This window comes from Thalassophryne amazonica, chromosome 2, assembly GCF_902500255.1.
Source record: "Thalassophryne amazonica chromosome 2, fThaAma1.1, whole genome shotgun sequence".
NCBI classification, from domain to species: domain Eukaryota; kingdom Metazoa; phylum Chordata; class Actinopteri; order Batrachoidiformes; family Batrachoididae; genus Thalassophryne; species Thalassophryne amazonica.
This window is the reverse complement of record NC_047104.1, coordinates 100833393-101121750: the sequence shown is the minus strand read 5'-3', so window position 1 is coordinate 101121750 and position 288358 is coordinate 100833393. Positions and strand designations below refer to the sequence as shown.

At 40.8% G+C, this 288358-nt stretch overlaps 4 protein-coding genes across 13 annotated transcripts in view; 1 reads left to right on the top strand and 3 right to left on the bottom strand.

Moving 5' to 3' along the window:
• The window catches only part of tead1b (TEA domain family member 1b), a 177686-nt gene extending 140984 nt beyond the window's left edge, over nt 1-36702 (bottom strand). Inside the window, exons 1-2 of one of the 3 annotated variants that reach the window (XM_034190731.1) lie at nt 36327-36702; nt 35791-35902 (exon numbers count right to left, since the gene is read on the bottom strand). The gene's annotated coding sequence lies outside the window, so the exon portion shown is untranslated. The remainder of the gene's footprint in view (nt 1-35790; nt 35903-36326) is intronic. The other 2 variants (XM_034190716.1, XM_034190723.1) reach the window with 2 other exon arrangements.
• Nucleotides 36703-91585: 54883 nt separating this feature from the next.
• mical2a (microtubule associated monooxygenase, calponin and LIM domain containing 2a) lies at nt 91586-216233 on the bottom strand. Of its 4 annotated transcripts, XM_034190702.1 has the most exons (23): nt 216109-216233; nt 178830-179192; nt 164622-164829; nt 159458-159574; nt 156226-156327; nt 148491-148646; nt 148231-148331; nt 143109-143366; nt 139316-139431; nt 132960-133086; nt 130228-130318; nt 129406-129553; nt 124735-124934; nt 124218-124321; nt 123996-124067; nt 123782-123922; nt 120438-120686; nt 119006-119113; nt 112643-112823; nt 112486-112553; nt 112298-112394; nt 101213-101273; nt 91586-91718 (listed from the first exon to the last, which is right to left on the bottom strand). In XM_034190702.1, exons 2-22 carry the CDS (start codon nt 179082-179084, stop codon nt 101215-101217), a joined length of 2958 nt encoding a protein of 985 aa, XP_034046593.1. In that variant the 5' UTR covers nt 179085-179192; nt 216109-216233; the 3' UTR covers nt 91586-91718; nt 101213-101214. The 4 variants fall into 4 exon arrangements, with proteins under 4 accessions (XP_034046593.1, XP_034046576.1, XP_034046586.1 ...); XM_034190685.1 differs by lacking the exons at nt 91586-91718; nt 101213-101273 and having other exon boundaries at nt 110569-112394; XM_034190695.1 differs by lacking the exons at nt 91586-91718; nt 101213-101273; nt 119006-119113 and having other exon boundaries at nt 110569-112394.
• Nucleotides 216234-220970: 4737 nt separating this feature from the next.
• On the top strand, nt 220971-244439 carry dkk3a (dickkopf WNT signaling pathway inhibitor 3a). The gene is made up of 7 exons (XM_034190672.1): nt 220971-221276; nt 221425-221520; nt 221560-221622; nt 234337-234429; nt 243773-243917; nt 244010-244166; nt 244287-244439. Exons 1-7 carry the CDS (start codon nt 221037-221039, stop codon nt 244372-244374), a joined length of 882 nt encoding a protein of 293 aa, XP_034046563.1. The 5' UTR covers nt 220971-221036; the 3' UTR covers nt 244375-244439.
• A 5322-nt stretch (nt 244440-249761) lies between these two features.
• Nucleotides 249762-288358, bottom strand: part of usp47 (ubiquitin specific peptidase 47) — a 60527-nt gene continuing 21930 nt past the window's right edge. For 2 of the 5 annotated variants that reach the window (XM_034190634.1, XM_034190659.1), the window contains exons 3-28: nt 284981-285097; nt 284671-284824; nt 284443-284539; nt 284191-284336; nt 284004-284083; nt 275099-275248; nt 274824-274919; nt 274580-274732; nt 268681-268839; nt 268133-268264; nt 267848-267924; nt 264369-264424; nt 262480-262592; nt 260910-261011; nt 260360-260567; nt 257889-258004; nt 257590-257709; nt 256623-257424; nt 254281-254456; nt 254111-254191; nt 253854-253969; nt 253612-253730; nt 251748-251878; nt 251460-251507; nt 251239-251369; nt 249762-251131 (exon numbers count right to left, since the gene is read on the bottom strand). In XM_034190634.1, the coding sequence (XP_034046525.1) occupies nt 250957-251131; nt 251239-251369; nt 251460-251507; nt 251748-251878; nt 253612-253730; nt 253854-253969; nt 254111-254191; nt 254281-254456; nt 256623-257424; nt 257590-257709; nt 257889-258004; nt 260360-260567; nt 260910-261011; nt 262480-262592; nt 264369-264424; nt 267848-267924; nt 268133-268264; nt 268681-268839; nt 274580-274732; nt 274824-274919; nt 275099-275248; nt 284004-284083; nt 284191-284336; nt 284443-284539; nt 284671-284824; nt 284981-285097 (3855 nt within the window). In that variant the 3' untranslated portion in view covers nt 249762-250956. Of the gene's footprint in view, nt 251135-251238; nt 251370-251459; nt 251508-251747; nt 251879-253611; nt 253731-253853; nt 253970-254110; nt 254192-254280; nt 254457-256622; nt 257425-257589; nt 257710-257888; nt 258005-260359; nt 260568-260909; nt 261012-262479; nt 262593-264368; nt 264425-267847; nt 267925-268132; nt 268265-268680; nt 268840-274579; nt 274733-274823; nt 274920-275098; nt 275249-284003; nt 284084-284190; nt 284337-284442; nt 284540-284670; nt 284825-284980; nt 285098-288358 lie in introns of all 5 variants that reach the window. The other 3 variants (XM_034190624.1, XM_034190649.1, XM_034190643.1) reach the window with 2 other exon arrangements.

Below are 288358 nucleotides of genomic sequence, written 5' to 3'. Positions count from 1 at the left end.
TAGTCTTGTCCATCCAAATTGGAAGTCCCAAAAACCAGTTTTATTTGTTATTATCTATCGTCCACCTGGTCGTTACTGTGAGTTTCTCTGTGAATTTTCAGACCTTTTGTCTGACTTAGTGCTTAGCTCAGATAAGATAATTATAGTGGGCGATTTTAACATCCACACAGATGCTGAGAATGACAGCCTCAACACTGCATTTAATCTATTATTAGACTCTATTGGTTTTGCTCAAAAAGTAAATGAGTCCACCCACCACTTTAATCATATCTTAGATCTTGTTCTGACTTATGGTATGGAAATAGAAGACTTAACAGTATTCCCTGAAAACTCATGTAAATGGGGAATCTTCTTCACAGACTAAAGTTAATTATGGAGTTCCACAAGGTTCTGTGCCACGACCAATTTTATTCACTTTATACATGCTTCCCTTAGGCAGTATTATTAGACGGTATTGCTTAAATTTTCATTTTTACGCAGATGATACCCAGCTTTATCTATCCATGAAGCCAGAGGACACACATCAATTAGCTAAACTGCAGGATTGTCTTACAGACATAAAGACATGGATGACCTTTAATTTCCTGCTTTTAAACTCAGATAAAACTGAAGTTATTGTACTTGGCCCCACAAATCTTATAAACATGGTGTCTAACCAGATCCTTACTCTGGATGGCATTACCCTGACCTCTAGTAATACTGTGAGAAATCTTGGAGTCATTTTTGATCAGGATATGTCATTCAAAGCGCATATTAAACAAATATGTAGGACTGCTTTTTTGCATTTACGCAATATCTCTAAAATCAGAAAGGTCTTGTCTCAGAGTGATGCTGAAAAACTAATTCATGCATTTATTTCCTCTAGGCTGGACTATTGTAATTCATTATTATCAGGTTGTCCTAAAAGTTCCCTAAAAAGATTAGGCTTAAAACTTTCCTTTTTGCTAAAGCTTATAGTTAGGGCTGGATCAGGTGACCCTGAACCATCCCTTAGTTATGCTGCTGTAGACATAGACTGCTGGGGGGTTCCCATGATGCACTGTTTCTTTCTCTTTTTGCTCTGTATGCACCACTCTGCATTTAATCATTAGTGATCGATCTCTGCTCCCCTCCACAGCATGTCTTTTTCCTGGTTCTCTCCCTCAGCCCCAACCAGTCCCAGCAGAAGACTGCCCCTCCCTGAGCCTGGTTCTGCTGGAGGTTTCTTCCTGTTAAAAGGGAGTTTTTCCTTCCCACTGTAGCCAAGTGCTTGCTCACAGGGGGTCGTTTTGACCGTTGGGGTTTTACATGATTATTGTATGGCCTTGCCTTACAATATAAAGCGCCTTGGGGCAACTGTTTGTTGTGATTTGGCGCTATATAAAAAAATTGATTGATTGATTGAACAGTGGAATATCCGGATAAAATGCTGAAACCGACTTCTTCTGAAACTTCTCTGTTCTCTCACGACGTCCTGGATCAATAGGGCCTGAAATGTGGAGGTTTTAAGCTTGAAACAGGCTGATGACGCTGCCTGAGAGCGCTGAGCGACGTCTCGCACCGTGAAAAGTCCTTAAAGCGACAGAATCACCTCAAAATCTCTCATCAGCTGTTAAAATTTTCACTGAAAACCAGCTTAATTTTTCGAACCATGTCCACTTCGATGTGTCTCACAGGTTTAGAAAAAATTTTGATCAAACAAAGCGCCAGTCTCTCAGCAACTTCTCAGACAAAGGAATTCCGACGAGGGGCTGGACGACTCCTCCCACAAGGAGTGCTCACAGGCGAATGACGTCACCGACAGGCATGGAAAAACTCACGCATGCGCACGAGGGTGCAAGCATGTCTGACGCAAAAACATATGAATAAAATCCATATAGTTTTTGAAAAAAATAAAAAGGACCTATACTTTACAGACAGCCCTCGTATATATACATACACATACATACACATACATACATACATATACATACATACATATATATATACATATACATACATACATATATATATACATATACATACATATATATATATATACATATACATACATACATATATATATATATACATATACATACATACGAGGTCTGTTAGAAAAGTATCCAACCTTTTTTTTTTTTTTAAAAACCATATGGATTTGAATCACGTGTGATTACATCAGCCAAGCTTGAACCCTCGTGGGCATGCAAGAATTTTTTCACACCTGTCAGTGACATCATTCGCCTGTGAGCACGCCTTGTGGGAGGAGTGGTCCAGCCCCCTCGTCGGAATTCCTTTGTCTGAGAAGTTGCTGAGAGACTGGCGCTGTGCTTCATCAAAATTTTTTCAAAAACTGTGAGGCACATCCGAGTGGACACCATTCGACAAATTAAGCTGGTTTTCGGTGAAAATTTTAACAGCTGATGAGAGATTTTGGATTGTTTCTATCGTTGTAAGGAGTTCCCACGGAGCGGGACGTCGCGCAGCATTCTGAGGCGACGTCGTCATCCTGTTTCAAGCTGAAAACTTCCAAATTTAAGCCTCTGTTGACCCAGGACGTCGTGAGAGAACAGAGATCTTTCAGAAGAGGTCGGAATCAGCAGTTTATTCGGACATTCCACTGTTAAAGGAGATTTTGTAATGAAAGACGTGTGGATGGATTGGCGCGCCCATCACAGGAAAAACACCTCCGTTGGAAGCCTTAAGGACAAGTTGGAACATGCCCTGCTGTTAAACAATTTCTCAGATACTCACTCAACTGAAAGCCACCAAAAGCCGCCTGGGTTTTACAAATGGTTATCAACACGGAGGTGTTTTTCCTGTTTTTCTTCCTCACAGGGCATGTCACAACATGTCCTGTGAGACTTCAACACGGTGGCGCTTTTGCTGCGCCATCAGCTTCGTGCCGATGAATTTCGCAGCAACTCTTTTCATAGCCAAATCTTCTGTCACAGTGGAATGTGCCTAAAAAATGCTGATGTCCACCTCTTCCACAATTTCTTGAACAGTCACACGATGGTCCCACATCACCACAGCATTCACTTTGGAAATGATCCGGTCATTTCAGCATGTTGACGGCCGCCCGGAGTGCGGCGCGCTCTCCACCGTTGTGCGGCCGTCTTTAAACCGGTTGTACTGCTCCTTAATCTGTGTGATGCCCATAGTATCATCACCGAAAGCAGTCTGAATAATCCGAATGGTTTCCACCTGGCTGTCGCCCAGTTTCTGGCAAAATCTGATGCAGTCACGCTCCTCCAGTCGTTCCGCCATTTCCTTGCAAAGAAAAAACGAAGAGCGACTCCACCCATCCTCACACAAAGGCTACTTACAAGCAAATGACGCAACCGACAGGCGTGAAAAAAATCACGCATGCGCACGAAGGTTCAAGGTTGGTTCATGCAAGCACACGTGATTCAAATCCATCAGGTTTTTGAAAAAAATACAAAGGTCCGATACTTTTCTAACAGACCTCGTAGATGATATCTACTAGTATCTGTAGCGGTAGATGAAAATATTAATGGCCCATACACATATTGCTAAGTTTGGACGGCGTTTGGACGAAAACGACACAGTTCGAAATTAGCGCACCATGAAACATTGCACTGACAGGGCAGGCGTGCCCGAACCCGGTGCGAGAGTTTGTGCACGCGCCGGTGTCTTTCGGGCAGGGACACATAGTGCCAGGTGCAGCACATCGCGCCGCTTATGTGGAGGAAATATAAAAAAAAACCAGCCGGTACCTGTGGGACCACATCACACCACTTATGTGGAATAGGAAAAAGCATATAACCAACTGGACGCGAACTTGCGCTGTCCAAAAGCTCTGATTGCCAGTCAGAGAGTTTACCACTGAGCTACGGAGCTGTTCTTTGAAAGCTGCGGGAATCTGCCTCATATCAGGAAGGACATGGAAGTATTACAAAAAATTATAATTACACACCATATAAAAACATCACATTTATCAAGTGAACAATACAAATATGATCCTTCTGTTCCTCTGTAAATGACCAATGGTCACAGACATAGTCATGAAATGACATGAATGAGAAGCAGTTCACTCGTCTCATTCATGTCCACATCTGCTGGTGCGTCTCCAACTAGCCACATGTGTGTCTTGTGGACGACGCACCGCAGGACACCGCGTCATGTGGAGCAGAGCTCACATGGGTGATGTGACAGTGAAATCGTCTGCTGCATGTTCTGATCTGACAGTCTGTTTCAATCTGGGAGCAGCCTGTCCATGTGCGCACCGTGCGCGCGCTTGCCCGCTGCAGCATGTCGCCACAGTGATATGTTTTTATTTATGTCCGCTTGATAACAGTAAACAGACACACGCGCGTCACAGTGGGCAGCTGTTTGTCCATGTCTGTCCAAACAGTACGTGGTGTCCAGCTGGACTGTCCAGAACCACAGATTTCCACAGCCGCTTCAGTGGGAGGACACCCCTCCTGTCATCTCAGTGCACACACCAAAGCCACACACGTGTGGGACTTAGACAAATTTCTCTGCGAGTACGAAAGTGACTGTCTGCATTCTGCTCTCGTGCCAAGAGTGCGACTGGCCACACATTTTCACAGTGCCATGCGAGCAGTGTTAGATGTTCGTGTGTATCACCTGGAATTTGGCCGGCACCTGCCGCTAGAGGGTGCGATGGGTTCGCACGGTGCACACTTTGTCTTTCAGGCGCTTGTGTGCGCAAATAAATGGTAAATGGACTGCATTTATATAGCCCTTTTCCATCTGCATCAGACGCTCAAAGCGCTTTACAAATATTCGTAAATATTTGTGCACCTCACATTCACCCCGATGTCAGAGTGCTGCCAAACAAGAGACTCACTACACACTGGGAGCAATAGGGGATTAAAGACCTTGCCCAAGGGCTCTTAGTGATTTTCCAGTCAGGCTGGGATTTGAACTGAGGATCTTCTGGTCTCAAGCCCAATGCCTTAACCACTAGACCATCACCTCCCCTAATGCAAATTGTTGTTGCAACAGGTGTACGAGGCACTGGAGGCAGGGACGATATTACACGGTTTGCACATGATTCCTGTGCCGTGCGCACTATGTGTGCACTTCATCCAAACATCGCACTATGTGTGAAGGGGCCCTGGGGGGGGGGGGGTAATATTTTTTATGCTTTACATGAAAACCTCCGTTTGCTGACATTAATGAAACATGTCCATATAAAAAGAAAATAATTAGCTGAAGTAAATTTACTGTCATTCCACAGGCAAATACGATTATAATCACTTTTAAGTAAGGTTGATACATGAGTGCTGAGTAAATGTTTGCACGTAAATATCTGAAATTAAAAAGTCAATCTGATCTGAACTAACTCGTGAATGCTTAAACTGAAGCCGAGGTTAGAGCTGTCAAACCTTCATTGTCTTCAGTGTGCTTTCATGTTTTTCCTAAAGTTGTTTTTCCTCCCTAACAAGTAATGAAGGTTTCGCTGAAACAAAATCTTTCCTGCCTCCTCAGACAACTGCTTCCTACCTCCTATTCAACCAGCACAGGCTTTCAGGAAGTGGGAATAGCAGCATATGTTTCTTCCAGCATGTCAGCGGAATGGGGGGATGGGAACAGCCTGTTTGTGGGGGGGAGGGGGGGGGGGATAACTCCCAAAGAGCAGAAAGAGCATAAAGTGAATTCCGGATTTGTGTGCCGACTGCTGACGCTGCAGAACATTCTCACAAACTGATGAGGGAGGGGGAAAATTTCCCGTTTCAACCACTAAAAGGCTGGGACTCTTTCTGGATGTGCTTCCCTCATCCCAAACAAATGATGAACAATAACTGTAATCACTTCCAGCTTACTTTTTCAAAGCAGCATTCAAACAGATGTTTTTTTTGTAAAATATTTAACTCTGTACTCTTAGTTTAAACTTTTGGAATTTGTAAAAAGTAACGTGCTGTAAAATGCCACAACATTTTCCGGTAGCTCTGCAGGCAGTATGCTCCATGAAGTTGTATAACCCAAGAACCCATTCAGACTTTCTTGAAAACTTTGAAACACACTAACCGGCCCAAAAATTCCTACCACAACAATCTGAAGAGAAAAAGTTTTTGTAACTCACACAGTCATCAAAGTATTAATTTTATTAGTTTCAATTATATTTGTGAACACTACCAAACATTTTTTGTACTTTGGTAACTTTAAGAAAGTGAATATTTTTCTTAGTTAGAGTTGATAAGAGTGTTAAAGAATTGACATTTTAATAAGTTGTGAGTAGATTTGTAACTCTGAGCATTCTAATAATTTCATTCTTACATATTCTTACACTCTTTTGATAGCGACATCCTTCCAACGCTACTGGACAATGAACAGGTCAGGTTTGGGAACATCGCCACATGCACCACAATCCAGAACTGCACTGTTCTATTTCCACCTCTGAAAAAAAAGCCATTTATCATAGCCAGGTGGCACATGGGTAACCCCTTGGCATCTTCCAGTCGCTGGGATCCATAGCACTGACTGTGAGTGATGCAAAAGACCTGCTTGCTGGATCAGTCTCAGTGAGGCATGCCACATGGTTGTAATGACATAGCTGACAGTCCATCATAAATCAAGTAGTGTGCATCATCCAGGTCTCCCTAAGTAACAGCTCAGTTGACACAAGTAATTTCAGTGGTACCCAAGGATTTTCCTGAGAGACTTCGTACCAGTGACATACTGCTGTTGCCTTCAGCATTCAGTTTAGCATCAAAGACTCACAAAGACAGTAAGTCTGGAAGCACAGGACCCTGAAGACCTGAATTTCTTTTTTTGTCATGCAAAGACACTGGCACTGTTATTTTCTCCAGAACTCTGATGACACAATAATTAGTTCACAAATGGCTCTGAATCTCAGAGTCCAAGCTCCCAAAGACATGAATGTCACTGCCGAGATATGTCAATTTCTCATACTGTACTTATGGTAACTGAGACCAGGAACTCTTTGGCTTTGTTCAGACTGTCCGCTCAGTCTGGGTTTATTGCTTATCTGGATTCAAATCTGATCCCACTGACTGACTCCACATTATATATAGCAAGTGATCAGTGATCTGTGTGTCCGTCTGACAATCTAAATTTAATGCTTATCTACACTGGTTGCTATTAGGGCTGGGTAATATGGACCAAAACTCATATCCCAGTATTTTTAGGCTGAATAGCGATATATGATAAATGGATATTTTATACAAAATGGGCTAAATATTCAGTTTTAACTCAGTGCCACATGTATAATGGTGGAAGTTATTTAAAGGCTGGTCAAAGAATAAACCTTCCAGGTTTTCCTTTCTCGCTCAATAAAGCACAGCAGCTGCATAATTAAGACAAATGTAACACAGTGGTCTAATTGTACTTTTGTAAGGAATTCTCATTTCACTGTTGAAATAGGGACGGTATCTTCTGTAATGTGGAAGACCACCACTTTTCTTTTAATGAAAGAGAGGGAGAGTGACAGAGATTTACGACCAGCAGTGAATGCATCAGGAATTAAAGTGGGATTAACAAGTGAGTCTGTTAATTTATGTTTTACAGCTTAACTGCTGAGAAATAAATCACAAAATAACATTTTATTTGTCTGATTAGCAGTTTTGTTTCAGCAAAGACATCATATTCTCTGATCACCGCATTCTGTGTCTCATTACTTTTTCACTCGCTCTGACTGAAGCATTCTTTCTCTCTGTAGCCAGGAAGAAAAAACAGCTATACTCTATGAAGCTAAGCTCTACGCAGTCTAAACAGAACCTATACCAGCTGACTTTACATTCCGCATGCGTAATGTATGTAAAATCCACATAATTTTTACAACTGATGTTTTTTTTTTTTGTATAGAGGTATGGTGTAAAATTGAATGCTGCCACCTTGTGTTGCTGGAAAGTTGTGTGAAGGTCTGCATGCAGATGCAGACAGGTAGTGGAGTTGAGCAGGTAAAGAGAGCTGCCTGCCTGCTTTCTATGGATTCTGAGACAAGAGGACAAAACAGGTTTAATGAAAAAAAAAAAATGGTCATAACACAGCATCAGAGATATACCGGAAATAAAATATTCTCCCGTCTACCTAACTCTTTCTAAAATATAACTCATATTATCGATACACTACCCAGCCCTAGTTGCTATATCAATGCAGTCACACACGGAAACAGTCACATGACTCCTGTACTCTGCAGTTCACATGATACAACTCCCTTGAAGCTCTGATTTATTTGTATTATAAACTCAGTTGATAGAGAGTTTATAAATATTTTTATGTGCTGTATTTGACAGAGTGTGCCCTGTGAGAGCCCATTCAATCTCTCTCTGCTCGCTGGACACTTAGAAAATGTGGTGCCATTTGCGCTGTTAGCACGAAAATAGTGAGCAGACAACCATTTCCGAGTTGGATGTGAAATTTGTGTAAGTGCCCCTACGAGCGTGGCGTTGCAAAGCAACACACGTGGTGTGCCAGTGTCTCGGCTCCCCCAACACATGTGGCGTGTGTGTGTCGGCTCCCCTCAACGCATGTAACGTGCGTGTGTTTCCACCCCCCCCCACAATGCATCTGATGTGCGAGGGTGGGAATCACAGTTGCATGTAATGCTGATATGTATGTACAGATGGGGACTGGCCAGCAGAGGTGGGACGAAGTCACTGTCAAGTCATTCTCAAGTCATCAATCTGCAAGTCCCAAGTCAAGTCTCAAGTCAGCTTACAAACAATCCTCTGCTGGCCAGCCACGTCTGGGCACACACAGCACAGCAAAGCGCCTCCCAGCTGATTGCCGGCCAGAGAATCACTGACAGCTGCAAATGACGGCTCAGCGCACACGAGGTGTCACATTAAGAACACAGAGACCATAGCCAGGACAGCTATATTAATAAGTACTACAATAACTACATACACAATTACATAACAAATAACTAAAAATATGATCACATAATACAGAAACAGAGAGCGACACGCTGGTGTGCGGCATGGCCACTGACAGCAGCAGCTGTTGAGATCTTTGGTTCTGGACATCACAGTTGGGGAACATGTACCGTGTTTTAAGGACATGGCCTTACAACTGTCCACTGTTACGTGCGTGTGCCTGCTTGCTGTCCTCACATGGAAATACATAAAAACATATATCACTTTTGTGACAGGCTGCGGCAAGCGAGCGCACAGCATGCACATTAACAGGCTGTCCCAGGTGAAACGGACCATCAGAATATGTGAACACGCAGGGGGCAAACTGAATGTCACGTCACCCACGTGAGCTCTGTTCCAAGTGTCCTGTGGCGCGCCGGCTACAGGACATGCATGTTGGGCCGGACACACGCACAGGGATGACTGGACACGCCAGGCCAACAGATGTGGACATGATAAGAGTGCACTGCTTCATTCATGTTGCGCTGATGCGCGTGCACAAAACCGTCGTCGGTGTATCACACATGCCTGTCCGACTGTGTGTCCCTCACGAAAACAGGTGGAATGTTTCGTGGTTTTTCATGTCGTGTTTGGTTTGCAGATTTTCTTCCAGTTTCTGCGTCTTTCGTGTTGTGCGTGAAGGGGCCCTTAATGGAGCAGGGTGAAAACTGATGGGAGCAGGAACAGAGTGAAGCGGCAGTGAATGTGAGGGGTGGAGCAAGGGGAGCATTTTAAGTGATCCAAAAGACATTTTGGCCTTGTTCAGGCTGCCAATAAAAATCTGACTGATGCACATAACCGATTTGAAACTGATTCCTTTTTGCAAGACTGAACAGTTGTAAGTTGCATGAAATTCTTTATTACAAATCAGCTTCCAGTCTCATTCGTTGGTAGTTTGTAATGTGACTCACATTTTTGCAAATATGTTTTATTCTGAATGCTCAGATCAGTTTCTGGGTGTATTTAGCGACTTTTCACACCACAAACTCACAGGGGAAGCTTTAAGGGGCTACAGCCGCGCTAAGAAATCTACATTCACCTGTAACGCAGTCGGTTCACTCTCTGTGCTCTGACCAGTTTTCACACAGCTGCAATGAAATCCATCACCAGTGCTGCTTGTTGCAAGAGAGAGCGAGAGCGAGAGAGAAAACAAAACACTCAACGTGAAATGAGTTTGCAGGGACAGGGAGTTGGGTGACAGCTCACAGCCGCATCAGTTATACAGCTAAACGGGGGGGGGGGGGGGGGGGGGGGGGGGGTGCAATGAGAGAGAGGGAGAACACGCACAAACAAACAAACACACACAAGCACAAACTAACTTGTGAACTCACACACTGGGGGTTAGTCATGATTCAGACATATGGTGTGGTATGGTAAAGTGGAGCGAGAGATTAAGGTGGCAGCTCAAATATTGCTGTCATTCTCCCCCCCTATTATATGCTGTTTCATGCTCTGCCCACATGCCCTGCTGGGCGCTGTGTCATTGGTACAGCAACTGATGTGGATCAGAGTTTGCTACAGGACACACAGTACTGATCTTGTCACTTGCTCTATATAATGTGGACAGTCAATCAGTGAGATCAGATTTGAAACAGATTTGCAACACCTCTGCTTCAAACTAGCATTCTGAACAAAGCCTCTGAAGTGATCTCAATGCTCATACCCCCGTCACACATAGCCACCTTTCAGTTCTAAAACATTCTGACAGCCATCTGCGGAAGTCCACACAGTTGATCAAAATCAGCCGGCGGCCCCGAGTGTACATGTTCAAAACTCTCCGGCGCCGTCGTGATGGGATACCTATCCAACAGTGGTCCTTGTGCAATCTGACGACCATCTAACCACAATTTACATATTCTGACAGAATCAAAACAGCATCTGAAATGATATGATCGCGGTTGATTAAGCTCTGCGTTCGACTGGTCACAGCAAAGCCTGCCCACATGTTGTGCCACGTTTGTCCACCTCCACTGGACCCCGGCCAGGGAGGGCAAAGGAAATGTTGTTATGTAATAACATGTATGGGGCACTGTGCGCACGTCAGAGACTTGGTGCAGCGCCGCAACATGGTTGAACGATATGTCACCGCTGTAACACACGGATTATTACATCTTCACCTCCTAAGTCTTTAGCAGGTATGATGTGGAAATGTTTGTCCAGCACATGACGACATAAACTAAAGACATTCATCACGAAATGCCCCGAGCTCAGTATTATTTTCCATGCAAAGTGCAGTAATATATACTTGTATGGGGTGGGTATTTGGTTGAAGCCTTATGTGTTTGATGTAAACTGGGATATACAATGAAAAAAATTGGAAATTGGCATAATATTTATTTAGAGGATGTGACAAACAGTGACCATAAAAAGTCGGTCACGGTCACCAGCCTTCAAACAAATGCAACCACTGGTGACCTTGAGAGGAGGTCAAGGTCACTGTCCTTTGAACCCATGTGAAGTACTCCTCCAAGGCATGTACCCACCAAATATGAAGTTTCTGCGAGCAATAAGTGCTGGGCTACTTTGCGACAAAGGATTTGACAGTTGTGACCACTGCTGACCTTGAAAAGCAGGTCAAGGTCACTGGCCTTCAAACCCATACAAAGTACTCCTCCAAGGCATGTACCCACCAAATATGAAGTTTCTGCAAGCAATAGAAAGTCCCTTTCACCCGCTGTGTTGTTTGCTGGCAACTTTGCTCAGATAACAAATACATAATCCACCTCTGGTATGAATAAATCCCATGTCCCACAACAATAATCCAACTACAGTTGTGTTAAGATGTGTATCAAGTAAAATGACAACAAAAAAGAGTTTAAAAAAGAGAAAAGAGAAAGTCCACTGGCTGCATCTGAAAGTTGCACACGTGGGAAGCTGGTGCACTGCCAGCACAGTCCAGCAGCAGCAGTTACAGAGTCCAGCCGGATGAATAAAATCTAGCAATGCAAGTATAGACTGATCAAACTCCTAAAGGGATTTTTCACTGGACTGACAGCAGGCGATCACTGACAGCTGTCAGCTTGTTTGTGCGCTCTCTGAGTGGACAGCTCCTGTGCTCGTGTGTGCATGTGTACCCCACGTGTGCACGCGGAGTGTCTGGTACAGTGTTAATGAACACATATACAAGCGAACATTTCGGCCACACACTCGCACACTGCTTTGATCACCTGTTCTACACACACAGGCACACATGGCTCATTCAGCCATTGTGAACACGCGCGCCCAGCTGAGTGGACACACACTCATCACTCGGATCACCTGTTCTACGGACGTACACGCGCACACTCCATGTCATGTGAGACACACACTGATGAGAGGTCAGTTTAGCGCTGGGAATGTAAGGACAAGCAGAGATGTGATTGCGTGGGTGAGTGAGTGGGTGAGTGACAGCTCCAATGTCGGTGCCGTCTGACAGCAGTCCGTGTCATCTGACTGTTGTCAGAAATATGTTTGGGCTGCATCCTGCAGGTGTGCACGAGGCAGTCCGGATGCGTTTGGACCATGGCTGACCACGCCTCTTTCCCTCCCGACTGCGTCAGGTTATGACAATATTTGCCGTGTGGGAATGGTTCCTCCACATTCTTGCTATGTGTGATGGGGGCTTCGGAGTGAGATAGCAATCAGGACGGAAACCACCTCTGTATGTGGATGAATCAGATTTGGAATAAAATCACATTTCATGTGGGGTTTTTTGTTTTGTTTTGTTTGTTTGTTTGTTTTCTTGTTGTTTTTTTTTGCTGTTCAGACAATCAAAAAGCAAAATTACATCTAGATTTTCTAGATATGCTAAATACTTTGGGCAATCAAGCTGAATGACGCCTTTGAACACTCGGGGGCTTAGTCTTGATACAGAACAATTGCAAATCCAGGTACTTGTCACTCAGCTTCTCAAGTGCTACAATAAAGCATCCATTGATCACAGCATCATAAGGTCAGTGTACTGATTCTCACTCATAAAGCCACAACACAAAAAACACTGCACTGTTTACCTTTAAAATTTTGTTCATTTTCATGGGTTTTTTCTCAGTTAATTCCAACTCGGCTATTGCTAACACAATGCATTGCGATTTATAGTGAGATTAACTCAAATTTCACAAAACATTTAGTTAAGTGCTTTCATACACTTGATTTGCTTTGTCGTTTACAACATTAATTATGCTGAACCAACTTAATTGAACAAATTTTACTTTCTGGTTCTGAGAAAACAGCTTTTGAAAAAAATATGCTAACTGATAAATTCAGCACTTCATTTTTAAATTGTATCTTGTATGAACATGTTAAAAATATAAGCATGTCCTCAGGCTGTGTGCACTGTGGCACACTGTGTGCATTGTGACTGAGAGCCTAGCACATCATCTTTAGAGATCATTACTTGCGGAATAGCAATAAATCTTAAAGGAAAAGCAGAAACAATGTTCAAGAGACTGACTTAATCTACAGAGCATGACTACTAAAAAAGATGCTAGCACTCTGCAACATGTTGGTACAGACAGCACTGGTAAGGCGATAGCACCCAGCCCTACGTGGTGCACAGGTTGCAAATGTCCATTACAAGGAACAGTGTACAAGCACATCCAGTCAAATGGCAGTCTTTCAACAAATGAAAACGTTCTTTACATTGCAGGAATGGAAAAACACTCATCTGTTTTATGTGACACCTAAATATACCTGCGTTATTCAATATTTTACTTAACATTAGATGTTTTTTTTCTCAGAGCAGGAATCAGAGGGCAGCGGTACCCAGCAGTTTACGCTGTCGCACAGGTGACATGCTAACACACTGCTGAGTTGAACAAGAACCATTGAGGACTTTAGCGGGTTGGGTGGAGCACAACCCGCTAAAGTCCTCAATGGTTCCTACCTTAATTTCCTACTTTTAAACTATGATAAGACTGAAATGATGGCATCATCAGCATCCACACTGACCAGCTAATGCTTAGCCTTGGGGAAACTTGGGGTAATTATCGATCCTACATTGTCTTTTGACCTCCACATTAGAGACATTATGAGGACTGCTTTCTTCCACCTGCGAAATATAGCAAAGATTGGAGACCAAGATTCATGCGTTTGTCTCTTCTAGATTGGACTACTGTAATGTTCTATTTTCTAGTTTACTGCAGTCTAGCATTAGGGGTCTCCAATTGGTTCAAAATGCTGCTGCCAGACACGAAGCAGAAAGTTCGACCACATTACACCCATTCACACATAGTACAAATGTGGTCGAATTGTGCATGAATTGCACATGAAGCAAGAATCTTATGCAATACGTGTAAAATCGTAGCTGCCTCCAATGCCTCATACACCTGTTGCTACAGCTATATGCACACACCAGCAGCTGAAAGACGGAGTGTGCTCTGTGAGAGCCCATTCGATCCCTCTCGCGGCAGGTGTCAACCTGATTGCAGGTGATACACACTGGTGCTGGCGGTGAAATTTTTCTAAGTGCCCCCACAACTGTGGAGTTGCTTAGTACACATGTGGCGTGCCAGAGTATCGGCTCCCCCAACAACACGTGTGCGTGTTTCGCCCCTCCCCCCACTCCACCTCCAACACGTGCGTGCGGTTCGTGTACAGAGGAGGGTTTTCTTTCACCAAAGCATTAAATCAAGGCTTGCATCTCAGATGTATCTTCTGGCAAATTGTAGCTGAACTTTCAGGTCTTCCTGAAAACCCTCCTCTGTACCACTTCATCACAAAGCTGTATAACTGGGGATACAAAATGCAAAACATGCACTATGCACAATTTCTCCAATCACAGCCACAGAAGCCTGTAACTTCTTCTGGGTTGTCTGGATGTCTTGGTGGCTTTCCTCACTCTTCTCCTTCTTCCACAGTCACTCAGTTTTTGAGAACTGTCTACTGCACACGGATTTGCCATAGACTGCCATACTTTTTGTACTTCTTCATAACTGATGTAATTAAAGTTCATGAAATATTCGGTGACTTGGAAATGTTCATGTATCCATCCCCTGACTTGTCTGAACAAAACTGGCAATTAAACTGATTATTTACAGGTATTATACCAAAGGAGCTGATTACTTATGTAACTCATCATCTTGGCTTTTATATTTTTAATTAATTTATATCAAGTTGTAGAGATTTACTTTCAGTTTCAGTCTAAGGAGGATCATTTTAGAAATTTTTATACTGAGAAGCCTGATTTATTTTTTGTATCTGAAATGCCATAAACAAATTAAAATGCATGAAATACCAAAGGGCTGAATACTTTTGCAAGCCACTGTATGGCTTTTGCAACAGGCTGGAGAGCACACACATTGACAGGCTGTCCCAAGCTCTCAGCTGAAACGGACCATCAGTTCATTTGGACATGCAGCAGGCGATCTGAATGTCACGTCTGTCTGACAGGACACGCATGTCCTATGAGCAGCACGCTACAGGACTATGTGACTTTCAGTCACATATCATCAGAAATAGGCCATAATAAATGCTGTTTGGTCAGTTATCATGGCACTTTCTTTTTCTTGTTTTAAAAAATACATTTATGTTGATTTCAGGCATTTTTCTGCACCATTTACAGGCCAGCGATGGTAGCGAAGTGGTAAAATTTCTGGCTTGTAACTACAGCTTTTGTACATTGCAGCTTCGAATCCCATGGATGGCATGTATTTTTCTTTTTTCTTTTTTTTTTTTTACAGCAGCTGCACGATGTGGTTACACATACTCCAGCTGCTTGCACTGTGCTCCTGCACCAATGGTTCCGTGCACGCGACGGTGTCGTGCACGAGCGTGTACAAAACCATCGCAGCGGGTTTGTGTACACCTGCCCGTCGGCTCGATGTTTTCGTGGTTCACACATACTAGCTGTTCTGCCGTGATTCGCCCTGATTTGTACTTATTCGTACTATGTGTGAAGGGGCCCTAAGTTTCTGCTACTAGTCTATAAAATTGTTCACGGACTGGCACCTCCCTACCGAGCTGACCTAATTAAACCCTACATACCTGCCCGGGCTTTGCGTGCTCTGGGTGCAGGACTACTTTGTGTCCCTAGGGTGAATAAATGTTTGCGGGTCACAGAGCTTTCTCTTATCGTGCCCCTGTTCTGTGGAATGATCTCCCTACATCAATAAAACAGTCAGATTCTGTGGATTTTCAAGTCCAGACTTAAGAAGCACTTACTTTCCCTTTCGTATCGCTAGCATACTGGTATAGTATGTAACGATGCTTTTTACACTTTTAAATTAATTTTATTAGTAAATGGATCGGGCAGCGGCCTCAACTTTATCTAAATTCTAGGTCTTTTAGTGAAGCTTGGGGCTAGTGGCCGGCGATCACCTTCATATTTCTTCTGTTTTTGTTGTTGCTTAATGCTGACAAATTATACTGTATTTGTTGACTTTCTGATGCCTGATTCTTTTTTTTTTTTTTTTCTCTTTTTTTTTTTTTTCTCTTTTTGAGGTGCGGCTCCATCCAGAGATGGGTGTGGTGTCTGTTTCTGTAACCCTCCTGTCCTGTGCACCGGCAACATTTCCTGTATATTTGCTTTGTTTTATAAATTGTGTCGGTAGCATGGCCCAAGCAGAGGGTCACCCCTTTGAGTCTGGTCTGCCTGAGGTTTCTTCCTCAAATCATCAAAGGGAGTTTTTCCTTACCACTGCTGCCTGTGTGCTTGCTATGGGGGGTTGGTAATGTTGGATCTTACTTGTGTGAAGCGCCTTGAGGCAGTTTCCACATATGAGGGAACTGACTCTTGTTCCTTAATGTTGCATCTGGTAAATTTGTTGCTTATAAGGAGTAAAACAAATCCTCTGCCTCTATTAGAATCAGAAGAAGGAGAATATCATAGTACCATACTGAATTGCAGCTTCTATTTTCTATTTCAACTTTTGGTATAATTTCTTTGAATCATGTTGAAATCCATCGTATCGCATTGTGAGGAATTGAACTGCCATCAAATACAAATCAAATCGCATCGAATCAGGAACAGGGGTGAAAAGTATCACATCGTATCATGGTATTGTCATGTATTGCAAGATGCATATCGAATCTATCTATATATCTATATATATATATATATCTATATATATATAGATATATAGATATATATATATCTATATATATATATATATATATATATATATATATATATATATATATATATATATATATATATATATATATATATATATATATATAGATATATATATAGATATATATAGATATATACGAGGGCTGTCAATAAAGTAACGGTCCTTTTTATTTTTTTCAAAAACTATATGGATTTCATTCATATGTTTTTACGTCAGACATGCTTGAACCCTCGTGCGCATGCGTGAGTTTTTCCATGCCTGTCGGTGACGTCATTTGCCTGTGAGCACTCCTTGTGGGAGGAGTCGTCCAGCCCCTCGTCGGAATTCCTTTGTCTGAGAAGTTGCTGAGAGACTGGCGCGTTGTTTGATCAAAATTTTTTCTAAACCTGTGAGACACATCGAAGTGGACACGGTTCGAAAAATTAAGCTGGTTTTCAGTGAAAATTTTAACAGCTGATGAGAGATTTTGAGGTGATTCTGTCGCTTTAAGGACTTTTCACGGTGCGAGACGTCGCGCTGCGCTCTCAGGCGGCGTCATCAGCCTGTTCAAGCTGAAAACCTCCACATTTCAGGCTCTATTGATCCAGGACGTCGTGAGAGAACAGAGAAGTTTCAGAAGAAGTCGGTTTCAGCATTTTATCCGGATATTCCACTGTTAAAGGAGATTTTTTTAATGAAAGACGTGCGGACGGATCCGCGCGTCAGGACGCAGCCGACGCGGTGCGGCGGCACAGGAAAAACATCTCCGTGTTGATAACCATTTGTAAAATCCAGGCGGCTTTTGATGGCTTTCAGTGGAGTGCGTATATGAGAAATTGTTTAACAGGCAGGACATGTTCCAACTTGTCCTTAAGGCTTTCAACAGAGGTGTTTTTCCTGTGGCGGAGCGTCGCGGCGGCTGCGTCCCGACGCGCGGACCCGTCCGCACGTCTTTCATTAAAAAAAATCTCCTTTAACAGTGGAATATCCGGATAAAATGCTGAAACCGACTTCTTCTGAAACTTCTCTGTTCTCTCACGACGTCCTGGATCAATAGAGCCTGAAATGTGGAGGTTTTCAGCTTGAACAGGCTGATGACGCTGCCTGAGAGCGCTGAGCGACGTCTCGCACCGTGAAAAGTCCTTAAAGCGACAGAATCACCTCAAAATCTCTCATCAGCCGTTAAAATTTTCACTGAAAACCAGCTTAATTTTTCGAACCGTGTCCACTTCGATGTGTCTCACAGGTTTAGAAAAACTTTTGATCAAACAACGCGCCAGTCTCTCAGCAACTTCTCAGACAAAGGAATTCCGACGAGGGGCTGGACGACTCCTCCCACAAGGAGTGCTCACAGGCGAATGACGTCACCGACAGGCGTGGAAAAACTCACGCATGCGCACGAGGGTTCAAGCATGTCTGACGTAAAAACATATGAATGAAATCCATATAGTTTTTGAAAAAAATAAAAAGGACCGTAACTTTATTGACAGCCCTCGTATATATAGATATATATATATAGATACACATACATATATATATATATATAGATATATAGATATATATAGATATATATATATAGATATATATATGCGTGCCATTAACTATGCACTGCCCAAAAATTATTCGGGGCATGTCATCCATCATTGCCCTAAACAAAACACGCACGCACATACACATGCACATAGTACAGAATAGCATTTTGACCCATCTTATATTTATTAGTTTACTTACAGCCCCTGATGATAATTATGCTTTTACTCAATGGGAAATGTGTGAATAAGACCGCAGAGCTGGCAGCGAAGGTGGTCTCTTAATGCCATAGAATGTGGACTAATTGAGTCTAAGAGGAGAAGGTATGTACGGCACCCTGAGGCTTTCAGATAATTGCATATTTCTGTCTTTGCAAGGGGTACACCATAGAAATGGTTTTATTTGTAAAATGTGACGTGGCGATGGTCTGCAATGCAATAAGTGAATGTGGTAGCTAAGCAGAGCAAGAGATGTGACATGGCATTATGAGAAATTACACTTACTGTGAGATTACATAAACCACTCACCAAGCTGGAATCCAGCTCCTTAAATTAAGAGAACCCATTTCACCCATCAGACAGAGCAAGGTAATGAAATGGCAGATGAGAGGTCTCAAATGTAATTTTCCATGTGGAGTTCTTTTGTGCCGTTATCTCAGAGGGTGCAATAATGATTCTGTGAATGACTTTTGTGCACCCCATAATGGCTCATAGTAGTTAAGGCCACAATGTGTAAAACTATAATTATACTGTGATTTGAAAACTCAAGATTTTCAGTGTGTTATGAAGACATATACTGTCCTTTGCATAATTATGATAGCAATGTCAACAGTGTTCCGACTTAAAGTAGATATACCAGGCTATGAGAATTTATTATAACAGACATTACTGAAATTCTCTGTCAATAAATCAAATAATTACCGCAAGATTTGTGCATTCATGAAACGAAGATCATGGCAACCGGTTATTATCAACTTGTCAATCATAACCTTGACATGCATTTAAAAGGTACTGTCCAATAATAAAATAATAATAAAAAACAATACCCATTTATTGAAAGACTTATGATGTATATGAATCCTGGTTTTTAATTTGCAAACACTTTATGCCCTTGATGACAATGCTGAGTGACTAGCAGGAAAGATTTTAATTTAAGCTTCATCCAAGAGGAATTTTCAAAATCATTAATCCCAGTGCTTCTAAAACTGTGAAAACAGCAAATCAAATATTCTTTTGTCTTAATAAATCTACTTTGAACAGGTGTCTGAACAATTATTTCCAGAGCTGAACTGGAGGAGCTGGAAAGCTTACTAATGCTGCTTCTGTTATTGGAAACAGTCCGGTGTTTATTTCATGCCTCCCTGAACCAGCAGGCTGAGGTGCCTGTGAATCTGTCTGATATCATCCAACTCAAATCTGAGGCCTGGATCCTGCCACCCAGCAACCATCGGGGCACTGTGGGATCAATCTTTATCTGGCAGTGGATAGGATTGATTTACAGATTCTGACAATGCAGCCCTCTCTACCTGCATCAGACTGCAGGAGAGAGAAAAAAAAGATGCTGTAACAACATAACGGACAACATTAGAAGTCAACAGCCCAGGAAAGAGAGAGGGAGCTGAAGTTCTTCCATTATGAACACAGGAGTAAAACTCACTGTAAATCTCCTCCTCCGCAATTTGCTATTCAGATGAAATGAAAACTCACAGGACATCTCCCTGCTGGAAAAAAAATCAACTAAAATAAAAATATGAAGTGCATTCCAGGCAGCATACGCCCATGTCACCATGGTGTGGACAGACACATAAAGCTCAGGAAATTAAAGCTGTAAACAAAGGTCCGTCAGATAAAGGATCTCCTGGTAGTTATGAGAGTGGTGCAGGCTCAGCGCTGGCTGCTCACTCATTCAGGGCGCGTGCAGATAGGCATGAAAACAACAAATCCCAGTGATGATCATGAAGGCCACCATTTACATTTAGCTCTGCAATTCATGCTGACTTTTGTCTCTGTTCTCCTCTACCTATCATTCATTTAGTTATAATCTGTTTTTTTTTTCCTTTTCTCATGTCTTGTAACATTGTTTTTTCTTTAGTAATCCTTGGATGTCATGAGACAACTATGTCATAAAACTGGCACTCGTAGAACAGTGTTACTAGAGCCCGACTGATACAGGCTTTTAAAAACTGATATTGATTTTGATATTTTATGATTCTAAAATCCAAAATGCCAATATATTGGCCGCTGCTCTTTTTTCCACAGAAAAACTGCATAAACAAGGATAAATATTTAAACAATGATATAATGCAGTTTGAAATTAAACTTGTGTTATTGACACAGTGATTCATATTTCAAAAGGGTGGTGTGGGCTAATGGCCCCTCAGTGCCTGAAGTAATGGACAGGTTTTTTTTCTATGTGATGGGGGCCTTCTCAGACATCTATGGCCTATGCATGCAGAATAATAATAGTAATAAAAAAAAAAATTAAGATTTGCCCATTTATGTTAAAGTTAAATATGGTGCAAATTTCAGATTTCATTATTTTATGTTATATTTCCAGCCCAGTGTCATGTTTTTTTTTTCATGCTCCCGTCACAAAATGAGTAAAATTTTTATGACGGGTTTATATTTAATTCACTATTACTAATCCTACTCCTACCCCCAACCCTAACCTTAACCATAACCTAACCCTACTCCTTCCCCCAACCCTAACCATAACCACCCCTGACCCCCCCCCCCCCATCACTTTTAATTTCGTGCAGCCATCACAGAATGAATGAGAATGAATTCATGATATTGTTCACAGTATCATGAACCAATAGATTAATGTATATTTCGTACCCTGAATCACGACATGCCGTGAGACTAGGTTGTCTTTTGATCTTATGTTTCATTCATAAATTACGATAAAAGGTGAAAAACATATTAATATTAAATGGACACAGGATTTTTCTCCCCACTTCAAAAATTACATACACTACAGCAGCCCATTTAGACCTCGTTCACACTGGGGTTTACAATCCATCTTAAACCAGATTCATTCTGGATTCTTTTCTAGCCAGATAGCTTTCAGATTTGTTTTTCAAATCTGGCTCATCCTACTAGGCCACGTTCACACTGGGGTTTGCAATCCAGCTCGAGCCACATCCGACACCATACTGGAAAGTTTGGGTTCTCTGTTATTTTACACGAAAAATAAACTGGCATTTGCATTCAGACTACAGTGAATCCAGCTCAAATCTGGCTCAAATTAATCTTGACTTGAGTCAGATTTGTGCCATTCAGTTTCAGAAAAATTTATCTGACTTAAGCAGGATATGGCTTTATCCTGCTTAAGCCGGATTGCAAACCTCGGTCTGAATGGGGTCTAAATAAGGCTGCAGATTCCTGACTCATGCAGCTCTATACATGAAGCAGAGACTGTGTCACAGCGCGCAAATGAAAACATTCTGTTTTTAATTAAATGTTTTGAATTGGATTACATCTCAACATTCATGTTGGATGAAGTTACTCTGTCTACAGTGCATTAAATGGTTATTTGGTGACCTTTGAATGCTATATCAGACCATCTTCAATATTTTGTCAATTTTAAGTATGATTTTGCACAAAGGATGGCATCCCATAAAATAGGGGTGTTCAACCTTTTTTGAACCAAGATCTACTTTTAAAGTTGAAAGTGTATCAAGATCTATCAAGCCATATCAAAAGCCATAGCATAGCCATAATTTATTGTGCACCAATATAATAAAATTTTCTGGCACAGAGATAAAGGTATAACAATAAAACATTATTGACATAAATGAGCATGGTGCAAAGAATAAGCACAAGTAGGCCTAGGACTGGTGCATAACAACACAACAACAAACAACTCAAATAATACTCCCTTGTACAGACTCTGGTGAGCCCCTATGTCAGTTCTGTGCGTTACCAGTCAGCTCTGTGGAAGCACTGGTACAATAGGCTTTTATAATTGCATGTTTTGTGTGTTATTGTCTGTATTGTTTTATATTTATATTTATACACACACACACACACACACATATATATATATATATATATATATATATAAAATCCTTTTTTTTTGTCTCTATGTTTCTTTATTTGTCTCTATGTTTTTTTTTATGGACTTCGAGTTTGAAATAAAGTAAACTACTACTACTACTACTACTACTACTACTAATACAATGCCTAATTCAAGTTGGAAAACTTGTTCCCCACCTTAGTGGGACTTCTGGCACTGAGAGGAGGCAGCTAGTCTCTCATAGTCTGAACAGTAGGAGCTGAGTGCCAGCCGTAAGCAGCAAGGTGGGCATCAGTCACGGTGGATGTGTATTTTGACTTGATATTCATATGTGAAAAGGCAGTCTCACACAAACATACTGATCCAAAAAGTGCAGTCAAATTCTGTGCAGTTTGTCTGAGGTTGGAGTACTTCTCTTTCTGCATTACATTCCAGAATTGGACATTGATGTTAGGTGTTGCTCTGGATTTGACCTCAGTGTCATTTTTCAGTGTGAGGATCTCATTATCAATAGCACAGGTTGGAGAGTGATCCCACTTTATACATTATACAGTCCACATCTTTATTTTTCCCAAACTGAAAACAGAGAAAATTCTGACAAGATGCTCTGCATTTCATCATCATAATGTGCACTCTCAAGCTCCGCACAGTCTTTACCCTGACGCTTAAGTTCTGTGTCCACGTGTGGAAAGTTCCGCAGGTCACGGATAGCAGGTGTAATTTGCTTTTAAACATGTTCACGGAGCTGATCATGTTGATGATGGGTTTGTCCTTGAGCTTGTCAGTCAGATCGGTAAAAAGGCAAAATCCATAGGCCACTGACTGTCTTCTAGCTATGCACATTCAGCATAGTTTGAACGTTTCAGAAATTCTTTAATTTCGGGTAGTGTTAATTTTGTCGACCATTTTTCAATTTAGTCTTGTGTCAAAGTTCATTCTTAGTCTTAGTCACAGTTAGTCATTCACATATCATTTTTGCTAGTCATGTTTTAGTTGACCAAAAGTCTCAACACTTTAGTCTAGATTTAGTCAAACGAGAACTCAAGGTATTTTAGTCTAAACATTTTAGTGTTTTTCTCTTTATTTCAGAGGGCCTGGATAATATCGCCCTGGCCGGATATAAAACCAAATTAGAAGCAGCAGGACTGACATTTTGTCTGTACCAACTCAAAGCTGGACGATGGAAAAATGATCCTATACAGTGGCCAGATGTTCAATATCCTGATATTTATTTATTCCTACCTCATAGACACACCAGGTATTTATGAAACTAATTTGTATTTTATATCATTATGTCACATTTGCATTGTGAATTGCTGGTCTGCCCCAGGAGGAGCCATGCTGCTGATTATTTCCCCCCAAAGTAACACATGATACTGGTCGATGTGATGCATGATCCTCTTGGTGTCTCATCATTATGCTTTATGAAATACTGGCTTGTGCCAAAGAGGGCCATGCTGCCCAAATTTTGCATTCTATGTTTTATTTTTTTAATATTATGATGGATTTTAATTTTCTTTCTTTTTAAACGTGTTCACAGAGCTGATCATGTTGGTGATGACGTACGGCTCTGTGAGTGTTCCTTAAAATCCTCTGCAGCTCCTCTGTAACTCCTAACGTCGACGTGCGTGACAGTTTGAAAGTTCTCCATCGTGTCTTTATGCAGTTTTTCTGGATTATGCTTTTTTTCTGGATTTGTCCCTCAATTAGCTTTTCTTTCCAAAATCATTTACTGTACCTCCAAAAGCAAAGGTAACGTGTACAATTTCCTCTATGAATTGAAGGTCATTTGAGCATCATTTTCTGACTTTGTGTTAAGTTATTTGACATATTTGCAGACATTTGCGCCAAACACATTTGATCCAAATTGGCATGCGCATTGCAGTAACTTTTAAAATATGATGGAAGATGAAGGACTGAAAAGTGACATCACAGCCTTTTGCGGTGTCTGATTTAACAGGTGCACATCAGACTGCAGGTCCTATGTCTGAGCATAGTTTGAACAAAATAAACTGCTGGGCTTTTAATACAGTACCCAGTTTCCTCCAACTGGCAAGTGTCAGTGCTGAACTTAATTTCGTACCTCTGTTAATGGGCACATCAAGCCAGACTGCTCTGTCCAGTACATGGAAGGGCTTTTTAATGAAAATGCATTGCGGTCGGACTGGATGGTTTGTCTGATGCAAGTGAAAATCCTTTATACAAAATCCAATATATATACGGTGTTTAAAAACCATACAAAAGCATTGGGGCTTTTGTTTTTGTCCGGTGAGTGTGAATATCCGGTTCATACGAAGATAGTTTTCAACATGTTTTACTCATCGATTTCTATGATTTTACTGTATTTGTTTACTTATTACCGGAAAAATGTTTTCACAATGATTGCGTATTTCAGGTCAAATATACGGAGGTTGGGTGAAAGGTCTATTGGCCTGACACTCTTCTCATTTTGCATTGGCTATTTTATGGAACACACAAAACATTGAAATATTTTGCAGAGTAATTTTTGATGTTGGTGCTGTCTCTGTATGAAAAAAACTTGTCGATTAATTAGTCATTTAAAATCAGATAGATCACATGTAGGGAAGCACTCCACATGGCTGTACTATCATATTTGATGTACCTGATCAAAGCAAGCAGTCCCCCTTATCTGGCTGACTGAACACAAGTCAGTTGTCCCAGTGTAACTGATGGTGTCTTAGACAATATGTTCTTGAAATCTGAATGGCCTTGGCTTGGTAAGGTTTGACCTTAGCCTTCTGAAGCGCCTTGTGAAGAATCTTGTTACAACTTTTGCTTTGATTTGGCACTATATCAATAAACTGAACTGAACTGAATACTTGTTACTTTGGTTGAAAACAAATTCTGAATCTTTGGAAATTCATTAATTTCCTATAACCGCTTCTTCCAATTAAAGGTCATGGGGGGCTGGAGCCTCTCCCAGTGGTCATTGGGTAAAAGGTGGGGTACGCCCTGGACAGGTGACGCGCGTCGGGACGGAGCCGCTAATGGCGGATAACAAAAAGCAACGCCGTGATGAAGCCTCACAGGACATGTTGTGGCATGTCCAGCTCGTCCACAATTTCTCGGATAGTCACACGACTGAAAAGCCACCGAAAGCCGTCTGAATCTTCTGAATGGTGCAAGAGCTAGGCATGTCAGGGCATGTCCTGTGAGACCAACACGGAGGTGCTTTTGTCCCGCGCCATTAGCGGCTCCGTGGTGAATTCCTCTGCTCCTCTTTCCATGACAGAAACTCCTGTAACAGTGGAATGTGCCAAAAAAGTGCTATGTCCACATCTTCTGCCATTTCTGTAGTAGTCAGACGATGTCCCGGACCAACATAGCATTCACTTTGGAAATGATCTGGTCGTTTCAGCCTGTCGATCGCCGCTTAAAGCGCGGCGCCCCCTCCGTCATTGTGCGCCGTCTTTAAACCGGTTGTAACACTCCTTAATCTGTGTGATCCCCATAGAATCGTCCCTGAAAGCCATCTGAATCTTCCAAATGGTTTCCACCTGGCTGTCTCTCACAGTTTCTGGAAAAATTTGATGCAGCAAAGCTCCAAATCGTTCAGACATTTTCCTTGCAATGAAAATCCGACGAGTTGGGGTGGACCACTGCTCACTCAAAGCATGCTCACAGGCGAATGACGCAACCGACAGGCGTGAAAAAACTCATGCATGCGCACGAAGGTTCAAGCTTGGCTGATGCAAGCGCACATGATTCAAATCCATATAGTTTTTGCAAAAAATAAAAAGGTCGGATAGTTTTCTAACAGACCTCGTATATTCACATTACATAACAAACGATATTCCTTGCTGAAAATGCCTACTATTTAGAACTATTACAAGGACTGCATGGAAAACTACGTTAAGACAATGCAGCTTTCTGCTGCTGTGTTGCAGCTATTTCCAAACTAATTTACTTGTCAAAGGCTGCATATTAATGTTGGATGCTTGCCCTGCACTCTGTCTCTGTCTCCACTGAATCCAGGGCACAGAGGTTCTCTCTGATCTATGTCAGTCAGAATAGAAATTTTGCAGCCATTGACAAATGGTCTTGTAGGAATTTATCAGATGCAGTGAGAGGAGAAGATGTTTGCCAGAATGACAACAATCTATATTTAAATACAATCTATCAACAAAGTCAATGAAGTGACTGAGTGCCAGTGTTCAATGACTTTCCTCTCATTAGTGGGAAGCAAAACACCACTACTGCTACTATGGCCAGCTATGAAAAAGGAAGTTGTTGAAACTCAGATTTCCTGCATCTTTCCTGAGAACTGAAACATTTCTAGTGGTTTCAGCATCTGACTCATTTGATGGGTCATTGATTACACATTACTTTCCATTTAAATATGATCATCAGATAAAGATATGAAGCATATTATCAGATTAAGTAGATTTTACAACATTCCATAACTTTTAAGACCAGCATTATGACTGAGCAAGACATGATAATTATCTCTGTTTTTAAAAGTGCAAATGTCTAATGTACATTATGGTAAATACGGTCATGCTGAAATGGTAAAGCAGAAATTTGGGTGTTTCAATCCAGTGTTAAAAATTAAGAAAAGCAGTTTAGACAAGAGGTGTGCTCTAAACAAAGGGATAAGCATGATTTGTAATTTATATGGTCAAATTCTTTACTTCCTCTGCATTAACACAGAGCTCAACTATATGGATGACACTACTGTAATTCGTGTTTCTAATTCAGGTCAACTTAATCTTGTGTTTCTCTTTCTTTGGGAATCTACAGAACACTCTTTCAGTGGACAAAAGAAAAAAAAACATACAGTCACGTACTTATGAAACTGCTGATGAAGTGTGCTCAGAACATCTCACGGAAGATGGAATTTGGTATGAATATTTCACATTTAACAAATAATAGGCCAGTTTAGAGTTTCAAGTCTGCATGCATACTCGTTTAGGTCAACAACGTGTGTTTGTGGCACGGCATTTTCTTGATCAAACTCAAGGTGCAATATATGTAAATTCATCAATTTTCCATAGATCATGCAAGTTAAAGTATATATTTCTGATAAATGAAATGTCAAATAAGCTGATTATTCAAAGTAAATAACAAATAGAAAAATACTGATGTACTGTGTTTTATTTTTGGTGCCATATGCACGGGGAAATGAAGTCATAAAAATGGACATTTTACCTGGATTTTATCTGCCGCTGATAAACCCTCATGTGAGTCTGCAAGAAAGGTGCACTTCGGTGACATCATGTGAGGCACCGCCCCCTCCAGCCCCATACACCGAAACAAAACCAGAATTTTTTGCAGCTCAACATCTGTGTTTTTTGTGGCTTTGGCATTAAATATGTCTAAATGGGGAATAGGAGTGTTTTGGGAAGATGCAGCAACATCTCTCTTGATATTTATTACGTGGACAGTTTTCCCAACGACAAGACTTTGAGGAGGAAAGTGGGAGCTTTTTTTAAGTGCCTCTCAGACATGCTGCAAGAACGAAGCCCAGCACAGTGTGGGAATGGTCTTCAAAAAACGGATATAACCGCAGATTCTATCCTTTCCATTCAAGTGACCACGAATACGCTAACAAAGCGTGTTGCTTCTCACGAAAGTGTGTTTGTGGTTTGTGCCGTGCCATATTAATAAGATATGGGAATTGATAAATAATCTGACTGATAAGCAGATTTGATAATGGCATTGATATCGTTAAAATATTATTTCAAATCTGTATGCATTAGTCTGTACATGAAAAAATATGTACTTAACTAAGGTGGTTGACATGGCCAAAGTGCATCTGGTTGATGGTAGTCATTTTATGGTTACAGTCCTGAAACAGATTTACTCAGATGACGTCAGTGGCTTTGTGCCAGCTTTTCCTTTTTGGTGGTGGCACTCTCCACTAGCCTCAGTGGGCCTTGTTCAAACTGCAGAGCAGCAGCCCACACTCTAAAATTCCCTTTCTAGACCAGGGTTTACCTCAGGGCACACACAGCGTGAACGGCTGCAGGAGTGTCGTCTTTGTAAGCCTACTATAACTGCTGGAAAACACTGATGTTTTGATGTGTTTCTACCCCACCTAAACATCACATCTAATGGCAAAAAATGAATCATTCTGCATCCACAGACAATATCAGATCACAAATGTTCTTCTTCAGTATAGATTTTTTAGCCAAAAAAAATATTAATTCTGCATATAATCATTTCACATAAAATGTGAGACGAATACTGTATTCACATGGCCTTTACCACAGATAAATCTTTGCTAACAAATAAAGTCTTCACTTCTTCCAACAATAATGGACCATCAGTTCCTCTGTCATACAGATTACTGAATATGAATACATGCAACAAATACAAACACTAAGCAGCAAAACTCTTGACAGAATAAAATAAAACTCAGTGCTAAAATACCCTTGGCCATATGACCATTGTGTTATTTTCCATAATATATGAGAAACATGTGTATAAACACACAAAAAAAGCGGTTTTGGAGAGACCAGCCACTGATGTCACTGTACAGCTCTATGATGATTGGCTGTCATGCCCGCCACTCAAAAACAAAATGGAACAGGTTCACACAGAATGTGACTTTTTAACCTCTTAAAATACCTTTTACAATATGTCAAGGTTAGCTATCTTCGAACTTGTCCAAGGTCTGTGTCCCAAGAATGTTCCCTGTGAATTTGAAGACTGTGGCAGTAATAGAACTGGACTTATACGGACGGACAAATGGATGGACAGACAGATGGACGGACACCAGGTCTTCGCAATACCCGATGGCCATATGATGCAGAAAACATCAGTGACAATATGTACACACTGGTCAACACAGTTTTTCTTGCATGGAGTTTTTCAATGGATTTTGGATCATTTGGGTTGCTAAATCCGAATTTGGTGTTAGTTTTTGACAATCACATCAGGTTTTTGAGATAAGAAAACATATTTCTCGTATCAAGTATTGAAGCAAAAGCTGCAGACCTGGTTTAAAAACTATGGTTTTGAGCTGCTTTGTGCATGATTAGTGGCATCAAACTCATGAGTGAATGAGCAACTTCTGCGTAATCCATTAATATGGAACATGCAGATTCCAAAAAAATGTGATGGGATATCTGAGCTCAGATTTGGATTCAGCACCCCAAAATGATCCTAAATCAGTTCTCCAAGTCCATGCAAGAATTTTTTTTGGACCAGTGTTATTTGATCATTCTAAGCAATAACTGTAATTTATGACAATTTGAGTTTCAAAATCAAAATTTAATAAACATTCAACCCAAATGTATGAATACAGTTCTGTTTACATTGATTAAACAAAATACAGTAACTCGCTGATTTTTACCCAAGGCCATGAAAATATGGCCAATGCGAAGGCCTTGCGTCCATCCATCTTTGCTCAGCATAAGTGCAGTCTTATTACTTCCAGAGTCTTTAAATTCACAGGGAACATTCTTGGGACACAGCACAACAGTGCTAACCACTTAGCCACCATGCTGCCGCTGCTGCTGATTAAGAGGACAGATTCAAGAACTTTTTCCCCCCCTTTCTTTAACATTGCAAGATGGGGCAATTTGCAACATTTTCATGAAATTCTCAAGCAATAATGTAGATATTAGCACTCCACGTATGCTTGATTTTTTTTTTTCATAAAGCTCGGAATTATCCCTTGAGAAATTCACAAAAATGTTGACAAAAGCCCTGTCTTGCAATGTTAAATAAAGTGAATACAAAACTCCTAGATCCACCCCTTAATCAAATCAGCTCTAAAAATTAATGGTTTCTTCCTATGGCCTGTACTCAACCCATTCACTAAGTTTCAACAGACAGTCAAACAACACTGAATATATTACCTCCTTGGTGGAGGTAATTAACATGGAGAACAGTGTTGGCTAAATGTAATCAGTCTCTTTAGTAAGTAAAAGATAATGTCCTATCACCAAGTAAATGGTTTTAAAGATGCACAGAAACTTTACAAAGGTCAAATCTGTGGAATCAAAATAAAAGTATTTTTCTTGCACAACTGTTATGCAGACTTCTTGACTTTTGGCTAATTTTTTTTTCTTTTCCGGCAAGCATGGTGGCTTAGTGGTTAGCACTGTTGCCTCACAGCAATAAAGTCATGGGTTGGATTCCCACCTGTGGCCTTTCTGTGTGGAGTTTGCGTGTTCTCCCTATGTTTGCTTGGGTTTCCTCCCACATTTAAAGACATGCAGGTTAGGTGAATTGGAAACTTTATAGTTGTCCAGGTTTCCCTTGCAAAAGAAGTGTCAGTCTCAGTGGGAGTAACCTGGTTAAATTAAAAAGCTCATCTACCCTGAAGCAACTGTTCAATCTGAATTATATGTTAATCAACCATGATTTTATGAGTGTTTTGTTTTTTGTATTTTATCCAACTACATAACACTGAAAGAGTAATTTGCTATATGAAAAAGTATCTTTAAAATTACACTGTCTTGGTTTCAAAAGCAAACAACAATGGCTGAGGCCGTGGTTCTGAAGCCAACACAACCTTTGTTGTCATCTTTGTTGTCATCTCCTCTATTAATTAATAAAGATACCATGATTGAATCACAGCAGCATATAAGAGCTGTGTAAACTGTGACCTGACGACTGGGCTGTTTGTTCAAAACAAACTAAATCTAAAGTGGAGACAAGCCAAACTCAGGGCAGCAGAGCAGAAAAATTATTTCGTGTTCGTGACAACTGTTAATAATAGGAAAATTAAATAATTAGTTAATGAACTGATTTAAAATATTTCATACATCTATACAGAGTCCAAGGTTTGAGGAATTATCTTTACATATGGAAAATAGCTAAACCTCAATGAAATATACAGTTTTGTGCAAATGTTTCAAGCAACTTGTTATTTTGATTGAAATGTTGTGTTTAACCCCCCCCCCCCCTTTTTTTCATCAGTGGGGTAAAAAAAAAAAACACTAATTTGAAATGCCCAAATATTTTACCCCCCCCCCCCCAAAAAAAAAACCTCAACAAAAACAAATGTGATTTTCTTCTATTTTATGAAATAAATTAATCAATTTCCTGAAATGATCATATTATAAACCTTAAATTTCAAATAAATTTTAAAAACGCATTTCTTTGTAGGTGTATTACCCCATATAACATGACAACACAAGCACAGTTGCAGATGACTTCTCAATAATAAAATAATGGCCAAAATCTGATTAAATAGGATGTAGTTATTTATTTTATTTATTATTATTGAAAAGAAATTAGGATTTTTAAAGGTAAAACGAGGAAAGGCATTTGACTTATTTATATATTGTAACTACTATTTTGCCACTTTTCATTATTTGTTTAAAGTTTGACCAAATAAATGTACCTGGAGCTTTTTCCAGTACTGTAAATAGCTGCTCCAGTATGAGCTGAGCAGCCATTTCCAAAAAGAACAAGAAATGGAATGTGAAGAACAACTGACATAAGAAGTTGTATTTGATCTAATAGATTAAATTAGTCCTTTTTGATTAACTGCTCAAAATACATGCAAGCATTAACGATTAAACTGTTTTATCTTAACTTCAAAAATAAAGAAGGAGAAACACTGATTGGGTGTGTAACAAAAATTGGCCTTTGATGTAGGTACTTTCAAAAGCAACTGGAGCACTGCACTTGTAGAGCGCAAACCTCCGCCAACACTAGTTTCCATTTCTACAAATTTTTATCTTGGAAAAAAAATTTCAGGGTTAAAGTCCTGTTAGAAGTGGCATTTCATAAGATAAATTAGATGTGATCAAATGTCACGCGTGTGTATTTAGTTCATGCACTTGAATTAAACTTTTTTTGTGGTGTTGTCAGCTTTTCTTTTTTTTCAACTTTTTCAGCTGCTGAATCCTTTTTCAGATAATTTTCACAGAACATTGGCTATTTCTGCTATGCACAATTTGCCATTGCTTTTTGGCACTTGGGTTCAGACTGATAACTGAAAGGCAGACAAACAGGCATAAAACTGGAATTTTGGTGATATAGGTAAATTTATAACAGAAAAATGAGAGTGATTAAGGCACGTTTGATTGAGATAAAATGCAGAATGTACCCTAAATTGACTTTTCAATATTAAATTCAAACATCCACAAAATCCACAATCCAGACCAGATCTGGATCAAACTTTGTCAAGCGACAGTGAGTGCCAGTCTGCACCTCACTTTCAAATATGAGAGTGATTGGAGCACGTTTGATTAAGATATAATGTAAAATATACATTAAATGGGGTTTTTCAATGTTAAATTTAAATGGCCACAAAATCTTTAATCTGGATCAGATCCAGATCAAACTTTGCCCGTTGATAAAGGATACCATCTTACAAAAATTAAAAAAATTATATCTTTTTTGACAGAGTTATGGATTCTTAAATATTTGTTCATTGTTAAAGGATAGGGATTTTTGCAGTTTGCTAGGGATGTGAATCGTACAACAACTCACGATTCAATTCGATTCCGATTCTTGGGGTGACGATTCGATTCAGAATTGATTTTCAATTGAAAGAGCTCTGAGAAATAGTTATATTACTTAAAAAAATTTATGTTTAAGAAAATGTAGCTTTACAAGGTTAATCGAGTGATTATAGATGCAAATTTACTTATCTGCTTTGCTCGTTCAGAGTTGGCTGGTAGTTTAGCGAAGCGCTGGTCAGTAGTCGGCAGATAATGCTGCTCCACTTCTTTTAGCTCCGGGTGATGGCGTAGCATGTGGGCTTGCGGATTTGAAGTGTTTCCGAAGTACTTGACTTTCATTTTGCAGATTTTGCACACTGTCATGTCAAGTCATGTCAAGCTCCTTCTTACTCAGCAAATAAAATCCAAAATGCACCCAAACATTTGCCTTCAGCAAAGACGGTGCTGGCTGAATAAGCTCTTCATCCGCTATGCTAAGCTGCAGCTCACGAATGTTTGAAGCACGCCAGACCCTCCCCTCGCGGGGACGCTGTAGTACGGAAGCCGTTGCCTGACAAACAGTACACGCAGCGAGTAAGCAAGAAAATGTTTAAAAAATGCTTTTTAAAAATCGATTCTTGGACATTTTGGATTAATTCAGAATCGTAATAAATAAGAATTGTGATTCGGACGTGAATCGATTTTTTCCCGCCCCCCTACAATTTGCCAAGATTTTTCCTGACTTTGACCATTGACCTTGAAAGTTGAATGAGTCATGCCTATCAGGATATTAATCCTCTGTAAAAAAAAACAAACAAACAAAAAATTGTAGCAATATATGAAATATTGTGGGTTCCACGCTGTTCACAAACAGACAACCAAACAAACGGGCAAAAACATAACCTCCGCACAATCAGAAGTCAATATTTAACACACTACTTTTGTCCAACTTTTGAAGGGTTGAGATAGTGTTCTGGAGAGGAGCCTTCAACATTAAACAATAAAGACATTTTTTTAAAGATATTATCTACAAATGGAGCCACTGGTACAGCTACCCCAGCAGTCATAGAGTGTGAGGCGGGGTACACCCTGTGTAGGACACTAGTCTGTAGCAGGGCCACATATACACAAACACACACATTCATACCCACACACACACCTACAGGCAATTTAAAGTTTCCAATCCACCTAACCTGCATGTCTTTGGATGTCGGAGGATGCCGGAGCAGCCGGAGAGAACCCACGCAAATATGCAAACTCCACACAGAAAGGCCACAGGTGGGAATCAAACACATGACCTTCTTGCTGTGAGGCAACAGTGCTAACCACTAAACCACTGTGCTGCCTACTCCATATTATTATTATTATCATTATTATATAATGTCTTAAAATATGTCATCAATAGTGGACCTTCACCCAAAAAGGGGGTTACTTCTGACCCCCTGCCACCCCTGGCTATGGGCCTTTACAGTGTATGTTAGCAGAACGAAAACACAGACAATAACAAAAACTTTTGTATTCATAAGGAAAGTGTTATCTGACTGGTCAGTCACATGTGCCATCCATCAAAAACAGACTCAGTACATATTTGTAGTGAAGCGGGGTATAATTAATTTTTTGAAATGCATGTGGTGATGCTGCTGCTAAGCTTCCAGAAAGCACCAACAGAGTAGTAGCTGCAACTCCGTCAGCATGGAGCTGTGAAATGGACCAAAACGGAACGCAGATCAATGTTAAACTCATGTTTCATGAACCTGGTTCCCATCAATCAAAAATAATTTACATTTTGGCTTGATACGATCCACTGGATCAGATCATCCTTTGTAACAGTGTCTTTGCGTTTTAATGACGGAGTTTTGGTTTGCCATTCCCTTGTAGTTTTTAATAAAAAGGTTTTGGCTAACCATTCTTTTATCTTTTTTAATAAAAGAGTTTTGCCTAACCATTCCCTAGACTGTTTAATAAAAGATTTTTGGCTAACCGTTCACTTTTCTTTTTAATAAAGGAGTTTTGGCTAAACATTTCTTATGGTTTCTAATAACGTGAATGTGGCTACATGTATGGGAGACATATGAAAAAACATGAATTCTACAGGTACTGTATGAGAAGCAGAATTGCAAGTTTTTCCCAAACATTCTCATTGTTTGTTTTTTTAAGAAAGGAATTGTAACAGTCACCTTTAAAAAGAAAAAAAAAAGACTTTTGCCAAATGTACCCTTTGCTTTTTAATAAAGGAGTTTTGACAAATGCTCCCTTTTTTGTTTCTTTGCCTTTTTCTAATAAAGGAGTAATGTCAAACTTTCCCTTTCCATCTTAATAAAAGAATTTTACCAAGCATTCCTTTTGCTTCTGAAATAAAGTAGCTTTACCAAATTCCCTTTGAGTTTTCTGTTAACTTTGCAATTAAAGAGTTTTACCAATGTTTCTTTGCTTTTTAAATAAATCCTTTAATTTTTTTTTTTTTTTTTTTTTTTTTTTTTGCTTTGTAATAAATGAGTTTTAGAGGCCCTTTTGCTTTGTAATAAAGTTTTACCAAAGATTCCTTTTGCTTCTGAAATAAAGTAGCTTTACCAAATTCCCTTTGAGTTTTCTGTTAACTTTGCAATTAAAGAGTTTTACCAATGTTTCTTTGCTTTTTAAATAAATCCTTTAATTTTTTTTTTTTTTTTTTGCTTTGTAATAAATGAGTTTTAGAGGCCCTTTTGCTTTGTAATAAAGTTTTACCAAAGATTCCCTTTGCTCTGTAATAAAGGAGCTTGACCAAATCGTTTTGCTTTGTAAAAAGGCGTTTTTTCAAACGTCCACTTTACTTTGCAATAAAAGAGTTTTACCAAACATTCCATTTGCTTTGTAATAAATGAGTTTTACCAAACATTCCTCCTTTAAAAAAAAAAAAAATAGACTAGTTTTCCCAAACGTTCAAAGATTTGCTGTGGCTCCTGGAGCTTCAGCCGGTTTTGTTTGACCGACTTCAATCCCTATAGTCTTGCCGAGTAACAAAATAGAAAATATACTTACACACAAGTTGTTTTGCGGTTAAAAACGCGCCGTCAAACGTGTCGAAGCAACAAGTCTCTCCACCGTGTTTTCGAGCTGTTCCGGTGAAACGTCCAACTCCAGGCTGAAGCAACTACGGAGAGGAGGAAAACAGCAGCGTTTACAATCGTCATCTTGTCCAAAATTGTTATTCGTGCAGTGTATTTTTAGTTCATGCCGAATCTGGCTGGGAGTTTGTGAGGTTCTGACACGGAGTATTCCGCAGCAGAGGCTTTAAAGGAGGGCACGGACGGGCTTGTTTTGGAAAAAAATGTCAAAAATGTCAAAGATTTTCGCGGCTGTGTCAAAGCAGCGAGTGTTCAAAGTGAGCAGCTTGTTGCAACAGCGACGAGACTCGGCCACCGTCTCTGAGCCGAGGAGATATTTAGTCCAAAACAAAGGGCGAAACCTACAATAAACAGCATTTTCATTCAACGTATTTGTCCACTATTCACAAAGATGTTAAACCTCACGAAAGGAAGTCAGTTTGCATATCTGCAACTACCATTGAAACTTACCTCGTTATTGATATCTCATGTAAAAATGTCCCTTTCTGCTAATGTGAGATTACAGGGTATTTTTTTTTCTTTTTTTTTTAAATACTATGTCAAGTAATTCTGGTGTTTCTGGGCCAGCCAGGAAGGTGTCGGTGACTGGCTTCGCGCACTGACAGAGATGCGAAGAATGCTCGGAATGAGAAGAGGAATGAAATGAACGCAAAGAGCGAGTTTAAGGAGGGGCGGAGCCAGAGGTGGCGTCATCCGGAGCCCAGCGCGAGGGACAGGGTGGGAACATCCCGGGAACTGTGGCCTTCAGGGACCTCGGCCTGACTCAGACTTCCCGGCTTCACAGCCGCGATGATGTTAATCCAGCTCCACCACCTGTGTAACAAGATAAATACTTCTGGATTCTTTTTTTTTTTTTTTTTTTTTTTTTTTGCTTGTCAGTCAAGTAAGATTTATTTCCAAGAAGAGCTGATTCACTTTTGTGATTGATCAATGTTAATCTAACATTGTAAGCATTTTGCAACATGATTTGCAACAATATAAATTAATGGTGGAACAATGTCACATTTTTGAAATGTGGGCTGTCAGAAGTGTCACTGAGACGATCGAATCAAATTTATTGCCAAATGAGTTCTCACACATACAAGGAATTTCATCCGGTGTCATTGGTGCATAAACAACAATAAAAAGAAAAGGAAAAAAAAATACTTATGCAAGAAACAGACAAATAGGCAAAACTGTTCACTGTCAAATAAATATAACCTAGTGGAATGGGGCTGTGCAAAGGCTTGTAGAGGTACAGTACCTTTCAGTGCAGCAATGATCAATATGTACATTGTGGGAGTGGGGGGGGGCGGGGTAAACGGGGGTCTCTGGTATTATTTAAGTCTAGCTGCAGACAGAAAGTTTTTGTGTCTTGAGGTTTTAGTCCTGATGGACCTCAGCCATCTGACAGAGGCAAATCAGAGGTGCTTCTGAAGCTGACCCCCACTAACGACTTTGCAAATCACTTAATTCGGGTTACTTTAATAGGGAAGCGCAGTCTTGTTTGAACCTCTGCTTGATATCGCAGGATTTGACCACTTCCGGGGACAGCCTGCGCAAACACAGCATCACTTCTAATGGAGAAATGGTGTACTGTTTTCTTTTTGGCTGCAATCACCAAAGCAGTCGTGAAAAGTGGATTTTTTTATTTTTATTTATTTATTTATTTATCAGACCGGGAGTGACATGTTTAGCCGCATGTTCTCCTTGAATTGCTGGCTGTCTGAGTGGTGTCCAAAAAATGAGGTGGGCTTCATAGATAATTGGCAAAGCTTCTGGGGGAAACCTGGTCTTGTTAGGAGAGACGGCATCCATCCCACTTTGGATGGAGCAGCTCTCATTTCTAGAAATCTGGCCAATTTTCTTAAATCCTCCAAACCGTGACTATCCAGGGTTGGGACCAGGAAGCAGAGTTGTAGTCTTACACACCTCTCTGCAGCTTCTCTCCCCCTGCCATCCCCTCATTACCCCATCCCCGTAGAGACGGTGTCTGCTCCCAGACTACCAATAACCAGCAAAAACCTATTTAAGCATAAAAATTCAAAAAGAAAAAATAATATAGCACCTTCAACTGCACAACAGACTAAAACAGTTAAATGTGGTCTATTAAACATTAGGTCTCTCTCTTCTAAGTCCCTGTTGGTAAATGATATAATAATTGATCAACATATTGATTTATTCTGCCTTACAGAAACCTGGTTACAGCAGGATGAATATGTTAGTTTAAATGAGTCAACACCCCCGAGTCACACTAACTGTCAGAATGCTCGTAGCACGGGCCGGGGCGGAGGATTAGCAGCAATCTTCCATTCCAGCTTATTAATTAATCAAAAACCCAGACAGAGCTTTAATTCATTTGAAAGCTTGACTCTTAGTCTTGTCCATCCAAATTGGAAGTCCCAAAAACCAGTTTTATTTGTTATTATCTATTGTCCACCTGGTCGTTACTGTGAGTTTCTCTGTGAATTTTCAGACCTTTTGTCTGACTTAGTGCTTAGCTCAGATAAGATAATTATAGTGGGCGATTTTAACATCCACACAGATGCTGAGAATGACAGCCTCAACACTGCATTTAATCTATTATTAGACTCTATTGGCTTTGCTCAAAAAGTAAATGAGTCCACCCACCACTTTAATCATATCTTAGATCTTGTTCTGACTTATGGTATGGAAATAGAAGACTTAACAGTATTCCCTGAAAACTCCCTTCTGTCTGATCATTTCTTAATAACATTTACATTTACTCTGATGGACTACCCAGCAGTGGGGAATAAGTTTCATTACACTAGAAGTCTTTCAGAAAGCGCTGTAACTAGGTTTAAGGATATGATTCCTTCTTTATGTTCTCTAATGCCATATACCAACACAGTGCAGAGTAGCTACCTAAACTCTGTAAGTGAGATAGAGTATCTCGTCAATAGTTTTACATCCTCATTGAAGACAACTTTGGATGCTGTAGCTCCTCTAAAAAAGAGAGCTTTAAATCAGAAGTGCCTGACTCCGTGGTGTAACTCACAAACTCGTAGCTTAAAGCAGATAACCCGTAAGTTGGAGAGGAAATGGCGTCTCACTAATTTAGAAGATCTTCACTTAGCCTGGAAAAAGAGTCTGTTGCTCTATAAAAAAGCCCTCCGTAAAGCTAGGACATCTTTCTACTCATCACTAATTGAAAAAAATAAGAACAACCCCAGGTTTCTTTTCAGCACTGTAGCCAGGCTGACAAAGAGTCAGAGCTCTATTGAGCTGAGTATTCCGTTAACTTTAACTAGTAATGACTTCATGACTTTCTTTGCTAACAAAATTTTAACTATTAGAGAAAAAATTACTCATAACCATCCCAAAGACGTATCGTTATCTTTGGCTGCTTTCAGTGATGCCGGTATTTGGTTAGACTCTTTCTCTCCGATTGTTCTGTCTGAGTTATTTTCATTAGTTACTTCATCCAAACCATCAACATGTTTATTAGACCCCATTCCTACCAGGCTGCTCAAGGAAGCCCTACCATTATTTAATGCTTCGATCTTAAATATGATCAATCTATCTTTGTTAGTTGTACCACAGGCTTTTAAGGTGGCAGTAATTAAACCATTACTTAAAAAGCCATCACTTGACCCAGCTATCTTAGCTAATTATAGGCCAATCTCCAACCTTCCTTTTCTCTCAAAAATTCTTGAAAGGGTAGTTGTAAAACAGCTAACTGATCATCTGCAGAGGAATGGTCTATTTGAAGAGTTTCAGTCAGGTTTTAGAATTTATCATAGTACAGAAACAGCATTAGTGAAGGTTACAAATGATCTTCTTATGGCCTCGGACAGTGGACTCATCTCTGTGCTTGTTCTGTTAGACCTCAGTGCTGCTTTTGATACTGTTGACCATAAAATTTTATTACAGAGATTAGAGCATGCCATAGGTATTAAAGGCACTGCACTGCAGTGGTTTGAATCATATTTGTCTAATAGATTACAATTTGTTCATGTAAATGTGGAATCTTCTTCACAGACTAAAGTTAATTATGGAGTTCCACAAGGTTCTGTGCTAGGACCAATTTTATTCACTTTATACATGCTTCCCTTAGGCAGTATTATTAGACGGTATTGCTTAAATTTTCATTGTTACGCAGATGATACCCAGCTTTATCTATCCATGAAGCCAGAGGACACACACCAATTAGCTAAACTGCAGGATTGTCTTACAGACATAAAGACATGGATGACCTCTAATTTCCTGCTTTTAAACTCAGATAAAACTGAAGTTATTGTACTTGGCCCCACAAATCTTAGAAACATGGTGTCTAACCAGATCCTTACTCTGGATGGCATTACCCTGACCTCTAGTAATACTGTGAGAAATCTTGGAGTCATTTTTGATCAGGATATGTCATTCAAAGTGCATATTAAACAAATATGTAGGACTGCTTTTTTGCATTTACGCAATATCTCTAAAATCAGAAAGGTCTTGTCTCAGAGTGATGCTGAAAAACTAATTCATGCATTTATTTCCTCTAGGCTGGACTATTGTAATTCATTATTATCAGGTTGTCCTAAAAGTTCCCTAAAAAGCCTTCAGTTAATTCAAAATGCTGCAGCTAGAGTACTGACGGGGACTAGAAGGAGAGAGCATATCTCACCCATATTGGCCTCTCTTCATTGGCTTCCTGTTAATTCTAGAATAGAATTTAAAATTCTTCTTCTTACTTATAAGGTTTTGAATAATCAGGTCCCATCTTATCTTAGGGACCTCGTAGTACCATATCACCCCAATAGAGCGCTTCACTCTCAGACTGCAGGCTTACTTGTAGTTCCTAGGGTTTGTAAGAGTAGAATGGGAGGCAGAGCCTTCAGCTTTCAGGCTCCTCTCCTGTGGAACCAGCTCCCAATTCAGATCAGGGAGACAGACACCTTCTCTACTTTTAAGATTAGGCTTAAAACTTTCCTTTTTGCTAAAGCTTATAGTTAGGGCTGGATCAGGTGACCCTGAACCATCCCTTAGTTATGCTGCTATAGACGTAGACTGCTGGGGGGTTCCCATGATGCACTGTTTCTTTCTCTTTTTGCTCTGTATGCACCACTCTGCATTTAATCATTAGTGATCGATCTCTGCTCCCCTCCACAGCATGTCTTTTTCCTGGTTTTCTCCCTCAGCCCCAACCAGTCCCAGCAGAAGACTGCCCCTCCCTGAGCCTGGTTCTGCTGGAGGTTTCTTCCTGTTAAAAGGGAGTTTTTCCTTCCCACTGTAGCCAAGTGCTTGCTCACAGGGGGTCGTTTTGACCGCTGGGGTTTTACATAATTATTGTATGGCCTTGCCTTACAATATAAAGCGCCTTGGGGCAACCGTTTGTTGTGATTTGGCGCTATATAAAAAAATTGATTGATTGATTGATTGAATAGAGAAATTCTAATACTACATAAACCTATAGAACTAGAGATTCTGCGCTTTGTGTCAGGTGCAAATGTCTGCTGCACTTGTCGCATCAGCTAACGTATGGAGTTAAGTTAGCAACTGTGGAGAAACATGATGCCCACTATGTGGTCAAATATAAGACAAAATGTATTGTAATATATTATAATTAAAGAATAGCCTAAATGTGACTGGGATGGTAGTCTGGAACATTGTTCTGGAGTTCATGAAAAGAAGAAAAATTAGTCTCCCTTTTGTATCAGCGCATGCGTCACTTCGGACCACAGCAGCAAGTCTGAGACAGAGTCTCTTCACCCAAAGCAATCAAATGGACTAATGGGATTATTAGCCATCAGATGATAAATGTAAAACCTCTTAAATCATTCTAAAGTTAGTTTTAAGCAGAAACAAGGCCATTTTATCAGAAACCCGGCAAAATTCTGTTACGCACTGAAATGTCCTTCGCTCACTGAACGCATCAGCTAGCATTTAGCCGCGGAGCTCTGATCGCTTCCGCCGCCTTTTATGATGAAATAATGCTGAATTTATATGGAAATTATTGTTGTACAAAAGCTTCAGACATTTATAGCTGAGACAGATGATGGCTGGAGTGCAGTTTGAAGCAGAAAGGTGGTGTTAATCCAGGAATCGCGTCATGAACCGCATCATCAGAGGGGACCGATTTTTAGGGGGACCATTCGGTCGGCAACACTGGAATAATCCAATGGAGATGTTTACAGACACCATGGTCAAGACTGCATCTTGCGGACTCAGCCATGTTTGTAGCAGACAGACTAACCAGGAAGTAAACAAAACTATCATGCATTGGAGGCGTTTCTTGGCAACAGCACTCATGAGGCCGCTATGACCATGAAAATCGTTGATTAACGTAAGACAGCTAATCTAAAAGTTTAGCCATCGATGTGAAATAGAGATTAAACTGATAATGTTTTGCGACTAAGTAAGCTTAGCTGACTAAAAGATTAGACTGCTAGTGTCCACATGTTCCCATCAGTTTCCAGGTGAGCTCCAGATAGAAATCAGGAAGTAAACAACATCTGAAGTCACAAAAAGGGGCAGTGTTGAAGCTGGCAGTGACCTTGCCACTGGTGACACCTATTCATGGGATTTCATCACTTGCTTGCTGCGCTGCTGTGGTGAGCTTTAGGATAACAGATCTGCATTTGTGTTTGGTACAAGTCTCATGTCGGGGAACTGCAAAATCATGAATTGCTATTCATAGAGCACCCACTGTTATTTAAACTGCCCAAAGTCATGGTTCATGTACAACCCTAACCCTACATTTTGAGTTTGAAACTCTTGATTTGCCTGCTATACAGCTTTGACAACATGATGTCCCTCTTGCACTAATCTTTCTTACTGGATGATGTACAATCAGGGTAGTTTGTTATTGGATGCCATACGAAGTGGTGGAATACAATACTGTATCCATAAACACTTTGAAAAAATATTGTGTTAACCATTTTGGAATTAGAATTTTGAGTATTTTTATGCACAGACCCTTTATTTCAGAGGCCACAAGTAATCAGACAAACTAACAAACTATTCTAAATGTAAGTATTAAATCATGGTTTTATAGCCAATTTTCTTTGGACAGCTCAGAGGATGACTACATAAACATTTCCAAGACACCACACATCTGGGACTTCATTTACATCAATTATTCACCAATACAAACAGTAAGGTACTGTATGGTAAATCTGAATGAAATAGGCACTTCTCAAAAAGTGAGCAATCCATGCAAAATGGAGATTTGTGCGGGAAGCCACCAAGACTCCTGTGACAACTCTGAAGGAGGTATAGGCTTCTGTGGCTATGACTAGAGAAACTGTATATAGTGCAACTTTAGTCTGTTGCATCAAACCTTCATGATGGACTGCCACAGATGATTTTCTTAAAAACACGTAGAAGTTATACAGTTTGCTATAAGGCACATGGGAGACTGAAGCCTAGATTTGACCTGTTTTCTGTATGAAAATGCTTCTCTGTGCCATTCCATCATGAAGCCTGAAGTTGTGACTGGTGACATGCGTGGCATTTTGTTTGATTTTCCCAAGATAGAGATTAGAAAATCCAAGTTCCCAGGATCTTGGTTTTACTTATTATTGTTTTCTAATGTTTTCCTTTACAGTCAAGCCATTCAAGTCTGGGAGAATACATTGCTGACAGGCTTCGCCACATCCACAACACCATGGAACCACCTTGGGTCATGGATGGGGCAACTACCCAGGCTGACAACCGGTTTGGGGATGCTCCTTTTATACCCAATCATGACACTCACCTGTTTCCAATTAGGTGTTCTTTGAGCATTCAACTTTCCCAGTTTTTTTGTTGTCCCGTCCCAACTTTTTTGAAACGTGTTGCAGGCATGCATTTCAAAATGAGCGAATATTTGCACAAAAACAATAACGTTTATCAGTTTGAACATTAAATATCTTGTCTTTGTGGTGTATTCAGTTGAACATAGGTTGAAGAGGATTTGCAAATCATTGTATTCTGTTTTTATTTACATTTCACACAACGTCCCAACTTCATTGGAATTTGGGTTGTACTTAATAACTTGTGAACCGTCTGCCACCATTTGTTGATCTCTGCTCCCCTTTCCACTCTTTCTGCCCCCTCCCCCCTCTCTTTAAGATTCCTTGGGACACATCTGGCATTGACCCCACTGTGTTGTCCCCCTTCCTGGACCTACCTCGATCTCTTTTTTTGTGAATTCATGTTTCCATCAGATGCACCTTACTCCTCCTCACTGCTCACTGATCTCTGCAGCATCGGTTTCTTATTGAAAGAGCCCTTTGGTCTTCCCCTTTTCCAAGGTATTGCAGAACCGCTGTCATTTTCAACACTGTCTGCCTTGCATTTCATGGAGGATCCTATTGGACGACCCCTTGGGTTTTTGGGCTAACTGGAATCATTTGGTACATTTTCTCCTAAATCATCTTGACTGACAGCAGCCTTCTCAGGTGTACTTTTGTTCAAGGACTCTTTGGGTCTCCCTCTTTCCTTACGAAAATGGTCTTCATTACTAGAATCTTTCTTGGATCCCTTTCGGCCTCCCTCGTGCTCTGTGTAGCTCTGCAGTTGAGCACTGAGGCGCATGTTTTTGTGGGCGTCTTCTTCGCTTTGGCAGCTGTGCAGATGCACCACTGGAAACATCTGAATGCATCTCTGTAAGATCAACATCTTTCACAGAACCCTTCAACTTGCTGGACCTTCTTGGCATCCCCTTTCCTCGTTTAATTGGCACAGGTTTGTGTCAGACATTTCTGCACTGGATTCTCCTTTGTTGCTTCCAGCCTTTCCTGGGCCACATTGATCACATCCGACTAGGGGATCCCGAGGCATTCCCAGGCCAGTGTGGAGATATGCACCTAGTCCTGGGTCTTCCCCAGGGTCTCCTCCCAGATGGACGTGCCTGGAACACCTCCCTAGGGAGGCGTCCAGGGGGAATCCTTACTAGATGCCCGAACCACCTCAGCAGGCTCCTTTCAATCAATTTCAGTTTATTAATTTATATAGCACCATCTCACGACAGAGTTGCCCCAACGTGCTTCACATAACACACAATTCATAACAACAGAGTAAATTAAAATCAATGCGAAGGAGCTCCCCACAGATGACCAAGCTTCTCACCTTATCTCTAAGGGAGACAAGAGCCACCCTCTTAAGGAAGCCCATTTCAGCTGATTATACCTGTGATCTAGTTCTTTCGATCGTGACCCAGCCATCATGACCATAGGTGAGAGTAGGAACAAAGATTGACCAGTAGATCGAAATCTTCGCCTTTTGAATCAGCTCCCTTTTCGTCACAACAGTACGGTAGAGCCGATTCTCCGGGCAATCTCACGCTCCATTGTCCCTTTACTCGTGAACAAGACCCCGAGGTACTTGAACTCCTTCACTTGGGGCAAGACCGTATTCCCTACCCAGAGTAGAAAATCCAACGGTTTCCTGCTGAGACCCATGGCCTCAGATTTAGAGGTGCTGATCCTCTCAAACATTCTTCACAAATCTGTCTAAATCTGTGTTAGGGAGCACTTCTCCTTTGCTGAGATAATCCATCACACCTCACAGGTGTGGTATATCAAGATGTTGATTAGACAGCATGAGTATTGCACAGGTGTGCCTTAGGCTGGCCACAATAAACCTGCATGACAGTCTGTCACAATTCAGGTTAGCTCTGGGAGCCAACCATGGAATGTCCTGGGTAAAGGTTAGTTATGACCCAGGCAGAAATCCAGTCCATCCCCTCTGCCAAGAAGTAGCCATCTATCTATCTATCTATCTATCTATCTATCTATCTATCTATCTATCTATCTATCTATCTATCTATCTATCTATCTATCTATCTATCTATCTATCTATCTATCTATCTATCTATCTATCTATCTATCTATCTATCTATCTATCTATCTATCTATCTATCTATCTATCTATCTATCTATCTATCTATCTATCTATCTATCTATCTATCTATCTATCTATCTATCTATCTATCTATCTATCTATCACAACCAGGCGCAACATGGGTGTCCCCTTGGCTTTGAGAGGCATGCTGCATGGACAAAATATGTAGCTGACATTCCTTTACTATGTATATCTTTCTCATAGTCTCCTTAAGTAACTGTCACAATTAACAAACCAACAAAAGCTATACATTACAAGGCAACATTATTTTTTTCTAATTATTATTAAAATAAATCAGTAAAATAATTACTCTTTCTACCTGCCCTTCCTCTTGATGATTCCGAAACTCTAATCTGATTTTGATCAACCTTGGTAGGTATATTTGGCCTGTGAATTGGAAAAAAGCAATTTGACTTTTGATTAGGAATGGTCAACAATCAATGCCCGGGGTCCAGGTCAAATTTCTGGCCTCACGCTTACATACAACCTACACAGTTGTGTTTATCCATGGATCCCATAGCACAAAGCAGATGATTGGATCTTCCAGTCTGATGCAGATTACTTCCTTAGCTAAGGGCCTCGTCACACCTAGTGCGAATGAGGCTGAATCAGCCCGAATGGGAAAAGCAGGCACAATTCGAGCCACATTCGGAGGGACAGACATTCTCACAGCCGTGTACAAATGCCATACGTGATGGGGGCACGGTTGAGACAGTCGGCCAGGATTTGACGCGCCCGAACATTTTGAAGAGCCCCTCAAATGCTCCCCGAATGCCTCGAATTGCATTTTCATGCCATACGAATATTACGACTGCAGTCAGATTGCGGTACGACTGCACCTTGATCACTGTTCGATTTGTTTTCCACCACGTGCTCACCACTTGTGCATGTGCTCTGGCCGCATAATGCTGTATGAGGACTTCGAATGCACCTTGAATTTGCCCCCAAGTGTGGGCTGAATCCTCATACATGCAGCATCCAGCCTCATTCGTGCTCAGTGTAACAGGGGTATAAGGCTGCTACCTGTTTACAACTGGATGGACTGAGTCAATGCAGAAGTGTTTTGTCCAAGGTTACAGATAGAGAGAAAAAAGAACACAACCACCGCTTTGAATTCATTCATGTTACGCTTGCACATTGGAATGCATGTGGGAGAAATGATTTTGTCTGTGTGTGAACAAATCATTTGTAAGAAACTTGATGAAATGATTGAGACTTGAGTTACTTTGAAAGGTTGAACTTGTTTTGAAGGGCTATGTGGAACAATTGGTTAAATACACTGATGCTAAATATTGTACACTAATATGACTTGTGTTAGGTGGAGGAAGAAATAACGGTTGGCCAGTATTACCCCAACAGAAGTATGTTCTCTCCCTGTGCACCTTCTAGTTTGCATATGATGATCTCATCCCTTTGATAAAAAAATTAACTAGTATTGAATTGAACTGAGTTGCTGAAGACACAGTGGGTGTGCTATCGCAGTCAACATCAGGACTGGTTGCAGGTAGTGTGACCGGGAATCAAACCTGAGCAACATAATGGTAGCACAACTCCTTATCTCTTTGAGCTACCTGCTCTCTGTGTAAAAAAAAATATTCATTTTATGGACCTCAGATATGTATTGTTAGTGAACCTAACGGTTTAAAAACCAGTGTAACATTTTTTGTCGACATGTCTGATACTTTGAAAGTGTGTGATGTCCTTGTGCTGTCTGAGCACTTTGTTCTGGTTCTGGTATGTTTTCTAGTTATGCATAGCACTACTATTATTCTGAACACTACTGTAGGTGGCCCCATCGAGCACTTCATAAAGTAAAAGTACCTGAGCTCACCCCAAAGCAGTGCGTCTACTCATATTTTTAAGATAAAAAATACAGTGGGATATTTTACAGAGCTGTGTTTGACAGAGAACAAGCCCATGAAAGCTACAAATTCAAAAGCAGTTGAGCAGACATTCAAGTGAGAGTTGAGACAGTTAAAATGCAGCCAGAGACAGCACTGAGGTCTTGTCTGAACAAGTCATCCATTAGAAGCCTTTGTTTTGACAGAGATCCATCAAAAGAAAGGGATCCATGAAGATGAACGACTGCCCCTGTGAAGACATCCATCAACACCTCTTAACACCTGTCCGTACATGTTCGCTGGCATACAAATAGAGGAAGGTGCGTGGCATAAAAAGCAACACTGGTTTTTATGCTGTTGTCAGTGCATCACCTGCTTTACTGGGGTTGCTCAGTCACTAATTATTAATAGTTAAAGCATGTCGAGTGCAAAAGCATGAGAGTGCTATGCAGTATATGTATGCATTGCATAGCACACTCATTTCAGTTTACTCTGCAGCTTTCACAGCCCATCTCATTATTTCTATCTACAGTGAATGTGGAAAGTGGTGCTCATTCCATGAGCTGTTTACGACAAAATAAACAGCTCACCCACAAAAAGCACTTGACAACAACCCTATTCATGCACAGGCTTTTCAGCTGTTTTGTAACAGGGCGTGGCCACTTCAGTGCCGCTACAGCATAATCTGTATCAGTGGAAAAGAGATAAGCCAAATAACTGTGTCATCAGAAAAACAAACAAGTGCACAAATACAGAGCAAGACCCATGTTGAAATGCATGTTCCACTTTTTTGAGAGAATTGTGGATTGCCTCGGCTATGTCAGTAGTTAAAATGAATAAAAATCAAAAACAATTTAGGATTCATCTGGAATCAGTGGCACTTTCTTCAACAGTCAATAACACTGGTTGCAACTTCACTTACATTTAAAACTGAGCACTGTAAAAATTAATTTTCATTCATTTTATGTTGAAATATAACGCAATGCTAAAATACCCTATTTTATGCTGTATGAGCATTGTCTTCTTTATAATTTGCAGTTGTTTAATTGGTATCCCAGTGCAAAGTGTGTATGTATGTATGTATGTATGTATGTGTATATATATATATATATATATACACACACTCCTGGGATCCGTCCATCTGCAGGAGACGATGGTGTAGCGTCCAGTTTGTTTTTTTTGCTTCTTTTTTGTTTGTTTTTTTATGCACTTTTTCGGTTTAATTTAAATTTATTTCATTTATTTAGCGCCAAATCACAAAAAAGCTGCCTCAAGGCACTTCACACAAGTAGTGTCTAACCTTACCAACCCCTAGAGCAAGCACACAGGTGACAGTGGCAAGACAAAACTCCCTCTGATGATTTGAGGAAGAAACCTCAATCAGACCAGAGGGGTGACCCTCTGCTTGGGCCATGTTACCAACACAGTTGACAATACAAATATACAGGAATTTTTTTGTCTTTTGTTTCTATCTGCAACTGCGCAAATGATTTATCAGTCCAATGTGTGAGTGACAAACAGTCTTCTGCACACTGCTCCCATGTGTTGACATTGATGCTGCACATTTTCATATCCTTCTTGCAGACAACCTTGAAGCGCAGTTGAAGCGCCTTGAATCAATCCATGAATCAATAGAAACTCCCTTCGGCTTTTTTCACTCGGGGTCACCACAGCAAATCTAGGGTTTATCTGCATGTTGAATGTTGTTAAACCATATTTCATGTGGTTCTAACTAGTTTGGAAATGGAGCAGCACAGTGGCTTAGTGGTTAACACTGTTGCCTCACAGCAAGAAGGGCATGGGATCGATATCCACATGTGTGGAGTTTGCATGTTCTCCCCATGTTTGTGTGGGTTCTCTCTAAGTCCTCTGGCTTTCTCCCAAAGACATGCAGGTTTGATGGATTGGAATCATTGTCAGTAGGTATGTGTGAATGTGTTTGTTTGTCTAAATGTGGCCCTGTGACAGACTGCTGTCCTGTCGAGGGTGTACCCAGCCTCATGCCCTATGACTGCTGAGATAGGCTCCAGCCCCCCGTGACCCTTAATTGGATTAAGCAGTTGACAATGAGTGAGTGGTTTGGAAGTGATCATTTTGTGGTGGAACCCCAACCCAGAAACATTAAAACACAAACTGTCTTTGGAACAAACCAACTGGGAGAAACAAAACAAAACAAACAAGCAAAAACAACAACAACAAAAACCCAATAATAATATTCAATAATATTCAGGTCTGGGGACTGAGATGGCCATTCCAGAACATTATACTTGTTCCTCTGCATGAATGCCTTAGTAGATTTTGAGCAGTGTTTAGGGTCATTGTCTTGTTGAAAGATCCAGCCCTGGTTCAACTTCAACTTTGTCACTGATTCATGAACATTGTTCTCAAGAATCTGCTGATATTGACTGGAATTCATATGACCCTCAGCTTTAACAAGATTCTCAGTACCTGCACTGGCCACACAGCCCCACAGCATGATGGAACCACCTCCAAATTTTACTGTAGGTAGCAATCGTTTTTTTCTTCTTCTTCTTCTTTTTTTTTTTTGAATGCTGTGTTCTTTTTCAGCCATGCATACTGCCTCTTGTTATGTCCAAATAACTCAATTTTAGTTTCATCAGTCCACAGCACCTTATTCCAAAATGAAGCTGGCTTGTCCAAATGTGCTTTAGCATACCTCAAGCGATTCTGTTTGTGGCATGTATGCAGAAAAGGCTTCGTCTGCATTACAGCATCATACAGCATCTCTTTGTGCAAAGTGCGCTGTATAGTTGAATGATGCACAGAGACACTATCTGCAGCAAGATCATGTTGTAGGTCTTTTGAGCAGGTTTGTGGGTTGACTATGACTGTTCTCACCATCCTTCACTTCAGCTTATCTGAGATTTTTCTTGGTGTGCCACTTCAGGCCTTAACTAGTACTGTGCCTGTGGTCTTCCATTTCCTCACTATGTTCCTCATAGTAGAAACTGACAGCTGAAATCTCTGAAATAGCATTTTGTATCCTTCCCCTAAATCATGATGTTGAACAATCTTTGTTTTCAGTTAATTTGAGAGTTGTTTAGGGGCTTCCATGTTGCCACTCATTAGAAGAGATGCAAAGAGGAGAAACATTTGCAAATGTATTCAAATCAATAAAATGACAAGGGTGCCCAAATTTATGCACCTGTCTAATTTTGTTTAAATCGATATTGCACACTTTATGTAAATACTAGAAGCTTGATTTCACGTCTCAAATATCAGTGTGTTCGTCTGCTATATGAGATATTTAACTGAAGTTGCTGATCTAAACAACCAATGATTTATAAAGGAAAATCATGGAAATCATCAGGGGTGCTCAAACCTTTCCATACCCAAGCAGAGGGTCACCCCTTTGAGTCTGGTCTGCTTGAGGTTTCTTCCTCAGAGGGAGTTTTTCCTTACCACTGTTGCTCTGGGGGTTAGTAAGGTTAGACCTTATTTCTGTGAACCGCCTTGAGGCAACTCTGTTGTGATTTGGTGCTATATAAATGAAAATAAATTGAAAATACCACTGTGTGTGTATATATATACAACCCCTGGCAAAAATTATGGAATCACTGGCCTCGGAGGATGTTCATTCAGTTGTTTAATTTTGTAGAAAAAAAGCAGATCACAGACATGACACAAAACTAAAGTCATTTCAGATGGCAACTTTCTGGCTTTAAGAAACACTATAAGAAATCAGGAAAAAAAATTGTGGCAGTCACTAATGGTTACTTTTTTAGACCAAGCAGAGGGAAAAAAATATGGACTCACTCAATTCTGAGGAAAAAATTATGGAATCATGAAAAACAAAAGAATGCTCCAACACATCACTAGTATTTTGTTGCACCACCTCTGGCTTTTATAACAGCTTGCAGTCTCTGAGGCATGGACTTAATGAGTGACAAACAGTACTCTTCATCAATCTGGCTCCAACTTTCTCTGATTGCTGTTGCCAGATCAGCTTTGCAGGTTGGAGCCTTGTCATGGACCATTTTCAACTTCCATCAAAGATTTTCAATTGGATTAAGATCCGGATTATTTGCAGGCCATGACATTGACCCTATGTGTCTTTTTGCAAGGAATGTTTTCACAGTTTTTGCTCTATGGCAAGATGCATTATCATCTTGAAAAATGATTTCATCATCCCCAAACATCCTTTCAATTGATGGGATAAGAAAAGTGTCCAAAAATATCAACGTAAAGTTGTGCATTTATTGATGATGTAATGACAGCCATCTCCCCAGTGCCTTTACCTGACATGCAGCCCCATATCATCAATGACTGTGGAAATTTACATGTTCTCTTCAGGCAGTCATCTTTATAAATCTCATTGGAACGGCACCAAACAAAAGTTCCAGCATCATCACCTTGCCCAATGCAGATTCAAGATTCATCACTGAATATGATTTTCATCCAGTCATCCACAGTCCACGATTGCTTTTCCTTAGCCCATTGTAACCTTGTTTTTTTCTGTTTAGGTGTTAATGATGGCTTTCATTTAGCTTTTCTGTGTTGTGAAAGTGTTGGAACACGGACCCACAACAGGGGGCACAATGAACGGACAATGGAGAAAGTAAATAACAAGTTTTACTGTTGTGAAAATGCACAACCAATACAACAATTGACAATTTGGGTTTACACCGAATTCCACTGGTGTCGTGTGGGCAGGCTCGAAGGTAGGAGACGTTCGTCCAAGTCGAGCCGGAACCACCCAGATCTCCCCTGCCACCGAACCCTGGAAATACTGGAACCGCCAAGTCCCGAATTCCCAGGTGGCCACTGCCTCCGCTCGTCGGATCCGGTACTGCTGGCAAGAGAACAAACACACAGGTGTGGATGCGGCTGCACCCAGTACACAGAGAGGGAAGAAGCTGACTCCACCTCACGTCAATACTGCAGAAAGGTGAGTACTTCTCCAAGCAATTTAGCTCACAATAATCAGCTGTCCTGCAAAGGTTTAACAAATCTTTTAGCCAGTTAATCAGAATATTAATGCAGAGAACGTTACCTTTAACGTAAGGCGATATCTCGGCACTGAGGTGGAGACGCCGTCCTCCTGATATACCTCTGTGCTGAGTGGAACAGCTGAGTCTGGTGATGGGTGACAGCTGTCACCCAGGCTACTCCCATTAGGAGGCAGCGCCCTCTGGTGCCTGGAGCCCGCACTCCAGGCAGGGCGCCCTCTGGTGGTGGTGGGCCAGCAGTACCTCCTCTTCAGCGGCCCACACAACATTCTGTATGTAAATCCCATTTCCTTTAGGCGGTTTCTTACAGTTCGGTCACAGACGTTGACTCCAGTTTCCTCCCATTCATTCCTCATTTGTTTTGTTGTGCATTTATGATTTTTGAGACATATTGCTTTAAGTTTTCTGTCTTGACGCTTTGATGTCTTCCTTGGTCTACCAGTATGTTTGCCTTTAACAACCTTCCCATGTTGTTTGTATTTGGTCCAGAGTTTAGACACAGCTGACTGTGAACAACCAACATCTTTTGCAACATTGTGTGATGATTTACCCTATTTTAAGAGTTTGATAATCCTCTCCTTTGTTTCAATTGACATCGCTCATGTTCGAGCCATGATTCATGTCAGTCCACTTGGTGCAACAGCTCTCCAAAGTGTGATCACTCCTTTTTAGATGCAGACTAACGAGCAGATCTGATTTGATGCAGGTGTTAATTTTGGGGATGAAAATTTACAGGGTGATTCCATAATTTTTTCCTCAGAATTGAGTGATTCCATATTTTTTTCCCTCTGCTTGGTCTAAAAAAGTAACCGTTACTACTCATCACTAATTGAAGAAAATAAGAACAACCCCAGGTTTCTTTTCAGCACTGTAGCCAGGCTGACAAAGAGTCAGAGCTCTTTTGAGCCGAGTATTCCTTTAACTTTAACTAGTAATGACTTCATGACTTTTTTTGCTAATAAAATTTTAACTATTAGAGAAAAAATTACTCATAACCATCCCAAAGACGTATCGTTATCTTTGGCTGCTTTCAGTGATGCCGGTATTTGGTTAAACTCTTTCTCTCAGATTGTTCTGTCTGAGTTATTTTCATTAGTTACTTCATCCAAACCATCAACATGTCTATTAGACCCCATTCCTACCAGGCTGCTCAAGGAAGCCCTACCATTATTTAATGCTTCGATCTTAAATATGATCATTCTATCTTTATTAGTTGGCTATGTACCACAGGCTTTTAAGGTGGCAGTAATTAAACCATTACTTAAAAAGCCATCACTTGACCCAGCTATGTTAGCTAATTATAGGCCAATCTCCAACCTTCCTTTTCTCTCAAAAATTCTTGAAAGGGTAGTTGTAAAACAGCTAACTGATCATCTGCAGAGGAATGGTCTATTTGAAGAGTTTCAGTCAGGTTTTAGAATTCATCATAGTTCAGAAACAGCATTAGTGAAGGTTACAAATGATCTTCTTATGGCCTCAGACAGTGGACTCATCTCTGTGCTTGTCTTGTTAGACCTCAGTGCTGCTTTTGATACTGTTGACCATAAAATTTTATTACAGAGATTAGAGCATGCCATAGGTATTAAAGGCACTGCGCTGCGGTGGTTTGAATCATATTTATCTAATAGATTACAATTTGTTCATGTAAATGGGGAATCTTCTTCACAGACTAAGGTTAATTATGGAGTTCCACAAGGTTCTGTGCCACGACCAATTTTATTCACTTTATACATGCTTCCCTTAGGCAGTATTATTAGACGGCATTGCTTAAATTTTCATTGTTACGCAGATGATACCCAGCTTTATCTATCCATGAAGCCACAGGACACACACCAATTAGCTAAACTGCAGGATTGTCTTACAGACATAAAGACATGGATGACCTCTAATTTCCTGCTTTTAAACTCAGATAAAACTGAAGTTATTGTACTTGGCCCCACAAATCTTAGAAACATGGTGTCCAACCAGATCCTTACTCTGGATGGCATTACCCTGACCTCTAGTAATACTGTGAGAAATCTTGGAGTCATTTTTGATCAGAATATGTCATTCAAAGCGCATATTAAACAAATATGTAGGACTGCTTTTTTGCATTTACGCAATATCTCTAAAATTAGAAAGGTCTTGTCTCAGAGTGATGCTGAAAAACTAATTCATGCATTTATTTCCTCTAGGCTGGACTATTGTAATTCATTATTATCAGGTTGTCCTAAAAGTTCCCTGAAAAGCCTTCAGTTAATTCAAAATGCTGCAGCTAGAGTACTAACGGGGACTACAAGGAGAGAGCATATCTCACCCATATTGGCCTCTCTTCATTGGCTTCCTGTTAATTCTAGAATAGAATTTAAAATTCTTCTTCTTACTTATAAGGTTTTGAATAATCAGGTCCCATCTTATCTTATGGACCTCATAGTACCATATCACCCCAATAGAGCGCTTCGCTCTCAGACTGCAGGCTTACTTGTAGTTCCTAGGGTTTGTAAGAGTAGAATGGGAGGCAGAGCCTTCAGCTTTCAGGCTCCTCTCCTGTGGAACCAGCTCCCAATTCAGATCAGGGAGACAGACACCCTCTCTACTTTTAAGATTAGGCTTAAAACTTTCCTTTTTGCTAAAGCTTATAGTTAGGGCTGGATCAGGTGACCCTGAACCATCCCTTAGTTATGCTGCTATAGACTTAGACTGCTGGGGGGTTCCCATGATGCACTGAGTGTTTCTTTCTCTTTTTGCTCTGTATGCACCACTCTGCATTTAATCATTAGTGATTGATCTCTGCTCCCCTCCACAGCATGTCCTTTTCCTGGTTCTCTCCCTCAGCCCCAACCAGTCCCAGCAGAAGACTGCCCCTCCCTGAGCCTGGTTCTGCTGGAGGTTTCTTCCTGTTAAAAGGGAGTTTTTCCTTCCCACTGTCGCCAAGTGCTTGCTCACAGGGGGTCGTTTTGACCGTTGGGTTTTTACTTAATTATTGTATGGCCTTGCCTTACAATATAAAGCGCCTTGGGGCAACTGTTTGTTGTGATTTGGCGCTATATAAATAAAATTGATTGATTGATTGATTGACTGCCACAATTTTTTTTCCTGATTTCTTATAGTGTTTCTTAAAGCCAGAAAGTTGCCATTTGAAATGACTTTAGTTTTGTCTCATGTCTGTGATCTGCTTTTTTCTACAAAATTAAACAACTGAATGAACATCCTCCAAGGCCGGTGATTCCATAATTTTTGCCAGGGGTTTTATATATATATATATATATATATACCTCTCAGGACAAAAGAAAGCAAAACAAACAGATGACCAACCACCAGTCAAACCACTATGTTTGACTTAGTGATTCGGTTTCAATACCAGTGGTTCAATTCCCAGTGACTGAAATAAACTGAATCTGATGTAAGAATGGAAGCTAAGATTACTCATTAGTAGTCGCATGCACACAGTCTAACTTCAGGAAACAAACATGGATCTGGCAATAGTGCTCACGCTAAGAGTCAGAAGGATTCATGGAAGTTCAAAGAAAATATTAGTGTAAGATTCTAATCTGTGCTGAAAAATGTTTTTTCAGTCATCTCATGTGTATACACCTTGTATATGGGCATCCTCTGTCGGCTCGCAAAGATATGGAGAATATTGTTCATGCCCAGCTCGGAGCTCATTCACTCGGGAGGAGCTCGGAGTCGAGCCGCTGCTCCTCCACGTCGAAAGGAGTCAGTTGAGGTGGCTCGGGCATCTTTTCCGGATGCCCCCTGGACACCTCGCTGGAGAGTTCCACTGGGAGGAGGCCCCGGGGAAGACCCAGGACATGCTGGAGGGACTACATCTCTCGGCTGGCTTGGGAACGCCTTGGGGTTCCCCCGGAGGAGCTGGGGGAGGTGTGTGTGGATTGGGAGGTCTGGGCGGCTTTGCTTGAGCTGCTGCCCCCGCGACTCGACTCTGGATAAAGCGGAAGTAAATGGATGGATGGATGGATGTTCATGCCCATTGGTAACCTTTTGTGTGTGTGTGTGTGTGTGTTTGCAGAACTCATTCTTAAATCACATTAAAATTTCACTCTGAAATAACAAACATCCATTGAATGTGTTTCATAAGCATTTTAGGAATCTTGAGAGGAGTAAAGAGAATCATTTGCTTATTAACTGCAGGGCCTCAGATCAGCTGTTTGTCCACTGCAGTGACTATAGGTCAACTCGTCATGACTCAGAGGGTGATAAGCCCGGTGCTCTGTGCTGTGGCACTGCTTTAATATAAACCCACGGCTCTAATCCTCCACGGAGGGCATGGTGCAATAGAATTAGCCTGCTTTAAGTCATTCCAGATCTGCTCGGCCACGGTTTGGACTCCTGTGATTCAGCCTGCTCTGTAACCTCTTCTAATCAGGTGACTGTGCACGGCCAGGTGCATCTCTGCTTTGTTCTCCGTGTTTCACAAATCAAAGGACTAGTGACAAAACACTTGTCATCTTAATGAAAAAAGCCCTCTACATACCTAATCAACAGAGCTTGTGGCTTGTTTATATTTCTTTGAGTAAATTGTGTTTTATTGCTTGTGCTGATATTTTTCATATATTTAGCTTAAAAAAACATGTTCTAATCACTGACAATGACAGGAAATACTTGCACAGTGCCCTGCATGCAACAGACAACGTTTTAATGAAAGTAAGAGAAAAAACATTTGCAAAATTATTTTGCAAGTTCTGGCTCAACATTTTACAAATAATTATAACATGTTTCAATTTTTTGTTTAAAAAAGATCTTGATAGGAAGAACACAAATCTGAAGACTCTGTATATGTGGCCGTGCAACAATAGCGAATGAACAAGTTTGGACATGTCCAGCTCTCCACAAGTTCTCTTATACTCACTCGACTGGTAAGCACTGAAAGCCGAGATAGACATGTCCAAACTTGTCTTCTAACACTCTGAAACGGAGGTGTTCCTTTGTCTCGCTTCATCAGCAAATTGGTCGTGACGCGCGAAGCCTCCGCGCGGCTTTCCATGACAAAATCTCTTGTTAAAAGTGAAATCTGCCGGAAAATCGCTGATGTCCAGCTCTTGTGATAACCAGAGAAAGAGCACACGACGGTCTTGTATCCACAGAGCCATCAGCTTAGAAATGATCCAGTGGTTTGTGCCGCGACGTCGCAGCTCGGAGCGCGGCGCACCGACCGTCCTTAAAGGGGTCCTTAAAGCTGTAGTTAAAGTCCTTATTCTCTGTGAAGCCCGTAAAATTTTCACCAAAAGCCAGATAACTTTTTCGAATGGTTTCCAGGTGCCAGTCTCTAACAGCTTCTGAAAAAATTCTGATGGAAAAAAAGTCCTTTTCATTCCGCCATTTCCAGACAATGAAAATCCGACAAGGGGGCGGGACCACTCATGCGCATGTGTGAATTTTTTCACACCTGTCGATTGCGTCATTTGCTGGTAAACAGCCTTTGTGTGAGGATGGGTGTAGTCTCTCATCGGATTTTCTTTGCAAGGTAAATGGCGGAAACAACTGGAGCAGCACGGCTGCATCAAATTTTGCCAGAAACTGGGCGACAGCCAGGTGGAAGCCATTCAGATTATTCAGACGGCTTTCGCTGACGATGCTATGGGCATCACACAGATTATGGAGCAGTACAACTGGTTTAAAGATGTCTGCACAACGGTGGAGAGCGAGCCACGCTCCGGTCGGCCATCAACATGCTGAAATGACCAGATAATTGCCTCCGTGTTGAAGTCTCACAGGACATGCTGGACGCTGAAAAATGTTGCCCACCTTTTCCACCATTCGGATGATTCAGACAGCTTTCGGTGGCTTTTCAGTCATGTGACTATCCGAGAAATTGTGGAAGAGTTGGGCATGTCACAGCATGTCCTGTGAGACTTCAACACAGAGGTGCTTTTGCCCCATTAGCAGCTTTGTACCGAAGCCATCGGCATGAATTTCGCTGCAACTCTTTTCATGGCCAAATCTTCTGTCACAGTAGAATGTGCCGAAAAAGTGCTGATGTCCCCCTCTTCCACAATTTCTCAGATAGTCACACGACGGTCCCGCATCACCACAGCGTTCACTTTGGAAATTATCTGGTCATTTCAGCATGTTGATGGCCGACCGGAGCGTGGCTTGCTCTCCACCGTTGTGCAGACATCTTTAAACCGGTTGTACCACTCCTTAATCTGTGTGATGCCCATAGGATCGTCACCGAAAGCCGTCTGAATCATCCGAATGGTCTCCATCTGGCAAAATTTGATGCAGTCGCGCTGCTCCAGTCGTTCCGCCATTTTCCTTGCAAAGAAAATCCGACGAGAGACTACACCCATCCTCACCCAAAGGCTGCTTACCAGCATTATGTCGCAATCGTGAAAAAATTTACGCATGCGCACGAAGGTTCAAGGTTGGCTCATGCAAGCATACGTGATTCAAATCCATCAGGTTTTTGAAAAAATAAAAAGGTCGGATACTTTTCTAACAGACCTCGTGTATATATATATATATATATATATATATATATATATATATATATATATATATATATATATATATGTATATATATATATATATATATATATATATATATATATATATATGTATATATATATATATATATATATATATATATATATATATATATGTATATATATATATATATATATATATATATATATATATATATATATATATATATATACGAGGTCTGTCAATAAAGTATAGGTCCTTTTTATTTTTTTCAAAAACTATATGGATTTCATTCATATGTTTTTACGTCAGACATGCTTGAACCCTCGTGCGCATGCGTGAGTTTTTCCACGCTTGTCGGTGACGTCATTCGCCTGTGAGCACTCCTTGTGGGAGGAGTCGTCCAGCCCCTCGTTGGAATTCCTTTGTCTGAGAAGTTGCTGAGAGACTGGCGCTTTGTTTGATCAAAATTTTTCTAAACCTGTGAGGCACATCGAAGTGGGCACGGTTCGAAAAATTAAACTGGTTTTCGGTGAAAATTTTAACGGCTGATGAGAGATTTTGAGGTGATACTGTCGCTTTAAGGACTTCCCACAGAGCGGGACGTCGCGCAGCGGTCCCAGGCGCCGTCGTCAGCCTGTTTCAAGCTGAAAACCTTCACATTTCAGGCTCTATTGATCCAGGACATCGTGAGAGAACAGAGAAGTTTCAGAAGAAGTCGGTTTCAGCATTTTATCCGGATATTCCACTGTTAAAGGAGATTTTTCCCGCTCTGTGGGAAGTCCTTAAAGTGACAGTATCACCTCAAAATCTCTCATCAGCCGTTAAAATTTTCACTGAAAACCAGCTTAATTTTTCGAACCGTGTCCACTTCGATGTGTCTCACAGGTTTAGAAAAAATTTTGATCAAACAAAGCGCCAGTCTCTCAGCAACTTCTCAGACAAAGGAATTCCGACGAGGGGCTGGACGACTCCTCCCACAAGGAGTGCTCACAGGCGAATGACGTCACCGACAGGCGTGGAAAAACTCACGCATGCGCATGAGGGTTCAAGCATGTCTGACGTAAAAACATATGAATGAAATCCATATAGTTTTTGAAAAAAATAAAAAGGACCTATACTTTATTGACAGCCCTTGTGTGTGTATATATATATATAAGTCATCAGTTTATGCCATCTTAAACTATAAAGTTCTGAATAATCAGGGGTGTGGTTGCTTTGAGTAACAAATGTGGCCACTGCTGTCCACTTGACCGATTTGATGAACTGTATGTTGTTTCTGAGCATTTTATTATCTATATCTGAGATAATATGGCTGGCTGTATAGATAAATGTACTAATGGACCATCAAAGGTGTCTGTCCTCCGGTATTTCCATTGAGTGAAATGCTAATCTTATCTAATTTATATCTTAGCACTGTTAGCATGAATTAGTAGCTATCTTTGGTGACATTAGGTCCACTGATGTTGCAATGGTTGCTAAAGCAATATGCTGGACATACATTTGAAGACTTTCACCCATCTCTGGTTTAATTCACAAAATAAGTATTAATCAAACACCCACACTAAAGTTTACCTGTTAGCCTTAGAGTGTCTTGTGTGGTAACTGTGAGATGGGGTTGTGTTTGAGCTTCTTTCTTGCCCATGCTCCACTTCTTTGCTCATTTATGGCAAGGAATTAGGCTGAGATTGCCACTGCCAAGATGGCAACTTTTGGAATTGCCTCAGTTTTTTCATGCTGCAAACAGTAGTTCAGAAAACCTGTGGGTGACATGGAGAGTTTGTCCAGAACATACACAGCCTATGGCTAGAACTATGGCAGGTGAAGTTGATGTAACGGCACTGTCTACATATTTGCAGCTTTATCTCCACAGCATCAACAGAAGCAACCATTTTTAGGTCCTTCTGAGGCGCAAACAAATGTCAAACAAGTGAGTGAATTGTGTTTGTTAAATATCAGCAAGATAAAGTTGTGCAGTTGTGCATCTTGGAATATTTAAGGTATATTTAATAAGAAATAAAATCAGCATATCCAGGTTTTTAACATTGAATATGGCTTAAAGTGAATTCTCTCAACATAAATGGTGGAATTTCAAGCCCCGCTGCCATCATATGAAGGCCAATACTACATAGACATTAAAGTAACATTTCCAAACAGAGCAGAAAGCTAAATGTGGCTTAACAGATTCAAAAGCTGCTAGCAGGGTGTCGTGCTGTCAGACTGCCACAGTTGTGTTGCCGACCAAGCTAAATTATTTCATACAACATAATAAATTTCTGTTGTGCAAACATTTGTTCACTGCTCTGATTATTAAACAGTACCTTCAGTAAACAGCAGGTAGGCCTTTAATTGACTGTCACCGCGCCTAATGAAATAAAATTACTGCTGCATAATTCATCTTGATGAAACATGCAGTGATGATTGGTGTAGTTTAGCCTAATGCATTCAATATTCCTGCACTGCACTGCTGGGGTATATCAGGCAACCTTGCAAAAATGACATAGTCTATATTCTACTTTTCATTCTACACAGTTCCTCCATTTTCAGAGCCCACAAGTTATTGGACAAACCAAATTTAAGGGTTATTGTTATTACCAATCCTTTACCTTTTGCAGCCAGTTTTCTTTCAACAAGTTAGGGGATGGATACATGAACATGTTCAAGTCAGTGAATATCCCTTACTTACTACTACCTCACTTTATTTACATCAGTCATGAAGGGATGATTGTGAATGGAAAGTCTGTCTGGAGTAGGTAGTTCTCAAAACCTGAGTGTTTATCCAAGAAGGAGACAAATGAGGGAAGCCACCAAGACAACTATGACAACTGTGAAGGAATTTCAGTCTTCTATAGCTGCGACTGGAGAAACTGCATAGTGATGCTTTTGTCTGTTGCACCACTGGTCAGTGCTTCATATGGAGAGGAACTACAAAAAAAAAAAAGCCAAAGTATGGCCTAAGCAGTGGGCCTTTGAGTCTGGTCTGCTTGAGGCTTCTTCCTCAATATCATCAGAGGAAGTTTTTCCTTACCACTGTCACCTGTGTGCTTGCTCTAGGGGTTGGTAAGGTTAGACCTTACTTGTGTGATGTGCCTTGAGGCAGCTTTGTTGTAATTTGGCGCTATATAAACTAAATAAATTGAAATGGTCTAACTTGTGTGCTGAAAATGTTCATTTTCTTGTTCAGCAAGTCCTTCTCTATGTCATTCCACCCTGAAGCTGTATAACTGGAGATGCAACACACAGCAGTCAGGTTCTCCAGTTTCTAATACAGAAACCTATAATGTTTCAGAATTGTCATGGTTGTCTTGGTGGCTTCCCTCACTAGTCAGCTTCTTCGATGGTAAATCGGCTTTTTAACAGCAGGCTACTCCAGGCAGAGTTAACACAGAGTACTCTACTGTATCAGCCCAGTCTCACACTTTTAGATCATGATATCATCATGAAATGTAATAGATTTTCATGTTGGGGTTGTCTAACTCTAACCATAACCCAAACATCACACGGCGGGTTCACAACCCCCCCCCCCCCAACCCCCTGCCGTTTGTGATCTATTATCTTGTGATATCATCACAAAATTAGTTTGTGATACATCATGAAAATTTATTACATTTTGTTACATATCCAGCCCATTCACATGCTTTTTTCAAGCTCCTGTCATGAAATAAGCCACGAGATAGGGTTGGACATATCACAAACTAATTGATTAAATCACTTTTTGTGATGGCTGTTTTAGTTTTCCTTAACTGTTGATGTAAATAAAGTCCAAGATGTATTTAGTGACTTGGAAATGTATATATATCCACCCCAGACCTGTCTACGGAAAATTGTTTTTAAAAATTGCAAAAAGGATTGCTTGTATAAGCAATAATTTTGTATTTAGTTTTTCCATTTACGTATGACCTCTGAAAAGTGTGTATGTATAATATGTTTGTATATGTGGGTGTGTATGTATGTATATATACATATATGTATATTTATGTTTACATTTATATAAATATGTACATATGTAAGTTTACTGATACATAAAAAGACTTTTCCTTTTCTTTCCACCTTGTTTCCCCCTCTTACATCACTTACATCATTATCACCAGATCAGGGTCGGCAAGTGGGGGTCTGTTGCTCAAAGGTCTCCCCCTTCTGCCAGCAGACTCCAAAACCTTGTCTTTTAATGCAGAGCCTAGGACATTCAGCAAAGGGTGGACCTGTGTCAGGGGGCGACCCCTCTCTGGCAGCAGGTTTACAAAATACTTTGCATCTTTTAATGCACCACCCACATGACAATTGGGGAAGGAGGGGAAGGGGAAAAAAAAGAAAAAAAAAAGAAAATAATAATAATAATAATAATGATAATGATAAATTAATAAAAAAGTTAAGGTAATTAAATTAATAAAATAATAAAATTAATGTAGCATAATTGTATATATGTATATGTATTATTTGTATACATGTGTGTATAGGTGATGTATGTGTGTATTTTGTGTATGTATGTTCGCATGTATGATGTATATATATTCCCATGATGCACTGTTTCTTTCTCTTTTTGCTCTGTATGCACCACTCTGCATTTAATCATTAGTGATCGATCTCTGCTCCCCTCCACAGCATGTCTTTTTCCTGGTTCTCTCCCTCAGCCCCAACCAGTCCCAGCAGAAGACTGCCCCTCCCTGAGCCTGGTTCTGCTGGAGGTTTCTTCCTGTTAAAAGGGAGTTTTTCCTTCCCACTGTAGCCAAGTGCTTGCTCACAGGGGGTCGTTTTGACCGTTGGGGTTTTACATAATTATTGTATGGCCTTGCCTTACAATATAAAGCGCCTTGGGGCAACTGTTTGTTGTGATTTGGCGCTATATAAAAAAATTGATTGATTGATTGATTGATATATATATATACATATATATATATATATATATAGAGAGAGAGAGAGAGAGAGAGAGAGAGAGAGAGAGAGAGACAGAATTACCATCGACACACACAAGAATAGTCCTTTTAAATAGTCATTTTCTGAGTAAATGTGGGGAATTTATTGACATATGAAAATGGCTTAAGGAATGACACCAGCAATATCAATAGCAATTTAAAAAGAATGGTAGTATTAATAATAATAGAAATAAAAAAAACAAAAAACAAAAAAAAAATTTTGATTGACAATAATTATTGTCATTATTACTGTCTATTATGGTGGGAATTGTTTTTTATCATTATTATTATTATTATTATTATTATTATAGATACTCATCACTAATATATGATATCAATTACATAGTGATAAAAAAGGAATATTGGTCACACTCGGTATTCGTAATAACGTATGGGTATTTGGGGGTGGGATTAAATAAGTTTGTCTTCATCCCACCCCTTTTCGGGTTAAGTGCGCGGGTATGTATGCGTGTATGTTTGTATCTCCTGTTCTTTTCAACCCAATGTGGGTAAATGTAGATGTCAAAGAAATGCTTATTTTGTAAAACTCAAAATAAATGATCAATCAGTCAATATGTATGTATATGTACGTGTATATGTGTGTGTATATATGTATATGCATATATGTAGTATGTATGTGTATATATGTATACGTGTGTGTGTGTGTATGTATGTATATGTTTGCGTGTATATATATGTGTATATGTGTAGGGGTATGTATATGTATGTGTAGGTATAAATGTATGTATGTGTATATATATATGTAGTGTATATTTATTTATGTGTTAGTGGGTATGTATATAGGTATATATGTGAGTGTGTATATGTGTGTGTATAAGTGTATATATGTATATAATGTGTGTGTATGTATGTATGTATACAGGTATATATGCACGGCCCAAGCAGAGGGTCACCCCCTAGAGCCTGGTCTGCTTGAGGTTTCTTCCTAAGAGGGAGTTTTTCCTCACCACAGTTGCCTAGTGCTTGCTCTGGGGGTCGGCAGGGTTAATATGGAGTGACTTGGGCCAAGTTTGTTGTGATTTGGCGCTTTATACATAACATACTTATACATGAATTGAAATGTAATTGAATATTGAAGCGTATGTCTGTGTTGATATGTAGTGTGTTGTGAATTTGTGTATATGTTGTTATGACTGTTATAATTGTTGGATTCATTCTAGCAGGGGTGGGCGTTGATAAGCTTTGCTTCTACCCACACCCTTTCGGACTCACAGGCTTGTTTATATAACATTCATATTATTGGTATGTTTCTGTTCTTTCGGATTTGTGTGTGTGCCGAATAAATCCATTCATTCATTCATTCATTCAAAAGAAGCACCGTGTGTAAAAATGCAACATTGTTGTTAACTCCCTTGAATTAATACTAAAATTCAATACTACAAGCACAACTTGATGGTTTCATTTCAACTCTATGTGGTGTTGCAGAGGTGTGCCGGTGTGACTGTCATGTACCTGCCTGCATAAGCTTTATAATAAACACTGTAATAATTTATAAGGCTGACATTTATTTCACTTTGCAACACAAGATACGAGATTTGTGTTACAGAAATGCTGAACGTGACTGCATAGCCACAGCTGGTCCTGCACCTGAAGAGACCAAGTGCTGAACTAGAGGATATGAGAGCACAGAGAATGTGAGTTATAGTGAAAGAACACTTCGGGATGCACAGATAGCCGTGCACCTGAAAAGGGAGGGAGCTGGTATGAAGCAGCACAGCTTGCATGCAGTACTGAAGAGGAGAGGAGATCAAGGAGAGTTTCATAGTGTCACTGATTGTGATTTCTTTCAGACACATGGCATACTGATGTCTGTGGTTCAGTGTGACACAGCTGGAGAAACAAAGGTCCTCCATTATATAACAGTGTGCACAGTGTGTGCAAGAGTGATGCTTTTACAGGAGAATGCTGGGAAGCACAAATCTGTTGGAAAACACACGCACAGGCATCAGGTCTATCCAATAGCTTCATTAACGCCGTTTAAAAAGTTATGAATGTGTTTTGATGAAATCTTGACATTTTACATATCATGTACAAAACATTATTACTGAGACTATGAATTATGACGTTCTGTTGTCACTTGCACATATATGAACCCTGGAAGGCCTCAGTTTGAAACCTTGTTCAACCCTTGGAAAACATTAGGGGACCGTGGAGGTCGTTTGTGAAGAACTAGGATATTCTGTCATTGTGTCGAGATTTTGTTTTAACTGGAATGAGATGTTCATGATGTTTGAAAATTCCTGTGAAATCACCAGGTTTTCTGGAAGCACAAAGGTTATGTTAAAGTTAGATTATAGCTGTGGTTAGGCTACCAGCGTTTTTGCTCACATCACATAGCATAAGGCACATGGTGATGTTTACACTCCAGTTTGTTACAGTTATAGTTTGTGTCCTTCCAGGATGACTATACAGTAAAGTGAAAAGTAAAGTAAAAATCTATCATATTCCAAATCCAAATGTACACTTCAATTATTTTTATTTTATTTTTTTGTGGGTCAAATATTGCCATTTCAAGTTAGAACATGCACTCCCTCGCTTCAGAGGCTTGCTTATTTTCAAATTTCCCAGTGACATCCCTGCACATTATGGAAGAGCTCATGGAGTTATGGGCTCACTGGAGGGAGATGGGGGTTTTTTATGCTGATATCTTCACAGGAGAATGAAGGTCAAAATCTTTTAAGGTCCTGGTCCTTCTTGTCTTACTGTGTGGTTGTGAGACTTGGATGCTAACCAGTAACCTAAAGCGACAACTCAGTGTCTTTGGTACCAGAGCTCTTCAGAAGCACCTTGGGTATCACTGGAAGGACAATGTATCCCAGAAATGGTTACTTTAGGGAGACTAAGATGCATTTTGAGGGAATGTCAGCTATGACATTTTGGCCATGTGGCGCATTTCTCTGGGCATGATTGCGCACTCAGAGGCCTCAGTGTAGACAAACCCAGTGGCTCAAGAAGGTCAAGGGGACACACGTTTCTCTGTCTGCAGCATAGTTAGATGGATAGATGGTTACTTTCAAGAGTTGAGGAAGGACTAGATGTCTGCCTGGGTGGTTCCCATCCAGTACCCAAATCAGTTCTGTTGGGTGGTGGATGTGGCAATGTGTGGCACCAGCGCCTGTTCTCAGGCTTTAACTGAACTGAGCTAGCCTGACCTTAGCATCACATTTGTGACACTTATGTACACAATTAAAGGCTGGTTTTTACCCTGCGTGTCAGTGAAATGGTGATAGCAGACTAGTGTTTTCAATGGCGTGTGTCTGTGGACAAGGTAACAAGGTCAAACATCAACACGGGCTGATACACAACATGGTTATTGTATATCTCAACAACCAAGAAGCCTAGATGGGTGATCTAAAGCATATTTCATTCCTTCGTTCCCTCATTTTATGCTGCTTTTCACAGTGGCATCTAACCAAAGAGCTGACCCCACACCTACCTATGTTTGGCCAACTCCTCTAACTCTTCCTGCTGGATCCTGTGGAAATATAGTCCCTCCAGCATGTCCTGGGTGTTCAGCAGGGCCTCCTCCCAGGAGGCAGTTTGATCATCTGATGAGGATGCCCGAACCTCCGCTTCTGCTTCTTCTTGATTTGAAGAAGCAGCAGCTCTGTTCCAAGACCCTCTTGGACATTTCAGTTTCTCACCCAGTCCATGAGTTAGGGATGTGGACAAGTAGGCGATCGCCTCGATTATGTTCTGCATAATTGCATGTGACCACATTTCCAGGAGTCGCACAGGGAGTTCCCTGCGATTCCCATTGCTATTGGCTGTTGGAGGGATATCCTGATCTATTTTTAGGTCGATGACAGAGAAGAATTACCCAGCTCCCATCTTGTTCTATTTTTAGGTTGATGACGGAGAAGAATTACCCAGCTCCCACCTCGTGTTTGAATTTTCGTCACAGGCAATCAGAGAGAGAAGTTACCTAATTTCTTGTTTTTGCTTCATCAAAGTCACTTAAATTGTACCGGAAAGAAGACTAGGGATTAAAAATCAATGTATAGGGAATAAAGAGTAAGTATTTCTCTTCATTTTTGCTGAATTTCAGAAGGATTGAGCATTTCCCAAAGATTCTGGTTGATCGCCAAATTCCAGTGACTGTCAGACTTGAGATGATATACCATTTAAAATGAAGGAGAATGAAGGAGAGGTGGTAATCCATCATTCCTGAAAATGTCATGGAGATATCTTGGATAATAAGGAAGTTATGAGAAAAAATATGAAGGAACAAGTCCAACTCGGTCACAAAGGCCCTATTGTTTAATCTATTCATTAAGGCCAGGAAAACAAGCTCGATTCCCAGCACAAAAACACCCATAACTTCCTTAATACTTAAGATAATCACATTATTTTGGTGTCATTTTAAAGGGTTTTTTGTGTTCTTTCTGAATTCACAGTCAGAGTTTATATTGGTACAGGACAGAATTTTTATACACGTCCCTACATGAGTTCAAGCCTGGATACCTGATGGAGGAATCTCATTTCCAGAGCTTGTGTCTGTGATCTTGTCCTTTCGGTTATTACAAAAAGTTCATGACCATAGGTGAGGATGGGAGTGTAAGTCGACTGGTAAATTGAGAGCCTCGCCTTCTGTCTCAGCTCTTTGGTCACCGCGATGGTCCAGTATAGTGTCTGCAGGACCTCAGGCGCAGTCTCAATCCATCTATCCTTCTTACCACCACTAGTGAACAAGACCAAGAGATACTTGGGGAAATAACTCTCTCCTGATCTAGACAGAACCCTTTTCCTGCAGAGGACCATGGTCTCGGATCAATATAAAGGACATATTCATCAACAAAATATTTATGATTGATAATCATAAATATTTTGCACAAACTCCCAGAGATGGCAACAAACTATTAACGGGAGGGAGCAGGTGAACACAGAACACACAGAGGTAACTCACACAAAATAAAATACTAAAAAGGAAAATCACTAAGAAACTGTGAACATGGTAACACTGGACAATACATTAAGGCAAACCAATACAACAAGGCAAGAAGAGAGAGAATGAACCCGCAAAAGGTGGAGAACAAGTGAGGGCTTAGATGCCAAATGGTTAACTAAACAGGAACAGGCAGGAACAACAGGTGCATGTGGAAAACCACAGGAGCAAGGTGGCAGAACTAAACAGACCTCAATAGGTGAGTGGAGAGAATACCACAACAATAACCAAAAACACAAGCCACAAGCGTACGCAACGAACAGTAATACTAGATACAAAATGAAACGTGAGGCTCTGATGTGTACGACATGAAATGGTAGCAAACAAACATGAAAAAAGAAAACAAGCAATTCACAGACTACAACAAGAACGAAGTAATGATCAAAAGACATTCAAAAACCAAAAGCAGAAAACTAGTGTGGAACTCAAACATGTAACGGAGTGCAACAGGAAGACACAACAGGACTGACAGGTGAGGACACGGGAGTGGAACACGGGGGACCCAGACCGGAGACGGACCACTAGGACCCAGACACTGACAGGGGTCAGAATGAGCACAAACGAACATAATGACACTTAAAGAGGCACTGGCGGGGGGCAAACCACAGCAGGTAACTGCTTTATTTATTACCTCTGCTAATGAAGTTGGGCGGAGCTTATGTTTGTGCCCCTGTTTCTGTGCTTTTCATATATCATTATGAACTTTTTACTGAAGATTCATATCCTGATAGGCAAGAAGTGATTACATTTTCAAGTTAATAGGTCAAAGGGAAAAGTCAGGAAAAATCTTGGAAAGAGATGTATCCTTTAACACTGAATGAATTTTCAAAAATTCATAACTCTGTCACAACAGATCAAATTTCTTTCATATTTGACAGTATTATGTAGGATGGTATTCTTTATCGACTGACAAAGTTTGATCTGGATCTGATCCAGAATACATTTTGTGGCCTTTCAAATGTAACATTGAAAACCCCATTTAATGTATATTTTACATTATATCTTAATCAAATGTGCCCCAATTACTCTCATATTTAAAAGTGAGGTGCAGACTGACACTCACTATCACCTGACAAAGTTTGATCCAGATTGTGGCTTTTGTGGACATTAGAATTTAACATTGAAAAGCCCTTTTGGTCTACATTTTGCATTATATATCAATCAAAAGTGCCTCAATCACTCTCATTTGTGACAGTGAGGTGCAAACTGGCACTCTCAATGAATAGACTAAGTTTGATCCGCATCTGATCCATATTGTGGATTTAGCAGATATTTAATATTATTATTGAAAAGCCCTTTTGGTCTACATTTTGCATTATATTTCAATCAAAAGTGCCTCAATCACTCTCATTTGTGACAATGAGGTGCAAACTGACACTGTCAATGAATAGACTAAGTTTGATCCGCATCTGATCCATATTGTGGATTTAGCAGATATTTAATATTATTATTGAAAAGCCCTTTTGATCTATATTTTGTATTATATTTTAGCTTATGAAAAGCCACTTCTAATATCCAATATCTCCAATATCTGATCCTTGAACATTAAAATATGAATGAACAACCAATAAGAAACAAACATTTTTACATTGTTTGCGTGTTTCAGAGTTCCATGGTTGTGTTTAATTAATGATCGTTTAAGGCTAGTGTTCAACTCAATGTCTTAAAGCTGTACAGCCTTTCAACTGTCACAAAACGGACACAATTTAATTTATACTTAACTCCAAGCATTATATTATAGATTTATTTTTGAAACAACACAAAATTACATTTTAATGAAGAAAACATATTTACCTAAGGGGAATTCCATAGGGAACATTTTATTTTCCTTTTATTGCCATCATCATATTAATATTTAGGTTTTAATACCTACTATATATGACATATATATGATGTCTTATCTTTCTTAAGTCTTATTATTTATTATTATATATACTTTTTCTTGAGCTGCTTGGGTGGGTAGGGAGAGTATCCCATGGGATAAAAAAAGCTTTTCAACCTATCATCCCTGGTTCTCAAGACCAGGCACCTAAGTGGCTCTACTCTACTCTTTTCTACTCTTCTATTTTACTCGTCCTTTTTAGATAATTAGATATACCTTAGTATACTAGCATAGTTCCACCTTACAATTGGAATATAATATATAAGATTTACCTAACTGAATTTTCATGTGGGTATGCAAGAAGTTTTGAAATGACCAGAAATTACCTTTGATCTCGTGTGATATGCGTACACAGGGCGTGCATGCTAACATCTATAAGATGTCTTGTAAATCACTTCAGAGGTGTTGTCTGATTTCAAATACAGTGTTTTTACATGTGCTTATTTATTTTATTATTGTCATTGCACAGTAATACAGCAAAATTCAGTGCACTCACTTACTGGACTCATTAAAAAAGGTAGCAAATAGTTAATAAAATAATACATTCTCATTGTGTCATCTATTCAGTACATTCATGTAGTCATACACTATACCATCAACTCAGTGCCATTGTATGCATTAGAAATTAAAACAAGTAGTGCAAAATATAAAGTGCAGAGAATTGTACGAGGTATTGATGTTATTGATTAATGCTGACAGATATTACTGGGTTTGTTTTCAGATCAGAATTCAGTATGGTGATAGCTTTGGCATATAAACTGATCATGAATCTTGTGGTGCATGTTCTGATGGACCTGTAACGTACAACATATACAAAATCCAAAATATATTTTTACAAATATATGAGAAACATCTGACATTTATACAGAAATACGGTGTTTTCTGAGCTTTTTCCACCATGTTGGATTAGAGAGCAGCCAGCAGATGTCACTGTGCATCTCTCCTCTGATTGGCTGTCACCATGTGCTTCCTAGCATCCCTTGCACAAGTCTGGGGAAGCCCCAACCTGATCTATGATGTCACTATTGTAGACTGTATGGGTCGCTACTGTAAGTAGTTCAAGACCATCTGTTCTTTTGACATTTACGCTTCAGGGGAACCATTTATTTTTTTTTTTCTAGGACAACACAAATGTTGTTCATATTGGCAATGTCATATTATGAATCCCCTATTTAAAGGCTAATAAATAAAATTACAGTGGTGCCAAAGAAAATTATTTTTATGACTTAAATCTCAAAAATTCGAAAGGCTGTACAGCTTTAACATACAGCACACACAAAAACATTTGAGATTAGATAGTTCTAAGATGATTATTAAAGCAGGTTACTTCTATGAGAAAAGTAATTAACAGGTGTTTCACTTACATGTGCAGCGTATATACAGGGGAAAAAAATGAATAGAGGTCTTTAATCCTTACCTTTCTGCTGCTGAAATCAGTATTTATTTCCAGAAAAATGATATTTGGTGGTATTCTTCATTGGTGCTACAAAAAACATACATATTTCTGGCCTTAAACTGACAAGATTAATTGTTTAACTTTTTTATGTTATCACCTCTATAATTAATCTAAAATAATGCAGTATTTTACAGCCATAATTTTATATATAAAAGCCTGAAGGGTAGAAGTAGAACCTACACACTGTGTTTAAGTTTCAACAGGAACTTGCCTGACAGAGACATGACCTGTGTGTTGCTTCATTTTCCGATATTTTTCTCCTTTCTGTATCTGCAGGAAATCTACAATATACATATATACATTTTTAGATGTATTTTTTGTATCCATATCCACAACATCCCATCATTTTGAAAATTTTTGGAGAGTAAAATCATGCATCCAACCCAAATCATTGTCACCATTCTAGCCGGTTTTACCCCATAACTCCATAGCATTCAGTCATGGATAGTCCAAACTATACCTTTTTGGAATCTTTATGATCAGACAAATGATGTTGTATAGTTTTCAACACATGTTTAACAGTGTCCTCTCTCTCTCTGTGGGTTGTCCACCTCAGCTGTTTCTTCAGTAGGAGGCTTCACGAGGCCATTAAAAACAGATTGTTGCATAACCCATATTTAAAATGTGATTATAACCAGATGTGCAGTCAGATTGTATCTGAGGAAGATAGTTTTGTGATATCACTCAGAAGCGTGTTCTACAGTGGAACTTTATCAAAAGAAATCAGTGAAACATCATATTTGTTCCATCTGGCAAAAAATAATTAATGTGAAATAAACAAAAATTAGTTCTTCTCATTTTAAGTAATGTTTATCTTGAAAGTGCAGAGAAATGGAAATGGTAAAGGTCTGCATTTATATAGCGCTTTTCCATCTCCATCTACACATCAATGCCTCACATTTACCCCGATGTGAAGCTGCTGCCATGCAAGGTGCCCACTACACACCAGGAGCAACTAGGGGATTCAGAACCTTGCCCAAGGACCCTTAGCGATTTTCTGGTCAGGCTGGGATTTGAACTGAGGATCTTCTTGTCTCAAGCCCAACACTTTAACCACTAGACCATCACCTCCCCAGAGATTGTTAAATTTAAATGAACACGAAGTGGCTGCACAACACCACCACTGAAATGCATTTAATTTGAGAAGTATGTCGTGGAGAATAAATGTTGGAAAGTGCCCAAAAAGCAGTGATAATAGTGGAGATGATGGATACAATTTGATGGATTCTCCTGTTCTGAGGCCTGAGGACAGATCAATAAACACAAACAAGTACCTGAAACCTCCCCTGTGTTGCCTGTGAAGTTTATCTTGGTGTTTTTCTTTACAGCTGCTCATCAACAGAAAGGGTCTGTGGCTGCAGTGTGTGCGAGCAGGGTTATTTGATATGAATACACTGATATATAAAGGCAGATAAGAGTGTAATTACTGGAAATGCTCCTGTTCAAGACTTCTTGGTGGATGATGTCTGATTATGGGTGATTATTTTCTGCTTTTTGGTTGAAAAAAATAAGTTACAGCTCCCAAACTCTGGCTTTTACAGATGGCAGTGGCTCAAGAACAATGGACTATTGAGTTCTACTGTCACCACCCCATCTTAAATGTTGGAGGATAAGACATGCTAGTAAAGGCACCTTGACACTTGCACAAATTTAATCCCCGCACTGGCACGTAATCTTACATGCCAATGAGTAAACTTGTCGTAAACTGTTGTAAACTGCTGTAAACTGTGTGTGAACTGTGTGCCAGTGCACAAAGGAACTTTGAAATGTTCAAAATTTCTAGCACACATAAATTTTGCGCCACTTCTGTGAACTAGTCGTGAACATTGCGCAACCTATTCGAAAACACTGTGTGCCAATGCGTGTCAATGCGCACGGGGCACCTGAACCTGAAATTAGATTATGACGAGATGTTACATCTATAAAAAACATAACTTTACACATACATTATCTAACTCCCAAGAAGGAATGAAAATGCAACTGTTTTACCAATCCATTACAATATATATTATAACTAATTACCTTTGAGACAAGATTCCGAATGCGTTCTCCACCACATGACGCGCACAAGACAACCTGTAGCAGTAGATAATTTCTCTGTGATGTGAGAATGGTTTCATCAGCCACATTCTGAGAGCAAATGCGTCGTTGGCTATGAAAAGATATGGCACAGGCTTTATTTTATGTAGCGTGGCATCAAGTAAGACAAAATGGGACGCATTGGTACAATGACAGTGTGGGGATCAAATTTGTGCAAGTGTCAAGGTGCCTTAATCCAGGACTCAAGTCAGAGGAGCAAGCTCAGCTAAGACCAAGAACAGCTGGTGAACAACATAAAATCCTAAAAGAAGCAAACAAACCATTGATACAACCTTTATGGTCATAATGCACTCAGGTCCAGCAGGCGTCACTCAGAATGGAATCCAAGCGGCAGTTCAGTACACAGTGGAACAGTTAACATGCAGCAGACTTTCAGAATGGCACAGCAGAGGGATTAACATTATTCACAACAGAAGTTTGTTCCACATCAAACAGGCTTCCAACAACAGTCTTTCAGAGGACAGGGTAGGTGGGTTATCATTAGGGTTGCCAACTCTCTGAAAAATAAATAAGGGACACCTCACTGGCAGGGCTGACCGGCCCATGGAAATATAGACTGGAATGGACGTGCGCGCCTCTATCTATTAGCGTCATTCAGGACAGGAAGGCGCCATTACTAAGGGTGGAAATGTGCAGCTCATCAATAATAAACTGACCGCTTTTTTTGCACTAGCGTCACTATTTCTTAATGGATTGTAATAAATGTAGGCTTGTTTCAAAGCCCTTTGAAAGCTCTTTCCAATGCACCTATGCATGTGTGGGTGAAAAAAAAAACTTTTATGTAAAATGCAGAAATTTGGGGAAATTACGACAAACTGTGCTGCTTTTCTCGCTCTATTGTCGCTATTTATTAACAGATTTTAATAAAAGTAGGCTTGTTTTAAAGCCCTTTCATTGCTCTTTCTAATGAACCCATACATGTCTAGGTAGAAAAAAATGTTTTATGTAAAGTGTGGAAATTTGTGGAAAATATTCCATTCTGTTCATTTACTGTGATTTTTTTTCCTGTCATCATAATTCTCGATGGATTTTTATAAATGACGCTTGTAAGTTGTATTCATGCTAATTAAAAGGTCTAACGAACCCATACATGTCTGGATAAACAATCCTTATGTATTAAAATATAAATCTGAAGTATGCCTTGCCATTGTGCTCATTTACCTTGCTGCTTTTTCCACTGTAATATTACTGCTAGACTTTTAATGACAACAACATATATATGATTTTTATTAACATTTTATTACAAGTAGATATAAAGCCATTCCGAATGTATGAATTTTGACCCTCAGTCAGGATAAAAAGTACCTCCTCCATCCCCTCCAACCACACTGTTCAAATTTAAATGCCTCCTGTGACCACCATGTACATATCATATTAAACAACAGCTGCAAGTATATATACATAAATATATTTAAACATTTTTGTTTCCGCATGTGAACGCAGCTTAATGAAAAGAACTTATGGCGTTGAGTTATAGTCTCAGTATATTGACATTAAATTGCGGCATAACGACTTTAAAATAGACATTTGTTTTACATAATTACATTAAGGCTCTTGTACAGTTCATTTTAGCATTGGAGAATTTGTTTTCGTGGTTCGTGCAGTTGATGGTGAAACACTGGCTTCATATCGCTTCTGTTTAACAGGATCAAGGTCTCTCTCCACCCTCAGTAATGGTCGCCGTGCAGCACGCCGCTAGTCACGTGACGTCCATTCCAGTCTCTATTTCCATGGACCGGCCAACTGACCATTGCCTTCACCCTTCCCAGCGTGTGTGTGAAACGATTTTTAACCATTTGACTATTGACTTGACCCTGAATTTAAGTAGATGCACACGTGCATTTGTTATGATATGAACATGCGGAAAACAAATTATTATTTAGCAATTTATTTTTAGTGCAAAATAAATTTTCACTCACAATTTCAATATGAGCATCCTGTCCTGCTTCAAAGTATAGAAAAAATATGTCTTTAAAAATAAATCTTTCTCTGTCGTGTTATTGTTATAAAAGTGTATAAATTAACAAAAAAAAAAAAATAATCATCCAAAACAATGTAACAGTGAAAGTCTGAAAAAGTAAACAATACTTACAATACTTATAGATGTTGTCGCGCACCTTTTCCCATTTGCCCATGTATTTTTGCTTTCTTTTTTGTTTTGTTTTTTTTTTCGAGGAGGAGTAACAACGTTACAGACATTGCTGTTCGTAGGCGTATCTGCAGTGTCAGTGTTGGTGTCGGTATCAGCCATGCTGCTATGGTCGTCCGACGACCGTCGTCGGCTCATGATTCTCGTCCGGGATCTTCTTGCGAGCAGATGTCCCTCGACCAATGAGATAAGAGTGATTCTGTATCGTCAACTCGTGTCTGTCAGCTCATTGGTGAAGAACAGGAGAGAGGCTGGGATCAAATTTACCGTAAGTTTCCATATAAAGCGCCAGACTTTTTGATTCTCACAGAAATACGGGACAAACTGCGTCCTGTTTCAGGTCAATACGGAACGCACACTTTTATTTCCAAATAAGGGGCGATTCCGTTTTTCAAGGGACGGTTGGCAACCCTAGTTATCATTATACCAGAAAAAGGTCAGCAGCAAAAAGCAGTCCAAAACACAGTAAAAGCTGGGGTACTGGGGATACTCACTAGAATCACTGGGAACACTAGAAGAATGCAAGAAAGCAGGATGGAACCACAACAAGCTAGCAGTGGACACGTGAAAAGGAAAGGCTTTGAAAAGAACCCGGAAGAGGTGACACACGTGGAAGCTATAACAAGAAGTTACGACAAAGAGCCAGAATGATGAGGAACTAATATTAAGTTAAGATCACTGTGGGGATGGGAGAGAAAACACAAAAAGGCATGGAGGAAAAAGACGCATGAAAGAATAACATAAAAGTAGTGAAGCACATTACAGCTAAAGTCAAACTGAGGAGATACCAGCAAATTGCTCCATGCGCTTTAACCTTAACAAAACAGAAAGACCCGTGCATTGCTCTAAGCACTGAGAGGAAAAAAATGAATACAGAGAGACCACAGGAGTTTTGTGGAACAAATCAACTCAAAGGATAAAGGAACGCTGCGAGGGGAGAAATAACATGGAGGGAGGATGAAATGAATAATAACTGAATAAACAAATACCATAGCACAGCATGCGCACACGTATGCCCCCGACATGTGACATCATGAACTGCTGGTTTTGTGTCATTTTCATATTGTCGGTCTTAATCTAACAGAGTGTTAACATTCTGATTTCTAAGATCCCCGACCTTGAACAACAACACACCACAGGACCTTTTCTGGCTTCATTTTGGAGAATAAAGCCGATGCTTCCCCTGTTGTTGCTGTGCGGTCAAACACACCAAAGCAGGAAATGCAGACTTAGAGGAGCCTTCGTAGCGTGTAGCGTCACCACATTAAAGATTAATGCATCTTCCAGTCTGTCTAGCAGAACCTTAAATGTATTTTTGAGTCTTTTGTTATTTTACAAGAAATACTGAAGCAGATACACTCTGAGTGGAAATTATCAGTGGTGTACACATTCTGCTTGAACACCATTTTTACTGTAATGTCTGATTCTATTGGAAGTTTTATAGCATTTTCCTGAACATTATATTTTCCTGAGACCTGGTATTAAAGTAGGGGTAATTTTTGTCCACATATGTAGATGAATGTTTTCAAAAGTTGAAGGTGTAGTCCCTTTAGATTATTAGCAAAACTGAAAAAAATTACTTCATGCTGAAATGTAGTTATGATAAAGTGCCTTTATTTCAATGTATATCGCAAAATTGCAGCCAATTTTAAAGTATTTTAAAGTAATTTTAAAGTATTTTTTAGCTTGTTTCTGTGTTTTAACCCATGTGGGCCAAAATCCAAAAATTTTTGCAGTTAAGGTGAATTTTGATATTGGAAATGTTAAATTGTGAATATTTCATAAGAAATGTAATGATAGTGGTGCTGAAGAAAGTCATTTTTTTATTATTTAAATAATAACAATCCAAAGGGATAAAACAACAAAATAAATCTTACGTATTTTACAGCCATGGCAGGTCACCAAATGTGTGTGCTGAAAATGTACTTCGCACAAAAAGACAGCTGTTCACCATTTTTGCTTTCAAAGATCATTTTCTTGCTCAGAGAAAATGTAAATGTTGAGATAGAATACAACTAATTTACTCTGAGGGTCAGACAGTTGCATTGTATATTTTATGATTTAAAAGGATGATTTGTGAACTGTGCTAAAATAATGACTTTTTAGATTGATCTTGCCCCAGCTTTTTAAGCTTTTCATCAACTTTCACATTTTTTGTAATTGTGATTCAATTTCAGACTGTGATTGCTTGACTGCTAATCATTTTTATTGTGAAACTTGTTTTTTTTTTTTTTTGCCTCTTCTTTCAGTTAAGAAAATGTCATTTCATACAAAACAACCATAAAATGCTACAGTAAACAGGTGGACGCTCTGCTTCACAGACGTGTGCAGCAGCCGATTCTGCAGTGTGTGTGAACTCATTAAAACAGGCCTGAATGTGTTACACCCACAGTGCATCAAGCACATGGTGCTAGGTACATGCTGTGATCAGACGTTTACGTACACTCATAGTAAAGGTAATTTTGGGCTTTTAATGATGTCCTTGAACTGTTCTTTTGCCAGGGTGGAATGACTGCACAGCATGCATCATTAAGGACTTTGAAAAAAGCAAGAATTAGGTGTACAAGTTTGAAATTATTTTGGTTCCTCTCTAATCTATACAGGATCAAAAGTATACAAACAGGCTCAAATATAAAAATACCACCCCCCACCCATGACACACACGTTGATATTTGGTTAAATGTCCCTTCGCATGCTGCAGCTGAACAAGATGCTTTTGTTAGCTTCTGGCTTAATTCTGGTTGGATATCTGACCACTCGTCTTGGCAGAGTTGGTAGAGTTCATTTAAATTGGTTGGTTTTGTAGCACAGACCTGGGTTTTCAATGTAGCCTACAAATTTTCAATAGGTTAAGGTCTGGGCTTTGAGAAAGCCATTCCAGATCCCTTCTTCATCCAACACAGGACCAGTTTTGATGTGTGTTTGGGATTATTGTACTGTTTGAACACCCAATTGTGGCCAAGTGTCAACCTTCTAGCTGTTGATTTGAGGTGACATTGAAGAATTTGGAGGTAGTCCTCCCTCTTCAATATTCCATCCACTTTGTGCACCATCACCATGCTTGACAGTTGGCATAGTATTCTTAGATTTGAAAGCATCACCTTTACTCCTCCAAACATAGTAAGTCCCTTCGGCTGCTCCCTTGTTTCCACTTGGGGTCACCACAGCAAATCCAAGGTGGATCTGCATGTTGAGTTGGCACAGGTTTTACACTGGATGTCCTTCCTGACGCAACTCCACATTACATGGAGAAATGTGACAGGGGTGGGATTTGAACCCGGAACCTTTTGCACTGAAACCAAGCGCGTTAACCACTTGGCCACCTCCAAACATACCTCTGGTCATTCTGGCCAAATAGCTCAATCTTTGTCTCGTCTAACCATAATGCCTTGTTCATGTGGGCAGCTGCAAATTTCAGTCGAGCTTGAAGGTGTCGATTTTGGAGCAGGGGCTTCTTTCTTGGTTGGCACACTCTCAGTCCATGGAGATGTAAAACTCACTTCGCTTGTGGACAGTGATGCTCATCTACAAGACGTTTCCAGTTCATGGACGGCCTAAGCCTTGGTGATTCTTGAATTGTTCCAGAACATCCTAGCCAATTTCGTCTTATCTCATGGGTACAGTTTAGGTCTTCTTTCAGAGCTTGGCAAAGTGGTGAAATATCCAACTAAGTTCGATCTAATGATCGAATGATCTTGGAATCTGCAATTGCTTAGAAATGACCTTCCCAACTTTTTTAAACCTACAGTTCTCCTTTATAGACCTCCCAGAGTTCTTTGGACTTTTCCATTGTATATTGAGTATTTGCCAGTCCAGTGAGTGCTGTCCAACACATCCTTTTTGTGCTGGCAAAGAGAAACTACCAGTGGTAGTCAATCATGATAACTAATGGGGAATTAATAGGCCTTGGCCTTGTCATATTAAAAGACACTGTAGAGCCTTCGGCACCTCTTATTAAAATGTTTAAATGAATGTATGTATACATTTGAGCCTGTATGTATAATTTTGACCCTGTGTTGATTAGAGAAGATCCAAAATAAATTCAAACATAGTCCTACCTGACAAAAGAGCAGTTTTAGGACATCATTAACAGCCCAAAATTACCATGATGTTCATACTCACAATGAGTCTATGTAAACGTCCGATCACAAGTGTCAGCCCTAAACATCAGGAGGTAAAATAAAAGTAGACTTGGTACAATTCTGATAATACGAGGTCTGTCCTTTTTATTTTTTTCAAAATCGATATGGATTTGATTCATATGTTTTTATGTCAGCCAAGCTTGAACCTTCGTGCGCATGCGTGGGTTTTTCCACGCCTGTCGGTTGCATCATTCGCCTGTGAGCATGCCTTGTGGGAGGAATGGTCCAGCTCCCTCGTCGGATTTTCATTGTCAGGAAATGGCGGAATGACTTGGACTTTTTTTCCATCAGAATTTTTTCAGAAACTGTAAAACCGCCTTGACCTGTTTGTGCTCCGGGTCATAAACAAACAGCAACACACGTTCACTTTCTCACCGCATCATCACTTTTTCTTTGCATTTTCACTTGGTTCACATGTAATTTGCCCAAAAACCCACAGAAAATGCTGTGTTTTTTTCCCAGAAGTAGAGAAATGACATCATATGAGTCATATTTTACCCCTTTAGCACCCACCCTCAAGCGAGACTGCGGTGCCCAATTGCTCCAGTCAAATTTACACTTAGCCTTAGCCAGCAGTTTCAAATTTCCTTCAATGTCGCCTGTTCTGGCCCCCAGAAGACAATTGACTATGGTTGCTGGTGTCGCTAACTTCACATTTCTCAAAACAGAGTCGCCAATAACCAGAGTTTGTTCCTCGGCGGGTGTGTCGCCGAGTGGGGAAAAAACGGTTTAGAGATGTGAACAGGTTGGTGGTGTACAGGGGGCTTCTGTTTAGGACTACGCACAGTCACCCAGCCGGCCTGATTTTCCCAGCTGCTCGGGATCTGCTGGGGGACAGCTAACGGCGGCTAAGCTACCTTGGTCCGTACCAACTACAGGGGCCAGGCTAGCTGTAGGATTTTCCAAGGTGCGAAGCCGAGTCTCCAATTCGCCCAGCCTGGCCTCCAAAGCTACGAATAAGCTACACTTATTACAAGTACCATTACTGCTAAAGGAGGCCGAGGAATAACTAAACATTTCACACCCAAAGCAGAAAAGTGCGGGAGAGACAGGAGAAGCTGCCATGCTAAACCGGCTAAGAGCTAGTAGCTGTGCTAAGCTAGCGGATTCCTAAAAACACACAAAGTGAATAATGTGTAAATAATTTAGAGGTGATTCAGCAGAGAGAGTGCTTTAGATAAGGCACGTGAAGATTACACTGTGAAACAAATCGTTATCTAGTTATCTAGATCAATCTAACTAAGCAGATTAAACAGCTAACAGATACAGCAAAACACCTCTGTGCTCCGGAACAGGAAGTGATACAATACTGCAGTAAGAGCCAACCACCAGTAGAGGCAAGCCAGAAAGTACATTTGAGATGAAAGCCGAGATTTGATGTTTTGGTGAAAGAAACCTTTGTATTTCTTCATAATTGATGTAAATAAAGTCCAAGACATATTCAGTGACTTGGAAATGTTCATGTTTCCATCCCCTGACTTGTCTGAAGAAAACTGGCAATAAAACTGATTATTATTTATAGGTATTATCAAGTTTTAAAGATTTGCTTTCAGGTTGAGTTTGAGCAAGATAATTTTAGAAATGTTTATTCTTTATATATACACCAGTGTTCAGAATAATAGTAGTGCTATGTGACTAAAAAGATTAATCCAGGTTTTGCGTATATTTCTTATTGTTACATGGGAAACAAGGTACCAGTAGATTCAGTAGATTCTCACAAATCCAACAAGATCAAGCATTCATGATATGCACACTGTTAAGGCTATGAAATTGGGCTATTAGTAAAAAAAAGTAGAAAAGGGGGTGTTCACAATAATAGTAGTGTGGCATGCAGTCAGTGAGTTCGGCAATTTTGTGGAACAAACAGGTGTGAATCAGGTTTCCCCTATTTAAGGATGAAGCCAGCACCTGTTGAACATGCTTTTCTCTTTGAAAGCCTGAGGAAAATGGGATGTTCAAGACATTGTTCAGAAGAACAGCGTAGTTTGATTAAAAAGTTGATTGGAGAGGGGAAAAAAAACCAAAACAAAAAACAGAGACACGTGGAAGGAAATGGAAAACAACCATCAAAATGGATACAAGAATAACCAGAATGGCAAAGGCTTACACATTGATCAGCTCCAGGATGATCAAAGACAGTCTGGAGTTGCCTGTAAGTGCTGTGACAGTTAGAAGACGCCTGTGTGAAGCTAATGTATTTGCAAGAATCCCCCACAAAGTCCCTCTATTAAATAAAAGATGTGCCTAAGAGGTTACAATTTGCCAAAGAACACATCAACTGGCCTAAAGAGAAATGGAGGAATATTTTGTGGACTGATGAGAGTAAAATTGTTCTTTTTGGGTCCAAGGGCCGCAGACAGTTTGTGAGACGACCCCCAAACTCTGAATTCAAGCCACAGTTCACAGTGAAGACAGTGAAGCATGGTGATGCAAGCATCATGATATGGGCATGTTTCTCCTACTATGGTGTTGGGCCTATATATCGCATACCAGGTATCATGGATCAGTTTGGATATGTCAAAATACTTGAAGAGGTCATGTTGCCTTATGCTGAAGAGGACATGCCCTTGAAATGGGTGTTTCAACAAGACAATGACCCCAAGCACACTAGTAAACCAGCAAAATCTAGGTTCCAAACCAACAAAATTAATGCCTCGCAGATGTGAAGAAATCATGAAAAACTGTGGTTATACAAATAAATACTAGTTTAGTGATTCACAGGATTGCTAAAAAAGCAGTTTGAACATAATAGTTTTGAGTTTGTAGCGTCAACAGCAGATGCTACTATTATTGTGAATCTACTGGTACCTTGTTTCCCATGTAACAATAAGAAATATACTCAAAACCTGGATTAATCTTTTTAGTCACATAGCACTACTATTATTCTGAACACTACTGTGTGTGTGTGTGTGTGTGTATATATATATATATATATATATATATATATATATATATATATATATATATATATATATATATATATATATATATATATATATATATTTCTTGTATTTGAAATGGCATAAACAAATTAAAATGTGTGAAATACCAAGTGTTCCAATACTTTTGGAGGGCACAGTATCCTAACCTTATGATGAGTGCAAAATGAGTGTGGTTATTATTACTGTTTTGTTTAAGAATGTTTAATGTTCACTGTTGTTGCACTTTGTGTGAAATCATGGTCATATCATATATCATAATGATATGACAATATTGAGATCCGATAATTTGGCCACATTGTACAGCCCTACTGTCAACTAGCTGAAAACTTTGAATATTAATTTACATCTATATTAAAAAAATGCTTAAAGTGGCAGGGGGTTGAGAGGGCTGTAATTGGGGGGGAGTGAAAGGCAAAAAAGAAAAATGCTTTAAAAGACAGTGTGTTGTGCATGCTACTGTGCGCTGTTGTGCACAGTGAGATTTATTTTAAGGTTTATGTGTGTGATTAGTTTATTCATTTATACTTGTATAAAAGCACAGGTTGTTATGCATGTTAAATATAGTCACCTTCCTAAAATCATGGCTTAAGTCATATTTTCTAAAGGTGACAATATGCATTATCAGCTGTCCACATTTTTGTAACAAACCATGTTTAAGTCATGACCCATATGAAAATGGAATCCCCCATTTGTCCATCTGCCACAACCACAGGAAGGAAGGTAGTATATGAATATCAAATCAGAGTTAAGTTTTGTTTTTCCACTTGTTCTGACTTTTATTATGTTATTTTTTTTCCAATTTTGTTTCATGCGCCTGTGATGCACTGCGGTGCATTGATGGTGTAGAGCAGGGGTGCTCAAGTTTGGTCCTCGAGAGCTACCTTCCTGATACTCTTAGTTGTCTCCCTGCTCCAACATACCTGAATCCAATGAAAGACTCGTTAGCAGGCTTTTAATGAGCCTTTCATTGGATTCAGGTGTGTTGGAGCAGGGAGACAACTAAGAGTATCAGGAAGGTAGCTCTCGAGGACCGAACTTGAGCATCCCTGGTGTAGAGTATGCATGCATCATGGACAAACTATCTATCTATTGCACTTCTTACATACCACAAACATGGTGTACTTTAACAGACTTTTACTCATCTACAGCATCAATGCCTTCTGCGTTCTCACCATTGCAGTCCACCTCCATTGCACCTGGCCACACCTAAGTTTTAGACAGCCACACCCATGGGTTAGCTGACAAGTGATAGTAGGTTTGGTATTTATATTTTAAGAGGTTAAAAAGTCACATTCTGTTTGAATCTGTTCTGCTTTGTTTTTGAGTGGCGGGGGATAACAGCTAATCAGAGTAGAGCTGCACTGTGATGTCAGTGGCTGGTCTCTTCAAAACCGCTTTACTTTAGAGGTGGGCGATACCGGGAATTTTGGTATTGATCCGATACCAAGTAAATACAGGCCCAGTATCAGCGATACCGATACCGATACTTTTTCATATTTAAGCTTGATCCAAAGGATCCAAAAGACCTAGGATAAAAGTTCACCAAACATTGTACGTGACAACAAAATACATTATTATCACAATCAACATTTTTGTTTAAAAAAAATCACTCAACACAACTTAAAACAAAATCTCCTGAGGTAGAGGGCTGACAAACCACAATACAAGGGTACGCTGCTCTGTGTTGTGTGACACAGCACAGCGCTGCTCTTACAGACAGAGTAGACTTTGATGAATCTGCGTGTGCAGCAGCCAGTGCGTGCGGGAGAGAAAAAAGCTTGAGTATCGATCTTTTTACACAAGGATTGTTCAATATCAATACCAGCGTTGGTATCGATATTATCGATATTAGGATTGATCCGCCCACCTCTACTTTACTTTATATTTATATGCATGTCTCTCATATATTATGTAAAAGCTTGTGAAAAATAAACACTTCTAAAACTGAAAACACCGTTTTGGGACCCTATTAACACCTCTGAACGTATTTTGCAGATGTTAGCATAGTAATGTCATAGGCTGGTAGCTGGCTGTCAATTGGTCTTTTTTTTTTATTTGTTTTTTCTAAGGTTCATATTGGTCTGGTGGGGTGATTAAAATTCAGACAAGCTTTAACTGTTAGAGGAAAAATAGTATTTATGTAGTAAGATATAGCTCATGCTTCACACTTAGACACACTTAGATGATTTGATAAATGTAGAATGAAAGCAATGAAAACAGAATTAAAGTCAGTTAATGCAGACAGTCAGTCCATTTGTGGAAACCTATTACAGACAATACTTACAAGATAGTAAATAAATTGTAATGAAATCAAGACTTGAGACATATTTTGTTGCTTGGGGGAGGTGATGGTCTAGTGGATAAGCATTGGGCTTGAGACCAGAGGATCCTTGATTCAAATCCCAGCCTGAATGGAAAATCACTAAGGGCCCTTGGGCAAGGTCCTTAATCCCCTAGTTGTGTAATGGGCGCCTTGCATGGCAGCAGCCTGACATCGGGGTGAATGTGAGGCATTGATGTGTAAACCACTTTGAGCGTCTGATGCAGATGGAAAAGCGCTATATAAATGCAGTCCATTTACCATTTATCGGTCCATTTATATTTAAAAAATGGTGTTTGTGTCAGCATGAACGTTATAAATGCATCCCTTGGAAACTTGAAATAAGACTCAGTGCTCCTTCATGGAGCCATTATTGTAAAGTCAGTGCATGAAAGCAGTTTAATGCTGTATTATCTTTTGCTATATTGCTGAAGCTGCCACTGTCCATCCTTCCACCAGACTGCTCCACCTTCACCTTCACTCCTGACACCACTGACACATCCACCATCAGTATGTCTACAGCACCTGTCTCCTCACTCTGCCAGATTGTCATCAGCCAAGTCGTTTCCCTGATGGGCAAACTAGGCTTTTGAAAAGCATTTCGCACTTTATATTAGAAATTCCTTCACTACTTAAAGGTTCATTCATTGCGCTGGTGCAGGATTGTGAAATTGATGTTCAAGGACACTTAATCAAGAGTCATTTTCTGTACTTTTACTTTTCAGTAACATCTGATTTTACGCCACAATGTCTCTGATGTTTTTTTTTTAATAAGTAAGAGATGTAGACACATGCTGTCTTTGAGGTGAACATTGTGATTCTGACCTTGGAAAATATTAGAAATATTTCTGAATGTCCAATTTTCATTTGTGAATATTTCACTTAAAGGTTGCATACCTATTTTCTGCCAATACTTATTATGTCTCTCATCAATCCTGAAGCACAAAACCTGTGATCAGTTTTCATTTAAGTCAGCTTTGTGTAAAGCATTCCACTTTTCCTTGTTTTTTAATGTAAAATACCATCCAGAGTCAAAGATATTGTGAGAACATCAGATAACAGAATTGCAATTTTTTTTAACAATTACAAGGCAAAGAACAAACAAACAAACAAAAAAAATTTAAAAATAAAAATTGCAGTCTATTGTTCCAAGGGAATAATCTGGCATTTATTGTTCATTGTTGATTTTTCGTGATGCAGACTGATTGACAATTTCTGTGGTTTAAGTGTTTGGATTAGGTGTTTAGTTTTTGGATTAGACTTTGTTTTTAGTTCGGGAATTAGTATTATGATTAACGCAAATCATCTCTTTTACAGTCAGGTTCATAGGAGAAAAAAGATCAGATCGAGGTAGAGTCTCCCAACTGCCTACCGGGAAAGCTGAAATTTCACATTTTTTAATCAAAATCCCTTTCTTTCTTTCTTTCTTTCTTTCTTTCTTTCTTTCTTTCTTTCTTTCTTTCTTTCTTTCCACCATAAAGCTGTCAAACTGGAGATGCAATAGAAAAAGCTGCACTCTTTACAGTTTCTTCAATCACTCCTGAGGCCTGAGGTGACAACTGGATTTTGGTACCTGCTGTCTCTGGAGGATCCTTGGGAACCAGCATATTTTGAAAAAATATTACAATTATAAACATTATATATATATTTTATTTATGCATTACAAGGATTTGCAGATATGCTTACATTAAAAAAATTAGTTGTCATCTCCCCCTCATAACACATAAATCGAATATACAGAAAAAGACAGGACTGAACACAAATAAAAGGAACAGACAGGGCAGAACGGGTGCCCTGGAAGCCATTCCTTAGTAAAAGGCACATGGCAGCCCACCTGGAGTTTGCCAAAAGGCACCTGAAGGACTCTCAGACATCACACTGGGGTGATAGTTCATCTTTCAGCAGGACAATGACTCTAGGCACCCAGACAAGATATCAAAGGAGTGGCTTCAAGACAACTCTGTGAATATCCTTGAGTGGTCCAGCCAGAGCCCAGACCTGAATCCAATTGAACATCTCTGGAGAGATCTGAAAATGGCTGTGCACTGACACTTTCCATCCAGCCTGTTGGAGTTTGACAGGTGCTGCAAAGAGGAATGGGCAAACTGCCCAAAGATAGGTGCACCAAGCTTGTGGCATCATATTCAAGAAGACATGAGGCTGTAATTGCTGCCAAAGGTGCATAAACAATGTATTCAGCAAAAGGTGTGAATACTTATGTACATGTGATTTCTTTGTTGTTTTTTATTTATTCATTTATTTTAATAAATTTGCAAAAATTTCAAAAACTACTTTTTTCATGTTGTCATTATGGGGTGTTGTGAGTAGAAATTTGAGGGAAAAAATGAATTTACTCCATTTTTGAATAAGGTAACAAAATGTGGAGAACGTGGGGCAGTGTGAATACTTTCTGGATGCACTGTATGTGAAACTGCTGCAATCCACGAGCAACACAAATGCTACAGAAAAATGATCCAGCATGGTGGAAAAGTGGTCAGTGTACTTGCTTTCAAAAGGGAACATTTTCATTTCAAGACTAGCTGTGTCATTCTCTGTGTAATGTGGAGTTGTGTATTGACATGCTGTGGCAACCACAAAGGAAAAGGGAGAAGCCAAAAGAACTTTTATTTTTTATAAATAATTACTTTTTAATGATTTTTCTCACCACTGATAACTTTAAACTCAAGTCCAGTGAACATATGTCGAACATAAAATAGAGGTTTAACTGTGAAAATCTGTAAATGGCCAATGATTAACTGCCAATAAGGACCATCAATAAGATCAAGCTATAAATCATTTATCAATTCAGTGCAGACTTCAGGTCTCACATGTATCCTGGCCTGTCAGAGTAATCATCATCTTAATTGGCTAATCTGATGAACCCACAGGCGGCATATTAGCCATCTAATTTTCACCACTTGGCTTCTGGCACACAGTTTCCATTTCTGTGCTAAAACCCGGTAAAAGCGTAACATGGCTACATCACAGTGACTTACATTCAGAAAATGTGAATAAGATGCTCTTCCTGAGAGGTGCTTCCAGAATGTCATCTGCAAATTTCTAACAAATGATATTTAGTTCATACAGTCTCTTTTTGTATGTTATTTTAAAATCATTCCGGAGTTGTTTCCATCATAGTGCAGGAGCCTATATTATCACTAAGATTGACAGAAATGCATTTTAAGCATGAGTCTTGTACAATGTGCAACACAAAAATGTACAGTTCAACATTATGAAAAAAAAACTTGCTTTGAGTAAATTTGTGAGTTAAATGGTCTTTTTTTTTAAACAAACTTCGGATGAAATCAAACAACTCCACAGAGCTTTACTGCTACTATCAAAATATAACAGTGAATATGAAATATTTACTTTGTAGATTGTTAACAAATTTCCAAGGCTTGATTTTCAATGGCACCATTTCTTTATAATGAACAGCAATAACTTGTACTTAATAATTATCATCTTAAAGTTTTATATATACCTAAATAAATTAATTGTTGTAGCTTAGAGCAAGTGGGTGGCACCGGAGATTGATTGATTGATTTTGTCGGTGGGGCATGAATGTTTAGTGACAGATTGGCAGAATTTGCAATTATGCAAAATATGCATTTTAAAGTTAGTTTCAATTACCTACATATGTGTGTTAAAGGGGGTCATATTATACACTTTTTAATTATTCGTCACCAGTTGCGTTGCACAAAAAAACAAAAACAAAACAAAAACGACAAAAAAAAACCCCAAACTGTAGCATCTATATATTAAAAGCTAGGTGGCTTCTGTGTACATGTTTGCAAGTGTGCGTGCGTGAGCATGTGTGTGTGTGTGTACCTTTGATCACGGAGAAACTGGGGAGAGGTGACATTTGCCATTTGGTATAATTATGTATTTTTGGTCAAGGAGGAACGCCGCCAAAACGGAACATTGATAGGACTAATATTTTTGGAGAAATGATGGATATTATTATATTGAAATTGAGGATGGCCCGCTGGCTGTTCCAGCAATATCAAATATTTTGTGTCTGCTACCTACAACCCGCGTGGAATGTCTCAAACCTAAACCTACTTCCAGGCTTTTATATATGCTACTCTGGAACCACCCCTAAACCCAAACAGTCCAACTGTCAACCCCACTGAGGTCCTCAGTCTGGGTCTCATGCATGCATGTAAAATGACAAGTTGACATTTTTTGGGTTGTCTTGATTATAACAACTTGACTTTAATCAAAGTGACATGAGCAGAAGGTGTCTTTGGCCTTTTTGGTCTTCAGTTGTATGCCAACTTGTCATTAAAAAACCGAATGACACTTAATGACAGCAGTCATAAACATTTATGACATTGACATAATGTTTATGATACATTCATGACTGTGTCATGTAACAGTTATGACAGTGTCACCACTAATATGAAGATACCTTCAAGTAAAGTCCAGACTTAAGAGGCACTTATTTTCCCTTTTGTATGGTTAGCATACTGGCATGTACGTATGTTACTATGCTTTTTACCCTTTTACATTCATTTTATTAGGAAATGGAGTGGGCCGCGCCTCAACTTTATCTAAATTCTGGGTCTTTTAGTGAAACTTAGGGCTAGTGGCCACCTATCATCTTAGTATTTCTTTTGTTTTTCTTGTTGCTTAATCCTGACAAATTATACTGTATTTGTTGTGTTTCTGATGCCTGATTCTGTTTGTTCTCTCTGTTTGAGCTGGGTGTGGTGTCTGTTTCTGAAGCCCTCCTGTCCTGTGCACTGGAAAAATTTCCTGTATATTCGTTTTGTAAATTGTGTCTGTAGCATGGCCCAAACAGAGGGTCACCCCTTTGAGTCTGGTCTGCTTGAGGTTTCTTTCTCAAATCATCAGAGGGAGTTTTTCTTTACCACTGTTGCCTGTGTGCTTGCCTTAGGGAGTTGGCAAGGTTAGACCTTACTTGTATGAAGCACCTTGAGGCAACTTTGTTGTGATTTGTCGCTAAACAAATGAAATAAACTGAATTACGTAACAACAGTGAACAATGGACATTGATAATTACATTCTGGACTCACATACCATTCCAGATCATTATAGAAACTTTGCATAATTTATTACCACCCTTGAAAAATGTCAGCTACCTATTTTCTAAATACTACCCAATCTAGAGCCCGTGGATCCCCATGGGCAACGCGTGTACATATACATTAATTTCACCTCGTATAAAAGAGAGTTTGCATGGTTCTTTATAAAGCTTAACCATCGGCACATTGAACGCACAAGCTGCTTTCCACTCCTGTATTTAGCCATGAATGAATGTAAACACACCCTCAGATAATAATTTGCATATAAAACTTCTTTGGTTCCCTAAAGCTATACTAGTTTCCTCACACAGCTCATGAAGAGGAACATGGCAATAACAAAAACAAACAATATAGAACAGTCACTTTTTCACTGAATGTGAAATTGAGACAGTCATCAGAGAAGTAGACAAAAGGAAATATCTTTCATTAAGGAGTCTCAGTTCTGGAACCATGAATAAAAGGATCAATGGCCAAGGTCACAGGTCAAGGTGAAATTGGTCTAGTATTACATTTCCACTTAATCATAGCAGGCTTGACATGCTGCAAAATGTCTGAAAATACAAACCAGACTCCAGATGTGGACTTAAGTATGACATAGAAATCAAAAGATTAAATTTCCTGACAGCAGAAAAACTTAAACATGAATCACTAACCACATTTATCAGGAAAAAACCCCAACTAATTTTTCACATTATGACTTTAAAGTTTCTGCATAGAAAACACAACATATACAACTAACAAAAGCAAGGTTTTAGAAAACAACAGGTGACAAGAAGTGGCACAGTCAGGATAGAGGCAGCGCTCCTTTCTATTCTCTTTTATTCCTTCTTTGCGATGGGCTGTTGTCCATTTTCTCATTTTCATCAGGTTGTGATTCCTGGATTAGGTTATTTGACAAGGAAACAACAGTTTTAATCACAGGAGTGTACAAAAAAAAAAAAAAAGAAGAAGAAGAAGAAGAAGAAGAATGGGCACCATGCATCAACTCAGGCAGCTGTACTCTCCAAGTGTGGTGGCCACAAGATCCCATTCAAAGATCAAATCAATTTTATTTATATAGCGCCAAATCAACAGTTGCCCCAAGGCGCTTTATATTGTAAGGCAAGGCCATACAATAATTACGGAAAAACCCCAACGGTCAAACGACCCCCTGTGAGCAAGCACTTAATTTGGTATTTTGGTAATGACTTTATGTTATAATGTTATAATAATAATAATGGTATGTTGCAAATTTGAAATTATTGTAGCATATATGCGACAACAGGCGTTAAGGGGTTAAAATGATGACATATCATGATAATGATACTAATAATAATAATCATCAGATTGTGATTTTTAGAAAGTGAGAAACTTATGCTAAAAACATTTTGAACAAGTGTTGACTTTCTAATGTGATTTTTGGGAGACATCAGTTTTGTAAGTATTGCAAATATTCAACAGACGTTGAATGAAAATTTATCAAAACAAAGGAAATGTTGCATTTGCTAGACAATTTCACTCTGGAAATTGGTGAATGATCTTCAAACACAAAAGATTAAATTAAATCAAATCAATTAATTAATATGATGGGAAAGATATTTTTTATTAAAGTTTGCAAACAAAACTACTGTCCAAGGTAGGTAGAGCAGTCAAGGACTTGATTTGTAAATGTTTTAATGTGACTAGGGTTGTTTAAGAAAAGATATTTTTATTCAATCATTTGCTTTACTGTAGATGACAGAGCTGCAAACATTAAAAAATTTATTCATGCCAATGAAAAATTCAAAAGTTGGAGTGGTGATGGAGGTACGTGACTTGTGAATGCCCTGTCTACCTTTTTCATTATTATTTAAGTGAAGGTGTTGGTGAAAATGTTAAAACCTGCCTTTTACTCTAATTGATGTAATATGAATAAAGAGGAACTGACATTGTGAAGTCAAGGACTCTTTTAGTTAACACCCTGAAGTGGAATCATGCAGCATTTGCTGTGCATTATTGTTTTGGTCAGTGAAAGTTTAACCTTCAGACTTCTAAGTGTATTCCTGACACATGAAAGGACACATTACTGGGAAAGAATTAAGATGATGCACAAACAGTCGACAAATGCATATTAACCAACAAGATTAGAAAAAGAAATGTTACTGAAGTCAGTATTTACATGCTGAAAGAGACCGTTTCTCTTTGAGCTAAGTGGTGCTCTATTGACCTTTTAAGCTCAGTTGTCCATTGTCCTTTTCTTTCATTTCCACCTCTATTGAAATTGGGTAATACAAGATTTGGTTTGAAAATAAAATGTAATCAAACATAACCTTTGTAAATTAGTGCATTATCTGATTTTCTTATAGTTCAGAAAAGTCAAGGCACAGGCCCTCAAAAAATAGATAGATAGATAGATAGATAGATAGATAGATAGATAGATAGATAGATAGATAGATAGATAGATAGATAGATAGATAGATAGATAGATAGATAGATAGATAGATAGATAGATAGATAGATAGATAGATAGATAGATAGATAGATCTGATCTGGTGAACTAGATCAATCAAGCAAACAAACAAACAAAACTAGAGCACCGCACTCGAGCGCAAACCTCTACCAACACTAGTTTCAAATTCCAGTAAATTCAAATGTCCACAAAATCCATAATCTGGATCACATCCCAATCAAACTACATCAGGTGATAGTGAGTGTCAGTCTGCACCTCACTTTCACATCTGAGAGTGATTGGGGCATGTTTGATTAAGATATAATTTAAAATATACATTAAATAGGGTTTTCAATGTTAATTTTAAATGGCCACAAAATCTGTAATCGGGATCAGATCCGGATCAACCTTTGTCAGTTGATAAAGGATACCATCCTACATAATGCTGTCAAATATGAAAGAAATATGATATTTTTTGATAGAGTTATGATTTTTTAAAAATGTGTTCAATGTTAAAGGATAGGGATTTTTCCAAGATTTTTTCTGACTTTGACTTTTGACCTATGAATTTGAAAATTGAATCCATTCTTGCCTATCAGGATATGAATCATCCAGAAACAAACAAACAGGAGTGAAAACATAACCTCCACCCAACTTCGTTGGCGGGGTAAAAATAGCCTTGCTGTTGGGGGCAGTACCCCTCAGGCCCACCTTTTGTTGATGGTGTGAGATATCTGAGTTGGAATAGTTTAAAAGCCCCATGCGTGGAATGATGCCAATGTTTGAAACCATCTTAAACTGTTTTTAAATTTTAACCTGTGCAACTGAGAGAAGAAAATTTAAGAAGAGATACTGATTCTTTAATTACAAACAACATGCTTCAGGATGTAAAATATATCGCTGCATGATCAGAATCAATTGGCTTGCATAGATACCAAGCCTGAACAACCCCAGCAAAAAATTGTGATAGTCAGTTGCGTAATGTACAGACCATGGAGATTAATCAGACCGGAAGCTTTTTACTCCCACTTGTGTTCAATGTACAGTACTTAAGGGTGTACTGCCCTCTAGGGGTCACAACATATATTACATGTAGTACATGACATCCCCCTTCAAGTTTTTTTTAATTATTTTTTAGATAACTCATCACATCATAACAACAGTAACACATAATTAAAAGGTTTCATTAACTAACTCATCCACCTTACCAGTGAACTAGAGACAATCATCAATTAAGTACAACCAGGCATGTGATAACACTGCATTAACCTCATTTGAACTTTCATGTCCTTTAAACTGCATGCAGCGTTTATGTCCCCTGTGTGTGCATGATGTGCATTATGAGATATTGTTCAAGTGTTCATGTGTTGCAAGTGAAGTCAGTTTTTGTATCTTGCTGGCATTCTGACCAAACCGAGTGAAATGTTGCTCCATTCCAGCTGGTCTGTGCTGAGGGTGCAGCATCAGGTGGTGTAGAGTAAGTGACATCTGGCTGGACATAGATGTCTGCATCAGCTGTAGGTGTTGGAAGCTCTTTCATTCCTGTTTTCAGAAGGTGCTTTCGGTTTTTCTTGTAGGTCCTTCAACCTGGAGTCTGAACAATGCATGACCGTGGTTGTTCATGCCTGCTGATGATGACAGCTGGTTTTCATTCATATCCTCTCTGAATTTTCACTCTCTCTCCTGTGTGTAGCTATGGAAGACATCTTGTTTGTCCATCATAGTAGCTTTTCTGTATGTGCTGTTTTTCCTTCAGCATTCTTTTAAAGTGTAGATGACACCACAAATGTGCACACATAATCACTAAAAATGATGAATTATTGATATTTTAAAAAATCCTGAACAATAAAAGTTGAAGATAAGTGTGCAGGTGAAGGATAAACAACAGTTGTCTGAAGCCTGCACTCTATTTCAGCCCTCAGCTGAGACCATATTGTTGATACGTCATCACGAAAACATGAAAACAGTGACGATACTGGCAGAGTTCAGAACACAGAATGGTGATGATAAATACATAAAGCAGGTGATTTCGGCATGCAGGAGATGATAAACTTTTGTTTTTGCTAGTTCTCTGGTTGTAATCAACTAGTTTTACTATATGTGACATCAGAAAAAAGTGATGAGGAAGTGTGGATTTTTTATTTATGTTTTTTCTTAGAAACAGGTACATACATTTCAAATCTGAAAAATGTCACCAGGGACTGAAAATATCAGCTGTTTTTAAAATAAATGTTGTTTCCTTCTTGAATATAGTTAATGTACTGTACATTAGTAGCGTAACATGTTATTATTAAAGATTAAAACCATTCACAAAAGGAGTAAATAATACACTTGTCCGTTTCAGTGAGATCATCTTTAGTCTGATGAAAACATCTGAAAATTATTTAATTCCTTATGTCCTTGTTGAAGAAAAGTCCCTTTGTCACACAGGAATTTGGTGCCAGATTACAGCGCCGGCTGTAATCGGTTAATTGCGGCTCAAGTCTCTGCTGTTAATGAGCCGCTTTGCGCCGCAAGTTGAAAGACTCCCAGCACCTCATCTGCTCATAACGTCTTAGTCTGCATGCGACAAAATTATCCCGTGATCCACAAAATAACAAAATAAAATAAAATAATGTGAAAATACTCAGTTTTGCCTCCATGGTGAGTGGAGAAACCGCAGATACTGTGCGTGCGTGTGCACTTGGCAATATAAGTGTTCCACCTGCCAATCAACAGGATTCTGCTGGTGAGAAATAACCGTTCTGACACCAAAAACACCTTACAGCTCCGACCTGAACCACTCAGTGGAAACGGGGCTGTCAGTAGCCTGTAAAAATCCATAAATTAATGGGGCTATTAAGATAATGTTCTCATGCTGATGTCACTTCCTCCTTCTTCTCTGATGTTGGGACTCGCCCGGACGTTCCTGGTTTTTAGTGGCGCGCAGTTCAAAATCTGAATATTTATCTCTTCAGTAGATGTGCACCAGGAAATGATGAGTTTCAAACTGTTGTTTAATTTTAGTATTAAATACTCAAAAAACCATTACATATAGTGTCACCTACACTGTAATTGAGATGTTGCTGTCAAGGTGTTAGCAGGGTGGTGGTAGTAGACATTTTTATATTTTAGATGACAGGAGCTGAGCAGATGAGTTAGCGCGATGTATGGATCTCCTTTCTCATCTTGTGCTTTCTCGAATACATTTTTTTACTGTTTGGATAGTTCTTTCAGCCTGTCCATTGGACTGTACATGTCCAAGATGCAAGGTAATGTGTGAATTCCCAGTTCTTTGTAAACTTAGTGAATTCTGCACAAGCGTACTGAGGTTTGTTGTCTGACACCACAATATCTGGTCTGGTAAACATAGACTTCACTGACTTGATAACACTCTGTGCTGTTGTGTCTGTCAGTCTGTTGGTTTCTGGAAACTGTGAGTAGTCAACACAGAGAACATATTCTGACCCACTGAAATGAGACAGGTGTGTTCCAATCTTGGACCACAGTCTATCAGGTAGTGTGTGTTGTATGAGAGGCTCTTTGGGGTTATTGTTTTTGTTGGTATTGCACACAGCACATCATGTTTTCAGTTTGTACGGACATGCCTGGCCAGTACAAATGTCCCTCTCTTTGCACTTCACTACTCCGAGGTGTGACTCATGGATCTTCTCCAACATCTCTTGCCGCAACTGATTTGGCACAATAAGCTTCGCAGCTTTGAATAGCAATCCTGATGAGCAGCTTATTTCTTCCTTGAATGTCCAATAAGATTGCACGTCCTTGTGTGCTTCATTCTTTTCTTTGGGCCATCCACTCAAAACCATTGAGCGTAGCAGTTGCATCTGTGGATCAGCAGCTGTTGCATTTTGGAACATGAGGAGTTTCTCATCAGATATTGGCAGCTGAGGGGTGATCCAGTTCACTTCAAGCTCTTCACCGAGCAAATCTTCAGTCTGTTCGTTCAAGTATGCATGACTGAGTCCATCTGCAATGGGCATTTCTTTGCCTGGATTGTAAGTCACATTAAGACTGTATCTTTGAAGTCAGAATAGCATCTTTTCCAATCTTGGTGGGGCTTTCTGCAAGGACTTCTTGAAAATCGTCTCAAACAGTTTGTGATCACTCTCAACAGGGATTTCCTTGCCATATACATACTGATGGAACATTTCACAGCCATAAACAATGGTGAGCAATTCCTTTGCGATCTGTGTGTATTGTCGTTGAGCATCTGAGAGTGCATGTGATCCATATGCTACAGGTTTCCCATCTTGGAGTGTTACAACTCCAGTGCCTTCAGAGCTGGCATCAACAGACAAAGTCACAGGCATCTTCTCAAAACTTTTGATCAATGTCGCTTTTCAGCAACTTTCGGACTGGGGCACTCGCCTCAGAAAAGTTGGGAATGAATTTGGACCAGTATTGGACCGTGCCCATGAATCTAATGAGAGCTTGTTTGTCTTCAGGTGGAGTTATCTGTGCCACAGCGTTCACCATCTCCAGATTGGGTATGTGACCCATGTATGTGATGATTCAATGTTCTTATTTTGCATTTGCTTTTGCTCAGTTTGACATTCTTCTTTCTTGCTTTTTCAGTAGCTGTATGAGTCATCTATCGTGTTCCTCAACAGTCTCTCCCCAGACCAGGAGATCATCAGTCACATTAACCACACCTTCAAGACCTTCAATCATCTGTGCAGTGGCGCATTGAAATACCTCTAAGGCTGATGATACACCAAAGGGAAGACAAAGAAATGTGTACCGTTCAATGGGTGTGTTGAATGTGCAAAGGTTGGAGCTCTCCTCGTCTAGTTTACTCTGTCAGAATTCATGGTTGGCATCAAGCATGGAGAACATTTACTTTTGGCATGCTGGCTACCAGTGTTGTATAGTAATGAAGTAAAAATACTTCACTACTGTACTTAAGTACGTTTTGGGAGACTTTGTACTTTACTTGAGTTTTTTAAATTCAGCTTACTTTCACTTTTATTTTACTACATTTTCGACCTTAATTGCATACTTCTACACCGATACATTTTCTATTTGCCATGCCATTACTCGTTACAAAACACACACACACACACACACACACACGAAAAAAGTTGTGTTTTCATCCAGAGACACCACTGATTACTAGTGACTGCAACGAAGTCAGGCCGATTTGTCATGAAGCATGTCCAGTAGGCTTTTTTGCAGTTGCGCACTTGTGGGGTGTTTGTCAGGAAAATGATCATTTCTCTACATCAATTACAGACCTGCAGCAGGTCTGTAATCAACTTTTCTGCAGCGTGGCTTTGCTTTGAACCTTGAACCAATCGAAGTAGTGATTTGCAGGTTGAAGCAGTGCTTCGATCTACGATTCCTGGATTGATTGTTTCGCTTTATCCTAATTTTTCCCGCTAAAACCCTGAAGAGCATATGTCTGTGAGTAATATTTAACATTTTATGTTAAACCAACCTGTTATGGTCTTCTGACACAGTTGATAGATGTATTTTATAACTTAAAAACGGGACCGATGCTAACGCTTTAGCATGTCTATGGCGTTTTCAATGTTAAAGTTAGCATTAAGCTGTTTGCATCAGCACGTTTGTGTTGATTTGTTTTCTGTTTAATTAATGGCTCAGCGTTCGTTGTCGTAAAAGAGTCAAATTATAATTTTTTAAATTTATTTTTATTCATATATTATAGCAACAACAATAATCGTCTACATAATAGACAATTATAGTCAATAATAGACTAATAATGTTACAATACAATTTTAGAGAAAGAGACAAAGAGAACCTAATGAAACAAAACACAACAGAAAAGATAAAACCATGTAACAATGAAAATGAATAAATACATATAGAAATAAATAATTGTTTCCTGTGAACACCTACTGAGTAGCCTACTCTCGCTTAGGTTTTGAAACCTTGTTTCTGAAGTGTTTTTGTGTGATGTGCACAATTTCAGTATTTTGACTAATACTACCAGTCATTTACAAGCCTAGATAAACTTTATATAAAAAAATCAGTCCATTTTTGATTATTAACATTTACTTGTAATTTTACTTTCAATACTTGAGTACATTTAGTTGTATATTACTTGTTATACTTAAGTACAATAAATACTAGATACTTTAAGACTTTTACTTGAGTAGCATTTCAATCAGTGACTTGAACTTCTACCAAAGTTATTTTTTAATGGGTATCCGTACTTTTACTTAAGTGTGATTTTCCGGTACTTTATACAACACTGCTGGCTACGACCTCTTCCACAGTGCAATAGTGTTCACGTTTGATGGCTCTGTTGAGATCTTGTGGGTCGATGCAAATTGTAATCGTTTGGCTTCACAACAGTAACCATACTGTTCACCAGTCAGCTGGTTCAAGTTGTCTGGTTATTACATCTATTTCTTCCATTCTGTGTAGTTCTTTCACAATTTTGTCTTTCAGTGCAACAGGAACTCATCTCAGTGGATGTATGACTGATGAGATTTCTGAATCAATCTCAATGTGGTGATGCCCTGGCAACCAGCCGAGACCAGTAAGCAGATCATCAAAGTCTTTTAGTAGATCATTTTGTGCTTTGATTTCATGAATCCTCTCCACCATGCCTAATTCCTCACATGTTTCACATTTAACTATTGCTGGTGCATCAGCGTCAATGATTTGGAAATCAATCTCATGACTTTTGCCTTTGTATTCATAGACAAGTGTTGTTTTGCCAACCGATGACATCTGGTGGTGAATAAACCAGCAGCTTTCGGCCTTGAGCTAGTTTCGAGTGATCTGAAGCTTTTTCTGTAAGAACAATACATTCTGTGCCTGTGTTTAGCTTAAAGCTCACATCTTGTCAGTCCAATTGGTTTTCTTGCATTGATTTTCAGTTGTGACTGTTTTGATTTTCCTTATTTCTTTAGTTTTTTTCCAGTTCAATAGTTCCTATGAAGAAATTTTCTTCCTCTGTTTAACCACATGTAGTCTCTTTAACCGCCCTTTTTTTTTTTGCAAAGTTGTTTTTCTTGTTACACACGTTGCATGTCTAACCATAAGCTGGACATTGCTTTGGTCCATGTTCGTAACCACATATGGTATATGATAAATGTACTTTTGGGTCATTTTCGATCATTTTCATACTGTTTTGGTGTTCAACTGGGCTCATCGTTGCCTTTGTTCTGTCTGCTTTATTCAAATGCTTCATACTGCTTATCTTGTTCAGCTCAATTTCTTCACTGAGGACTTATTTGATTTGAAGTCATTTCATTAGCATGGCACATATCGATGGCTTTCAATGTGAGATCTGTTTCTCTTAACAGTACTGCCTGCACCTGGGGTCTCGTGTACAAAGGCTGCGTACAAACAAAAATGTGATGTCCGTCTGTCTCCACGCTAACGTTCAGATGTATCATAAGTGAAATGAGCGTGGAAATGTGCGGTGCGCCACTCAAATATCATGGCTGGTGTACACACGTTTCTACAGCTATCGTTCCACTGCTGACACGAAGGGTTGATGCTGGGAAGCTGTTAATAGTGTGAAAACAAGAAGTCATCAGAGTGACGTGCACATCAGAGACACACTGATGAACAAGTAACACACCCACGTGTTATGTGGAGGATATAAAAGCATGCGCAAAGTGATGTGTAAAATGGTATTAACAATGGCTGCGTTTGCGTTGTTAGAAATACCTTGCAAATGGTGCAATCTGAGGTGAGTGTGTATTCTGGGAACGAGAGGATTTACTTGCAAACGAGGATAATTGGCTCATAAGCCGATGTCGATTACCAAGGCCATTGTCACTAGAGTTGTGCGCAGAACTGCTGTTTCACAGAATGAAAACCGGCTCAAATCCCGCTTGTTTTCCAGTCTTCATGAATAACTCAGAGTTCATCTTTTAAACGGCCTGCTGCATTAATCGTTTTAGTTGAGCAAATGCACAAACAAGTTACAATTTGTCAGTTTCTGCAGCCACACTGCAAGACCATGTGACCATGCAGGTGATCACCTTCACAACGTCATTTCTGCTAACCATCCAGATGGTACACAAACGCCATAAAAGACTTCATCTGGATGGATGAAAAAAGAGAGGGAAGAATAGATCTAAAACACAAGGAATAAAAACAGGCAAAAGCACCAATGTAGAAAATGTTTATGAAAATTAAACACTGACTTTCAAATAACAGAATATATGATGCACGGTGGTACGTGACTGTTACAGCTTGCATGACTGTCTTTTTATACAGATTCAGCTTGTGCATTAAAAATTACAATTCTGACACAACAAACCAATTTGTAAACGGCATTAGATCAGATTCAGTAATTAAAAAAAATAAGCTAAAACATTATTTCCAACACAAAAACTGAACTGTAAATGCCAATAAAGCACATCAATTTTTTTTAAAAAGAGACAAAAAATGATTTTTTAATGCAACAAACTGATTTGTAAACAGATCCAATTCAATAATTTGAAAAAAAGATTAAAAACTATTTCCAACACAACAAATTAAACAGTAAATGGCATTAAAACAGATTCAATAATTTTTAAAAAGAGACAAAAAAAAAGATTTTTTTGACACAACAAACCAGTTTGTAAACAGCATTAGATCCAATTCAATAATTTTAAAAAGAGATTAAAAAAAATAAAATAAAATATTTCCAACACAACAAACCAAACTGTAAATGGCATTAAAACAAATTCAATAATTTTTAAAAAGAGACAAAAACATTTTTTTTTTGATGCAACAAACTGATTTGTAAAAAGCATTAGATCCAATTCAATAATTTAAAAAAAGATTAAAAAACTATTTCCAACACAATAAACCAAACTGTAAATGGTATTAATACAGATTCAGTATTTTTAAAAAAGAGACAAAAATTGATTTTTTTTTGTTGTTGTTTACGCAACAAATGGATTTGTAAACAGCATTAGATCCAATTCAATAATTAAAAAAAAGATTAAAAAACTATTTCCAACACAACAAACCAAACTGTAAATGGTATTAATACAGATTCAGTATTTTTAAAAAAGAGACAAAAATTGATTTTTTTTTGTTGTTGTTTACGCAACAAATGGATTTGTAAACAGCATTAGATCCAATTCAATAATTTAAAAAAAGATTAAAAAACTATTTCCAACACAACAAACCAAACTGTAAATGGTATTAATACAGATTCAATATTTTTAAAAAGAGACAAAAAAGATTTTTTTTTAATGCAACAAATGGATTTGTAAACAGCATTAGATCCAATTCCATAATTTGCAAAAAAAAAAAAAAAAAAAAAAAAAGATAAAACAAATAATTTCCAACAGAACAAACTAAACTGTAAATGGCATTAAAACAGATTCAGTAATTTCACACATCACACTGCTTGTCCCACACATTGTGTTGTCTTGTAAACCTCTTAATTTTATTTTCAGATGCTCTTTCTTGATGCTGCCACTCTATATTATAAATGCTTCCCTTGCTGGAGTGACTGTTTGCCTGCAGTGGAAGCACCCTGCTGGCTTACAGACAAAGAGGTTTGCAGTTGATCTCCCAGCACGTGTGCTTTTAAAATGTGGCAAGAGCAGCACATGGCATTACAGCGACTTCTGCTGCCTATAGTAAATCTGATTTTAAAATTAAATAGATGGCAGTGTCGAGCTGAATGCATGCTTTTCTTGCAATCAACATTAGATGGCAGCACAGTAAATATAAATACTAAGAAGAAACTGTGTCCACTGTAAAACCTGACATAGTCATCAAAACCAACAAAACATTAAATGAACTGTACACAGCTGTTGAATCAAGATTATGAAGAAATTGAGTCTTGGTGAGCATGACGCCAGCGTGACACTTTCTGCCGGCTGACCAGGCTGAGGTGGCTCCCAAAGCTAAAGTGCATCAAGTCAGTCAGTCACAACCTGAGTTAAGCAAATTAACTGCAGGATTTATGTCCACAGAAAGTTTTCCACAGCACTGTCAACCTGACATTTCAGCAGGATTAAAAGGCCCATATTGTGCAAAATAAAATAAAATTATTATTATTATTATTTTAATCTATGCTTTCAGATAAATATGGTTGGGGTTTCATTTAAACATTCTCAAAGTCTGTGCAAGTGCAATCTCCCCTGCTTTAAGAAAAATCTAGGAGACAACGCTGCCATTGCCAAATGGGGCAACTTACAGCAAGTCAATCAATCAATCAATCAATTTTTTTTATATAGCGCCAAATCACAACAAACAGTTGCCCCAAGGCGCTTTATATTGTAAGGCAAGGCCATACAATAATTATGTAAAACCCCAACGGTCAAAACGACCCCCTGTGAGCAAGCACTTGGCTACAGTGGGAAGGAAAAACTCCCTTTTAACAGGAAGAAACCTCCAGCAGAACCAGGCTCAGGGAGGGGCAGTCTTCTGCTGGGACTGGTTGGGGCTGAGGGAGAGAACCAGGAAAAAGACATGCTGTGGAGGGGAGCAGAGATCGATCACTAATGATTAATGCAGAGTGGTGCATACAGAGCAAAAGAGAAAGAAACAGTGCATCATGGGAACCCCCCAGCAGTCTACGTCTATAGCAGCATAACTAAGGGATGGTTCAGGGTCACCTGATCCAGCCCTAACTATAAGCTTTAGCAAAAAGGAAAGTTTTAAGCCTAATCTTAAAAGTAGAGAGGGTGTCTGTCTCCCTGATCTGAATTGGGAGCTGGTTCCACAGGAGAGGAGCCTGAAAGCTGAAGGCTCTGCCTCCCATTCTACTCTTACAAACCCTAGGAACTACAAGTAAGCCTGCAGTCTGAGAGCGAAGCGCTCTATTGGGGTGATATGGTACTACGAGGTCCCTAAGATAAGATGGGACCTGATTATTCAAAACCTTATAAGTAAGAAGAAGAATTTTAAATTCTATTCTAGAATTAACAGGAAGCCAATGAAGAGAGGCCAATATGGGTGAGATATGCGCTCTCCTTCTAGTCCCCGTCAGTACTCTAGCTGCAGCATTTTGAATTAACTGAAGGCTTTTTAGGGAACTTTTAGGACAACCTGATAATAATGAATTACAATAGTCCAGCCTAGAGGAAATAAATGCATGAATTAGTTTTTCAGCATCACTCTGAGACAAGACCTTTCTGATTTTAGAGATATTGCGTAAATGCAAAAAAGCAGTCCTACATATTTGTTTAATATACGCTTTGAATGACATATCCTGGTCAAAAATGACTCCAAGATTTCTCACAGTATTACTAGAGGTCAGGGTAATGCCATCCACAGTAAGGATCTGGTTAGACACCATGTTTCTAAGATTTGTGGGGCCAAGTACAATAACTTCAGTTTTATCTGAGTTTAAAAGCAGGAAATTAGAGGTCATCCATGTCTTTATGTCTGTAAGACAACCCTGCAGTTTAGCTAATTGGTGTGTGTCCTCTGGCTTCATGGATAGATAAAGCTGGGTATCATCTGCGTAACAATGAAAATTTAAGCAATACCGTCTAATAATACTGCCTAAGGGAAGCATGTATAAAGTGAATAAAATTGGTCCTAGCACAGAACCTTGTGGAACTACTCCATAATTAACTTTAGTCTGTGAAGAAGATTCCCCATTTACATGAACAATTGTAATCTATTAGACAAATATGATTCAAACCACCGCAGCGCAGTGCCTTTAATACCTATGGCATGCTCTAATCTCTGTAATAAAATTTTATGGTCAACAGTATCAAAAGCAGCACTGAGGTCTAACAGAACAAGCACAGAGATGAGTCCACTGTCCGAGGCCATAAGAAGATCATTTGTAACCTTCACTAATGCTGTTTCTGTACTATGATGAATTCTAAAACCTGACTGAAACTCTTCAAATAGACCATTCCTCTGCAGATGATCAGTTAGCTGTTTTACAACTACCCTTTCAAGAATTTTTGAGAGAAAAGGAAGGTTGGAGATTGGCCTATAATTAGCTAAGATAGCTGGGTCAAGTGATGGCTTTTAAGTAATGGTTTAATTACTGCCACCTTAAAAGCCTGTGGTACATAGCCAACTAACAAAGATAGATTGATCATATTTAAGATCGAAGCATTAAATAATGGTAGGGCTTCCTTGAGCAGCCTGGTAGGAATGGGGTCTAATAAACATGTTGATGGTTTGGATGAAGTAACTAATGAAAATAACTCAGACAGAACAATCGGAGAGAAAGAGTCTAACCAAATACAGGCATCACTGAAAGCAGCCAAAGATAACGATACGTCTTTGGGATGGTTATGAGTAATTTTTTCTCTAATAGTTAAAATTTTGTTAGCAAAGAAAGTCATGAAGTCATTACTAGTTAAAGTTAATGGAATACTCAGCTCAATAGAGCTCTGACTCTTTGTCAGCCTGGCTACAGTGCTGAAAAGAAACCTGGGGTTGTTCTTATTTTCTTCAATTAGTGATGAGTAGAAAGATGTCCTAGCTTTACGGAGGGCTTTTTTATAGAGCAACAGACTCTTTTTCCAGGCTAAGTGAAGATCTTCTAAATTAGTGAGACGCCATTTCCTCTCCAACTTACGGGTTATCTGCTTTAAGCTACGAGTTTGTGAGTTATACCACGGAGTCAGGCACTTCTGATTTAAAGCTCTCTTTTTTAGAGGAGCTACAGCATCCAAAGTTGTCTTCAATGAGGATGTAAACTATTGACGAGATATTCTATCTCATTTACAGAGTTTAGGTAGCTACTCTGCACTGTGTTGGTATATGGCATTAGAGAACATAAAGAAGGAATCATATCCTTAAACCTAGTTACAGCGCTTTCTGAAAGACTTCTAGTGTAATGAAACTTATTCCCCACTGCTGGGGAGTCCATCAGAGTAAATGTAAATGTTATTAAGAAATGATCAGACAGAAGGGAGTTTTCAGGGAATACTGTTAAGTCTTCTATTTCCATACCATAAGTCAGAACAAGATCTAAGATATGATTAAAGTGGTGGGTGGACTCATTTACTTTTTGAGCAAAGCCAATAGAGTCTAATAATAGATTAAATGCAGTGTTGAGGCTGTCATTCTCAGCATCTGTGTGGATGTTAAAATCGCCCACTATAATTATCTTATCTGAGCTAAGCACTAAGTCAGACAAAAGGTCTGAAAATTCACAGAGAAACTCACAGTAACGACCAGGTGGACGATAGATAATAACAAATAAAACTGGTTTTTGGGACTTCCAATTTGGATGGACGAGACTAAGAGTCAAGCTTTCAAATGAATTAAAGCTCTGTCTGGGTTTTTGATTAATTAATAAGCTGGAATGGAAGATTGCTGCTAATCCTCCGCCCCGGCCCGTGCTACGAGCATTCTGACAGTTAGTGTGACTCGGGGGTGTTGACTCATTTAAACTAACATATTCATCCTGCTGTAACCAGGTTTCTGTAAGGCAGAATAAATCAATATGTTGATCAATTATTACATCATTTACCAACAAGGACTTAGAAGAGAGAGACCTAATGTTTAATAGACCACATTTAACTGTTTTAGTCTGTGGTGCAGTTGAAGGTGCTATATTATTTTTTCTTTTTGAATTTTTATGCTTAAATAGATTTTTGCTGGTTATTGGTAGTCTGGGAGCAGGCACCGTCTCTATGGGGATGGGGTAATGAGGGGATGGCAGGGGAGAGAAGCTGCAGAGAGGTGTGTAAGACTACAACTCTGCTTCCTGGTCCCAACCCTGGATAGTCACGGTTTGGAGGATTTAAGAAAATTGGCCAGATTTCTAGAAATGAGAGCTGCTCCATCCAAAGTGGGATGGATGCCGTCTCTCCTAACAAGACCAGGTTTTCCCCAGAAGCTTTGCCAATTATCTATGAAGCCCACCTCATTTTTTGGACACCACTCAGACAGCCAGCAATTCAAGGAGAACATGCGGCTAAACATGTCACTCCCGGTCTGATTGGGGAGGGGCCCAGAGAAAACTACAGAGTCCGACATTGTTTTTGCAAAGTTACACACCGATTTAATGTTAATTTTAGTGACCTCCGATTGGCGTAACCGGGTGTCATTACTGCCGACGTGAATTACAATCTTACCAAATTTACGCTTAGCCTTAGCCAGCAGTTTCAAATTTCCTTCAATGTCGCCTGCTCTGGCCCCCCGGAAGACAATTGACTATGGATGCTGGTGTCGCTAACTTCACATTTCACAAAACAGAGTCGCCAATAACCAGAGTTTGATCCTCGGCGGGTGTGTCGTCGAGTGGGGAAAAACGGTTAGAGATGTGAACGGGTTGGCGGTGTACACGGGGCTTCTGTTTAGGGCTACGCTTCCTCCTCACAGTCACCCAGTCAGCCTGCTTTCCCGGCTGCTCGGGATCTGCCAGGGGGGAACTAACGGCGGCTAAGCTACCTTGGTCCGCACCGACTACAGGGGCCTGGCTAGCTGTAGAATTTTCCATGGTGCGGAGCCGAGTCTCCAATTTGCCCAGCCTGGCCTCCAAAGCTACGAATAAGCTACACTTATTACAAGTACCGTTACTGCTAAAGGAGGCCGAGGAATAACTAAACATTTCACACCCAGAGCAGAAAAGTGCGGGAGAGACAGGAGAAGCCGCCATGCTAAATCAGCTAAGAGCTAGTAGCTACGCTAAGCTAGCGGATTCCTAAAAACACGCAAAGTGAATAATGTGTAAATAATTTAGAGGTGATTCAGCAGAAGGAGTGCTTTAGTTAAGGCACGTAAAGATTACACTGGGAAACAAATCGTAATCTAGATAACTAGATCAATCTAACTGCGCAGATTAAACAGCTAACAGATACAGAAAAACACCGCTGTGCTCCGGAACAGGAAGTGATAGTGGAAGTCAGAGCAAAGTGTTGAAACTAACTGCGGTTTATATACCTGTTATGGTTGTATATTATTTATCTGACTTTGTGGCCTCTGCAAGCCTCTGTGCTGCTGGAAATTCCTTATAGCTGTGCGTGTTTTACTGTTGTTCTGACCGAGGAAAAGTCAAGGGGAAAAAAATTATGCTTCCACAAGTATTTGAATTTTTGTTTGTTTGTGTCTGTTTTTTTTTTTTTTTTAAGAAAAGAAAGGCAAACTGCGCCACCAGGAACAGGATCATTACAACTTTGTGGAGTTGTTTTAAGGTCAAATTGACCTTTTTACAGCCTTACTCATATTAAAACATTGTAGCATTCAAGCCTGAGTGCTCAACACACCTTTGAGTTGAAGTAAAAGAACTGAAACTGAGATTTACACATCCTTCAAATTCTGGAGTGTTGTTATCAAGGTGGCTTGGTGGTGCTGCCTCACAGCAAGAAGGTCATGGGATCGATTCCCACCTATGGCCTTCCTTTGTTTTGTTTTCAAAGCCTATGTCTGGTGGCCATCAAAACCACTGCTGCTTATAACTACTTACAATATACAGTGCTGATGATATACAGTAGTGTTCAGAATAATAGTGGTGCTATGTGACTAAAAAGATTAATCCAGGTTTTGAGTATATTTCTTATTGTTTCATGGGAAACAAGGTACCAGTAGATTCAGTAGATTCTCACAAATCCAAGAAGACCAAACATTCATGATATGCACACTCTTAAGGCTATGAAATTGGGCTGTTAGTAAAAAAAAGTAGAAAAGGGGGTGTTCACTAATAATAATAATAGTAGCATCTGGTGTTGACGCTACAAACTCAAAACTATTATGTTCAAACTGCTTTTTTAGCAATCCTGTGAATCACTAAACTAGTATTTAGTTGTATAACCACAGTTTTTCATGATTTCTTCACATCTGCGAGGCATTAATTTTGTTGGTTTGGAACCAAGATTTTGCTTGTTTACTAGTGTGCTTGGGGTCATTGTCTTGTTGAAACACCCATTTCAAGGGCATGTCCTCTTTAGCATAAGGCAACATGACCTCTTCAAGTATTTCGACATATCCAAACTGATCCATGATACCTGGTATGCGATATACGAGGTCTGTCCATAAAGTATTGTACCTTTTTATTTTTTTTTTAAACTATATGGATTTGATTCATATGTTTTCACGTCAGACAAGCTTGAACCCTCGTGCGCATGTGTGAGTTTTTCCACGCCTGTCGGTGACGTCATTCGCCTGTGAGCATGCCTTGTGGAAGGAGTAGTCCCGCCCCGTCGTCGGATTTTCATTGTCTGGAAATGGCGGAATGATTTGGGGTTTTCTTCCATCAGAATTTTTTCAGAAGCTGTTACAGACTGGCACCTGGAAACCATTCGCAAAACTTATCTGGCTTTCGGTGAAAATTTTACGGGCTTCGCAGAGAATAAGGACTATTACTACAGCTTTAAGGATGGCCCACAACGGTGCTCGGTGCGCCGCGCTCCGAGCCGCGACGACAGGCACGAACCACTGGATCATTTCTAAATGGATGGCTGTGTGGAGCTGGGACCGTCGTGTGCACTTTCTCTGGTTATCACAAGAGCTGGACATCAACCATTTTCTGGCAGATTTCACTTTTAACAAGAGATTTTGTCGTGGAAAGCCGCGCGGAGGCTTTGTGCATCACGACCGATTCACTGTTCGAACGAGACAAAGAACGCCTCCGTTTCGGCGTGTCAGAGGACAAGTTTGGACATGCCTATCTCGGCTCTCAATGCTTACCAGTCAAGTGAGTTATGAGAGAAATTGTGGAGAGCTGGGCATGTCCGAACACCCCCTTTTCTACTTTTTTTTTTACTAATAGCCCAATTTCATACCCTTAAGAGTGTGCATATCATGAATGCTTGGTCTTGTTGGATTTGTGAGAATCTACTGAATCTACTGGTACCTTGTTTCCCATGTAACAATAAGAAATATACTCAAAACCTGGATTAATCTTTTTAGTCACATAGCACTACTATTATTCTGAACACTACTGTAACTAATTTTCTACCGGGACTATTTACCATGTGCCACATCCATGGTAATCAGAGTGATCAGAACTACCTTCTAAGACTGCCACAGTGCCAAATATACACTGGAATATTAAACAAAATCCAACCTGGTCATACTTCTTCTGTCAATATGTGTGAACAATTTAAAAAGTAGATTGTTTTTTGTGTTATGTACTGTATTTGCTATTTTAAGTGTACACTGCATTTTTAACTCCAAGGATGGCTCCCTCTTTTACACTTGTGGATTCATTTCTGAAACTAACAAAAGAAAAAGCTTGTTCCCAAACTAAGTACTCTTAAAAGGTGAGTAGAGCACTTAAATACCTGATTGCTAACATTGTTTTAATATGACAAATGGTAAATGGACTGCATTTATATAGCACTTTCCATCTGCATCAGAAGCTCAAAGCGCTTTACAATAATACCCCACATTCACCCCGATGTCAGGGTGCTGCCATACAAGGCGCTCACTACACACCGGAAACAACTTTAGGTTTAAAAAAGTGAACTTCCCAGTGGGCACTGTGAAATTGTACCAGCATTGGTTGTATTAATGTCAGTCAACATGATAATCAACCGATAATCAGTCTGCTGATGTAAATTCCTCAGAATATGACATTGATATGAACTTGATATGTGGTTAGGGTTAGCAGATGTGTTGTTATTTTAGTGTTTATTATAATAACAAGAATGTTGTATTGAATATCTACCTTGACCCAATTTTCATATACAGCCTATTTTCTGCGTTGACTCAACATCAGACTTCAACATGGTTTATTGGCTCAACACCACTTTGCCCACTGGGATTATTCATGAACACTGCAATTGTATTTTCCAGACTATTGTATTGGTCACATTTGCCATAAGCATTCATCATGAAAAGGGAAAAACATAGTTAATTCGCACAAGTCTGTAAGTTGCATTTATTTTTGAAATGTGGTGCTACTGCTACAGGCAACAAGAAACAAAATTATTTTAATTTGCTCATTATTTATTTATAATGCAAACAATGCTAATTAATGTGATGGTAGGAGGTACAAAACATGAGTAAACTGGTTGTTGTGGCCACTGAACAGACAATTACTGATGAGGTAAACTTGCAATGTAATTGAATGCTTGAAAACTCAGCACATTATTAATTTATAACACAAAAAAGTTTGTAAATAGTGATAGACTTACATTAGTTAGCTGACTTGCCTTTGCTGTTCTTATTGTCTCACACAGTTCAAACAAGTGTTTTGCTGATTAATGCAAATGTTTTATTCCCTCTTTTGATTCCAGAGCATGGTAGTTTGAGCGTGTGATCTCTAAGATAAATAACGTTTTTGTCATTCAAAGCTTGAGCTGCTATTTCTCTTGGTATTTTTACAGCAATGGAATTACAATCACAGCAAATTGCCATTGTAAGATAAAATATGGCCAGATTTTGATATTATAATTCTGTTGCCATAGAATTGCTCTTTTTCTTCTTCTTCTGCTCCAGAGTGCGAATCAGTTGTTCATTCAATATACAGGAGCATCTTATTATACATGTAGATGGTGCCATTTTGTGGCCATGGATGATAATGCAACATTTTTTTCCATATATAAAAATTGGTTTGCTACACAAGTTGCAGCACCTCTCAAGCTAGTAAAAAGACCACCACTTATAGTTCAGAAAATATGGTGCTTTTGGAGGAAAGCACACATGAAAATAGTTCTGTGCACCTTTGATGCCCGACACATTTTTCTAACACTGTAATAAATTACAAAAAAAAAACCTAACCCGACAGCGTCTCTGCTTTGGCTGGTGCTAAATTACATCTGAGACACTGAGAGGAAATACAGTAAAAAGTGCTCGTGCACAGTCATTATGACAAGAGTACACCAGCTATAGATATGATGGCATGTTTTTGGTTTAATATTAGTAAATGGACAGGTTGATGAGCCTTTAGATGAGCCTGTGCAGAACATTCTCCTCCACCCACAGCAGGAGAGGCTGCACTGAGTCAGTCCCTGCTGCAGGCACAGCCTCTGTGGACATTTGCAGTAGTACCTCTGGTAATACAAGCATTAGGGACAGGCCCATGCTCAGCAGCTCATACAGAAATACATAATCCTGGGCATTGTCCCTCAGGTGGCCGGCGAGGGCTCGGCCTGTGCTGCTAACACAACGAGACAGGTACCGAGGGACATTGCACACAGCGTGAGTCACACTTAGAGGCCAGCTCAGGTGTTTCCTCAGGAATGAGCCGACGGTACCTGCAGCGGGTCGTCTGTGCTGCTCAGGGGGGATGCTGAGCTGAGACGCTTCTCCATTAACAGCACATCTCTCTCGCAGTCCACCTCTGTTCTGATTCTGAGACAAGGAGGTGATCCATATACGGTTTAGACAGAAAATTCAGCTAAGATGGAACTGAATCTGCATTGTTAGAAGTAGAGGTACTCACTGAAAAATTACTCTGTAGGTTTGTTGCATTTTTCCGTTGAGCAAAATGCAGTTTGCAGTACAATTTTCCTGTGAGATCGCATAGGCTGTTATTACAGCATATCAACAAACACAGATATTTGATTGTGACTGCAATGCAACTACGCGCTGTCACAAACCGTTTTCCGAGTCGAAGGTGTGTGATCCAGGGCGCAGAGCGGACCTGCAGGTGGAACAACAAAAACATTCCCTGTGGAAGTGGAGCCCCTCGGCACTAATCCTCTCCACCATATAAACACGACGCTCACACGAGTGACACTTGGCACATGACTGAGGGAGCATCCTTCGCACTGAGGCGTCCTGCAAGACACAGGACAGACAGAAGATAAACATCAGTTATCTGCACATTGAACTGCCACAGACACATGCGTCAGACTGCAAACCAGTTTAACACTACGCCACGTCAGTCCTGCTATTTTAGTAGTTGTTGTCACAGAAGTGTCACAGCTGTCAGAGGCAACTCCCATGCACAAATTAAAACAAGCTCAAATTGAAAATCCATATTATTTATCTGTGACAATGTACGTTAAAAATCACCAGGGCTCTAGCCAGGACCATTTTAGTGCCAGGTAATTTACGTGATCACGGGTCACTGCTGGGGGTCAAGGAGGCAGAGCCCCCTGACGTTATAGGGCTTTATACCTCTAAAATGTTATTAGTAAGCCCTATTTTAACTCATTTTGAGTGGTTTTAGATGCATTGAAAGCAAGAATAATAGACCAAAAATGACATTTATGTTGTAATATTTGTAATATATCAAAGTTCTTTTTTGCATGTTTCTGTCAAAGTCTAAGTTAATCAAATAAATAATGTTGAAAAGGTCATAACATTGAAAAGGCTAAAAACACATTTATATTTGATGAACATAGCATTTGCTCTCTTCTTCAAAAATGACACCTTTAATCCAATGAAGCAGGCAGTTTTTCTATCATGACAGTTATGGGGGGGGGGGGGGGGGGTTCAACATTTTTGAGTGGGATTGCAAAAACAACAATAAAAAAACAATATAAAACTATTAACATGAAAACATGTCAATATGTCAAAAACATGAAAAGTATTACCTTTTCATGTGGAAAATAAATGATACCCTTCTCCTCCTCTCCCCTCCCCCTCCTCCTCCTACTCTCTCTCCATCCCGCTCCCCTCCCTCTCGCTGTCACAGAGCTAATGAAGCGTTTTGGAAACATGAAGCCTTTAAACTGCAAAATAAACCGTAAATTTCTGAATGTATCGCCATCTACGGACATGGAACGAACTCTGGATTATTGCATTAAAGATTCTGATGGAGTTGTTGTTTTTCCTTTCATTCAGAGGGAGCTGTCCACTCTAAGCTACCTTCAGCACTGTTGTTTCACAGAATGCTGAAAGCAGCTGACTGCTGATCTCTGCTGTTGAGGCGGATTTGATAAGAAAAAATGGAGATAAATATATTTCTTATCTCTTTAATTATTTGGTTGAAATTGCAAAATAAAGCAAACTATGAAATACGATCAAAATGGTACATTGTCACCAATATCTCCAGTTAATTTTTTGGAAAATCCTTGCTGGGTGGGGTGGACAGCAATTTGAACCCGAAAGCTGGGGTGGAAATTTGCAGTTCCGGGTGGTGCTGCCCAGCGCTGCCCACGCGTAGCTAGAACCCTGAAAATCACTATTAATTTTGTAATAATAGCTGTGAGCAATCTGACATTTGTGTTGTGTGGGCTGCCTGAAGAGGAGGTAATGCGGCCCACCACCACCAGATTATGCCCTGACTGGAGTGCGGGCCTTCAGCACGAGAGGGCGCTGCCGCCACGGACCACAGCCGGGGGTGACAGCTGTCACTCATCATCTCATGACAGCGGTCACCCATCAACACTTCATCATGCTACTGCCATAAAACCCGGACGTCATCTCCACCTCGTTGCCGAGATATCTTCGACCTGTGAAGGTAATACTCTCAGCCGTTGGTTGTGCTAAACACAGAATTCTCTGAGTTGTTGCAGGAGTTCCTGAGGAGCCTACTGTTAACGGGGACGCTAAGTTTTGGGGAAACGTGACAAGTTGACGGCACGTCAGACTAAGTAGCCTCAGTCTCTTACTGTGTTAGAGGTGGAGGGTGAATCTCCACCTTTTTGTTACTGGGTGTACACACACCCACATCTTATTGTCTCTGCTCCTCGCCAGCAGTAGCAGATCCGACACTCGGAGACGGTGGCCACCTGGGGACTTGGAACTTGGCGACTCCAGTATTCTCCAGGTTCGGTGGCGGAGGAAATCGTGTGGTTCCGGTTCTTCTCAGGACAGACGTCTTCTATCCTCGAGCCTACCCACACATCACCTTTGTGATTGACTGTTTGCAAAATCTTATATTCCTCTGTATTGTGGTTGTGCTCATTCACGACAGTAAAGTGTTCATATTCGACTCTTTCATTGTCCGTCATTACGCCCCTGTTGTGGGTCCGTGTCACTACACTTTCCCCAACAATTTGACCTTTACCAAAATGATTGACCGCTGGATGACCTTGCCAGGAAAGTTCTGTAATCCACCTAAGTATATGAACCACATTTGGTTCAAATTGAGTTGAAAATTAAATTCCTTGATCTTGACTTTTGCCAAAATGAATTATTTAAGGGCAGTTTCGGGGTCAACTTTCACTGACCTACCAGGTTTGGTAGAAATCAGCAAAAGGACCTGAGATGCGTAGGTCAACAAACAGACAGACAAATGTGATCTCAGCCAAAATGATTGACCTTTGGCAAATCTGACTTTCCCACCTCCATATTAAAGTAAATACACTTAATGCAAACTGGAGTTTAAAAAAAATTACATTTTGACCTTTTACTCCAATAATCAATCTTTGACAAATTTGACCTCAACCAGAACCCACCTACATATGTGTGCCATGTTTGATGGACACTGGAGTGAAGTGAGTTCTGTACCAATGGTCAGATTGGACTAAGCTCACTTACACAGTAAAAATTAAGTTTATATTTTGTCAGTTGTTCTTTTAAAGTTATTTCAGCCAATAATGTGAATGTAGCCTTGGATGTGCAGCCCGGCACAGTCTCATGCCATCATGAACTGGCGTGAGACTGCGTTGGCACGTGCACAGCAGCGTGACAAGACAGAAATGTGCTGTTTTCGATACTATCTAAGGTGATGGGTGAGCTGTGTGTTTGTCACTGGCAGCTTGTTTTCTGAGATTCAAAACAGAGCAGAACATAGTTAAACAGCATTAGATGGGCAGCATCAAGAAATATATGCCCATTTCCTCCAAGAATATTTGATCCAAAAATAAACATGAAATTCTTTCCTGTGTTTTAACATGTGGCTGCTGCAGAATGTTTGGGGCGGATGGAGACGAGGAACCCACAAAGTACCACTTCAAAATACACACTTCTCTTCTGTGCTGGTATTTAAACACACAAGAGACATTTAAGTCAAAGAACACTTGCAAAACAAGGAAAAAAGAGGAAAAGAGTCATTGGTCTGTAAAAGCATAAATAAGAAAATGCAACAGAGCTTGTTATTTTCAAATAGCCACACTGGGCCTCATGCAGTAACCAACTGCTCGACAGGTTTGTCTGCTACTCATGGATGTCATTTAAGAGAACTTCCCATATTCACCAGTTTTCTCATATTTTGAATTTTTTCATAGGTACTAACAACATGAGTGGTCCAGTATGAGTCATAAATAGTCTGCTGTCTTTCAAATCTGTTCTCAGTAAATAAGTGAATATTTCATTGTACTGATGCAGTTTTAATTTAAAATTCCTACATGAAATACACATCATAATTATGGTGATGTCATCCCGTTTAACACTACAATTTTAGCATAATTCTAAACCTATTCATATAGCTTTATAATATAACTAATTTAAGATGAGGTATTCCTTAATTTAAGATAAACTAATATATTCCTTTCTAAATCCCACAACAGGAAAATATGCCAGAATCACAAACATCACTAACCCCACTGGGGAGGTGGGGGGCACCGTCAGGCTGGTCCAGAGACACTAAACCCTACCACTTACAGGTGGTATGTGGAGTGAAAGAATTCATCCCATGTCGAGGAGAAAGGTTCAGAAAAGGTGCCTGTGGGCGGCTCCCGCTGGTCCACAAACTACTATGAACATTTAATGCTGTAAAACCACTCATGGCACGTGTTGGACCCTCTCACAGGGAAGACACTAATATCCTTGATTTGATTAAACTTTTTTGTAAATCAATTTTCTTGGTGTGAGCTGTTCCTTCCAAACCTTGGACATTGCTTAATTAGCACAAGGTATCAGACATTTAAGACTTCTTGTATCATTATCTTGAGGACTGTAAGGCCAAGTGGTTAGTGCACTTGGGTTCAGTGTGGAAGGTTCCCGGTTCAGACTCCACCCCTGCCACATTTCTCTGGGTAATATGGAGTTGCGTCAGGAAGGGCATCCGGCATAGAAGTTGTGCCAAATCAAAATGCAGATCCACCTTGGATTTGCTGTGGCGCCCCCGAGTGCAAACAAGGGAGCAGCCGAAGGGACTTACTTTTATTTGTATACATATGGTATGTTGCAGAGGTGGGATTAAGCCACTGTCAAGTCATTCTGAAGTTAATTATCAGCAAGTGCCAAGTCAAGTCTGAAGTCATAACTGACTTCAAACTTGATTCATGACTTGATGGTGACTTTGTCTCATCTGTGGTATGTCGCACCTTGAACAACAACTGCAAACTTAAGTTAATCAGTTGTTAGAAAACAAAGTTTTAATGCAAAAAAATTCTGCAGGTGTGGTTCTACATTTAACTTGAGTCTTAGTCAAACAAAATACAAAATGAAAGTTGAAAAATACTGCTGTGTGAGTAGACAAGTATGAAAATGTGTTCTATAAGTAAGTCTTATCTTCACCAAGGAGGTAATGGAGGATAACCCTAAAAGTAATGAATAGATTTCAATAAAAATTGGTGGATAGATAGATAGATAGATAGATAGATAGATAGATAGATAGATAGATAGATAGATAGATAGATAGATAGATAGATAGATAGATAGATAGATAGATAGATAGATAGATAGATAGATAGATAGATAGATAGATAGATAGATAGATAGATAGATAGATAGATAGATAGATAGATAGATAGATAGATAGATAGATAGATAGATAGATAGATAGATAGATAGATGCCATCGAAAAACAAGGGATTTTATTTTGAATTTGATCTGGAATATATCGGACTTGGCCGAGGTATGTGCTGTCTGTAGTGCAGCAGATAAGAGAATATTTAGAGCAGAATCCAGCAAATAGTGATAAAAGCATCAAATTCGGCAGAAATACTCCTTAGACATTCCTCTTTTGAAAAAAAAAGATTGGGCACTTGAATTTTCAGTCAGCGTCCAGGTAGAGGTCAATTGAAGAATTATACAGGGGTCAAAATTAAAATATGCTCCAATCATATTGAAACCTATACCACATTATTTACCTGATCATAAAGATTCCAAAAAGGTATAGCTTGGACTATCTGTGACTGAATTCTATCGAGTTATGGGATAAAAACAGCAAGAATGGTGGCAAAGGTCAGTGTCAGTTTGCACAGGGGTCAAAAGTTAAAGTTGCTCCAATTTTGGTAAAAAGTGATGCAAATTATTAGTTGATTTAACAGGGTTTTAAAAAGGAATAGTTTGGACCATGTATCATGCTTAGTTATCACGTTATGGGGTAACATGTCACATGTCATAGAATGCAATGGACATGGACCTTGTTTGACCTTTACTTTGGAGACTAAACATTCAGCACTGTCAAAACTACTCCATTTATTAATCCTATTAGCTCAACCAATAATTTGCATGACTTTTTACCAACACTGGAGAAACTTTAACTTTTGATCCCTGTACAAACTGAAATTGACCTTTGTCACCATTTTTGCTGTTTTTATCCCATAACTCCATATAATTCAGTCACAGATAGTCCAAACTATACCTGTTTGGAATCTACATGATCAAGCAAATAATGTGGTGTAGTTTTCAATATGATTGGAGCATCTTTTAATTTTGACCACTGTGTAATTCTTCAATGAACCTCTACCTGACCATCGATTGAAACTTCAAGTGGCCAATCATTTTTTTCAAAAGAGGAATGTCTAAGGAGTATTTCTGCCGAATTTGATGCTTTTATCACCATTTGCATGATTGTTTCAGTTATCTGCTACACTACTGAGTGCCTTCTAGTTCATCATTGTTCCACTGGAATAGACTCCAACTCAACCGTGACCCTTAATTGAAATAAGCAGCTTTAGAGAATGAATGAATATTCCCCATTGTTATTGACAGCACTTGTGTTCTCCTTCAGAACATAAAGCAACATGAGAATACGTTTGCCAACTGTTAAAAATCAAACATAAATAAAAACATGCATATTTGTGAACAAAGCTTGTATGTGCAAGCAGACAGGTTGTGAATCAGACAGTGCAGAACACAAGGTCGAGTGGGGTCACACATCGTGCTTGACATGTCACCTTTGGCGTGGTGGAGTTGTCTCCTGAGAACAACCCACTGAGGTGCACAGCTTTTTCCTTTATGCTCTTTGTGTGAAACTCTCTAGCGTGTTGTGTCTGAGCTTTTTTCTGCAGGATGACACGGAAGGAAACAACAAACAGACAGTGTCACTTCCTCATCAAGTCAAATTCTTCCATGATCAAATGAGGAGTCATGAACGTAGACACACTTAGTTAAGTAAGTTCATAACCGCTGAAGAACTAATTTTAAAAAAGAGATGGACTCTAACAACTAAGTATGTAGTCACTGTGGTGAGGAGAACAAAAACAAAAAATAGCTGTTAACTTTCGAGCGGTGGGGATGGAGGTATAAACTTGGGTGGCGGTGGTTCCATACTGTGGTGCAGGGGTGCCGAAAAGGCGAGAATAAGGAGAAGGAGTCTAGGAGTCCATCAATAACAGGAGCCCAGAGAGGCCGTGAATACAATTATAATAGTGACAAAATAATATAAGGGGTGGCCCAGTAAGATTTCTTTTCATGGGGCCAAACATCCCTGGTGGCACCCCTGCTGTGGTACACGTGTTGATGTATGGCACCAGCAACCACGCCCAGACCAGACCTGAAGACTGTAGGGACTCAAATTAGAGCCACTGCTTCTTCGCATCAAAAGCAGCCAGATAAGATGGTTTGGGCATCTGCTGAGAATGCTACCGAGTCGTTTTCCTCAGGAGGTCTTCCAGTCACATAAGACTGGGTGGAGGCCCTGGGCAACAACCAGGACATGCTGTTCCCAATTGTCTTAGGAATGCCTAGGGACAACCAGGAGGTGTTAGAGGACTTGGCCAGTGACAGGGAAGTGTAGGATGAGCTGTTAAAAATAAAAATTTAAAATATTATTATTGTTGAAAATTTAATGTCAATTTTACATTGGTTGTTGCGATTTTGGTCGTGGTGGTGGGGTTGTTTGTTTGTTTTGCTGCCCTGTTGTTTCCCTGTCTTGTCTGCACACTGGCTTCCTTTGCAGTGAATTCACTGTCTACCTCTCCACTCATCATTCAACATGATATTAGCTCTGGCTTCTCGTGTGTTGTACGTATGTACTGTACAGAAACCTGTATTACAAGCTAAGGTCAGCAATTAATGTGATTCATTTAAATAACCTGTTTTTAGAATGTAGCCTTCCACACGTCCTCTATGCCCTGACCAGGCTTTTCCACACACAGACGGCACAAACATGTGACTGCGTGTCTGTCTTAGTTTGTTCCAGGTCTGCTGGCCTGTTTTTGCCATTTGTGTTCCGCCGACTAATTAGGGGCTGACTTGACCATCTGACTATTACACAAACCTAAATGTATAATCAAGGCTTATAAACGGCTTGAAAATGGAGACGTTTACAGTGGAAACATGCAACAACGAAAAAGAAGGAAAAGCAAAAGAGTAAAAGATGTTCACCTCAGAGAGCTTTTCGTCCACCTCCCTGAGGCGCTGGAGAATTCTTGACATGACTAGGGCTGCTGAGCGGTAGGAGGGAGGAGAAGCAGGAGAGTCTGCACTGCCGGACTGAGGCCAGGGCTTCGTCTGACTGCGTGTCTGATCAACATGCCTGAGATTCTCTATAGAATATGGATTCTGGGGCTGAGGCTGGACTTGTGGTTTGGTGGGAAGTGTCTTAGGCGGCAGCCGGACTACGTGTTCTTCAGACTGAAAGTGGTAATACAGTACAAACATGAACTGAATGCAGTCAAATAATGAGAGTGGGGATTTCTATATAATAGAAAATATATATATATATATTTTTTTTTTTTTCAAATATGCTTACATCCACTTCAGAGATTGTGCATTGTGTAATTTGGGAGATATTTCATATAGGAAGTAGGTGTCTACCATGACAAAAAAACCACCCCATGCAAAAAGGAAAACTGCAATATATACTGTAATTTTAACATCTTTCGAAATATTAGAATGTAATTGTTTTGACTTCATGATTAGTTTTGATGAACCCTGCATTGAACACAACATTCAAGTTTATGATATATAATGCTCTTGACTTGGTAGTACTTGTTTTAGAGAAGTCACAAAAGCTACATAAGTACTGATATTATTACAGTGATCATGCAATTACACATGTAATTTCAATTCACAGCATGGCAAGTTGTAGTAAATCAAGTGTCATGGTCAAGCCAAAAACAAGATCTCAGGCTAAAGAATTTGATAAAACCTTTGACAATGGTTTATGTTTTTAAAGTTTTTGAAGAGCATGGCCTCCTCCTAAGTTCTGTTATTCACACAGTGTGACTGAAATAAAACCGTTGACAATGGTTTATGTTTTTGAAAAGCATGGCCTCCTCCTAAGTTCTGTTATTCACACAGTGTGACTGAAGTAAAACCTTTGACAATGGTTTATGTTTTTGAAAAGCATGGCCTCCTCCTAAGTTCTGTTATTCACACAGTGTGACTGAAATAAAACCTTTGTGAAAGAATTGTGTTTATAAAGTTTTTGAAGAGCATGGACAAACTTTACACATAGCGGAATAGCCAGATAATTACAAATAGACCATATTTTGTTACATTCATGGGGTGGGGGTTATTTTCAAGATATAGGATTCATTTTGATGCCAAAATGCTGGTATTAATATTGTGAATCATTTCCCAAGTGGATGTATTGAAATTCTGACTTGTGATTTTTGTTTGTTGTTTGTGGAAAAAACAAACAACACACACACACACACACACACACACACACACACACACACACACACACACACACACACACACACACACACACACACACACATATATGTTGTTTGTTTTTTCCATTACCATGATTACCGGACATTTAATTTAAAATACTCAAACATTTCTCTTAGTATTAAACTCAAATGTAAGATGTTTAAAGAAAGTTTATTCAATAAACGAACCAATTACCAAGTTAAAAATATTTTTAAAAATTTGTTCATGTGAGAGATTGTAATGACAAGGTGTAACATAGTTTTTTTTTGCTTTTTAAATAACATGCAAAATAGCAGCACAAATAATTTAATATTGTTTGTAAAAAACTTTATACTGTATGCAACTATTGGCTGGGGTTCATTTGAAGACATATTTCACTTTGTAAAATTTTTATGCTCTGTGTGCTTGCTTAGGAATCAAAAGAAGAAATGTGAGCCCCAAAAAATGAAGCAAAAATCAAAAGATACACCAGTGTGTTTAAGGAAGTCTCAAAATGTGGAAAATGTATTTAGTGTTTAGTTACTGCAGCATGAATGATGGTGATGACTCCAGTTTATAAATCAATGCTTGCAATTGCTTAGAGGAATGAAGTGATTTAACACATTTTGATACTGTGTCAAACATAATCTCTTTTTTGTGTGTAATTTATATATTTGTCTGGGTTAAATTGGTTTCTTATGTCCAAACTTTAAGCAGTCACTAAATGTAATAAATAAAGGAAAGCTACATGTATAAGAGGCTTATCTATTTTTACATGTGTGATTTGTATAAACAACCTTCCCCAATCTGCTGCCTGCTTTTTGCGTGGTTTCTACATTTTGACTTCCTCCAGGAGATGTATCCCTGTGGGACCTAAGATCTGAGTTTAATGTGCAGACTCTCAAGAACGTGCAGAAGACAGGACTTCTCAAGGTCTGGCTGAGTTATTGCAGAAAGATTTGGAAAAGGGTTAAGACAAACAGAAAAAGATGCATACATGTTGACGCACACACACACACACACACACACACACACACACACACACACACACACACACACACACACACACACACACACACACACACACACACACACACACACACACACACACACACACACAAACAATGCTTCTATCAATCAATGTATATCTAGTGTTTGGAAAGCTGGATGTGAAGTGCTTGCCACTATGTCCACTATGTGCACATGACATAGTGGAGTTTGTTTGTTAAAGTTGATTTGTGAGGAGAGAAATTTAACAGAGCTACTCATCAAGCTAACATGCTGAACCTGCTCTCGGCCAGAGTCCTCTTCAGCAGGTATTGATGATGCTCACAGGTCTTCCTTCTGCTTGATTTGGTGAATATCTGACAGTCACAGAAGGGTCCTCTTTTAAGTTTGTTTTGTAAAACACAAGCAACAGTGGCCTTTGTTTCCACAAGGACCAAGGCTTCTCAAGCAACTTTATAGACCTGTAGCTTGTGTTATGGTCGTTGTGCATGTTCAAATATGTCAACATGGCCCAAAATAGGAGGTTCACTGGCCCTCACCTGTATGCATCAGAACCCAAACTTTCAGAGCTGAACTTGCAGTCGTTTTGATGGAACTAACTGTGGAATGTTTGCAAACCCATTGATTGATTGACACCATTAATACTTTGCTTGCTCTGCTAACCACATCAGCAAAGGAATTACAGGTGACCAAATATGCCTTCTATTCAAAGTCCAAACCAAAACTAGAAAACAACAAACACTCAGTGCAATTCCACGCTTTATCTCAGCCAATGTCCAATAAAGTTTTGTCTTATCAGACAGTGTTATGTCTCAGCGTGTAGCTCTATCGGCAGGTCCGTCCAGCTATGATTTATTGGTAGGGTTACATTTCATCCTGATGTCACTGTGAGGACAACCAAGTATCCTACATTATTGATTGATGAATAAAACACCCAAGGACTAACTCTGGTAAGTGCATCTAGGTGAACCTGTCCATTACAGCATGACATCAACATGCAAGGGACAACCATGAAATCACTACCCAAAAACAGTAACATAACATAAATCAAATGTTATATATGTATAATATTTTTTTACCTGTTTTCGGATGGTGGAGCTGGATGTGCTTTGAAACTTGGCCAGTAGTTGATTGGAAATAGATCGCACCTTATTTTCTTTGGGTTCTGTGGTTTCTTGACCCTCTGGCATTGAAGATCCACTGTTGGAAAGATTGGTTGCCTAAACAGCAACAGAAATTTAAGGTTAAAGTTAAATTAACTATTTCAAAAATAAAATGACGGTACTGGCATACCTCCTCCAAATAACTGCAGAATTTTCGTCTCCTCTTATAATTGGAGTCTGTGCTCTCTGAAGACTTATTATCCTGAAAGCCAAGGATGCGAGAAAATAAGCCAGTCGCAGGAATTAGAGTTTAACATTCACACATTAGTACTAACAGACTAACAGGGCTCTAACAGAGATGTAGAAAGTCCGCATGTTGTACATCACACATAAATTTATAGATTGGAATTACCTTTGGCACACGTTTCCTGTGCAGTGCAAGGCTGCGCTCATTATTAATACTCCTGGCTTCCTTAGATGGATAATATTTATTGTTTTCATCCACCTTCCTGGGTCCTGCAATGCAACACAGACTGCATTAACGTTTTTATCAAATGTTCACTGCATAATCATACATGTCCAATAATGTCACTTAAGAATATGATTGGTTGTGCTGTTTGTAAAGGGAAATACTGCTGTTAAAAATAAAATAGATTTCGTTAAGCATTAAATCATGTGTCAGAGGAGAGAGTTGCCTGAGGTGAAATAAGCATTAAAAAGCATTGAAAATGTATTCATAAGGTCTGTTACAGACCATACATTCTTTTCATGCTTCTATACTTGGCAAAACACTCAACTCAACACATATGGCATTTTGCATGAAACCACACGAAATGCAATACTTGTTTTGTCTGTTTTGGGCACGTCCTACTTATAGGATATAGTAACAAAGACTGGGTACACAAAGAAGAAACACCAAAAGAGTGCACCTGAGGACGGTAGAGGTGTACCACGGAAGAGCTCGTAGAATTTGGACAGATATGTAATCATTGCGGTTTTATCCAACTCCTGGTCAGAGCATTGCTCCTTCCCAGATGTGAAAGGTCGGATCCCAAATTCTCGCTCACTGATATCAAAAGCCAGCTGAAGGTTTGAAGTGTGGTCTTCCTCATTTAGTGAGTTGAAATCTCTGAAAGAGAAATATGGAACTGGCTTAGTCCAGGTGCCAGATATGACCCCCATGCTCCCCCTACACCCACCATAAAGTGAAACCTATTTTTTCTGAAGCCCTAGCATGTCCACAATACCAAATGAGAAGGTAGCAGTCTGTAAACTCATTTGCACTAGTAGTTTTGGTATCATTTTGAATACAAATTCAAATTCACATTTTCGCTCCATGTTCATGTACAAACCATTCGTTATTTTGGTGCACATCATAATCCACTCCATTGTCACTCAATCCATACATATGACATATCAAATTGTTCATGGGCATCCCTAGAGTATAAATACAATGTGATATTAGCAATAACAATCACTAATAGTATCATTTTGATCAATTAAAATGGTGTACCGTAGTGAAACTGAAGTTCGATTTGTTTGTATTGTAGCTGATTGGTCACTCCAATACTTCAATCATGGCATCACCAGGTACTAAGCATTGCTCACTTACATGAGCAACTTTTACCTCATGAAATATTTGTACCACTGAACTCATAAACATTCATTATTTGTATAATAAACAACAGAAAAGAGACTTACATTTTGATGTTCCACTGATGCTTAACAGTCCAACACAAACTTTACATAGGAGTCCAAAATTGCGACAATGTAGTCCTTGATGCCGTGCACTGACTTTGTATACTTCCAAAGTACACCTCAACATGTACTCATATATGTTTGTGAAGAGTAGATTTTTCAGTATCATAGTGCTGTTGAAATGAAATGCTCACAGGGTTTTAATAGTTACTAAATCATCACAGGAATGTAACAGTAATGTTTGTCAGTTGTCTTTAAAAGATTATATTTTTGACGTAGACTTCATTTTCTCTCTGTCCCAGGTGACTGACAAACTGTAGGGTGCAAACTCATTTGTGTGCTTGTCAAAATAATCAGACAAACTTCTTACCCATAACTGATTTTCACATCAATAGAATGTGTTTTTCAGAGAAGAAAACTGCAGCAAATTACTTTAAATGGATGAAAAAGTGTTCTGGCATCAGTTCATATGCTGACGACGAGCAGACGCCATCAGAATTATCACAAATAAGAGCAGTAACCAAGCAGCAGCATGGACAAACTCCTTTCTTCCTTTTCTAAGAACCTGCAGCACACTGCAGTCTGCTGACTGCCACAGCACGTTTGAAGGAGAGTGCCAGCGATTACTGCAAACCTACAGTTAAAATCAAATTGTAGAGGCATATGGTGACGTTTGAAGCAGTAATTTAACAGTAAGCAGATACAGTTAAGTTTGTAAATATACTAATCTACAGGCATTAACTGCTTGCTTTGTAAGACATACAAACCTTTGAAAATCCACCCATCCATCCATTTTCTACACCCACTTACTCCAATTAAGGGTCATGGGGGGGGGTTGCAGAAGCCTATCCCAGCAGTCACAGGACGTGAAGCAGGGTACACCCTGGACAGGACTCCAGTCTGTCACAGGGGCACATATAGACAAACAAACACATTCACACCCCCACACACACCTACGGACAATTTAAAGATTCCAATCCACCTAACCTGTATGCCTTTGGATGTGGGAGGAAGCCGGAGCACCCGGAGGGACCCCACACAAACACAGGGAGAACATGCAAACTCCACACAGAAAGGCTATAAGTGAGAATCGAACCCATGACCTTCTTCCACTGTGCTGCCCAAACCTTACAAACTACAAATTAAAATGCACTCTATGTTTTTAAAGGTGATTTTGCCATTTGGGCGGACTACTAAAGCACGCTCACTCTGAAGAGTTACAGTGCATCTGGAAAGCTTCACTTTTTCCACATTTTTTATGTTACAGCCTTATTCCAAAATGGACTGAATTCATTTTTTTTCCTAAATTCTACACACAACACCCCATAATGACAATGTGAAAAAGATTTTTTTTTTTTTTTTTGAGATTTTTGCAAATTTGATAAAACAAAAAACAACCTAAGAAATCACATATACAAAATTATTCTCAGTCTTTGCCATAAATTCAGTTGATTGGACATGACAACTGGACACCTGTCTAAACTGAGCGATCGGCCTTAGTCAGAGAGGTGACCAAGAACCCTATGGTCACTCTGTCAGAGCTCCAACATTCCCCTGTGAAGAGAGGAGAACCTTCCAGAAGGACAGCCATCTCTGCAGCAATCCACCAATCAGGCCTGTATGGTGGATATGAGTGAACAGACCGAAGCCACTCCTTAGTAAAAGCCACATGGCAGCCCACCTGGAGTTTGCCAAAAGGCACCTGAAGGACTCTCAGACCATGAAAAACAAAATTCTCTGGTCTGATGAGACAAAGATTGAACTCTTTGGTGTGAATGCCAGGCATCATGTTTATAGGAACCCAGGCACCATCCCTACCGTGAAGCATGGTGGTGGCAGCATCATGCTGTGGGGATGTTTTTCAGTGGTAGGAACTGGGAGACTAGTCAGGATTGAGGGAAAGATGAATGCAGATGAATGTACAGAGACATCCTGGATGAAATCCTGCTCCAGAGAGGTCTTGACCTCAGAGTGGGGAAGCAGTTCATCTTTCAGCAGGACAATGACCCTAGGCACACAGCTAAGATATCAAAGGAGTGGCTTCAGGACAACCAAGAAGAATGGGCAAAACTGCCCAAAGATAGGTGCACCAAGCTTGTGGCATCATATTCAAGAAGACTTGAGGCTGTAATTGCTGCCAAAGATCAATCAATCAATCAATCAATCAATTTTATTTATATAGCGCCAAATCACAACAAACAGTTGCCCCTAGGCGCTTTATATTGTAAGGCAAGGCCATACAATTATTACGTAAAATCCCCAATGGTCAAAACGACCCCCTGTGAGCAAGCACTTGGCGACAGTGGGAAGGGAAAACTCCCTTTTAACAGGAAGAAACCTCCAGCAGAACCAGGCTCAGGGAGGGGCAGTCTTCTGCTGGGACTGGTTGGGGCTGAGGGAGAGAACCAGGAAAAAGACATGCTGTGGAGGGGAGCAGAGATGCATCAACAAAGTACTGAGCAAAGGGTGTGACAACTTGTGTATAAATGATTTCTTAGTTTTTTAATTTTTTAATAAATTTGCTGAAAAATTCATGGGGAAATTTTCAGAGGAAAAAATGAATTCACTCCATTTTGGAATCAGGCTATAACATAATAAAATGTGGAAAAAGTGAAGCTCTGTGAATACTTTCCGGATGCACCATATGTACAGTATGTTGTTGTTATGTGCAGACACGGGTTGAGGAGCGGACCAACGTCTGACCGAACCCAGCGCTAAATAACCAGAAAGCGGTTCCAAAAACAAAACAGTTTTATTTCCCCTCCAGTGCAATAATTAGTGTACAACATAAATATTTGGTTTGTCTGGCGGAGTGAAGGACGGCGCGCTCTCCAGCGCCCAAAAGGATCGAAGCCTTGGTGCTTCTGGACTCAGATTCACCGCCAAACACCCCCCAGGTGGACACGACAAACTGACTCTGTGAAGGATGGAAAAGGTGAGGTAAGTCAACAGAGCTATAGCAAATATCCTTCAGAGGCACACACTATCAGCAACACATTCAGGTCTGAATTTAAGCTTTATGTAAATGAGCAGCTTCTCACAACAGGTGGAGGATCATCAGTCCGTACGCCACGGCAGTGAGAAGCAATACTGCACAATTCTCATCAATGTTCAAATATACTGCGTAACAAAATGCCAAATTACAATTAACGATCATTCAGACAATAATCACCTCTGATGTGTGCTGACAGAATGTGTCCCTCACCCATCCTCCTTCACAGGCACGATGTGTCAAACCCTGGCGCGGTCCTCAGCGTCTCACAAACGAACGTCACAAGGTCGAGTTCCCGGCAATTCTGCTTGAATCACTCATGGCTTAAATGCAGAACGCCATCTCATTATCTGCTTCAGCTGAAAGTCTTTAAGTTTGCACGTGAGCATCATCCACAGGTGCAGCTAATAATGCTGATGAGGGTGAAGGACTCTTCTGCCAGCACCTTCTCCACAGAGAAAAACCAGTTTGCATACCACCTGGAGAGCAAAGAAAAGAAAACAACACAAAAACATCCAGCCAAACCCTCCAACACACAACAGTTGTGGTGACACAGACACAATCATGTATATGGATTTGTTGATAAGAGTGCTGATTTGCAAACACTGTATTTTTTTTTCCTTTTTTTTTCCAAAATATAAGGCACCTAAGAGACTGTGGACATTAGGCACTACAGGTGGTTCTTGTTGATAATATCAGTAAGTGTGAAAGCAATAGCAGCACACTCTCGAGAAGACTTGAGTGTTGTTTCGCTGTCATTCCAAGTGCCATTAACAGAGTATCGTTTTACAAAATGAAATGTATGAATGCAGTAAAAACTGGTGAGACAAGAGAAAGGTATTCATAGAAGTTTCACAATGACTGTTGCGCCACTGCTGGCAGCTGCTGATGTTATCTGAAGGTTACATACATCAGCTGGGGTCTGAATCTGTGGATGAGGGCACAGAGGGCAATGCCGCTTTCCCAAGAAGAAGTCAGGTCTGTAATTGTTACATTCTTGTAGCCTTCCGTCTGTTTCTGGCACCAGGTAAGAAGTCTTGCAGGTCGGATCTCGGACTCTGCAGGAAAAAATGTAGCGTGAGGTTTCACATTAAAGCAATGCCATTGCTCAAGCAAATAATCCCAGGAATGCACATGTTGAGAGAGTTAGATTAAAGAAGACATGACGCCAAACAAGTCAATCAACCCAGTGACAGTAAGTAAGGTCTTGACAGAAGTGGAGGAAGTGGTCGCTGAGGTATGTGCACATCTCTGTCTAAACATGTTCTTGATGCTGCTTTCAGTGGGTGACTCAATTCTGCCAAATGTACAGTTTAGATCAGCAGGTAAATCAGACAACATTTCTTGTATGGGGTTAAACAGTATATGAGTTTGAAATGCCAGTACTTTTTGATCCTATTTGTATGACTGACTTATAATTATAAAAATTTTATTTCAAAAATAACAATACTTTTGATGCAGTACAAAACTGGAGTTGTATCAGAAAGGCCATTCGCCATAAAATGTGTGCCAAAGGCACAGATACAGTAAGAGTGTTACATTTGACTGCACACTAACCTAACAATGTTATAAACTCCAAGACACACTGGCTTTTCAATAAGAGGTAAGTTGTTGTTTTCCTAACAATAAAAGTAAGAAGAAGTAATTTAATACATTTGCACAAATTCAAAAGAACAGTCAGCAGTAGTAACGCTTTGAGTGGCAGTTATTAGTCATAAAAAAATAATGTTACCTCGCCTACACAGATTGACAGGCCGCCGTATGGAAGCAGCACGCTCCAGTGTGCAAGACGTCAACTCGCCACTGATGTATAAGTGCCGCACCTGAAACAGGAAGAGGGAATGACGAAGGGAAAATATTGTCATGAAATTGCATTATGTAGATCCTTAAACTAAAGTCAACATATGTAGGTATGGACATATGTGTCCAAATATGGGTGCCAAATTCAACCCCTCATCTGCATCATGACACCTGGGTAACTGTTGGGGTGAAATACAGTGGGGACTTTGTGTGTATATTTAACCTCTACGTTGTGTGTGTTGTTCTCTGTCCACTCCATCGCTCCACCCTCGGGACGCAAACTCACAATCTCCAGCATGGGAGGCGGGCGCTCTGTCCGGGAGGCTAAAACTCATGGGCCCTTGTGTCTGTGGCCAGAGCATCTTTTGGTGTTGGGCAGTGAGGTTTACTGACTACCATAGACACAGTGACTCCTGCTGGCCTCCGTCACACAGAGAAGGCTCTTAGTATGCCTAATCTAGGTCTTACTACGTGACCACTCATTTTACACTATATCAGTTGAGAGCTACCAAGGAATTCTCCAGAGAGAGCAGTTAGGCTAGTATCTCACTGAGCCACGACAGCTTGCAAATGGCATCCACGAGGGATTTTGTGTGACTTTCCTGGGGGTTTGTATTCTCCTCATGTAAGTCACAGGGTGTCGCTCTCATGTTGGTTGAATTTGAAACAAACCAAAAATTTTGCAGCAAAAAAAAAAAATCTTCTCTCTAAATAGTCACAGAGTCCTTGTGGGCATCTTGAACCCCTCTCACTGTAGTTTCCATGAGTCATAAAGTGACAACATGTGAGACAACTTGTAAGGGGTTGACGGCTCACTTTTCCTTTTATATGAGCCAGGCCGAGTGAGTCCAGCAGCCAGGCAGCAGGCAGGGTTTTATAATGTTTTGTTTTGTTTTTTTGGGGGGGGTTGAGAACTGCAATGGAAGTACGTTTAAAGCTTTATTGTGTTATCCTCTGCAATTTGCATAGATGTGGCTATTCAAACACATCAAAAGCACTTCCAGAGTCTGTACTCATGTTGAGGTGTGCTTTGAGTGGATCCCAGAGCCCGACTAGTGGAGGATTGTATAAGCGGAGGATCAAATACTTGTCATTCTGGGAAGGATAGGACAGTGGAACAATAATATTGATGAGCCGCAGCTCCAGGACATCATTCTGCAAGTTGGTGACTGTGCTGTTCACACATTCCTTCCTGTTTTTTTAAAAAAGCATTTATTATTGATTTATTATTATTTCATTATTATTTACAGGGCTGTGCCTTGTGGCTATAGCCTGGGGTATTTCCACAGCCTCTTTTCACATAATAACAGCATAATAGCAGTCCACAACCATCCTGAGGGCCTTGTTCACAAACGTGTCAACATTTCAGCCATGTGAGTGGTGCTCGATATTTGTGAGAGTTGTGTGTGGCATTTGAGTGACACTTTTTGGCAATTTTGACAATTTTTGGCTCTATTTTCACTGCCAGGCCATGTGACAATTGGCCCACATTCAGGTGACATGTGTTAAAGTATCTTTAGTCACGATTTAGTGAGATTCCAACCAAAATATTGCCAGGAGCTTGTGTGTTTTGTTGTGATTTTGTGTCTCCAACAACTCCCAATAGTCCCACAAAAGTGAGACACTACTCTTAGCAAAGGCAACTGGCTGTCACCTTTGTTCACTGGTGACAAATCAACTCTAACAGCCAAGATATCAGTGACTGCAGTCAGAGAATATGCTGAAACAAAGAATCCCAAGGTCTGACCTTCATGATATGCTTGTTGACAGAGGTGATATCTGACACCTTTGGAAAGAGCAACTGAAACTCCTTCAGAATATTGACCACTGGAGTGACCACACCAAAAACAGGTGTATCCACCCACCAAGATCTGGAGACTTTCAGGTCTGCAGACCTCAAAGAGCACAGGCGCTGTAATGCGGAGCTTTCCAAGCTACCCTGACATAACCAGAAGATGGTCATCTTTCTTGGTGTCCAGTTGCATAAGGTGCCTTACTGAATGATGCCTTTGTGCTGTCAAGTTGTCAAGTTTTATTTTTTAAATGATGTTTTTAACTTGCTTGTAAATTAATTAGTTTGCTAAATGCAGTTAATTTTGTTTACCCAGATGAACAAATATTTCACTCATATCTATCTATCTATCTATCTATCTATCTATCTATCTATCTATCTATCTATCTATCTATCTATCTATCTATCTATCTATCTATCTATCTATCTATCTATCTATAATGGCATGGCCTTACTTATACATAGTAATTGTATTCTTCAGAATGTTCAACAAGGTGCAAGGCCAAAACGAGCGACATGGCCTTGAGTTTTTATAGCATGCTACTTTATGCAAAAATGGTTTAGCAGGAGCAATTTTTAAAAAGCCTCAATATTTTCCCACATCAATGTCAATCTGCAATAATAGACCAAAAATGTGATTCAACATGAGCAGGATGATATGCAGATAGTAATACATAAGTGTTTACTCTCTGTTGTCTATAATCCACAAAACAAGTCAAAAGAAACATTCATTTTAAATAGGCTTCTGAAAACACTGAATATGCACGTGACACAAATCTGTTTCTGCAACATTTCAGTGAGTGCAGCAACAATTCTTAACACACAGACAGACGCTGATACATGTTAAAATCTGTCTCATGTTTGCTTTTCACCTGGTTTGGTCTGACGCAAGTGGAGTTGAGGTTGGGATATCGAGTCCCAGGGTCTATGGTGTACTGCTCAAAGTTTTTGGCAATGTTTTCTGGTGTTGTCTGTGGCAGTAGTCTGTAAATACTCTCCCTGTGAACACAGATAAGAGTCTTACTGTAGCAGCAATTAGGTTGTAGTTTGCACACTGAGACTGTGAATGAAACACAACCCAAATCAGAAAAAGATGGTATGATATGATGATTAACAAATGAAATAAATGTAACCTCACAAAACATGAAATTTCTTGCGTTCATTTTGTCTGCAATGACATACTGTAGAAGTCAAATTGAATGTTATTAGGATCCCTTCATTTATTTTTTTGGTTGATTGTTTGTTTTTGTTTACATTTTCCATATCATCCCAACTTTTTTTAATTTGGGGTTATAGGATTCAAAGATATGAACATGCCGTGTCTCAATAACACTGTTGTGTGGGCCGCTGAAGAGGAGGTACTGCTGGCCCACCACCACCAGAGGGCGCCCTGCCTGGAGTGCGGGCTCCAGGCACCAGAGGGCGCTGCCGCATCATGGGAGTAGCCTGGGTGACAGCTGTCACCCATCACCAGACACAGCTGTTCTACTCAGCACCGAGGTATATCAGGAGGACGGCGTCTCCACCTCAGTGCCGAGATCTCGCCTAAGACCAAGGTAGTATTCTCTGCAGTTATACATTGCATCATCAGCTAAGACTGTTAAAACCTTTTTCAGGACTGGTGACTACTGACAACCTCATTCTTTGGATAAGTACTCACCTTCCTGCTATACTTTGCCAAGAGGTGGAGGCGGCTTCTCCCCTCTCTGTTACTGGGTGCGTTCATCCACTCCTGTGTGTTGTTGCTCTCTCCTGCCAGCAGTACCGGATCCGACGAGCGGAGGCAGTGGCCACCTGGGAATTCGGGACTTGGCGGTTCCAGTATTTCCAGGGTTCGGTGGCAGAGGAGATCTGGGTGGTTCCGGTTCGACTGAGACAGACGTCTCCTACCTTCGAGCCTGCCCACACGACACCAGCGGATTCGACCCCAAATTGTGTTTGTTGTATTACTCGTGCTTGTTTCAGTAGTAAATCTTGTTATTTACTCTCTCCATTGTCCGTTCATTGCGCCCCCTGTTGTGGGTCTGTGTTCCTACACTTTCACAACAGGATATCTCGGCCAGCGTCATGGATCCCGAGGGGCGTCAACCGGCTGTTGAACGGCCAATGGAAGACCAAGGCGCGGCGGAGGCTTCGGGAGGGGTAATCGGTGAGTTGCAGCGGATCCTCACCGCTTTCACCTCTCGGATCGACTTAATGACCGAGCAGCACGTTCTCCTAAACCGCAGGGTGGAGGCTCTCGCCGCACAAGTGGAGGCGCGCCCTTCGGGCGCCGCTGCGGCTCTCCCTCCCGAGGACCCTGCGTGCGAAAGTAGCGTTCCACTGGTCGTTCAACGGTCCCTCCCTCCGTCCCCAGAAGCATACATAAGCCCTCCAGAACCGTACGGAGGCTGTGTGGAGACGTGCGCGGACTTTCTTATGCAGTGTTCGCTCGTCTTCACTCAGCGTCCCGTGATGTACGCGACTGATGCTAGCAAAGTAGCTTATGTGATAAATCTGCTTCGCGGGGAGGCACGCGCTTGGGCTACAGCGCTCTGGGAGCAGAACTCACGGCTCCTTCATACATACGATGGGTTTGTACGGGAGCTCAGAACGGTGTTCGATCATCCCAACAGAGGAGAGTCCGCTTCAACCGCACTACTGTCCATACGACAGGGACGTCGGAGCGCAGCTGCCTATGCAGTCGCCTTCCGCATCGCGGCGGCGAGATCCGGCTGGAATAGCACTGCCCTCCGCGCTGCCTTTGTAAACGGACTGTCTCTGGTCCTAAAAGAGCACCTGGTGGCTAAGGACGAACCGCGGGATTTAGATGGGCTCATCGATCTAGTCATACGACTCAACAACCGGTTAGAAGAACGCCGTCGGGAACGAGGCGAAGGGCGTGGCCAGGCACGCGTCGTCCCTCTCCCTTCCGGGTCCGATCGAGCTCCGCCCTCCCCACGCTCCTCTGTTCCTGCGCTCCGTGCGCCTATGGCTCCCCCTGCTGACGAAGCTATGGACACGAGCAGGGCAACATTTAGGGCACCTGGAGCACAAAGGAGGCGGGCCCACGGAGCTTGTTATGTTTGTGGCTCGAGTGAGCATATGGCAAACGACTGCCCCGAGCGGTTAAACTCCAACGCCCGCCCCTAGAGACTGGGCCAGGGGTGGGCCAAAACATTCACGTGGGACACACCCACATTGCTACACGACTCCCAGTCACGATCCTTTATGAGGATTCAACCCTGAAGGCCCCAGCACTGGTGGACACGGGCTCTGAGGGGAATCTGCTTGACAGTAGATGGGCCAGGGAGATAGGGCTCCCTCTGGTGGCTCTTACCTCGCCTGTGCAGGTTCGGGCGCTAGATGGCTCCCTACTCCCACCAATCACACATAAGACACCTCCAGTAACTCTGGTGGTGTCAGGTAACCACCGGGAGGTGATCGAGTTCTTCGTGACTCAGGCCACCTCCCGTGTGGTTTTAGGGTTTCCATGGATGCTAAAGCACAATCCCCGGATTGATTGGCCGTCCGGGGTAGTGGTTCAGTGGAGCGAAACCTGCCATCGGGAGTGTCTAGGTTCCTCGGTTCCTCCCGGCTCCCAAGCTAAGGAGGAGGTCCGAGTCCCGCCCAATCTGAAGGCGGTGCCAGCGGAGTACCATGACCTCGCTGATGTGTTCAGCAAGGATCTGGCTCTCACGCTTCCTCCTCACCGCCCGTACGATTGTGCCATTGATTTGGTTCCAGGCAGTGAGTTTCCGTCCAGTAGGCTGTACAACCTCTCACGGCCGGAGCGTGAATCAATGGAGACCTACATCCGGGACTCATTAGCTGCCGGGTTGATCCGGAATTCCACCTCTCCAATGGGTGCTGGTTTCTTTTTTGTGGGTAAAAAGGATGGCGGGCTTCGTCCATGCATTGACTATAGGGGGTTGAACGAAATCACGGTTCGCAATCGATACCCGTTGCCCCTGTTGGATTCGGTGTTCACCCCCTTGCATGGAGCCAATATCTTCACCAAACTTGATCTTAGGAATGCCTATCATTTGGTTCGGATCCGGAAGGGAGACGAATGGAAGACGGCATTTAACACCCCGTTGGGCCATTTTGAGTACCTGGTCATGCCGTTCGGTCTCACTAACGCTCCCGCGACCTTCCAAGCGTTGGTAAACGATGTCCTGCGGGACTTCCTGCACCGGTTCGTCTTCGTGTATCTGGACGATATACTCATCTTTTCCCCGGATCCTGAGACTCATGTCCGGCATGTCCGTCAGGTCCTGCAGCGGTTGTTGGAGAACCGCCTGTTTGTGAAGGGCGAGAAGTGTGAGTTCCACCGCACTTCTTTGTCCTTCCTGGGGTTTATCATCTCCTCTAACTCCATCGCCCCGGACCCGGCCAAGGTTGCGGCGGTGAGAGATTGGCCCCAACCTACAAGCCGTAGGAAGCTGCAACAGTTCCTCGGTTTTGCTAATTTTTATAGGAGGTTCATTAAGGGCTACAGTCAGGTAGTTAGCCCCCTGACAGCCCTGACCTCTCCAAAAGTTCCCTTCACCTGGTCGGACCGGTGCGAGGCCGCGTTCAAGGAGTTGAAACGGCGCTTCTCGTCTGCACCAGTTCTGGTGCAGCCCGATCCTAGCCGCCAGTTAGTGGTTGAAGTGGATGCCTCGGACTCAGGGATAGGAGCGGTGCTCTCCCAGAGCGGGAAGACCGATAAGGTCCTTCACCCGTGTGCCTATTTTTCTCGCAGGTTGACCCCCGCTGAACGGAATTATGACGTTGGCAATCGGGAACTCCTTGCTGTGAAAGAGGCCCTCGAAGAGTGGAGACATCTGTTGGAGGGAACAGCCGTGCCATTCACGGTTTTCACTGACCATCGGAACCTGGAGTACATCAGAACCGCCAAGCGTCTGGACCCCAGGCAAGCCCGCTGGTCACTGTTCTTTGGCCGTTTTGACTTCCGGATTACCTACCGTCCCGGGACCAAGAATCAGAGATCGGATGCATTGTCCCGGGTGCACGAAGATGAGGTCAAAATGGAACCGTCGGATCCCCCGGATCCCATCATCCCGGAGTCCGCTATCGTGGCCGCCCTCACCTGGGACGTGGAGAAGACCGTCCGGGAGGCCCTGACCCGTGTCCCGGACCCCGGAAACGGACCAAAAAACAGACTATACGTCCCACCAGAGGCTAGAGCTGCAGTCCTGGACTTCTGTCACGGTTCTAAGCTCTCCTGTCACCCAGGGGTGCGAAGGACCGTGGCAGTCGTCCGGCAACGCTTCTGGTGGGCATCCCTGGAGACCGACGTCCGGGACTACGTCCAGGCCTGTACCACCTGCGCCAGGGGCAAGGCCGACCATAGGAAGACCTCAGGGCAGCTACAGCCATTGCCCGTGCCTCATCGCCCCTGGTCCCACATCGGCCTGGACTTCGTCACGGGTCTCCCGCCGTCCCAGGGAAACACCGTCGTCTTCACGATAGTGGACCGTTTCTCCAAGGCGGCCCACTTCGTGGCCCTCCCGAAGCTCCCTACGGCCCAGGAGACAGCGGACCTCCTGGTCCACCACGTCGTCCGTCTGCATGGCATACCATCAGACGTCGTCTCCGATCGCGGTCCCCAGTTCACCTCACATGTCTGGAGGAGCTTCTGCCGGGAACTGGGGGCCACGGTCAGCCTCTCGTCTGGGTACCACCCCCAGACCAACGGGCAGGCAGAGCGGGCGAATCAAGAACTGGAGCAGACACTTCGCTGTGTGACAGCCGCGCACCCGACGGCCTGGAGTACCCACCTGGCCTGGATCGAGTACGCCCACAACAGCCAAGTGTCATCAGCCACCGGCCTCTCCCCGTTTGAGGTGTGCTTGGGGTATCAGCCCCCCTTGTTTCCGGTGGTTGAGGGAGAGGTCGGTGTGCCCTCGGTCCAGGCCCACCTACGGAAGTGCCGTCGGGTGTGGCGGGCCGCCCGCTCTGCCTTGTTGCAGGCCCGGACGAGGGCGAAGAAACATGCAGACCGGCGGCGAGCCCCGGCCCCCAAGTATCGTCCTGGGCAGGAGGTCTGGTTGTCCACGAAGGACATTCCCCTACAGGTTGATTCTCCAAAACTGCAAGAACGGTACATCGGACCTTATAAGATCCTCAAGGTCATCAACCCCGCCGGAAGCTGGAGCCTCACTGCGGATCCATCCAGTCTTCCATGTTTCCCGGATCAAGCCTCTTCACACCTCACCCCTCTGCACCCCGGGTCCGGCGCCGCCTCCTGCCCGGATCATCGACGGAGCACCGGCTTGGACTGTCCGCCGGCTCCTTGACGTCCGTCGGATGGGCCGGGGTTTTCAGTATCTGGTGGACTGGGAGGGGTACGGCCCCGAGGAGCGCTCCTGGGTGAAGAAGGGCTTCATCCTGGACCCGGCCCTCCTGGCCGACTTCTACCGACGCCATCCGGACAAGCCCGGTCGTGCGCCAGGAGGCGCCCGTTGAGGGGGGGGTCCTGTTGTGTGGGCCGCTGAAGAGGAGGTACTGCTGGCCCACCACCACCAGAGGGCGCCCTGCCTGGAGTGCGGGCTCCAGGCACCAGAGGGCGCTGCCGCATCATGGGAGTAGCCTGGGTGACAGCTGTCACCCATCACCAGACACAGCTGTTCTACTCAGCACCGAGGTATATCAGGAGGACGGCGTCTCCACCTCAGTGCCGAGATATCGCCTAAGACCAAGGTAGTATTCTCTGCAGTTATACATTGCATCATCAGCTAAGACTGTTAAAACCTTTTTCAGGACTGGTGACTACTGACAACCTCATTCTTTGGATAAGTACTCACCTTCCTGCTATACTTTGCCAAGAGGTGGAGGCGGCTTCTCCCCTCTCTGTTACTGGGTGCGTTCATCCACTCCTGTGTGTTGTTGCTCTCTCCTGCCAGCAGTACCGGATCCGACGAGCGGAGGCAGTGGCCACCTGGGAATTCGGGACTTGGCGGTTCCAGTATTTCCAGGGTTCGGTGGCAGAGGAGATCTGGGTGGTTCCGGTTCGACTGAGACAGACGTCTCCTACCTTCGAGCCTGCCCACACGACACCAGCGGATTCGACCCCAAATTGTGTTTGTTGTATTACTCGTGCTTGTTTCAGTAGTAAATCTTGTTATTTACTCTCTCCATTGTCCGTTCATTGCGCCCCCTGTTGTGGGTCCGTGTTCCTACACTTTCACAACAAACACACAGATATGTATGTGCTAACAGCTGTCTGTGTGGGTCTGTGTACCTCTCTGCCAGCACTTCCAGAACTGTGCAGCCCTGCGCCCAGCTCTTTATCATCCAAGCTGTGTCAAAAGCAGCCAGGAAACCTCTGGCACATCCCGTCCCCATGGGCCAGAAGGGCTGCACATGAACACAAAGCATGCATTTTTTAAGGACCTTTGGACTACACTTCGGCCGACAACACTGAAAATTATAAACCTGGCACTAACCTCAGGGTCTGTTCCCCTAAAGTTTTAAATCTGCAGTAATCAAACCTATTCTTACAAAACCTAACTTTGGTCCAGATTCATTGAAAAACTACAGATCGATATTGAATCTATCCTTTTGCTCAAAAATTCTTAAAAAGTAGTGTCACAGCAGCTTGTGCATTATCTTGCCAAAACTAACCTCTTTGGGCCGCTGTAGTCCATGTTTAGGATGCACCACTCCACGGAGACAGTACTTAATGAAGTGGTGAATGGTCTTCTGCTTGTAATGGACTTGGATACCACCACAGTGCTGCTATTGTTAGAGCTTAGTGCTACATTTGATATGGTCAGCCATTTCATATTATTGGATAGGCTTGAGAATTATTTTGGAATTACTGCTCTCATGGTTGACATTTTACATATCTAGTTAATCTCACTGCATCTTATATAACAACGTCACTTCAGATCTTGATCCAGTAAAATATGGGGTACCACAGGGGTCCATATTAGTCCCTCTGCTATTCTCTCTCTATTGAGCACTTCTTGGTCAGATATTGCAACACTATGGCATTACTTTTCATTGCTATACTGATGACACTAAGCTGTACCTGCCAATAAATGCATCTAATCTCACATACACTACTAGGACTTCAGAGGATTGTCTGGTTTCAGTGAAAAATGGAATGTCGTGCAACTGCTTACTTTAAAATTTTGACAAGCCTGAGATGATGGTCATTGGTCCTTTAAGAAACAGGCAACAGTTTGACCAGCTAATGTTAACTTTGGACTCATGTGTTGTTCATCACAGAGATAAAGTGAAAAATGTTGGCGTGAAGTTGATCCTACACTATCCTTTGACCTCCACAGACATAACTAAGAATGCTTTCTATCACCTTCGTAATACTGCATAGATTCGATGTGTTCTGTCAGCGACTGATGCAGAGACATTGATTCATGCCTTTATGTCTTTTAGACTGGATTAGTCTAACATCCTATTTTCTGACTGATCTTAATAAACCTTATGTGCTGGCTGCTGTTCTATAGTCACAGGAGGCAGGATTACTGTGTCTTTCAAAGGTTAAAAAGAAGTCAGCAGGCCACAGAGCTTTCTCTTACAGTGCAGCTGTCTTGGCTGCCTGCCGAGATAAAAACAGCCTGCTTCTCTGAAGTCATTCAAATCAAGACTAAAGGCCTGCCTATTTTCCCTTTCATTTGACTAAGATATTAGTGTTGTACTGAACTCTTTTTCCTCTCCATCTTAATTTTGTTATTAATAATTTGTGCCAGACTCTGTCTCATGGTATGTCAATTCTGGGACTCTTAGTGAAGCACAGGGGTAGCCACAGCGACCACATTGCTATCCTGTTTGTCTGTTATTTTCCTGCTCAGAAATAGTGTTCTAAGAATTGTGAGCTGTGGCTGATTAATTGTGTTCTCTTTCTCTGTTGTCAGACTCATCGCTCATGGCCGTGGTGGAGTGGAGCACCGTACTAGTGGTCCCCTGTCTGAGCATGCAGATTGATACATGCAGGAGGAAGCTCTCCACCACGTGTGGTGAATTTTGTACTATAATAGCTTATGGACTTATAGTCACTTCTTTGTTTGTTTTTGTTTTGCATGTTTGACAATTCTTTGTTGTATTAAATTGAACTTTCTTATTGTTAATATGGCCAAAGCAGCGGGTCACCCCTCTGAGTGTGGTCTGCATAAGGTTTCTTCCTCAAAAAACGCCTGAGGGAGTTTTTCCTTACCACTGCTGCCTATATGCTTCTCAGGGGAGTTGGTAAGGTTTAATTTACCCTTGTGAAGCAAAGGGGGGAGTTATGTTGTGATTTGGTGCTGTACAAATGAATTTAATTGAATTGGGTATATGTGTATAGCAGGTGGCATCCACACTGAAGCAAAGGAAATAACATACAAAGAAAGCAAATCAGGTTAGCAGGGCTTAGATAATGTTAGACATACTGCATATGGTCATGACCTTTTTAAGTCAGCATCACCTCCACTAAGGACATTATTCTTTTATTGTCATTTGCTTGTCCATCTTATCTTGCCTATTCATTTTTGCATTCTGGACATCTTTCTTTTAAATAATGGGAACAATCACTTTACACATATTTTAAGCAGGAAAATATATGCTTGTTGTGGTGAGACAAAAGCAGATATGGTTACTGGCAACAGCAATAAAATCAGCAATCAAATCTTCTGCTAAACAACTATCAAATTGCAGATAAGAACTGGAAAAAATATTAAATTGGATGGAAAAAATTGAAATGACAGGCTTCAGGGCCTGTATCAATCAATCAATCAATCAATTTTATTTATATAGCGCCAAATCACAACAAACAGTTGCCCCAAGGCGCTTTATATTGTAAGGCAAGGCCATACAATAATTACGTAAAAACCCCAACGGTCAAAACGACCCCCTGTGAGCAAGCACTTGGCGACAGTGGGAAGGAAAAACTCCCTTTTAACAGGAAGAAACCTCCAGCAGAACCAGGCTCAGGGAGGGGCAGTCTTCTTCGGGGACTGGTTGGGGCTGAGGGAGAGAACCAGGAAAAAGACATGCTGTGGAGGGGAGCAGAGATCAATCACTAATGATTAAATGCAGAGTGGTGCATACAGAGCAAAAAGAGAAAGAAACACTCAGTGCATCATGGGAACCCCCCAGCAGTCTAAGTCTATAGCAGCATAACTAAGGGATGGTTCAGGGTCACCTGATCCAGCCCTAACTATAAGCTTTAGCAAAAAGGAAAGTTTTAAGCCTAATCTTAAAAGTAGAGAGGGTGTCTGTCTCCCTGATCTGAATTGGGAGCTGGTTCCACAGGAGAGGAGCCTGAAAGCTGAAGGCTCTGCCTCCCATTCTACTCTTAAAAACCCTAGGAACTACAAGTAAGCCTGCAGTATGAGAGCGAAGCGCTCTATTGGGGTGATATGGTACTATGAGGTCCCTACGATAAGATGGGACCTGATTATTCATAAGTATAGTACTTCCCTTCTTCCAGACGTGATGCCATTGGGAAGCAAGCATGTGATCCTTTATCTTGGAATTGCATAGTCACAAAATGTCATTTTGTTCTGGACAAATTTTATATATTTCTATATTGTCTCCCATTGATTTCCATATCATTTTTCTTCAACTCATTTAAGGGCCAATAAACAGAGAACTAATGGACCTTAGAAGATGCGTGTACTCTCTGAGCTCCAGTTTGAATTTATTTTACACAACAGATTTTGGGGCTCACATTTCAAAGTGTGAGACTTAACAATTTTGCAGCAAGATGCTGACAATTCTACACATTGTCCTGACAATTTGTAACCAGTGCTGAACCCCCCCCCCCCCCCACCCCCACCCCCCAAAAAACCCAGCTGTATCCTGCTGCAATGACCACAGTAAAATCATCAGCAAGCACGAGTGTGACAACAGTGAGAAGGTGGAGCAGCTCGGAGATGGGTACTCAAACAACAATCATCATCATTGTCGAGATCTCCTCCCACCCCTCTTGTGTAGCTTTCTTCCCCAGCAGGATCGGCACCAGAGCCCCCGTGTGTCACAGATTGTTTAAAGGCTCCTCTAGACCCTGCTGAACTTAACTTTCATCTTCTCACCTCTAGTAAACTATCTCCAACCAGTGCCACCAGCAGCTGGTGTCCAAATCTGTCCCTGGCCAGTGCAGCGTTCTCAGAGGCGCACATGTTGGTGAAGTCAAACATGGCCACATCCGGCTGCCCACAGTGGTTCATGGCAAAATCCAGTGTGGGAAGTTGGTAGTTGGTGCCAAAGCCTGCAGCCTCACGGGCGTAGCACAGGAGAGCTTCCTGGTTAACATTTTCACTGCTCAGCAACATCTCTGTATCGATGTAATCCTGTTAAATAAAAGTGTATCAATCAAGAGAGATTCAAAAAAATAACTCTTCGTGAGATTGTTTTCTTCACTGGATTCCATACAATGACTTGGTCATACCAAATAATTTAAAGATGTATCTTTGGGCTGTGATGTTTTTGATTTGTTTTTAAATAAACTATAATGATTCAAATGGTTCATTCGAAATTACTACAGAAAACAAGTCTGAATCAAAGACCTATTTCTCATTTATTTTTCTCTAATCCTGCACACAAAGGTAAACCAAATACTGCTGAAAAAAATGGGTGAATTGAAATGACTATTGTATATAAAACTAGAAGCACTCGGAGAGTGCAAACCTCCGCCAAGGCCATAGGGTCACTGACGTCACATGGAATGCCCTTTGGCAAAGAGACTTATTCCACGTTGTTTCACGCATCTACCGTCATGTTTCAGATTCAGTGATTAAACCCCTCAGCAAATGTATTTATAAAGAGAAACTGCATGAACTACACAAGTTTTTTTATTTTCTAATAACAAGTTTATTCAATGAGGAGAAACAAATGCTAAATTATTGTTGTGTCATAACTTAATTTTTGTAATTATTTGTACACAATAACAGTGCCATTATTTGCTTTGCAGCCACTTTGAATAGTAAATTTCCTATTACAAGTTGAGATACTATACTGATTGTATTAGCTTGTTCAAGAGATCTGTATTCTTAGTATTCAGGTCAGGTCTGGGTGCATGTGTTGGTGCCACATATTGCCACATTCACCACACTATGGAAACACTCTGGTTGCAACCACCCAGTTAGAGCACTGGTTCACCTCCACCTCTAAAGATCAGCCCTCTGTCTGTCACAGCCACATGATACGTAAGTATCACCATGACTTTTTAACGAATAGTGGGTCAGCATGTTACAATGGATAAACAAGCCTGCAGATAACTCCTTTATGAAGATTGAGAATGGGATTGGTACCCCTCTCAAAGCTCAACACCGTGAAAGAAGATCTCGTTTCTCCACCCCATGGAAGTAACTCTGCTGCCTTCAATACAGTCTCACTCCCAACTCATGACATTTTGATGCAAGAGGCTAGTTTGACTTAACATCAAGATGTGACGAGTTGGGTAGCCCGTTTGATTCACGATTGATGATAACCATGACCATAATTATAACCCAAATATAGATGAATGTTCCAAGATGACATGGAAGTTGTGCAAATAGTCTGTCTGTTATCAGAGAGAAATGACGCTGCAGTGAATAAACACATTTCCCCGCCCATCCCTATGTGAGGTAGTGATGCAAAGGGGCACTGACTGAATGTCAAAATGTGACAAGGTTGGAGTGAGAATGTGTTGTCTTTCATCAGAGGATGGCACAGGTTATGAAGGGATGGGAAGCAATTTGGATTCTCATACTTGGATAATAATTACAGAAGAGCTTTCTGGAGATTGGTGAGGCACCGAGGGTCGCCCCCACTGCAAACAAATAAATGTAAACAGTTCATGTTAAAATTTGAAACAAGAAGTCAAAGATTTCAACCCACCATGCCCGTTGATCCGTGTTTGCCCTTAAATGGTTATTGTACACTAACTGTAACTATGTACACTGGGTATGAGTATACACAGCAGTGATGTCATGGCTTATTCTCTCAACCTGTTATCAGTTATGCAACAGCGGCATAAACATTCATGTCTTGATACCATATCTCAGTTAGAGAAACAGTTTTAGACAATCTAGACTGGTCGTCTAGATCCGTCAACCCCCAAACTGTAAACACTTGTTCCCGGTGCCAAAACAAACTACTACAACTTTTTCATCAATATCTCTGCATGACAATGTGTTATCCTCTTCATGGACAAACAAACAAATGTCATACAAATGCACAACTCATGGAACACTCAGTAGAGTGTCATCAACAGGTCCTTCAGTCATTTTAACCTCAAGCTGTATTTCAACCCTTTGAATCATGTGTATGGTTTTGTTGTTGTTATTTAGGTCCATCTATTATTTTCTGAAACATTGCTGAAAAAGAAAATTCCATTCCATTCATGGATCTGCTCAAAAAAGGAAAGGGTTCTTTCTCAGCCTATATGCTACCTCTTTAATCAAGTTTCATAAAAATCACTTCATAGCTTTTTGAGCAAATCTGGTGACAATCAAGCAAACAAACAAACCAATACTGGTTGATCCCATTACCTGAACATGTTATACAGAAAATTTGTCTGTGTTAATTAAACTTACATTCATGAGTTTATAGAGTTTAGAGAGTTCAGAGAGCTTTAAATCAGAAGTGTCTGACTCCGTGGTATAACTCACAAACTCGTAGCTTAAAGCAGATAACCCGTAAGTTGGAGAGGAAATGGCGTCTCACTAATTTAGAAGATCTTCACTTAGCCTGGAAAAAGAGTCTGTTGCTCTATAAAAAAGCCCTTCGTAAAGCTAGGACATCTTTCTACTCATCACTAATTGAAGAAAATAAGAACAACCCCAGGTTTCTTTTCAGCACTGTAGCCAGGCTGACAAAGAGTCAGAGCTCTATTGAGCTGAGTATTCCATTAACTTTAACTAGTAATGACTTCATGACTTTCTTTGCTAACAAAATTTTAACTATTAGAGAAAAAATTACTCATAACCATCCCAAAGACGTATCGTTATCTTTGGCTGCTTTCAGTGATGCCGGTATTTGGTTAGACTCTTTCTCTCCGATTGTTCTGTCTGAGTTATTCTCATTAGTTACTTCATCCAAACCATCAACATGTTTATTAGACCCCATTCCTACCAGGCTGCTCAAGGAAGCCCTACCATTATTTAATGCTTCGATCTTAAATATGATCAATCTATCTTTGTTAGTTGGCTATGTACCACAGGCTTTTAAGGTGGCAGTAATTAAACCATTACTTAAAAAGCCATCACTTGACCCAGCTATCTTAGCTAATTATAGGCCAATCTCCAACCTTCCTTTTCTCTCAAAAATTCTTGAAAGGGTAGTTGTAAAACAGCTAACTGATCATCTGCAGAGGAATGGTCTATTTGAAGAGTTTCAGTCAGGTTTTAGAATTCATCATAGTACAGAAACAGCATTAGTGAAGGTTACAAATGATCTTCTTATGGCCTCGGACAGTGGACTCATCTCTGTGCTTGTTCTGTTAGATCTCAGTGCTGCTTTTGATACTGTTGACCATAAAATTTTATTACAGAGATTAGAGCATGCCATAGGTATTAAAGGCACTGCGCTGCGGTGGTTTGAATCATATTTGTCTAATAGATTACAATTTGTTCATGTAAATGGGGAATCTTCTTCACAGACTAAAGTTAATTATGGAGTTCCACAAGGTTCTGTGCTAGGACCAATTTTATTCACTTTATACATGCTTCCCTTAGGCAGTATTATTAGACGGTATTGCTTAAATTTTCATTGTTACGCAGATGATACCCAGCTTTATCTATCCATGAAGCCAGAGGACACACACCAATTAGCTAAACTGCAGGATTGTCTTACAGACATAAAGACATGGATGACCTCTAATTTCCTGCTTTTAAACTCAGATAAAACTGAAGTTATTGTACTTGGCCCCACAAATCTTAGAAACATGGTGTCTAACCAGATCCTTACTCTGGATGGCATTACCCTGACCTCTAGTAATACTGTGAGAAATCTTGGAGTCATTTTTGATCAGGATATGTCATTCAAAGTGCATATTAAACAAATATGTAGGACTGCTTTTTTGCATTTACGCAATATCTCTAAAATCAGAAAGGTCTTGTCTCAGAGTGATGCTGAAAAACTAATTCATGCATTTATTTCCTCTAGGCTGGACTATTGTAATTCATTATTATCAGGTTGTCCTAAAAGTTCCCTAAAAAGCCTTCAGTTAATTCAAAATGCTGCAGCTAGAGTACTGACGGGGACTAGAAGGAGAGAGCATATCTCACCCATATTGGCCTCTCTTCATTGGCTTCCTGTTAATTCTAGAATAGAATTTAAAATTCTTCTTCTTACTTATAAGGTTTTGAATAATCAGGTCCCATCTTATCTTAGGGACCTCGTAGTACCATATTACCCCAATAGAGCGCTTCGCTCTCAGACTGCAGGCTTACTTGTAGTTCCTAGGGTTTGTAAGAGTAGAATGGGAGGCAGAGCCTTCAGCTTTCAGGCTCCTCTCCTGTGGAACCAGCTCCCAATTCAGATCAGGGAGACAGACACCCTCTCTACTTTTAAGATTAGGCTTAAAACTTTCCTTTTTGCTAAAGCTTATAGTTAGGGCTGGATCAGGTGACCCTGAACCATCCCTTAGTTATGCTGCTATAGACGTAGACTGCTGGGGGGTTCCCATGATGCACTGTTTCTTTTTCTTTTTGCTCTGTATGCACCACTCTGCATTTAATCATTAGTGATCGATCTCTGCTCCCCTCCACAGCATGTCTTTTTCCTGGTTCTCTCCCTCAGCCCCAACCAGTCCCAGCAGAAGACTGCCCCTCCCTGAGCCTGGTTCTGCTGGAGGTTTCTTCCTGTTAAAAGGGAGTTTTTCCTTCCCACTGTAGCCAAGTGCTTGCTCACAGGGGGTCGTTTTGACCGTTGGGGTTTTACATAATTATTGTATGGCCTTGCCTTACAATATAAAGCGCCTTGGGGCAACTGTTTGTTGTGATTTGGCGCTATATAAAAAAATTGATTGAAAAATTGATTGATTATACAATTTTTACCTGAGCTGAATTAAAGTTACACTTTTGATAGTTTAATAGTTTGACTTGTGACATATAAAAGTGCATTTTTAACAACAGTGGTCTGACTTAAACCTAATTACTCATTTCAGGAATACCACATATATAAATACAAATGGTAGCATGAAAACAATTAATGGATTTGAAAAATACCTACATTAATGACAACTCCTTTGTCAAGCAGACTCTGTTTCTTAGCAGTCATGACAAAGTAATGAGTGTTGTCTTTGTAGTACACAATGTTTTCCAGATCAATACCTGTAACACAAGACACATTGGAAAAAGTGTGAATAAGTCATCCTAAACGTACTACCATTTGAATCCTCCAATCAATGTCTAGCATGCTCATACATAAATCTGTGTGTCCTCCATCTCATACCGTCACATACGGGGTTGTCATCTGTTGCTTTCTCTCACCTGTCTCCTCTTTGAGGTCAAGAAAAAACTTCTGGTTGAAGATGAAGGCCACGCCACTGATCTCTTCCACTTTGGCCTCTGCTGTTGTGTTCCTGTTGATGAAGTTGGCTGTGATCGCAATTGCCAACTTCCCTCTGAATTCCTTCCTTTTAAATCCTGATGGGAGACACACGGAGAAATGGAGAAAAAAAAAAAAGTAGAACAGATGTTTTTTACAAAGTATATCAGTCCAAATGCTTTATCTGTGAAGATCAGAGGAAACTGAGCCCTTAACAGTAATTAAATAACAGTTATTTCAGAACAAAAAGCAGTTACAACCATATGGAAGCTAAAGAACAAAAGCCACGCATTGTAAAATTCCATGAGAAGTTGTGATCAAAATTAAATGTTAGGTTTTTTGGATTTTTTGATCAATTAACATTCAGAACTGCAAAAGTAGTAGAAAACATCTACTTAAATACCCTTTTACTTTATAATCTATTTATCTAAGAGTTTCATCATTTTTTTAAGAAACTGTAATTCAGCAGTCTATTTATTTTAGTTCAAAACAGTAAGTGGGACAACACTTGATGGTTTTTCCAAATGAGTCTGTGCCTGTCAACAACATAAAAATCCCAAATCTTTGGGGACAACATCCATTTAGACTGAAGGTTACACATTTCATTGATACACTTTCAAATGCCTTCCTTTATTTTATTAACAAGACACACCTTGAATAATGATGTTAAACACTTTAGGCATTTATGATGAATTGCAGCAATGCAAACAGAACTCAAAAGAAAATACAAAAACAAATAGCTGATTTTCTCATTAATGCTTGAAATATCACAATGAATGAGGCAGCGACTGTACTCATTGGACTACATTCATGAATCACTACATCTGACGCAGACATTCAATTTGCTTTACAGTGATGCCTCACATTCACCCGTGCAATGCACTTACCCTGAGCACAACTTGGGGATTAAGCACTTTGCTCAAGGGCACCTAGCTGTATTTCCTATCTGATTGGGGAATGGAACCTATGACTCTCTGGTCACAAGCCTGCTTCTGTAATCTTTAGGCCAGTACTACGTAGCACTGAATAAGCAAAATCACAATCATGAATATAACATGGATATTTACAAAAATGTAAGAAACTTCTTTAAATATCACAGACACTATATTATTGTAGCAAACAAAATCAAGGCAAGCAACATTATGAAATATTTTCACAAAGTTCATTACCATCATCATTATTACATCATCTTCAAAGAACAAAGTCACTGTTAACATCATCATCATGAAAGAATGTAAAAGAATAACAACAGCATCACTATGATCTACCCCCATGGCCCGAGTTTGGACAGGAAATGACAGTAGGAAGAAATAAATTCCTGTATCTATTGTTCTTTACCGGAAAAATCTGCCCCAGGAGCCAGAAGGTAGGATCTGAAACTCAGAGTGAAGTATGCATGTGTGCTTGTACTTGTATTTCTTCCACTTTTATACCACCCCTTATCACCTACTTCTGTGATGAGCAGGAGACTTGTACCGAAAAGCAAGGAGCATGTCCTTTATTTTTGCCACATTTAAGTTGTAGGAATGTTGTATCACGCTAAATTACAAAATGACCAACAAGACCATGATCATTTCCAGTGGTGTGTTGGAGACTGACAAAAGCAGAGACATTTGTGTGTTGGCAGTAAAGAACAGAAAGGAGTGGTGACAGGACTTGCCCCAGATAAGCAACCATTCACCCTTACTATCTGAATTTTGTCAGTTAATAGAAAATTCCAGCACGCTATGTTTAAATCAAAATTTATGCTGTTCGGAGCTAGTATACTAAAACGTAAGGCTGAATTGTATTAAAAGCAGATGAAAACTTAATAGAAAAAAATAGTATTTTACTACCTTTGATGTGCTTAAATAACAGATTTAGCAGTCAGCAGTCAGTCAGTAACATGTTGGAGTGTTTCAGCACAAAAAGCAGCGTAGTGGGTCAAGACGATTTTATGTGTGCATTTCAAAAGTTCATGACTAAGGAAGACATTGAGCCCCTTGGGGCGATTATGTTTGTAGACAGATCCATCTGTCCATCCACATAGTTCAAAAGGTTTCTCTTGACGGGCCCATTCACACTATGACGTGAAGATGCGGACCCTGGCTGACCCAGCAGTTTCTCAAAAATCTCTGTGGATCACCAAAGAAGAATCACTCCAAGGTTCCAAATTTCCTGTCTTCAACGCAGGTCGACGTAGCTCAGCAGAGGGCACAGTTTGCGATGCTCCACTGACTTACTATTGAATGTAGTTCAATTTTCGCCATCAGAGAGCGACCGCATTGGTAGTGCACTCCACGTAGCTTGGCAGAGCTGATCATTGACTGACCGTTTGAGATGTCATGATGTAGTCCTCAGTCAGGTCCTCGAGAGCCACCTTCCTGATACTCTTAGTTGTCTCCCTGCTCCAACACATCTGAATCCAATGAAAGACTCGTTAGCAGACTTTTAATGAGCCTTTCATTGGATTCAGGTGTGTTGGAGCAGGGAGACAACTAAGAGTGTCAGGAAGGTGGCTCTCGAGGACCGAACTTGGCCACCCCTGATGTAGTCCATATAAACTCAGTGTAACTCTGTGATTGTCTCACTTGCTCCTGGGCCCAGTTTCATAAAGCAGTCTAATTTTTTAGTCTACTAAGCTTACTTAGTCAACTGTTATATGGCTGGGGGGTCCTGGCTGCCGGTTTGTTTGTCTTTTTGTTTTCCTCCCAGGTGGCGTGCATTTGGGACTGAGTGGCTGTGTTGCTGAGGCTGTCAGGACCTCACCCTGATCACCTGCGACTCGTCAGGACTCACAGCTGAGGTGCATCTGGATGGATTGGAGCATGTTGGCATTTAAGACTGGAGTGCACAGTGTGTATTTGCCAGAGACTCGACCTTGTGACCAGACGGGTGAGATCGTCGTCTTGGGAGCCATCTCATCAGCAGCAGACGCTGAGAATGTCCAGGTTTGATGCACGGTCTGTGAAAGAGGAGGGGGTGAGGTCTCACGCTCGTCAGCACACTTCCTGAGGTACGTTGGATTTTGTGACTAACAGTTATACAGTCAGTAAATGTGGTGTCCCTCACACCTTATTGTATTGAGCTGTATGTTAGTCATGTATCAGCTTCCACTGCGGTGGAGTTTTGTGAACGGGATGTTCCATGCCTGCAGGTTGGGAAGCTGATCAGTAATCAAGCCAGGAAGTGTTTGCTGTTTGTACACCTTTAAGTGTTCTGTGTGTAGAGTGTGGACTCACATAATGGTTCCTTCTTTCACAGACTCGGTTGTTGCGGCCACCTGGGGGGTGTCGGCGGGGTCCTTGGGTCCGAAACAGCTTCTGGCTCCGGACCGTTAGCGCTGCTGGGAGCGCACCACGCCAGGCCGCACCTTTTTGTTATTACATTTTCACTGTTATGTATTAAATTCAGTTAGCCTTTGTACCGTGCTCTGCTTATTTCATACTGGGTCCTTCAAACGCTGGTCGGTTCTCCGAGCTGCGTCCGACACATAACAGTCAACTAAGGTTAGTCGCCCCACATTCATCCATTAAATCTCCGTTTCACATCGACAGCTAAACTTGTAGATTAGCCATTTTATGTTAGTCAGCAATTTTCACGGCCATAGCGGCCTCGCAAGTGCCGTTGGCAAGAAACGCCTCCAATGCGCAACAGTTTTGTTTACTTCCAGGTTGGTCCGTCTGATACAAACATGGCTGATTCCACTGCAGCAGAAGAAAAGCGCTCTCAACCTCGGCATTCATAAACATCTCCAATGGATTATTCCGGTCCCGGAACACTCACCCCCGCCACAATTCTCTCCTTCCTTCCTCCTCCATCAAGTGATAGCTGCCTTTTTTTGAGGCAAGACATTGAAGTTTTGTTGACTAAAATAAGATTAGCCTCCTCTGTACCATACTAACAACTTTAGTAAGGTAAAGCAAAACTTTAACCGACTAAGCGCTTTGTGTAATGACTAACGTCAAAAGATGAGTCGACTAAGTGAGTTTGGTCCACGCAGCAAGATTAGACTGCTTTATGAAACCGGGCCCTGGCGTGTCATCGACACGGGTTCTACACATATTCCTTCATATTTCTACATATTTCTTCATGCTCAAGGGACCCAGAAGAGGTGGTGCATCCAGTCAACCCTCCAACATTGGCCAGCAGAAGCCAGTGGAGTTGAATGGAGCAGTAACGGCGTACTAGTGCAGGTAACGCAGTATTAGTGGAGCTCAGCTCTTACTGGTGTTTTAGCACAAACATCAAAGATTTTAAGCAAGTTGAAAATTTTTCTAGGATCACAACAAACAGTCTGGCAGACCTCGTTATAGATCAATGTTAATCAACTTTTCACTCTCCATCGGCAAATGCCGGGCTAATCGTCAGAGTATGAATGGACCACATGTTTCTTTAGTCTGCTTTTCTCTCCTTATTTCATATTTCAGCTACACCTACGCAATCTGATAAGGATTACATTTTTCACAAAGTTGAAAACATCTGACAACATCAGTAAAATCATCAAGAAGCAGACCTCTTAACCATACCCCAGTCATAGCAGCCCTGGGGCCTCAAGATGGAGTCATCAGTCTAGTTCTTACTCCATCTGATGAGGGTTTTTCCCTCCTCCGGGCAGTGCAATAGGATGGAATGGGCTGCTATGTTCAGCCCTCCCAGGGGGGGAGACCTTTGACCGCTCTTTTAACAGAACCATGACACAAGTCCAATGGCTTTTTGAGTCTGGTCGGGCATGTAATGTGTTGGTGAAGCAGGCTAAATAAATGAGGAAATAATTCCCCACAGAGGTACTCATAATTGAAGAATGAGCTAAACATCTTAAAATGTCCTTTTAAGGAATAAAATTGGTTGTTGGAGGCCTTGATTTTCAATAGCAAGACAGAAACAAATGGATGGAGGGAATCCAAGAAGCATGTATCAGCTGCTGCACAGGGCTCTGGGACTGGATCTATTTATGAACAGTGTTGCTGTGATTTCATGTGTAACTCCCACTGGGAGAGATCAATGGCTTCATGGACTATGAGGTTATAAAAGGTGGGTTTCCTTAAATAACATCAAAACTCAGACAATGCAGCGGTACGTTTTCAAAGTGAGAGTCTACAAACGGTCGAGAAAGTTTCCCTGTTCAGTAAATAGAAGGTTTTCTGGGTTTCATCCCCGTTTAACTATGTAGATGTTGTTCTTTCTCAATATCTTCCACTCTTTGTAACAATCAATGCAAAACCAGTTTTCAGAATGACGCAAACACAAGAGAAGACGACAGTAAAGCTTAAAGCATATAAAGAAGTTTGGATCGAGAATGTACATAATGAACAGCTGAAACACCAAACTACATGCAACATTTACATGTTAATACAGTACATTGTGCAATGATGGTTGTTGATGCCGTGTGAAACAGACAACAAACTGCAGATGCCATCATGACAGAAGTAACTAAAACTGACCTAAACATATGTGACTGACTTCAAAAGTCTGCCCAGTATGCAGACTTCTTGTCACTGATATGACTGAAGTGTAACTTAAAAGTGAAAAATAGGGATGCTGTGTCATATTAACTAATCGTAGCTGAAAGTACAGGCATCTTTGAAACACATATTTTAGAGTTGGAGATCATCAGAAAGCATGAATAGCTCATATTTAGCTGGCATACACTTTTACTTTTAAAAATTCCTTTCATACACTATCTCCCTCAAGCTCAGACCCACTACCAGAGGGAGTTTATAAGTCCTGCACAGTATCTTAGCTGTTCTGAGGATTGCACTCTTCTGGACAGAGACCTCAAATATTGTACGTAGAATCTATTGGAGACATTTTCCCAGCTGGGGGTCACAGTGCTATCCAGTAGACCACTCAAATCATTAAAGTAACAACTCTCTTTCTCATGTGTAATAATATTATACATTCCTGTGTGATAATACTTGAATCACTCATGTACAATATTACTTGATCATTCATGTGCAATATTACTAAACATTAATTTTAACTGTTGAGGTTTTTTTCTGCTTGTAAATGGTGTATTTACTGTATATACTGTTGTTATGCCAGTTCTTGGCTTCAGTGCTTTTTGGTACTTATTTCCTCTTACTTATTACTTAGCATACTTTCAACAATTGTTCTGTTACTATCTCTTTGATGCTGTAACATCATAATTTTCCCTGTCGTGGGACTAATAAAAGAGCATCTTATCTCATCGTATCTGGGATGTTCAGTTCTGGGCAAACTTCCGCCTGAGTCCCTGACAGCGCTTACTGGGACATGTTTGGTCTTTGACTTCCACATCTTTTCTTGTCTGTCTATCTATCTATCTATCTATCTATCTATCTATCTATCTATCTATCTATCTATCTATCTATCTATCTATCTATCTATCTATCTATCTATCTATCTATCTATCTATCTATCTATCTATCTATCTATCTATCTATCTATCTATCTATCTATCTATCTATCTATCTATCTATCTATCTATCTATCTATCTATCTATCTATCTATCTATCTATCTATCTATCTATCTATCTATCTATCTATCTATCTATCTATCTATCTATCTATGCACAGAGAGAGAGGGAGAGAGAGAGATCTTTTACAGTAGTATTTTCCTGTCTTTCTTTTATTGCAGACTAACAGATGTATCAGTTTTCACTGAAAACTTTCTATTCTATTCTATTCTATTCTATTCTATTCTATTCTATTCTATTCTATTCATTTATATAGCGCCATATCACAACAAAAGTCACATCAGGACACTATACACACATACCCCATGAGCAAGGACATTGGTTACAGTGGCAAAGAAAAGCATCCTCAGTGTTTTTTTTTTTATATAGGAAGAAACCTAAAGATGACTAGTCTCAGTGGGGTGACCATGTGCTATAAGATATTCTAACAAGGCAAAACAAACACCAAAAATAAATAAATAAATGGACATATCATACAATGACAGAAATGTTGGTGCTAAACAACAGTATATCTTTCATGTGTTCACACTGACAGGCCTGTGGAACAGTTAAGAAGAAAGGAGTATACCACTCACACTGTAATGCATCCACCCTCCATTTTCTCCTGCTTTTCCCATTAAGGGTTGTGGAGCAGATGGAGCCTATCATAACGTACATTGCTGAAGTACATCCTGAACACTTTATCTTCAATCCCAGTGCTGTCACATGCATACATTCCAGCATTCACACCTATAGTCAATTTGGAGTTTGCTTAATGTGTAACTTTTTTTCTGAAACTTTGAACACTTAACCTTTTTGCTACAGTACAAACCAACTACACCGCTGTGCGCTCTGTAGCCCTCGCTGCCATGCCTAGTACTAGCAGGGAAACAACAATTGGAAAATTTGCTCTAGTTCCCAAAAGAAGTGAGTAGTATTATGAGATTTGTTGGGTTTATGTGCATTTGGCAAAAAATTTCATACTTAAGTGTTAATTTTACTAATTGTAATCCCATAAATAATCAAAATGTTACACTAAATTGTCTAATTTGTTAATTTGAATTCTTTTTGTGTGTTTCCTGACTAATACTTCACAGTCCTGCTAATTTATAATGTGAAACAATAAAACAGTTCTTTGAATCCTTTTTTGTTGACATGATAAAACATGGGTGAACTTTTTCCATAAATTGTCATCAAGACTTTGAAACTAAATTCTAAATCTTTGATGTGATTATTTTGTTCACCCTGCTTGTTTCTTACCTTCCAGAGAATTCCTGCGTCCGTCAGCTCCCACAATCACATCAAACTCAAAGTTAGCTACAGGGTGATCAGCAGGCCGGACCTCAGCTCTCCAGCCGAGTCCTGAGAAAAAGAGAGGGCGAGAGGGTGAGAGGGCTGGGGGTGAATACTATAGGCATTTCAAATCATACAGCTTTTAATCACAGAGTGCTCCAATAAGTATGTGAAGCAAAGCATTGATGAGAGTCTCAGTCTAAGCATTTGATGATAAATAGAAATTGTGGAGCTTTGCACCAGACACATCATCAAATGAAATTACTGCATGTGCTGCAGGTTTTATTTGTTTTGTTCTCTGTGTTTGCAAAGGAATTAGTTTTAATTTTGCAAGACTTTTTTAATGCAACCACATGTTGTTGAATAGATGCAGCTGTTTTGTTGTATTTATACATTTTCCATATTCAGTGATATGAACATGCTAGCTCTGCATCTGACCAAACCTCGGTTTTAGACCAATAAGTCCATATGGGTATTGGGTGTGAAAATGACAATTGCATTGGTGGACACAACCAATGTCACTAGTTCTGTGCTGTGCACTACTTGTGGCCGGGTCAGTGATATTGTGTTTTGAGCCACTACAGGCTGCATTTGGAATGCACCATTCAACAGAGACAGCTCTCACTACGAGTATACTGCTAAATGTTCTTCTGCTTGCAATACTAGATTCGGACACCATTATGGTTCTATTGCTGTTCAATCTTATTGCTGTGTTTGATATAGTGGATCATCGTATTCTTCTTGATAGGCTGGTGAATCATTTTTGGCTTGCTGGGAATGCATGGTTGACATCCAACCTAACCAGTCTCTCTCACTGTGTCCTGTACAATAATGTTACCTCAAACCTTGTTGTTTACTGTTGGTGAACTGTTGGTGCAGTTATTTCCGGCCTCTTTTTCTCTCTGTCTGAGGCACGGATGAGACCTTCTGCGGATGACGGCTACACACCCCAGGGCATTAGACTGACCATAAGATGCCCTGGCTAAAGCTGAAGCAGCGGTCCGTGGACCACCTTGCTGAGGGTGACCTCTCTGAGACAGCCTTTACTAAAGTGTAACTGATGAGGTGATGGATGGACACTGGCCCCGCACCCCACGGCACCAGACTGACCTCATGACGCCCTGCCTGTGGTGCCAATGACTGTGTGCTCACGTCAATAATGCAATCTGTTGTTGATGCTATTCAGTTTTTTCTGTTTCCTGTTTCTTCAGTTTGGTAAAACTTTGTAAAAACCTTGTATCTGTTAAGGCCCCCTGACACTTGCACGACTTGGATGCATGCACTTGCACGCACATCGTCATGGCGATCCCACATTCTGTGTTCCCAGCTAGATGCCATGCTTTGTTCCACTAGATGCCACGCATTGTGCGCTGGACGCTGCGTATATGAAATAATTATTTTGTAGCAGATTAATCATTTTGTTGGCTTAAGTTGGCTGTTGAAAACAGCTCTAATTGCTTCCTAAATCACAGAGGACCACTCCAGCCATAGCCATTCTCATGCATGCGTGCGCTGAACGATGCGGAGAAAACATTTGGTGCCGTCTAAAAAGGTAATTATTTATCATGTTTACATTATCAAGCCTTGGTAAAACAGTTGCATGTTCTTTCCTTCTTGTGTGCAGCTGTAAAAGTATGTTGGTGACAGATTTAACATCTTGTTAGAATCGTTCTGATGAGCTGCGCTCTTATGCGGTGCGCTGACGCAATCACTCACACCGTTCACTTCTTCTTTACTCCATTTGACAAGCTGCACATAGTGTTGGCGAGTAGATCGCGCCACATAGCACGACATTTATGCATGAAAGATTTTTTGAACATTTCAAAATTCTCTTTGCACATGCACGCACTGGCGCCCCTCTCACGTTCAGTCTACACCCTTTAACAATCACTTTACTCACCTGCACGACACAGGGCATACAAGTGCGTACATCAAAGTCGTGCAAGTGTCAGGGGGCCTTTAGAATGGCCTAAGCAGTGGGTGACCCCTTTGAGTCTGGTCTGCTTGAGGTTTCTTCCTCAATATCATCAGAGGGAGTTTTTTCCTTACCACTCTCACCTGTATGCTTGGTCAGGGGTTTGGTAAGGTTACACCTTACTCATGTGACATGCACTGAGGCAGCTTTGTTGTGATTTGGTGCTATATAAAATAAATTTAATTGAAATTGGAGAGATGCTGGAGATGCAAACAAAGTTCTTTTCATACAGAAAAGATGTTCTATATCTGCAAACTTAACTGGATCAGCCCAAACAAATGCTTGGCAACTGGACCTTAAAAAATATTTCAAATGTAAATCTTCTCATTCTTTGTACCGCATAAGCACAAGACTGACAAAGCAACATGACATGACAGTCTGTTGTGTTGTATCACTGTACACGTACTACAGACTCAAGGGCAGAGCTCAGAGTGCTGCAGCAGAACAGGACGTTTAAGTCTGTGACTAAATTTAGGAAGTACTCTTGTTATCAACATGCTGATATTACAGCAACAGAGACGACGCCTGACAACAACATGCATGTTTTCTACAGTTTAAAGTCCAGCGTGAGTGGACAGATGCACATTTCCTGCACAGCTCAGTTGCAAAACATGAATGTTTGAACAAGAACATTGTGTGCTCAGTTTTAAGAGCACTCTGTCAGATATTTTAAAACATAATATGTGGTTGGAAGGCCAAAATGCATTTTAAAAGTATGCTAGATCAAACGAGCCACGAAGAAAAAGTTTTCTTTGCAAACATTAAGGTGGTAAGTATGTATAAAACAGGTAAACAGAAGTCTAAAGGAAGGGAAAGTGACTACAAGAGGTGTCAGACCACACGGATGACCTCCGCTGGATTCTAAACAGAAGTGTGAAAAACTACATCAGTGCCAATGTTTGTCTTCTGTTTAGTGGTGGCTGTCAAGGAAATTAAGTGCTGCAGAATAAGACGGCTGAGAGTCGTCCTGCCCGAGGAAAGCAGATGATTCATATTTTGTGCTTTGTTGACTTCTTAAAAATATGATGAAAACCTGACCACTGAAAGATGCAGCCCAATGTCTATGCCAGCAGTATCTGCTCCTGTATTCCCAAAAAAAAAAAAAAAAAAAATCAAACATCTCTACCTCCTTCTATGTCATGGTCCAGTTATCTACTTTAATTGTGATGAGAATCTCAAAGTTTGCAGGTCAGTGGGTGAAACAAAATGACATCAGACATGTACCTTGATTTTCCTGATCCTCTGGAGGCTCCAACAGATCAACAAACTCCACATTGATGTGAAATTCCACAGCGACGATGAGGGCGACCTTCAGCAGAATCAGCTGGAGCTGTTGAATGCCTATCAGACAGACACACGGTCATTGCTTGCCTCCACAGTTTTCCATATTGTGTTTTAACACGTCTTCAAAAATGAATGAAACACTTTTGTCAAGAACTAATGAAAAGGTTGTTCCTGATCTGGAACTGATATAATTGTGTTATAAATCTCATCAAGCATAATTTTTATTTTCAGAAGCCCATTTGTCGTATTTCTCTATTTTTAGTAATGTTTTCCTTGGTTACCATGGCAACTATTTCAAACCTGTGCTATGAATTACAGTAATTATGGCTTATAATGAAATAATGTTTCTATTACAGTGGGGGAAATAAGTATTTCTTCCACTGCCAATTTTGCAGATTTTCCCACCTACAAAGAATGGAGAGGTCTGTAATTTTTATCGTAGGTACACTTCAACTGTGAGACAGAATCTAAAAACAAATCCAGAAAATCGCATTATATGATTTTTAAATAATTCATTTGCATTTTATTCCATGAAATAAGTATTTGACCCCCTACCAACCAGCAAGAATTCTGGCTCACACAGACCAGCTAATTTTTCTTTAAGAAGCCCTCTTATTCTGCACTCTTTACCTGTATTAATTGCACCTGTTTGAACCTGTTACCTGTACCTCCAAAATACACCTGTTCATACACTCAGTCAATCACACTCCAACCTGTCCACCATAGCCAAGACCAAAGAGCTGTCTGAGGACACCAGGGACAAAACTGTAGACCTGCACAAGGCTGGGATGGACTACAGGACAACAGGCAAGCAGCTTGGTAGAAGACAACAACTGTTAGAATTATTTATTAGAAAGTGGAAGAAACACAAGATGACTGTCAATCTCCCTCGCTCTGGGATTCCATGCAAGATCTCACTTCGTGGGGTAAGGATAATTCTGAGAAAGATCAGAGTATTTACACAGGAGGACCTGGTCAATGACCTGAAGAGAGCTGGGACCACAGTCACAAAGATTACATTAGTAACACACAATGCCGCCATGGTTTAAAATCCTGCAGGGCAGCAAGGTCCCCCTGCTCAAGCCATCACATGCCCAGGCCCGTTTGAAGTTCACCAGTGACCATCTGGATGATCCAGAGGAAGCACGGGAGAAGGTCATGTGGTCATATGAGACCAAAATAGAGCTTTTTGGAATCAACTCCACTTACCATGTTTAGAGGATGAGAACAACCCCAAGAAAACCATCCCAACCGTGAAGCATGGGGGTGGAAACATCATACTCTGGGGGTGCTCTTCTGCAAAGGGGACAGGATGACTGCACCGTATTGAAGGGAGGATGGATGGGGTCATGTATCATGAGATTTTGGCAAACAACCTCCTTCCCTCAGTAAGAGCATTGAAGATGGGTCCTGGCTGGGTCTTCCAGCATGACAATGACCCCAAACACAAAGCCAGGGCAACTAAAGAGTGGCTCCATAAGCAGTATTTCAAGGTCCTGGAGTGGCCTAGCCAGTCTCCAGACCTGAACTCAATAGAAAATGTTTATTAATTAATCAAAGACCCAGACAGAGCTTTAATTCATTTGAAAACTTGACACTTAGTCTTGTCCATCCAAATTGGAAGTCTCAAAAACCAGTTTTATTTGATATCATCTATCGTCCACCTGGTCGTTACTGTGAGTTTCTTTGTGATTTTTCAGACCTTTTGTCTGACTTAGTGCTTAGCTCAGATAAGATAATTATAGTGGATGATTTTAACATCCACATAGATGCTGAGAATGACAGCCTCAACACTGCATTTAATCTATTATTAGACTCAGTTGGCTTCGCTCAAAATGTAAATGAGCCCACCCACCACCTTAGCCACACTTTAGATCTTGTTCTGACATATGGTTTAGAAATTGAAGACTTAACAGTATTCCCTAAAAAACCCTTTTTGTCTGATCATTTCTTAATAACATTTACATTTACTTTAATGGACTACCCAGCAGTGGGGAATAAGTTTCATTACAGTAGAAGTCTTTCTGAAAGCGCTGTAACTAGGTTTAAGGATATGATTCCTTCTTTGTTATGTTCTTCAGTGCCATATACCAACACAGTGCAGAGTAGCTACCTAAACTCTGTGAGTGAGATAGATTATCTCGTCAATAGCTTTACATCCTCATTGAGCACAACTTTGGATGCTGTAGCTCCTCTGAAAAAGAGAGCCTTAAATCACAAGTGCCTGACTCCGTGGTATAACCCACAAACTCGCAGCTTAAAGCAGATAACCCGTAAGCTGGAGAGGAAATGGCGTCTCACTAATTTAGAAGATCTTCATTTAGCCTGGAAAAAGAGTCTGTTGCTCTATAAAAAGCCCTCCGTAAAGCTAGGACATCTTACTATTCATCACTAATTGAAGAAAATAAGAATAACCCCAGGTTTCTTTTCAGCACTGTAGCCAGGCTGACAAAGAGTCAGAGCTCTATTGAGCCGAGTATTCCTTTAACTTTAACTAGACCTCAGTGCAGCTTTTGATCCTGTTGACCATAACATTTTATTACAGAGATTAGAGCATGAACCATCCCTTAGTTATGCTGCTATAGACTTAGACTGCTGGGGGGTTTCCCATGATGCACTGAGTGTTTCTTTTTATTCACCTCTTTTTGCTCTGTATGCACCACTCTGCATTTAATCATTAGTGATTGATCTCTGCTTCCTTCCACAGCATGTCTTTTTCCTGACTCTCTCCCCTCAGCCCCAACCAGTCCCAGCAGAAGACTGCCCCTCCCTGAGCCTGGTTCTGCTGGAGGTTTCTTCCTGTTAAAAGGGAGTTTTCCTTCCCACTGTCGCCAAGTGTTTGTTCATAGGGGGTCGTTTTGACCGTTGGGGTTTTTCTGTAATTATTGTATGGCTTTTGCCTTGCAATATAAAGCGCCTTGGGGCGACTGTTTGTTGTGATTTGGCGCTATATAAATAAAATTGATTTGATTTGATTTGACATACATACATCACCGACACACCACAAAGAGATTTCCATCAGGTTTACATGCCTACAATAGCTATCTCAACCACTGACAACATATTACAGCAAGAGTCCACAAAAGTATTTTAAAGGCCTGACGAAAGTGTAATATGTTATATTTAATAAGATATTTTCATGAAAAAAGACACAAATGTGCAGTTTACTGCATTTTATTTTTTTCTTGTGTAAAAACACAGCTTTGATGTGGTTTGACCAAAACAAATTGTCATTAAACTTAAATAAAACAGGGATGAAGTGGAGGTTGAAGAGTCACTAGGTGTTCACACGAAAGTTATTTCTATATTTATTTATTTATGTTCATTGTTAGTTGGTTTAGTCTTTTCTGTTTTGTTTTATCAGATTCTTTTTGTCCATTTCTCTAAAACTGTATTGTGGCATTATTAGTTATTATTACTATTATTGTTGTCATTTATTATTATTATTGATATATAAATAAAAATAAATGAATAAAATATTACATTTTGTAATACATTTGACTCTTTTACAACAACAAACGCTGATCCATGAATTATTATACAGAAAACAAATGTGCTGACAGATGCAACATCTTAATGCTAACTTTAACATTGAAAACACCATAGACATCCTAACGTGTTAGCATCGGTCCCGTTTTTAAGTTATAAACAAGGTTGGGTAGGATTACTTTGAAAGAATACATGTGGATTACATGTATGTATGTACATACATTTGGATTACTTGTAATCTGATTACATTTGGATTACATTTCAAAGTAATCCTACCCAACCCTGGTTATAAAATACATCTATCAACTGTTTCAGAAGACCATAACTGGCCAGATTAACATAAAAAGGTAAATATTACTCACAGACATATGCTCTTTGGGGTTTTAGTGGGAAAAATTAAGATTAAGGGAAATAAAACACTGAAACAACAAAGCACCAGACTGAAGCACTGCTTCAATCTACGAATCACTGCTTTGATTGGTTCAAGGTTCAAAGCAAAGCCGCACTGCAGAAACAGTTGATTTATATGGAAGAAACGAAACATTTGCAGTAAAACAAAGTTATTTAACAACTCATTGATGACTAAATTAGTTGACAACTATTTTAATAATCGATTATATCGATTACTTGTTTCAGCACTAGTAAACACCTCCTCTTTCTGTCAGATCCTGTTTGGGACGTGTGTGTGTGTGTGTGTGTGTGTGTGTGTGTGTGTGTGTGTGTGTGTGTGTGTGTGTGTGTGTGTGTGTGTGTGTGTGTGTGTGTGTGTGTGTGTGTGTGTGTGTGTGTGTGTGTGTGTGTGTGTGAGAAGGGGGGGTGTCACCTGTGCGCCTGGACTAAACCATTGTACAACTGCAGGGGTGGGAAGGGCCCTCAGAGATCTTTCAATATTATTGTTAGAGCAGAATTATGTTTTGCAACATTTATACATTCATTCTAATTATATTCTTTTACAACATGAATTGTATGGACATTAATAACATGCAACACAAAAATGTATTTGCCAGTTTTTTGTGCCCCCCCCCCCCCCCCCCCCATGCTCTGGGCCCTGGGTACATAGTACCCTTTGCCCCCCCCAGTCTGATGCCCCTGAGGGTTAGTAATAGTGAGTTAAAAAAAAACCCTCACGAAAATTTGAATCATTTCGTGACGGGAGCACGAAAAAAGCAAAACAAAACAAAACATGAAACTGGACTGTGCATTTATTATTTGGCATTTAGTTGATGTCATGTTTTGCAACTGGTAAGGTTGAGATATTTCCTTAGTTCAGAGCTTGTCTGGTTACAGGGACTGATTAATGGTGATCTCAACGTCCATTGTTCACTCTTTTTTACCGAATATCCCTAATTTCTCCAAAAATATTAGTCCTATCAACTTTCCGTGTTCCTGATGTTCATCCTTGCCCCAAAACACATAAACATATCAAACGGCAAATGTCAGCTCTCCCCGGTTTCTCCGTGATCAAAGTTACACACGTGCACGCACACATACACATACACAGAGGCCACTTCACTTTTAATATATAGACATGCAGACAGCTCCATCAGGAAAATGTAAGGTTTAAGCTGCTCTATCAGCCTTCATTTAGTTTTATGATTGGTGCTGAGAAACTCACTGATGTGATCTATGGCTCCTGCACAGAATTTGCCATAAAACTTTTTGGCTCCGAGACCTCGAAGATCATGGATGGTGAAGGGCCAAAGATGCAGCACATTGTTCCTGGAGAAAGAATCTCTCTTCTCAATCACCACCACTTTGGCACCCATTAAGGCCAACTCGATGGCTGTCCTCAGCCCACAGGGGCCCCCTCCAATGATAAGGCACTACATTAAAGAGAAAGACAAATCATTACCAGCCCAAGCCACAAAATGATCACAGAGATGAAACATGTTTAGAGCAAAATAAGATATTATTAAACGAGCACACTCTCTGCTGAACATCGTTCAAGTGCTGGATTGCTTATTTTAAAAAGTAGCATACGTGTATGTACGCAGCGCACATACTGCAAAACTGCTCAGAAAAATTCTTGCCAACAAATGTCTTTCATGCTAAAAACTACTATTATGCACTCATTTCTAAGATATTATTTAGGCATTAGCCTCACTTAGAAAAAATGCATTAAGTCAGTGCTGAGGTGGCAGCGTCTGAGAATGCATGCTTCAAAAAATGGAAGAAACCGCACATGAAATTTTTGTTTCCCCCACCATGTGTAACAAGTAGGTCATTTTGCTGTCTCCATAACCTCATTAAATTAATTATTCACTTTCACACACTGATGTACAACTTCACTGTGTGCTGTTTACAGGGCACCCGGTGCCAGCTGACCATAATCCCACATAATTCCCTAAATGGCTCCAGCTCCAATAACAAGTTATTTAGGCTTTTAGGTTGGACATGTTTCAGTTCCAGGATGACGATGACTTCACACGTGGATGTGGGTGATGGGAACACAGTATTTAGCTTGAGGTTATAAAGATGAGGTAGTCTCAAGTGCAAACAGTGAAAAATGTGTCTGAAAAAAAACCCTGCTTGTTGGCAAAGTTTTGTTTTTCCCCCTCAGAAATAGGGAAGCAAGTAAAGTTTTCTTTTTTTCCCACCAGGCAGATATCAAAAAATAAATATGTGCTTCTTAAATGTGTGTGCACTGAGCAGCATCAAGATACTATTAAAGCGTCACCATTTTAGCCAGGTGTCTTAAAACAGATATTAAAGCCTGCAGCCAAAAATTTCCCACAGACACTGAGGTGATGCAGCCGGAACATAACCAATTTTAAGAAATGACCTGTTTCTGTGCCTGCTGCTTTAAATTAAAAGGAGATGCTACTGGCCACACCCCCTCACCCTTTTGGAAAAAGCATAATTCTCAGGTGCTAAGCTTCAGCTAGAAGAAGTTGCAGTTCCTATGCTGCCTATGAAAGCGAGCAGGCTTCCATAGAAGCCCATGTTAAAATGTCTACAGGCAGGGTACAAAGAAATTTTTTGTCTCTATAGTGCTATATGGATTTGTGTGACATAAGTCATGCAAATATAAAATGAGTCATTTCATGCCTAAATTTTACTTCTACCTGTTAGAAGCATAGATTTGAACTGTACGAGGTACATATGCTAAATTTGAAGCCCCTGCTTTATGCAACAGTAAATAAAAATGAATTTTGGGAAACATGACATACAATCATGTGGTACACATTTTTAACAAAAAGAAAAGTAAATGCTTTGATCTATCTAGTGGTGGCTTGCACTTTTTGGCTCATCCTGTTTCCATTCAGGATATCCGGCTTTTCCTGAAAACCTTACACATGCACATCTGGTCTTCCTTTTGACTTCCCTGTCACCTCAGAGCCACCTCACCCTGGTCACATCCAAACCCAGCTTCATAAAACACCTTCATATTTCAATCAGTGTATCACTGTGTGGAGCACAGCTGAAACCCAGTGCAGCCATCCACTTTCCACTACCGCTTTAACAGCACCGTTAAAACCACATCCTTCATCGCTCTTCCTGTGGGTGGGACCCAACAGACAGTGCTACAGCTGCCACCTTGTTAACATTTTGGGGGTTAACAGCCTTCAAGCTGGCAGCAGCCATGTTGATTCATCAAACCTGTACATCTGTACTTGCTGAAGCTGGCGCTCCCAATTTGTGGATTTAATCCCGGGACCCCTTTGCTGTGAGGTGATAATGTCAACCGCACACACCCCTAGACGAGCAATCTATACCTTATCTGCTTTCACTGTTATATTACCGTAATACTCTTACATATAAAAGTCAGACGTGTTTGTGTCTGTATGTCCACCGATGACTGACCTCTATACAAAGTCTCAGAACCAGGCATCACCTGAGTACCCTGTGTGGTTTCAACAGTCACACTGAAACAATTAGCTGGTCAGTCTCTTGACTTGAAGATAATGCTGGTCAACAAAAACAGTTTTTTTTTTCCTTGCATGGACTTTGAGAACTGATTTTGGGTAATGTTGGGCTGCTGAATCCGAATCTAAGCTCAGATTTTCTCTATCACATCACATTTTTTTGTTTTGTTTTGGTTTTTTTTGCAGTCTGCATGTTCCGTATTGAAGGATTACGCAAAAGTTGCTCATTCACTCACAGCTTTGATGCCACTAATCATGCACAAAAGCAGCTTCAAAAGCACAGTTTCTAAGCCATGTTCACGAAATGTGAACAAGAGTTGTAAAATTAAAATAAAAATTAAAATAAGACGTGTGCGAGACCGCAGCTTTTGATGCTTGATATGAGAAAAATGTCTTCATATCTCAAAAATGTGATGTGATTGCCAAAAACTAACACCATATTCGTATTCGTATTCAGTGCCCACAAACTGGCAGAAATCCACTGAAAAACTCCATGCAAGAAAAATCGTGTTGACCAGTGTTATCATTAACAAATACTTTGATAACTGATTAATCACTCCAGGCATTTAAGCAAGAGATAAAAAGTCAAAATTTGACTTTACTGAGTTTATGAGATTGTAAATTAAACAAGGTTGGATTTTAGAATAGAATATTATTGAATAGCTGTTTATTGTCATTGTACAACTGGGCGCACAACAAAATTTGAGAGCATCTCCCCTCCAGTACAAGAATAGGACACTTCTAGAATAGAATAAGTAAAATTAAATAAAATAAAATAAGAAGAATATAAATATATAAACCATGTCAGTGGAATAGGTATAGAAAGGTGGAATAGGTATAAAAATGTATAAATATTGCACTTGGTTGGGTTATATTGCATTTGATCTGGATCCCGTGGGGGTCACACCTGTGCATTCAGGTGCAGTCTAATCAGGTAAAAATAAATAATAAACAACAGATTTTTGAAAAATGCCACCCTAGGCTCTGGAAAATTGATAGGTGCATGTTTTACCCATTTTTCATATAGGCTTTTAATCAAATACAGTGAGGAAAATACATATTTGAACACCCTGCGATTTTGCAAGTTCTCCCACTTAGAAATCATGGAGGGGTCTGAAATTTTCATCTTAGGTGCATGTCCACTGTGAGAGACATAATCTAAAAAAAAATAAAAAAAAATATCTGGAAATCACAATGTATGATTTTTTTAATAATTTATTTGTATGTTACTGCTGCAAATAAGTATTTAACACCTACCAACCAGCAAGAATTCTGGCTCACACAGACCTATTAATTTTTCTTCAAGAAGCCCTCTTATTCTGCACTCTTTACCTGTATTAACTGCACCTGTTTGAACTTGTTACCTGTATAAAAGACACCTGTTCACACACTCAATCAATCACACTCCAACCTGTCCAGCATAGCCAAGACCAAAGAGCTGTCTAAGGACACCAGGGACAAAACTGTAGACCTGCACAAGGCTGGGATGGACTACAGGACAACAGGCAAGCAGCTTGGTAGAAGACAACAACTGTTAGGATTATTTATTAGAAAGTGGAAGAAACACAAGATGACTGTCAATCTCCCTCAGTCTGGGATTCCATGCAAGATCTCACTTCGTGGGGTAAAGATGATTCTGAGAAAGCTCAGAACTACACAGGAGGACCTGGTCAATGACCTGAAGAGAGCTGGGACCACAGTCACAAAGATTACATTAGTAACACATGATGCTGTCATGGTTTAAAATCCTGCAGGGCAGCAAGGTCCCCCTGCTCAAGCCATCACATGTCCAGGCCCGTTTGAAGATCACCAGTGACCATCTGGATGATCCAGAGGAGGCATGGGAGAAGGTCATGTGGTCAGATGAGACCAGAATGGAGCTTTTTGGAATCAACTCCACTTACCATGTTTAGAGGATGAGAACAACCCCAAGAAAACCATCCCAACCGTGAAGCCTGGGGGTGGAAACATCATACTCTGGGAGTGCTCTTCTGTAAAGTGGACAGGATGACTGCACCGTATTGAAGGGGGGATGGATGGGGTCATGTATTGCGAGATTTTGGCAAACAACCTCCTTCCCTCAGTAAGAGCATTGAAGATGGGTCATGGCTGGGTCTTCCAGCATGACAATGACCCCAAACACACAGCCAGGGCAACTAAGGAGGGGCTCCATAAGAAGCATTTCAAGGTCCTGGAGTGGCCTGGCCAGTCTCCAGACCTGAACTCAGTAGAAAATCTTTGGAGGGAGCTGAAACTCCAAACCTGAAAGATCTAGAGAAGATCTGTATGGAGGAGTGGACCAAAATCTCTGCTGCAGTGTGTGCAAACCTCGTGAAAAACTACAGGAAACGTTTGACCTCTGTAATTGCAAACAAAGACTACTGTACCAAATATTAACATTGATTTTCACAGGTGTTCAAATACTTATTTGCAGCAGTAACATACAAATAAATTATTTAAAAAATCATACATTGTGATTTTTTTTTTTTTTTTTAGATTATGTCTCTCACAGTGGACATGCACCTAAGATGAAAATTTCAGACCCCTCCATGATTTCTAAGTGGGAGAACTTGCAAAATCGCAGGGTGTTCAAATACTTATTTTCCTCACTGTAACTGTAACAATAATCTGAAAACTATTAGTTGCAGCATTAATGACTGGAGAGTCACTCAGCAGAGCACACACCTCCCCACAGACAGAAAAGGTTCCTCATTCATATTCACTCTAACCCTTATTCCATCCCTCAACAGTATGTAGGATGATTTATTTACTTATTAATAATTAAGATCCATACTTCAGTTTGCTATGCTACCACACAGTGGAGTGAGTTATATCGGATGGTGATCCTGTCTTGCTTTCATCTGAATCTGCATCCAAATCCAAGCTAAACTACATGAACTACCGAACAGAATTATATGAATTTTGACATCTTTTTGAGTATGCAGTTGGAATGCACAGAATTATGACCTTTGACACAGGCCATTTATGGTTATTGCAGATATCAGCAAAAATAGAAGCTATAGCACAAACTACTGAATGAAATATGATTAAATGTACATGTAAAATCTTACATTCTTTAAGAGCTGCACAGTGCTTCACTGTGAATGAATCTGTGAATGAAGACCATGGAATTCTAAGAAAGTAATCTCATGTTGGATTGTACTGCTTATGATATTGTTAGTTAATATAAAGTCATTGGTTTTATGTCAGTTTTACTCATGTTGTGTCTGCATACTGTTACCATACCACAGTTGTAAAATTCCAGTCCATATCTGCATGCATGCTACAGTATACCCAAGGGGTTGCCAGGGCTTGGTGACAAAACCAGCCCAAAGGGTGGCCCATTGGGCTGGTTTAGAGTGTCTATTTGGCTGCTGGAGACACAAATTGCAGCTCAGTACTGGAAGTTAAATTATGCCCACACAAAATCACATATGCTGCTTTCAAAATCCAGCAGCATCGCTGTTATTACCTGTGTCACAGAGGCTGTTTTCTTGTTTGTCTATCACATCCTTTAAGGGAAAAAAATTAATTCCTGGACCAAACCTGTTAATGGGATCTACACCAAAAGTAAATGGTTTCTTACCCACCCTTCCAACAATTTTCAAGAAAAACAGATGAGTAGTTTTTTATGTGATCCGGTTGATCTGGAGCAGTGGAGGATTTTTGTTCCCATTCCACAATGGAACAACCTGTTTACCATCTGCTACATAAAACCAGCAGGTGAATGCAGCATCATTTGCAGACAAAAAAAGTTGTAGACAAATAATTTAACCTGCGGCAACACTACACGTAGCTTTGTATTTGTGGTTACACTATGTTGATTTTATACTTTGGATTTGAAAAACATATAATCTTTTCCCGATATTAGAATAGAATGGAATAGAATAGAATAAGATTTATTGTCATTGTATAACACCATACACAATCAAATTGGTGAAAATCTCCCCAATTGCACATTTGAAAACAATATTGCACATGATAAAAACAAATCAATCTAAATTAATCTACTGCTGAAAAAAAAATAGGTAGTTGTTAAAACTTGTACTTGAGTTTTAATGGATCACAGCAGATATATACTAGCACTCGAAACCAGAATTGTACAACTTAGGTATGGTAGTAAAAGAGGTCTGGCAATGCCCATATCCAGGAGTTGCCAAGTGAACCTGATCTGCTCCAAAATTTAAGGACTTCTTATTTAGTCCATGATCTACCCCTCCACTGAGTTTTATGTAAATCTGTAGGTAGGGTTTAGAATAATGCTGGTGACAAACAAATAAACAGCCACAATAAAACATAACTTCCTTGGTGGAGGAAACTACAGTTGTTTTCAGGGTCTGTGCCCACTGAGTGTGACCATATTTCAGTGCATTCATTGTTTAATTACAAAAACTGACAGGGGCGAATGGTTTGAACTTGAAGTCTCATATCTCAGGCCTTTAATAAAGTGAGAACGACTGGCGTCATGATTATGAAAAAGACTGTTTTGTTTTCATTTTTGTCCACATAAAACTTAATGACAAAGGAATAAACTGTGGTTACGTGTCACTGCAGCCAGTTGTGTCGGGCCATAAAACAGGGATGACATCACATCCTGTTAAAGTTTGCGGCTGCAGCGGGAAAATGAGGAGAAGGCGTTGAGTGATATCACATCTGTCAGTGATGAAAAGCGTTACTGTGAAGACTCGAGGCGTCACTCTCTGACTCACCTGGAAAGAAGACAAGCTTACCGGTGAGATAAATGCAGACCATCTGTCTGCACTCCCTTCATACTTGCGTCAAAATTTAAAAGTATGTGATTAAAATAAAAACATGCTTATTTAGTGTCTGCTCCTTTCTCTTTCCCTGCCAAAGTCAGAGTCTCTACAAGAGGAGTTGGTCCCCGGGTGCCAGACTGTGGCTGCCCACTGCTCCTAGTGGTTGGATTGTGTCTAACTCTAATTATGGGTTAATTAACCCTTAATTAACTAATTTAATTATTATGGGTTAAATGCAGAGGACAAATTTCATTGTATATTATCAGGTTACAAAAACAGTGTTTTCAGTTTTACAATTGTTTATTTGTTGGTAGCTTTTACACACACACACACACACACATATATATATATATATATAAAGATGCTATATTTACACACAAATCAAATCAAATCAATTTTATTTATATAGCGCCAAAAATCACAACAAACAGTTGCCCCAAGGCACTTTATATTGTAAGGCAAAAGCCATACAATAATTACAGAAAAACCCCAACGGTCAAAACAACCCCCTGTGAGCAAGCACTTGGCGACAGTGGGAAGGAAAAACTCAATTTTAACAGGAAGAAACCTCCAGCAGAACCAGGCTCAGGGAGGGGCAGTCTTCTGCTGGGACTGGTCGGGGCTGAGGGGAGAGAATCAGGAAAAAGACATGCTGTGGAAGAGAGCAGAGCTCAATCAGTAATGATTAAATGCAGAGTGGTGCATACAGAGCAAAAAGAGAAAGAAACACTCAGTGCATCATGGGAACCCCCCAGCAGTCTAAGTCTGTAGCAGCATAACTAAGGGATGGTTCAGGGTCACCTGATCCAGCCCTAACTATAAGCTTTAGCAAAAAGGAAAGTTTTAAGCCTAATCTTAAAAGTAGAGAGGGTGTCTGTCTCCCTGATCTGAATTGGGAGCTGGTTCCACAGGAGAGGAGCCTGAAAGCTGAAGGCTCTGCCTCCCATTCTACTGTTACAAGCCCTAGGAACTACAAGTAAGCCTGCAGTCTGAGAGCGAAGTGCTCTATTGGGGTGATATGGTACTATGAGTTCCCTAAGATAAAATGGGACCTGATTATTCAAAACCTTATGAAGAAGAATTTTAAATTCTATTCTGGAATTAACAGGGAGCCAATGAAGAGAATCCAATATGGGTGAAATATGCTCTCTCCTTCTAGTCCCTGTCAGTACTCTAGCTGCAGCATTTTGAATTAACTGAAGGCTTTTCAGGGAACCTTTAGGACAACCTGATAATAATGAATTACAGTAGTCCAGCCTAGAAGAAATAAATGCGACCAGGTGGATAATAGATAATAACAAATAAAACTGGTTTTTGGGACTTCCAATTTGGATGGACAAGACTAAGAGTCAAGCTTTCAAATGAATTAAAGCTCAGTCTGGGGTTTTGATTAATTAATAAGCTGGAGTGGAAGATTGCTGCTAATCCTCCCCCTCGGCCCGTGCTATGAGCATTCTGACAGTTAGTGTGACTCGGGGGTGTTGACTCATTTAAACTAACATATTCATCCTGCTGTAACCAGGTTTCTGTAAGGCAGAATAAATCAATATGTTGATCAATTATTATATCATTTACTAACAGGGACTTAGAAGAGAGAGACCTAATGTTTAATAAACCACATTTAACTGTTTTAGTCTGTGGTGCAGTTGAAGGTGCTATATTATTTTTTCTTTTTGAATTTTTATGCTTAAATAGATTTTTACTGGTTGTTGGTGGTCTGGGAGCAGGCACCGTCTCTACGGGGATGGGGTATTGGGGGGATGGCAGGGGGAGAGAAGCTGCAGAGAGGTGTGTAAGACTACAACTCTGCTTCCTGGTCCCAACCCAGGATAGTCACAGTTTGGAGGGTTTAATAAAATTGGCCAGATTTCTAGAAATGAGAGCTGCTCCATCCAAAGTGGGATGGATGCCGTCTCTCCTAACAAGACCAGGTTTTCCCCAGAAGCTTTGCCAATTATCTATGAAGCCCACCTCATTTTTTGGACACCACTCAGACAGCCAGCAATTCAGGGAGAACATGTGGCTAAACATGTCACTCCCGGTCCGATTGGGGAGGGGCCCAGAGAAAACTACAGAGTCCGACATTGTTGTCCGACAAACAAAACAGAGTCAGCAGCTAGCTTGACCAGCCAGTGATGTCACCATGCTAACGTCTGCAAAATGTCTTGTAAATCACTCCAGAAGTGTAATCAGGATACAAAAGCAATGTTTTCAGATTTGGAAGTGTTTATTTGTCAGTAGCTTTTACATAACATATGAGAAATATGTTAAATTTACACACAAACGAAGCAAAGTTAACAGCTAGCAAGACCAGCCAGTGAAGTCACCACACTAACGTCCGCAAAATTTTTGCTAAATCACTCCAGAGGTGTTTTCAGCACACCAGTCGCTATGGGCGAGCCCTAGGGGGCAGTGCCCGCCCACTGATATGCTTGGGCCCGCCCACCCAATGGAACCCGAAAACTTTTTGGGTTCCAAAAACACCATTTTCAGTTTTAAAAGTGTTTATTTCTATATAATATATGAGAAACATGTTATATTTACACATAAATGAAGCGGTTTTGGAGGGCCAGAGAGGGACCAGCCAGTGGTGTCACGGTGCCACTCTACTCTCATTGGCTGTCACCCCCACTTCTAAAAAAAAATGGATGAGCTCAGACAGATGGACAAACGGATGGATGGACATAAAGCCTTCGCAATACCTGATGGCCATATTTTGATATTTTGATGGCCTCATCTAAAAATCACAGATAATCCTCAGAATAATTCTGGCCAAATAAGAAAACTCAGGGAGTGATGCTCTTTGACTCTCTGTGCAATAACAACATGTTCAGACGGGTGGTAGATAATGTCTGAGAGATAATCAGGCACAGATTTTCCGACAGTCTCCTCCTGATAAACCCACAGTGACACCATACAGGACACCGACACAATGTCTTTGAGCCAACTGCTAGTTAACTGACTATATGTTCATGATTAAACTCAGCAGGAGGTTATACTACATTACAATGTGGTTCTCATTGCAGTGGGTGATGGTGGCGGCGGGGTGGGGGAGAGGGTAGACAACAGTAAAGTGCAGCTAAATTCCAACTTAGTTGAGTCTTGTGAGTATAATACAAACAACTCTTAAAAAATGTTCTCATTAATATGCACACATACGACATGCACCCAATAAGTGTAATATCTGATCCACATACCCATGACGCAATGGTACTTGTGGTGTAAGTGCCAAGATTCTACTTTGAGTTATCTTTAGACCTATTCAAAATGTCAAATGTTACAAAATCTTTTGGGCCACATGTTGTTCTTGTTCCGCTAAAAAAAAAAAAAAAAAAAAAAAGATCTGTGCCAAATTTTATTGTAATCGGATGTTGTTAGGGGTCCCCCACAAAGCAACAATTTTCCCCAAACAAGCAATGTAGTAATCCAGTAATTCCAGTAATGTCCTCCTCTGGGTGACCAATCAACCACCACTTTTCTCCCGTTAGGGCGACGTTGCCTTGCCAACGGAGGGAGAGGAAAATGTGTCACTCTGGGGGACCTCTAAATCTTATCTGATTGAGTTCAAATTTGGTCTGCACCTATAAAACCCCAAGTGGAACAAAAACAACATGTGGCCCGAAGTCTCTCACAACTTTTATTTTTAACTATATAACATGAACAGCCCCAGTTATCATGTTCACAAGAAAAAAGAAAAAAAAAACTTCATTGCACTTAAAGAGGAATTCTTTGATTTTTCAATCTGCATACTATTTGTGGATGTTTTTGAGTTCAGTGTTTCACTCAGCACAGAAATTTGATAATTGGTCCAGTATTGAGTTGGAACAAAGGCTATGCAAGCTCAAAACCCAGGGAGGTCACAAGACACGCCTCAACATGACTACATACATAAAAGATACAGTATGCGTATCAGAGTTGAAGTGTATTGTTGTTTTTCTGATTTTCTCTTGGGTTTCTTTTCTTGAACCATGCTGGACGCAGTGCCAAGCTTCTGCTACCTTGGTGACATGATATGCGGTGGAGGAGACAGCGAATTGACCATCATCACCCAAGCAGATGTGCTTGGGCCAAGTTCAAGAAACTGCTCCCCATCCTCACCTCCAAGCATGTCACACCCAAGCGCGAGGGAGGTTGTACACCTGTGTGTGCTCAGCACTGTTGTACGCAAGCAAGACTTGAGCGCCAAATGCTGAGGACATGCAATGACTGCAGCGCAATGACCGAGCGATGGTGAAGCGGATGTGCGGTGTGAAGGCGTCAGATGATGTCCCCATCGACTCGCTCCTTGTCAGGCTGGGGCTAGCAGATGTGACGACCGTACTGCGCTCCCGACGCCTCTGCTGGTACAGCCATGGCATGCGTGCTGATTCGGCCATCAACACCATCATGAGTATGGCTATGCCTGGTCGAAGAGGACGAGGAAGACCCAAGAAGACCTGGTCTGACTGTGTCAAGGCCGACATGAAAGTCAGTAACCTGGCCAGCACTGACCCGCTGGACCCAGTTGCTTGGAGGGCCTCTGTATGAGGAGCTAATTACCTACTGCCTACCCTGACCCCAGGGACTTGCTCTCCTCTGACAACTAGAAGTCAGGGACGGGCATCCGCAGCAGTAAATAATCCCAGGATATGATGATGATGATGATGATGATGATGTATGGCTCAAAGACAGTTGGCTGTGTCTTAGCTGTTAAAAATACATTCACCCTTACAATTATTTTGTATCTATATTTGTATCTATGTAATTGGCTCCGCTCACTTCTCATTACGTAATTATTGTATGGCCTTGCCTTACAATATAAAGCGCCTTGGGGCAACTGTTTGTTGTGATTTGGCGCTATATAAATAAAATTGAATGAATTGAATGATTACCCACTCATGAGTTCTAATAGTGTCTGAGTTTTAAAGGCCTGTCTGCGTCTTCATCAACCATGAGCAAAAGTGCCCAAAATCAGAAACCACAGTTAAATGAATCTTGCTTCAAATCGGATCCCAATCACCTGATCTGTCATTAGGTCCTGTTCTGGTTTTGCATTGCTTGGTTTCATAGAAAATCAGAACAACTGGCACATATCACTATTTGGACCATTTTCATTGTTGCAGCCATATGCAAAGCAATAAACCAGTCAAAACTCCTTTAAAATGAACCAGGTGCAAATAGCATGCATAGCAGACATACCAGAATTTATACCAAAAAGTCATGAAACTAGAAGTGAGCATGCAAGAAAAATTCAGGAGTGCCTCTTTAATATGCAAATATTTGTGTGACCGGATGACACACATATATTGACGTGCTGTTTAAAGGAAAGTTTGTTAAACTGACTGCATCATTTTTGCCATGTAGGCTTAGAAGCAAAACCCACATTATGTGAATATGCATTTCTCAAGTAATGCAATACCTTCACTTAACATGATGAAAGTGAGGACTAGAGTTTCCCAACTTTTCTCAGGTAAACACGACATGTCAGGATTTACAGCACAATGGCAGAAAGTCTATATGCATAATAATAAAACTGAGTGACCTTGAAAATGTTCAGCACAAATTTTAAAAGGTAGATTGCAACCAATTCTGAACAATGTGACTCTTTGAATGACAAAAAAAAACTTTGGCTAAGAGGTCTTAAAGGTACAGTATGTAGGATTTAGTGGTGTTTATTAGCAGAAATGGAATATAGCATTAATAACCATGTGTTTATTAGTGTCTGCAACAATGAATCCACGTGTTTTCATAAGATTAGAATGAGCCCGACATATAAACATGGTCGTGGGAGCCCTCATAGACGACCCTTATGGAGGTCACCATGTTGCACCACCATGTTGACACAGTTGCCCAAAAGAGACATAATTACACCACCTTTTGCATTTTGCAGTGTGGCTGGAAGACTGGGTGCAGGCTAACAAGTTTTAAAAAACCTTGTTTTTGTGAAAAAGAGGGTCATTGATATTGCTTATTACAAGATAAAGCAAGGGAGCATGAATTCCCAATCCAGGGTTTTCATGTATCCCATAATCCCTTGCACACCAGAGAGTTGCTGCAGTCAAAACAACATAGAGAATCCACATGATGACAATTGTAAATGAATATTATACTACAAAAATGTAATTTTTTATGCTTTTCGTCATGTTAATAAGAGACTGCATCCATGATACTCTGAAAACTTGCTTAAACAATTATAACAAATAATCCGTGTCTGCTATGTTTAATCTGCGTGGAATTTAATAAACGCAAACCAAATTTCAGACATATTATATATATTAGTCTGGAACAAAGAGGACAAACAGTGTTGTAAAGGACAATAATCAAGACGTTAAAGAGCAAACTTCACTTTCCCCCAGAACGACATAATCAGGAACTGAGCGTAGCTCACAGCAGCTCCCACTGAAAATAACGGAGAGACAGCCTGTGATTCTCATGTTTACATAAAACAAACACAATAACAACGTCTATAAACCCAGAGAATATATTCATGAGAGTTTTAGGCACAATATAAAAATAGTGTTATGTTGCGATGTTAATGGTGTTGTCTGTGTGCAGCGGTTAAAGTGCAGCATGATCAGAGCGTCTCAATGCAGTTCTCAATGTTACTGAGATCTCGCAGCGCGGCGAACTCTCCAAAGTTTTGTGGGATTTGAAACCTGAAAAGGGTGGATTGCCAAAGAAGTGAAAACATGAAAGGAAACATAACTGTGATCGGAGACAGCATACAACCTCACCACTAGATGACACCAAATAACACACGCTGTAGCTTTAAAAAAAGTGAGCCATTCAAAGACTGTAAGTATGGATGCTATTAAAAGAATCATGTGCATTTTGTTCTTTTTGACATCTAAACATTGCAGCTTGGCAGCCAACTGAAGCTGATTATTCTTTGACAAAGAGAGCATTGAAAACAGTTCCTGCTTTTAATTATGTTATAACAATAACAGAATTTAACAGCAAAAAAAAAGAGAAAAAAATGGATGCATATGCATGGTAACAAAGCGTGTCATATGATGACTCAGAGATGAAAGCATCAACTCAAAGTGATGATTCAGACTGAAGTATGCTTTGAAACAAAACTCCTTGCTAGGGTTACATACCCAACATTTTTTAATTCTTTCTGTTTTATTTAAGCTCACTATACTTATATTCATGTCACCTGACATCTGATTAGTATGTGTTTTGCAGTATAAAGTACAGGGTTACTGTTATTGAACTCACCTTGGTTCCTGCACAGGCTTCACCTTTCATGTACTCCTTGTGGGACATTCTTTTGTCTAGTTTACTCCACAGTGCTTTGGCCTTCCAGGAGGTGACCTTTACCTTTAGACTGCTGTAGAAGGTATTGTTTTCTGTAGGATCGAGGTCCAGCTGTGTGCACAGGAGGCTGAATGCCTGCAGCGCCCCCTTACAGGTCGAGGCTTGGACAAAGCTTTCAAACAGCTTTCCAACATTATCCTCATCCGTCTCTCCCATCCTGCCCACTGGAGTAGATGGTTCAGTTTGCCGTAGCTCCTGCTCACATCAGCACTCTGTGCCAGATGTGGCTACACCCTCAGCTTGGCCCACGTCATCATGCCCCGTCTGAGAAGGCAAGAAACATAGTCAAGTCTGATGTCATCACACTGCAAAAATCCTTCACAGGCAGCTTTAGGCAAGACATCAGGTTTCTCCTCCAATAACCTGCTAAAAGAGATCCTGTTTAATGGTTTTCTTTGGTTCAGATAATAAAATGTTGCCATAATTTCAGTTCATATGACCACACTTTTTTTTTTTTGTGCATTATCTCCATCCCACAGTAATAAATCAATGTATGATATGAATGCAACACACATTTTAAATCTCATTCCCATATTCACAAAAAACTCCAAGGAACACCAAGACTGTGAGACAAACTGCAGCAGAAAAGAAAAAATAAACTCAAACCCATCTGTCAGACAGCTCTTGTGCAATTTTAGTTATTTTTATTACTTGCGCTTTATAGAGGCTTAACCAAAGGAGACAATTAAAGGAGCTATTTGTGGTTCTAATTAGGATTTCTTGGTTTAACCTTCAAGTTTCTGCAGCTTCAAAGTTTATAAAAGGCTTTACAACACATTAGCAGAAAACACATTTCAACACAAAACAAAGCATCTATTACAGAAAAAAAAAACATTTTTGAAAAATATTACCTCAACATAATATTAATTACAAGTGCAAACAGGAAAAAGTTGGAATGGTCTGGAAAATGATAATGTAAAAAAAAACTTGCAGGGATTGTAACAGTTACTTTCATTGCAGACAGTATGAACACAAGATAATTCATGTTTTGTGTTGTCAAATTCATTATTTAGTTTGTTTTTACAGTATACATCCTTTCTTGCATTTGAAGCCTGCAATGCATCCCACAAAAGTTTAAATGGAGCGATTCAGGGCTAGAAATGAGGTTAAAAAAAATCAAGTGATGATATTTCAAACAGGAGATGCTGGAATAGTGGTCACCAAGTGGTTATTGTGCTTGTTTCCAGAGCAGAAGGTTTCGGATTCAAGGCCACCTCTGTGCATTCTCTATGTAATGTGGAGTTGCATCAACAAGGGCATCTGGTGTAAAACCTTTGCCAGGTTCACATGCAGATTCACACTGGATCTGCTGTGGTGACTCCAAGTGAAAACAGAGAAGCTGAAGGGATTTACTATTGTTGACAGGTGACTCTAATCATGATTTGGTACAAAAGCAGAATCTATGAAAGGTCTTTGAGTCTTAAGAACCTGTTTGCCAACAAATGCCTAAGAAAATTATTTAAATGTTCCTCAAAGAAAGATTGGAAGAGATCTGCATATTTCTCCCTCTACAGAGTATAATATTTAATGAGTCAATGAATCTGGAGAAATTTCAGTGCCTAAAGGGCAAGGATGCAAGCCTAAATGGAACACTAAGTTCTCCAATCCTTTAGAAGGCACTGCATCAAAAAAAAGCATTCATCAGTAGCTGGTATAATCACATGCACAAGGGATTGCTTTGGGAAGCCTTTGTCAAACTCTACAATCTGGAGTTACATTCACAAATGCCACGTAAAACTGGACTGTGCAAAAAAGAAGCCTTATGTTAACCTTGTCCAGAAGTGGTGTTGACATCTCTGTGCTCTGAGGCATCTGAGCCGGATCATCACACAGTGGGCACGTGTATTGTGGTCAGGCAAATAAATATTCCAGAGACTGTGCGGAAACATATACTGTGGTGAAACTAATCAGGTTTCCGAGTCTTTTTTGAAGAAATGGTTGTTGTCTTCTCCAGCCCAAGGATGAAATGACCATCCACACTGTTGTCAGCAACAAGTCTAAAAGCCAGGGTCTGCCATGGTATGGAGAATATGTCATTGTCCTTGGCAAAGGTAATTTACATTTCTGTGATGGTGGCATTACTTTAGAAAAAGTACTTTGAGATTTCAGAGCAACATATGCTACCTTCAAGATGACATCTTTTCCCTTGATGTCCATGCATGCAACAAGACAATGCAAAACCATGTTTGCACACAATACAAGGCATGGCTGCAGAGGAAGAGGGAACTGAACTGGCCTACTTGTGGTCCTGACCTGTCCTGAGCAGAGAATGTACATACAATTTTGAGAAGAAAAAAAATGCAACAATAACAACTGTGTACTTTCGCACTTTATGATGTGTTTGCAAGAAGAAGGGGACAAAATAACACCTGAAATGCTTGTGAGAAAGTGTTGTGAGAAACAATGGTAACATTACAAAATGGTAAATGGTTTAGTGTCCTAACTTTTTTGGACTGTGTTGCAGTCCTGAAATGTAGTGATGTACAGTGAGGAAAAGAAGTATTTACACAGGAGGACCTGGTCAATGACCTGAAGAGAGCTGGGACCACAGGTCACAAAGATTACATTAGTAACACATGATGCTGTCATGGTTTAAAATCCTGCAGGGCAGCAAGGTCCCCCTGCTCAAGCCAGCACATGTCCAGGTCCATTTGAAGTTCACCAGTGACCATCTGGATGATCCAGAGGAGGCATGGGAGAAGGTCATGTGGTTAGATGAGACCAGAATAGAGCTTTTTGGAATCAACTCCACTTACCATGTTTAGAGGATGAGAACAACCGCAAGAAAAACATCCCAAACGTGAAGCATGGGGGTGGAAACATCATACTCTGGGGGTGCTCTTCTGCAAAGGGGACAGGATGACTGCACCGTATTGAAGGGAGGATGGATGGGGTCATGTATTGCGAGATTTTGGCAAACAACCTCCTTCCCTTAGTAAGAGCATTGAAGATGGGTCATGGCTGGGTCTTCCAGCATGACAATGACCCTAAACACAGCCAGGGAAACTAAGGAGGGGCTCTGTAAGAAGCATTTCAAGGTCCTGGCCAGTCTCCAGACCTGAACTCAATAGAAAATCTTTGGAGGGAGCTGAAACTCCAAACCTGAAAGATCTAGAGAAGATCTGTATGGAGGAGTTAGGAGTTCATAAGAGGAAACTTTCAGACCCCTCCGTGATTTCTAAGTGGGAGAACTTGCAAAATCGTGGGGTGTTCAAATACTTATTTTCCTCACTGTATATTAATAAACGAAATGAAATTGACCAGAGAAAAAACAAATATTAATAATAATAATAATAATAATAATATGAAATGTCTTGATACTGTCTGCATTTAAGTAAAGTCAAAGTAAAATTAAGAATTACTGTATTTTGTTTGGCTGCTTGCATGGTTTTTTTCTTGTTTGTTTGTTTGTTTCATTTTCCATACATCCCAACTTTTTACACACACACACACACACGGTGAGGGAGGGTCCAGTGGCGTAATTGTGGCAAAGTTATGCCACAATTACAGACCCAGGAGATGGAGGATCATAAAAAAGGGATCCTGTTATCCAGACTAACCAGTCTATTCAATGGTTGTGCATCACACAACAGACCATCTAGTTTTAACTATGGACTATTCTCTATGTACAGGTTATTTATGGTATTGTCAAGTTGTAGAGTTTTAAGAGTGAAGTTAAACAGTGCACTTGTTTCAATTCTATAATAATAACATTTTAACTGTTTAAATAGTTTCTTCAAGAATCTTAAAAACTGGTTTTCCCATTAGGAACAAAAGAACCACTTCATTTGTATAGCACTTTTCCATCTGCATCAGACGTTTAACGTGCTTTACAATAATGCCTCACATTCACCCCGATGTCAGGGTGCTGCCATACAAGGCACTTACTACACACTGGGAGCAACAAGGGGATTAAGGACCTTGCCCAAGGGCCCTTCGTGATTTTCCGGTCAGGGTGAGATTTGAACCGAGGATCCTCTGGTCTCAGGCCCAGGGCTTAACCCCTAGACCATCACCTCCCCCAGGAAGCTTTAACTGGGCATTTTGGAGGGTGTCTGTGAACTTGGCATGCTAACGTATGTGGTTGCATGTTAATGACACTGTTGCTAAAATATATTTTGTGTCAGAAAAGCTTCAAGCAAAAAACGTTTACCAGCATGTCAAAGTAAAATGTTCAACACTCCCACACAAAACCAGTGTTTGTTCATTTGGGTGGAGACCAGAGTGTCTGTGAGTTTTTGGGAGCAGCCTGCCTTTGATATTTTAACGTCCTATGGAACAGGATGGGCTTCACCAGAGGAGAGGTCAGGTTCCACAGCAGCATTCTCACAGTAACACTACTTTTGTACCCCACCCCAGGCCTGCAGGCAGAAACTTGACTGTACTAGCTCATTTATTTTGGCATCTTTTGTTTTGCTCAGGATCGCCACAGCGGATTTGGGATGGATCCACATGTTGATTTGGCACCAAGCTTTATGCCGAATGCCTCTCCTGACACAAAATATGAATTACAAGCATGCACAGAGCTAGAGAGAGAACATTATTTTTTTTAAATGGTCACAGCATTTTTGCGTTAACTTTAACAAGATTGAGAACATTCCATCACACAAATCTGTTCTTGCATTAAATTTTACATTTTCAATTGCATATGATCCTATTTGGCTGCAGACATGCCACCTGGTTGGATATTTTCTTTGCATTACATTTCGGATAAAGGATCACCAATCTTACAAAGAATAATCAAATTTCCTCCAAATATTGTGGAGGAGATGGTCTAGTGGTTAAGTGTTGGGCTTCAGACCAGAGGATTCTTGGTTCAAAACCCAGCCAGAGGGAAACTGGTCTGACGAAGTGCTGGTTGCCTGAAATATTACATTTACGTATCTTTTGTTAAAGAAAGTTTTTTGTATCGGAGCGCTGTGGCTGTGCGGATCATTTGGTTTCTTGCTTTTATATATATATATATTTTGGTCCTGCATGCCTTTTTATGTGTTTTGGATGTGCATGTCTTCATTGCATCACTCAAAACCCAGTCAGACCAGAAAATCACTAAAGGCCCTTGAGCAAGGTCCTTAATCCTCTAGTTGTAACTTTGATGTGAAGCACCTTGAGGCAGCTCTGTTGTGATGTTGCGCTATATAAATGAAAATAAATTGAAATTGAAAACTTTGATAACTGCTAATACACTTAATTGATCTCTTGACTGTGATAAAGCTAAACTGGTAAACCTCTAAAGCATACACTTTCCATCCACTGTACAACAAGTATTAAACAAACAGGAAATATTAAGAAAAGAAATACACTTAAAAAATAATTTTAATAATCAAATAATTGCATTTACTCTGGCGTGTCCTCTTGCTCCTCCATCTCCTGGATGCTTTTGCGCAGTGTGGCAATTTCACTTACTGGATTAGTGTATAAGATCCAGTAGGAACAAATGTATGATTTTAGGGTCTGCAAACTTTACTAGTGTGTTGCCTGTGGGGATCCATGGGCTCTAGATTGGGTAGTGTTTATAAAATATGTAGCTGACATTTTTCAAGGGTGATAATCAGTTGTGCAAATTTTCTATATGAGTGTTGTTTTTAGAACCTTAGACCTCAACAGTTTTTAGAAGAGGAACTCAACCCTTTTTTCCTGTTAATTATGTAATTTCTGGATGTAAATTCTGTTTGTCTCTGATTGAAGTCCTACATGCACGCTCGCATGCACGCATGCATGGAGAGCTTCTTATCTTTTCCGAATTCTGCCACAAGCAGGTGCTTCTATTTTTAGACACAAACAGAGACGGTGGCGAAAGACATCAAATGCAATAAACATTTCACTCATGTACCAGCAGCATAACACTTAACTCAGTCATGGTAAGAGTAACATGACACTTAACTAAACTGGCTAAATCAATTGAACTACAAAACACCTAAATCAATAACATTAACAACACTGTTAAACTAACATGAACCACAATAACAACATTTAAACCCCCCAAACCCTGAACTCCCATGGTGCATTGCATCACAATGTCCATTGTTTGCTGGTTAGCTAAAATCACTCATTTCTCAAAAAATATTAGTCCTATCATCTTTCTGTTTTCACAGCGTTCCTTGACCCAAAATAAATAAGCATACAAAACGGCAAATGTTAACATGGACTTTCTCCGTGACCAAAACCATAAACACGCACACACATAGAGGCCACTTGGCTATTATAATATAGATTATTACTATTATTATTATTATTATTATTATTATTAGTCATAGTAGTAGCACTTCTATTTTGTCATTTGATTTTTAAATGGAACACAATGGAAATAAGTGTTTTCACTTTCTTGTGTCATCCATGTAATTTTAATGTATTTGCAATTATATTATGCACTTATGTTGAACTTCCTAAATAAAATCACGCACGCATGCTTTTAATATAAGCATGATTTACAGCTCCCTGCTGGGAATGGTGTGTGAGTTCAAAATGTAGTTAGCAACATCCATTGTTCAGTGTTGTTAGCTAATATCTGTAGCTTCTCCAAAAATATTAGTCCTATCAACATTCCATTTTCGAGAAGAAAATTGAGGATATTAGGTTGAGTATATCTCAGCAGGCTTTTGTTATATGGCTGGGGGGCCTGGCTGCCTTTTTGTTTCTGTCTTTTGTTTTTCCTTCCAGGTGGCTTGCATTTGGAACTGAGTGGCTGTGTTGCTGAGTTTATCAGGACCTCACCCTGATCACCTGAGGCTGATCACCTGCGGCTCATCAGGACTCACAGCTGTGGTGCATCTGCATGGATTGGAACATGGTGGCATTTAAGACTGGAGTGCACAGTGTGTATTTGCCAGAGACTCGACCTTGTGACCAGACGGGTGAGATTGTCGTCTCGGGAGCCATCTCATCATCAATGGATGCAGAGAACGTCCAGGTTTGATGCACGGTCTGTGAAAGAGGAGGGGGTGAGGTCTCACGCTCGTCAGCACACTTCCTGAGGTACGTTAGATTTTGTGACTAACATTTATACAGTCAGTAAATGTGGTGTCCCTCACACCTTTTTATATTGAGCTGTATGTTAGTCATGTATCGACTTCCCCTGCAGTGGAGTTTTGTGAACTGGATGTTCCATGCCTGCAGGTTGGGAAGTTGATTAGTAATCAAGCCAGGAAGTGTTTGCTGTTTGTACACCTTTTAAGTGTTCTCTCTGTGTGTAGAGTGTGGACTCACATAATGGTTCCTTCTTTCACAGACTCGGTTTGTTGCGGCCACCTGGGGGGTGTCGGCGGGGTCCTTGAGTCCAAACAGCTTCTGGCTCCGGACCGTTAGCGCTGCTGGGAGCGCACCACGCCAGACCGCACTTTGTTTTTTTATGTATCACTGTTATGTATTAAATTCAGTTAGCCTTTGTACCGTGCTCTGCTTATTTCATACTGGGTCCTTCAAACGCTGGTCGGTTCTCCGAGCTGCGTCCGACACATAACAGCTTTGGCCCAACCACTGCATACTGCTGTGGAGGTGGATGCGCCTACTGAGGTGGTATCCAGATTTACAGATTTTGACGGTATCTCGTTAGGCGCACTGACGAAGCTTGTGACGTCTACTAAAAGCACAACCTGTTTAATTGATCCTATACCAACGAAACTGTTTAAGGACTTGTGGCCCATTCTTGGACCAACTGTGCTGGAAATTGTAAATCTCTCATTGACTTCTGGATCTGTTCCTAGGTGTTTTAAGTCTGCAGTGATCAAACCATTACTTAAAAAATCTAATCTCGACCCTAGTGTATTGAAGAATTATAGACCAATATCAAATCTGTCATTTTGTTCTAAAATCCTGGAAAAAGTGGTCTCGCGACAGCTCGTGGACTATCTCACTGAGAATAATCTTTTTGAGCCACTGCAGTCTGCTTTTAGAAGATTTCACTCCACAGAGACAGCACTTACTAAAGTAGTGAATGACCTTTTGCGAGCAATGGACTCGGATATCACTACGGTCCTGGTGCTGCTGGATCTTAGTGCTGCATTTGACACAGTGGATTACCATATTCTACTCAATAGGCTGGAGAATCACTTTGGGATTACTGGAACTGCTCTTGCATGGTTGACGTCGTACCTGTTTAGTCGTTCCTACTGTGTATTGTGTAATGGAACCTCCTCCGATCGTAGAGACATGAAGTTTGGGGTTCCTCAGGGATCCGTTTTGGGCCCCTTGCTATTTTCTCTTTATGTAGCACCCTTCGGGAATATATTGCAGCATTTTGGGATTCCCTTTCATTGCTATGCTGATGACACTCAATTGTATATGCCAATAACTGCTGGTAATCTTACTCACATAAAGTCCTTGGAGGATTGTCTTGCATCAGTGAGAAGTTGGATGTTTAGTAACTTCCTACTTTTAAATTCTGATAAGACTGAGGTTATGGTTTTTGGTCCAGCAAGATATCGGCATCAATTTGATCAGCTAGCATTTAGCTTAGGTCCGTGTGTTATACATCATACGGATAAAGTGAGGAACCTTGGAGTAATTTTGGATCCTGCATTGTCCTTTGATCTCCACATTAGAGACATTACAAGGACTGCCTTTTTTCAGTTGCGAAATATAGCGAGGATTCGTCCTATTCTGTCTATGGCTGATGCTGAGACTTTGATTCATGCATTTGTCTCTTCTAGATTGGACTATTGTAATGCTCTATTCTCTGGCTTACCACAGTCCAGGATCAGGGGTCTTCAATTGGTTCAGAATGCTGCTGCCAGACTTTTGACACGGAGCAGAAAGTTTGACCACATTACGCCAATTTTGGCGTCCCTGCACTGGCTTCCTGTTTCTGCAAGATCGGATTTTAAAGTACTGATTTTAGTTTATAAAATTGTTCATGGACTTGCACCTCCCTATCTGGCTGACTTGATAAGCCCCTATGTACCAGCTCGGGCCCTGCGTTCTCAGGGTGCAGGACTTCTGTGTGTTCCCAGGGTGAATAAGAAGTCTGCCGGTCACAGAGCTTTCTCCTATCGTGCCCCAGCTCTGTGGAACGATCTGCCGGCACACATTCGGCAGTCGGACACTGTGGAGACCTTTAAATCACATTTAAAGACTCATTTGTTTTCCCTGTTTTATCATTAGTGTTATGATGTGTTTTTAATCTTGTACTTTTTTACTGCTGTTTTTTTTTCTTATGGTTGTTTTTATTGTGTTTTAAATTTTTAATTGTTTTTATGTTGTGAAGCCCCTTGAGACGATTTTGTCGTGAATTGGCGCTATATAAATTAATAAATTTGAATTTGAATTTGAATTTTGGAGGTGTTCACCCTTGACCCAAAATACATAAGCATACCAAACGGCAAATGTCAGCTCTTCCCAGTTTCTCTGTGATTGAAATTACACACGCACACAAGAACAGCTTTTTGTCTTTTCCACATTCTGCCACATGAAGGTGCTTTTATTTTTAGACAGGCAGAAACAGAGATGTGGCAGAAGACATCAAATGCAATACACTTCTCACTCATGGTAACAGCAACATGAAACTCAATTCATTCATGGTAACAACAGCAACATGAGACTTAACTAAACTGACTAAACCAACTGAACTACAAAAACACAATAAATCAGAACACTAACAACACTATTAAACTAACATGAACCACAATAACAACATATGCCCATTGTTTATTGGTTATCTAAAATTGCTAATTTCTCCAAAAATAGTTGTCCTATCAACTTTCTGGTTTTGCAGCGTCAGCTCTACCCAGTTTCTGCATGATCAAAGCCATACACACGTGCGCGCGCGCACACACACACACACACACACACACACACACACACACACAGAGGCTACTTGGCTATAATAATATAGATTAGAAAAAATGTTGGCTGACTTAAAGTTAGCAGAACTAAATTTATTGAAAGCTATTTGGTTCATTAATGGTTTTCAAATTAGGTAATAAGCTCATCTGATTATCAGTACCAGATCCTTACCGCCTTCCAGATCCGTTCTTTGCATTCATAGATCACAGACGATTTTTGACCAGTAATAAATAGAACTAAGTTGTCTTAATCTATATATTAAAATCCAAGTGTCCTCTGTGAATGCATGTGTGTGTGCCAATGTGCGTATGTATGGCTTCAGTCATAGAGAAACTGGGGAGAGCTGACATTTATCATTTGGTATTCATCTGTATTTGGAGTCAAGGATGAACGCAAGGAAAACAGAAAGTTGATAGGACTAATATTTTTGGAGAAATTAGGAATATTATGTAACAACAGTGAACAATGGACACTGATAATTACATTCTGGACTCACACTCCATTCCAGCAGGGGGTGGTAAATCATCTATATATTAAAAGTGAAGTGCGTGCATGCGTGCGTGCGTGCGTGCGTGCGTGCGTGCATGCGTGCGTGCGTGTGTATAACTTTGATCACGAAGACACTGGCAAGAGCTGACATCTGCCATTTGGTATGTTTATGTATTTTGGGTCAAGGATGAATGCCACAAAAACAGAATGTTGATAGGACTAATATTTTTGGAGTAACTACAGATATTACGTAACAACAGTCAACAATGGACATTGATAATTACATTCTGGGCTCACACACCATTCCAAATCATTATAGAAACTTTGCATAATGTATTACCAGCCTTGAAAAATATCAGATACCTATTTTATAAGCACCACCCAATCCACTTCGATAAGGCCATAGATTTTCCTTTTATATTGTGAGTTTCATGACACGCTGATATTATAATGGTTCTGGAGATAGTAACTCTTATATCAGGGTAAGTGTCTGCTCAAAATCATATAAATGGATCCTGGCTTTTGGTACACCATTGGGAATTTGTGTAATTTTCCAAGAACACCTCATTTTATATTATTTTTAAATAGAACTACTCTAATCTCTGGCCAGCTTTCAGGCAGGCGGCCCTGCTTTTGGAAAGCTGAAATAACAGACACGCTGGCTGCAGCTATGCCCTCACATTTTTATCCAAATTAATGGTAAGAAAAGAGGAAAAACTACTGGAAACATCTGTTGTATGAGTCTGTGAAGATTAATGAAAAGGTGTCGCTTACTGTCTTCATCGCTAACTCAAGATTCACAGCACACCAACGACTGTCTCAGACAGAGACCAACGACTTCACCATCTCAGTCTGACAGAATGGAAAAGTCCACTCTGGGCAGACACGACCAACCCACAAAACGGCTGTTATATTATTTGCAATGAGATGCGTGGCGGAAAGAATACACGTGTATGCACAGTCAAACCAAAGATTAAGATGATCAAAGACTTTAAAACCACACAGATTTTACATTTCTATCAGATTAGAAATGGATCTGTTGAGTGAAACTGGATGGAGATCATAGGAAATTAATTTCTTTGCAATCATTGAATTTATACAGTGGGGTTTTTTTTGTTTGTTTGTTTGTTTTTTTTGATGATGTAAAGAAATAATCACTACCAAGAGGAACCTGTACTCTTTGGAGGCACAGCATATGTCATGATCCAGATACAATGAGTGAAGACGGTATCAGCTCCCGAAATGATAAGAGGGCATGTTAAGAATGTGAAAAATGTACCTGTTACACCAGAACTGCCCCCTCCCTGTGAATAAAAACAAGACTACTTGAAATTTGGATGTATTTTAACCATAGACGTAGACTGACACACCCTGATCTTTGTCAAAGAGACACAAGTACATTACAATGGAAATATTTGTGCAGTACTACTGCAAGCTTCAAACACTGTTTCTCAAGGTTCGTAAAACCTTTGCGACACCCACATTTCAGATGTTCCAGAGACCATAGCAAGAGGAAGACAAATTTTACAACAATTTGCTTGTTACAGCGGAGCAGAATTTATATCATCTAAACTATATAGTATTGATATATATGTCGCGGCTGCACTCTGCGTTGTGTTGTTATGAATCCACCCATTCGCTCCCCTCGGGACGCAAACTCACGATCTCTGGCATGGGAGTCGGACTCTCTAACCAGAAGGCTAAAACCCAGGGCTCTGGCCTTGTGACCAGAGAATCCTTTTGAGCTGTTGGGAGTGAGGTTTACGAACTACATCTGCACAGCGACACCTGCTGGCCTCCCTTACATATACACACAGCCATAAGCTAGCATGGAAAAAATGTTCAAAGCAGTCAAAAAGAACTAGTGGTAATAACCATTAGGCCCCATAAAAAAAAAAAAAATTATTTTGTCATCCTTGACATCAGATAAAAGTAATAAGGGAGCATGTAGTATTATATTTTCTTAGAAACAGATACCTACAACGTCATTTCAAACCTGAAAATGACACATACAGCACCTGCATACAAAGTGAGGGACTGAAAATATCAGCTATTTTTAAAATAAATGTTGTTTCCATGTTGAATACAGTCAGTGTACTGCATGTGAGTCTGGTGATAAACATGCATACTGTGTGTGAGTGAGATAGCCACTGACTGTGACAACAAGCCACAAGTTCTGGAACCGGCTCGGTAAACTTCAAGCATCTTTGGCCAAGGCATACTCACCACCCAGCGGATGTGCCGGTTCTTGCACCAGCTGTACCACCGTCAATGAAATTTGCCAAAATAAAACAAATAAATAAATTGATGCAGGCCGATTTCGGCATGCCAGCGGGGATGATAAACTAACGGTTTTCTTTAATGGGGCCTTACATGAAATGAGTATATTACTATCTAGTACTGCCTTAACAGATTTAAAAAATTTTACAAACCCTGATGATGTATTATGACTGGTTACTGTGACAGCCCTGCCATAAAATAGGACACATCACTCACTAGTCAATAACAAAATTAGCAAAAATATGAAGAATGTGTATTTGTATTATTCAGTATTGTGCAAAAACAATGTCGGACTCTGTAGTTTTCTCTGGGCCCCTCCCCAATCGGACCGGGAGTGACATGTTTAGCCGCATGTTCTCCTTGAATTGCTGGCTGTCTGAGTGGTGTCCAAAAAATGAGGTGGGCTTCATAGATAATTGGCAAAGTTTCTGGGGAAAACCTGGTCTTGTTAGGAGAGACGGCATCCATCCCACTTTGGATGGAGCAGTTCTCATTTCTAGAAATCTGGCCAATTTTATTAAACCCTCCAAACTGTGACTACCCAGGGTTGGGACCAGGAAGCAGAGTTGTAGTCTTACACACCTCTCTGCAGCTTCTCTCCCCCTGCCATCCCCTCATTACCCCATCCCCATAGAGACGGTGTCTGCTCCCAGACCACCAATAACCAGCAAAAATCTGTTTAAGCATAAAAATTCAAAAAGAAAAAATAATATAGCACCTTCAACTGCACCACAGACTAAAACAGTTAAATGTGGTTTATTAAACATTAGGTCTCTCTCTTCTAAGTCCCTGTTAGTAAATTATATAATAATTGATCAACATATTGATTTATTCTGCCTTACAGAAACCTGGTTACAGCAGGATGAATATGTTAGTTTAAATGAGTCAACACCCCCGAGTCACACTGTCAGAATGCTCGTAGCACGGGCCGAGGGGGAGGATTAGCAGCAATCTTCCACTCCAGCTTATTAATTAATCAAAAACCCAGACAGAGCTTTAATTCATTTGAAAGCTTGACTCTTAGTCTTGTCCATCCAAATTGGAAGTCCAAAAAACAGTTTTATTTGTTGTTATCTATCATCCACCAGGTCATTACTGTGAGTTTATCTGTGAATTTTCAGACCTTTTGTCTGACTTAGTGTTTAGCTCAGATAAGATAATTATAGTGGGCGATTTTAACATCCACATAGATGCTGAGAATGACAGCCTCAACACTGCATTTAATCTATTATTAGACTCAATTGGCTTCGCTCAAAATGTAAATGAGTCCACCCACCACTTTAACCATACTTTAGATCTTGTTCTGACTTATGGTATGGAAATTGAAGACTTAACAGTATTCCCTGAAAAACCCCCTTCTGTCTGATCATTTCTTAATAACATTTACATTTACTTCAATGGACTACCCAGCAGTGGGGAGTAAGTTTCATTACAGTAGACATCTTTTGGAAAGCGCTGTGACTAGGTTTAAGGATATGATTCCTTCTTTGTTATGTTCTCCAATGCCATATACCAACACAGTGCAGAGTAGCTACCTAAACTCTGTGAGTGAGATAGATTATCTCGTCAATAGTTTTACATCCTCATTGAGCACAACTTTGGATGCTGTAGCTCATCTTAAAGCAGATGACCCGTAAGTTGGAGAGGAAATGGTATCTCACTAATTTAGAAGATCTTCACTTAGCCTGGAAAAAGAGTCTGTTGCTTTATAAGAAAGCCCTCCGTAAAGCTAGGACATCTTACTACTCATCACTAATTGAAGAAAATAAGAACAACCCCAGGTTTCTTTTCAGCACTGTAGCCAGGCTGACAAAGAGTCAGAGCTCTATTGAGCCAAGTATTCCTTTAACTTTAACTAGTAATGACTTCATGACTTTCTTTGCTAATAAAATTTTAACTATTAGAGAAAAAATTACTCATAACCATCCCAAAGACACATCGTTATCTTTGGCTGCTTTCAGCAATGCTGGTATTTGGTTAGACTCTTTCTCTCCGATTGTTCTGTCTGAGTTATTTTCATTAGTTACTTCCTCCAAACCATCAACATGTCTATTAGACCCCATTTCTACCAGGCTGCTCAAGGCAGCCCTACCATTAATTAATGCTTCGATCTTAAATATAATCAATCTATCTTTATTAGTTGGCTATGTACCACAGGCTTTTAAGGTGGCAGTAATTAAACCATTACTTAAAAAGCCTTCACTTGACCCAGCTATGTTAGCTAATTATAGGCCAATTTCCAACCTTCCTTTTCTCTCAAAAATTCTTGAAAGGGTAGTTGTAAAACAGCTAACTGATCATCTGCAGAGGAATGGTCTATCTGAAGAGTTTCAGTCAGGTTTTAGAATTCATCATAGTACAGAAACAGCATTAGTGAAGGTTACAAATGATCTTCTTATGGCCTCAGACAGTGGACTCATCTCTGTGCTTGTCCTGTTAGACCTCAGTGCTGCTTTTGATACTGTTGACCATAAAATTTTATTACAGAGATTAGAGCATGCCATAGGTATCAAAGGCACTGCGCTGCAGTGGTTTGAATCATATTTATCTAATAGATTACAATTTGTTCATGTAAACGGGGAGTCTTCTTCACAGACTATGGTTAATTATGGAGTTCCACAAGGTCCTGTGCTAGGACCAATTTTATTCACTTTATACATGCTTCCCTTAGGCAGTATTATTAGAAAGCATTGCTTAAATTTTCATTGTTACGCAGATGATACCCAGCTTTATCTATCCATGAAGCCAGAGGACACACACCAATTAGTTAAACTGCAGGAATGTCTTTCAGACATAAAGACATGGATGACCTCTAATTTCCTGCTTTTAAATTCAGATAAAACTGATTCTCTCCCCTCAGCCCCAACCAGTCCCAGCAGAAGACTGCCCCTCCCTGAGCCTGGTTCTGCTGGAGGTTTCTTCCTGTTAAAAGGGAGTTTTTCCTTCCCACTGTCGCCAAGTGCTTGCTCACAGGGGGTCGTTTTGACCGTTGGGGTTTTTCTGTAATTATTGTATAGCTTTTGCCTTACAATATGAAGCGCCTTGGGGCAAATGTTTGTTGTGATTTGGCGCTATATAAATAAAATTGATTTGATTTTATTTGATTATTGACAATTATATAACGGCTGAGCGGATCCTTGTCATTTGATTGGTGGGTTGTATGTCACGTGACATGGATTATTTGAATCATTTGCTGTCATGTTTCATTTACAATGCAATAGTTCTTTTTAGCTGAAATCACGTGCCCCCCACCTGCGCACACGAGCACAGGAGCTGTCGACTCAGAGAGCACACAAACAGGCTGACATCTGTCAGTGATCGCCTGCTGTTAGTCCGGTGAAAAATTCCTTTAGGTGTTTGATCAGTATATACTTGCATTACTAGATTTTATTCATCCGGCTAGACTCCGTAACTGCTGCTGAACTGTGCTGGCAGTGCGCCAACTTCCCACATGTGCGCAACTTTCAGATGCAGCCAGTGGACTTTCTCTTTTTTTAAACTCTTTTTTTGTTGTCATTTTACTTGATACACATCTTAACACAACTGCAGTTGGATTATTGTTGTGGGACGATGCTTCACATGGGATTTATTCATACTAGAGATGGATTATGTATTTGTCATCTGATCAACGTTGCCAGCACGCAACGCAGCGGGTGAAAGGGACTTGACCAGCTCTCTGCGCTGCACTGTGGAACAAGAGGTACCGGAGGTGAGTTCCATGTTTATTCATGTCGTCATGTGCTGGACAAACATTTCCAAATCATAGCTGCGACAGACTTAGGCGGTGTACGTGTAATAATACATGTGTTACAGCGGTGGCATCCCATTCAGCTGCGCTGTGGGACATTGCACCGAGCCTCTGACCCGTGCACAGTGCCACATACATGTTGTTACATTACAACGTTTCCTTTGCCTTCCCTAGCTGGGGTCCAATGGAGGTGGACAAACGTGGCGCAACATGTCAGCAGGCTTTGCTGTGACCGATCGATCTCAGAGCTCAGTCAACCATGATCAGATTATTTCAAATGCTGTTTTGATTCTGTCAGAATATGTAAATTGCTGTCAGATGGTCCTCAGATTACTCATGGACCGACGTCAGATAGGTGTCCCATCTCAACGGCACCCGGAGAGTTTTGAACATGTGTATCACACTCAAGGCCACCAACCGATTTTGACCAACTGTGTTGACTTCGCAGATGGGTGTCAGAACATTTTGAAACTGAAATCCGACACTTATCGGATGTACGCTAATTCATAAGTCCAACGCCACTCTGTGTGATGGGGCTATGTGTGACGGGGGTCTAAAGAACGTGTATTCAGTTCATTGTAGTTCAGTTATAGTCTTACAACTGACTGAAAATTATACTGATCTGTACATACTTTTTCTTCATATTTTATAACCACTAAGCCACCGTGGCAGCACGGTGGCTTAGTGGTTAGCACTGTTGCCTCACAGCAAGAAGGTCATGGGCTCCCACCTGTGGCCTTTCTGTGTGGAGTTTGCATGTTCTTTCCATGTTTACGTGGGTTTCTCCGGGTGCCCCAGTTTCCTCCTACATTTAAAGACATGAAGGTTAGGTGGATTGGAGACTTTATCATTGTCCATGTCTCCTTTGCAAAAGAGATCTCGAACTCAATGGGACTAACCTGGCTAAATTAAAATATCTAGTCAATATGATAGCCATGACATTTTTGACAGTTAGTTGTTGTTATTATTGTTATAAATTCTGTTTGGGTGACAGTTGCTTGTCTACCTAGAGAACCAAAAGGCCAGGAATTTAATTCCATAAAAGGAACTCTTGCCAAACACCGGGGATATAATGGTGACCTCAGACATACAGCCAGTGTGAACAAGACACCGTATTCCTTGTGCGGATAAATGAGGCATCACGCCATGTCAGCAGTTAGTTTGGCCTCTTCAAAGAATGAAATATTAGTGCACTCATCATTAGTAGTCTACAATATACTATGACAAGGAAAATATTTCAGAATTTTAACCCTTACCCTATTTTTGTGATCTTCAAAAACTGACCATGTGATAATCACATGTAAGTGGGAGGTGTTTCATGAAAAATACAGCTTCATTCTTAAAAAGCCACAAAGCTCATACAGAGAGAGAAGTGTGTGTCGAAACAATGACGCAATGTCTTCATTTTCCACTGCACAGTGCATAGCTTCAGGATATCGGAATACAATAGGAAGCTGACAGTACAAGGAAAACACTGGGAGTGCTGGGAACTGCACATACTGTAGAGTATCCAGCCAGCCACAGTAATTACACACAGGACTGAAGAAAACCAGGAAGGAACTGTCTCTGCGCCTGATAAGCAGAAAACAGACTTCAACCAACCAGCTCTGCCCTTCAGCAGGCCCCAAACCTCCACAAAACCATCCCTGAAGTTGAGCTGCATGCTGAGGAACCAGAGCCAAACCAAAACAAGAGCTGCCATGAATGAGGTAGAAACATCAGTCATCTTCAGAGGCAGAAAGTGTTAATTTACACAGAAAAGGATTAAGATCAGGCCTGGTCTCTGCGTGCGGTGTGTTAACATTTCCCCTTTGTGGAATGAGTGATTTGGATAGGGCAGTACCAAGGCAAAGAATTAATCCTGACAAAACCAGCTCACTGTAATTTTATTATTTAATACTCATACCCATGGGCATGAAAGCAGTAAATGCTAAGTCAATCTCACATTTGACCCCAGTGACCTTGACCTTCATTCAACTGAATGACCTCTGGCTGACCTTGCCAGAGCAATTCTGGAATCCGCCTAAGAATGTGCTGCATTTGGTCCAAATCAAGTTTAAAATCAAATTCCTTGCCCTTGACCGTTGCCAATATAATTTTTTAAGGGCAATTTTGAGATCAACCCTCACATCAACCCTGACATACCAAATTTTGTAAAAAAAAAAAAAAACAGAAGGACCTGGGAGGAGTCAGGGGACAAACAAATACCGTTCAGATTAGAGTATGGTTTTTGTCTGAATTCTGGTCGTGTTAAACAGTTGAGGCAAGTGAATTTATTATCACAACGTTGAACTGCTAAAAGAATGCTTTAACCATCTGGAATTTTAAAAAGGGCCAAAAAAAAACACTTGCACACATGAATTAAAAGCTAGTACAGCACTTATTAAAGCATTTTTCCTCCTCCCAACCACTAAGAAACAAAATTCATCATCGTAATGAAAGAAAGAAAGAAAGAAAGAAAGAAAGAAAGAAAGAAAGAAAGAAAGACTTACAACCATTTGTATACGAGGTCTCTTAGATAATAAACCGACCCTTTTATTTTTTTTTAACTATATGGATTTGAATGACATGCGATTACACCAATCATGCTTGAACCCTCGTGCGCATGCGTGAGTTTTTTCACGCGTGTCGGTGACGTCATTTCCCTGTGGGCAGGCCTTGAGTGAGATGTGGTCCCGCCCTCTCGGCTGAATTCCTTTGTTTCACACGCTGCTCGAGACGGCGCGCGTTGCTTTATCAAAATTTTTTCTGGACCTGTGAGGAATATCCGAGTGGACACTATTCGAGAAATTAAGCTGGTTTTCTGTGAAAAGTTTAACGGCTGATGAGAGATTATGGGGTGTTTCTGTCGGTGTAAGGACTTCCCACGGAGCGGGACGTCCTGCAGCGCTTCCAGGCGCTGTCGTCGGCCTGTTTCGAGCTGAAAACATCCTAATTTAAGGCTTAATTCACCCAGGACACCGTGAGAGAACAGAGAAGATTCAGAAGAGGCCGGCATGAGGAATTTATGCGGACATTCCGCTGTTTAAGGACATTTTTTTAATGAAAGACGTACGCGCAAATTCGCCGAGTTGTTTCCGTGACGACTCGGCAAATCTGTGTGCGCCGCGACAGGAAAAACACCTCCGTGTTGAAAACCATTTGTAGAATTCAGGCGGCTTTTAATGGCTTTCAACAAGTGAGTAACTGAGAAATTGTTTAACAGCTTGGGCATGTTCCAACTTGCCCGTTAAGATTTCCAACGGAGGTGTTTTTCCTGCCGCGACCCCCCGCGGTCGGGTCCAGCCCGACATGTGACTCTGCCCGCACGTTCTTTCATTACAAAATGACCGTTAACAATGGAATGTCCGAATAAACTCCTCATGCCGACTTCTTCTGAAAGTTCTCTGTTCTCTGACGACTTACTGCGTCAACAGAGCCTGAAATGTGGAAGTTTTCAACTTGAAACGGCGAGACGCTGCCGCCTCGAAGCGCAGATCGTCGTCAGGCGCCGTGGACCGTCCTTAAAGCGACACTACCAGACCAAAATCTCTCATCAGCCGTTAAAATTTTTACCGAAAACCAGCTGAATTTATTGAATGGTGTCCACTCAGTTGTGCCTTACAGTTTTGAAAAAATTTTTATCAAACAAAGCAGCAGTCTCTGAGCCATTCCTAAACAATGAAAATAATCGACGAGCGGGTGGACGACTCCTCACTCAAAGACTGCCCACAGGCGAATGATGTAACCGACAGGCGTGAAAAAACTCTCGCATGCCCACGAGGGTTCAAGCATGTCTGATGTAATCACACGTGATTCAAATCCATATGGTTTTTGAAAAAATAATAAGGTCGGATACTTTTCTAATAGACCTCGTACTTAGTGGCTACATCTGATCCCAGGGTATGTAAACTTTATATATACATACATACCTATATTTTTTACACTACTCCATAGTTTACAGTATATATATTAGTATACAGTACATATTTCGTATATAAACAATTTTTTGTGGTGTATAAGATGTCTTCTTTCTTTTGTGGTATACAGTAGCTCTGCAGGAGCACCCCCAATTTCATTGTACCCCCCTTGTACAATGACAATGAAGACTATTCTATTCTATTCTGAATGCATGTAAAAAGAAACATTTATTGTATAAGCAGTTTTTAAAATTTAGAACTAATGAAGCCGATAGGAAATATAAGACATATAAAAATAAATTAACAAACATTATGCGATTGTGTAAGAAGCAGTATTACTGCAATTTGTTGGAGAAAAATAAAACTAACATTAGGGGAAACTGGAAGCTCTTGGGCAAAATTATTAAAAAGAAAAAAGTTGTTAAAGATTATCCATCTTACTTTTATATAGACTGATACAATTGTAAAAGGAAATAAAATTATTGCTGATTATTTTAATGATTATTTTGTTAATGTTGGTAAAAATTTATCAAACTCAATTGTAACTATGGCAAAGTGTTCTATGGACAACTGTAAATTAATTACTAAAATTCAGGATTCAATGTTTATTAGAGAAATGGATGATAAAGAAATTTTTACCATAGTTCATAAAATTAAGGGGAAAAAATCCACTGACATTGATAGCTTTGGTTTTGATTAAGAACATTATTGCCTGTATTATCAAACCCTTAACATATATTTGTAACCTGTCACTTATGACTGGGAAATTTCCCTCCAGAATGAAAATTGCTAAGGTGATACCATTGTTTAAATCTGGCGATAAACATGTTTTTCAAATTATAGGCCAGTCTCTTTGTTACCACAGTATTCTAAAATTCTGGAAAAAGTATTTGTAAAGAGGTTGAACGATTTTATAGAAAAACATCATATACTTAATGAACAGCAGTATGGGTTCAGAAAAAATAGAACAACTTCTTTGGCTTTAATAGATTTTGTGGAACAAGTTACAAATGCAGTAGAGAAGAAGCAATACACTGTTGGGTTGTTTTTTGTTGTTGTTGATTTACATAAAGCATTTGATACTATTGATCATACCGTATTATTGGAAAAATTACAGATGTATGGTATTAGAGGACTGGTCTTTAACTGGATAGCTAGTTATTTACGTAATAGATATCAGTGTGTTCACCTTGGTGGGATAAAATCAGAATTTTTGAGGATTACATGTGGAGTGCCTCAGGGGTCAGTTCTCGGGCCATTATTGTTTTTGCTGTATATTAATGATATAGGTTTGGTTTCTAAGTCTTTGAGTTGTATTTTGTTTGCTGATGATACAACTGTGATTGGTAGTGGAGATAATTTGAGACAGCTCTTGGACTTGGTGGAGAGGGAACTGCAAAAATGTAAATACTGGTTTGACTCTAATAAATTATCACTTCATTTCGGTAAAACTAATTGCATTATATTTGGAAATAAGCCTAGAAATTTAAGCAGTAAATTATTGTTGAATGGTATTGAAATTGAAATTGTATCTCAAACTAAATTTCTTGGAGTTTTTGTTGATGACAAGCTTAGTTGGAAAACTCATATAAAACATATTGAGTCCAAAATATCAAAAGTTATTGCTATCTTGTACAAAGTACAATACTTTCGCCCCCAACATCTGTTGGTTTCTGTTGTGTGGGCCGCTGAAGAGGAGGTACTGCTGGCCCACCACCACCAGAGGGCGCCCTGTCTGGAGTGCGGGCTCCAGGCACCAGAGGGCGCTGCCGCCTCACAGGAGCAGCCGGGGTGACAGCTGTCACTTATCACCTACAACAGCTGTCACCAATCATCTGATCAGCAGTGGTATATCAGCAGGACGACATCTCCACCTCTTTGCCGAGATATCGCTCTACCTAGAAGGTACCGTGCTCAGCTGACTGTGTTGTCTTTTTGACAGTAACCCTTTATTACTTTTGTGAGTTAAATAGCAGACACCCACATTTAACTGTTTTTGTTCCTCGCCAGCAGTACCAGATCCGACACGCGGAGGCAGTGGCCACCTGGGAGTTCGGGACTTGGCGGCTCCAGTATTCCCGGGGTTCGGTGGCGGAGGAAATCGTGTGGTTCCGGTTGTGCTTTGGACAGACGTCTCTTATCTTCGAGCCTGCCCACGTGACACATTCTTGTGAATTGACTTCTTTGTCTATTGTTGTGATCCGTTGTGTTTGTTGTGCTTATTCACAACAGTAAAGTGTTGTTATTTGACTTCCTCCATTGTCCGTTCATTTGCGCCCCCTGTTGTGGGTCCGTGTTCCTACACTTTCACAACAGTTTCATTGTATCACTCATTACTTGTCCCTTATATGACTTACTGCATTGAAGTTTGGGGAAATACATATAAAACAAATACTAATCCAATATTTCTGTTACAAAACAAAGCTATAAGATAAGTAAAAAAACCATATTGTGAACCAACAAATTCACTGTTTGTTCATCTTCAGTTTTTGAAATTTTATGACTTGGTTGATTATTTTACAATACAGATAATGTATAAAGTTAAAAATGGACTCTTGCCTCATCATGTCCAGGAGCTGTTTAAAATGAGAGAGTCCAATTATAATTTGCGTGGATCTTTGGTGTTTGATAGAAGAAAGATTCGAACTACTGCTAAAACTCATTGCATTTCCGTAAAGGGTGTTAGAGTGTGGAATGACTGTTTAGATTGTATTAAAGTATCTAGTACATTGGCTTGTTTTAAAAGACTGTATAAAAATAACATATTAACTTATTTTTTGCGTAATTAAGTAAATTGACTGTGTGGCTATTTTTTTGTTTGTCTGTTGTATTACTTTGTATGTTTCGCTGCGTTACATTGCTGACTGGTAACTGTTTTTTGTGTTTATTTTTTCTTTGTACACAGAAATTGATGCACGTGGTGGGCGTTTATAAGCTTTTGCTTCTGCCCACACCCTTTCAGCCGCATGGAAATAGAGACTGGAATGGACGTCACGTGACTAGCGGCGTGCCGCACAGCGGCCATTACTAAGGGTGGAGAGAGGACCTTGAGCCAGTTAAACAGAAGTGAAAAAAAGGCAGCCAGTGCTTCACCATCAACTGCACCAACTACAAAAACAAATTCTCGAATACTAAAATGAATTGTACAATAGCCTTAATGTAATTATGTAAAACAAATGTCTATTTTAAAGTTATGTCGCAATTTAATATCAGTATACTGAGACTATAACACAACGCCTCAAATAACTCAAGTTCTTTTCATTAAACTGCGTTCACATGCATACAGATATGGAAACAAAAATGTTTAAATATATTTATGTCTATATATACGAGGTCTGTTAGAAAAGTATCCGACCTTTTTATTTTTTTCAAAAACCTGAATGATTTGAATCACGTGTGCTTGCATGAGCCAACATTGAACCTTCATGCGCATGCGGGAATTTTTTCACGCCTGTTGATTGCGTCATTTGCTTGTAAACAGCCTTTGTGTGAGGATGGGTGTAGTCTCTCAGCGTTTTTTCATTCCAAGGAAAAAGACGGAACGACTGGAGCAGCGCCGCATCAAATTTTGCCAGAAACTGGGTGACAGCCAGGTGGAAACCATTCGGATGATTCAGACGGCTTTCGGTGACGATCCTATGGGCATCACACAGATTATGGAGCGGTACAACCGGTTTAAAGACATCTGCACAACGGTGGAGAGCGAGCCGCGCTCCGGGCGGCCATCAACATGCTGAAATGACCAGATCATTTCCAAAAGCGCCTTTGTGTTGAAGTCTTACAGGACATGTTGTGACATGCCCACCTCTTCCACAATTTCTCGGATAGTCACACGACTGAAAAGCCACCGAAAGCCGTCTGAATCTTCCGAATGGTGAAGACTTCAACACGAAGGCGCTTTTGCTCCACCATCAGCTTCGTGCCAAAGCCATCGGCATGAATTTCGCTGCAACTGTTTTCATGGCCAAATTGGAATGTGCCGAAAAAGTGCTGATGTCCACCTCTTCCGCAATTTCTCGGATAGTCACACGACGGCCCCACATCACCACAGTGTTCACTTTGGAAATGATCTGGTCATTTCAGCATGTTGATGGCTGCCCAGAGCGTGGCTCGCTCTCCACCGTTGTGCAGACGTCTTTAAACCGGTTGTACCGCGCCTTAACCTGTGTGATGCCCATAGGATCGTCACTGAAAGCCGTCTGAATCATCCGAATGGTTTCCACCTGGCTGTCACCCAGTTTCTGGCAAAATTTGATGCGGCGCTGTTCCAGTCATTCCGCCATTTTCCTTGCAAAGAAAAAACGACGAGAGACTACACCCATCCTCACACAAAGGCTGCTTACAAGCAAATGACGCAATCGACAGGCGTGAAAAAAATTCACGCATGGGCACGAAGGTTCAACGTTGGCTCATGCAAACACGTGATTCAAATCCATCATGATATGTACATGGTGGTCACAGGCGGCATTTAAATTTTAAGAGTGTGGTTGGAGGGGATGGAGGAGGTACTTTTTACCCTGACTGAGGGTCAAAAGTCATAAATTCTGAATGGCTTTATATCTACTTGTAATAAAATGTTAGTAACAATCAAATATATGTTGTTGTCATTAAAAGACTAGCAATAATATTACAGTGGAAAAACCAGCAAGGTAAATGACCACAATGGCAAGGCATACTTCAGATTTATATTTTAATACATAAGGATTGTTCATCCAGGCGTGTATGGGTTCATTAGAGCTTTTCATCAGCTTGAATACAACTTACAAGGCTTCATTTATAAAAATCCATCGAGAATTAGGATGACAGGGGAAAAAAAACATCACAGTAAATGAACAGAATGGCATATTTTCCCCAAATTTCCACACTTTACATAAAATATTTTATTTCTACCCAGACATGTATGGGTTCATTAGAAAGAGCAATTAAAGGGCTTTAAAACAAGCCTACTTTTATTAAAATCTGTTAACAAATAACGACAATAGAGAGAGAGAAAAGCAGCACAATTTCCACAAATTTCTGCATTTTACATAAAAAAAATGTTTTCACCCACACATGCATAGGTTCATTGGAAAGAGCTTTCAAATGGCTTTAAAACAAGCCTACATTTATTACAATCCGTTAAGAAATAAGGACGCTAGTGCAAAAAAAGCGGTCAGTTTATTATTGATGATCGGCACATCTCCACCCTTAGTAATGGCACCTTCCTGTCCTGAGCGATGCTAATAGATTGAGGCGCACACGTCCATTCCAGTCTATATTTCCATGTTCAGCCGCACTAAATTGGTAAATTGTTTGAGTTTTGTTCTATATGTTTTAATTTTTTGTTTTCTCTTGACTTGTTTTGTAAATGAGAGATTTTGTGTGCGTGCTGAATAAAAATCATTCGTTCATTCAAATCATTCATTCTATTCTATTCTATTCTGTATGTTGGTATGTGCATGTGCATCATCTGTTAACATCCGGGTCAAAGGGCAGGTAACGTGATGCCAGAGCAGCTCTGAATTGTATCTTTACTGCTCCCTTACTTGCTTTTCCTACATACTATAATAACACATGGGTAGTATGTATGAACCAAAGCCAAGCACATACTAAAGTATTCGGACGCAGGGAGTGCTGCCATTGAGTCATTGTACAAATACTTATGGACCAGGCTGTATACGTTTTCCTTTCACTGTAAAAAAAAAAAAAAGGTGCAGATGAGAGTTTTACTTCCTAGCGGGTGCAGAGTATTTTGTAAGCCATGAGTCAGTAAAGCAGAGTTGAAAATAGACAAGTGTCGTGTTGCAAAAGAAAACAGCACATGATTCTGAAGCCACACGGATAGAATGTGTAAACAAGATAAAACAGTACACAAGAATGGCTCCAAAAACACAGAAATGATTCAAATCAAGATTTGTGGCTGATGGTCTGTTGAGACCATAAACCTGTTTGGACTCGATTTCCCGAAACATTTTAGTGTTTTGTTTTTATAACCATGATAGCGTGGGTTTGTCAGCGCCGACTATCCAAACTCCTCCTGTGCAGAGTATCTGCTTTCCTGTCCAGATCAAAGCGGTCTCCGTGTGGAACAGGTTTCAGTGTGACTGTGCCGGAGGGAACCTGTTAATGACGTCCTGCATTGATCTGCAGCGGTAAACATGACAGCGGGTCCTTTGGACCTCACTGTGCTGCTGTGTTTGTGTGATCTATCCTAAAGCATGCTTCAGCAGTATGTGAGACAGCAGACAAAGTATTTTAATATTAATTCAATAAAAATCAATTAAAAAAATCTTCCAATTTATGACTTTATTCATTTATCATTGTCTTCTATTAGCAGGTTAACTCAAAAACTATTAAATTGGGTTTTATGAGATTTGGTAAAGTATTTACTGGTAAAAGAGGAAATATCTATTACCCAAGTGGATGAACTGACTCAGTGAATTTTTAACATTTATGTCTTGTACAATGTGCAGCGGTGGACTTGGTGGCCACCAGACCACAGCTTTGGAAAACAAACTCACCTCAAGCCACATGTTGATAAGATAAAACCAGCGCTGGCATGCATGTGATGATAAGATTATTCCCACCAACAATCCCAGACATGCCCAAGCAGCAAATGTTAAATAGATAAATTTGTCTTTTTCCACTGATCTGGTGCATCAAAGCTCACCAAGTCTTATTCAGCTTATTTTCATTAGATCCCTTTGTAATTTGGTGATGGTGATTGTATTTGAGTTAACAACCTGGAGGGGTAGACTCATTCATTTATCTATTTATTTATTTATTCATTCATTCACTCACTGCATTTACCTGCCTGTGCGTCTCCAAAGTCTTAGAAAATATGACATCATGCTTTTGTTCACCCCTGAACTGGAGTAGTGTACAAAATGGATGGATGAATGTCATTTACCATTTTTCTTTTTGCTGTATAATGAACAACAACACTTAAAGATGAACTTCTGTGTGTCACCTGACTAATGCAATTTGTTCTGGCTATATGGATGGAGAAAAAGATTAAGGACATATGATGCATTAGTAAGGGCCCCTTTACACATAGTACGAATGTGGTCGAATTGCGCATGAAGCAGGAATCGTATGCAATATGTGTAAAATCGTAGCTGCCTCCAACACCTCATACACCTGTTGCTACAACTATTTGTGCACACCAGCGGTTGAAAGACAGAGTGTGTGCTGTGAGAGCCCATCGAATCCTCTCGCGGCAGGTGTCAGCCAAATTCCAGCTGACACACATGAACATCTAACACCACTCGGTTGGCACTTAGAAAATGTGTGGCCTTTCACACTATTAACACCACAACAGTCAGCAGACAATCACTGTCGGGTGGAAGTAAAATTTGTGCGCCACGGATGTGGCTTTGCAAACAGACACAGTAACACGTGTGTGCGCTAAACTGACAGGGAGTGTGGCCGCCAACAGGAGGAGCTGTGGAGATCTTTGGATCTGGACGTCACGGCTGGGGAACATGTACCGTGTTTGGACGGACATGAAGTAACAACTGCCCACTGTGACGTGCATGTGTCTGCTTGCTGTCCTCACATGGACATACATAAAAACAAAATGTTTGCAATGGGCTACAGAGAGCAAGCACATGCCACGCACATTGACAGGCTGCCCCAGGTGAAACGGGCCATCAGATCATAACATGCAGCAGGCGATATGAATGTCACGTCACCCATGTGAGCTCCGTTCCACATGACACGGTGTCTGTCCTGCGGCGCGCCGTCCACAAGACACGCGTGTTGGGCAGGATGCGCGCAGGGCCACATACATGTTATTACATATCAACATTTCCTTGGACCTCCCTGGCCGGGGTCCATTGGAGGTGGACATACATGGCACAACATGAAGGCAGGCTTTGCTGTGACTGATTGATCTAAGAGCTCAATCAACTGCGATCAGATCGTTTCAGATGCTGTTTTATGCTGTCAGATGTATGTAGACTGCGATCAGATGCTGCAAAAACTGCATATAGACCACCATCAGATGTGCATCACATCTCGATGGCGCTAAGAGTGTTTTGAACATGTGCAACACACTCGGGACAGCCGAGCGAATGGGACCAAACATGTAGATGCTCACAGACTGCCAGCCATTGGTCTTTAGACTGTATCTCAATATTTCCCGATTGTGGCCAGATGTGTCATTCTGATGCCATTCGGCCTCAATCTGCGTATGTGTGATGGGGATATGAGTATTGCAAGGAAGCGGACATGTTGTGTCTTCAGCGGTCACAAGACACAGTTGCTCATTCAACAGTGGGAAGCAAAGCTGCTGCAGTTTGTACAGCCGTTGCACCGCTCCATAAACACGTTCCTGAACAAATCACTGAGTAATCATGCAAGTGAATCATACAAGACTGAGTTCCCCTGCAGTCTGTTGAAACACGGCTGAGGTCAAGATCAGTCAAAGCTTACATATTACACACATTTTAGTTATCAGCTTATTTTTCCACCTTTTTCCTCACTCTGGTATCAGCAATCAAACAGCTGAGGTTGATTCGTATTCAGACTGTGTTTGTTCAGATAGATGGATATTTCTAATGAAACAAACAAATTAGACTTTGTAGCTTTAATTCAAGGGGTTTAACAAAAATATGACAGTAGTGCAGCAGATAACTCAAACAGTGCTTCAACTGGTGATACAAGCACCAGATTGGCACAAATACACCTTAGACATTTCTCTTTTGAAAAAAACCGACTGGCCACTTGAATTTTCAATAGGCAGCCAGGCTGGGGTCAATTGAAGAATTACACAGGGGTTTAAAAATTTAAAATGCTCCAATCAAATTGAAAACTACATCACATTATTTGTCTGATCATAAAATTTCTAAGAAGGTATAGTTTGGTCTATCTGTGACTAATGTTATGGAGTTATGAGGTAAAAACAGCAGGAATGGTGACAAAGGGTCCGTTTCAGTTTGTACAGGGGTCAAAGTAAAGTGGTCCAATTTTGTTTAAAAGTGATGCGAATTGTTGGTTGAGCTAATAGGATTAACAAATGGATTAGTTTTGACAGTGCTGAATGCTTGGTCTCCAAAGTAAAGGTCAAACAAGATCAACATCCATTGGATTCTATGACATGTGACATACGTTACCTCGTAACGTGATAACTAGCATGATACATGGTTGAAGCTATTAATTCTTCAGTTGACTGCCGATTGAAAATTCAAGTGGGCAATTGTGTTTTTCAAAAGAGGAACGTCTAAGGAGTATTTGTGCTATATTTGATCCTTGTATCACCATTTGCAGGATTCCCCTCTAAATATTCTCTTATCTGCTGCACAAAGTATAACTGTTGAATTACAGCATTTATATACACAGTCCCTCAATTTTCAAAGCCGCAGTAATTCGACAAATTAAGTAATTATAGCCACTTTTCCTTCTATAGTTCAGGGGATGGATACATTATGAAACACCAGTGGTATGATACTGCAAATGTAAATGCGTCCAGAAACTTGAGTGACCATGAAAAAAATGAGGCCAGTGAAGCCACCAAGAGGCAAAAACAACTGTGAAGATGTTCTAAATGTCTGTGAGTGTGATTGGAGAAACTGTGAACAGGACAACTTTTATTGTCCTTTGCACCATCAATCAGAGCTGGAGTGAAGCAGAGAAGGATTTTCATGCAAGAAAATAGATCATGTCTCACCTTGAGTATCCCATGTACATTCTGGCAAAGTGTAGCTGAAATTTGACATTTTCTTTTTAGGAAAATCCTTCTCTGTGCCATTCCACCATGAAGCTTTAGAACTGATGATGAAACAGACAAAAAATGCAACATGCAGAGTTTTTACAATCACAACCACAGAAGCCTCTAATGACTTCAGAGTGGCTGGGATGTCGTTGTGGCTTTCCTCACTAGTCTACATCTTGCATAGTCACTCAGATTTTGAGAACTACCTACTCCAGACAGATGTACCATGCAGTACCCCACTGTTTGTATTTCTTAATTGAAGTAAATGAAGTCCAAGATATAATCAGTGACTTGGAAACATTCATGTATCCATCCCCCGACTTAAGTAAAGAAAGCTGGCCATGAAAGGCAGATTTTTTTGAAGTAAAAAGTGAAAATGGATGTGCTATGCATACAAATTGAAGTAATTCCTAAAGGGTTAATGCAAGATTTTTGTTAAACTCCTTGAATTAAAGCTAATGGTCTACACTACAAGAACATCTTGATTGTGTCACTGTCTGAATACCTATGAACCTGACTATAAACATCTGAATCCACAGCATTCACAAACCCGCTCTGTCATTTTACTGTCATTTGCCAAATGCCATGGAGCTCCTCTCAGTATGCTAATAATACGAGGTCTATTAGAAAAGTATCCGACCTTATTATTTTTTTCAAAAACCATATGGATTTGAATCACGTGTGATTACATCAGACATGCTTGAACCCTCGTGGGCATGTGAGAGTTTTTTCACGCCTGTCGGTTACGTCATTCACCTGTGGGCAGTCTTTGAGTGAGGAGTCGTCCACCCGCTCGTCGATTTTTTTCATTGTTTAGGAATGGCTCAGAGACTGTTGCTTTGTTTGATAAAAAATTTTTTCAAAACTGTAAGGCACAACTGAGTGGACACCATTCAATAAATTCAGCTGGTTTTCGGTAAAAATTTTAACGGCTCATGAGAGATTTTGGTCTGGTAGTGTCGCTTTAAGGACGGTCCACGGCGCCTGACGGCGATCTGCGCTTCGAGGCGGCAGCGTCTCGCCGTTTCAAGTTGAAAACTTCCACATTTCAGGCTCTGTTGACGCAGTAAGTCGTCAGAGAACAGAGAACTTTCAGAAGAAGTCGGCATGAGGAGTTTATTCGGACATTCCATTGTTAACGGTCATTTTGTAATGAAAGAACGTGCGGGCAGAGTCGCATGTCGGGTTGGACCCGACCGCGGGGGGTCGCGGCAGGAAAAACACCTCCGTTGGAAATCTTAACGGGCAAGTTGGAACATGCCCAAGCTGTTAAACAATTTCTCAGTTACTCACTTGTTGAAAGCCATTAAAAGCCGCCTGAATTCTACAAATGGTTTTCAACACGGAGGTGTTTTTCCTGTCGCGGCGCACACAGATTTGCCAAGTCGTCACGGAAACAACTCGGCGAATTTGCGCGTACGTCTTTCATTAAAAAAATGTCCTTAAACAGTGGAATGTCCGCATAAATTCCTCATGCCGGCCTCTTCTGAATCTTCTCTGTTCTCTCACGATGTCCTGGGTGAATTAAGCCTTAAACTAGGATGTTTTCAGCTCGAAACAGGCCGACGACAGCGCCTGGAAGCGCTGCAGGACGTCCCGCTCCGTGGGAAGGCCTTACACCGACAGAAACACCCCATAATCTCTCATCAGCCGTTAAACTTTTCACAGAAAACCAGCTTAATTTCTCGAATAGTGTCCACTCGGATATTCCTCACAGGTCCAGAAAAAATTTTGATAAAGCAACGCGCGCCGTCTCGAGCAGCGTGTGAAACAAAGGAATTCAGCCGAGAGGGCGGGACCACATCTCACTCAACGCCTGCCCACAGGGAAATGACGTCACCGACACGCGTGAAAAAACTCACGCATGCGCACGAGGGTTCAAGCATGATTGGTGTAATCGCATGTCATTCAAATCCATATAGTTAAAAAAAAAATAAAAGGGTCGGTTTATTATCTAAGAGACCTCGTACAACAACCTGCCAACACCACACCTTTCTTTATTATGTAGTTAGCCCTGCAGCATCAAACTGCAAGACAAACTGAGGACTATTTACAGTTCAGAAGCTGCTGAGCAGGTGGAGTGAGAAAGGTTGAAAAGATTTGGAAAAACTGGGCTAAGGTAATTATCTTGTAGTGACAGAACAAGTATTGTTAATCAAGTCTATATGTTAATAGCCAAGTGGCTTTTGTGTGTGTGTGTGTGTGTGTGTGTGTGTGTGTGTGTGTGTGTGTGTGTGTGTGTGTGTGTGTGTGTGTGTGTGTGTGTGTGTGTGTGTGTGTGTGTGTGTGTGTGTGTGTGTGTGTGTGTGTGTGTAGGACTTCGATCACAAAAAAACTGTGGAGAGCTGGTATGCTTATGTATTTTGGGTCAAGGATGAACGCTGCAAAACGGAAAGTTGATAAGACTAATATTTCTGGTTATTAGCTAAGAACACTGAGCAACAGTCGTTGATAATTAAATTCTGGACTCACACTCCATTCCAGCAAGAGGCGGTAAATCATCTATATATTAAAAGTCCAGTGGCCTCTGTGTAGATGTATGTGTGTGCGTGATTTTATTTATTAAGTTCAATGTAAGTACGTAATATAATTGTAAATACTTTAAACATACATGGATGACACAAGAAAGTGAAAACATTTATTTCCATTGTGGTCCATTTAAAATAACAATAATAATAATGTGTACATGATAACAACAATCTAACCGATTTATAAATACATTAAGACAGTAAATTCACTTTTAAAAATTATGTAATTAACAGGAAACAAAAAAGGTTGAGTTCTTCCTCTAAAAACTGTTAAGGTCTAAGATTCTAAAAACATTCTGGACTCACACGCCATTCCAACTCATTATAGAAACTGTGCATAATTCATTATCACCCTTGAAAAATGTCATCAACCTATTTAAATGTCAGCTACCAGTAGCGTGTTGCCCATGGATCCCCACGGGCAACACGCTACTGGGATATAAATCTGAAAAATGTTGGCAATGGTTGATGGCAAATCCAGATTTACTTGCTTCTTCTCTTATTTGTTCTGCACTAACGGAGAATCTGCCTTGACACTGAGAACTACATGTGCACTCGTATTATTCACACTACAACTTGAGTTACAGATTCAAGATGTATGTCAGTACTGTAATAAAAATGGAAAGTATAGTTTAATTTACAGGGCTTGCTGTTTTGGCTTAATTCACTAAAAAAGGGGTCATAATTTGCAAAACTGGAGGTTTTGTACCTCAAACTCCAACACTTAATTTCTGTGCATGTATAAAAACCTATGCAATAGGCAGAATTAACGTGTTACAGATAAATGTATGTCTCATGTGTCACAGCATGCCATAACTACATTTCTGCTTAATGCTGTAAAATAAAAGTGTTGAAACATTAAAATTATGTTAAAAATGCAATTTATTATATAAAAGAATGCACATAATGCATTTTTCCCTAATTCACACATCTAACAGGACTATTCCATGTGATGGCAATCACCCTACAATCGCCCACGATACAAAAAAAAATGCAAAAATAGGATAAAGCTGCATCAGATAAAAGTAATAAGGGACTGAATATGACTGAACCTCTTAAGACTACGAATTCCCGAACGTTGCCGCAAGAATCATAATCAAGCGCTTGAACATTTCAAACATTTGATCCCGACTTTAAATCAGGTGCCGATGATGACCACCAGTTTCTTTACGCCCTGTATACCAAGTTTTTTTCAAGATTGACAAAGAAGGATCAAGAAGTATTTATGATGCTTCAAAACGCACCCCGATTTGCTATTCAGGATTAAGTGGGAAGGAACAGCACTCTATGGAATAGCCCTTTTAGCTTTTATGGGAAGTGGCAAGTGCTAATTTCAATTGCACGCAAAGACGTACATGCTTAAAATTCCCATAATTCATCCTAATACTAGCCATGTGACAAAAGCAAAAAAGTAAAAATAAAGAATAAATCATATCAGTCACACAATATATTTCATTAAATGACAAGTCAGGATATCTGATATATATATATATATATATATATATATATATATATATATATATATATATATACACACACACACACACACACACACACACACACACACACACACACACACACACACACACACACAGCAGTTAAAATAAGCATTGAACACCACCATTTTTCTCCATAAATATATTTCTAAAGGTCCTGCTGACACAAAGTTTTCCTCAGATGTCGGTAACAACCCAAGTGATCTATAAGAAACCAAACCAAAGTAAGAAATTAAGTACAGAAATTATGTGTCATCAAATGGAATAACACTGTGAAAAAGTACTGAACATGCTTCCTGAAATTTATGTAATACTGTAATGTAATGTAAAAGTGTCTTTGTTGGTAATGACAGCTTCAAGATGCCTTCTGTATGGAGAATCTAGTCACATGCATTGCTCAGGTGAGATTTTGGCCCATTCTTCCACACAAACAGTGTTCAAATATTAAAGGTCCTGTGACCTCTTCTATGAACTCTGATCTTTTGTTCTTTCCATAGATTTTCTATTGGATTCAAGTCAGGTGATTGGTTGGGTCATTTTGGCAGCTTTATTTTCATTCTCTGAAACCAACAGAGTTTCCTTGTATGTGTGTTTGGGATCATTGTCTTGCTGAAATGTTTACCCTTGTTTCATCTTCATCATCCTAGTAGATGTCAGAATCAGAATCCTTTTATTGTCATTTTACAGTGTACGCAGTACAAAGTATAATGAGATTAAAAAGTAGCTGCTCTCTTTTCAGTGCAGTGGTTGATGACAAATAAATGATAGAGTTGAAATAAAGTAGAATAGAATAATAAGAATGAAGGAAAGCAAAAAGCTGTACACAATATACAAAATACAAAATACCAGGAATGTGCAAAGATGTACAACACTAACTGCAATTATAAAGAAGAATTCTGTAAGGAGAGGAACATTATATTGCATATGAGGGAGAAAAAAAACATTCCAGGCCACATATAGACAAACACATTCACACCCACCTACAGACAATTTAAAAGTTCTAATTCATCTAACCTGCATGTCTTTGGATGTGGGAGGAAGCCAGAGCACCCAGACAGAACTCATACAAATACGTGGAGAACATACAACCCCTGGCAAAAATTATGGAATCACCGGCCTCAGAGGATGTTCATTCAGTTGTTTAATTTTGTAGAAAAAAAGCAGATCACAGACATGACACAAAACTAAAGTCATTTCAAATGGCAACTTTCTGGCTTTAAGAAACACTATAAGAAATCAAGAAAAAAAGATTGTGACAGTCAGTAACGGTTACTTTTTTAGACCAAGCAGAGGAAAAAAATATGGAATCACTCAATTCTGAGGAAAAAATGATGGAATCACCCTGTAAATTTTCATCCCCCAAATTAACACCTGCATCAAATCAGATCTGCTCATTGACATTGACCCTATGCCATGACATTGACCCTATGTGTCTTTTTGCAAGGAATGTTTTCACAGTTTTTGCTCTATGGCAAGATGCATTATCATCTTGAAAAATGATTTCATCATCCCCAAACATCCTTTCAATTGTCCAAAATATCAACATAAACTTGTGCATTTATTGATGATGTAATGACAGCCATCTCCCCAGTGCCTTTACCTGACATGCAGCCCCATATCATCAATGACTGTGGAAATTTACATGTTCTCTTCAGGCAGTCATCTTTATAAATCTCATTGGAACGGCACCAAACAAAAGTTCCAGCATCATCACCTTGCCCAATGCAGATTCGAGATTCATCACTGAATATGACTTTCATCCAGTCATCCACAGTCCACAACTGCTTTTCCTTAGCCCATTGTAACCTTGTTTTTTTCTGTTTAGGTGTTAATGATGCCTTTCGTTTAGCTTTTCTGTATGTAAATCCCATTTCCTTTAGGTGGTTTCTTACAGTTCGGTCACAGACGTTGACTCCAGTTTCCTCCCATTCGTTCCTTATTTGTTTTGTTGTACATTTTTCGATTTTTGAGACATATTGCTTTATGTTTTCTGTCTTGACGCTTTGTCTTCCTTGGTCTACCAGTATGTTTGCCTTTAACAACCTTCCCATGTTGTTTGTATTTGGTCCAGAGTTTAGACACAGCTGACTGTGAACAACCAACATCTTTTGCAACATTGCGTGATGATTTACTCTCTTTTAAGATTTTGATAATCCTCTCCTTTGTTTCAATTGACATCTCTCGTGTTGGAGCCATGATTCATGTCAGTCCACTTGGTGCAACAGCTCTCCAAGGTGTGTTCACTCCTTTTTAGATGCAGACTAATGACCAGATCTGATATGATGCAGGTGTTAGTTTTGGGGATGAAAATTTACAGGGTGATTCCATAATTTTTTCCTCAGAATTGAGTGATTCCATATTTTTTTCCTCTGCTTGGTCTAAAAAAGTAACCGTTACTGACTGCCACAATCTTTTTTTCTTGATTTCTTATAGTGTTTCTTAAAGCCAGAAAGTTGCCATTTGAAATGACTTTAGTTTTGTGTCATGTCTGTGATCTGCTTTTTTTCTACAAAATTAAACAACTGAATGAACATCCTCCGAGGCCGGTGATTCCATAATTTTTGCCAGGGGTTGTACAAACTCCACACAGAAAGGCCGCAGGTGGGAATCGATCCCGTGACCTTCTTGCTGTGACATAACAGTGCTAACCATTAAGCAACATCCTGCCCGTCAATAGCACATTTTGAAATATATTTACTGAGAAAATGGTGATGTGTTCAATACTTGGCACATATATATATATATATATATATATATATATATATATATATATATATATATATATATATATATATATATATATATATATATATATATGGGGAAAATAATAAAACTTCAATTGAATAAATTTTCTTTATTTGTGAAATTCATGAAGGTACATCCTACTGTATTTCCACAACGATGACCACAGAAACTTTATCAGTGATTACAGATGTCTGAGATCAGTGTGTAATAATGAAATAGAATATTTTAGATATTATAAAACTCAACCTCAGCAGGAAAAAAAACACCTCATAGCCACATGAAAGCAGGAAATACTGTGTGATGTCCACATCCTCCTCCAGTATAACCAGTGTGAGAGAAATAAACAGTGTTACAGAGTTTATGATCTGACTCTGGGACACAACAGAAAACACTCATGTTGACTCTTTCTGAATGAGATTCAACGGTCTGTGAAGTGTTGTGCAAAAGAAAATATTTGAAACATTCTGTCAGGTGTCTCATGCTCAAAGCGCTGCTGCCAAACATAGAATAGTCTGACTTACTTCATATCAAAGGTGTCATGTCCTCCAGCGTCTTCAGACAAACGGCTCCTGTTGGTGGATTGTGGATAGTCTGTGAGCCTGACAGGCAGCTGTTCCTCTGGTGTGTGTGAGACACAGTCCCAGCTACCGTGCAGCTGTTTAATTCAGACCAGCCCACATTCCCTCACACAGCACACCGCAGCCACAGGGGCGTAGCCAGGAGGAGCCCGCCGTCATTCTCCGACACTTGACTCATGTTTCACTCTGAGGCTGTGAATCATGTATCAGTCCAGCTGTTTCATTTAATATATCACTTGTTTTGAAACAATGTTTTCTAAAGCAATGGTTTTGTTTAGCATTTTAAAGCAAAGCAATTCCTTTAGTGTTTCACTATCTGATTACCCGCCCCGGGGTGGGATTGATTCAGAGACTGAAATGAAAACTTCATCTTCAAGAACAAAGCTATCACCTCCCACCTATCCCGGATTCCAGAGAATTGCTAGGGCGTGACTAAAGCTACATCAAGAAGAAACAACTGCTATTACTACTACTACCATTCTATACAGGTAAAAACTTCAAAGGAAAAAAAAAGAACAGAAAAGTACAACACCGACCTTTTAGAACACTTGCCGATGATGATGTAGTACAAAAGTGTCTCTCCCCTTAACTACTAAGCTATTACTACTATTAACTACTACTACTACTTCTTCTTCTTTCGGCTGCTGCCCTTAGGGGTTACCACAGCAGGTCAGTCATTTCTATCTCACTCTGTCCTTTGTATCCTCTGTCACACCAGCCACCTACATGTCTTCCCTCTCCATTACTTTGGACAGTTGACAGTATATAAACTCATCTACTTTTACCACTTCTACTCCTTGTGACTGCACTATTCCACCAGGCTCCCTCTCATTCATCCACATGCACTCAGTCTTGCTCCTACTGACTTTCATTCACCTTCTCTCCAGAGCATATCTCCACCTCTCCAGGCTAGACTCAAACTGCTCTGTACTCTCACTACAGATCACAATGTCACCTCTATACATCATAGTCTATGGAGACTCCTGTCTGATGTCATCAGTCATCTTGTCCATCACCATTGCAAACAAGAAAGGACTCAGAGCTGATCCTTGGTGTGAACCCACCTCCACCTTGAATGAGTCTGTCATTCTTACATAGCATCTCACTGCTGTCACACTACCCTTACATACTTCTCTGCCACTCCAGACTTCCTCATACCATACCACAACTCTTCTCTTGGCACCCTGTCATAAGCTTTCTCTAAATCCACAAACACCCAATGTAACTCCTTCTGGCTTTCTCTATAATTCTCCATCAGTACTCTGACAGCAAACATTACATCAGGAGTGCTCTTTCTCGGCATGAAACCATATTGCTGCTCACAGACCTTCACCTGTTTTCCAAGCCTAGCTTCTACTACTATTTCCCATAACTTCATACTGTGGCTCATCAACTTCATACCTCTGTAGTTACTGCAGCTCTGCACATCACCATTGTTCTTAAAAATAGTAACCAGCACACTTTGCCTCTGCCCCTTAGGCATTCTCTCACTTTCTAAGATTTTATTAACAATCTGCCACTGCCATCTCTCCTAGACATTTCCATGTGTTCACTGGATTTGCCATCTGGACCATCTGCCTTTCCACACTTCAATCTTACTAATCTCTTGAACTGACTGATTTACTCTCTCCACATCATCCAACCTTTTTCTTCATTCATCAGCTCCCTCCACCTTCTCAACACAGTCTCTTCGCTTGTCAGCACATTACTATCTGCTTAGCTTTTGCCACTTCTCTTTTTGCCTTACGCCACATATTGTCTACTTTCTTCATCTCTCCAATTTTCCCAGTTCTTTTTCACCAAGCTCTTTCTCCTTATTCTTTCCTGGACATCTTTGTTCCACCACCAAGTCTGATTGTCTTCCTTCCACTGTCCAGATGTCATACCCAGTACCTTCCTAAATGTCTCCCTCACCACATCTGCAGTACTTTTCCAGTGGTCCAAAATTGCTTCCCCTCCATCCAGTGCCTCTCTCACCTGCTCACTGAATTTCACACAACAGTCTTCTTGTTTCAGCTTCTATTATCTGTTGAGCTCTCACTCTCTTCTTCTTCTTTACCTCTAAAGTCATCACTACTACTAACTACTATGAGTACTATGACTACTACTAAAGTACTCAGTAGGCTATGTCAGTCACGTATGTGAAAGTATATATGTGCCACGTTTGGCTCAGTTCTGAGGTGCCATTTGGACAGAAGAGGGCCATATACACACATACAGTTGTCTCTCAGTATATGGAAGAGTATCAAAACAGTGAATAGGTTACAGAAACAATCGATTCATGTGTTTCAAGACATTTTCTGAAGCAATGGCTTCATTTAATGTTTCAAGCATTTTGAAACCGTGGGGTTTTGTTTTTAAATAATTGTGTTTCAAAACAGTGAAAATGTACTGAAGCAACAGTTTCATTTAATGTTTCAAGTGTTTTCAAATGAAATATTTTCCAAAGCAGAGGACAACACCTATGCTTCGCCTGGTAGATATAGATGCTACTTTATCCCCATCCCACCAAAACAAAAAAAAAGAAAAAGAAAAAAAACTGTCTGTGGCAGATGGTTTGGCTGTCTGGTGGGGTCAAGGCGGTTCTGGGTGCTGTGGATGCTGGGACGTCACGTGTGACACCACTGCATGCTCCCAGACTTGACTTGAATGACGCAGTACCACAAACATTTATATAATTTTGTGTTTTATGTGTTTCAACACAATCAATCACCTTCTGAGACAAATTTAGTTTATTTAGTTGTGAAAGTGTTGCAGAACAGTGGACATTTTCTGAAAAAACTGATTAACGTTAAAACAGATTTGAAACAGTGGATTGTTTTTGTTTGTTTTTTTTTAAGTTATTGTTTGATTTACCATTTTTGCTTTTACAAAATTAACATCATCTCAAGTAATTGTTTCTTCTATTGTTTCAAGCATTTTGAAACAGTAGATATTTTGGGCAGGGGGAATTGTCTCATTTCATGTTTTACGTGTTTCAAAAGAGAAAAGAGAGTTTATTTGGTCCACAGTAAAATAAATAAATAAATAAATAAAATAAAAATAAAAACAAAACAAAAACCTTGTACCTGCTTTCACTATGTGTGGAATATTTTAGGATGTGGTGGGGAAGGGGGGTTAATCCTGAAATCTACCACTCTAGCTGCACCTTTGTGTAGCAAAGACTAGATTTCAATTTGTTTGATTGAATGAAAATTACCATCACAGTTATTCCTGACATTGCATAGCTCTACAAGTAATGCCATGAGCATGAAATACATTTAGAAAGCTCAGAAAATGTGCCAAAACAAAATATATCAGTAATAATTTTAAACAGACGGCAATCTGCTGGTCTGATAGATTTTAATATAATGTTCTGGTTTCATAGACCTCTATGCTTGTCGTTCATGTTTGCAGACCATTTTTGGACACAGCTGTGTTTTATACACGTCAGCAGAAAATAGGTGAAACGTATGTTGACAAATGCATTGTGCAAACATGGTACACGTGCACTATGTGCAGTGCGCGTGCGCACTCGCACACACACCAGACTCTGACCTCCCAAAAATGACCTGATTCACTTATAGTTGAACAAATTATTGACAAAAAAAGTGGAGAAATTACAAAAGTGTTGTGTAAAGAAATAGGGAAAGGCAGGAAAAGTTGAGCCAGTTTTTGATCGAAGTGTTAGGAGTGAATGTTCTTGCAGACATGCATATCATACCTTCAAATTTTTAGGTTTTTTTGTTTGTTTGTTTTTTGTCATCAGATATCATACCATATCTATGCTGCATATGGAATAAACACTTACCTGTTTCACAGTTTTTTACTTTTATGATTAAAAATCTGTTTGTTTTTTCTCTTTACCATTATTTTTGTTTCAGTCTAGAAAATAAAATGTAGGGGTTTGGAGTTATGTTAGTGTTTAGCTATAGATGGCACCACTGATCTGGCCGACTGATTCAGCTGGCTGGGAGGTGGTTGCTCAATTTACCCCTAAGCCCAGCTTGCCCCGCCTTCCCCTACATCTGACTGCGTTTGGGAGTGTGACTTTTTTGACGTCACTGAGAGTTTTTTTTTTAACTAAACGTAACAATATTTTTGTTGTATTCATTAATTTGTGTAATTTTTCTTATTCAAGATTGGTTCAATGAAATGTTTTCTCACTTGCATTACACATGTACACAGAATAATAAAAAAAATCAGAAGAAGAAACAAAAACAAACATTTCTTTAACTCATAAAATAATAAATTAAAATTGATTCGAAACGTTCAAAATACACTAAACCTTTGGAGCTCGTATAACGATCTAAAATTCTTCTGAGCAATCATTTTTCTCTGTGTGAAAATGCTGCCATCTAGAGGTCAGCCTTTAAAACTGCATTAGAGAATTTTCCTGAACGCAATAAGGAGTGGTCGAACAGTTAATGTTTAACGGCAATTGTGAAATAAGATCAGATTAGACCAGCAAAGTGTAAAGTGCACTGTTATGAACTTGCACGTGACCATTTAAAAATATTACGACGTATGGTCCAGATGATGGGCTTTACAAAGGCCAACTTGGATTATGAAGACGTTAATATGATTATTATTATTATTATTATTATTATTATTATTATTATTAATAATAATAATAATAATAAGAAGAAGAAGAAGAAGAAGAACAACAACAACAACAACAATAATAGTTGGCAACTATATATATATTTTAATCTCTACAGGAGGAATTATGTGTGACAGATTAACCCAAAAATCGAAAAAATATTACTCTGAGCGTTTATGTTCGGTGTGGTTTATTTCTTCTACTTTTCAGTTGAAGGTGCGCGAGGGTGAGGAACAGTGACGTTCAGGCCACGCCCCCTTCAGTGTTCCGCAGCAGCTGCAGCAGTTTGATGAGGATGAAGATGAGGATAAAGGTGAGGATGATGGCGTTGCGAGTGGCTCTGCTACTTTGGGCTCTCTCTGCACTCAGTAATGCCATCCTCCCTGAAATAGTGGACTCGGGCTTCGATCCCATTACGGAAGACAGATACTCCTATGGAGAACTGGATCAGGACCGCATGTTGGTGCAAGTGGAGCAACTTCCGGAGGATGTGCAGCACAATCCCGAGGAGGAGGCTGATCTTCATCAAGTAGGCATGACACAGCATCCTGTCAATATTTCCTGTCAGAAAGATTGAAACCTTCTTTATTTGGTGCATATAGAAGGAGGTGCTAATGATCACCTAATAGAACCAGAACGATGTATTTCTGAAAGTGAAATTATTTTTTCTGATGCAGAGAAATGGCACTGACATTTTTGCACCTCATGGTCTTCATCCCACTGAATCTGCTCCTGAAAAAGCAAATGAAACCGTGCACGCCTCAGTAATGCAGGTAGGTGTGGAATCATTGAAACGTTGTTTCTTCACACAGGATGAAAACAACATTAAAACTACAAGTGACCCATCCAGTGACGTGGAAAACAATATTGGCCGTGTAAGTCTTATTTTGTATTAAAAATATTGAACATGAAGATGTAGGCGTAGGAGGTGGGGTCTATTTGGGGGGGCGACACCAAATTTGCCCGAAATTCAGAAACTCCCATGACTTTTTAAATTACCATATATTTATATTGGTGACCAAATAGCGGTTTGATTGTTTACATTAATTGCGAAAATAAGTCTGACAACATTTTAGGTCATTCTATTCTGTATTCAGAGTCTACATGCATACACATAAATTGCTGTATGTATAAAACAGACCTCTCTCAAGACCAACACATGAAAGCACTTGTTACAAAATTGTTCACAACTTAGTATCAACACTTGTCAAGAGATTTATAATGGGAATAACATATCCAGAAAAGGCAAACCTAATCAAGTACAATATTAAATGAAAACATGCCTGACAGTTCTCATATACAGCTGTATAAGAGAAGACTCAAACGCTACCTCAGGTGACTACTTCTGCAAAGGGTATCAAGATAGTGTAAGACAATGTTAAATTGTAATCAATCAGAAAAACATTTTGTTCCTTCCCCTCTTTCTACCAAACACATCAACAATACTGTTGATGTCCACTTTGTTGATGTGGCTTCTTTCAATACACAGAAGTCCTAATGATGAGAGATGATCCTGACCCATAGTAGACCTGAGGTAGCTTTTCAGTCTTCTTAAACATGAAAATGACCTCTCTGCTGAGCATGATGTAGCAGGTATAACTGCCAGGGTTTTTGCCACCTCAATGAAAAGTGCCAATGTCTCACATAGGGAATTTGACTGGAGATAGTTCACAATGTGATTGGATTTTTTTTTTTTTTTTAACTCAACACCTTCCAGATTGTGAAAAATGTTGGTTTCAGCCATTAGTGTCCAGATCGACCTTGTAGAAGTCTGACACTACTTTTGAAAGTGGTTTCTTAAACGCGAATGTCCCTTCATGGACAGAGACATGACGCCTCCCAACCGGGCAAAATATTGACGAAGTTCCCAGATGTTAATGCATTTTCAATGAGGAACACACTCAGAAAAACACTTGCAAAATACGTGTTAAAATGCCATTCTGACCTGGATATCGAGCCAGTAAAATTTCATTAACTTTAAATTATGTCAGGAAAGTATTAAACTTACTCTGACACTCGCACATTCCCAACTATTAGTCTTGAAAGTTACACGGATCCACGCTGTTAAGCCACGCTGCTAGGCTGAGCTGCTGCTGTGTTCAATGCAGCGCTGCTCCTAAAACCATTACAATACCTATATATATATATATATGAGGGCTGTCCATAAAGTATAGGTCCTTTTTATTTTTTTCAAAAACTATATGGATTTCATTCATATGTTTTACGTCAGACATGCTTGAACCCTCGTGCGCATGCGTGAGTTTTTCCACGCTTGTCGGTGACGTCATTCGCCTGTGAGCACTCCTTGTGGGAGGAGTCGTCCAGCCCCTCGTCGGAATTCCTTTGTCTGAGAAGTTGCTGAGAGACTGGCGCTTTGTTTGATCAAAATCTTTTCTAAACCTGTGAGACACATCGAAGTGGACACGGTTCGAAAAATTAAGCTGGTTTTCGGTGAAAATTTTAACAGCTGATGAGAGATTTTGAGGTGATACTGTCGCTTTAAGGACTTCCCACGGAGCGAGACGTCGCGCAGCGCTCCCAGGCGCTGTCGTCAGCCTGTTTCAAGCTGAAAACCTCCACATTTCAGGCTCTATTGATCCAGGACGTCGTGAGAGAACAGAGAAATTTCAGAAGAAGTCGGTTTTTGTTAAAGGAGATTTTTTTTTTTTAATGAAAGACGTGCGGGCGGATTGCAGCGTCGGCTCGCAGCCGCCGCGACGCTGCGCCACAGGAAAAACACCTCTGTTGGAAGCCTTAAGGACAAGTTGGAACATGTCCAGCTGTTAAACAATTTCTCATATACTCACTCCACTGAGAGCCATCAAAAGCCGCCTGGATTTTACAAATGGTTATCAACACGGAGGTGTTTTTCCTGTGCCACCGCGCCGGCTGCGTCCCGACGCGCGGACCCGTCCGTACGTCTTTCATTAAAAAAAAAATCTCCTTTAACAAAAACCGACTTCTTCTGAAATTTCCCTGTTCTCTCACGACGTCCTGGATCAATAGAGCCTGAAATGTGGAGGTTTTCAGCTTGAAACAGGCTGACGACGGCGCCTGGGAGCGCTGCACAACGTCTCGCTCCGTGGGAAGTCCTTAAAGCGACAGTATCACCTCAAAATCTCTCATCAGCCGTTTAAAATTTTCACCGAAAACCAGCTTAATTTTTTGAACCGTGTCCACTTCGATGTGTCTCACAGGTTTAGAACAAAAATTTGATCAAACAAAGCGCCAGTCTCTCAGCAACTTCTCAGACAAAGGAATTCCGACGAGGGGCTGGACGACTCCTCCCACAAGGAGTGTTCACAGGCGAATGACGTCACCGACAGGTGTGGAAAAACTTACGCATGCGCACAAGGGTTCAAGCATGTCTGACGTAAAAACATATGAATGAAATCCATATAGTTTTTGAAAAAAAAAAAGACCTATACTTTATTGACAGCCCTCGTATAATATTTTTACACAATTATCCTTTATTGACCGAGTTTCATTCTTGAAGTCAGTGGTGTGTGTGCACATCTCTGTAAGTGAAGAGTTAAAGGGTCCCTGCCACACCATGACGTTTTTACATATTCTTAAAGAATAAAAAAGCTTTTTCCACATGTCTGTTTTGTTTTTTTTTTACCATAAAATTACACTGAATAAGTATTTAGGCGTTTTGTTACTCATCTGAGAATTTGAATTTACCGCCTCCGAGTTGACCTACTTTTTTGCTGCGACGGCTGTGACATCAGTCGAGTAAATGTGTCGAGGCGCGGCTCTGTTTACTAACATGGCAGACACGGACAGCAACGGCATGGTGCGCGATTATAGCAAAGATTTAAGTAACATATCGATTTCTTTTGAAGAAGATGAGGAAGCTTCTGATGAAGATATTAACGGTGTAAATAATGAGTGGCTCCAAACCGTGTATGTTCCAGCTGAACGTGACAGAGGATGAAGCACAGCTGTCAGCAGCAGCGTTGTGGAGGACGATATAAGCTGCTGAATGGTTTGTTCACTCACCACCTTATTTTTTTTTTTTTTTCCCCCATCCCATTTGGGTCTACAGCTTTTCAGATAAAGATTTGCAATCATTTGCTTTGAATAAAATGTGAAGAATTAGCAATCACAAGAAATTGACTTATAAATGATTAAATATGTACAGAAACTTTATTTTCAGTGATTTTAGAACAGACTCCTGAATTTAAGCACGCTGTGCTGCTGAAATAATTTTTTCATACACAAACACACCGTGCCAGGAATAAATGATCATTTATAAGAAAAGGTGGAGTGAACAAACCATTCTGTCGTCCTCCAACGCTGCCGCTGTCAGCTGCACTTCATCCTCTTTCTGTCGCGTTCAGCTGGAACATACACGGTTTGGAGCTGCTCATTATTTACACCGTTAATATCTTCATCAGAAATTTCCTCATCTTCTTCAAAAACAATCGATATGTCACTTAAATCTTCGTTATAATCGCGCACTATGCCTTCGCTGTCCGTGTCTGCCGTATTGGTAAACAGAGCCGCGCCTCGACACATTTAGTCAAATGACGTCACATCCGTCGCAGCGAAAAAGTAGGTCAACTTGGAGGCAGTAAATTCAAATTCTCAGAAGAGTAACGAAACGTCTAAATCCTTGTTCAGTGTAATTTTATGGTAAAAAAACAAAGACAACATGTGGAAAAGCTTTTTTTATTATTCTTCAAGAATATGTAAAAAAGTCATGGCGTGGCAGGGACCACTCACTTATGGAAGGAAATATTGTCTCCTTTGTTTGTGGCTTTCCGGCATATTCCACCTGTTTCTTGACAAGACTAATTGAACTTCTATGCGTGTTGCCTCCTGACTTGCCCGGAATTAAAACGGCAACCATGCCTCCTTGCTGGGACAGGGCTCAGTGCAAGTGCAGCCTCTAGTACTCATATTAAAAACCTCTTTGGTTGGTCCACAGGTGGCCTTTAGTTCTCTTACTCTCCACCAGGAAGCAGCACTGCTTTGGACTGGAAGGAGTCTGCTTCATGCTGACATTTACAACCCTAGACCTTGGCACTAGACTCTATAGAATTGAAGACATCTGTTCTACTTCTACACTGATGATGGTCATCACACTTTCGAGTAAAATTTCATCGTCAATTTTTTTTTCTTGGCCTTTGGAATATTTTTTAGACAAACATATTTTCCTTAACATGGCCCATGCCCGAATTGTCAGCCCATCTGCCCGAATTTGAGCATTTTGCCGAGCCCGGGAGGGCGGTTGCCCCCACCTCCTATGCCTATGCATGAAGATAAATTTAACATTTCACCTATTACTCCCCCTCTAACTGCCACCTTATCGTGGTGGGGGAGTTTGCGTACCCGGATGATCCTAGGAGCTATGTTGTCGGGGGCTTTGTGCTTCCTGTAGGGTCTCGCAAGGCAAACAGCTCCTAGGTGACGGGTCAGACTAAGGGCAGTTCAGAACCTCCATCACCAGTAAAAAATCAAGGACCGAGACATCGCCCGGTATGGCGGAGCCGGGGCCCCACCCTGGAGCCAGGCCTGGGGTTGGGGCTCGTGCGTGAGCGCCTGGAGGTCGGGCCTTAGCCCATGGGGCCTGGCCGGGCTCAGCCTGAAAGAGCGACGTGGGCCCGCCCTCCTGTGGGTTCACCACCTGCAGAGGGGGCCATGGGGGTCGGGTGCAGGTGGCCCGGCGGCCCGGTCCATGCTCACAGCCCCTGGCTGTTGGGACGTGGAATGTCACCTCACTGGGGGGGAGGAGCCTGAGCTTGTGTGGGAGGTTGAGAGATACGACTAGAGATAGTCGGGCTCACCTCCACGCACAGCTTGAGCTCTGGTACCCAACTCCTGGAGAGGGGCTGGACACTTCATTTTTCTGGCGTTGCCCATGGGGAGAGGCGGAGAGCTGGGGTCGCATTGCTTATTGCTCCCCAGCTCAGTCGCCATGTGTTGGAGTTCACTCCGGTGAACAAGAGGGTCGCGTCCCTACGCCTTCAGGTCGGGGACAGCTCTCTCACCGTTGTCTCGGCCTACGGCCTATGTGCCTAGATAGCGCTCCGACTGGGGACTCATTGTTCTCCTGGGGGATTTCAACACCCACGTAAGCGGTGACAGTGAGACCTGGAGGGGGTGATCGGGAAGCACAGCCTCCCCGATCTGAACCCGAGTGGTGTTCAGCTGTTGGACTTCTGTGCTAGTCACAGTTTATCCATCACAAACACCATGTTCGAGCACAAGGGTGTCCATAAGTGCACATGGCACCAGGACACCCTGAGCCGGAGGTCGATGATCGACTTTGTAGTCGTATCATCTGACCTTCGGCCACGTGTCTCGGACACTCGAGTGAAGAGAGGGGCAGAGCTGTCGACTGATCACCACCTGGTGGTGAGTTGGATCTGCTGGGAGGGGAGGAAGCCGGTCAGACCTGGCAGGCCCAAACGTATCGTGAGGGTCTGCTGGGAACGACTGGCGGAACCCTCTGTCAGCGAGGTCTTCAACTCCCACCTCCGGGAGAGCTTCTGCCAGATCCCGGGGGAGGTTGGAGACATGGAGTCCGAGTGGACCATGTTCTCCACCTCCATTGTTGATGCGGCCGCTCGTAGCTGTGGTCGTAAGGTTTCTGGTGCCTGTCGCGGCGGCAATCCCCGAACAAGGTGGTGGACACTGGAAGTAAGGGATGCTGTCAAGCTGAAGGAGTCCTACTTATCTTTGTTGGTAGATGGGACCCCAGAGGCAGCTGGCAGGCCAAGCATGCCGTAGCCCGTGCGGTCGCAGAGGCAAAAACTCCGGTCTGGGAGGAGTTCAGGGAGGCTATGGAGGAGGACAATCGGTCAGCCTTGAAGAGATTCTGGCAAACCGTCCGACGTCTCAGGAGGGGGAAGCAGCTCTCCACAAGCACTGTTTACGGTGCGGGTGGGGAGCTGTTGACCCTGACTGGGGATGTTGTCGGGCGGTGGAAGGAGTACTTCAAGGATCTCGTCAATCCCATCGTCACGTCAAGAGGAAGCAGAGACTGGGGACTCAGAGGCGGACTCATCCATTACCAGGCCGAAGTCACCGAGGTGGTTAGAAAGCTCCTCGGTGGCAAGGCTCCTGGGGTGGATGAAATCCGTCCTGAGTACCTTAAGTCTCTGGATGTTGTGGGACTGTCTTGGCTGACACGCCTCTGCAACGTTGCGTGGCAATCGTGGACAGTGCCTCTGGATTGGCAGACCGGGGTGGTGGTCCCTCTGTTTAAGAAGGGGGACCGGAGGGTGTGTTCCAACTATAGGGGGATCACACTCCTCAGCCTCCCCGGTAAGGTCTATTCCAGAGTGCTGGAGAGGAGAATTCGACCGATGGACAAACCTTGGATTCAGGAGGAGCAGTGTGGTTTTTGTCCTGGTCGCGGCACACTGGACCAGCTCTACACGCTCCATCGGGTGCTTGAGGGTTCATGGGAGTTCACCCAACCAGTCCACATGTGTTTTGTGGAGCTGGAGAAGGCGTTCGACCGTGTCCCTTGGGGCACCCTGTGGGGAGTGCTCCAGGAATACGGGGTCCTTTGCTAAGGGCTATCTGGTCCCTGTACGACCGCAGCAGGAGCTTGGTTCGCATTGCCGGTAGTAAGTCAAACCTGTTTCCAGTGCACGTTGGCCTCTGCCAGGGCTGCCCTTTGTCACCGGTTCTGTTCACTATTTTTATGGACAGAATTTCTAGGCGCAGCCAGGGTGTAGAGGGGGTCTGGTTTGGGAACCACAGAATCTCGTCTCTGCTGTTTGCAGATGATGTGGTTCTGTTGGCTTCATCAAATCAGGACCTTCAGTGTGCACTGGGGCGGTTTGCAGCCGAGTGTGAAGTGTCCGGGATGAAAATCAGCACCTCCAAATCCAAGGCCATGGTTCTCGACCGGAAAAAGGTGCTTTGCCCTCTTCAGGTCGGTGGAGTGTCCTTGCCTCAAGTGGAGGAGTTTAAGTATCTCAGGGTCTTGTTCATGAGTGAGGGACGGATGGAGCGTGAGATCGATAGACGGATCGGTGCAGCATCTGCAGTGATGCGGTCGCTGTATCGGACCGTCGTGGTGAAGAGAGAGCTGAGTAGGGGGGCAAAGCTCTCAATTTACCGATCCATCTACGTTCCGATCCTCACCTATGGTCATGAGATTTGGCTCATGACCGAAAGAACGAGATCACGAGTACAAGCGGCCGAGATGAGTTTCCTCCGCAGGGTGGCTGGGCGCTCCCTTAGAGAGAGTGAGGAGCTCGGAGTCGAGCTGCTGCTCCTCCACGTCGAAAGGAGTCAGTTGAGGTGGCTCGGGCATCTTTTCCGGATGCCCCCTGGACGCCTCGCTGGAGAGGTGTTCTGGGCACGTCCCATTGGGAGGAGGCCCGGGGGAAGACCCAGGACACGCTGGAGGGACTACATCTCTCAGCTGGCTTGGGAACGCCTTGGGGTTCCCCCGGAGGAGCTGGGGGAGGTGTGTGTGGATCAGGAGGTCTGGGCGGCTTTGCTTGAGCTGCTGCCCCCGCAACCCGACTCCGGATAAAGTGGAAGAAAATGGATGGATGGATGGATTTCACCTATTAGTTCTACCTCGGCCCTTTGTGCTATACTGTCCCTTCAAAGTACAAAGTCAAACTATTTCTCAGATTAAATTTATTTAAAATCACGATGACAAACAGGCCTAGATCTGGAGAACTTCTCTCTCATGGAAATCCATCCTTCAAGAACAGCAAACAAAGAAACAAACACGTTTTATAAAACACAATATGGTTGTGACAAAAGGCGGCCCTTAATTCGCAAATTTTTCTCTTATTGGTCTCCCGTGGGCATAGAGGGAGGTCCAGACGCCTGCCCAAAAACCTACACGAGGACGAAACCTATGGTAACTTGATTCTTTGTTCTAAGCAGTGGTGGGCACAGTTACGCTAATTAGCAAATCTAACTTTTTTGTTAGCTGATTAGCTTTGCAGCTAACATTGAAAACCATCAGCAGCAGAGCAATTAACTTTCACTAAATTTAATTTGATAACTTCTAGACCGCCAACATATTTTTGCGGCCATAGTGAATAAAGCTGAACAGTTAAAAACATTTGTAAAGCCCAACATTATTTAGTTCCTGCAGTTACATGTTTTGTAGCACACAGACAGCTAGGAGAGATAAAACTCAATCCTCTCCCAGCAGAGAAGACCTGGCTACCAGGCATAAAGGAAGAGAAGAAAAAAATTTCTTTTTTCACAGCCATGCAGTATTGCAGACGTGTCACAGGAGACATGCACAGCAAGGTAGTTTTGACTTGTGGTTAAAGTTTTAAACTAATTCTGGACAAGTTATCAAAATTAACGTCATCTCTGTCATTTTTACAAAGTTAAAATATCAGCTATATGTTTTAGTTTTAAAATAATACACTAATTTTGAACGTTTGAGTGTTTACAGACATGCATGCCAAAAGACATTATGAGCAAATGAGTTTCCTGTCATCAGTGGCTGGTCGGTTTATATATATGTAAAAACCAACACAAGTTACTGTAATGTGTGTGTTGATTTTTACAACTAAATCTGTATTTGTAAATGGGTCATTTTTTTATTTGTAAAAAAAAAAAGAATTTGAAAACTGAATTCTGTTTAGGTGAACCAGAATTTATAGCGAATGTGTGGCAATTGGTATTCACACTGCCATCTATTAGATGGGAGTGTTCATGACTTAGACAGACTCGCATGGCTTGTTTGTGATTGCCTTTGAATTTAAGCAGAAGTATCAGCAGCTGCCAGTGGATCGGTTTAGCTTTTAGCTGTAACTTACACTAAATTTTTTAGGGGTTTATTATGGGTTTAGCTTGAGAAAAGTTAACTTTTCAGCTAGTGTAGTAACGGTTATCGAAGCTAAGTTTTTGGTTAGCTGTGCCCACCACTGGTTCTAAGAGTCAAAACCAGCAAAATCCAGTTCCACATGCACATTTTAAGCAGTTACCAAACTCACAGTAAAAGTATAATCATTTAAGTAAAATAATTATTTGATACCAAAACATAACAAAATAGAATATATATATATAACACACGTCACTCCATACCTATTCAGGCAGGTGTTGCCAAACTGTCAGCTCATGATCAAATTTTATTTTGATATGTTTCATACAGTATCTGAAATGTGCTTCCAGAAGTGAACCCAGGCCATACCCAAATTTCAGTACTGCAGAACTTGGCATGTACTGGAAATCTTGCTTAAATTTCAAACTCTTCCAAATCTTTATCAAAAATGTTTGAGCATTTAAGAGAAATTGCACCCTTGCACATTACAACAAAATGCGTTGTCACGAGGCAACTGAAATGTCATCTGATGACCTCACTCTGAATCTGGAAGTTCTGTGGTTCAGTTTATGTGCAGTAGTTTGTCTGAGCTCAGGTGCATCCTGTTTTCACTGATCATCCTTGAGATGTTTCTACAGCTTAACTGGAGCCCACCTGGGGTAAATTCAGGTGATTGTACATGTTTTGGAAAAGCACCTGACTACATATAAGATCACACAGTTGACAGTGCATGTCAAAGGAATTGTCTGTAGACCTCCGAGACAGGATTGTCTCTAGGCACAAATCTGGGGAATGTTACAGAAACATTTCTGCTGCTTTGAAGGTCCCAATGAGCACAGTGGCCTCCATCATCTGTAAATGGAAGTAGTTCGGATCCACCAGGACTCTTCCTAGAGCTGGCTGCCCATCTAAACTGAGCGATCGGTTGAGAAGGGCCTTAGTCAGGGAGGTGACCAAGAACCCGATGGCACTCTGTCAGAGCTCCAGCATTCCTTTGTGAAGAGAGGAGAACCTTGCAGAAGGACAACAATCGCTGTAGTAATCCACCATCCCAACAGTGAAGCATGGTGGTGGCACCATCATCATGCATGGGGATGTTTTTCAGTGGCAGGAACTGGGAGACTAGTCAGGATTGAGGGAAAGATGAATGCCGCAATGTACAGAGACATCCTAGATGAAAACCTGCTCCAGAGCGCTCTTGACCTCAGAGTGGGGCGACAGTTCATCTTTCAGTAGGACAATGACCCTAAGCACACAGCCAAGATATCAAAGGCAGCACGTTGGTTTAGTGGTTAGCACTGTTGCCTCACAGCAAAAAGGTTATGGGTTCGATTCCCACGTGTAGCCTTTCTGTGTGGAGTTTGTATGTTCTCCCTGTGTTTGCGTGGGTTTCCTCCCACATTTAAAAACATGCAGGTTAGGTGAATTGGAAACTTTATAATTGTCCAGGTTTCCCTTGCAAAAGAGGCCTTGATTGCAATGGGACAAACCTGGTTAAATTAAAATATTTATTCAAAAATAAAAGGAGTGGCTTCAGAACAACGCTGTGAATGTCCTTGAGTGGCCCAGCCAGACCTGAATCCAATTGAACATCTCTGGAGAGATCTGAAAATGGCTGTGCACCAACACTCTCCATCCAACTTGATGGAGCTTGAGAGGTGCCGCAAAGAGGAATGGGCAAAACTGCCCAAAGATAGGTGCGCCGAGCTTCTGGCAGCATACACTCAACAAAAATATAAACGCAACACTTTTGGTTTTGCTCCCGTTTTGTATGAGATGAGCTCAAAGATCTAAAACTTTTTCCACATACACAATGTCACCATTTCCCTCAAATATTGTTCACAAACCAGTCTAAATCTGTGATAGTGAGCACTTCTCCTTTGCTGAGATAATCCTCACAGGTGTGCCATATCAAGATGCTGATTAGACACCATGATTAGTGCACGGGTGTGCCTTAGACTGCCCACAATAAAAGGCCACTCTGAAAGGTGCTGTTTTGTTTTATTGGGGGGGATACCAGTCAGTATCTGGTGTGACCACCATTTGCCTCATGCAGTGCAACACATCTCCTTCGCATAGAGTTGATCAGGTTGTCAATTGTGGCCTGTGGAATGTTGGTCCACTCCTCTTCATTGGCTGTGCGAAGTTGCTGGATATTGGCAGGAACTGGTACACGCTGTCGTATACGCCAGTCCAGAGCATCCCAAAAATGCTTAATGGGTGACATATCCGGTGAGTATGCCGGCCATGCAAGAACTGGGACATTTTCAGCTTCCAAGAATTGTGTACAGATCCTTGCAACATGGGGCCGTGCATTATCCTGCTGCAACATGAGGTGATATTCTTGGATGGCACAACAATGGGCCTCAGGATCTCGTCACGGTATCTCTGTGCATTCAAAATGCCATCAATAAAATGCACCTGTGTTCTTCATCCATAACATATGCCTGCCCATACCATAACCCCACCGCCACCATGGGCCACTCAATCCATAACATTGACATCGGAAAACCGCTCACCCACACGACACCACACACGCTGTCTGCCATCTGCCCTGAACAGTGTGAACCGGGATTCATCCGTGAAGAGAACACCTCTCCAACGTGCCAAACGCCAGCGAATGTGAGCATTTGCCCACTCAAGTCGATTACGACGACGAACTGGAGTCAGGTCGAGACTGCGATGAGTACGACGAGCATGCAGATGAGCTTCCCTGAGACGGTTTCTGACAGTTTGTGCAGAAATTCTTTGGTTATGCAAACCGATTGTTTCAGCAGCTGTCCGAGTGGCTGGTCTCAGACGATCTTGGAGGTGAACATGCTGGATGTGAAACGCCTTTGGAGACGGCTTATGGTAGAGAAATGAACATTCAATACATGAGCAACAGCTCTGGTTGACATTCCTGCTGTCAGCATGCCAATTGCACGCTCCCTCAAATCTTGTGGCATTGTGCTGTGATAAAACTGCACCTTTCAGAGTGGCCTTTTATTGTGGGCAGTCTAAGGCACACCTGTGCACTAATCAGCATCTTGATATGGCACACCTGTGAGGTGGGATGGATTATCTCAGCAAAGAAGTGCTCACTATCACAGATTTAGACTGGTTTGTGAACAATATTTGAGGGAAATGGTGATATTGTGTATGTGGAAAAAGTTTTAGATCTTTGAGTTCATCTCATACAAAATGGGAGCAAAACCAAAAGTGTTGCGTTTATATTTTTGTTGAGTGTATTTAAGAAGACGTGAGGCTGTGATTGCTTCAGTGCTGAGCAAAGGGTGTGAATACTTGTGTACATGTGATTATAAATTTGCAAAAACTATTTTCATGTTGTCATTATGGGGTATTGTGAGTAGAATTTTGTGGAGGTAAGTTAATTTACTCCATTTTGGAATAAGGCTGTAAGATAACAGAATGTGGACAAAGTGAAATGCTGTGAATACATTCTGGATGCACTGTATACCCTGGATCCTTCCTCTGCACATGTCCAATCTTGCCTCTCTGACTTTGTCTCCAAACCGTCCCTCTGATATGTTCATTCCTTATCCTGTCCATCCTTGTCACCCAAAAGAAAACTGCAGCATCTTCAGTTCTGTCTCCTGTCTTTTTGTTAGTGCCACAGTCTCAAAACTGTACAACATAGCTGGTCTCATTTCTGTCTTGTAAACTTTTCTCTTCAATCTTGCAGATATCCTGTCACAAATCACTCCACCCACTCAAATGTGGCATAATGCACATGATAACTATGGGCATTATTGTTATTGGGGTCATGAGAGGATTGTCACAAACAGATGTATCTTCCTAAACTCATGTGTTCTTTTTATAGGCATGTCGTACTGATGAGGACTGTGAGAAAGAAAAATATTGTCTCTCTGAGATGCACAACTCCAGGTGTTCACCCTGCAAAACGACCGATGTGGTAAGTCAGCAGCCTAGATTGTTTGTTGACTGGCTTAGTAACCTGCTTTTCTGACTGTGTGTGGCATGCCGTTGATGCATGTTGTGCTGTGAGAAAGCAAAGAAGGTATCACGGTTAAATAAAAGCTCTTCTTTCCCATTGCTGTCTCAGAGACGGACCAGAACCAAACCACTATCTTAGCACACACTCACCTGCAGAGGTTCAGCTGTTGTCTTATTTGAGGCTCAGTTCTTATTGCTGACTGTGGACATGTTGCCTTTGGAAGAATTAAATACTGAAATAAGCCCAGGAATTTAAGTAGAATCTTATCACTGAACAATGCTAAAATCGAAATTGTACCTGAAACCAAGTTTCTTGGAGTTTTTATTGATGATAAACTAAGTTGGGAAACTCACATCAATTATGTTAAATCTAAAATTTCAGAAGTTATTGTGATTCTGTACAAAGCACAAGACTTCCTCTCCCAGCATTCGTTGGTTATGCTGTATCATTTATTTGTCCCATACATGACCTATTGCATTGAGGTTTGGGGAAACACATATAAAACCAAATATTTCTGTTACAAAAGAAAGCTATAAGAGTTAAGTTAAAAAAAACACATCATGAGCCAACAAACCCATTGTTTGCTTGTTTTCATATTTTGAAATTTCAAGACTTGGTTGATTATTTTACGATACAGACCATGTATAAAGTTCAAAATAAACTCTTGCCTCAACATGTTCAGGAGTTGTTTGAAATGAGGGAATCCTGTTATCATCTGCGAGAAACACTGATATTTGATAGAAAGATCGAACTACTGTTAAAAGGTGTTAAAATCTGGAATAATTGTTCCGACAGTATTAAATTATCTAGTACGTTGGCTGACTATAAAAACAACAAACTTTGTTACTATAGTACACAATTAGGTGAACAGATTTTGGCTGTTCATTTCTTTATCTGCACATTGTACTACTGATTGTTACGTTACTTTACTTATTGGTACTTGTTGTTATGAGTGTACTTAAATGTGTATATAGTAACTGGTTTAAGGGGTGGGCATTTAAGTTTGTGCTTCAGCCCACACCCTTTCGGCCGCACCTAACTGGGTAATTGTTTGAGTTATTGTATGTTTGTGTGCATGCTGAATAAAAAAAACTCATTAATTCATATGGTGAGGCAGAGTAAAAGTAACAGTCTGTCAAACAAGATATACTATGCAAAGATAGTACAAATAATAAAAAAAAGATGAGATCAGTGTCACACCTAAGATCCTGCAATGGAAAAGTGTACTAAAACAATCAGCGCAGGCTACCTGTGTCCCTGCTTTAACAGTTATGAGACAGTAATCAATATTGCAGTGTTATTAATGGCCAGTTGTCTGAGAGTTGCATTTAACTCTTTGAACTTGAAGCAGTTTTTGCTGCTGATACACTTCTTACTCACTCTGAGCTAATTTTTCACTGCACCTGCAAGTCCTGCACCTCTATGGAAACACAATCAGGCTAGATGTAGAGGGAACTCCAAAATGTCACCTGCTATAATGACATAAATCATAAAAATGTTAAAAGACCATCTGACATATGTCAATGGAGATTGTTCAATTGGAAAAATTTGTTAAATTTTTTTATTACACGCAAGATTCAAAGTCAAAATTCACAATCATTGCAATTCTGGTGGAGACAATGTGGCTTTTTGAATGCTCACCATACTCATATTTTGGAGTCGTGAAAAGTTAAAACCATTTTGGAAAAATATACATGCTGTTATGTGTAAGGTGCTTGGATATGCTGTTCCTTATGCAGGTAGTATTTTATATTTAGGTTGTATTACACCAGTAGTGTAAGTGGACGATCGCTACATGGTGAAGATACTACTTACAGTGGCCAGGAAAGTCATTATGCAAAGTTGGTACAAATCTGAATCTCCAACTCAGGATAAATGGTTTGACATTATAAAGGAAATAGGAATAATGGAAAGAATGACTTGTGTGCTGGGATTGAAAGATTTGTATGAAATAGATAGCAGAAATGGACTCTTTATTTAAAAAAAAAAAAAAAAAAAAAAAAAAAAAAAAAAAAAAAAACTGCAAGGGATCATTGTTTTTTTTTGGGGGGGGGGGGGTATTCCATTTATGGGATATGGAGGGCTCTGTCCAAATTGGCTTGCTGCTTTGGGTGGGGCACTTCATCTATGGCCACATGGAGTATTTTCCCCACTGCTTTTAAAAGGAGAGGTGGGAAAGAAAAACCAAACATTCAATGTTACTATACTTTAAGTTGGTTTTCCACAAGCAATGTGTTTTTTGTAAAAAAAATTTTATGGTTTTCTTAATTTCTCAGTAATTAGATGTTCTATTTTGTGTTGTTGGTAATAATGGTATTGCAATTTAATAAAAATTAAAGTATCAAAAAAAGACCCCGAGATACTTAAACTCCTCCACCTAAGGCAAGGACACCCCACCGACCTGAAGAGGGAAAGGCACCTTTTTCCGGTCAAGAACCATGGCCTCGGATTTGGAGGTGCTGATCCTCATGCCGGACGCTTCACACTCGGCTGCAAACTGCCACAGTGCATGCTGAAGGTCCTGGTTTGACGAAGCCAACAGGAATACATCATCCGCAAACAGCAGAGATGAGATTCTGTGGTTCCCAAACCGGACCCTCTCTACACCCTGGCTGCGCCTACAAATTCTGTCCATAAAGGTAATGTTCTGTCCATAAAGGTAATGAACAGAACCGGTGACAAAGGGCAATGCGAACCAAGCTCCTGCTGCGGTCGTACAGGGACCAGATAGCCCTTAGCAAAGGACCCCGTACTCCCAGAGCATTCCCCACGGGGCGCCTTGAGGGACGCGGTCAAACGCCTTCTCCAGATCCACAAAGTACATGTGGACTGGTTGGGCGAACTCCCATGAACCCTCAAGCACCCAATGGAGGGTGTAGAGCTGGTCCAGTGTGCCGCGACCAGGACGAAAACCACACTGCTCCTCATGAATCCGAGGTTCGACTATCGGTCGAATTCTCCTCCAGCACCCTGGAATAGACCTTGCCCGGGAGGCTGAGGAGTGTGATCCCGCTGTAGTTGGAACACACCCTCCGATCCCCCTTCTTAAACAGAGGGACCATCACCCCGGTCTGCCAATCCAGGGGTACTGTCCCCGACCGCCACATGATGTTGCAGAGACATGTCAACCAGGACAGTCCCACAACATCCAGAGACTTAAGGTACTCAGGACAGATTTCATCCACCCCAGGAGCCTTGCCACCAAGAGCTTTCTGACCACCTCAGTGACTTCGGCCTGGGTGATGGACGAGTCCACCTCTGAGTCCCCAGTCTGTGCTTCCTCTTCGGAAGACGTAACGATCTACTGATCGATCTACATTCCGACCCTCACCTGTGGTCATGAGATTTGGCTCATGACCGAAAGAACAAGATTGCGAGTACAAGCGGCCGAGATGAGTTTCCTCCGCAGGGTGGCTGGGCACTCCCTTAGAGACAGGATGAGGAGCTCTGTCACTCGTGAGGAGCTCGGAGTCGAGCCACTGCTCCTCCACATCGAAAGGAGCCAGCTGAGGTGACTCGGGTATCTTTTCTGGATGCCCCCTGGACGCCTCGCTGGAGAGGTGTTCCGGGCACGTCCCATCAGGAGGCCCCGGGGAAGACCCAGATCATGCTGGAGGGACTATGTCTGTCAGCTGGCTTGGGAACACCTCGGGGTTCCCCCGGAGGAGCTGGGGGAGGTGTGTGGATCTGGGCGGCTTTGCTCGAGCTGCTGCTCCGCAACCCGACGTAGGATAAACAGAAAGAGAAAATGGATGGATGGGTATCAAAGACCATCTGTATCTATATCAGTGTTGCTAGTAATGGAAAAATAATGGACTCCACATTCTAAACATAGTAACATCTTGTTTTCTGTTGTACGTTGTCTCTCAATATAATTACCCCATACATTGGCAAAGTGGTGAAGCAGGGCACTGTTTTCACTGGCGTTTCAAGGTTCAAAAGGTTTATTGTCATATGTACAGTAAGAAACGTATTTCCCTGTGCAATGAAATTCTCTTCTTTGCTGCTCTCACCGGGTGTCTATAATAATAGTCAAATAGGCATTAAAAAATAAGCATTAAAAAAATATATATATATATCCTATGTACATAAATGTGCAGTAGTGCGCTACATTGACTGTAGGGTATTGATGAGTTAATGTGCAAATAGCTAGATTCAAATATTAACAATTAACAGTAAAGTAACAAAGGTGCAGTTACAGTATGAACTGAAATGAAATAATGTGCAAATAGCAAGATTCAAGTATTAACAGGTAACAGTAAGGTGCAGTAACAGTGTGAAGTGACCCCAGGGGGTCTGCTCAGTCCTTAGCAGCATTCAGCAGTCTGATGGCAGTGGGGTAGAAAGAGGTTTTTGAAGCGGGTGGTTTTGCATTTCACATTCCTGAACCTCCGTCCTGAAGGCAGCAGTGTGAACAGTCCGTGTTGGGGATGTGTAGGGTCTTTTATGATGGCGGCAGCTCTATTGTGGACTCTCCGATGGTAGATGCTCTGCAGAGATGGTAGTGGCGTCCTCGTGATCTTTGATGCGGTCTTCACTACTCTCTGCAGGCGTTTGCGGTCATTCACCGTTGAGCTGCCATACCACGCAGTAATCGAGGTGGTGAGAATGGACTCAATGATGCAGCTGTAGAAGTTGCTGAGAATCTTGGGTGACATGCCAAATTTCCTCAGCCTCCTCAGAAAGTACAGCTGCTGCTGAGCCTTCTTTACCACCTGTGTGGTGTTGAGTGTCCAAGTGAGGTCACTACTGATGTGGACCCCCAGATATTTAAAGCTGCTCACTCTCTCCACCTCGTGGCCTTGGATAGACAGTGGCTGAGGTTCCCTCTCCCTCCTCATGTCCACTATCATTTCCTTGGTTTTATCTGTGTTCAGGGTGAGGTTGTTGACTCCACACCATGTCACCAGGCCTTCCACCTCCCTCCTGTAAGCTGCTTCGTCTCCGCCGGTGATGCGTCCAATCACAGCAGTGTCGTCAGCAAACTTTATGATGGTGTTGTCGGGGTGAGAGGCGGCACAGTCGTAGGTGAAGAGGGTGTAGAGAATAGGGCTGAGGACGCAGCCCTGCGGGGTACCGATGTTGGTGGTGATGCTGGCTGAGGTCCTATTCCCAATCTTGATAGACTGTGGTCTGCCAGTCAAAGTCCAGAAGCCAGTCACAGAGGGTGGGGTGGAGTCCAAGGGCAGACAATTTGTAGGTGAGTTTGTGAGGGATGACCGTGTTGAAAGCAGAGCTGTAGTCAATGAAAAGTACTCTGATGTAAGAGTCTTTATTTTCCAGGTGGGAGAGGGAGGCGTGCAGGGCGGTGGCAATGGCATCCGAGGTTGACCTGTTGTGCCTGTAAGCGTACTGCAGGGGGTCTGTGATGTCCGGTATGCAGCCCTGAATGTATGACAGTACCACTCTCTCGAAACACTTCATAATGATTGGAGTGAGTGCTACTGGCCTATAGTCATTCAGGCAAGATGGGGGGTTCTTCTTGGGGAGGGGGATGATGGTAGTGGTCTTGTAGCAGGTGGGAACAGTGCATTGACTGAGGGAAAGGTTGAAGATGGAGGTAAGAACGTCAGTCAGCTCGTTGGCACATGCTCTGAGGGCACGACCAGGTATGTTATCCAGGCCAACAGCTTTCCGGAGCCGAATACTCCTCAGTGCTCTGTGTACCTGGGCTGGTGTGATAACGAGAGGGGAGGAGGGAGGTTGGGCAACCGAAGTGTGTGTATGATCTATGGATGTGGTACAGGTGGAGGTGGAGCTCTCAAAGCGTGAGTAGAACACATTGAGGTCTTCGAGGAGGCTGTCTGAAGAGCTGATGGTGGTAGTCCTGGAGCCGGTTCTGAAGTCTGAGATGTGGTTCAGACCTTGCCACATCCTCCTGGGGTCAGCATTGGAGTAGAAGTTCTCTGTCTTCTCTCTATGCTGCCTCTTGGCCGCTCTTATGGCCTTCTTCAGTCTATATTGTGCGGCTTTGCGCTCAGCCTCGTTGCCAGATTTAAATGCAGCAGTGCGAGCACGCAGTAAGCGCAATACCTCGGTATTAATCCAGGGCTTCTGGTTGGGGAACTTCTTGACTTGTATGGTGGGTATGATGTTCTCAACACAGGTGCTGATATACCCAGATACATACTCAGCATATTCTACTACGCTAACACAGGCGTTTGTGTGTCTGGACAGGATAACTCAAAAGTGGCCAGACTGATAGTCTTCAAACTTGGTGAAAATGTTATTTGAATAGATATCTAGAGGTTATTAGATTTTGTAGTAATTTGGTAAAAGGTCAAAGTCAAGGAAAACATGGTCCAAAAACCATTTTTGTGTGCATATCTCAACAACCAGGAAACCTAGATGGATGATCAAAAACATATAAATGGATCAGCAAAGTATTTGTGTGAATAACTTCATAATGACGTCACATAATTAAGTCGTACATTGTGAAAAACACCGTTACAGACATATATTTACATTGTAGTGTGTAAAATGCTGTGTATGCATCAGCCCTCTGATGCCTTTCATTTTCCATCGTTTAATTCCTCTTTTGTCTGCCTCAGTCTGAAATTCAAAGGTTGGCTAAATGTTTGACATTTAAGCCCCGTTTACACATAGACGATAAGAGCTCCCGGAAGCGTCCCGGAAGAATTTTTGGCCGTCTTAAGGATCAAACACCGTTAACATCGGCACTAGGGGGCGTGGCTTAGTTCCGGCTTTACCGGGAATCGTCGAAAAAATTATTCATGTCGAATAATTCCGGGAGCGCTCCCGGAGAATTCACGTGACGACGGAGACAACGCGAACAACGGTGTTTGAGATTTTTTTTTTTTAATCGCCATTTCATCCTGCCCCTTCCTGTAGTGCCGCAGTTTACACCACCGTAATTGGCGGCCGGCGTTGTATCCCTAATGAACGGCGTGTAAAACGGCGATAGAGCCCACATCGGCGTCCTCAAGGGCGTTTTAACCGGTGACAGAGGCAGACAAAACGGCGGCGCTAGCGGACAGTACGCCGTTCTAAACGCCACCTCCCGGTTAATGGCGTTCCAAACGCCCAATAGGCGGCGGTCAGTATAAAAAACACAAGCACGCTGCATGCAGGCCTCTCACTCGCGACCAGCTCTAGATATATTTGCAGAGAAGCTCCAGTATCCCTCCTAAAAGAAAATTGGCAGCAGCAAGGACTTACCAAGAGGTCTGGTTCAGAAGCAGAGGGGAGGCCTGTGATGGAGGGGGAAAGGAAGGAGAAGAAAAGGCTGAGGATGATTATACTCTGGGGGCGGTGCCTATATGCAAAAGTTCCTGGAGTAACGCAGGATTTGCCTGGATAAAACCAGCGGTACACAGGGCATTATCGGCGGCAGCAGAACACTGCCGTTCTCACATGCGTCTTAACCTGCGATTGTAAAGGATAGAACTGGGTATTAACCCCCGTTGCCTGACGTGTGCCGGATGCTGCGGCGTTTTATCCGCGTATTTGCGGCTAGTACGGCAGTCAAAACATCGGCGAAATGCTCCGCCCCTTTCCACCACGAAAACAGCCGGAACTACCGCGAACTTCGGTCTACGTACTAACCATCTATGTGTAAACGGGGCTTTAGCTGTTCTATGCTGAGTCACTCAATGCTTCAGTGTTAGGCTGAGGAGTGCATAAATACTGTTCCCTGGTAAAGTCTACTCCAGGGTGCTGGAAAGGAGGGTTCAGCCGATAGTCGAACCTCTGATTGAAGAGGAGCAATACGGGTTCCGTTGTGGAACAACCGACCAGCTCTTTACTCTGACAAGGATCCTGGAGGGTGACTGGGAGTATGCCCACCCAATCTACATATGTTTTGCAGACTTGGAGAAGGCGTATGATCGGGTACCCCGGGAGATACTGTGGGAGGTGCTGCGGGAGTATGGAGTGAGGGGGTCCCTTCTCAGGGCCATCCAATCTCTGTATTCGCAAAGCGAGAGCTGTGTTTGTGTGCTTAGCAGTAAGTCAGACTCATTTCCACCAATCCTGTTTGTGATATTCATGGACAGGATATCGAGGCGTAGTCGGCGGGAGGAGGGTTTCCAGTCTGGTGGGCTCAGGGTCTCTTCACTGCTTTTTGAAGATGATGTGGTCCTGTTGGCTTCATCGGCCGGTGACCTCCAACACTCACTTGATCAGTTCACGGCTGAGTGTGAAGCGACCGGGATGAGGATCAGCACCTCTAAATATGAGGTAATGGTTCTCAGCAGGAAACCGATGGATTGCCTACTCTGGGTAGGGAATACGGCCTTGCCCCAAGTGAAGGAGTTCAAGTACCTCGGAGTCTTGCTCACAAGTGAGGGGAGCATGAGATTGGCCGGAGAATCAGTGCAGCAGGGACGGTGTTGCATTCGCTTTACCGTACTGTTGTGACAAAAGGGAGCTGAGCCAAAAGGCGAAGAAGCAAGAATTTTAGCTGAGGAAGCTTCTGCGATCTGAAGCAAAACGTCCTCGCGTCAAGCAACCCAGTCCAGTTGAAGATTCAAGATTCTCTACTATGGAAACCACCTGGACAACTCAGAGCCTACACAGAAACTAGGGATATTTGTTCACAACAGTGAACAATGGATGTTGATATCACCATTAACCAGACAAGCTCTGAACAAAGGAAATATCTCAACCTTGCCAGTTGTAAAACATGACATCAACTGAATGTGTGAAATAATAAATATAATTATTCACAAAACTCATTTTAATTTGCTGCACTTTCAGATAAAATCATTATAGAAACTTTGCATAATTTATTACCACCCTTGAAAAATGTCAGCTACCTATTTCATAAACATTACCCAATCTAGAGCCAGTGGATCCCCATGAGATATATACACATGGTGCATGCAGAAAGTATTCACAGCGCTTCACTTTTTCCACATTTAAATGTTTTATTGCTGACCAGCATTATTCTGCTAAGCTGGTCCGATTGCTGTCAGTCCTTGCCAAGGAATGGATTATTATCACGGCCTTTTGGAATGGGAATTTAAGTTTGGCCTAGGGTAAAAATAAAATAAGTACAATAAATATCTTAGCACTTAGGAAACAGTACAAGTTTGATTTTACCATAATCATACAGCTGATCAAGAGCAGTCGGAGTACAGTATTTTATTTCGAGCCTAAAAACTCAGTTGACGCACTGATTCCAACTCTTAAGTTTAAACATTTATGATATTGTAACTAGTATTTACCCAGGCAAAGACGGGTACCTCTGCTAGTTACAATAACAACTGTGTGGCAACTTTGGTGGCTTATTTGACACCAGAATGACTTCGCTCCCTCTTTCTTTGTTCAATCTTTTGAGCCCTGTACTAAGGACGAGGAGTGCTGTGGTGACCAGTTGTGCGTTTGGGGTCAGTGTGACCAAAATGCAACCAGAGGAGAAGCTGGCAGCGTTTGTCAACACCAGGCTGACTGCAGTCCGCAGCTTTGCTGCGCCTTCCATAAAAGTGGGGTACAGACTAAAAGCTCAGCACTAAACTAATGAAGGTCTAGAAAATAATATATAATGTGTGTTCTGTCACTGGCTGTGTACCTTCAGCACTGCGTTTCCCCGTGTGCTCGGCGAAGCCCATTGAGCATGAGCGCTGCTTTGCTGCTCCTAACCACTTGATGGAGCTGTTGTCCTGGAACATCCAGGATGAAGGACCCAAGAAGCATTGTCCCTGTGCTGGGGGTCTTATCTGCCAGCATTTGGGGTGAGTACAGCTGTCAGCTGCTCAGTGTGACCGAATCTTTTAAAATACATTCACAGATTTGTCACCAACTGATATGACAACCATCTCAGACACAAAGACGAGGGTCTTTTCTTTTGGCAGACGAGGCTCCATGTGCCTGAAGGGAGACGACTCCAGTGAAGAGGACCTGGCAGATTCTCTATACTCAGATATAGACTACATCATCTAGAAAAAGCTTGATCTGAAGCCCGCTGCCTTCAACAGACACTCATTGCACAGTGATTACATCAACAGTTTGCCCAGTTCAATGATGAAGCTTTTCAACAAACGGCAACACAGCTGACAATATATTTATTGTATTTCCTGTAAATCAGATGAGATTTATAATCTTAAAATGTACACTGATAAAACTCCGCCTCTGCTAGTTTCCAGTTTCACAAATTTTCCAAGGTCAAAGTCCTGTTAAAAGTGGCTTTTCATAAGCTAAATTAGATGTGATCAAATGTCAGGAGGATGTATTTAGTTCATGCACTTGAATCTGTTTTGTTTTTTCTCAACTTTTTCAGTTTCTGTATTTTTCAGATAATTTTCACAGAACATTGGTTATCTCTGCTATGCACAATTTGTCATTGCTTTTTGGCACTTGGTTTCTGATTGATAACTGGAAGACAGACAGACATAAAATTGGGACCTCCATCCAATTTTGTTGGTGTAGGTAAATCCATAACAGAAAAATGAGTGATTGAGATAAAATGCAACATGTGCATCAAATGGGTTTTTCAAAGTTAAATTCAAATGTCCACAATCCAGACCAGATCTGGATCAAACTTTGTCAGGTGATAGTGAGTGCTAGTCTGCACCTCACTTTAAAATATGACAGTAATTGGGACATGTTTAAGATATATTGTAAAATATACATTAAGGGGGTTTTCAATGTTAAATTTAAATGGCCACAAAATCTGGATCAGATCCAGATCAAACTTTGTCAGGTGATAGTGAGTGCTAGTCTGCACCTCACTTTAAAATATGACAGTAATTGGGACATGTTTAAGATATATTGTAAAATATACATTAAGGGGGTTTTCAATGTTAAATTTAAATGGCCACAAAATCTGGATCAGATCCAGATCAAACTTTGTCAGTCGATAAAGGATACCGTCCTGCATAATACTCTCAAATATGAAATTCATTTTTATATATTTTTTTTTTTTTTTTTGACAGTTGAATATTTGATCAATGTTAAAGATGGGGATTTTTCCTGACTTTGGCTTATGACCTTGAAAATTGAATCACTTCTTGACTATCAGGATATGAATCTTCAGTAAGTTTCATAATGATTTATGAAAAGTTGTGGGCTGTCCCCTATTTAAGGATGAAGCCAGCACCTGTTGAACATGCTTTTCTCTTTGAAAGCCTGAGGAAAATGGGACGGTCAAGACATTGTTCAGAATAACAGCGTAGTTTGATTAAAAAGTTGATTGGAGAGGGGAAAACTTTATAGGCTGTTCATCTACAATGATCTCCAATGCTTTAAAATGGACAAAAAAAAGACGCATGGAAGAAAACAGAAAACAACCATCAAAATGCATAGAAGAATAACCAGAATGGCAAAGGCTCACCTATTGATCAGCTCCAGGATGATCAAAGACAGTCTGGAGTTACCTGTAAGTGCTGTGACAGTTAGACGCCTGTGTGAGGCTAATTTATTTGCAAGAATCCCCCGCAAAGTCCCTCTGTTAAAAGACGTGCAGAAGAGGTTACAATTTGCCAAAGAACACATCAACTGGCCTAAAGAGAAATGGAGGAATATTTTGTGGACTGATGAGTAAAATTGTTCTTTTTGGGTCCAAGGGCCGCAGACAGTTTGTGAGACGACCCCCAAACTCTGAATTCAAGCCACAGTGAAGACAGTGAAGCATGGTTGTGCAAGCATCATGATATGGGCATGTTTCTCTTACTTTGGAGTTGGACCTATATATCGCATACCAGGTATCATGGATCAGTTTGGATATGTCATAATACTTGAAGAGGTCATGTTGCCTTATGCTGAAATTGATGTTTCAACAAGACAATGACCCCAAGCACACTAGTAAATGAGCAAAATCTTGGTTCCAAACCAACAAAATTAATGCCTCGCAGATGTGAAGAAATCATGAAAAACTGTGGTTATACAAATAAATACTAGTTTAGGGATTCACAGGATTGCTAAAAAAGCAGTTTGAACATAAGTTTTGAGTTTGTAGCATCAACAGCAGATGCTACTATTATTGTGAACACCCCCTTTTCTACTTTTTCTTTTTTTTACTAATAGCCCAATTTCATAGCCTTGAGTGTGCATATCATGAATGCTTGGTCTTGTTGGATTTGTGAGAATCTACTGAATCTACTGGTACCTTGTTTCCCATGTAACAATAAATATATTCAAAACCTGGATTAATCTTTTTAGTCACATAGCACTACTATTATTCTGAACACTACTGTAAGGTGCAAAATGTGAACATGATATATATTTTCTTTTGGTAAGTAGTTTACGGCCAATTACTTAATCACAAACCCTATGTTGGGGGGGGGGGACATTACTCCCAAAAGATGTCAACGCAATCTTAATTTTTCTGAGCTATACGTGCACATTTACAGTTTGGCCTATGTTCTATATGTTCACATATCACCGATCATTAGCTGTACATTCATATTACCTGTACACTGCTGTTTACAATTACTGTATGTATATTTTTAAATGTTTGTGGAAAAAAGGTATCCATTCCCAAAATACAATAACTTTGTCATATTTATATGGCAGTTGTATCCATATTTTGCAACGTATTGCTCATCTTAAATTCACTACGTGATTATATCATTCCAAGCAATAGCTGCAGAAAATAATTACTTTTTATATAGTTGAACATGCCTGGAAGACCTCCGTAAAGAATCACCTCACCTTACCACTTTCAGTGGGAAGCAACGGCTGAACGCCGACTCCCTCCTGGAACATCTCCCTCAGTGTGACTTTTTATAATATACACAAGAAGGACAGTCACCTCACCTGGATTAGGTAAACCTGGACATCCTCCTGAAGCTCGCAGGAGAGCACCTGGTGGCCAGGTCTACAACAGTGGGACTCTTGACACACACAGCCAGATAAAAAAATACACCATCACCATGCATGTGGGTTCACCACTTGCAAGGAGAGTGTAAAGGGTCTGGTGCAGTGTTATACAAGCAGTGGACAGGGGCAAAGGTTCACACATGATTGTACTGTACTTATACTCAGTAGAGAACCACTAGTCCACAGGCATAAGTTCAGGATGTTATCAATTCTGCCTTTTTCATAAACTTACGACATTTGAATTGTTTACCTCTTGAAAGCCAACACTGAATGTCCGTAACCTTTGATCCATCAGGCGGCACTGCATTAAAAACTGACATTGTGTAAAGGAGCTTACTGCATGGGCTCAGGAACCCTTCCAAGTTTGTCGCTACATCTACAAATGCAAGTTAAAACTCTACCATGCAAAGCGAAAGCCATACATCAACATCATCTAGAAATGCTGCCGCTGCCTTCTCTGAGCCCAAGCTCATTTGAAATGGAGAGACGCAAAGTGAAAAAGTCTGCTGTGGTCTGATGAGTCCACATTTGAAATTGTTTTTGAAATCATGGATGTCGTGTCCTCCAGACAAAAAAGGAAAAAGACCATCCAGATCACTACCAGCGCAAAGTTAAAAAGCCAGCATCTGTGATGGTATGGGGTGTGTTAGTGCCCACGGCATGGGCAACTTACACTTCTGTGATGGCACCATCAATGCTGAAAGGTACATCCAGGTTTTGGAGCAACACATGCTGCCATCCAAGCAACGTCTTTTTCAGGGACGTCCCTGCTCATTTCAGCAAGACAATGCCAAGCCACATTCTGCATGTGTTATAACAGTGTGGCTTCGTAGTAGAGTGCAGGTACTAGACTGGCCTGCCTGCAGTCCAGACCTGTCGCCCACTGAAAATGTGTGGCGCATTATGAAGCACAAAATATGACAACAGAGACCTCGGCCTGCTGAACAACTGAAGTCATACATCAAGCAAGAATGGGAAAGAATTCCACCTACAAAGCTTCAACAATTAGTGTCCTCAGTTCCCAAACACTTATTGAGTGTTGTTCGAAGGAAACGTGATGTAACACTGGTAAATATACAACCCCAATTCCAATGAAGTTGGGACGTTGTGTAAAATGTAAATAAAAACAGAATACAATGATTTGCAAATCCTCTTCCACCTATATTCAGTTGAATACACCACAAAAACACAATACTTAATGTTCAAACTGATAAACTATTGTTTTGTGCAAATATTTGCTCATTTTGAAATGGATGCCCGCAACACGTTTCAAAAAAGCTGGGACAGTGGTATGTTTACAACTGTGTTACATCACCTTTACTTCTAACAACACTTCAGCTGTTCAACAGTCCGGGGTCTTCGTTGTATTTTGCACCTGCACTCTTTTACTATGAAGCCACACTGTTGTAACACATGCAGAATGTGGCTTGGCATTGTCTTGTTGAAATAAGCAGGGACGTCCCTGAAAAAGACGTTGCTTGGATGGCAGCATGTGTTGCTCCAAAAACTGGATGTACCTTTCAGCATTGATGGTGCCATCACAGATGTGTAAGTTGCCCATGCCATTGAACTTTGTGCTGGGAACAATCTGGATGGTCTTTTTCCTCTTTTGTCTGGAGAACATAACATCCATGATTTTCAAAAACAATTTGAAACGTTGACTCATCAGACATCACACTTTCTTTGCATCTGCCCATCTCAAATGATCTTGGGCCCAGAGAAGGCGGTGGCGTGTTTGGATGTTGTTGATGTATGGCTTTTACTTTGCATGGTCAAGTTTTTAACTTGTGCTTGTAGATGTAGCTACAAACTGTGCTGACAATGGTTTCCTGAGGCCACGCGTTAAGATCCTTTACACAATGATGTCGGTTTTTAATGCAGTGCCGCCTGAGGGATCGAAGGTCACGGGCATTCAATGTTGGTTTTCGGTCTTGATGCTTACGTGTAGAAAGTTCTCCAGATTCTCTGAATCTTATGATTATATTATGGACTGTACATGATGGAACCACTAAATTCCTTGCAATTGAACGTTCAGAAAAATTGTTCTTAAACTGTTGGACTATTTTTTCACGAGGTTGTTCACAAAGTGGTGATCCTCGCCCCATCCTTGCTTGCGAACAGCTGAGACTTTTGGGGATGCTCCTTTTATACCCAATCATGACACTACCAATTAGTGTCCTCAGTTCCCAAATGCTTGAGTGTTGTTAGAAGGAAAGGCAATGTAACACAGTGGTAAACATACCACTGTCCCAACTTGAGCAAATATTTGCACAAAAACAAAGTTTGTAAGTTTGAACATTTAATATCTCGTCTTTGTGGTGTATTCAATTGAATACAAGTTGAAGAGGATTTGCAAATAATTGTAATCTGTTTTTATTTACATCTTATACAACGTCCCAACTTCATTGGAATTGGGGTTATATTAATCACAATTCATTACGTGCTAAATATGAACTGAATTTGCATCAAACAAGGGTATTTTGATTTCAATGGACAGAAGCCAGTGGTTATGAAAAAGCATTTTAATTAATTTCTAAAACCATCTCAGCTATTTTCACACAGGATTTAAATCTCAGAAACAAACAAAGAAGAATTTCTTCAGATATTGGCATTTCTACAGTGATTAGCTGGTGGCAGCATCAGGGGACCTGGATGCTGAACTTGAGTCCTCAGAGCAGTTAACCAGACTGATTAATCCATCAGGTTTATCTGGTGTCAGCCCGTCGAGCAGCAGCAGCTAGAAGTGCCAAAGGAACCCCGTACTCTCAGCTGAAAACCCAGCCAGAGCTCGCGCCAATCAGTACAACACACGCGCATGTGGATGACAAAGGATGCACACTCGTCACATGGCATGGAGGGGGTCAACAAAGACAGCAGGTGTGTGTCAAGGGCTTAAAAAGACCTGATTCAACTGAAGAAAAATAATTTATAATGAAGAAAACAAGGACGTTCTTAACAGGTGACTTTGTTTTGGTTCATTGTACTTTGTAGTAAAGTACAAATACACCATGTACCCCTCAATATATTGACAGTGAATTAACAGAAGCGATGCGCCAGATAAGCAGTAAAAATGGCCCATAAAGATATGACTGTGCTATTAGATGAGCAGAAAGAACCTCTGACTCAAATTCTAAATTGTTGCTTTTGCTGAATCACTAACATAATGACATCTCACCATTATAGAAAAAGTCATTAAAACGCCAAGAGAGACTGAGGAATGCTGGAAACCAGGTCCCAGCTTACACTACTGCCATATTATTTCAGAGGGTGGGCAATTATGTGTTTTAACAGCAGTGCTGAGGAGGCGTGAGGCTCTTACGGATCAATCACAACATTATGTCCCAAAAACACGAAGCAAAAGACACAAATGCCGACAGCATGATATGAAGGAGGCAAACTTAAATAGACAAGATGGACGCCTTAATCTGTGGGTCACAGTTTTACCATCCCTGGACTTGTACATGATTTGTCTATACAGTATGATTCTTTTTCTGAATTCAATAGCTTGTGTACTTCCATTTACAGTACAACACACCATAGTGCACAGCAGTGTTTCTGAACCAATCCGCAGGCTCAGACCAGAGTCTGAGAGCACGTTAGCCCTACAACGCAGGGTGACATTCAAGTCAATATCGGGCCTGTAGGTGCGGTTGCTACACTGCAGCAGCCCGGCGGTCCAAACAATTAGGAGTGGTGCTCTGTGCCTCAGTCCTGCCCCAGATCCTTGGCAGGACCTCCGTCCAGGTAGATTTTGAGTGCTTTCTCCTTGCGTGGTGAGTAGCTGACGCGGTGGCCAGTCTTCAGCAAACGGCTGCTCTCTTTCTTCATCAGCTCACTGCGCTCGTCCTCTGACAGTTCCATAAGTTCCTCAGTGCTGTCCCTGCAGGGACGAAGAACACTCGTCTGAGAAATTATTTGGCAAACGTGACTGAAAAAGCAGCATGAGCCTGTACTTGGGCTTGGACTGTTTTTGTTGAGCACTTTTACCGATAGAAGACCACAGCTCCATCGTCACAGATGTATAGAGGCCACACGTTAAGAGTCGACACCTTAGGATTCCAGTCCAAATCCTGATGGATCTCTAACACAGACATATCACAAGGAAATGTTCCTCTGCCCTGTAAAGACAGACAGAAGGACCCTCAGGAACACTAAAATACAGTCAAATAATGTAAGATACACATTTTGTCTGAGGTAATCCAGCTCACCTTTGCAAATTCCAGGTTTTCAAGTGAAACACCACTGAGCTCACTAAGCTACAAACAGGACAAAGAAATGAGTCACATGAGGTCTTAATCGTTACCCACAGTGCAGAGAAATTTTACACGAAGAATGAAATTAGTCTGAATAAAAAGAATGAGAGGATGATACAGGAATGGTGATGACTATCTTGAGAGGCTTAAGCTCACAGACACTGAAGCAAAATCAAACAATCTGTGGAAAAACAAATTATACATAATTAGTTGCAACAAATATTCAGGGGAATATAGACACACCTTCTGCTTCAGTTCTTCCACACTGCTGCTCTCCAGAATCACTTCCTGGAAGGGCCCAAGTGTCATTGTGGCGGGGCTCCACCGTCTGGTTAGAACAGCCAGCTGTGACATCGACTTCATTTTTTCTGGTTCTAAGAAACAAATGTGTGAACTCTGATCAGCCTGCAAAAATATGTGGTGCATTGAATAACTATCGGCTCCACATTTTTTTCTGCAGGCATTTTTTTTAATTACTGATATAATATGATATGATAATCATGATATATTGTACAGACAGGTATTCAACACAACCATCAAGAAGCATGGAAGTGTGCTTAGCACCCCCTGTCGGTAATTCGAAGAATGGCTAAGTGCTGGCTTGGTCACTTTGGTAACTATATTACATGTTATATAACAGCTGACTGGATCCTTGTCATTGGTGCTTTGTTTGTCACGTGACAGATTCTTCGTTCCATTTACCATGCAAATTTGGTTCCATAGGTTTTGTACCATTGCATGCTGGGAACCCATGCACACACTACTGGGGCAGTGTTTAGCTAAACATGGGGAAGTTTGTTTTGCTGATGGACGACGATTTGATCAAGCTCATTGCTGGTGCTAATTCTTTAACACACACACAAAAACAAATCCACTACGCCATAAGCCGTATGGAGGCATGAAGAGCTGTTAGGATGAAAACCGAGACAAATTTCTAACACGATTTTTTGCTGGACTGAGGAAATACACAAAGTTTTTTTTTTTTTGGAAGTATCATGGACTACATCGCCAGAATTATTTTCAAACTAACTGTTTTTCCCAAGTTGACTGAGAACAATTTTGGACTCCTATTTAAAGTTCATGTTGCACTGCTGATGTCAATGCACCAGTGACAAACACCGAAATGTAAGTCCCTTTTCTGCTGTTTATAAATTAATAAAATATCAAATGACAAGGATCTATTTTAGTCTTGGTGCATGAACACCTCTGCCGCAGTAGGTCACAGTAATGCATCGTGTTGAGTTGCAATCTGCTAATAAACTCGAAAGAAGAATAAAGGTTATTTTTGTTTTGTGTTCGGGTGTTTATTAAATCATATTTTGGGAGACTATGCAGTGGTTCTTGTCACGGTTTACTTTGTTGTGGACATTAAAAGTTATGAGCCGTGTATTTTTTCCAGTAATTATACATTAGGAAGAGTGACTGGGTGAAGCTACCGACAGCTGCTAAAAGTGCTAATGTTGTTAGTATACAACATTAAATCTGACCAGAGTTTCACTGCAACAGAGGAGTCTGATCCATTAAGAGATTTGTGATCTATGAGCAAGGTGAAACATCCTAACGGACAGAAACATCCGTCCCCTTCACCATCCATGCACGCCATCAAGTGTCTTCTGTACAGGTAAGGTGAAATTAAGTAGTCTATTGGATAAATAAACTCTATTCAGCAGTGTAGGGGGTCCCTTGAAGATACCGGGAAAAGCATATTTATGCTCAAATTCAAACTTGTCTGAGATGCCCTCCCTTAGGATGTCCAGATCATCTCTGGTTAAAAATCTGATGTTTGTTCACGTTATGTGCACAGGAAAGTGCGACTGACAGAAGCACAGATGGAGAATATTTCTACATCCTCTTCGTGCCAGCGGAGGCAATAACTTCACCTGGCCTATTTGTACCTTCTACACGCTTTGTCACTTTGCGACATATAAAAAAAATAAAATGAACCTGCAGTCCATAATATCAAAATAGCTTAAATGGCACATGCACTACTATTCTGCAATGTTTGACTCAAAGCGTACCCAAAATTCTAACAGTACAAACCAACATTTACTACCAGAAAGAAAAACACACCAAAATACACATATATATTGTTTAAAAGAATCATTACCACTGAGGACTTCGAGGAAAACTTCCCAATTAGAGGAGATGCTGATGTCTTCCTCATAGACATGGTAGTCCAGAAACACCGTCCCGGGGTTCTTCCAAGTCTTTTTTCGGAGGCGGACCCTGACCACACCCACACAAACAGGCATTCTGTAGCACAAATCTATCTAAGCTTGAATACCACACGTGCTCATTTGTGGATTTTTCAGTTAAGCTTGGACATGTGACAAGTGCAGAATAAGTTACCTGTCAATGATGAGGTCAAGTTTACACTGCTCTTTCAACTGAGGAAGCAGCTCCTCTTTAGACTGCCTGACAGTCATGCCCTTGGCAAACACGGTGTCGGCAAGGAATTTACAGGGCTGGAAAACGGAGCCACAAAATAATAATTCTGAACAAAGTCAAGCAACACAGTCAAGTTTATATTTGCAGCGTTTTGACAGTAGGATTGATAATCATTCACAGAAGTTATTATGCAATGAGGCCATTTGTGCAGTTCTTACCTCTGGTTCATTCACTAGTAGCTGATAAAGTTTCACTCTGTATTCACCCTTTTTCAGTGCTCTTCCTAGCCGAATAGTTATCTGTAAAAAAAAAAAAAGTACAAATATTTCTGGTAAAGTCACAAAACTCACATAAACACAAACAGTGAGGTTACACAAAAAGGCTTGACCTTGTTATCATCAGAGAAAGACGACAGCGTTTCATTGAGCCGCACGCTCTCAAACTCCTGATTGTTGGCATACACACGAAAAACCTTGAAATGGGTCGATGTGACTCCCACATAGGGCTCCAGGTTCTGTTTGAATGCTGCCAGTGTTATTCGCTTGTCCACATGAACCACTAAACCTGAGAGCACAAGAAACATTTTCAGAGATGAAGCAGTCTAATTAATTGTTTAAGGAAAAGAAAATATATTACCAACTACTCTGACAACACCTCTGTCCAGCAACCTCATGACTCCATAAACTCTTTCCAGGCATAGTAGAGAAGCTTGAATCTTCGACTCTACTATGGAAACCACCTGGACAACTGAGAGCCTTCACAGAAACATCTTTCCAGGCATCTTCGATCTCAAAAGCAGAGGAGCCAAAGACATGAATGTCACTGCAGAGATAAGTAAATGTCTCTACAAGTTTGACACTTTCACCAAATACAGATACACTTCTGATAGCTGAGCCCAGGAAGTTACTGAAAGCTTGGGCCTGGTCTTTATCCAGGACAACTACAAAGCCAGACACTCGAATTCCTCACTATAAGCATCCCATGTGTTGCAATCAGCGTATCTATCAAATCCACAATGATCACGGCGTCACACGCAAAGTCAAGGTCAGTAAACCTTTCAGTACCAGCAAAAGCACCTAAGTCACTCTTCTCCACAGCCCTACACAACACCTGGTCCATACAAGCACTGATGAGCGCAGGAGTCAGAACACATCCCTGATGAAATGGAAATCTAGCTGCAGCACTTTTTTTTTTTTTTTTTTTGCAGATGTGGCGATAGACTGGTTGTCTGTTTGGGTAGTTGCCATTCAGGACCCAAACCGCTTCTGTGGTTTTGAGGATGCAGCTAATTGTGGCATCAATGCATGAAAACTTGCCAGCTGTGTAAATTTATCATGTGGTGCTTTTGTTTAAGATAAATTGTACATGTGTACCTAAAGTTTAGACTGTTGGGAAGACTAAAGGCATTTCAACAAATAAGACTGGTCTCTAGACATTTGTGCACAGTAGATACCTCAGTGGGGCAGGAGTTGGGCTATCAGTAAGCAGACCTGGGTCTGTTTATCAATCACACTACCAAGTATGTGTCCTTGAACAAGACACTTTATCTGCATTCTCAGTCAGTCCACACAGCTATAAATGGGTACCGGCCTTGGCTGAGGAAGTGAACTGTGATGGACCAGCATACAGGTCCATCATTTTGTCACATTTTTAGCTTGAATAATTGTCTAAGTGAAAAGGCAATTTTTTTTTTTAATGGGCATATAGAATCACCTCAGCTACCAAAATTTACCCTCAAAATGGCTCATTTTACCCTTCTGTGACACATTTACATATAACTTGTTTGGTCAGTTTTAAAAATCCTACTCAGCCAGTCTGTATATGATATTTGTGGGAGAAAAACAGAGTGATAACCCCTCTCCCTTCAGAGGCACCATGTTGAGCAACAGGAATAGAAACAGTCTTAGTCACCTCCAGGTTCATTTTATTTTAGTTATTTTTAACGTGAAAGGGAAAATTTGGCTATAAGCTTTTGTCTGTTTTTAAGACACCTTGTGACTATTAACTTGCTGAAAAGATGTACATTATGACACCGCAAAAGGTGGGAAAAAAATGTCATCTTAAATGTTGCGTGTGTGGTCAGCAAAATTTATTCAATACACGCCTTTGTATTTTAACTAAAGAGAGCAGCATATTATTTCAGAGTGTCCCCTACCAATGCACAGAGCCCGAAATTCTCAGAACATAAAAAGGGGCAAACAGCATTGCTGCAAATGCCACTGCCATTTTCTTTATCGAAGTCAGCACTAAACAAAATGCATAAAGCTACCGCTGACAACCTATGTGTTCCTCAATGTTTTTCACAACAAAGACATTTTAATGTTCAAGTATCTGAGACTCACATGAAAGGGTGTTGGTGTCACAGCAGGGCTCAGCTAATGTTCCCAAATTAACAAACCCCAGTCTCAGGATTAACCAACACTCACTCTGTGTTAGAATAATGATGAGCAGTTCCTCTGACTAAACAAGAAATGAGATGCACCCAAGTGCTTACACAAGCACAGACATTTTCTACATGCAGTAGCATCCTTTCGCACCAAATTTACAATGACAGACACTGAATTGAAACCCAAACTTCTGCAATCCTGTCTGAACATGTGGCCTTGATGTGTCTGAGACAATCCTACTGGAAACAGTAATATTCTAAAACTTTTCATCTCTTGACCTTGCAAATCTTAAAAAACAAACAAACAAACATACTTTAAAATGAATCAATTAGACGTTTCATACATTTTTGTGCCTTCCAAGAGGAGTCATCCTGAGCACAAGCCTCTGCTCTGAAGTAAAGGTACTGAGACTCCGCCTTGCTCTTCCCGTTGTCATCATATTCGCTGTCAGTTCCAGAATCTTCTTCAGCTGTATCCCATGTTTCTTTTTTGCCTTCATGGGCCTTAGAACGCCGGCTGCTGGTGATACTATGAGAGTCCAAACCGTTGGCCAGCTGAATGTGGCCGCTGTCTGCATTACACAGTGTGTCACTACTGTGGCTGGAGCTCAGGATGTCGCTGTCCACTGAGCTGGTGCTGCGGTCATTGTTTACCTCAGAGTCAGAGCGCTCTTCACTGGCAAACTGGTTCTCAGTGTCAGAAGAGGCACTGCCGCTGCCCCCAGGTGTTACCCTGATCCGGTTCTCCAACTCTCTGTTATCTGCAGCCACACAGAGTGAAGAGTTCGAGTCCACCTCTTGGGCGGGGGATTCGATATGTTCAAAGTCACTGGCATCAGAGCTTTTCTGGCTGTCGCTGGTACTGGAGCCCTGCTGCTGCTGAAGAGACAGATTCTTCAACCTTTCTGTGCTCTCTTCCAGGATTGTCTCAACAGATTTTCTGTTACCTTTTGACCCTTCAAAGGCAACATCAGAGTCATAACCTAATTTTTGGCAAAGAGTTCTGTTGGCCAAGGTACCAGGAGACTGTTCAGGCAGCAGGACAAAAAGTCTGATTGTATTCCCATGACGATCCAACAGTTTCCACAGGAGAGAGTCTGTGAAAGAAGCCTGTTGATCAGTTGACTCTGAGCTCTCTACAAATACCTAGTAAAAACAGAATGGGAAAATGTTAATTTAAAAAAGTTTTTTTTTTTTTTATGTGCCTAAAGTCTCCAGAACACAAAATATTTACATAAACTCTCAAATATTATGAGCACTTAAGTCAGTTTTTTTTCTTAAATGAAATAAATTAACAAATAAATAAACCACCTTGTTGCTTCTGAAAAACCCCTCAGCTTTCAACGTCTTGTTTGGAACATAAAGGAGCCGGAGGTCATTATAGCAGCGTTCCAGAACCACACGCATGGTTTCTGCAGACAGCCCTGTAGCCTGGAAAGAAACATGTATATAAGCCTGCAAGACTGCAGCTCACGTCAGTAGTGTACACATCGTATTTAAGGAACCTAAACGGGCACTTGGCCTCATGAACTGCCACACACACAAAAGTTGACATGTAAAAACAAGACACTGCAGAAGAAAGAGAAGAGAGGAATTCCAGAAAAGAGAACCTGTGCGATGAGCTGTTTAAATTCAGTGATAGTCTGGTTCAGGTAAGCCCGAACACTAATCGTAGATGCAATGCTCTCAGTCTTCAAATCCACAATGTGAACTTTCACCATCACCTCTGTAGGAAGCAGAACGTAGACATACAGACATGATGCATTCACAATCATCAAGCTTACACTCCACAACAGTTTATACTCCACTCACAGATCATATGAGCCGATGAACAGAAATTCTAGTGTTCTTTTGGGATGCTCTATCCAAAACTCAATAAGGGAACTCTTGCTGAAACAACAGATATGTGAAGTAGCAGAGGTGGGACGAAGTCACCATCAAGTCATGAATCAGCAAGTCCCAAGTCACGTCTCAAGTCATAATGATCACCAATTGTTTGCAAGCTGACTTGAGACTTGCAGACTGATGACTTGAGATTGACTTGGCAGTGACTTCATCCCACCTCTGTGAAGAAGCCTAAAAAATGACATCCTGGCTCTACCAAAATAGCTGCTTGCTTGAATTATACAGTAGTGTTCAGAATAATAGTAGTGCTATGTGACTAAAAAGATTAATCCAGGTTTTGAGTATATTTTTTATTGTTACATGGGAAACAAGGTACCAGTAGATTCAGTAGATTCTCACAAATCCAACAAGACCAAGCATTCATGACATGTACACTCTTAAGGCTATGAAATTGGGCTATTAGTAAAAAAAAAAAAAAAAAAAAGTAGAAAAGGGGGTGTTCACAATAATAGTAGCATCTGTTGTTGACGCTACAAACTCAAAACTATTATGTTCAAACTGCTTTTTAAGCAATCCTGTGAATCACTAAACTAGTATTTAGTTGTATAACCACAGTTTTTCATGATTTCTTCACATCTGCAAGACATTAATTTTGTTGGTTTGGAACCAAGATTTTGCTCATTTACTAGTGTGCTTGGGGTCATTGTCTTGTTGAAACACCCATTTCAAGGGCATGACCTCTTCAGCATAAGGCAACATGACCTCTTCAAGTATTTTGACATATCCAAACTGATCCATGATACCTGGTATGCGATATATAGGCCCAACACATAGTAGGAGAAACATGCCCATATCATGATGCTTGCACCAACATGCTTCACTGTCTTCACTGTGAACTGTGGCTTGAATTCAGAGTTTGGGGGTCGTCTCACAAACTGTCTGCGACCCTTAAACCAAAAAGAACAATTTTACTCTCATCAGGCCACAAAATATTCCTCCATTTCTCTTTAGGCCAGCTGATGTGTTCTTTGGCAAATTGTAACCTCTTCTGCACATGTCTTTTATTTAACAGAGGGACTTTGCGGGGGATTCTTGCAAATAAATTAGCTTCACACAGGCGTCTTCTAACTGTCACAGCACTTACAGGTAACTCCAGACTGTCTCTGATTGTCCAGGAGCTGATCAATGGGTGAGCCTTTGCCATTCTGGTTATTCTTCTATCCATTTTGATGGTTTTCCGTTTTCTTCCACGCATCGTTTTTTTTTTTTTTTGTCCATTTTAAAGCATTGGAGAGCATTGTAGATGAACAGCCTATAATTTTTTGCACCTGCATATAAGTTTTCCCCTCTCCAATCAACTTTTCAATCAAACTACACTGTTCTTCTGAACAATGTCTTGAACGTCCCATTTTGCTCAGGCTTTCAAAGAGAAAAGCATGTTCAACAGGTGCTGGCTTCATCCTTACACAGGGGACACCTGATTGACACCTGTTTGTTGCACAAAATTGATGAACTCACTGACTGAATGCCACACTATTACTGTGAACACCCTCTTTTCTACTTTTTTGTACTAATAGCCCAATTTCATAACCTTAAGAGTGTGCATATCATGAATACTTGGTCTTGTTGGATTTGTGAGAATCTACTGAAACTACTGGTACCTTGTTTCCTATGTAACAATAAGAAATATACTCAAAACCTGGATTAATCTTTTTATTCACATAGCACTACTATTATTCTGAACACTACTGTAAGTATATTGCATTGTAGTATTCAAACTGTTGACTGGTACTGTATAATCAGTGGTAGTTAATCATTTGTGCTAAATACTTGATTTAACAAACTGGTCAACCTCTGTACTACATATCCTAACGGGTCTGTTTATACATGTAATTGACATGTGTAAAAACAATAAGTCCAATTATTTCCCATTCAACGTGGCAAACCACAAAATGCACATCATGAGCCCTATCATTACTACTGAGTGAAATTTCATTTAAATCCACCAAATGGTTTAGGAATAATGTTATAGGACAGACTGATTCAGATATAACCCACCAAACCTTGTCTGCAGTGGCCATATTAAACTTTCTTTAAAACTGAAAGTACACAGTTTGTGTAACTGCGCAGCACCTAGGGTAATTTTTTTGTACAACATACTGATTGTTGTCATATTTGCAAACAGTCCTAAACTGAAATATGTGATGACTACATTAATGTGTAGCAGGTTACTAACCTCCTGGTCTGTACGGCTGGAACACTTGTTCTGGTCTGCGTGTCTCCAACAGCAAGTCAAACATGTATGATGACTTGACTCCTCCCAGCAGCAGGCCCATTGGTGTGTCCTCTTCACCTTCATAGGAGCGCTCCAAGTACTCATGGAACTCATCGTATTTCACCAAGCGACAACAGTCCAAGGAGACAATTCCTTCCAGCTCCATCAGCTAGTTTAGTTTGGAACAGAAAAATGTAAGGGGGTCAGGCGGGTAAGGGGTCATATTGTTTGAAACATTTCAAATCAATGATTCAGCATAATCTCACCATCTACAGAACAGTGGTATGAATGTTAATACTGGCCTTCTTTGGGAAAATAGAGTAAAGGCAATATGTCTGTAAATCTGGAGTAAACTGGCTAAATCAAATCTCCTGGAATATTAGAAGACTGAATTATGAAATAACTGATACTTGTAGCTCTTACAAACACAAAGACATAAAACCATTGACTTTCACGCCATGGTGGGGGCAGGGGGTGCAAGTTTTACAAGAACACAAACAGGTCAACAAACCTTGTATGCCATCTCTGTAGCTTCTTTGAGAGTTTTGTCCTTGTGCACTTCTAGCTTACTTTCCATCATCATCTTCACAGGATGCATGCAGAAAAGCTTAATCTGCAAACACGAAACAGAAAAAAAGACTATTTTGAATCTAAGACTGTTCAATCTGAAATTAAAGTAACAATGCACAATCACTGAAATACAATGGACCATAACAACTAACTAACTAAACGTCACAGCAGAATGAACACTGTTATAAGTGTGCCTGCTTGCCATTACCTGACGATAGCTAAGAACCTAAGCTATAACTAAGAACAGTGTGAGCCCATTTCATTCACATGTGGATTTAATGTTTCAACACCAACTCAACTGGAATGTTTCTAAGCATTTGTTTTGAATCAGTTGCTGATGTATTGAGGCCCTATTTAGCACACCTGATAATGTCTGCCTTTGACACAGATCAGGCATCGACATTAACGCTTGTCCCACTGTCCGGGACAAGTGTAAAATGTGATCGGACAAGCAATATGCTCTAATCATTGACTGACCGGACAAGTGGCATTTTTTTTTTTTGGTTTAAAACGTTCAAATTCTTTTTTTCATCGCTCGGAACCAAAATACCTGACCTCCACCTTTTTGTTTTCTTATTTATATCACGTGTTGTGTCGCATCTCGCGAGAAAGCGTCTTCGGTTTTTCCCGCCACTCTCCACGCAGCGGACAATTGGAAAACATGATATCAATGTGTGCGCGAGACCACTGTATGGAGTGTGTGTTCGTAGTAGAGGCTGACATTTTTCCGAGAATCCCACGGGATGGCAGTCAATTTTGCTATTTATCACGTGATCAGGATGGTACGGGATTAAAAATTCACGGGAGCAGATGGGAGCGGGGACCAAAGTTTTAGGCAGCAAGCCGTCCTGCTATCATTTGAGCGGTCAATTTTTGAAAAAGATGCTGAAAAAATAGCGGGCGGCTTTGCTTAAAGCCGTCTAAAATTAAGACTGGGTCCGATCGCTGCAGCCGTCTGTGTGTGCATGCGCAAGTCGGCTGGCTGCGAGGAGGGAGAGGAGAGGGGGGAGGCGGGGGAGAGGTGCTAAACTGTGGCGCTGCATTTATTTCTCACAACCAGCTTTTCCTATAGGACAAGTAAACTGCCAGGGTACTTGTCCTATGGACAAATACACTAAAAAGCTTAATGTCAATGCCTGCAAATATTAAGCAATATTTCAAATGGGTTTTTAAATACTCAGTGTTTTGATTCAACACCACTAGTTGTTTGCACACAATTAATTTACGATATGTTAACACTTTTCAGATAATGGAGAAAACCTCATCAACCAAGTGACAAGACACAAAGGTTTATTCATAAACAGGGATAATAAGTGTAAATATAAAAACAGAAAATTGCACAGAAGCATGAATTTGAAAAGGTTGGAGAATTTTCTACACTGCTAACATGAAGGAAAGAAACTCACAAAATCACTACAGAAGCTGAAGTGAATTCGTTGTGAACAAAAGGTCGAAAACTATAATATTGTTCTTTAAAATTTGTTCTTGAAAAATAGTACAATTCCATGTACCTTACAAGTGTTGCGTTCAATCTCCCGCTGTCTCTTTTCTTGCTCTTCAGACTCTTTTTCCTTCTGAACCAAATTTTCTATGTGTTCTGGGAAGTCTTCCACAGCCAAATACTCTGCCAGAGAAAAACACATGCATTCAAAGGTACTCAATATAGTAACTGTTGGGCAAATAAAGTAAAATCAACTCTAATCATTAATAATGTTATAACAAAAACAATAAAAACATCTAGATAACCCTAACACAATAGAATATAGAGGGCTTATATCTGTGCTTTCTGAAAACAAATTTGGATATACTGTAGAATACATCAGTGCTCCATGAAACACTTTCTAACTGGTTCTGGACTGGCAACACTGTTGGCAGAACAGTGGCACATCCCTGTCTCTCAAAAGTAACCATGTTTCTGCTCCAGACAGGTGTTACATGGGACTGTCCTTTTGCATAACCTAGTGTGTGTAGTTTCTGAGCAATAAGCTCCATGTGTACTTTACTACGCAACCCATGACATTCCTTTGTGATCAATGGAGTATACTTCATCCTAATCTTATGTAACCACTCATTTGAAAAAAAATAAAAAGGAAAAGAGCTGGTACCAATAAATTCTGCATATTCTGCATTACACAATTGTGACATTGCACCTTTCCAAAGACTTCATAACGTAGTCCATGAGCCTAACTGCTCAGATATTTTGATGCCATGCTACAACTCAAGTTAAAATTAATAACAATGCAGACTGTTTTCTGTTCTGAAAACTGACCAGAGCGGTGCAGATAATCAGCAGAGTGGCCTGTAGTCGCTGTGAGTGTGGTAGCAGAATTTCTGCACTTATTTAATGACTGCTGCACTCAAGTGCAGCAGTCACTTGAGTAAAACTCATGTTTTACCAAGCAGCTATTGAAAGTGTCCTGACATTTTCCATCACTGTCTGGTATGGCAACTCCACTGCTCAACAAAGGATGCAGATGGATAGGATAGTCCACACAGCCTCAAAAATCATTGGCTGTGAACTCCCTCCTACTTAGATCAGTCACATCCCGCTAACTCCCTTTTCATCATCCTCCCATCAGGTAAAACGTTGAGAGCCTTAACCACTAAAACATCACGCTTTCTCAACAGCACCTACTGCAGAGCCATTAAGCACCTAAATAGTTCTCCTACCCTGCACCAGCACCTTATGAAAGTAGGTTTTTATGACTATGACTGAGCTCATATACATTGCTGTATTTCTTTTTATCTTTTCATATATTTAGCATTTTAGTGCAATATGTCCATTTTGTATCTGCTGCATACTGTACTACTGCACTTAGCACTTTAACAAGCCACTGTTGAGAGTCTATGTTTGCACTTGACACTTTAACCTGACTCAGGTTGAGGGGTCTTTTTTTTTTTGTTCTTCAGATATAATGTGTGTGATTTTATGTGGAGTATTGTGTGTATGCTTGTGCTTTTTATGTCTCTTGTTTACTAGCACACTGAAACAAATCCATAGCAACTTGCATTGGTTGCATGGCACTAAAGTATTGAATCTTGAAGTCATTTGACACATGAGAAAGATCCATGAATTGTCCCAGCCCTAACAATAATGACATTTTATTTTTTGTTAGGACAACTATAAATGCATGCACATGCACACACAGACGTGTTTTTTTTTTTTTCCAACTCTCAAAAACAGTCTGAAACTGTCATCTGAACTGAAAGTCAACCAGCCTAGTAAATTCATGTGTAGTTTGATGAAAAAGTAAAAGTAATTTAACCTGTGAAACAAATGCTGCTTTACTGCCGATTCTCTGTTATCAGAGCTTCTCATATATATATGAATGCCACACTGTCTTCAGGACCTCAATGTACTTCCTTACACATATCAGAATGAAATAAATGATTCTCTTACTTGCATTTCTTGAAGGATCTTTCAACCTATAAATCAGCATGTATGCATTCGTAGAGCTGTTGGGGGAAAATAAATCATATTACTTACTGTAGAGGAATGCATGAAAGTATTTCATTCATCCCAACATGAAAAAGCAAAGACCATATTTTATATGATGCTGTGGTGACGGGACTGATGTCAGTATAGCATAGGTTTGCTCTTCAGCAGTTAAAGTTATAACTCTAAATCCCCAAAAAAAAAAAAAAAAAAATCAAATTTAACTAAAGCCTGGTTCACACTACGGGATTTTAAAATTATCTTTAGGTTTCCAAAAGCTGAGAGACCACAGACATGGAGATAAAAAAAATCATAGAGCTAACAGTTTGGTCGTACAGTGTGTGATGTGCAGCCACACGGTAAGGACAACACCACACATGAACAGATTTCACACACGGACATTCCCAGCTCAGTCTTGCAAAATCTCTCGAGATTAAATGTGACTTCAGAGTAAACAAACAGAGATACTTTGTGGACTATTTACAACAGAGAGAGAGAGAGAGAAAAAAAAAACAATACATAAAGAAAAATTAAAGGTGTTAATTTAAAAGGAGTGGAGACAGCATGACCACCAGACTTTCTGGTAAGTCAGAACAGTTGTTTTGATTTTATTTTCCGCTCTGTGTGCAGGCTGCGTGCCCCTTTGTAGTCAGAGGAAACCACACACACTGCGATACTGGGCCAAGACAATCCAACATGTTGAATATCCCTGATTTGCGATCGGAGCGCCCCCGATGTCCTTCCGAGCAGATCAGAGCACTCTTAACACACCACACACGGCAGGAATATCTGATAAGATTATCTTTAGCTTCATCACGACTGTCAGGGCATCCTTAAGATTGTCGGAAGGGGAAAACTGGGTCCAATAATGGCCTAATTATCCTACTGTGTGAACCAGGCCTAACTTGAAATACCACATTTCAGAAAAAAGTGTCATGAACATGCAAAAAATCACACTGCCACCAAGAATCAAACCTGGATATGTGATCTCTAGTATCCCTCAAACCACTGCACTACGGACTCACTGAATCAGATCATGAGCCTTTAGCTTTAAGCAGGTAACCCCATGTTGATTTCAGTCCTGCCAGATTAACCACAATATTTTTGTTCTGTGTGTGTGTATATATATATATATATATATATATATATATATATATACACACACAAGGTCTATTAGAAAAGTATCCGACCGTATTATTTTTTTCAAAAAAAACATATGGATTTGAATCACGTGTGATTACATCAGACATGCTTGAACCCTCGTGGGCATGCGAGAGTTTTTTCACGCCTGTCGGTTACATCATTCGCCTGTGGGCAGTCTTTGAGTGAGGAGTGGCCCACCCTCTCATCGATTTTTTCATTGTTTAGGAATGGCTCAGAGACTGCTGCTTTGTTTGATCAAAATTTTTTCAAAACTGTAAGGCACAACTGAGTGGACACCATTCGATAAATTCAGCTGGTTTTCGGTAAAAATTTTAACGGCTGATGAGAGATTTTGGTCTGGTAGTGTCGCTTTAAGGACGGCCCACGGCACCTGACGGCGATCTGCGCTTCGAGGTGGCAGCGTCTCACCGTTTCAAGTTGAAAACTTCCACATTTCAGGCTCTGTTGATCCAGGAAGTCGTCAGAGAACAGAGAACTTTCAGAAGAAGTCGGCATGAGGAGTTTATTCGGACATTCCATTGTTAACGGACATTTTGTAATGAAAGAACGTGCGGGCAGAGTCGCATGTCGGGCCGGACCCGACCGCGGGGGGTCGCGATAGGAAAAACACCTCCGTTGGAAACCTTAACGGGCAAGTTGGAACATGCCCAAGCTGTTAAACAATTTCTCAGTTACTCACTTGTTGAAAGCCATCAAAAGCCGCCTGAATTTTACAAATGGTTTTCAACACGGAGGTGTTTTTCCTGTCGCGGCGCACACAGATTTGCCGAGTCATCATGGAAACGACTCGGCGAATTTGCGTGCACGTCTTTCATTAAAAAATGTCCTTAAACAGTGGAATATCCGAATAAAGTCCTCATGCCAGCCTCTTCTGAATCTTCTCTGTTCTCTCACGACGTCCTGGGTGAATTAAGCCTTAAATTAGGATGTTTTCAGGTCGAAACAGGCCGACGACGGCACCTGGAAGCGCTGCACGACGTCCTGCTCTGTGGGAAGGCCTTACACCGACAGAAACACCCCATAATCTCTCATCAGCTGTTAAACTTTTCACCAAAAACCAGCTTAATTTCTCGAATAGTGTCCACTCGGATATTCCTCACAGGTCCAGACAAAATGTTGATAAAGCAACGCGCGCCGTCTCGAGCAGCGTGTGAAACAAAGGAATTCAGCCGAGAGGGCGGGACCACATCTCACTCAAGGCCTGCCCACAGGGAAATGACGTCATATTATATATATATATATATATATACATTCAAGGTTTTTAAGCACCAATTTTTCTTTTCCATCTTGCAATTATCTGAATATAACGCAATGCTAAAATACCATCAGCCGTATGAGTATCGTGTTCTTTATAATTTGTCACAGTTTAATTAATTATTAAGATCCTATTGTCTTATGTACAATTTGTAAATGTTCAAATCAAATAATCATTTATGTTGTGCAAATCAAGGAATATTTGCAGATCACGCTCTGTGCATTTGCAGATATTAATGAGACAAATTTAACTCCAATAGAAAGTTAGTGCCCCGTGACACAATCCCGGATAAGCAGTTAAAGATGACTGAGTGTGAGAAAATTAGCAGAAGTTAGCATGCACGCTAACATCTGCAAAATATCTTGTAAAAATGTTCAGAGGTGTTTTTGGGTTACACAAACAGTGTTTTCAGCCTTAGGCATGCTTATTTCTCACTAGCTTTCACATAATATGAGAAACATGCACATAAACACACAAAATGAAGCAGTTTTGGAGAGACCAGCCACTGATGTCGAGGTGCAGCTCTAGTCTGATTGGCTCTCACCCCCGCCACTCAAAAACAAATGGAACAGAGTGAAACAGAATGTGACTTTTTAACCTCTTAAAATAGGTCAAAGTTAGCTATCTTTGAACTTGTCCAACGTCTGTGTCCCTGTAAAGTTGAAGCCTCTGGCAGTAATAGGACTGGACTTATGCTAAGCACAGACAGATGGACAGACACACCCAAAGCCTTCGCAATACCCGATGGCCATATTTGATGGCCTGGAGTAAAAACTTGAATTTGACAGGGGTGTACCAATGTTTCAGCATGACACACTAAAGCCTTCCAAAAAATAAAATAGACACTACGTTGCCATAAAAAAAGTACATGTTTTGAAATGGTTTGTAAAACGTTTGGCTTAAACACAAATAACTTCATGGTTGTGCTTTGTTACAGGTAGTGAGTGACAAATTACAAACCCTATATAATCAATCTGAAGAATGACTATCACTGCACCCACATCATATGAAAAACATAGCTGACCTTGCAAAGGCACTGGAATAATAACCTCTGCTCCCTGAGGATCCCCCATACGTCTTCCTGATATCATCCTGGGTGATCTGCGCAATACAAATAAAGTCACTTAAAATGCTTCAGCACAGACTGTTCTGGCAATAAGCGGCATGTCAGCAGGAATGTGATATGTGGTTGTCTTGCTAATTTCTTTTAGTGTATCATATTGATGACTAACACAAAGTCTTTCAAGTCTGCCAGGCATGTAAGTGTCAGAAAGGAACAAAACCAGTTTGTTCATTTACCAAAACTGACCTTGCTAACATGCTGATCATTGAAGCTGTACCACTGGCCATCACTGAAAGATTTGATGCAGGCATAGTAGTGGCCACCTGCAGCACTCCCCGAATGGACCATGACAGAGAAAAGCTCAAAGCTCAGCAAACTCTGAGAGAAGGAAAGATGATGCATGTTCATGGACACAAAGCATTATCCACATAGTAACTGACAGTAACAGTAGGCTAAATTTTAAATATCACAACAGCATAATCGCCTGTACAAATGAAGGAAAAAAAACAACAAAAAAAAACATGCAGAGGTTTTTCTGGCAATACTGAGAGATTTTAAGCAGCTAATTCAGCATGATGTTGGCAAGGTCATAGCGTGTAAAGAGCTGCACATATTATGACTGAGACAGACATCTCGTGTAACAAGTACAGAGACACTGAAGATCACTTTTCAGCTTTCTATCAGGGCTCAGATTTTCTGCAGCATCAGAAATAAGTCCTTTGAGTTCAAATACTGATTCTGTGCCAATGACACTGCTTGTTCAGCATGTATTAAAGACCATTCATGGTGATTACCTTTGGTTTTAACACCCTCTCTGTGGTGCTAGTACTGTCCAAACAGATGCCTTCATCCACACAATCGTCAGTAGAAAAGTCATTGCTCATCTGGTCACTGTGGCAACTGCCTTCATTCTCTGCCCCACTGTCAGTGCAGCTCTCTGTCTGAGGTGACTTCTAGGGAAGAAACAACTGTCATTAAAAAAGAAAAAACCTGGGCCAGTGCTCATCAAAAGGTCACAGAAGCCAATTTGGGAGCAAACAATTGTTGGTTTGGGCCCCAGAAATGCAGGATAAACCTGACTGTGGAAGATAAGAGCATCTCAACCCCACCCACCCAACAACTGTAGATTGTTAGATGTTAGATGACTGTAGACTGATAGATGCACTGAACAGGGACATTGATATGACAACTGCTGAACCTTAACCCTCTGGGGTCCGAGGGCATTTTTTGGACAGTTCACTCGCCTGGCATAAATGTATTATTATTGCTGTTAACAGCTCTTCCTGCATCCCACAATCAAGTTTTATGTCTCTTTTCAGGACAACCTGTGCTTTCAGAATATATATGTTTTTGTTGTGTTTTATAAGTGTAATAAAGGTTTACAATCAAAAATAGGCAAGGGAAAAAATAAAGTGAAAAATCATTTTCCACACACATTTATTCAAAGCACAAAGCAAACTATAATAAACAAATGTTCTGACACTTTATAAAGGTAATTTGAGGTCTTGTGTGAAAGACTGTACAACAAAAAGGTTCAAACAATAAACACAAATGCACATTTTGAACAATACGAGGTCTGTTAGAAAAGTATCGGACCTTTTTATTTTTTTCAAAAACCATATGGATTTGAATCATGTGTGATTGCATCAGCCAAGCTTGAACCTTCATGCGCATGCGTGAGTTTTTTCACGCCTGTCGGTTGCGTCATTCGCCTGTGAGCAGGCTTTGAGTGAGCACTGGTCCACCCCTCTCGTCGTTAAGGAAATGGCGGAATGATTTGGAGCTTTGCTGCATCAATTTTTTCCTGAAACTGTGAGAGACCCCCAGGTGGACACCATTCGGAAAATTAATATGGCTTTCAGGGACGATTTTATGGGGATTACACAGATTAAGGAGTGCTCCAGCCGGTTTAAAGACCACCCACAGCGTCTGAGGCTTCATCACGGCATTGCTTTGCGCCATGCGGCTCCGCCGCAACGTGCGGGATTCCTCCGCACGTCTGTCTCAATGTGCCGAAAAAGTGCTGATGTCCACGTCTTCCGCAATTCCTGTGCTAGTCAGACGACATACCGGATCAAGACAGCGTCGAGTTTAGAAATGAATGGCACATTCCACTGTTACAGGAGTTTTTGTCATGGAAAGAGGAGCGGAGGAATGCCTCACAGGACATGTTGGGGCATGTCCAGCTCATGCTCAATTTCTCGGATATTCACACAACTGAAAAGCAACGGGAAGCCGTCTGAAAGCCACCTGAGAGACCAACACGGAGGTGGTTTTGTCCAGCGCCATGAGCGGCACGGTGGCGCATTCATCTGCTTCTTTTTCCATGAAAAAAAAAACTCCTGTAACAGTGGAATGTGCCGAAAAAAAGTGCTGATGTCCACGCCTTCTGCCTTTTTGTGAAAGTCAGACGACATCCCGGATGAACAAAGCCTTCACATTGGAAATGATCTGGTTGTTTCAGCGGGGTGTCAGCCTGTCGATCAGCGCTGTGGGAGGTCTTTAAACCGGCTGGAGCACTCCTTGATCTGTGTAATCCCAATAAAATCATCCCTGAAAGCCATATAAATTTGCCGAATGGTGTCCACCTGGAGGTCTCTCACAGTTTCAGGAAAAAATTGATGCAGCAAAGCTCCAAATCATTCCGCCACTTCCTTAACGACGAGAGGGGTGGACCAGTGCTCACTCAAAGCCTGCTCACAGGCGAATGACGCAACCGACAGGCGTGAAAAAACTCACGCATGCGCACGAAGGTTCAAGCTTGGCTGATGCAATCACACATGATTCAAATCCATATGGTTTTTGAAAAAAATAAAAAGGTCCGATACTTTTCTAACAGACCTCGTATATACAAAATGGTCTATGCATTTTGTTGTCCAGTGATATGGCAAACAGTGCTTTACGCAGAGAAAGCAACAGAGTTATCCATAACATTCACATGCAAACTAGTGGAGCAATCCTGATAGTTACACACTCTTTGTTTGAGCATGTGAGATTGTCATCAGAGGCTCTCCGTCTGCTCCTGCTTTCACTGATCGCTGTGCATAATGGCGCAGGGCACACTGAATATGTACTAATAGTAGGTACTCATTGGAGCATCCAGGGGGCTATTCAAACGGGCCAACTAGTAACATATCACTCCTGAAAACAATCTTTGGCTTTTTACGTGAGGTAAATCTGCCCTACGATTGGATTTTTGGAAAACCATGTGACGGTGAACCAATTCCGACTGGACACTCACATTGCGCACGTCATCACACAGGTTCTATGAGGAGTACAAAAATGGCCGATGGCTGGCTCGAAAGTCCGCGGAGTTAACTTTTCAGCAAAAAAAAAAAAAAAAAAAAAAAAAAAAAAAAAAAAAAAGTAAGTTCCTATCTCATATCATTCAAAAGTTATTTATAATTTAGTAAAGCATGGTCTTAGCCGTCATATACGATGGCATTGGCCCCAGAGGGTTAACAAAAAGCTGTGCTGGTGTTACAAGACGTTCTATGAGCCACTTAAAAATTTTCGGTACATCAGCTAATCTGCCAACTACACAATGTTATTTTCCAATACTCAAATTATTTTTATAGCCTTTATCCACCAATGATACCAGGAATTCTTAAACGTGGCAGAGCCCATGATACACAGGATTAAACTGACAAGAGAATAGTGGACATAGGGCCTGTGTGATGTATGCAGTTATTTTACACATAATGCCCCAGCACAGCCTCTTTCCATTTATTGTTGCCATTTTTAAAATACATAAAAAATAGAATAGTAAATGGACTGCATTCATATCACACTTTCAAGGTCAAAGCACATCACAGTGATGTCTCACATACACCCATACTTACAGATGTCAGGGTGCCTCCATGTAAGGTGCTCAACTGCACACCAGGAGCAACCTAAGGATTAAGGACCTTGCCTTAAGGGCCCTTTGTGATTTTTCAAAATGACAGAGATTTGAACAGAAAATCTTTTTCCTGATTCTTTCCCCAGAAGACTGCCCCTCCCTGAGCCTGGTTCTGCTGGAGGTTTCTTCCTGTTAAAAGGGAGTTTTTCCTTCCCACTGTCGTCAAGTGCTTGCTCATAGGGGGTCGTTTTGACCGTTGGGGTTTTTCTGTAATTATTGTATGGCTTTTGCCTTACAATATAAAGCGCCTTGGGGCAACTGTTTGTTGTGATTTGGCGCTATATAAATTGATTTGATTTGATCACAAGTCCACCTCTTTAACCACTTGACAATCACCTCCCCATTTTTCATACAGCATAGAGAGACCAAGTGGTTAGTGTGCTTGGTTTCAGGGTGGAAGGTTGCTGGTTCAAACCACACCCCTGCCACATTTCTCCATGTAATGTGGAGCTGAATCAGGAAGGGTGTGGAGTTACGTCAAGAAGGGCATCTGGCATAAAACTTGTACCAAATCAACATGTAGAGCCACCTTGGATCAGCCAAAGGGGACTTACTTGATGCAGGGGTAGTGGCCAAGTGGCTAGTGCTTGGTTTCAGTGCGGAAGGTTCCCGGTCCATACCCCACCCCCGCCACAGTTCTCGTGTAATGTGGAGTGTTGCACATCGGGCTAAAAATTTGCACCAAATCAGTGTACAGATCCACCTTGGATCTGCTCTAGCAACCGAGTGAAAACAAGGGAGCAGCTGAAGGGACTTACTTACTACACAGCACAGAGCACTTGTAAATGACAAATCAGCACAGGAGTAAACAATTCGTGTAACTTCACTGAATGTAATTTTACTCAAGTATAATCACTAACATTTGAAACTATTCAAATGATTTGTTGAAACTGCTTTACTTGTTTAGCATCATACCTTATTTACTGCACAATTGTAGCAGATTGTTTATAACTTATTTGACAGCTTCACAGTTATATCTGCAAAGTGACAAACAGGTCTGTTTTACATGCAAGTTGCAACATCCAAAACTTGCTGTGCTTGTAGTGCTGCTTGCACTAATTGTTGCATTTGCACAAACTAGTCTGCATGCAGTAGCAAGAAAATAAAATATATAAAAAAAAAAATTAAAACCTTTTATTTACTCTCATTAGGATGTTAAAATAATTTCTGAATGAATGGTTCCATTCAATTTGTCAAAATAACTATGGTAAGGCACCTTATGTTTACGGGGGGAGGGGCAAAAAAAATGTAACTGTAATAGCACTTTTTGAATTACCAGTACACGGTACATACGAGGTTTGTTAGAAAAGTATCCGACCTATTTATTTTTTTCAAAAACCTGAGGGATTTGAATCACATGTGCTTGCATGAGCCAACCTTGAACCTTCGTGCGCATGCGTGATTTTTTTCACGCCTGTTGGTTGCGCCATTTGCTTGTAAGCAGCCTTTGTGTGAGGATGGGTGTAGTCTCTCGTTTTTTTCTTTGCAAGGAAATGGCGGAACAACTGGAGCAGCGCAACTGCATCAAATTTTGCCACAAACTGGGCAATAGCCAGGTGGAAACCATTCGGATTATTCAGATGGCTTTTGGTGACGATCCTCTGGGCATCACACAGATTAAGGAGTGGTATAACCGGTTTAAAGACGGCCGCACAACGGTGGAGGGCGCACCGCGCTCCGATTGGCATCAACACGCTGAAACGGCCGGATCATTTCCAAAGTGAACGCTGTGGTGATGTGGGACCGTCGTGTGATTATCCGAGAAATTGCGGAAGAGGTGGCCATCAGCACTTTTTCGGCACATTCCACTGTGAAAGAAGATTTTGCCATGAAAAGAGTGGCGGCGAAATTCATCGGCACGAAGCTGATGGCGCAGCAACAGTGCCTCCGTGTTGAAGTCTCACAGGACATGTTGTAACATGCCCAGCTCGTCAACCATTCGGAAGATTCAGACGGGTTTCGGTGGCTTTTCAGTCGTGTGACTATCCGAGAAATTGTGTACAAGCTGGACATGTTACAACATGTCCTGTGAGGCTTCAACACGGAGGCGCTGTTGCTGCGCCATCAGCTTCGTGCCGATGAATTTCGCCGCCACTCTTTTCATGGCAAAATCTTCACAGTGGAATGTGCCGAAAAAGTGCTGATGTCCACCTCTTCCACAATTTCTCGGCTAATCACACGACGGTCCCACATCACCACAGCATTCACTTTGGAAATGATCCGGTCGTTTCAGCGTGTTGATGCCGATCGGAGCGCGGCGTGCTCTCCACCGTTGTGCAGACGTCTTTAAACCGGTTGTACCACTCCTTAATCTGTGTGATGCCCAGAGGATCGTCACTGAAAGCCATCTGAATAATCCGAATGGTTTCCACCTGGCTATTGTCCAGTTTGTGGCAAAATTTGATGCAGTTGCGCTGCTCCAGTTGTTCCGCCATTTCCTTGCAAAGAAAAAACGACGAGAGACTCCACCCATTCTCACACAAAGGCTGCTTACAAGCAAATGACGCAACCGACAGGCGCGAAAAAAAAAAAAATCACGCATGCGCACGAAGGTTCAAGGTTGGCTCATGCAAGCACACGTGATTCAAATCCATCAGGTTTTTGAAAAAAATAAAAAGGTTGGATACTTTTCTAACAGACCTCGTATGTACCACTAAAGGAAAAAAACAATCTCAATACTCTCTTCAGCAAAGCAACAGCAACATGTCCTTATAAGAAAACTGTCATATTCACACTTATCAAAATTCAACTACGAATTTGAAGTAAAGACAGAAGCCAGTACTGGTAGTCACCTCATCCTCCACATCAATGAATGGACTCATGTCAAGCTCCTCTGGGAAAGTCATGCGGTCATTAAGCTTGATGCGGTGCATAGTGGTATAGTCAAAATCAAATCGTTTCAGCTGCAGTGTCAGCAGGTAGGGAAAGTGCAGAAATCTCAGACCCTGTGCAGAACAACAATCACACAAAAACCATCTAAATAGCAGATGTTTGACTTCCTTCAGCAAAACTCTGTCACATTTTCAGTCAGCTCACCTTCCTGGCATCACATTTTTTTTTGCAGCGCTCACAGAAATATTGGTTAGCTCCATCAAGTGTCTCTGGTTGAATGAATGCCTGCAAAGCCTCCTCCTGTAAGAGTAAAAATTGTTTGAGAGCCATACTGATCAAAGAATGAACCGCTTTAAATGAGCTGAAGTACTGCCAGAATGCCAGGGTTTGGGGAGTTGTTAATTGCAAAGAAAATGCAGGTTAAGTGTTGTGAGTCTTTGTGGTCACTCAAATGATTAGAGGAATGAAATGAAACACACCACACTGCTATAAGCCTGGCTGGCTCCAAATGGCCGGATCACAAGAGGGATATCCAGGTAAGTATCAATCCTCCAGCTCTCGTAGCCACACTCCAGACAACGGACATAATCCTTGAGTTTCCCCTGATATAGCTGGTTGATCAGGTCAGCCTGAGAGCAAATGAACACAACAATCAAGTGTCAACATCCATGGCAATAATGCACTATTTTCAGTATAAAATGTTAAGATGCTATGTGCAGGACACTGGCTAGTCTCGCTGAGGAAGCACTTCTGTGATCATGGGGTCTGACAGAAATGTGACGAGTGACCCCTTTTAACAGAACAGCCAGGACTTGGACCAGCTCCCAGCCCTTTGAGTTATTGGTTTAAATGAGTTAAAGTGATGGCTATGCTAAGCACTACTGGGAGACTTGAGCCCCAGCAAGTCTGGAGAAGAAGGCTGACTGTGGGACATTGTTTTTCTGTGGACAAAAGGCAGTGCCATACAGTGGAACAATAATTCTACATGGCTCTGTGTGCGAACACAGCAGGAGTGAAATCAGAGACACCGCTTTCATGGTATGTAATTATTATTATTCTTCACTCTTACTGAGACATATGCGATGTTTTGTTTTTTCTAGATACACTGCGTGTTACAAAGAGTTGCAGACGGACATATCAATCACAAAATACAAGAATTTGACTTGAAAGTCAGATTAAAACCATATTAAATCCCATTACATTTGGAAACAAACAAACAAAAAAACCAACTCATATTGTGTGTACTGGAACCTTCAGGAAGAGAACCGTCAACACCTGAGGTTATGTCAGTTTTATGGCTAAAAATGGGTCTGTATCTGTGTGGCTAATTTTATTTTTATCAGCTACATCAGCATTCGCACAAGTTAAAGTGTTGGAAGTAATTATTCATAATCTGGTATATAATTTTGTAAAAGTGTTGATTGGAGCGTGATATGCCCTTTAACAGCACATAATGTATGGCTTGCTTAATAAAATATAAGTTTCTTGTACTTGTCATACTGTGTGAGACTGTTAAGTAACATGTTCTAATAAATTTTTAAAAAATAAATAAAATACAAGTTTCCAAAAACAGATGGCACAGGTAAGTGGAATGGTAGCTATGTGAGAAGTTGAAATAACATGATGTGATATACGTACAGTACATGACGTAAACAAGTGAGATAATCATGCTCTCTTACATAATGAGCATAAAAAAAAACAAAAAAAAAAAACTACACATTCAAGTGAAGGGATGCGTGAAAGTGTGCCAATTTACTGACAGACAGCAAATAATCCAAAACTTTGCAAATAATGTCTCTGTAAAACACAGGTGAAGGATTTCGGGCTCTTAAACTTCTGCCGTTACAAATATTAAAAGAGTCAAGAAATCTGGTCAAATACCTGTTCATAAAGCACAAGCATGCAAACCACTCCTGAGCTCTCAGGCATTAGTAGGTGAAATATGTGTGTGTGTCTCTGTCTGTCTGTCTGTCTGTCTATAATGGATATGACTCAGGAAGACTCAGTAAACCTTTGTCAGTGTTCACTGTAGCATTGACAGACGTCACACACGTAGACGTGACACACATGACTGTGTGATGAGGATTTGGGACAGGGGTGCTCTAACGTTGCATCTCATCAAGCCAAAAATAATACACCCAAAAAGGCTACACACAACATTAGATTCCATAGATTCCATTATAGAATACGCTATAGCGTAAATCCAATATGGCTGAAGTTTGGGGGCAGGGACACTGGGATAAATTTTAGATCATTTGGATGTTGACAAATGCAGCCTGTGTACTACTTAAAACTGAATTGTGGAAAGTCTTGCATAAGATGATGACATATGAATTCTGTCAACTGCTTTATCTCGAAACCTTCCCTGAATTCCAGACCCAACTATTGTTCCCAATTACAGATAGTTTTTTGATTGGATGATTGTCCACTGAAAGAACAAGATTATACATCCACGATACAAGAGCTTTCTTATGGGGCATACTGTAAGTTCAAAGAGGTCCTCCCAAAGATGTTTAGGGGCTGAGAGGGGAACTCCAGAAAAATAGATGTACATGTCTAATTTGAATAAATAAATAAATAAATAAGATGAGGGCAAGCCATATAAGGAAGACATATCAGTAAAATTAAGGAAGGTATTATCCTTAAAAAGTTCATGGAAACTTTTAACGCCCTTCTTACCCCATAGATGAAATGCAGTGTCTAAGAAGGAGAGAGGAAAGGAGGTAATTCTTACATAATGGGCCAAGAATAGAAGCAGAGATATATTTGAAGTGAAGTTGAATTGATACCATATTTTCAGAGAGGCAAGTACAACAGGATAATCTGTGTACCGAGACAGGGACACAAGGACGGATGAAAATAATAAGGCAGGGAGAGAGGCTGACAAACATGACTGAGCTTCTAATTGACCCCAAGTTGTATGAGGATCTTTTAACCAGTAAACATATTTTTGAATGTTAGCTGCTCAGTAATAAAACATCAAATTAGCTAAAGACAGTTCTCCACTGAGCTGACATTTTTGTAAGAATGATTTATGTACTCTCTCATCATATAAATGAGGAAATCGTTTGATCGATAGATTTAAAGAAAGGTTTGGGGTAAGAACAAAGGAATACAGTAAAATAGGTGTAAAAACTTGGGTAAACATCAATTTTAATTATATTAATCCTACCTAAAAGAGATACTGGTAAATTCGCCTTTTTTGAAAAGTTGACCTTAAATTGGACAATAAAGGCATTTGACTCAGAATCAGGCTCTGTGGGCACCTGCAGCCCACAGAGCCTGATATGAACCATACAATTATAGGTCATTTTAGGCAATTTTAGGCTATTCATACAATGTAGGCTTAACATGCAAATTGTATGTTAAGCCTACATCCAGAAAGAGCGCCAAAATTTTGGAGTACTACCATTATAGATGGTAAATAGCTAGTTGGATTTGTGACATATAAAAGTCAACCATCTGCATACAGAGCAACCCTATATTCTGTACTCCCACCAGTCACACCCCGGAATAAGGAAGAGATTCTGACACTTACTGACAGTGGCTCTATTGCTAAAGCAAAAAGTAAAGGAGGGCACAACCTTGATGTGAACCGCGTGAGAGTAAAATACTCGGATTTTACATTATTAGTACAGACAAAGCTAGGGGGAGAAGTATACAAGACATAAATCCAAGAAATAAATTTATTGCCAAAACCAAATTTCTTCAGGACTGCAAAAAGGTACTCCCATTCCACTCTATCAAATGCTTTTTCTGCATCCAATGAAATTACCATTTCAGGAAGATTACTATGGTGTTTGGAGTATGTATATTAAAAAAGGAATACCTTCCTTTGATAAAAACCAGTCTTCATTTGATATAATAGAAGGGAGGATTCTGTCTATACGGGACGTTAACAGTTTGGTCAAAATTTTCACATCCACACTGAGGAAGCTAATAGGTCTATAAGAAGCACATCAAGTCAATCTATGTCAATACTTTAAATAGTTATTGGTGCATATCTCAAACGGCACCATTTGCACATTTTGAGCATCTTGTGCTGAACCCTGATGCATCTTTCTTGGAAAATTATACAGGAACTTCGAGCAGCACAACAGAACACCATATTCTGACCAGCTAATAAACAAATGGTTTCTTGGAAAGAGAGTAAACTATTTTATTTAGCTTTTCCAATTTTACTCAAGGCCATCACAGGAGATGTGGTAGGTGCTAAAATGGCCTGCCCACAGCCCTGATTTGTTGTTGTTTTGAGAATGTGTGGCACATTATAAAGTGCAAAATACAATGACACAGAATTTAGCTAAAGACCTGTACAAAGTATAAATATAAAAGGTTTTTTTTTTCATTAGCTCTCAGGGGTAGAATTTTCTGTACAGCTGAGTGCAAACATACAGACTGCGTAATCACTGCCATTTAGTGTTGCACACATCACGCATGCAACACTAAATGGCAGCGATTACTCAGAGTTGTCATGTAAGAAGAAAGGCCTGTTTTACTTGATGTGGCACTCCTGTCAGATTTCAACAACAAAACTGTTACTCTTCTTCACAGGAAATAAAACCATATTTAAATCTAAATGGAGAAATCACTGTTGAGCAGCAGCAAATTGCAACATCACAGAGAAGTAGCTGCTAGTTTTGATTGCCCTCTATCTCTTCGTGAAAAAAGGAAGATCACTTCTGCCAACAGCCAGGAGGCAGAAAACAGCGTTACACCACAGAAAACTTTATGTTGGATCATCTCTGTTAAGAAATCTGTATTCACATACGTTGTGTCCCTATGTGTTGGTAGAAGCTTATGTTTACAAAGTCAAATTTGCCACCAGAAAAAAAAAAGCAATTTCCTTTAGTGCCACTCTTCAGCAACAGTATCTCATCACCTCAGTAACTATCAGTTGTTACAATAATGCTTCTTTCACATGGTGCACAACAGACAGTAAACCTGACTTTTTTTTTTTTTTTAACTGCAAGGGAAAAAATAAATAAGAATGCGCCACCACTGGCGGACACTTCACACACATTTTCTACTTTCCATTGCTACAAGGACAAACAAGATGATTAAATCATCCTCACCAATACCAGAAGATGGACAGTGAGAGATTCATTAGATCAGTGCAGAAACATCTGGTTTTACAGTAAAACTTGCATAAACCGTCATCGTATAAATCAATTATTCACAGTCACCAGACAAAAGCAAAAGTTCCAACGCTTTTGTATTGTTTTCTATGTAATAAACAACGTATATAATGGATTTTCACTCACATCGGACAAAAGGTCTTGTCCAATCGTAATGTATTTCCATTAAAAACCCCTCGCATGCACCGGACAGAGCAGTCTGAAGGTGCCCAGTAACATAGGTATGAAATGAAGATAGCACTGACCAATTCGAGGATAGTAGGTACCGTATTTCCGTGATTAAAAGACCGACATTTATTTTTTCAAACTGTGCTCAGACCTAAAGAAGGCAGCACTTTATTAAAATCTGGTGATTATTAACAAAATGCTGCTTGTTGCTACATTTTGTAATATAGTGTAAAGTTTCATACATATCCCTGGGTGTGGCGAACCAAAGACCTTTAGATCACAGCCCCTCTGCAGGGCTGCAAACCAGCACACCTACTAAATCAGAGACTGCAAAGGGCTCAGTCACTTTTCTGGTTTCACTCCTTCCTCTCCTGTCATATTTTAAAAGTTTTTGCGGTGCGTACACCGATTTCAATTTCAATCATGGATCAAATACTTCTGGCAGAAAATATGACCAACTTTACAACACTGAGTAAGGAAAAAGATGCTCAAATGACCCCCAATTCATGGAGCAAATTGTACATACCGTACTGTTGATTTGGAGGTTGATGATTGTATAAAGAAGCTCATTGAGGGACTCGTGCAAATTGCATAAAGACGCATTTGAGCTATAAAAGATTAACATGCACGACGCCATCATTGCCACAAAGTTACATAAGCATAAATCAGGCTTTAGGATTTTGAGATACCACTCCGCAGGGGACTTAGAAAAAGAGTGACTCATCTAAATGTAACCTTTTTAATGCATATAATGTCCAGTGCTTATTTAGGGCAGGCTTTTATTTTGTTTTGTTTTTTCCCAGGTGAAGTTTTGACCTGGTCATTAAATGAGGCAGGTCCCGAATCAGGATTCCCCGTAGATCATTCGGCGCCACCTGACTGTAACTAATCCATTACATACATATAACTGATTTTGTCCGTTTTATACATACAGTAGTGTTCAGAATAATAGTAGTGCTATGTGACTATAAAGATTAATCCAGGCCTTGAGTATATTTCTTATTGTTACATGGGAAACAAGGTACCAGTAGATTCTTACAAATCCAACAAGACCAAGCATTCATGATATGTACACTCTTAAGGCTATGAAATTGGGCTATTAGTAAAAAAAAAAAAAAAAGTAGAAAAGGGGGTGTTCACAATAATAGTAGCATCTGCTGTTGACGCTACAAACTCAAAACTATTATGTTCAAACTGCTTTTTAAGCAATCCTGTGAATCACTAAACTAGTATTTACTTGTATAACCACAGTTTTTCATGATTTCTTAACATCTGCAAGGCATTAATTTTGTTGGTTTGGAACCAAGATGTTGCTCGTTTACTAGTGTGCTTGGGGTCATTGTCTTGTTGAAACACCCATTTCAAGGGCATGTCCTCTTCAAGTATTTGACATATCCAAACTGATCCATGATACCTGGTATGCGATATATAGGCCCAACACCATAGTAGGAGAAACATGCCCATATCATGATGCTTGCACCACCATGCTTCACTGTCTTCACTGTGAACTGTGGCTTGAATTCAGAGTTTGGGGGTCGTCTCACAAACTGTCTGCGGCCCTTGGACCCAAAAAGAGCAATTTTACTCTCATCAGTCCACAAAATATTCCTCCATTTCTCTTTAGGCCAGTTGATGTGTTCTTTGGCAAATTGTAACCTCTTCTGCACGTCTTTATTTAACAGAGGGACTTTGCGGGGGATTCTTGCAAATAAATTAGCTTCACACAGGCGTCTTCTAACTGTCACAGCACTTACAGGTAACTCCAGACTGTCTCTGATCATCCTGGAGCTGATCAATAGATGAGCCTTTGCCATTCTGGTTATTCTTCTATCCATTTTGATGGTTGTTTTCTGTTTTCTTCCACGCGTCTCTGTTTTTTTGTCCATTTTAAAGCACTGAAGATCATTGTAGCCTATAATTTTTTGCACCTGCGTATAAGTTTTCCCCTCTCCAATTAACTTTTTAATCAAACTACGCTGTTCTTCTGAACAATGTCTTGAACGTCCCATTTTCCTCAGGCTTTCAAAGAGAAAAGCATGTTCAACAGGTGCTGGCTTCATCTTTACATAGGGGACACCTGATTCACACCTGTTTGTTCCACAAAACTGATGAACTTACTGACTGAATGCCACACTACTATTATTGCGAACACCCCCTTTTCTATTTTTTTTTTAACTAATAGCCCAATTTCATAGCCTTAAGAGTGTACATATCATGAATGCTTGGTCTTGTTGGATTTGTCAGAATCTACTGAATCTACTGGTACCTTGTTTCCCATAACAGATTTCGATTGTAACAGACAAAATTCGCTGGTCCACCTGAAATCATTATATGCAAGTTTTACTGCATATCAAATAAACAATGACTTGTGTGACGCTGCTGTTTGTCTTTCTCCTGCCCCTAGTTTCTGTTCAGTGTCACCATAGCCTCACCACTACAGCTCTGCATAGGGATCTGGCATACGGTTTATGCCGCATGCCCTTTCTGACGTGACTCTAGTTTCACCTGGAGAAACACACATTCAAACATAAATCAGGACCTATCCTGCTTCTCTTCTAAGATCTGATGGGATCAGTCTCGTGTGACATTACATACTGAAATGAAGCTGCAACATCAGAAAAAGTAAATTTAAACATCACTTAGCTCCTTTTAATATAACATGGAGAACACTGTTGCATTTGTAGATCAAGTACAATTATGATCCATCCAAATAATGTAAAATGACTGAGTCTGCCAACCACATCCATCATCTGCTACTGCAGGTGACAATAATTCAGTGATAACATCTAATGTGACTATTTTTCTATTACCAGCATGTGAACATAAATTAGTTGTCATGCTCATCATCAGCCCATCTGTCTCTCACTCACTTTCTGCATATTTGCCAGAAAACAGGTTGACTGATCTACTTCAAGTTTTAAGGACATGTTTGGGCCAGATTAACATTACAGCCTAGAAACTGTCAGCTTCTGTTGTACATTCTGCTGTATTTATGTTGCACAGGCCAACCTCAAGAACTGTATTGAGTTTGAGGTCAGATGGTCAAAGGACAAAGTAAAACTTTTTTATACCCCAAAATGACAAGCTCTTCCTGAGAAAAACAACACCACATTCATCAGTGCCATTGTTTGATATATAAAAAAATACGTACACTGTTTGGACCAGCACTAATATAAATTAATTTGTGTTTAGTTATACTAGTGAGCCGGTAAAATGTGTTATCTTTTAAAAAGCCTACAAAACACACTTGGAGTGAAGCATCAAGGTAACGCCCCAGCTGAAAATTCTTTTGGATGTCCCAATCTACACAATGAAAAGAATCTTTTCAGCCGGGTAGGAATAGAAAAAGAATCTAGGCCCGAGCTGCACATCACTCAGAATTTATTTACTACAGTGGAATAACATAGGCTGTTTGCTGAAGAGAGAAGAGAAATAGCTGCCTTTTTGATTTGATAGTTAGCAGAATTTTCAGACTGCATCAATCAATCAATCAATTTTTTTTTTTATATAGCGCCAAATCACAACAAACAGTTGCCCCAAGGCGCTTTATATTGTAAGGCAAGGCCATACAATAATTATGTAAAACCCCAACGGTCAAAACGACCCCCTGTGAGCAAGCACTTGGCTACAGTTGGAAGGAAAAACTCCCTTTTAACAGGAAGAAACCTCCAGCAGAACCAGGCTCAGGGAGGGGCAGTCTTCTGCTGGGACTGGTTGGGGCTGAGGGAGAGAACCAGGAAAAAGACATGCTGTGGAGGGGAGCAGAGATCGATCACTAATGATTAAATGCAGAGTGGTGCATACAGAGCAAAAAGAGAAAGAAACAGTGCATCATGGGAACCCCCCAGCAGTCTAAGTCTATAGCAGCATAACTAAGGGATGGTTCAGGGTCACCTGATCCAGCCCTAACTATAAGCTTTAGCAAAAAGGAAAGTTTTAAGCCTAATCTTAAAAGTAGAGAGGGTGTCTGTCTCCCTGATCTGAATTGGGAGCTGGTTCCACAGGAGAGGAGCCTGAAAGCTGTATCAGTAACCTTTTACTGGGTAGAAGTGTCCCAAAAAAGCTTTAGTTCTCCTACCTGCTCCGTTTGCTTCCACTTTTGCTCCAAGGCATCAAACATGACTCTGCACAACTCCTGGACATCATGCTGCTGCCAAGCTAAAAATTACATGCAAAAAAAGATAATTATGGGGAGACACAAGGTTCCCTTTGTCTCTTACACACAAAAGTCATGTAAGTCTTGTCACAGGAGTTTCAGTGCTCACCCTCACTGCTGTCCCAACCAAAGCTCCGCGTAACATCGGTCGTCTCTATCGCTCGTTTTTTACTGGTCTGCAGCAGAACAAATAGCCTTTGCAGCTGATGGGGAATGCTGGTAACTGGGTCTTCCTCTGACTCCTCAAACTCCCAGCTAAAGTTACATAGAGGAAAAAAGAAGGGGAGAAAAAAAATTATTAGAATCTGTTACATCACTATGGAAATGGCATAAAAAGCACTTCATAAACAGAGGTCCTTACTTATACAGCGCATTTCTGAACTCTGGGGTCATGAAGAGTGTTTGTAGAAGGCTATTCAAATAGCAGGTCATGGCCTGGTTGACCAAACCCACATAACCTACAGCAAGGACAATATGCAAAAACATTAGGGTTTAAACACACACACACACACACACACACACACACACACACACACACACACACACACACACACACACACACACACACACACACACACACAATCCTAACCTGTCTCAGATTTGTTGAGGATGGATGAATAGGAGTAAGTTGAGCTGCTGTAGTCACCACTTGCGCCTACAGTGCCATCTCTTGGTAGGGGTCCAATAAACCGCTCCTGGGTACTGTCATCTAGACCACTGCTGTCTGCTGTACCAGACTCATCCTACAAACAAAAACACAGAAAGGAACATACCGATTAAATTCTGTTTTCAAAACTGTAACAAAAGCCATTAAGGCAGCTACATAAAAACATTACCAACTTCATTTAAGAGTTATTTAGAGAATTGGGATCTGGTTTGGTGAATCAAATAAAACTCACTGATGCAATCTGAGGCTGCTCTCCATCTTTGTCTGTAATCTGGAGAAAATTTTTCTTTCCCCCAGGTTCAAAGCCTGAATTGGAGAGGGACATCTCACTGCTGTGGTCCAGTGGTGCCTAGGAAGAGGCATGATTAAGAGTAGAGGAAAGAAGACAGAGTTTGTTAATGACTAGCTCAAAGCGAAAATGAACAGAAAGGAAAATTTAGCATCTGCTTCAACACAGGTCTGTGATCATACACTGGATGGCAATCAACCACCTAAGCAGACTTGAATTTGTTGCGATAGCCTGCCAAGCACACTGAAGAGTATCAGTGATTTCATTTTTATGAAATTCTGTTTTGATGCACTGAAGGAAATAGGCTGGAACCAAACACGAGACAAAGCAACACAACAGAAGACAGACTTTCTTCTGGTCAAACAGACGCCATGAAAGCAACATATCTTAATTAACTGATCTACTCAGTTAACAGGCACAGCAATGGAGCTTTAGCTGGGACAGTCACATGATTAGTCTGGCCTCTCATAAGAAAAGTGAATAGTATTCACACAAATTTACACAACAAAGAACAAGCTCACATATACAGTACATCCTGAGAGTATTCACAGCGCTGCTCTTTTTCCACATTTTGCAATGTTGCAGCCTTATTCCCTCAAAAATTCTACACACAATACCTCATAATGACAATGTGAAAAAAGTTTTTTTTTGTTGTTGTTTTGCAAAATTAGCATAAATAAATAAGAAACCACATGTACATAAGTATTAACAGCTTTTGCCATGAAGCTTAAAATTGAGCTCAGGTGCATCCTGTTTCCACTGATTATAGGGCCATTCCATTTGAAATCACCAGACCTTCCAGCTTGATGGTCTCAGAAGTACTTAGTTCTTTGATATTTTGTAGTCTGTGGTAGAAGATAATAGCAGTTGGTTTTAGCTCAATATCTCTCTCCGTTCAGATTTTATGGGGGTTTGAAAAAGGGGGCGTGTCAGTGTTAACCATCTATGGCCCGTTTGTGAGCATTTTCAACTGCTTTTATTTCAAAATTTAAACAAGATATTATGTCCATTGTTTCAGAAGATGTTTATAATGTCTCAAATTCTTTGTAGAAAATACCCAAAGCATCATTAACCCCTTGTGGACTGTGCTGTTGCCAAACAAAAAGTGAAATTTGATCGACGTGGTCAGAAAATGAGCCATTTTAGGGGTGTATTTTCTTACACTTCTAAAACAATGTAGGTTTTGGAGTTTCTCTTGCCTATAGAACACATAAAAGGCTATCCAAAAATGCACAGAGAACACAAATACTAATCTTGAATTATGAGCAAAATTAACCCCTTACCGCCCAACTTGGTGGGCGGGGCCCTTTTTGGCCCATTATTTGACCATGTGGGTACCCTTAGATTTCCAAAATGAAGGTGTCATTTGAAAGCTCTTGAGTACTACAAAATAAAACCAAAGCAAACATGGAACAAACATCCCTTCATAGAAAACAATGGCATGCTTTTTAAGAAAGAACATGTTTCAGCAGATCCCTGTGATGTACAGCCAATGTACACAAAATGTACACTGATGTTACATTAAATTACACATGTAGGAGTTTGTGAGTCCACAAGGGGTTAATGATGCTTTGAGTATTTTCTGCAAAGTATTTGAGACATAATAAACATATTCTGAAATAATGAACATGAAATCTTGTTTAAATTTCTAAATAAAAGTAGTTGAAAATGCTCACAAACGGGCCATAGATGGTTAACGCTGACACACCCCCTTTTTCAAACCCCCATAAAATCTGAACGGAGAGAGATATTGAGCTAAAACCAACTGCTATTATCTTCTACTACCCCAGACTACAGAATATCAAAGAACTAATTAATTCTGAGACTATCAAGCTGGGAGATCCCTCAATTTTGGGTGATTTCAAATGGAATGACCCTATAATTGAGATGTTTCTACACCTTAATTGAAGTCAATCTGGGGTAAAGTCAGTTGATTGGACATGATTTGGAAAGGCACATACATGTATACATATAAGGTCCCACAGTTGACAGTGCATGCCAGAGCGCAAACCAAGCATGAATTCAAAGGAATTGTCTGTAGACCTCTGAGACAGGATTGTCTTGAGGCACAAATCTGCGGAAGGTACAGAAACATTTCTACTGCTTTGAAGGTCCCAATGAGCACATCTGTAAATGGAACAAGTTCAGATCCACCAGGACTCTTCCTAGAGCTGGCCACCCGTCTAAACTGAGTGATCAAGGAGAAGAGCCTTAGTCAGGGAGGTGAATCTGATGGTCAGTCTGCCTGAGCTTCAGCATTCCTCTGTGGAGAGAGAAGAAGCTTCCAGAAGGACAACTATCTCTGCAGCAATCCACCAATCAGGCCTGTATGGTAGAGTGGTCAGACAGAAGCCAACACATGGCAGCACACCTGGAGTTTGCCAAAAGGCACCTGAAGGACTCTCAGACCTTAAGAAACAAACTTTTCTGGTCTGATGAGAAAATGATTGAACTCTTTGGCGTGAAAGCCAGGCATCATGTTTGGAGTTAACCAGGCACCATCCCTACAGTGAAGCATGGTTGTGGCAGCATCATGTTGTGGGATGTTTTTCAGTGGCAGGAACTGGAAGACTAAACAGGATTGAGGGAAAGATGAATGCAGCAATGCACAGAGACATCCTGGATGAAAACCTGCTCCAGAGAGCTCTTGACCTCAGACTGAGGCGACAGTTTATCTTTCAGCAGACCAATGACCCCAAGCACACAGCCAAGATATCAAAGGAGTGGCATCAGGACAACTGTGAATGTCGCATGTGCATAAGTATTGACATCCTTTGCTCAATACTTTGTTGATGCACCTTTAACAGCATCTACACCCTGACGTCGTCTTGAATTTGACGCCAAAAGCTTGGCGCACCTACCTTTGGGCAGTTTTGCCCATTCCTCTTTGCAGAACCTCTCAAGTCAATCAGGTTGGATGGGGAGTGTTGTGCATCGTTATTTACAGATCTCTTCAAAGATCTTCAATCAAATTCAGGTCAGAGTTGTCCTGAAGCCACTCCTTTGATATCTTGGCTGTGTACTTAGGGCCATTTCTGTACATTGCTACATTCAACTTTCCCCCATCCTGATTGGTCTTCCAGTTCCTGCTGCTGAAAAACATCCACAAAGCATGATGCTTTCACCACCGTGCTTCACTGTAGGGATGGTGCATGGTATCCTCAAAACACAAGGCCTGCCATTCACACCAAAGTGTTCAATCTTTGTCTCATCAGACCAGAGAATTTTGCTCCTCATAGTCAGAGTCCTTCAGGTGCCTTTTAGCAAACTCCAGGCAGGTTGTCATGTGCCTGCTACTAAAGAGAGGCTTCTGTCTGGTCA

Coding starts and splice junctions, on each gene's coding strand:
- dkk3a (XM_034190672.1), top strand. CDS start 221,037: ATGAGGATGAAGATGAGGATAAAGGTGAGGATGATGGCGTTGCGAGTG. Junction 243,918..244,009: donor TTGCTGCGCCTTCCATAAAA/GTGGGGTACAGA, acceptor GTGTACCTTCAG/CACTGCGTTTCCCCGTGTGC. Junction 244,167..244,286: donor CTTATCTGCCAGCATTTGGG/GTGAGTACAGCT, acceptor TTCTTTTGGCAG/ACGAGGCTCCATGTGCCTGA.
- mical2a (XM_034190685.1), bottom strand. CDS start 179,084: ATGGGAGAGACGGATGAGGATAATGTTGGAAAGCTGTTTGAAAGCTTT. Junction 148,647..156,225: donor ACGCAGGAATTCTCTGGAAG/GTAAGAAACAAG, acceptor GTCTCCCATCAG/GATTTAAAAGGAAGGAATTC. Junction 143,367..148,230: donor ACAAAGGAGTTGTCATTAAT/GTAGGTATTTTT, acceptor TTTATTTAACAG/GATTACATCGATACAGAGAT.